This window comes from Ambystoma mexicanum, chromosome 5p (assembly GCF_040938575.1).
Source record: "Ambystoma mexicanum isolate Mex_15411 chromosome 5p, UKY_AmexF1_1, whole genome shotgun sequence".
Lineage (NCBI taxonomy): Eukaryota > Metazoa > Chordata > Amphibia > Caudata > Ambystomatidae > Ambystoma > Ambystoma mexicanum.
Genome location: NC_090930.1, coordinates 360,105,788 through 360,394,145, shown reverse-complemented (window position 1 = coordinate 360,394,145; position 288,358 = coordinate 360,105,788).

Sequence of the window (288,358 nt, the reverse complement as noted above, 5' to 3'; positions counted from 1 at the left end):
TTCAGGAGCCCACTGAACCACTTCTTGTTGATTTACCGGCTTATTTCCATTGATTTGTTGGCAGGTACGTAAAGTAACACGTTCAGCAGTCAAAGATGCTTAGTGGTGGAAAATTGTACCTGTTTGTTAACCTTCCTGCAAATTGTCAATGTGGAGCCCATTTAATCAAGCACGTGGATGTTTGATCTCAATAATGCTAAAATTATGGGGATGTAAATTGAATAAGAGCCCAGTTCGAGTCAGTATTCATTTGTGGCAGCTCAATTTGAATGTTATATGTGATCTTGCTGACCATAAAAACAGGGTGGTATGTAACAGAACGGACAAACCATCGAAAAACACTGAATTTGCAACCTTTTTCTCCACCCTTTTAGAGCCACCCCAAACCCATCCCAGCCCATTATATCCCCTTTCCCAATACCCTTTATATATTTATTTAATCTTTCAGTGTTTTCCGGTGTTAGTGTCCACTCTGTTATGTACCCCTCTGTTTTGTTCGCAATCAAATGACTGGATACCAATTTGAAGTATGTCTGCAGAGGGTTTTATGTTGAGTTGGTCTCCCCCGTTAAATAGATTCAATTAGTGTGTGTGGTTCAGGAATGGCCTGTAAGGAGTAGGGTGATGTTTCTGTATTGCCCATTTCCCCACCTCATGCATATTATTAACCATCATGTAATCTTTGGGTCCCTGATTTATTGTAGGACTTGGCCTTGCCTCGTTCTTGGCAGCTATCCATAGATATCCATAGATTTTACTAAGGTATTGTCACATGTAAAGCCACATTCTTGTGTTTTTGAGGAGCATGAGGCTATAGAGTCAGTGATTGTAGTGGGATTTAACCATTGATCCAGAGTTGAACCTGTCTTTTGGATCCATCAGGGAACACATTCATGATTAAATGTTATTATAGGTACATGGCTTTCCAGGCCTTGGAGCTTTTCTATGTTACTTACTGTGTTAGTTTCCTTCTGATTTTGATTCAAGTTGCATTTCTATTTCTTTTTGGCTTGGGGGACTTTCTTTGGATAGTAGATGGTCTATCTTGTGGGCATTGGACATCCATTTGAGAGCTTTCTGTTGTGTGTGTTGAGTGTTTATCAGAACTGTATCAGCCATTGTTGGCAGTATGAATTTCAGATCCATCTGTTCCTTTGCTATGGTGCCTGCAAGTGAGAACAGTGCATCACTCTTGGTGATGATTAAGTTTACAGTTGTGTGAGTTATAATTGCTGCTATAGAGGTGCTAGAGCTGAGTTGACCTGCATGAGTTGCATAATTTTCATCATCTGAGTCCAAATAATTGAATGAGTCAGTTGAAGAGACCAATGTCACCAGATCCAGAGTATTAAATAAGTTAGTTATCATTATGTTTCCATATCAGTGTTGTGGGGGATGCAATGTCCCCCTCCCAGAGAGGCTCTTTCTAAGCCAATTCACATTTTAACAATGTATTGTTGTTGTCAATTGTGTCAATTGTGGGCGAAAACGTTAATGCCCTATTTGATATGTCAGAGGATGTGACAGTTTGATCTTCATCTGAAGGGGTCCAAAATATCTTGTGATTGGTGGTTGATTATATCAGCTAGTTTGTCAAACCTTTCTTTTATATTGGAATTATGCTGCTTGCTCACTGTGTTTGTTGTTTTTGTCCTATGAGAACTTTTTCCCTGGTGAGCCGTTGTGCTGCGTGGTCCGTATTTCCTGCCAGTTCGTTTCAACTCTGGGCACAACGCACAGCTGCAGCAAGCCATGCAATAAAACCCTGCTCTTAACAAATGTAATGTATTATGTTAGCAGGGTGCCGATATGAAATGTTTAGTCGCTGCTCAAAGCGGCGACGCAAGCCTCCCCCCGACAGTCTCCACGATCGGTATTTCACAAAGTTAGAATGAGCAAAAAGAGGCCAATATCACAGTAACTTAGTGTCTGTTAAATTCCAGGAGAGCACTTGAAGTCAATCCTCGGCAGGCTGTGTCTCTCAATGTCTCTCCACGGTGAAAAAGGGGGTGGGGGGTGAGGGCCTGAGCAGAGGAGGAATTATAACCCAGTCCCAGCCAGTCCTAGGAAGCAAACTCAGCTGGCCAGGTAACCTCACCTGTCACACCCCCAAACACAGCAAACACTCCTCAAACTCCACTCTGAATGGAGATTAAGTAGCAGAGTGGGTTGTCCAGACACAAATCAAGTGATGTGGAGAAAATACTTCAGGATCAGACCCTTTCCAGGAAAAAAGCAACAAGACACCTCCAACACTGCAAACACTTCTTGAACTATGAAGGCTTTTACATAGGAACATGCAAATAAAATCCCCCTGTAAATGTGGACCTTTCCCATTAAAGATCAATCAATTTGCCATGCAACTGGTCTGGCTACATCTGAGCATATTCAGGCATAACACCAATGCTGAAAAGCGCATTTTTCACATGCATTTGGAATGCAACTTATTTGGCTACATCAGCACATGTATAAAATCAATGATGAAGAAATATTTAGTTGTATTTGGTTTTCCATACACCCTCACAAATCATGATTTCAGGGAACATATCTTTAAATAGTCCTTTTCGAGTTTTGAGATTTTTGGCACAAATCAAAAACTTACTTTGAATCAGTGAAACTTATTGTGGGAAAACAATACCACTGATGATTCCGGCGGATTGGTGAATGATTTATCAGTAGAAAGCAAACAACAGGACAAAACCAAACCAACGACATTAAGAGACTTCAACGCAAGAGAGAACCTCCCTCCATGCACCGTTCTCTTATACCCAAAACAGCACATGCATTTTAATGGAATGCGTGGTCTAGATAGGGCAAGGAATCATACTGAAACAATGTTTCAAGCAGGGAACAAAGCCCCACTATACAAGTCTTTGGTACCAGCTGCATTCTTACATGTTGTTCAGTGTTATCAGGGAGGGCAGCATAGCATGATACATTTAGTGAAGGTGAATATACTACTGAAGGATTCACACATACTCTGAGGCAGGCGAGAATGCTTACAGTAAAACAGCTTTTCCTGAGTAAGCAGGAGCCTTAAACATGCTTACATATGTCAAAAGGGAAACATGTCAGAAGCTAGATATGTGAAGGGAAGCATATCTGCACACAAACAGAAAGCCTTCATTGTGAAGACATGTACAGAAAAGACACCTAAGACTCAACTCGCACAAGCAAAAAACTGTTGTTTAAACATAGCAATTTGCAGTATCTGCTTAATATTATAATGTAGTGATGTGCAACCAGAGTACATAAACTGTTCAGTTCAAAAACATCCTCCCACATTCCCCTCCCATGAGACCTTCACTCCTGTCTTGTTACAAACATCTTTAGGGAACAAGCATAACATTTGGGCATGTTGTTGCAAATTATTTCTTCCATATAATGACAGTAAAGCACTTGGGCAGCATGATAGACTTCACAACAGGTATTGAATAACCGATAATAGAGACACTTACAAGCCAACGACAAACAGGAAAGACTTAGAGTTATGATTAGCACTATGACTAGAATCTTACCAATAGACACATCCAAGGGTCCAATATAATCCAAACTCAAAAGTCCAGGGAGCCACCAGCCTTGTGGTGTAAAGAAGGCACACAGTGTGAACAATGTTAGTGACTGTGTCTGTAATATTACTTGAATAACTGGGCATGAAAGTACAGCAATCACTCTGCACGATTGCGCAGACACATCCTTGTGAGGCCAGAATTATGTCTAAAGCTATACAATTGTGAAGCACCATAGTTCATATAGCTAAATAATAGAGACAAAGAGGATGCAGCGGCATTCACAATATCCCTCACCAACTGTGACAATTGGGTCAGACAATCGCTATATATCTTAATCCCAATGCTGGTAAAAAATATCCCACCCTGGCAATAAAGCTTTACCAGGTTGTGCTTCTCCAAAGGTAGGAGTATGACACACTGCGGGTAGAATATACCCTGTATAAAAACTCCATCCCCAGTTAATGGGTAGTTAGGGATAAGCTTTAGCCCCACAGATGAACTAGGTTCTGAAATACGCAGCCTACCCAGAATTTGAATATTAAAACTATGATCAAAGGCAAATGTAACATTACTGATTACTTTACTGGAACTGAGGGAAAGATAACAATTACATTTTCTGGTTCACATGAACAGAAAAACTGGGTTTGTGTAGTATATTAGACCAATTGCTGTGGAGGAAACAACTCCTGCTGCTGGCTTAGTTCTTACTAGGTCTCAGATGGGAGAATTTGGAGAACCGGTATAGGCCAAGTGAAAATGAATGTCCTTACAGTGTCAAGGTCTTGAAACTGGGTAACCAACTTGAGATCCAAACAGCGTCACCCCACTGAAAGGGGATGGGTGTGATAGGATTGCTGAAGGATAAGTAATGTGGCAAATGGGCACAGACCCAACAATCAATGAGATTGACAATGCAGGCATATTGCCAGGAGAGGTGCAATTAAGTGCTTTCACTATGAACCCAGGGATGTGCAGCGGGACTGTAATTCTGGTGACAGGTGGTGTGAAAAGGCCTCTGTCGCAGTGAAGAAATGATATATCAATATTCTGATTATAACAACAATAACTGAAATATACCCAGAGATTATATACACTAGGGACCTCATTATAAGGCTGGCGCTCTCGTAATGAAGGGGGCCGGTACGGGACCGGCCCCCTTCATTCCGGGAGCGCCGATTACGAGCTTCTCATCGTGGGGCCCGATCGCATGCCTGGTTAAACCAGGCGTGCTTTCAGATTCCCGCGAGGGGAAGAGGGAGGCAATAACGGGCCAGATGTAATCTGCCCGTTATTACCTCCCTCCCCATTCCCATTGAGCCCTATGGGGGCTCAAATGGGAATGGGGATGGGTTCCTGCAAGGAGGAATTACTGGGTAACCTGGTAAGTCCCCATTGCAGGAACCCAGTAATGGAGCCCGGAACGGAGGCAGCCATGGAGCTAATAGCTCCATGGCTACCTCCATTCTCGTAATGAGGCCCTAGGTCCAGACCTCAAATCTCCAAGTTCAGGAATCAAGTTGTGATACCAGCAAAAGAATTTGTGGCTGCAAGACAAAGGTCAATTAGTTAATCAAGGCAGGTAATGTGCAAAACACAAATGCAATAAGTTTTACAGAACACGAGTTTAAAGTCAATAGGCTCTGTGAAGTTGCAACAAAGTACATTTCAACGTTCAAATGTTCCACCAAGAATCAGGCACTGAACAAAGAGTTCCTCCGTCCACAATGTACGATCAAATGTTATATCTAAAAATCCAAACTACAAGTATCCCAGGTACCAGAGCCAGTGCCCTAACTTGCAGGTATTGGTGAATCAAAGGTAGTAGCTTCTACTCTCTGCCAATGCACCACCAACTCAGGAGGATTCAACATCTTTGTTGGGACAAAACCAGGTGCCAGTGACTTGGAAAACTGCTACTTTGTTCAGAGTTTTTGACTCTCAGGTGCTCTTCCACAGGTTGGCAATGTGTACCTTTTGGAGGTTGCATTGTGAGATCTCCCATTGGGTCTTCTTTGTTTTGGCAGGAAGGAGATTTTGGATAAGAGAGTGCTCCAAAAGATGTCAATCTCTGGAGATCTCACTGAACAAAGGATAGGGTCCAAGTATCTGAAAAATAAGAAGCAGAATCGAGGAACCGCTGGTGTCCCGCTGGACAGTTTGGCACCCCGCTATCGTCCCATGGGACCCCTCTGCATCTGGTCATCTTAAAGGTCAGCAAATATGCTTCAACCCATTGGAATAGTGGGACCAATTATTCTCGGCACCTTCATCAAACCCTGCAAGTAAGCCTCTCGGAAGTATCCCTGGGCCAACCAGTGGGCTGACCAGCTCACGCAGGACCTTTGCCATGAAACCACTGTGGTTTTGAGGAGGCCATTAGGTCAGCATTAACCTTGTTACTTCTCACAGCCAGTCTGGATCCGACATAAGGGCACACAGACCAGTGAAGCAACTAGGTCCATGAAACGCCCACACCAACCACGCGCCCCTGCACAGAGGTGCAGGACAGAGAGTTCAACGCACAAAAAACTAAGGTGAGCAATAACGCCAAGGGAGGGGATTTGGACCAGAGGGAGGTGGCAGTCACCCATCACAGAACCAGTATCTTAACCCTCCATTCTCCTGTTATAGGCGTTACCCAACATCTGGAACATAACAAAGTAGAAAGGGGTCTTGGATAGAGCTTAGACCTCCCTCCAGTATCGTCTGGCGCCCCCGTGGATACCAGGTGAGCGTAACAGAACTCGAAGCCTCAATTATGGAAACATCCGAGACTGGCCAACTAGCCCAGTTACTGGGAGAATTACGGGCCGAGGTGCACTCCGCCCGGCAAGAAACCAACGCCTTTAAGAGGGAGTTGATTGTCACCAAGGACCGCACCGATGAATTAGCCAGACAATTGCTACAAACACAGGCTGGGCAGGCTCCGTTGCCAGGAAGTATTCCGCCGGTTCCAGCCACTCTGTCAATCCAGTGCAGGTGGTCGTCCCTGGGGCAGTTGCTTTGGTCTCACCAAACGGTTTACGGGGGACCCAAGAAAATATGCAGTATTCATGAACCATTGCTGCCTCCATTTTCTTTGTAGACCCGGAGCCTTTCCTAACAATCAGTCGCGGGTTGCCTTCATTCTGTCATAGCTGAGTGGCAGTGCCGTGGATTGGTCCATACCGTTAGTAAACCAGGATGACCCACTCCTGCGGGATTTCAGGGGGTTTCAACAGGAGATGGAGAAGCTGTTCGCCCGACATACCCAGGACCAAGCTCTGGATAACGAACTTCTGTCCCTCTGCCAAGGGAGACAAGATTTGTTAACATATCGCCACTTTTAATAAACTTGTCGTTGAAACTCGGTGGCCTGAGGAGAAATGAACAATGTTAATCCATCGAAGATTACGGGGGAATTAAAAGACGTCCTAGCTCAGGTGGTAAACCCGCCAAAAGACTGTGCAGAGTTCATCAACCTAGTGGTGCAGCTAGACAACAGGCTGCAAGATCGAAGGACAGATCGGGCCAGAATGGAGAATCGGACTGTGTATGTACGCTCAAAGAAGAGCAGTCTGCGTTCATCAGAAAACACTTCGGAACCCATGCATATTGGTGGGGTACGGAGCCCATTAACAAAGGCCGAAAGAGACAAACAGAGACAACAGCAATTATGCCTTTACTGTGGGAAATCAGGTCACTTCCTCAGAGAATGTCCCGTAAAACCCCCTAGGAGAACAGTTGGAGCTACAGAGAAAGAAGGAGGAGAACAAGAGTTGGAAAACTTCCAGGCCCGGCAAGCGTAGAGGTCCGTTTGTCTAGCAAAGGCAAAAAACAGACCTCACACCTTGCCCTGCCAATGATTTTGATCAGTCACCAACAAGCGTCTCAGATGCATACTGTGGAGGCATACATAGACAGCGGAGCCGTTGGTAACTACATAGACCAAGGCCTGGCAACAAGGATAGGGCTTCCCCTCTGTCAGAAAACAACAACTGAGAAAGTCACCACTGTCGACGGCACGGAGATAGCTTCTGGTCCTGTAACGCAACGCACAGCAGAATTGACCCTTCTGTGCCAAGACTGACATCGGGAAGCCATTGCCTTCGACCATACCAAGGCCCCTCAGTTCCGGGTGATTCTAGGGATGCTGTGGTTGGTGGCTCACAATCCTAACATCGACTGGCGAGCCAAGAAGTTAGCCTTCTCCAATGAGTGTGCGCATGCATGCTACCAAGTGGAAATGCCATTGTCTGACCCAGAGACACCTGCCCAAGATAAAGAGGCGTTGGTACTAGGTGTAACAAGTACACTACCATGCAAATACCATAATTTCAAATACATTTTCCAAAAAGAACAGGCTAATACCTTACCCCCTCACCGGCCATATGACTGTCAGATCGACCTTGTACCTGGTGCACAAATCCTGTGTAGTCGAATTTATGCACTCACCGAACCTGAAAATCTCCACTTGAAATCATATATGGACCAATACCTGGCAAACAGTTTTATCCGCCCATCCAAATCCCCGGCAGCCTCACCACTATTCTTCGTACCCTAGAAGGAGTGGGACTTGAGAACGTGCATCGACTACCGTGGAATAAACCAGGTAACAGTTAAAAACAGTTAACCCCTACCCCTTATCCCAGAACTGCTGGACCAAGTCAAGGATGTCCAAATGTACACCAAATTGGACCTCAGGGGGGCATACCATCTCGTGCGTGTGAAGAAAGGAGACAAATGAAAGACCCCCTTTTGCACTAAGTATGGGCTTTATGAATATCAGGTGATGCCCTTTGGGCTTTGCAATGCTCCTGCCACATTCCAGTACTTCATGAACGATGTACTACAGGAATTGATCGACATATGTTCCCAAGTTTACATCGACGACATCTTGGTGTACTCCTCTTCTAAACAGGACCATGTAAGGCATGTTTGCTCTGTCGTTGCAAAACTCTGACAGCACCAGCTATACGCCAAACTTGAAAAATGCTCCTTCCATGTCACCAAAGTCGAGTTCCTTGGTTTTGTCCTCACTCCCAGAGGCATCCGGATGGATATGCACAAAGTAGATGCCATCCTTAGCTGGCCATCACCGTCTTCAGTCAAAGGTGTCATAAGTATGCTCTGCTTTGCAAACTTTTATCGCTGATTCATTCCGGGTTTTTCCCAGATTGTGCACCCGATCACTTCTTTATTACGAAAATACAACAAACTGTTCCAATGGACAGAAAAGGTGGAGAAGGCCTACCAGGAACTCAAAAAAAGATTTACCTCAGCCCCGGTGCTACAACACCCCGCCCAGATCTCCCATATGTAGTGGAAACAGCTGCCTCCAGCAAGGCAATGGGAGCTGTTCTTTCCCAAAGGGATCCTGAAACAGGTCAGTTACATCCCGTGGCCTTTTGGTTGCGAAAAATGTACTACACCTGAACTTAACAATGCAATAACAGACAAGGAACTCCTAGCGATCAAGGCAGCCTTTAAGGCTTGGCGGCATTAACTCCTACGCGCCAGACATACCATCACAGTAATCACCGACCATCGCAACCTACAATATCTCAAGACGGCAAAGGCTCAATCATCCTGTCAACTCCGATGGGCTTTATTCTTCGCATAATATGATTACATAATCACGTTCGAACCTGGAGTCCAGAATGGAAAAGCCAACGCCCTATCCTGCATGGGTATTGATGAGAACACATATTCAAACCCAGACCCGGTGGCCATTATTCCAGGTGACAAACTACTAGGACTTACAACAACGTTATCTCTGGACTTACTCCAAAAGGAAATTTGGCTCCTAACGAACACCGAGGCTCTACAAGACTGGACCACTCAAGGTGACCATTACACAAGAAGGAACCAACTCTCATATTTCAAAGGGTGTTTATATATACTGAATAAGGCCCTACAAGAACAAGTCATTTCTGGTTATCACGACCCCCTGATAGAAGGACATCCAGGAACTGTCAAGACCCTAGCCAAGGTGAAAAGAAATGATTGGTGGCTGACCTGGCAAAAGGACAATACACAGTTTATTCTGTCATGTGGCATTTGTGCACATAATAAATCCCAGAAACAAAGACCTGCGGGCCTTCTTCAACCCCTGGAAATTCCACCTGCACCTTGGCACACACTTTCCCTCGATTTCATCACAGATCTGTCTCCCTGTCAAGGGTTCAACACTATCCTAGTGGTTGTAGACCTATTCTCTAAAATGGCCCATTTCATTCCACTTAAGGGTCTACCAAACGCATCCAGTCTGGCAAAGGTGTTTTTAGAGCAAATCGTACGATTACATGGTTTTCCCTCCGTCCTGATTTCTGACCGAGGGAGTCAGTTTGTGTCTAACTTCTGGAGGAAGAGTTGTGCAATTGCCCAAATTGATATTTGTCTGTCTACTAGTCACCATCCCCAAACTGATGGCCAAATGGAGCGGGTGAATAAGACACTAGAGCAATACCTACGGTGCATGTTACTTCAAGTGAAAGAAAGCTGGACAGATGTACTGTGGATAGCCGAATATGCCTACAACAACTCGCTCCACACCAGTACCGGACATAGTCCATTCTATACCATATATGGAAGGCACCCACGTACTTCCGAATTAGAGACCCCATGGCCTTGGAAATGCCAGCGGTGAAGACTTTACATACGACCATCACTCAAACCTTCAAAAATGCAGCAGAACACTTGATCCAAGCCAAAGAAAGACAGAAAAGATTCTCTGATCAACACCGAAGAAAAGCCCCAGACTACCAAGTCGGAGATGATGTCTGGTTGGCATCTCGGCACGTGCCCATGAGAGGAACTTGAACATTTCATCCCAGATATCTAGGGCCTTGTACCATCAAGGCTACTATACATCCTGTGGCAGTAAAACTAGCTTTACCAGCAAATATGCAGACCTATCCCGTATTCCACGTGTCACTCTTAAAACCTGTTTAGTCTTGAACTCAGGTCAAAACACCTCCAAACCCGGTACTGGTTAACGGAGTACCCACATTTGAAGTCAAGGACATCCTAGATTCTAAACTCACCAGGTCCAAGTTATATTACTTAGTGGACTGGAAGGGATACGGCCCTCGGGACAGGACATGGGAGCCTAGCAAGCACGTCCATGTGCCACGCCTGGTAAGATGATTTCATTGGAACCATCTGATCAAACCAGAGCCAGACAGAGGAAATACCTTGAGAGGGGCCTTAGGAGGGAGTGCTGTCATGATCCATGCCCCTGACCCCCTCAGGTATAACAGCCCCCTAGCAGCAGTGGGGCTAAAGCCCTTCACACTAGCCCCAAGGGCCTTAAAACTCCATCAGAAACATACATGGAGTCAGTCCTGGCGCCTTTGGCACCAGGCTCATTATCATGAATAAAGCAATACCAGTTTTGTACCTTAATCCAACATGGAGGCCTATTACACAGCTCAGTTCTCTAGAACCAAGCCATGTGGTCTAGTGTTTTGGGTGTGACTGGGCCTGGAACTACTTGGCCTGGAACTACTTTGCCTGGGCTATTTAAACCACACCCAAACAGCTCAACACGCTTCGAGTTATTCTGCACTCCTGCAGCATTACGCTCGCTGTGTCCAGCTCCTGCTCATCTGCTTTTCCGGCAGCCCTAGATCCAGATTCCATTAATAACCTGATCAGCATTAGCAAGCAAGAACACTTACTTGTGAAGTAATCAGCCTTCAGTCCATCCTGCGCTTTGCTTACCTTGCCCATCTCCGGAGTTCGCCGCAACCTGCAAAGGTAAAGAAACAAGGACAGCATTAATAACAACTCTTAACTGGGCAAGCAGCGAGTCCTGGCAGCACCCTGCGCTTCTCTTACCTCGCCCATCTCCGGGTTTCACCACAACCTGCAAGGGAGAAGGAACAAGATCAGCATTAACAAACCACTTACCTGGGCAAGCAGAGCATTGATGGCTCATCACTCCGGAACATCACCGCAACCTGTACAAAGAAGAGAAGAGAACACAGGTTAGCAATTAACACCAATAAACAGTGCAGCGCTCCACGACTCAATAACTTACTGTGGTCTTCACCATCGGCGCAGCAACTCCAAGATCGCAACCATCCCTGTGAAAACAAAAGAGACATTGTTAGGGAACAGCATAGTGGAGCAAGACGGTCAGAAGACAGAGACAATGGAGGGAAAAAAAAGAGACAGAATAAAGATGGAAAAGACATTATAACTCACCTGGAAGACAGCAAGCAGAGTAAGAGTCACAGCCAGTCTGGACCGGACATAAGGGCACACAGACCAGTGAAGCAAGTAGGTCCATGGAACGCCCGCACCAACCACGCACCCCTGCAGAGAGACGCAGGATGGAGAGTTCAACGCAAAAAACCTAAAGTGTGCAATAACCCCAAGGGAGGGGTTTTGGACTAGAGAGGGGTCCGGGATAGCGCTTAGACCTCCATCCAGTATTGTGTGGTGCCCCGGTGGATACCAGGTGAGCATAACTATGGCTCACTATCCTCTGGGGTGGGTAGCAAAGAGGCAGGATTCAGGACTGAACATAGAGTACAAGTTACATTTGCGGCGGAAATAAGCAACCTTTCCTATCCGGTTGGACATAAATTTGACACATGCTGTGTCTTCCCTTTAAGCAATAATGACAATACATCATGGGGAACTGCAATCCTCACAGGATGCCCAGCACTAATGAGTCAGTCTTTTCTATGAACAAGGCAGCAGCAACGATGGATCGCAGGCAAGCTGGGAGTCCCGTGGCTACTGGATCTAAAGCTATGCAGTGATAGGATATGGGCCGATGCCTATCACTGTGTAACTGAGTCCGCACACCTTGTTCAAACCTGTTGCACTCATCCCAAAACAACAAAAAGGTCTTACTGTAATCTGGCAACCCTAATGCAGAAGCCATTGCGAGTTCTTGCTTAATGGTGATATTTTTTGCTTCCTGAGAGCATGGCAGGGGCTTGTGGTCAAATAGTGCATGCTGGTCGGAAAGCGCATAAGTATGGATGCATATCCCAGGACCCACTGCCTACATAAACTTACCATCTTGATGAGCCCCCTCATCTTTCCTTGTATGGGGCTTAAGGATTTTCTGCATCACCGCAAACCAATCCTGGAACACATGTATTTCCTGAGCAGAAATCTCATGGCCCAGCTATTGCACATGGGGCAGTCAAAGCTGTAATTTATGTTTAGATGCCTTGTAATCCTTCTCAGCAAGCACTTACAACAGAATAAGTGAGTCTTCCTCACAAACTTCCAAGGACGGGGAAGCTAGGATCAGATCATCTACATACTGCACCAGCATCGACCATCCTGAAAACTGAACCAAATCAAAATCTTTCAGACAACAGGGAATGGCTATTTACGCATCACATTGGAAACCTAGTAAACATGCTGAGTGGGTTTATAGGTAAATGCTAATAGGTTCTGGCTGTCAGGAGGTATGGGTATGGAGAAAAATGCTGAATACAAACTACAACAGTGAAGGCCTTGGTCGAGTAGGGAATACATGACAAAATGGTAGCCAGATTGGGTACAATGGGAAAAGCTGGTAACACACAGCCTTAACTGTGTGCAAATCCCAAATAAAATGATAAACCGCTTTACCTGGCTTACTAGTGTTCACCATCTGAGTGTTGCAGGGACTGCAGGTTGGTACAATAATACCTTTTTGGAGAAGGGATTCTTTTACAGTGTGAATTCCTTCTTCATCCTGTTGGGAAATAGGATACAGAGGTATGCATGAATTTAGAGTAATTGTGACTGGCACAGCATTAACCATATAAACAATGCCATTTGCATGGGTTGACCATATATTGACTGAGAGTTGGTCTAACAGTTCCTGTTGTGAACAGAGAGTGTTGGGCTGGTCTCCTCTGGGTTTGAATGGGTATATCACTCTAATACTGCAGCAGCCAGTGCAATCTGTGAGCAGGAGTTTTAAAGTATACACCATCAAGGGAGCAGTAAATAGAGCAATTTAATTTACACAATTAATCTAATACAAACAAATTAACAGGAGAACCGGGATTCATCAAGAATGCATGCTGGTTTGAAATTGGATCTATCATAACCATAAGCTGAGTAGACAAAGGATGAGGTATTGGAGCCTCTATGCATACAGCATTAACTTCTTCATCAGAATGCATCATTTATGAAAACTCAACATCATTTAGTGTGGAGCATACTGCTCCATTGTCAACAAGAAACACAAAATCAACATAAAGGGTAGTAGAATCAATCAATATAAGTGGTGAAACAAGTTCAGAGACCCCTCAGCAATCATAACCATTGATTTAAACTGTTGTGGGTGGAGGTAGAGACCCTGTAGTTCTGCTTGGCGCAGTTGTCTGTCCGCCTCGACCGTCATTCTGAGTCCGATGTGGATTCTTTGCTTTCCAATATCCAAGCACTTTACAATAGTTGCACTGGTTGCTGTATGTGTTCATAAAATACCTCTGAACAGTTTGCCCTCATTCATATGACTGGGTTGCTTCTCTCCCTCTTCCCCATCCTTCCCCTCACCCATTCGATATGGAGAAAATCCCTCCCCTTGCCTGGGGAGGTTGTAAACTCTGTATCTGCAATGTCATAAGTTTGGCTTCAGTAGTTTCTTTTTTTCTTTCAACTTTTCATGGAAGTTCTGTGCAACTAATACATTGTACCAAACCCTTTCCTTCCCATCCTATTAGTACTGACTTAATTCCTTCAGATAACTTAGGTTGCAAACACATAACTAACTGAGCGACTATGGCTTGAGGAGCTATACGGGCTGCCAGAATATTGTTCAAAACCTTGTTTCAAACACTCAAGATATTCCGCAGGATTTTGTCCCTCGCCTTGCTTGCATGCATTCATTTTGGACCAATCAGTCTTTCGAGGACAAAGATCAGTGATAGTTTGTACCAGTTTATCAGTAAACTCCTTCAGCTGGCCTATTGGTCTGCACTTTGAGCAAGGTACATCTATCTGTGGGCAGCACTGCTGCCAACAATTGATTCACATTTACACAAGAGGGATGAAAGCATTCTTTTTTTTTTTGTTTTTTTTGTTTTTTTTGTTTTGTGTTTAATCATTAAGATTTTTTTACAAAGTGATCATGTTGAGAAACAGATTCTCTTTCTCATGGATTCTTTAAGCAAAAGAGAAGTACTTTTTGTTGCTAGGTGTCTGACAAGGGGGGTTTTGTGGCAGTAGTACAGAGTTTACATATTTTACGATGTTAAAGGTTGCCAGGTGCCATCGTGTTCTGTCCCCCCCTATTAACTTAGCCCAACAATTTTCTTGGTCGCTTAAAGCAAACTTGCTTAGAATGTCCGGAAGATATGATGATCTTAAACCTCTGGTAATGGGACACTCAAGGATCAGGTGACGAATTGATTACGTTACTGATTGATCAGTACAAAAACAACATTATTTTTTCGATGATAAGCCTCTAGTGAATAGGATTTCGTTAGTTTGTAAGAGGTTCAATCTCGCTCTCATAATCAGGTCTCTCGTTGGTTTTGATGGAAATATCTTAATGTAAGGCTGCACTTCGTTTAACCTCCTTGTATTTGGTGGCAAGTGCTGGATTAGTTTGTTTTGCGATGCTATTTCTTTAGTTTTGATCCAGTCCAGTTCTTTCAATTTCTTTTGTATTTTTGTTGGATTTACGAACAGAGTTTCTTCGTCGCATTCCACTGATGCTAGATATTCACAATTCCGGGTACACCAGACCTTTAACATTTTGTTGGTTCCACTTTTAATTTCTCTTAGTATCAAGTTATGAATTGACTGATCTTCTGCCATTCTGCATTTGCAAAATAGTATCAAGGAATTGATTTTTACTGTGCCTTCCAGAGATAGTAAACTTAGTTCCTGTCTTATCACTGCCATAGAGGTGGAATCCGGCAGGGCTAGTATTGATCTCCCGAATTGTGCATCAAGTTTCAGCCAAAATGTAGTTGGAAGAGTTGGCATTGCATCTGCCCCATATGTTAGTGATGGAACAACCTTTTTTTTGTAAAATTCCAACACAGGCAGTAACGAAAAGCGGCCAAATTTCCTGTTAATGGCTTTGCCTTGCCCAATCAGTTTCTTTACCTTCAGTTTTAAGTGCATCTGCATTGCATTTTCTTTTTTCGAACTGTCCAAGATCACTCCCAGATATCTAAATTCCGGCACCTTTTCAATTGGTTCTTTCGTCAGGTGCAGTGATATCTTTTCCGATTTTTTGGAGCTAATTGAGATAATCATGAATTTTTTTTTTTTTTCGTTTATCTCCAAATTGTTTGTCCTCATGTATTCCTCCAGACTGTTCAGCTGCCGCTGTAATCCAATTGGAGTGTGATCCATTAAGATTAGATCATCAGCGTATAGCAGTCTATTTATGTGGGCGCTTCCTATTTTGGGCGGAAAGCATCGAGTTGACAAATTTACTTCTTGTAGATCACCCAAGAAGGCCAGGAAGAGCGCAGGCGCCAGGGCACACCCCTGCTTGACTCCTCTGTCCATTGGAATAGCTTTAGAAAGGAGGCCTTGTGGAGTTAACTTCACTTTCATGGTGGTATCTGTGTATAGCGCCTTACTTGGGTCCAAGATATCTTGTGGACATGCCCAGGCTTTCAGTTTTTTCCACAGAAGAATTTGGTCAACACGATCAAAAGCCTGTATAAGATCAATGAAAATGACAAACAGACTTGGGCCCCCTTGTAATACTTTGCTCTTTACGGCGCTCAGTAACAAAATGTTAGCCGAAGTCCCCAGGTTTTTTTTAAAGCCCGTTTGAAGGTAATCGCTGCACGGAGCTGATTTTGCCCATAAGTTAAATTCCTCCAAGAGCAGGGAACCAAAGACTTTTCCAATACAGTCCAATAGGGCTATTGGCCTGTAATTTGCCGGGTCGCTTTGTTCCCTTTTTTGTAGACAGGTACCACAATTGAGGATTTCCATGAGGGTGTGATAGAGTGTAATGTTGCACATCTCTTAAAAATATCACTCAAGAGACTTGCCCACTCCCCTGGAAAGGCTTTAAGATCTATGTTGGTTACGCCGTCTGGACCCGGAGCTCTCGAATTTTTCAATTTCATTATTTGTCTTGTTATTTCTTTTTTGTCATTTAGAGGTCTCCACGCTGTTGGAATGGTCTCTTTAGCTGGTCTTGGCCGTGTTTGCGTCTTCTCAAAAAGCGTTTGGAAGAAATTCACCCATGTCCCTTCTCCGATGTTTGAGATAAACGCTGGCACAGATGGAGAAGAGGCCGTTTTTAAGAGAGACCAAAACTCTCGGGTATTGTTAGCTGTTATTGCAGTTATGATGTTCTCGGCGTCTTGTTGGTATAGGGCCAAACGATGGTTATGAACCCAGTTTTTAAATTCTCGTTGACCTTCGTTCGCTGCCTTGATTGCGAGTCGTGTACCTAGTTTACTGGCTTGTCGTTTCAATTTTTGCATTTCTCTCTTTTTAGTCACCACTTTTAGGTCATACCTATGAACATGTGATCTTTTGGGATCCTTATTTCCAGTTTTATGGCTGTATACGAGTAGCAATGGAGAATAGTCGATCTGTTTTTCAGAGGTAAGCTCTGACTGGGTGTTATACTTTGACCTGAGGTCCTGCTGATAGCTTCAGTCTTGAGCGTTGATTGTTGATACATAATGGTAATTCCCCCGTAGATTTTACTGTCCTTTTTCTGGGCCACGTTGCACAGAGGAGATTGTGGTCACTTGCTGCTGTTTCGATTACTTCAAATGCCGTCACAACTGATAGCAAGGTTGTGGATATGAAAATGTAATCTATTGTGGCCCTTGTAGACTCCCTTTTCCAAGTTGGCAAGCGCGAGGGGTCTGGGAAAACACTGTCTATGTTGTGCATTTCTCTAGATTTCATCAATTTGAGCCAAGCCGTACCTCTTTTAGCTGTTCCGCTCATGGAATCATGGGATGCTAGCTTGTTTGAATCTTGTATGCACGTGGCGTTGAGATCACCACAAATCATAAGGTAGGGTGCCAAATGGACACCTATGGCTTCGTCAATTGCACTTTCCAGCATTTCCAGGTACTCTAAATCAGTTAGGGTCGCCGGGTTCCAATAGGTGTTTGCAATTATAATTACTGGTGGCTTGCCTTTGTCTCCTTTCTTGATACCCTCTAGCCATATGGCCTTGACCAATAGCAAAGAAGGGTTACTGATCAAGGTTTTTTCCAAAGTGCAGCCACTTCCCTGTCTGCAGGCTATCAGAAGCCCCGAAGATGGTCGTCCCATTGGTCCTTTTTTTGCTGGAGAGAACGCTATTTCGTAGCCATCCAATGTTGGTGCTTGTGTTAACCACGTTTCTTGGAGGCACAGTAGGTCGTAGTCTGCTGATTTTATAGGTCCTTGTGCTGTCAAATGAGTATGGCCTCTGGTGTTCCATGAGCCTATACGGAAAATTTGCCTGTGTGTTGCTACTTTGTCGTTGACGCCACTCTTTAGATTTTGATTGTTGCTATCTCTTAGATTCCCTTTGGAGGGCTTTAGGTAGCCAAGACCAAATGCTGTGCGATGATTTTGACTCTAGATTAGGTCCATTGTTGTCTTTGGCTGCTACTTTCTTTATAGTTCTCGTTATCGTAATGACTTTGCTTTTATCACTCTCTCTTCTGGTACTTCTGTTTTCTTGCGTCTCATGCTTGTTGTTGTCCACGCTCTTGTCATCTTCTTCTGAGAATTGTACAAAGTGACGATCCTGGATATGTCCACAAAGTACTGTATTGTTTCTGTCTTTTTGGGACGGGATCTCTTCCTCTTGGTTTCCAGATTTGGTGGGTGACCTTTTTCCATAACGAGTCCCTCACTGAGCTGACTTGGAGTTTCTTGTTCTTGATTTAAGCTCCTCGTCGCGCCTAATTTTTGGCATCAAAGCTATCGACCTTGACGAGTCGGCAATGTCATAGCCCATTCGTAACAGCGATTTGGTCTCTTCTTTTAACAGGTCGCGGAAGATTTTGGAAGGATTTTGGAAGAGAGGTATAGGTGTGATATGGCCTTTTGATGTATCTTGCTGGGGTCGACAATCAATAGGTCCTCCGTTTTAATAGATCTTAGTTTCGGGATAAAGGCAAAGAGCCTTAAAACTGACCCTCTATTCAGAATCACGTCATCTTCGTTCCCTGGGATCTGTTCCAATTTGATCACACATCTCTTTTTCTCGGGGTCAGTCTCCTTTATTTTGATGTTCTCCTTTTTTCTTAGAGGCTGATCATTTCCCCTTTTCTTCTCATGTCTCCTGTTTTCACCTGTTACTTTATGCGTGTGATAAATACTTGGCGAAGCTCTGTTAGACCTTTTCCGTTCTCGAGGGTTCTCCTTTTGATGTAATTCCCGGGACTTCCTCCTGATTTCCCTCAGGATAGGTTCTTATGGTCTCGCCTCTTGCATGCGATTGCAGTATTCTGATGTGCTTTGAGTCCATCCATCCTTCTTAGCTGTCTTCTTACATTGATCTTCCAATGTTAAGAAACCGTCAGCTTTAGTTTTTTCTCTAGGCTCCTTTTTCTGTAAGGCGGTCGCAAGTGTGGGGGATGAAATAGCCTCCCCTCTATTTTCATCCATTGTATGTTGGCTTAGGTTTATCATTTCCTTGTCTGCCAGGAAATCTTCTACCGACCTTGGGGAGCCTACAGGTCTAAGAATGACCTTGGGACTTTCAATCTGTGATTCAGTTTCATTCTTCTCATCCATGGTCGGTTTAGGATCACCTTTGTTCGAAGTATAAGCTGTAGATGTAGAGGATCTAGTAGCCTTCGTGATGGGCACTTTTTTAAACATTGGGGCCAATGGAGTTTCATTACCCGCCAGCACGATCGTATTTATACGTTCTTTCGTAATTGCTTTTGTTGTTTTCTCACCGGTAGTTTGATCACGTTGTCCCAATGTTACTTTTCTAGACTTTATTGCACTTAGGTTGTTGTTTGTCGACTCTTCTGTAATACATTCCTTCATATTGCTAATGCACGGGCCCCAGATACTTGAGTTTTTTGTCCACACGTTGTTAGTCTCCTCAGTCAGATCAATTTCTATTTCTGTTTGAGTGCTACTAGATGTTTTAATTTCCAGGTGTGTGGATTTGTCAGAGGAGCGTGATTCTAGCCTACCTGAGAGCAGCGCTGCCTCCAGTTGCTCTCGTGCCAGGATATGAGCCTCCAGGCAGATTAGTTTTTTGTTCATTGTAGTTGGAATGTTAGTGTGGTCATTTAAACTGTCACTGATTGTTTCATATAGCTTTAAGAAGGGATTTAAAGCTATTGTAATTGCTGACATTATCAAAAGCATGTCACCTTTCTTCGTTGGTGTGTCTGGAGGTGACAGGTTTTGTTGGCCATTGCTTCTTGTTTTTTCTTGGAGTTCCTGTATCCTGGGCTGTCTCATCGGTTGGTAGATGCCCTGGCTCCCCACTGCCCCAAAAGAATGTCTTCGAGGATCCTGTGGTCGTACATTTTCATTTATGGTTGAAGAACTTATTGAAGGTAAGTTTACATTTTCTTTATTACTTTTTTGAGGTCTTTGTTCAAGGTTCTCCAAGCTTGTAGGGTCTTTTAAGTTTACTGGGGTCGATGTCCCCTTGTTCGTCACTGACTTTTTCACAGGTGTTGTGTTTGTTCCTGTATTCATGTTTTTCTCACCAATTCGATCTTCTGTAAGGGGCTTGTCGTTTTGTGCCATGATCGCAAGATCTGTTTGACTTACTGGAGGTGAATTCAAGTTTTCAGGACCTGGGCTTTGGAAGGGTGCTGTGGTTGCTCCTGTCGATCTGTTTTCCTCGCAGCTGCGTTTTTCCATGCGGGACGCTATGGAAGATGAGTCTTTAGGGGCTACGAGTGTGGTAAGATCTTCCTCTGTTGTCTGTGGGCCTGCTTTTGTTTGGGCTGTCGCATCGCCCCTTGACGGTGTTGCATCGTCGATTTGGCCGGTTGGAGCAGAGCTCAATTTTGATCCCACTTTCTTGCTTGGTGTCAAAGACCTTTCCATTAATTCCTCTGGTCCCATGTTTTCTTCTCCTCTTATAATGTCTGGGGGGTCTCCCCGAGGAGTAAAGTTTGTTTGAGGCTCTGGCACATCCGTTCTACGATGTTTCGAATAAGGCCAACAATCCTTAACAGCCTGGAGGATTTCTGCGTCTGAAAGTTCCTCTATCAATTGCCTGTGTGTTTTGTGGGAAGGTTGGAAATAGTTTTTGAAATTATATCTTTTATTTCGATCCCCATTTTGCTCTTTGAGCATACTATTGTTTTGGGGCCCCCCGCGGGATGTCGCTCGATTTGGTACTTTTCCTTTTAAATTTCTTTTTGGTGCGGCTTTGTTTTTACTCAAAGAGTTCCTATTAATCTGTCTTTTCTTAGATTTTCCCCTATTACATGTGTCAACCTGTTGCCTTTTTCTTTTTAGGCATTTGTTTCTTTCGACCGCCAGGGAGTCCGGGGCTCCTAGCTCATGCTTGCTCTCCGTAGGGTTCACCTGGTCGGCACTGACCTCACGGGATATCTGGGGAAGGTGGATCATGGCTTCAATCAAGAATGTTTGTCCTGCAAACTCCTGGATTTGCTTTGAATTTGTAGGAGGGGCCCTCGGGACGAGCTCCTTTCCTTCTTCCCAGTTTATGTTTGGAGGCGGGGCTCTAAGGGGCAGCCCCCCCTCGTTAGCCTCCACGGCCCTCGATGGCGTAAGCTCGTTGATGGGTATTCTATCCCTTCCCTGCACCTCGGGCGGCTTCCGAGATGCATTTGCCTGGGGACGCGGAGTCGAGGCAGAGGAAGCCCCTCCCTGCCCCCTTGTCCTCTGCTGCTGCCGGCTCCACTCCGTACCCCTCCTCTTCTCTCCATACGCCAGTCCCAGTTACCGCCACAACCATCACCAAGTTAAGAGCCCCCGGACTGGTGGGCTCTGGGTCGCCAGCCACGCTGGGGGAGGGCAGCACAGGATTATGCTTATTGGGCAGGGGGGGGGATACACTGGGACATTTGTTTGTGTCGCGCTTTGCATAGGTGACAATGTTAGTTTTGAATGGTTTGTGCTTTCATTAGGGAGCGTGATAACAGTTTTAGGAGGCAGTTGTGATCGCTCACCTCTTTTGCCAGAGACTGGCTTGACAATCACAGCATCCGAGCCTAGGCGTAGTCGAGAACTGCGTAGTCTCCTGATGTCGTCTTCAGCTTCACACACAGAAGGTGTAGGGATCATTCCTTCATGCCTTCCTGCCTGCATGACTGCAGGACTGCACATACTCAGCACCTACTCTGCTCCGCTCCGCTGGAGAATGGAGTTTTTGACTGTTGAATTTGCCCTGCTTTGCTCCACCCACAGTAGACACTGCAAACAGACTGCTCCAGAGTAGACTGCAGGACTGCACCTACTCAGCACCTACTCCGCTCCGCTCCGCTGGAGAATTGAGTTTTTGACTGTTGAATTTGCTCTGCTTTGCTCCACCCACAGTAGACACTGCAAACAGACTGCTCCAGAGTAGACTGCAGGACTGCACCTACTCAGCACCTACTCCACCTTATGACCGAAGTTTCTTCTGAAAATGTACGGGATCTTCTCATATCTTTGGAAATCTCTGAACAATATTAAACAAATCAGTGCTCCACATATAGTATAGTATAGTATAATATAGTATAGTATAGTATAGTATAGTATAGTATAGTATCTAAAGTGTAGCCTCCTCCTAGGAGTTTATTAAGCAGAATGCACCAACACTGGTATTAGCAGTCAGATTCGGGAACCTAAGAACGTGCCTGAGGAAGGTGAAAAAGTTTAGAAATCTGAGCTCGAATTTCAGGGATGAATGAACTAATGTATTGGGCTGTACTGCTAAGAGGTTTGTGATTGGGTTGAGTTTGGGCTAGCCAGTTGTTGGTCTGGTGTAACAATTAAAATGGCAGGAGTGTACATGTCCAAATATGTTCCAGATTTTCCTTTAATGTGGTATAAATGTTTGTACCCTTGCTTTATGAGCCGGTACCTGCAGGTTAGAGTACTTAATTTTCAGGGATTTATCTTGCTCCAGGAGCTTTTCTTGAGTATCTTTCAATGCCCAGGTTTTGAACTCAGACTGTCTCTTTTTACCTTTGGTGTACCAAAATAGGTGACTGCATATTGGCGTTGGTGTACACATGCTCCTTTCTTCGCTAACGTCTTGTGTACATTTATATATCTGTGCCTTCCTGTGGCTAGTGTCTTGGTGACTCAATTTTTGTATATATGTGTCATGTATCCAGATACTTACATGCTTTGGGAGAATAGTAGGTGAACATGAAATGTTCTGTGCTTCCTTTAGGAGAAAACCATTCCTAATTCCATCTGCATCGGGATGCTATTGTGTCTCAAAGATGGGGGTCGGAGTACTGCTCATTAGCTGACCGTTTTGCCACATCTAATCGGAGGCTCAGGTATTGCTGCCTGGCCTCCGTTCTTCCCCCAGTATAGATATTTCAGTGGCACTTGCAAATGTCGGTCAGATGTCAGATGACTGCAGGTTTGAAGCCTATATCCCCAACTTTGCCTTCCACAATGCAGAGCAGTATTTTGGCTTATTTCAGAAAGTTGGGTAGGTGAAGATGAAGGACAAGATGCATAATTGGTAGAAACAATGCCTGTTAGAACTCCCATACTAGGATAGAGGAGAGTGTGAAATATAATGCAGGATAGCAACTAAGTGGGTTTCAAGTAACAAGGCACATGTTTCGATACGAAAATACAACCTTGTGGCTTTCTTACAAATATTTTCTTCACACTCATACAGCACACATTCTTCTTAATCCCTGATCGACTACACTACTCTGACTGGCTCAGCGGTCTCATGTTCTCTTAAGTCTGTAGGGAGCATGGATGCACTGCTCTTATACTGTAATGGCAGCTGTTTTTCCCTTTTCTTAAACCGATCAACAGTTCCATAGGCAGGTTACTTTCCCTCCCATATTCTTGGATACTCACAACAGATTTCAGACTTCAGAATTCAGATTTCAAATTTCAGATTTCAGATTTCAGATTTCAGATTTCAGATTTCAGAAACAAACATTTGCCACATCCCGTTTCAAACAAAACAATATAAAACATAAGAATACACTGACACAATTACCTGTGTTCACCAACCCACAAACTTGTGGAAAAAATGACCACTGATGATTCTGGTGGATCGGTGAACAACAAACCAACAACAGAACTAGACAACGAGGGAGCCCCCTCCCCTCCATGCAATGTTCCCTTCTACCCAAAGGAACACATGCATTTCAATGGAAGGAGTGGTCCAGAAAGGGCAAGGAATCATACTGAATCAATGTTGCTTGCAGGGAACAAAGCCCCACTATACACATCGTTGATACCAGCTGCATTCTTACATGTTATCAGGGAAGATATCATAGCATGATACATAGCATAGCATGATACATTTAGTGAAGGGGAATATAGTCCTCAAAGATTGACATACAGTTTGAGGCAGGCGAGAAGGCTTACCGCTGTCTAATAATACACTTTTCCCATGAAAGTGGGAGCCTAAACACTCTTAAATATGCCAAAAGGGAAACACATGCCAAGAGTGAGAAATGTGAATATGAGTATAGCTACATTCTAAGTGAAGAGCCGTCATCGCAAAGTCATGTGCTGTAAAACATATGCCTCACCTTGAGTAAGTAAGAAACGGCTGTTTAAATATGGCAGTTTGCAGTATGTTCTTAATATTGTAATGTGTAAGGGAGTATAGCATTTTCAATTCCCAAACCTTCCCTCACAATTTCACAATAACCCCAAAAATCATATTAGATATAGTCATGATAAACAGTGTTAAGAAAATGAGCTATGAATATATTTGTAAAGGAAATGAAGAGCCTTATGGAATTTATACTGCCGTTTGTATATAAAACATGCACATATGACCAACAACAATAAGAGGTAAATAACATGAACATAATACAATTAAGCAACATTTTCATATACAACAAGCCCTGCAACAAGCATAGACAATGGGCCCATTATGAACACAATTAATACGTTCAGAATAATACACTTAAAATAACCTCGGTGTAAAAATGTTACGCTCACCTGGTATCCACGGGGATGCCACCCAGCTGCGGGGACTCTGGTGCCCTTCTCAGCCACTCCCAGGTATAATCAGTGGGGAAGTTCTGCCTGGAAAACAGGTGGGCAATGTTCAAAACTGGGCAACTGGGGTAAGAGCCTCCAAACACCCCGTATGCCCGCAGCCCCTTCCCAGACCTGTCCGCACCTTGTTATGGGTTTTGGCGTGCTCTCCGTCCTGCCTTCTTGGCAGGGGCGCATTGTCCTTTGTGGGCGAGTGCGATCCAGTTACTTCACTGATACTGCCCTTTAGAGTCTTTCAGGTATGTCTTATTACTGTTATACTGTAAGCCTTTCTTGCATTCAATAATGTCTTTTCTCTCTCCTTAGGTGCGTGGAAGTTTGCTCTGGAACGTTGGCTAAATTTGGACTCACCGGCAGGTGATGGTGTTTCGAGAGCGCCTTGATGCGGTAAGTAGGTGCTATGCGCAGCGCTATGATGCCTTGCCTTTGCTAACCCATTGTCTTTTGTTCCCGTAGGTTGCGGTGCTCACCCGGAGCAAGAAGTCCCAAGGTGGTGCTGGTCGATGGGCGACTTGAGAGGTAAGCTGCCGGCACAATTGTAAATATCTAATGTCTTGTTTCTCTCCTTTTGCAGATCTGACGGTCCAGGAGGCTCGCTGTTCCTTGGATGCTGTTTGCAGGAGCAGAGGGCAGCTAGTGGTGGAATCACAGGTAAGCTGCTGCTAATAACGATGTCCCTTTTGTTTTTCAGGTGCTGTTCTTCCGAGGTTCGCAGATGCTGCTGAACACGATGAGTATCATGTTGCAGGATTGCAAAGTAACGCGAAGCGTGTTCTCCAAGTCGGGTGTCGTTTAAATAGCATCAAGAAAGTAGTCCAGGTAAAATAATCGCTAGGCTACCACACCCAAAACAATATACCGCATAGTTTGGTTCCAAGGAGCCAATCTATGTGGATGCCTCCATGTTGACTGGCATTGAAATAAAGTAGTTCCCAAGCACAAGTCTTCATTAAGTATGAGCCTGGCGCCACAGGCGCCAGGACTGGCCCCAAGTGGGTCTAGACAAAGGATGCCTAAGCTTGTTGGGGGCGTGAGCCGAGACCCCTCCTGGCCCATGGGCCTGCCGGGGGCGTTTCAGGAAGTGGGTTGTGACAAAAAAATGGTCAACACAATAGTGGTTCACAGCTGGCACTGCATACATGTCCAACACCAATACCAATAGCAGTACATTATCTGAATTACATATGTGTAATACAAATCTGAAAAAATATCCATACACAGCAGGCACTGTATACAACCCCCCCACCATAATGACAACCTAACCAACATCAAAACGCTCTTACTAATATGTATCAAACACAACATTCATAATAAAATGCAGCAAACTATTCATATACAATGCATACAAGCTCAGACTATGATTTTCTAACACCAATCTTCCCAGAATCTTCCCAGAATAAAATGTTGCAATAACTCATACATAATACATTTCAGCCCAACAGACATTTGCATATTTGGAGAACTTTCAAGTTAATAATGTAAACCATAAATGTGGATAATTCATCCATCATTCAATCAATCAATCCAGCAACCACATCCGGCACTATCTACAATCCTCCACTGTAAGCAGAAAAACACTGGCAATAATATGCTTCAAATTACAAATGTAAATGTATAAAAATAGTTGTACATACAAGCCTCTGCTTGCAAGCACACAACTTGAGCATATTATGACCAACAATAGCAACCTTACGTGCACAATATAATACTCCAAAAACAACAACAAAAATTCACAAATAAAAAAGAGGAAAATAACCAACCACAATGGATTCAGAATAAAGAATAATATACACAGAATAACACTAGTTCATGCCTTCAGCTTGAGAGCAGTCTGACAAACCTTGTACACATATTTTAGCTCTCAGTGTTTCTTTTTAGCAGGGAAAGAAAGCCATCCACTTAAAGTGAGTTCAAGAACTGAAGTGTGTGATATAATTGAGCTGTGCTACCTCTTTCACTCACAGGAATTCAGGTTTGTTAGGAACATAAACAATTGCATTGCCATAGGTAGAGGTATTGGAGGCATCCCGTGCCACATACAATTACACAGAGTCTATTAGGTTTTATAAAAAGAATAATTAGTAAACTCAGTGGTGTAGCCAACAAAGGCCATCTCCTAATGGAGATCAAAGTTCAATCTCTGTCTTCTTTTCAGAGGTTTTATTTCTGCATAGGCAATTAAGGTCATAATACTTAATTCTTACTTCTGCTCTGAGGTCAAATTTGACTACAGAACAAATTAAGAATTTAAACCGCATTCATGAATTACACAGCCACGATAGTGGCTGTGTAGTTATGGATAAGTTGCTAATCCCATAGGAAGAACACTTTTTGGACAGCTTATAACTTTTCAAAAAAAGTATATGCCCACTCTGAAATCTTTTGCAAATTTTAGTGAGGTGTGGTTCAGGGGGGGGGGGGGCAAAGCTATAGGGGGGGATCCAAAATTTATTTTTTTTCCATAGACATAATGGGAAAAACTTTGTGCATGCCTACAGCTCAAACCGTTGGACGGTCTCCACCAAATTTGCAGCAGGAGCGGCAGCTTAGCCCCGAAAGCGTGCTTTTTTCAATTTGGTGTAAATCCATCAAGTAGGTTTTTTTTTTAAATGGCCAAAACAAAATGCAAAAAAATTAGTGATATCTATGTCCGCGGACACACTTCCCTGTTTGCTTCATGTACAGGACACTGATTGGCTAGTCAGCTTACGTCATGTCCGCGGACATGCAACGTGTTAACCGATTGGCTGGGGTGAGGCGTTGATGAGTCCGCCATCTTCGATACGCCGACAGCGCGGCAGCGAACAGAGGCAAAATGCAATTTTGGGGAGTGTGTTGGTGTGCAGGAGTGCTTGGGGAGGGTTGAGGAGTAAGCGACGGGTCAAATACTGCATTTGTTTAGGTGGCATGTGCCCTTGATGTGTTTGACATGTCTGCGATCGTAGCGACTGTCCGCGGACATAATGAATGCACCACTAGCTATTTTACTTTAGTATGATATTGGTTTTGGGTTGCTAGTGCAGCATTGATTATTATTAATATGATCTATAAGCAGCCCACATACCACAGTCAAAATGTTTGGTATTATAGGTGTGTTATGCTGCTGCGGTTCCCACAACCACCGCAGCATAACACACCCATAGAATCAAACACCCATCAAATATGCACAACCCAAAAGTTTGTGTACTGTTTCATTTGTAGAGTTTGCATCTGAAGTTTTGGCTAGGTTATCCAGTTAAGACTGTAGAGTTTGTAACAAGGAGTGCAGTGTTTCTGAGTTTATTTATTGGATACTTATTGGTTGAGATTTTTGTGGTTGTATGCAGTTTTTTCATGACATGGGTAACTGGACCAGACATACTTTTTCGATCCCTGTGATAAAAGAAAAGATAATTTGTTAGAGCAGGTAGTTCATAATGAGTTATTGCTGTGCATAATAGACATTTCTGTATTTTTTCATCCTCATATTTAGTACTTTACAAGTACTGTAGTTCAAACCAGTGTACTGCGCAATTTGCTCAGTTTCTGGGTTTCTTTTCTAAATCATTGGGTCTCTGGGAAAAGAAAATCCATGCTGGATTAAAAAAAAAAAACCTTCTATGTTGTGGTACAATATATTTATTTCATGGTTTTACTGTTTTTCTCTTGTTTCTTGCTAATCTTCTATCTGTTGGCTTGCTGCAGATTTTTGGGCCACTTAGATACATTTTGCCGTATTCTAATTGTTTATTTTTACTTTTATGCTATTCATCAATCTGTTGGGTTGTTGCAGATTTTTTGGGGCAGTTAGGTACCTGTTGGCGTATGCTAACTGTATATTTCTTGTTTGATTTTAGTAGTATTTGTTGATCTGTTTGCTTGTTGCCGATTTTTGGGGCAGTTAGATACCTGTTGGCGTATTCTAACTGTATATTACTTGTTTGATTTTAGTGGTATTTATTTATGTGTTTGTTTGTTGCAGGATCTTGGGGCAGTTAGATACCTATTGGCGTATTCTAACTTTGTATTTCTTGTTACATTTTAGTCGTATTTATTTATCTTTTTGCTTGTTGCAGAATCTTGGGGCAGTTAGATACATGTTGGTGTACTCAAACTGTGCACAGTTTTGAAGCTGAAGTTTTGCTTATGTTCATGCACAGATTACGTATTACATTTTGGTTTTAAGAATATTAAGTAAGCATGTACAAGATTTGCTGGCAATCTCTGCTTTAGAGTAATGGTACTATCATTACATTCGAATCAACCACAATTCTTTTTTATATATGCAGTGTAGTGAACTGCATTGGTTGTGGCTCCTGCATGGTAGATTATACCTATTGTTGTGAAGGTTTTCTTACCAAGTGATACTTGACCATCTGCATTGTAACGTAAAAGCATAACTGTTACGTATTTACTATGTGTCTATATTTGTAAGGTGGAGCGATTATCTGAATTGCAGGTAGTCCATAATCTGCCATGGTTTGCATTTTGTACAAGTTGCTGAAATGGAATGGATTCACAGTTAGGTATGGATAAATACACAAAGTGTTAATTAGGGACTTCTTCCTGTGCCACATGGTTGCACAGAGTGCATGTATGTTTCCACATGTATGAAATCTGAAACATTTTATTTATAGGTATTTTTTTTGTTTTCCAGTACTTGTAGTAAGTACATTAGACATTCTTGTGGATCTTCTTGTGAGTTTATAGTGAATTTGACAATTCCAGCACAGCAGTCCAATTCTTGACTTATTCCATTAACACTGTAAGGGCCTCATTACGACCCATGCAGAATGGGTTAACGGGTTCTGCTAATGGATGCGGACCCATTAACACCATTCTGCATGATTACGAGATCCCCTCGCTGGACTCGGTAAGGAGGCCTGATAAAACCAGGCATCATTACCGGGTCCTGTGAGGGGACCAGCGAGCTAACAATGGGTGGTCGTAATCGGCCATTTGTTAGCTCCCTCTCCTATTCTCATTGAGCCTTGTGGGGGCTCAAATGGGAATGGGGAAGGTGCGGGTCTGGGTTCCCAGAAGGAGGAATTACTGGGCCCTCTGAACTTGGAATGGCCCGGGAATTCCCCATTCAGGGAACCCGGACCCTGTTTTGGTGGCAGCCATGCCGCCAATAGCGGCATGGCTACCGCCAAACACATAATGAAGCCCTAAGTGGTGTCAGGATTGTTGGCTGCATTTTTATGAAAGACTAACATTTGCAAACACAATTGGTCTGTACTGTGTAAGTAAATGTTCTCAATAATTTGTGGCAATTGGAATAGAATATTCATTGCTACATTTACATAGCAATTTACAGTTCTGTGTGGAAGTCATTTGTTTGGAGTAGGTGTTGCTTCTTTGAAGAAGTAGTTCAGTTACTTTGACCACTAGATTCTTGTTTGACTGTGGTACTTGATGAAGTATTAATTTCTTTTTTTTCTTTGCAGAAATTATAGTGATATCCTGTATTGTTTCATTTTGAAGTAGTTTTCTTTTACAACGTTTTGCTTGGTGTGGAACTGGATAGGTTTTCAGATGGGGGTGTGGAGTGAAAGCAGCCTATTGTATTCTAGAATGCAAGGAATATCAGCATTTACTTTACTTGCATCAAAGTTGATTAGAAATAGCATGTCAAGTGCACGTAAGCGTGATAGTGCTACATAGCACATTCCTTCTTTAAAGACTGTGCTATCAATATCTATTAATTCTTTATCTAGGGTAAGACCTTGTGATTTGTGAATGGTCACTGCATATGCTAGAGTTAGTGAAAATGGTTCTCTGCACATACATGTCTTTGAAAAAAAGGAAGCGGGCTGTTGAGCATCCTATCCTTTTAACTTCTGATAGTTTGTCAAAGAGAATATTGACAAATTGAATGTTGTTGTCACGTGGGTATGTCTGAAAGCCAACAACTGTACCAAGTGCTCCATTAACTAGTCCTTGCTCCACGTCAAAGTTACGTGTAAGCATTACATTACAGTTTAAAGATAATTTTAATATTTTCTCCAAACCAGCTGTGTTGGAGATTGAGTTTTCTAGGGTATTTAGTCTTGTTGTGGCTTGTTGACACATGGGTAGTGTCATATACCATGTACGTCCAGTTTATCTGTGGAGAAAATTTCAATTATTGGTTGAATTTCTTTTTACCACATTGTTTCATTGAATTTGGAACAACTTGCAAGAGTTGGCATCAAGGACATACAATTGACATTTTTGTGTGCTAATTGTTGCATGACACCAGTAGCACATGAGTTATGGCCATAAAGTGTATGGCTATGCCTGGTTTTTAATATTGACTGTGCTTCTAATACTTTTTAAAATGTTGGCGTATGTGAGGTCTGCAGACTGGCGCATGTTTTCAGTTAATTCTCTGTATTGGAAATGTTGCCAAAAGTTGACATTTCCTATGCTGCCAAGAGTTTTACGGCACAGTTTGTGCCCTATGGTTTTAAAAATAGGTTCATGCTCACCTCCTCTATTAGCAGCATTTTCATTTGTTTGAAAACTCTGCGTAGTTCCATTGAAGATTCTGTGGAAAGTTTGCAAAAGTTTAATTTGTTTTGGTGTTCTACTAGAAGGAGTAGTAATCGGTGTAAAGTGACACCGCCTATGTTGTAGGCAGCTAAACCTGTGAGGACAGTTACAACAGCTAACAGTTTGTTCTTTGTCAATTGTTAAGGAACTTGCTGATGATTTTGATTAAGAATGTTTTGCCTCAACCAGTTTCACCACTCACATAGAGCAATATAGGTTTGTAGTCTTGGCAGGTACAATGTTCAATTTGTTTTGTTATTTATTGGAAAATGCTACGCTGCTCATTGTTCAGTTGTGATTTCAGTACAGTAAAGTCTTCTGTAGCTTGTTCATACTGACACATGGGGGGTCATTACGACCCTGTAGGTAGCCATGCGGCTATTTGCGGCATGGCTACCCCCATTCCGGGTACCGGGTCCGGGTTCCTGGAATGGAGAAATACCGAGCCATTCCGACCTTAGAGGGCCCAGTATTTCCCCATTCCAGGAACCCAGACCCTGTACATCCCCATTCCCATTGAGCCCCCATAGGGACCCATAGCTAAGGACGCCTGGTTTTACCCGTGAACAAACCTCGTAATGTGACGGTAGGGGGTTAATGGGGCTGGCAGCTCTACCGGCCCCATTAACCCCCTACCAACAGGGTCGTAATGACCCCCATGGTGTTTTCTACTTCTTTTGTGGCTAATTCTGCCTCATTTGCTATTAGTGGCTGTCCAAGGGGTTCTTGACTTCCTGTTACAGAGGTTGACTACTGTCGGGAGTGTCCACTTGTAGTTGAGCCTGCAGTTCTTCTTTGTGTTGCTGGTCTTTGTGCAACATTGTTTGGTACTGTGTAAAATTTACATCTGTTATAGTGCTTTCATTTGCTTTGAAAGCATCTTCATAAGAGTCTTATGTATCCAGTAATTGTTCTTCTTTACTCCATGGTTTAAAAAGTTGTAGAATGGACATGTAATACAGTTCTTTATGTTGAGGAATTTTTAATGACAATTTGATATGAGATATGATTAATTAAGCTGCGTTTGGTAAGTTTCCAAAGTAGTACTCCTGTATGGGTAGTACGTGTCCAGTGCTTCATAGCAACCACATTATCTACGAGAGAGCATTTGTATGCCTTAAATGTACAATTTCTGTGATATTGTTTTGTCAGATGATATGTCATCCCAGAGGTCCTGAAGCTCTGTTTTCTCTGCTTTGGTTAAGTAGCCTGTGACATATTGTGCAACTGCAGTGGAATTGTCTGCAATGTACTGCACATCTATGTTTGCATTCCATAGGAGGGCAATCATTGCATTGTAATCATTGATGTATTTTGATTCTTCAGTTCTTTTTATGCAATATGTTTTCTTAGGTGATTTACCTTTGACACTATGTCTGACTGAAGACATGAAGTTATTTACTTGACCTGTTGCTGAAACTGGTCTAGGGAAACCAAAGCGGCATTTGGTGTAGTATTTCCCTTTTTTTTATATTTGCGACAGCAATATTTCCCACATTTGTGTCTTTGAAATTGTAAATTTTGTGCATGAAGGTCACTACGTGTTGTTTGTGAAGGGATTTCACAAGTGACATATTTTTGGATGAACTGCAAAACGGTGGTCAGTCAAAATATTGAAAACAAAATGTCGAAAGACAATAATGTCGAAAACAAAACGTCAACAAATATTTATTTATGTTTATTGTTTGGCTCTAGTATATAAAAAAAAAGGTAAAAAAACATATTAAAAAAAATTTGACTTTTTATTTTTCGACGTTTTTTTTCGAAATTATGACTTTCGACTTTTTTGTTTTCGATGTTATCACCATGAACCCTGAAAAACAGTGTCATCACTGTCCTGACCAAATTTAGGAGTATCTTTAATCCATAATAGCATGTGGATGTGTGGTGCTCCTCTGGCTTGGAATTCTTTTCTCAAAAAGAAGGGTTGAACTTCTCCAATTGGAGGAAAAGTCTTACTACAAATAATGTGTAGTATAGCAATGAAGCGATGATGGAAATATCTTGATACATTTTCAGGATCTAGAGAGCAGAGTTCTCCTAGTGTTTTTATATCTATGTTTGTTTTATTTTTGTTTGCTATGCGTAGGAAATCGTGTAAATCTTCCCACGCATATTCTGCACAACTTAATGTTACAAACCAAGTGGGTGGGCCAATGTTTCTTATTATACAGCGTACATCTCTGTGATGTCGGAACCAGTATTCTTTTGTACCACGCATGTTTGCTAAAAGATGTGTAATACTTGACTGTAAAGCCTCATCTTTTTCAAGCACTTTTTGTAATAATTGCGTAGCTGACATGTTTTGAAAATGGGTATCTGATTTTAATGTGTGTATAACTCTGTAGCATAGAGTTGCTAGTTCACTTTCAAAGAGAAGGTGAAATATGGTTTCCACGTTTTGTCTGAATCTGGGATCGTCAGAATACATTCATAGAGAGCGATATTCTAATGCTGTTATCTGTGTGGGTCTATCATCGTACCAGTAGAAAAGAGTAGCGGAAAGGCCCGTGCTTCTATACTTTTTTCCCATATGCTGATTGGATATCCTTTGGCTTGTTGCATTTAGTACGTTTCAAGTGCATCATCTATAGCGTCTTTAAAGTGTAAAGGATGAATTGTATAAATGTCTAAAATATTGGATTCTGTAGTAGGATTTAAAAGTTCAAATTGGCCGGTTTCTGGTGACTCTTGAATTATTTCAATGGTTTCTCTCAGGTTTTCTTCAATATTAATTTATTTGTATTATTCATTGTTGTTTTTTAGATATTGCAGGGCTTGTCTAACTTTATGTAAGTCCACTAGTTTTTGCCCAATATTTTTGTCTTTTGTAGGTACGCCATTTACTAAGACAATTAAAGATTGATCTATTTGTTGTTGCACTCCTAGAGTGTGTACATTTTCTGTGAGATCTAATGGTAAATAAACTACTTTGTCACAAATGCCTTTGACTAATTCAGAGGGAGGTAACTTTGTTGTTTTTGGTTGGAGGCGTATTATTGCTTAAAATGGGTGCACTATGTAATATAAATTTAGGGTGTAATTCATAGAATCCAGCGCACAACAGTCTGGGCGTGCAACAGTCTGCGCCAGCCGTGTGCGCTAAAATCAATTTCCGCGCACAGCATATTCATGGATTTTAACATCCAAAATCACCTGTGGCGCAGAGTGGCGCAGTGACCCTGCAGCAGCGCCAGTTACGGCCCCAACCACTCCCCGTGCGCCATGCACAGCGCACAAATCCCGTACATGGCGCACAGGCCATTGGACCAGCATACAGCCACCCAACCACGAAGACGCCTGTTAAACTCCCCACGCACTCCTTCGAATAAATGTACACCCCGGCGTGGGGAGTTTCACACGCGATTGGCCCTGTGCGAGCGGGGTATGTGTATCACTGGGGTTTGCGGGGAGTTTCAAACACGATTGGCCCTGTGCGAGTGGGGTACATGTATCACTGGGGTTTGTGGGGAGATTCACACGCGATTGGCCCTGTGCGAGCGGGGTACGTGTATTTTGGGGGTGCGCAGGAAGTTTAACACACGATTGGTCCTGTGCGAGCGTGGTACTTGTATTTCGGGGGTGCGCGGGAAGTCTCACACGCGATTGGCCCTGTGCGAGCAGGGTACGTGTATTACTGGGGTGCGTGCCAAGTTTCACACGCGATTGGCCCTGTGCAAGCGTGGTACGTGTATTACTGGGGTTCGCGGGAAGTTTCACACGCGATTGGCCCTGTGCGAGCGGGGTACATGTATTACTGGGGTTCGCGGGAAGTTTCACACGCGATGGGCCCTGTGCAAGCGGGGTACGTGTATTACTGGGGTCCGCGGGAAGTTTGACATGCGATTGGCCCTGTGCGAGCGGTGTAGGTGTATTCCTGGGGTCCGCAGGGAGTTTTACACGCGAATGGCCCTGTGCGAGTGGGGTACGTGTATTACTGGGGTTTGCGGGAAGTTTCACACGCGATTCGTTCTGTGCGAGCGGTGTACGTGTATTACTGGGGTACACAGGGAGTTTCACACGCGATTGGCCCTGTGCGAGCGGGGTACGTGTATTTCGGGGGAGCGCGTGAAGTTTCACACGTGATTTTTCTGTCAGATTGGGGTACGTGTATTCCGGGGGTGCGCGTGAAGTTGCACACATGATTTCGCTGTCAGAGCGGGGTACGTGTATTTCGGGGGTGCGCGTGAAGTTTCACACGCGATTTTGCTGTCAGAGCGGGGTACGTGTATCCAGTGGGGTACGCAGGGAGTTCCACACGTGAATTGACAGTGTGGGTCCTCCCAGGTGTCCCCTATACTCCCTTCACGGCCCCTACAGGTAGCCCACACCACAGGGGACAACCCTGCACCCCTAGTCATGTCCCTAGGCAGCCCATCCACCATGGGCATGCCCCCCAGCCAAGCCACATGTCACCTTGCAATATGATCACCAATTCATGTCCCCCAGAACCCCCACCCCCCAGCAGTGAGGGGCGCCTGCCAGCAGTCCCCCACTCATGTCCCACTCATGTCCTCCTGCACCCCGACCCCCCAGCAGTGAGGGGCACCTGCCAGCAGGCCCCCCACTCATGTCCCTCTCATGTCCCCCAGCAACCCCACCCCCCAGCAGTGAGGGGCACCTGCCATCAGGCCCCCACTCATGTCCCCCAGCACCACTCCACCCCCCAGCAGTGAGGGGCACCTGCCAGCAGGCCCCCACTCATGTCCCACTCATGTCCCCCTGCACCCCTCCCAGGAGTGAGGGGCACCTGCCAGCAGGCCCCCACTCATGTCCCCCAGCACCCCCACCCCCCTAGCTGTGAGGGGAACCTGTCAGCAGGCCCCCACTCATGTCCCCCAGCACCCCCACCCCCCAACAGTGAGGGGCACCTGCCAGTAGGCCCCACTCATGTCCCACTCATGTCCCCCAGCACCCCCAGCCCCCAGCAGTGAGGAGCAACTGCCAGCAGGCCCCCACTCATGTCCCCCAGCAGCCCCACCCCCCAGCAGTGAGGGGCACCTGCCGGCAGGCCCCCACTCATGTCCCACTCATGTCCCCCAGCACCCCCACCCCCCAGCAGTGAGGGGCACCTGCCAGCAGGCCCTCACTCATGTCCCCCAGCGCCCCCACCCCCAGCAGTGAGGGGCACCTGCCAGCAGGCCCCCACTCATGTCCCACTCAACTCCCCCTGCACTCCCACCCCCCAGCAGTGAGGGGCACCTGCCATCAGGCCCCCACTCATGTCCCACTCATGTCCCCCAGCACCCCCACCGCCCAGCAGTGAGGGGCACCTGCCAGCAGGCCCCCACTCATGTCCCCCTGCGCCCCCACTCCCCGGCAGAGAGGGGCACCTGCCAGCAGGCCCCCACTCAAGTTCCACTCATGTTCCCCTGCACCCCCACCCCCCAGCAGTAAGGGGCACCTGCCAGCAGGCCCCCACTCATGTCCCACTCATGTCCCCCAGCACACCCAACCCCCAGCAGTGAGGGGCACCTGCCAGCAGGCCCGCACTCATGTCCCCCAGCACCGCCACACCCCAGCAGTGAGGGGCACCTTCCAGCAGGCCCCCACTCAGGTCCCCCAGCCCCCTCACCCCCAGCTGTGAGGGGCACCTGTCAGCAGGCCCTCACTCATGACCCCCAGCACCCCTACCCCCCAGTAGTGAGGGGAACCTGCCAGCAGGCCCCCACTCATGTCCCCCTGCACCCCCATCCCCCAGCAGTGAGGGGCACCTGCCAGCAGGCCCCCAATCATGTCCCACTCCTGTCCCCCAGCACCCCCATCCCCCGGCAGTGAGGGGCACCTGCCAGCAGGCCCGCACTCATGTCCCCCAGCACCCCCACACCCCAGCAGTGAGGGGCACCTGCCAGCAGGCCCCGACTCATGTCCCCCAGCACCCCCACCCCCCAGCAGTAAGGGGCACCTGCCAGCAGGCCCCCACTCATGTCCCACTCATGTCCCCCAGCACACCCAACCCCCAGCAGTGAGGGGCACCTGCCAGCAGGCCCGCACTCATGTCCCCCAGCACCGCCACACCCCAGCAGTGAGGGGCACCTGCCAGCAGGCCCCCACTCAGGTCCCCCAGCCCCCTCACCCCCAGCTGTGAGGGGCACCTGTCAGCAGGCCCTCACTCATGACCCCCAGCACCCCTACCCCCCAGTAGTGAGGGGAACCTGCCAGCAGGCCCCCACTCATGTCCCCCTGCACCCCCATCCCCCAGCAGTGAGGGGCACCTGCCAGCAGGCCCCCACTCATGTCCCACTCCTGTCCCCCAGCACCCCCATCCCCCGGCAGTGAGGGGCACCTGCCAGCAGGCCCGCACTCATGTCCCCCAGCACCCCCACACCCCAGCAGTGAGGGGCACCTGCAAGCAGGCCCCGACTCATGTCCCCCAGCACCCCCACCCCCCAGCAGTGAGGGTCACCTGCCAGCAGGCCCCCACTCATGTCCCCTCTACATGACATAAAGATGCACAATCATGGCCCACTTCTTCACCAAAATACCACAGCACGCCACCCCATTCTTGAGACGCAATGATTTCCCAATCCACCCCACACTGTCATGCCTATCTCAAGACACAAACCAAAAGTCAACTATGTACATAAACACATGTCCGTCACACACACACACACTGGTTGACATTGATTGGGTGAACCCACATTTTCACATGCATGAACCCAATGAACGAATCCCACACATGGAAGTAAAATATCAAAATGTATTATGTACAAAAATAAAGCAATGAAATGAAAGCATAACAAAATAGCAAACATGAAATGAAAAGCATGTGCAAAAGATGAGTAAATGAAAAGTATAACCAATCCAAAGAAATCCGAAAGAAAAATAGTCCAAACTCTCCCTCCACCAACGCAAATCCAAAGGAAACGTAAAAAGAAAAATCCATTAATCCATGGTGTAATCAAAAGAAAAAGTTCAAATAAATCCATTGTCCAACTATGTACAATCCATTGTCAAGGGTCCATGAGCCCAACAAAAGAAATTAAACCTACCTAAGAAACTACCTAAGAAAAAATCTATGTACAAATGTGTGGGGCATAGTCCATTCACCCCATATCAAAGGAAAAGGAAAAAGAAACCTAACTCTAAAAACTATTTACAATGGCAGCGGGCTAGTCCAACGGCTCACTTCCCGATTTCCCGGGCCAGGGCACCATCGAACTCCTGCTCGATGTCCCGGAGGCGATCCTCTTCCATGGCCCCGAGGGTTCGCAGGGACGATGACATGTGGACCTCCAACTCCATGCAAATTGCCTCGAGGCACTCGGCCCGCCTCAGAGCCCCCCGCATGGAGTTCTCCGCCCTGACCATTGTGAGCCGTGCCTCTTCTGCCCGTTGCCGCTCCGAATCTATAACGTGGCCCAACCACTGCCACACGGAAGACACTTGCAATCCTGGGTCCTCCTGCCCTCTGGCCGATGCCTTCCCCTCCGATGTTGAAGGCCCTCGAGCCATCATTGCTCCCACCATGTTGCTGCTGGGCCTGTGCCTGCGCTCTGGCTCTTGCTGCCTGCACATCCTTCTCCGGCTAGGGTGCAGTTGTTGTGGTGGCCACGCCTGCTGGACGTCCGACTCCCGACTGTGGCAGGGATGTGTCCTCCACCAGCCTGGCCGCTGGGTCAGAGGCAGCTCCACAGGGTACCCAGGTGATATATGGGTGGTAAGATGGCATGGAGGACGACTGGCACGTAGGGGGTTCAGGTGAGGAGGGGGTCACAAGGAGGTCCAGCACACGGAGGAATCCAGCACTGGTGACCCATCCCAGTAGGTCAACGCGGACAAAGAGGCATCCAAGATGACGTGCAGTGTCTTCACGAAAGCACCGCAGGTCACCTCGCATGCCCCTTTGACGCAACGCTATCCCAGCCAGGACATGCTCAACCCGGTCCTGGATAGCCACGTCCACAGGGAGAGGAAGGCCAGTTGTTGTGCGCCCATCCCCTCCCTGAAAACAGGTCTGGACATAGTCAACCCTGCTGGTGCCAGATGATGCAGTCACAGGATCAGGGACAGGATTACACACAGGCACCTCCACAGCAGCCTGTGCTGCCTCCTTTCCCTGCCCCTGCACTGCACCACTGGCACCAGTGGAATCCCCACCACCAGACCCTATGTGTGTCCCTTCCATGGCTTCCTCCTCCTCCAAACCCCCCACCAACCTGGATGACTCCATGCCATATTCCTCCGTCAGACCCTGTGGGGTCTCAGCTGCCCATTCTGCTTCCGAGGAGTCCATCTCCAACCTCCGCCTCTTGGACCTACCCTCAGCAGCTGCGGCCTGGGATGCAGCACCAGACTCCTCACTCCCCGAAGAGATGACAATCTGGGAGGGGAGCCGGGCCTGGCGTCTCCGGCTGGTGGTGCGATGCCTGCCGCTTTGCTCCACAGCACCCTCTCCGCCCTCTTCATCAGTTGACGCTGTATACAGGGAGAGATAGAACACAGGCATCAGGGCACTGTACAATGGACTGATACACACATGACAGTTGTACATGAGTGGCAGTGTCAAACTTCAGACATGGCATCACACTCCCTAACACAGATGTCATTTCTACTCACACACATGAGCAATTCCACAGCAATATTGCACCAGGCAGCACCATCCATACACATACAACAGCATCAGCATCCGAAGGTGAGCCTGACGTCACATGAAACACGGGGAGTACACAACACATGCACACACACCAACACACTTACATGCATGTGTACATGTCCACCAACTGTCACAGTGATGAGATCGCCATCCATGTCACATCTGGCATTCAGCCTTCTACATGTCAGTGCCACATGCATCCATGTTGCATCACAGTTGCACACTTGTCAAATACACACACATGCACATGTACACAGTGCAGATACATGCAGCTGGAACCAACATCCATATGTGACACAACAACCATGCCAACGTACATACACAGTAATTCAAACATGTGTGCTCCCACATCTGCATTTGGCCTGCATGCTTACCCACACATACACCATCCATGTGTCTCACACATGAGAGGACTCGCATGTGTCAGCCTCACGCCCCTGTACATACACATCCATACATGGCCCTACAAAAACACATGTGCAACCTTCACACTACTGGCACACCACGACACGCACAGCATCCAATCAGTATGCATATACACTTACCGCTCGACTCCAGACGGGTCTGCCTCTCAAGGACCTGGACGTGGTGCGCTGGGCATATGCGTTCCAGGACCCTCATTTGGTGGTGGGACAGGTGGCCAAGGCACCCCTTGGCATCCGCTGCCTTCAAGAGGCGCCGGGCCTTGTTGAGGGTCCTGGACCTGAAGTCCTCCCAGCACTTCTTGACATGTTTGATGTCGCGGACTGCCACCTCCTCCTCATTGATGGCAGTCACGATGTCCATCCAGATCCTGGTCCGTCCTTCATAGTTGGCACGCAAACCTCCAAAGAGGGCATCATACTGCCCGAGGACTTTCTCCACCAGAACACCAACTTCCCTGGCACTGAAGCTGGTGGCCCTCTGCCTCTCTGGCTGGGGGCTGCCAGTGGTGCCAGATGGTGTTGTGCCCGACATGGCAACCCCAGAGGCAGGTGTGGGTGGGCAACTGGGTCCTGGTGCTGGGCTGTGGAGCGATGGTATCCCAGTCGGGAGTCTTCGGTTCCAGCAGGGGTGGTCACAGCAACTGCACCCCTGGCTGATGTGCAGGCAGCAAATAGCAAGGCACGTGGGCAGCAGGCAGGCAGGCAGCAGCAGATGGCAGGTGGGAGCGTGCTCAGGGCTTTTGGGGGCAGGTAAATGACCTTTTGGGCAGGAGCGTGGTCTTTCATGTGTTTTCGCGTGGCCAGCTTGATACGGAGTGATTTGGCACGTGAAAAATGTGCACATCACCGCAAATTCATTGGACCAAAGGCCCTTTAGCGCGTAAGCGCATCTCTGACGTGACGCGCAAGGGCGTTTCCCTCAACACGGGTGCATGTTCATCGTACACGTGCAAAAACTTCACGTCCGAGTGTCAGCTCATTTAATTGGAGGAAAGGGCCTTAGCGCGTACACGCGTAAGTGACGTTGTACGTGTGGGCCAGTTGAAAAGGTATGTGTAGGATGCCATTTTCTTGTACGTGATTTTCGTAGAGAGTGAGTAGGTGAATTTTGTACTTCGAGTCGGTTCACACACGATTACTTCACAATGGTTCAAGTTCGTACTCCCTGTTACCTCTGACAGCGTTAAATTCTTATTTTGGCCTGTTTCCTCAAACAGCGTTCACTTCTTCTTTTGTCCTGTTTCTGCAGACAGCGTAAAATTCTTCTTTTGGCGGGGGTGTTGCCAACGCGCACATGCGCATCTTTTTCACGTTCTTTTTCCAGGCATGTGGTGAGTCGCGCACGTATTTACCAACTGTGCTTGCCCCAAGTGTCGCGTACCCCTTCAGAGGTCAGTGTAGGCTGTGTGTATTACGCGTACACTTATTTTTGTGTTTCTGGGTGCCAAAGCGTAGTGCGGGTTCATTTTTCCACGCACATGGCACGTTCATTTTTGTTTTCGGGGTGCCTGTGCGTTGCGTGACCCGTCATCTTCCCCCAGGGGTCACAGACAGCATTTCTAGAGCACTAGGGTACGAATTCCATCTAGTACCCTAACCCGTTCACCCCCAATTGCCCAGGACAATTGTTTACTGCTACTCCCATACGCACAACAACATCAGTGCCATGGTTGGGAGGCGACCAAGCGGTAAGGGAGGCAGGAAGGCAAAGGTGGCTGACCTCCAAAAGGTGGGTGTGGTGGGCACGGTAGGGGTCGTGGTCAGGATTTGCAGGGTGCCCCTAGACCCCTGTGTGTGGAGGAACAATCAGGGACACCCATGCCCCCCCATGGTTGTGGGAAACGTAGCTGACACCATCCCAGCTCAGCCCTTGTTGGACCAGCCCATTTTGGCACCTGAACCGGCACAGGATGACTCCCAGGCAGACTTCCAGGTCAGCAAGTCTAAGCCACGTGTGACGGTGCAAGTTGCTGTCACCAGGCCACGTGGATCTGGGGCAGCAATGTTATCTGCTGCCCCAAGTAGGCAGGGTGGGGAGGCTGCAGGGGCAGCTGCCGCTCTATCCACCCCAGCTCTGAGTCTCCCAGCTGGGACAGTGTTGGTCCAGGTCCATCAAACAGACCTTGGCCCTGCTAACATCATCCTGCAGCCTATGCCTGCACCAAGACCTATGGTCATTGTGCATTTGCACACTCCTAGTACCCAGTCCACAGCGCTTCTGCCCCTACTGACCAGAGCGGTGTTAGCCACTCAGGATCTGCACCACCTTTGAAAAAGAAGAAGAAGGGTGCTCTGGCAGTACAGGCTGAGACCCCAGACATGGCTACACACTCCGGCACGTCAAAGAAGCCTAGCTTTAATGATGCTGAACTTGATGCACTTGTGGCCTATGTGTCAGCATATAGCCGCGAAATGGTGGTGACTGCAGGGTGCAAGAACACACCTGGTCAATGAAAGGCACACTGGCAGACCATCGCGGACATCATTAGTTCCCTTGGATTTGTGAGGCGCACAACTGATGATTGCTATAAGTGGTGGAATTACCTGAAACGCAGAGCAAAGAACAAGCTGGCCTCAAATCATGCCTCTACTCTGGTGACTGGCAGTGGGTCTCCACCAGAGGAAACCAACTCACTGAACATGAGTCTTTTGCTGGAACCTTTGTCACAGAGGAACAGATCCAAGACGTGGGAGACCTACCAGATTACGACACATTGTCCGGTGAGTGCCCATGCATGTGTGTGTAATCCATGTGTATTTTGTTTGGGTGACAGGTTCTGATTGAGTGCCTGATGAGGGTGTGTACTCCTGGCTGGTATGGGTCACCCATGTGCTTCCTCCAAAATATTCACCGGCCTTGAATTTGGGTATGACAGTATCCCTTCTGCCCACAGTAGCCAATTAGCACAGCATTACTGCAGTTGCCCTTGAACTGTCATCTTACAACAACATCGCTCTGATTTTTTCAGGGTTCATTAAGGCTGATTGTTTCAATTCTCCAATTTTTGCAACGCATTTATCAGCCCTAATGCCACATATGTGACATGCTTCTGTCATTGATTACACCTCTCATTGGGCCACATTTGTTCCCTTGTCATGTGAATGATGAGACCATTCAGACTGATTGAGTATTGGCCTGCTCACATTGATTTTTGGTGCCTGTTTGAATTTGGTACATGATAGTTGTTTCCTGTCATGTTGAAGTGACCAACCATTGATGTGTACATCTGCCTGCCATCACTGTATTATTGTACACTGGATTTGTTGCAGTGTGTGGCACATGAGTATTTTGTTACACTATTTTGCATTTTTCATCTCATCATGTCCATCTCACATGGATGGGTGACAGTACTCTTTCACTGACATATGGCTATACTTGTCAAATGTACCATGGCTATGCTACATGCCATCTGTGTGCTGGCATGTGTCATGTATGTATATTGGACCTGCCACTCACAGGCTAATGTGTGATGCCAGTGCCACCCAGCATGCAGCAAATGAGTTGCTTTTCCATCTTGGTGTCATCAGCATCTGCTTTTTGCCTCCCCTTCCAACTCATTGACAGTGCATGCATTCCAGGGTTATAGTCATGTGGGACATGTGTAAATCATGTACTGGATCTCTGGCTTGTCAGGCCTATGTGTGTGCTATGGTGCTAATGCCTGTTTCCAATTTTTGTCTTTCATGTTTTTACAGGTGATGACGCAATTGATGCTGTTGAGGTTGAGTAGATGGTGCAGACCCAGGAGGAATCTCAGGCACGACCGGGCACCAGTGGGAGACGTGGTGTGGTGGTGGGTGAAAACCCAATCTTACTGCAGACCATACTGTCCAGGGGTGTCTCTGGGTGCACCTCCCCAGACCTCTATTCAGGTGCTGAATCGGATGATGAGACTTATGTGCCGTCGCAGGTGAGTGTTTCTGGCAGGGATTCTGTTCTGTCCAACCCACCTGCACCAGCGGTAGAACCCTCTATGGGGATGTCAGTGTTGGTAAGTCCGCCTTTGGCGGTTACGGATGCAGGGTCACACTCCACAACATCTGATCCTGCTCCTGGGCCAGCAGATCAGACGGGGAATGCAGTCCTGCAGCCTCAGGCAGTGCCTGCACAGCAAGGTGCAGATCGCCTTTCCCCGAACAGGTGTGGTGCCCGCTGACACTGTGGCCGTACGCCACCAGGCACTACTGTATGGGAAAACTCCATTTACAGTATAGCAGCCCAACAGGGAGCATCGGTTGAAATGATGGCTCAGGCAATGGACAGGGTGGCCACTTCCATTCTCCCCCCTGAAAGGCAGATGGAGCAACAACAGCGGGCAACAGACTTCCATTTGCCGATCATACAGGGAAGACATGTAGACGTCCAACAGGGACCGACGGGCAGCACTGGAGACTCTGCGCAAAGCCATATCTATTGAGTCACAGGGCCACAGGGAAGCCCTGAGGGTAGAACTCAATAACCTCAGCGAGATTCTGGGTAAACTTGATGCTTCACGAAATTTAAGGTCAGAACAGCAGCTGGGGCAGCTCACATGTTCGCTCTCAGCTGAGCTGCAGGCAACCCGGGAGGAAATCCGGGCATCACTGGAGGCCATGCGTGCAGAAATGCAGGCAACCCATCAGGTGCTACATGCGATCTCCGTACTATCATCCTCCAGAATGAGACCTTCCACACCCGCATGCTTGCTGCCATGGAGGACCATACCAGGGCTTTGCGTGGGCTGCCTCCCATAGCACCACCACCTCCTGATGCAGCAGCAGAGGGTGATGAGAGGGACAGCAGCACTCCTCCCACACTAGCGTAGCCGTGCAGGCCATGAGCCCATGGAGGTATTTTTTTTTCGCAACATCCACGAAGGTGGCTGTTGGTGTGCACCCTGTCCTCGAACCTCCTGGGTGTCCCCCCTGGCCGCACATGGCCATTTTTTTTTTACAGTGTGTTGCCTTGTGTGGCTCCCGTGGGCATCCACTGTGTATTCCAGCTGGGCACATGAAGGCTTGTCCTGTGTTTGGGTTAGATGCGTGGGTTCCTGACACACACACCCCTCCTGCTTCCATTTCCATGGGCTTGCAAAGGGTGTGACCAAGTGACAGTGACTTACACATTGACATTGGGCTCCCATGAGCTGTGTGGGCAGTCTGTAGTCAAAACTGTGTGTACATCCCTAGTGGGGATTGTTGTTGTATTGAACAATGCATGGTGTATTGATATGTGCTTGTGCATCCATGTCTTCCCCCTTATTCACAGGTACCTTCTTCATGTCTTCACAAGGGCGTCTCCTTTGCGGATGTAGTTCATGTTGCATGCAGTACACTGACACATTTGCCTGACGTCAACACTCTGCAGTTGGAAGGGGTGGTTGTGCTGGCTTATTCAGGTTGTAAAACTTGCACTACTTTTATTTGGTACTGTCATATTTTGGCAATGTTTCATCCTGTGTTGCTGTATTGTGTTGCTGGTAAGTATTTGGTCATGTGTGCTGTTTGTTATTGATTACTGGGAGCATATTGTCTGTGGCCTGTTTCCATTTGGGACAGTGCACTTTGTGACACTTGTGTCATGTGTTGTGCATTCCTTTGTTTGCTTTCACATTGCATGACATGCCATGGTGTGTTGGGTAGCGGAGATGGGGAGGGGTTGGGTGACAATGCGCTGTTTTCATGTTGTATTTTGCAAGGGGGTAGTCATTCATGCAGCATAAATGTGTGTCTTTTTGTGACACAGCATTGGTTGTCTTTCGGTAGGTAGGGATGCACACAATGTAACACTTCCAGGTGACCAATCTCAGGCTGGTATGGTTGTGACAGTTGACTGTCCCTTGTGTCATCATCATTGATTGTCAGCTGGTATGTACCAGGGCTGTGTGCACTCCACAGGGATGTGATTTTAGTTGAAGTAATTAGCCACCAGCTGTGTACAGGCTGCCTCACCACGTGCCCTTTCCCCTCCCATGCGCAGCGGCCGTGCATGTGGTTGGGGATGTGGGGGCACCACCATGTCCACCTGCAGGCCCCGGCGGGTTGCAACATTGTGCAGGACACATGTTGCCACTATGATCCTGCACACTACTGGGGGCGCGTATAGCAGCTGCCCACCAGAGCGATCAAGGGAGCGAAAGCGTGACTTCAGCACTCCGAATGTGCGCTCCACTATGCCCCGGGTTGCAATATGGGCTGTGTTGTATCTTACCTCGGGTAGTGTGGTGGTGTTCCGAATTGGTGCTCAGAGGGTAGGCACTGTCCCCTGGGGAGGTGATGATGGGTATCTTTAGTAGGGTATCTGACATGCATGCATGTGCAGTGGCATTTATACTCACCAAGCAGCCATGTATCGCCATGCCGCCAAGCTTCTAGGTCCCGGTTTAGGGTTGACATTCTGTAAATGAAACTGTCATGGGTGGACCCTGGATAGTTGGCAAATACTGAGGTGATGATTCCCATGGTATCACATACTACCTGCTCCTTGATGGAATGCCAGTGCTTGCGGTTTCTATAGATGTGCTCAGTTACCATGGAGGACATAGAGCCACATGGGTGCAATCAATGGCGCCTAGCACTTTGGGGAAGTGTGCCACCCCATAAAAATCCTGGACGGCAGCCTGCCTTTCTGCAGAGCAGGTATATGTGCCTGCGGACTGAGGGCGTGCAGTCATGATGGCCAACACCTGGTGTAGGCTGCGTGACTGCGTGGCCTGTGACACCTCCCCTCCACTATGGCACTTGTCCGCTGAAATGAACCAGTGGCCAAGAAGTGCAGTACATTGAGCAACTTTTCCAAGGGGCTCAGTGCTTGGGAGCACAGGGTGGGTGATGTTAGGTCATCCTCCCACTCACTCACCAGGTCGAGTATTATGTGTGGTGGAAACCTGTACCTACGATACACCTGGTCATCAGGCCTCCCAAAAAGGCTGGTCCTGAGTGTAAAAATTCTGGCCCTGACTATCCTCCTTCTCCTGCGGTGTCCCACGACCACTGCTGCGAGGAACGGTATATTCATCGTAGCGTCTGAGCTTGTTTGTTTTTTGCGTCTACTTTTATGCTGCGCGGGTCCGCGTACGCCTGCTTCCTGCTAGCGTACGTGTTTCCGGATTAGCGCGTCTTTTTTGGCGCACACGTTTGCCCTGTTCGATTCCATGAATACGTGTTGTATGCGCGCGTGTGGTCGTTCCGTGCATTTGCCTCCTGTACTTCCCCCGTAACGCCCACGTTTCACACGTTGTTCCCCATTCCGCGTATTACGCCCCGTGTTCCGCCTACTTTTGTTGTGTGCGCCACGCTATCGCTTTCGCTGTGCGCGTAGTGCATGCCGTTTGATGACGTGTGTGCCCACCTGCACCACACAGAATTTTAGCGCACATCCCAGATTTTACACATGCATGGACTTCCATGAATCGATGTGCGCTGATTTTGCACGCTTGCACTGCGATTTCCGCACTTGCGCTGCGGTTTGCATGCTTTCGCACGCTTGCGTGGAGATTTTCGGCTCACATTTATTCCATGAATCGGCCGGTAAGTTGTTGCAGGGGTTTTGGAAGTGGGAATAATTCCAAGTTGATAGAACGTGAATGCTTTTGGTTGTTGTCAAGTTTTGCAGTGTAGTAATTGCAAAGTATAAAGGGGTCAGTAATGTCATATTTGTTTTCTGCTATAAGGTAGAGAGCTAATTGGAACCATTTTGAATCTTCATTGTCTTCTATTTTGTACGTTATTTCTATAGTTTTTGTGGTACCTTTATAAGAAGTCCTGTGGCAACACAAGCAGACATGGTTTGGTACTTCAGTGGAGGTACTTTTAAACTTTATTATTTCATTTTTGTATGTGTCTAATAGAAGGTTGCTATTTGTACAGTAGTTGCTAGTTTGATGTACATCAATTTCATTTTGTAAGTGGCTTTCAATTCCAACATTTTTTCTTTGGATATGGTCTATTTCTTCGAGTAGTTGTTTGGCTGTACCATGTAGAAGCTTGTTATTTCAGTTGGCTAGTGCTAAAGCAGGACTTTTAGCATAGTAGAGTTTTTGGACTCGATTTCTTATAGTTGAATGATGTATTGATATAATTTTGATAAGATAGTATGTGCTTTTGCAAATAGGTCATGAATTGCAGGCTAATGAATGTCCTTGTGGTTCTGTGTATTTGCGCACTGGACAGGCATCCACATTTTGTAGTAGTTTCATTTTTAATATGCCTTTGCTTTTTACATACTGATTGAGGAACTGGGGTAAAGATTTGAAAGATTTTATAGCAATGTTACACATTGAGGTGAGCGGCCATTTGTAGACTGGACGTTTTGGTTCAGTAGATTGGGGAGGTGATAGTGAGTTTTCTGGGGATATTTTTGTGAGCAGAGTTTCTTGTTCCATAATGGTGTTATTAAGTTTATCATACCCTCGTCCACTGCTATGTATTGCAATTGGGTTTCTTTGCTTTTGTTTATATGCTTCTTCATTAAAATATGGTTCTGTGGTCGTGGTGTGACTCTATTCACCCCCACAGATGTTTAAGAAGCTATTTTTGGTGGCAATCCGTTTATTGAGAAGTTTTTTTGTAGTTTAGTAGTTAGTTTTGTTAGTGGTTTCATTCTGTTTCAAACTAAAATAAATAACTTCCTTTTGAGAATGATTGCACTGTCTGCGAGAGCTTATAGGATTAATTTTCATATAGGTTTTAAAGGTTGTGCATGATTTCTCTCCTGTTTTTGATAGGTTCTGAAGGACTCTGTGGCGGAACACTTTTTGTAAAACTTTTTTCTGGTATGCTTACTTGCCACTATATCAAGATTTATAGGTCCAGTGTTAGCAGTAGTGGTAGTTGAAGTCTTGTTAATCACTTTCTGTTTGGTTTTACATTTTTATAGAGGAGGGAAAGTTTCTGTGCTGGAATCTTGTTTTGTTTTGCTTAATGACTGTATTAGCTGTTTTGTTTGAACTTTTTGTACAAAGTCTGCTACAGATGGATGCTTATTTTGGACACTTTTATTTTGATTTGCTCTACTTCTGCATTGCTTTCTACAGAGTTGCCTTTTGGGAGGCATTCTTTGGAGTCTGTTGGAGAAAAAAGAAAGTCTGGGTTGGGCTGTTGTGCAGTGTATGCATGCTTTGTGCATGAGTGTCTGAGTATGATGGTAAGTATGATTGTGGAGGTGTGTGATTGTGCAATGGGCATATACATCAAGTTGGGAAGGCTATTCTTGTATTTGTGTTTTACTATACTGGGCTTCAGATGACAATATAAAGTATGTAGCTGGCAAGGGGAAGCACTAATACTACATCTAATTGTAAAGGGTTAATATATTTGTTTCTTCTACAACACTAAAATGCTAGTGTGTTTGAGTAACAGAACATTATGTTAGTTTTGTACTTAACTTTTTGTATGAAAAGAGTAGGTTTCTTCTAAGTCCTTGTTCGTACTTCAGACGCTGCTGCTTTTCAGGAGACTGGTGTTCACTGAATTTGTAAAAGAAAGAAGTAAGTGCATGTGTGTGTTTATAGCACTTTTGTTAATGTAGACATTGTTTAGCACTTTTCTTTGCCTATGTGCATCCTGTATATTTTATTTAGAATCTGTTAGTTGAAAATGTTTTTCGAATGAGTATAATATTAAAGATATAGAGCACACTTGTTTTTTTAATGTTAAGTTAATGGGTGTTAAGAGATAGAAGAAATAATCATATGCATTTTGTGCTCTTTTTACAGGGTAAATGGCAGAGATTGTACATAAAAGCATTCAATGTATGCCTTTGTGAAGGTGTGGGTAATAAAGCAGAAGTATTTGATATAGAGGCACTGGTGTTGTTTGATCTGGGAGCCTTTCTAATGATATTGGCCCTCTTTCCGAGTTGGGAGGTAAGTACTGTCCCTTACCGGCATTGCGGAAATAGCATGTCCGAGCTGGCTGCAGGCCGCTAAAAGTGGACTATTACGACTTTGTGCCATGCTGGTAATGGACCTAGGGCCATACCGCAAAAAGGCCCCAAAAATCCCCTACCGGCATGATTCGCAATGTAGACAACACTACCGCCATAGTCCAATGCGGCATTAGCGGTGGCCACAAATAGTGGTCACCGTAATTTACGGTCACCGCTATTTACAGTCACCGTTAAATAGCGGAACCGGAAATAGCGTCATCGCACAGGAACAGGAAGGAGCAATGCGGCCATCTTTAAAAACAAAATCCATTGCTATCCTCACCACACAGGACCCCTGGCACACTGGTGATCGACCGGAATGTTTCTACAACCACCCAGGAATGCCCAAAGCACCATAGAAGGGATCTGCCCGCATATGAATGGAGCGCTTCAGCCCAGATGAGCTACAAATGCTTGTGGACACACTACACGAGCATGCTGGGACTGTGTTTAGCAACAACATGAGGAGGGAGGCGGTGTTGGGAAAAAAAGAAATCTGGGTACAAGTATGCCAGAAGGTGAACGCAGTGGGCAACACCCCCCGCACGGTAAAGGATTGCCGCAAAAGGTGGGATAACCTGTGTTGAGGGTGCGGAGCATCCTTTTTGCAAACTAAACCTAGGCCTTGGAGACCGGAGGAGACCACGTTCTTCAATAAAGCTCATGCCGTGGGAGGAGACATGTGCGGGCGTGATAGGGGCAGAAACCATTGAAGGGGTCGGAGGAATGGAGTGTGGCGCCACGTCATCCACTGATGGAGGTGAGTGTCCAAAGTAAATACTGCTAAGGCAAATGTGATGAAAGTCACTGCTAACGTCTGGCCAAAGAGTGACGCCATGGTCGGCCACACATACATCCCCGTAAATTATGCCGAAGCAAGTGAGACCCAAGCCAGTGACTGGTGCAAGGCTGTAACGTACATGACACATACCACACAAAGTTGCAAATGTCATGAGGCACACAGGGTCGTTGATGAAAACAGTGTGCATGTTAGACAGCACAGTACCTGGCCAACATGAGTGACACCGACATATGCCTGCATTTACCACCCATGTATGGAATGACATGCCGTTCCCTACACAAATGCTGATTACCCACAATTGTGTGGATGTGCAATCGTACCAATGTATGTATGCTGGCTATCCAAACATCACTCATGCCATCCCTCTCTTTCATCCCCACAGGCAGTGAGCATGACAGTGAGGACCTGGACAGCAACCGTCCCTCCAATTCCAGGGGCCAAGGCAGGGGCTGCCGTGTCCCAGTGAGGAAGACACCACTGGTACATACAGCACCAGCACCAGCAAGGCCCGCAGCGGGCGTACCAATCCCACCCCCACCCCTCCCTGCATTGCCTGCAGACACCTGCCCAACACCATGGTCGGAGGTGTCCAGTGTGGCTGGGGAGGTGGCAGCCACGGCCCCTCTCGCACTTGAGGACAGCCCCAACAATATCTGGGGCACCATTGAGGACGAATATGTGGAAGTTGTCCACCCCTGCAGATTTGTCAACCCACCCAGGTTTCCTTCAGTGACTCTGGTGATGACAACACAGCAGAGCAGTCTGTGCAAGAACAGACACAGGGACATGGCAGTCCCGTATACAGTCCCGTTGAGGATGTGCCGGCAGGACATGGCATCCCAATCCCTAGCAGTTCCACTAGTCCAGCATCCGGAGACCAGCGGGCTGACCAGCTCTCTGCACCGATATCTGAATTTGTGCAGGACAATCGCCAGGCCAGGGAGGAGTGGCGTGCGGATTTGAGGGCACTGGGTCAGTCGATCACCAACAACACAAACCGCCTCTGCGAGGTGCTCGGCCACATAGCCGATGCTTCGGAGCTGCTCTTCCTGGCCAACAGCCTCAGCATGAGGACACACCATCCACTAGCAACTCCACTCAGACCAGCCCTCTCCGTCGGTTGCTCCGTGTGCAGCGCCGACGTGACATGCCTCCCCTTGGCTCCGGGAGCGCAGAGTGACTACACTGGCAGCCTCATGTGGGCTACGTGGACTCTATGGCACTAGTGTGGGGTTGTTGTGGTGGGACGGGAAGGGGAGTGAGGGTGTGTGGGGGAGTTGTGGGGGAGGGTGGAGGTTATGTGGGGGAGTTGTGGGGGGAGCCAGAGGGGGGTGAGGGTGTGTGGGGAGTTGTGGGGGGAGGGAGAGGGGGGCGAGGGTGTTGGATGGTTTGTTTTTCACGTTCATATTTTCACTTTCAATACACCAGTTGTGTTACAAAAAAATAACCAGAGTGGACATTCATCATTGCGCATGTGTCATTTAATCTTGCACAGTGCATACTGTACATGTATCCCCACACCCAGTGCCCTATGTCCTAACATTATGTCACATTCTGCTGACTTGTGTGTCAGAAATATTGTGCGATCACTGACTGCCGCACAGTACGTCCCTCCTGTGCATCGGCACCGTGATGATGTCCTGCCAAATCTTCCTCCTCCCCTTCATCATCATCAGGCGGTAGCAGTTCCATGTCAGGGGCAGGGGCACGTTCCAATGGATGCACATATTGTGCAGCATTACACATGCCATGGTGATCTTGGCCACCTTCTCATGGCTGTAGAGGAGTGCCCCACCTGACCGGCTGATGCAGTGAAATCGTGCCTTCAACAGGCCAAAGGTCTGCTCATTCACCACACATGTACGGGTATGGGAATGATTGTAGTCCTCCTCGTGCATGTTCTGTGGGTTTCGGACAGGGGTCATGAGCCACGGCTTCAAGGGATAGCCACATCACCTGCATGAGAGGGGAATGAAGGCAAATGTTCGCACATTCATGTTGGACAACTGTACTAGTCTCACATGGCTGCAGGTAATTTGTGCCCACATTCACATGTCCCTGGATGCATTGACCCCATTTCTGGTCCTGCTATGTGTCCTGTGCAAGGGACTAATGGTTTGGGTTGCATCTTCAAGATGGGTCATGGTGTGCACTGACATCTTGTTGCACGTGCATCGTATATGCATACAGCAGTGTTGATGTAAAATCAGTCATGAGTTGTGTTCTGTGGGATTTGGTAGTAGGAAGCGTTGGCTGTAGTCAATACTATATTGGGCATTCTGCACTGATCAGTTCCATGGTGACACGCAGCACTCCTATGGGTGTGTCAAACCAGTGACACACTGTGGTATCCCTGGTTGACTCCGTTCAATGCACTCCCTGCACTCCCAGGGATGACTGTCCTGTGTGGAGATATGCTGGAGACAGCAACATAGTGCATATGCAGTGCATAGTGCAGGATGACCTTACGGTGAGTGAAGGCTGTTGATGAGTGTTGCATGTGTTGTGGGATGTGGGCTGGTTACCTGTTAGTCATGTAGTGATAGGTGTCAGCCTTACTACAACACTATGGGATTTGGTTGGCATGTACCATTTCAGTTGCTTTGGGGCACAGTATTCAGTGATGTGCACATCGTGCACTGATGTCAACATTCCCAGCCAGGTGGAGTATGCATCCCCCTTCCTTTCCCAGCCAGGTGGAGTATGCATCCCCCCTTCGCAGCGAGGAGGAGTATGCATCCCCCCTTCCCAGCTAGGTGGAGTATGCAGCCACCCACCTCACAACCCTGATGCACTGCCATGGCCCAGTCAAGCAACTCACCAAGCAGTCAGGCACGTCGTCCAGCATGTCGCTCCATGTAGCGTGGTAGCCTGAAGTTCCAGAGTACCAAAGAGTCATGAATTGATCCGTGATATCAGGCACAGCAATGTGTGATGATCTTGCTGGCATCGCATACTATCTGCACATTGATGGAGTGGTATTGCTTGCAGTTGTGATACACCTCCTCCATGGCATGCGGGACCACCAACTCCACGTGGGTGCAGTCGAGGGCACCTACACAATTTGGCATGCCTGCCAGTGCATGGAAGGCAACTTTGTTATTGAATATCTCCTGGGGAGTCCGTGGTAGGGATATGTAGTCCCTTGTGTGCTTGAGGAGGGCATCCACCACTTGGTTCAGTATCCGGTTCTGATTGAGTGCCAGGTGAGGGTGTGTGTGCCTGAGTGGTTTGGGTCACCCATGTGCTTCATCCAAAACATTCTGCGCCCCTGGATTTGGGTATTACAGTATCCCTTCTGCCCACAGTAGACATTTTGTGCAACATCACGCCAGTTGCCCTTGAAGTGGCAACTTGCAACAACATTGTTCCGTATTTCTCATTGTTCATTCAGGCTCATTGTTTCGATCCCCCCACTTTCACTACGCATTTCTCAGCCCTATTGTCAAACGATATGTGACATGCCTATGGTACATGCCATGGCATGTGTCATGTATGTGGATTGGACATGCCACTCACAGGCCAATGTGTGATGGCTCTGCTAGCCAGCATGCAGCTAATGTGTTGCTCTTCCATCTTGGTGTCATCAGTGTCTGACATTTTCCTCCCCTTCAAACTCAGTGACAGTGCATGCATGGGAGGGTTATAGTCATGTGGGACATGTGTCAATCAAGTACTGGTTCTGTAGCTTGTGAGGCCTAATTGTGTGCCATGGTGCTAATGCCTGTTTCCATTTTTTGTCTTTCATGTTTTTGTAGGGGATGACGCACTTGATGCTGTTGAGGGTGAGGAGATGGTGCAGACCCAGGAGGGATCTCAGGCACGAAAGGGCACCAGTGGGGGACGGGGTGTGGTGGTGGGTGAGAACCCACTCTTGCTGCAGGCCGTTCTCTCCAGAGGTGTCTCTGGGTGCACCTCCCCAGAACTCTATTCAGGTGTTGATTCGGATGATGAGACCTATGTGGCTTCGCAGGTAGGTGTTTCTGGAAGGGATTCTGTTCTGTCCGACCCACCTGCACCAGGGGTACAGCCCACTATGGAGATGTCAGTGTTGGTAGGTCCGCCTTTGGTGGTTACGGATGCAGGGCCACACTCTGCAACATCTGATCCTGTTCCTGGGCCAGCAGATCAGAGGGGGAATGCAGTCCTGCAGCCTCAGGCAGTGCCGACACAGCAAGGCACAGTTCGCCTTGCCCCAGACAGGTGTGGTGCCCGCCAACACGTTGCCGTAATCCACCAGGCAATACCGCATGGGAGAAATCCATATACGGTATGGCAAACCAACAGGCAGCAGCATCTGAGATGATGGCTCAAGCTATGAGAGGGTGGCCACTTCCATTGTCCCCACAGAAAGGCAGATGGAGCAACTACAGCAGGCAACAGACTCCATTTGCTGATCACTCAGGGAGGACATGTTGGCGTCCAACAGGGACAGACGGGCGGCCCTGGACACTCTGAGGGAAGCCATTTCTTTAGAGTTCCAGGGCCAGAGGGAAGCCCTGAGGGTAGAAGTCCATCACCTCAGGCAGACTCTTGTGGACCTTGAGGCTTCCACTGTCACGAGGACAGAACAGCTGCTGGAGCGGGTCACACGTACGCTCTCAGCAGAGATGCAGGCAACTCGGGAGGAGGTCCGGGCATCACGTCAGGTGGTGCATGGGGATCTCCGCACCATATTCCTCCAGAACGAGACCTTCCACACCCGCATGCTTGCTGCCATGGAGGACCAGACTAGGGCTTTGCGTGGGCTGCCTCCCATAGCACCACCACCTCCTATGGCGGCAGCAGCACAGAGTAATGAGAGCGACCAGAGCGATTCTGAATCTCTCACGATAGCGTAGCCGTGGAGGCCATTAGCCCATGGAGGTGTTTTTGTTTTCCGCAACATCCACACAGGTGGCTGTTGGTGTGCACCCTGTCCTTGGACCTCCTGGGTGGCCTCCCCCACCCCCTCTGGCCCACACATGGCCATTTTTGATTTTTGATTTTTGTTTTTTTGATTTTTGAGTTTTTGTTACAGTGTGTTGCCTTGTGTGGCTCTCGTGGGCCTCCACTGTATTCCAGCTGGGCACATGCAGGCGTGTCCTGAGTTTGGGTTAGATGCTTTGGTTCGTGAGACACAAACCCCTCCTGCTTCCCGTTTCCATGGGCTTGCAAAGGGTGTGCCCAAGTGACAGTGACCTACACAGTGACGTTGGACTCCCATGACATGTGTGGGCAGTCTGTAGTCAATACTGTGTATACATTCCTAGTGCATATTGTTGTAGTATTGTACACTGCATGGTGTATTGATGTGTGCTTGTACTTCCATGTCTCCCTCCTAATTTGCAGGTTCATTCCTCATGTCTTCACAAGGCTGTCTACTTTGGAGATGGAGTTCATGTTGTAAGCAGTGCACTTCCAGATTTGCGTGGCACCAACACTGTACAGTAGGAAGTGGTCGATGTGCTAGCATCACCAGGTTGTAAGACTACGTATCCTTTAAATTAGTACTGTCATGTGAATGCTATGTTTGGGGTTGGCTAGCTGCATTATATTGTGGTAAGTCTTTAGTCATGTCTGTTGTCAGTTCTACATTAATGGGAGCATATTGTGTGTGGCCATTTTCCATTCGGGACACTGTACTTTGTGACACTTGCGTCATGTTTTGGGGATTCCTTTGTTTGCTCTCACATAGCATGACATGCCATGGTGTGTTGGGTGGCGATGCTGGGGATGTGTTGGGTGACATGGCACTGTTGTCATGTTGTATCTTGCAAGGGGGTAATGATTTTAGCAGCATAGAAGTGTGTCTTTTGATGACACAGCATTGGTGGTGTTTGTGTAGGTAGGGATGCACACAATGGAACACTTCCAGGTGAACAATCTCAGGCTGGTTTGGTTGTGACAGTTGACTGTCACTTGACTCATCATCATTGATAGTCAGCTGGTATGTGCCAGGGCTGTGTGCAGTCCACAGGGGTGTGATTTTAGGTGAAGTAATTAGCCACCAGCTGCGTACGGGCTGCCTCACCCCGTGCCCTTTTCCCTCCCATGCGTAGCGGGCGTGCATGTGGTTGGGGATGTGGGGGCACCACCATGTCCACGGCAGGCCCCGGCGTGTTGCAACGTTGTGCAGGACACATGCTGCCACTATGATCCTGCACACTACTGGGGGAGTGTATAACAGCTGCCCGCCAGTACGGTCAAGGGAGCGAAAGCGTGACTTGAGCACTCTGAATGTGCGCTCCACTATGCCCCGGGTTGCAATATGGGCTGTGCTGTATCTTACCTCGGGTGGCGTGGTGGGGTTCCGAAATGGCGTCATCATGTGGGTGCTCAGAGGGTAGGCACTGTCCCCTGTGGAGGTGGTGATAGGTATCATTAGTTGGGTTGTGACATCAGTATCTGACATGCATGCATGTGCTGTGGCATTTATACTCACCGATCAGCCATGTATCGCCATGCCGCCCAGTTTCTAGGTCCCAGTTTAGGGTTGACATTCTGTAAATGAAACTGTCGTGGGTGGACCCTGGATAGTTGGCATATACTGAGGTGATGATTCCCTTGGCATCACATACTACCTGGACGTTGATGGAATGCCAGTGCTTGCGGTTTCTATAGATGTGCTCAGATGCCCTGGGGGGACGTAGAGCCACATGGGTGCAGTCAATGGCACGTAGCACTTTGGGGAAGTGTGCCACCCCGTAAAAATCCTGGACGACAGCCTGCCTTTCTGCAGGTGTTCTGGACAGGTATTTGTGCCTGCGTACTGATGGGCGTGCAGTCATGATGGCCAAGACCTGGTGTAGGCAGCGTGACTGCGTGGCCTGTGACACCCCCCCACTATGGCACTTGTCCGCTGAAATGATCCAGTGGCCAAGAAGTGCAGTACATTAAGGACCTTCTCCAGGGGGCTGAGTGCTTGGGAGCAGAGGGTGGGTGATATGAGGTCATCCTCCCACTCACTGACCAGGTCAAGTATTATGTGAGGTGGAAACCTGTACCTCCCACACACGTGGTCATCAGGCATCCCAAAAAGGCTGGTTCTGGGTGCTGGGTGTAAAAATTCTGGCCCTGACTATCCTCCTCCTCCTCCTGTGGTATCCCACGGCCACTGCTGCTAGGAACGGTATGTTCATCCTGGCGTCTGAGCTTGTTTGTTGTTTGCGTGCACTTTTATGCTGCGTGGGTCGATGTACGCCTGCTTCCTGCTGGCGTACGTGTTTCCGGATTAGCGCGTCTTTTTTGGCGTGTGCATGTGGGCGTTCCGCGCATTTGCCTCTTGCACTTCCACGGCCACCACAGTAATACACGTACCCCGCTCGCCCAGGCCCAATCGCGTGTAAAACTTCCCACGAGCCCCTGAAGAACACGTACCCCGCTCGCCCAGGCCCAATCGTGTGTAAAACTTCCCGCGAGTCCCTGAAGTACACGTACCCTGCTCGCCCAGGCACAATCGTGTGTAAAACTTCCCGCGAGCCCCTGAAGTACACATACCCCGCTCGCCCAGGCACAATCGCGTGTGAAACTTCCGGCGCAACCCCGAAAGTACACACTATTTTTGACACAGCGGGTGTCCGTGTTTGTCACGTACCCCTTTGCACGTCATTTGTCCTAGAGGGCCACAGTATGGGACATTCATCAGAGCTGTATATGCGGCTTTTTGTTAGTGCACATTTTTTTAATGCGCAGGGACGCTACTGCCTGCCTTCGTGTGGCGGACATGTGTTCATGTACATTGTTGACTTTTGCTTTGTGTCATGGGATCGCCATTTCACTGCTGGGGGCTGGGGGTGCAAGGGGACATGAGTGGGGGCCTGCTGGCAGGTGCCCTGCACTGCTGGGGGGTGGGGGTGCTAGGGGACATGAGTGGGACATGAGTGGGGGCCTGCTGGCAGGTGCACTGCACTGCTGGGGGTGGGGGTGCAAGGGGACATAAGTGGGGGCCTGCTGGCAGGTGCCCTGCACTGCTGGGGGGTGGGGGTGCAAGGGGACATGAGTGGGACATGAGTGGGGGCCTGCTGGCAGGTGCCCTGCACTGCTGGGGGGTGGGTGTACAAGGGGACATGAGTGGGGGCCTGCTGGCAGGTGCTCCTCAGTGCTGGGGGGTGGGTGTGCAAGGGGACATGAGTGGGGGCCTGCTGGCAGGTGCCCCTCAGTGCTGGGGGGTGAGTGTACAAGGGGACACGAGTGGGGGCCTGCTGGCAGGTGCCCTGCACTGCTGGGGGGTGGGGGTGCAAGGGGACATGAGTGGGACATGAGTGGGGGCCTGCTGGCAGGTGCCCTGTACTGCTGGGTTGTGGGGGTGCAAGGGGACATGAGTGGGGGCCTGCTGGCAGGTGCCCTGCACTACTGGGTGGTGGGGGTGCAAGGGGACATGAGTGGGACATGAGTGGGGGCCTGCTGGCAGGTGCCCTGCACTGCTGGGGGTGGGGGTGCAAGGGGACATGAGTGGGGGCCTGCTGGCAGGTGCCCCTCAGTGCTGGGGGGTAGGTGTGCAAGGGGACATGAGTGGGGGCCTGCTGGCAGGTGCCCTGCACTGCTGGGGGGTGGGGGTGCAGGGGGACATGAGTGTGACATGAGTGGGGGCCTGCTGGTAGGTGCCCTGCACTGCTGGGGGCTGGGGGTGCAAGGGGACATGAGTGGGACATGAGTGGGGGCCTGCTGGCAGGTGCCCCTCAGTGCTGAGGGGTGGGTGTGCAAGGGGACATGAGTGGGGGCATGCTGGCAGGTGCCCTGCACTGCTGAGGGGTAGGGGTGGAGGGGGTCATGCGTTGGTGATCAGTAGTGCAAGCTGACATGTGGCTTGCCTGGGGGGCATGCCCATGGTGGATGGGCTGCCTGCGGGACATGACCAGGGGTGCAGGGTAGTCCCCTGTGGTGTGGACTGCCTGCAGGGGCCGTGGAGGGTGTAGAGGGAACACCTGGGAGTACCCACACTGACAATTCACGTGTGGAACTCCTCGGGACCCCAGATATACACGTACCCCACTCGCACAGGGCCTGTCGCATGTGAAACTTCCCGCCCCCCCCGAAATACACGTACCCAGCTCACCCAAGGCCAATCGCATGTGAAACTTCCCACGCACCCCAGATTTACACGTACCCAGGCCAATCACGTGTGAAACTTCACGCGACCCCCAGGAATACACGCACCCCACTCGCACAGGGCCTATCGTGTGTGAGACCTCCCGCGAACCCGAGATTTACACGTACCCAGGCCAATTGCATGTGCAACTTCACGCGAACCCCAGGAATATATGCACCCCACTCGCACAGGGCCTATCGCGTGTAAAACTTACTGCGAACCCCAGATTTACACGCACCCCGCTCGCCCAAGGCCAATCGCATGTGGAACTTCCTGCGCACCCCTGGAATACACATATCCCGCTCCCCCAGGCACGATCACGTGTAAAACTTCCCGCGCACACCCGAAATACACGCACAAGCTAATTTTTCACACAGCGGGTGTCGCTGTTTGTCACGTACCCCTTTGCACATCATTTGTCCTAGGGGGCCACAGTATGGGACATTCATCAGAGCTGTATATTCATGCTTTTTGTTAGCGCACATTTTGGCGCACATTTTTTTCCAGCACAGGGACGCTACCGCCTGCCTTCGTGTGGCAGATGGGTTTGAGTATGTGCGTGTCTTTGCCCATGCTCTGGTTTGCCCTATTCGATTCCATGAATACGTGTTGTAGGCGAGCGTGTGGGCGTTCCGCGCACTTGCCTCCTGTACTTCCCCCGTGACGCCCACATTTTCACGAGTTACGCCCCGTGTTCCACCTACTTTTGTTATGTGCGCTGCGCTATGTGCGCTTTCGCTGTGGCCTTAGCGTACGCCGTTAGATGACCTGTGCGCCGGCGTGCGCGGCACACTTTTTCAGCGCGCATCTCGGATTTTACTTGCACACGGACTTCCATGAATAGATGTGCGCTGGTTTCCCTGCGATATTCGCACTTGCACTGCGATTTTCGCTCTTTCACTGCGAATCGCACGTTTCCGCACGCTTGCGCCAACATTTTCGGCGCACATTAATTCCATGAATCGGCCTGCAAGTATCAACTTTCCATTACACTGAACCAATGTGTGCCCATCAATGTGTAACATAGGCAAAACATCTTTCAGATCGTTATGCCAGTGCCTCAATCAGTATGTGAAAGGCAAAGACAAATTGAGAATAAAACGATTACAAAGTATGGACTCCTGTCCAGTGCGCAAATACACAGGACTACAAGGACATTCATTAACCTGCATTTCTGGACCTATTTGCAAAAACACCTTCCACCATATCAAAATTATATCAGTACACCATTCAACTTGAAGAAATCTGGTTCATAAACTGTACTATGCCAAAAGTTCTGCTTTAGCACTAGCCAATTTGAATAACAATCTTTTACATGGTACAGCCAAAGAAATAGTCGAAAAAATAATGCATATCCAGAGAAAATACTTTGGAAGTGACAGCCACTTAAAAAATGCAATAGCTTTACAACAGACTAGAAACACCTTTACAGATGGCAACCTTCTACTACACACATCCAAAAAAGAAATACTAAAGTTTAAAAGTACATCTGCTGAAGTACCAAACCGTGTGTGTGTGTGTGTATGTGTCGCCGCAGGACTTTTTATAAGACTAGCACAAAAACTGTAGACATAATGTACAAAAAGAAGACAATGAGGATTCCAAGTAGTTCCAATGAGCTCTTTATCTTATAGCAGAAAACAAATACAAAATGACTGACCCCTTAATACTTTGCTGTTACTGCACTGCAGAACTTGACAACAACCAAACACCTTCACATGCTATCACAAATAACTTGGAATTATTCCCACTACCAAAACCCCTGCAACAACTTAACATGTATGAGAGCATCATAATTCAAATAGTGCACCCATTTCAAGCATTAATATGCCTTCAACCTAAATTTGCAAAACTACCTCCCTCTGAATTACTGAAAGGCATTTGTGGCAAAGTAGTTTATTTCCATTAAATGTCAAAGAGAATGTACATACTCTAGGAGTACAACATCCAATAGATCAATCTTTAAATATATTAGTAAATGGCGTACCTACAAAAGACAAAATAATTTTGCAACAACTTGTGGACTTACATAAAGTTAGATAAGACCTGCAATATCTAAAAGACAACATTGAATACTACAAAGAAATAAATATTGAAGAAAACCTCAGGCAAACCACTGAAATAATTCAAGACTCATCAGAAACTGTTCAATTTCAACTACTAGTTCTGCTACAGTGTCCAATATTTTAGACCATTATACAATTCACCCATTACACTCTAAAGACACTATCGATGATAAACTGGAAATGTACCAAATGCGACAAGCTAAAAGATCTCCAATCAGCATATGGGAAAAAAGTATAGAAGCATGTGACTTTCCTCTACTTTTCCTACTGGAAAAGGAGGAAGGTACCATGATAGACCCACAAAATAATAGCATCAGAATACTGCTGTTTGCAAATGTATTCTGAAGTCCCAAGATTCAGACAAAATGTGGAATACATTTTCCACCTTCTCTTTGAAAGTGAACTCGCAACTCTATGCTACCGAGTTATACACACATTGAGATCAGGTTCCCAATTTCAAAATATGTCAAGTCAAGCATTTCAAATCTTTTAGCAAACATGTGTGGTACAAAAGCTTCCAACATCACAGAGATGTATGCTGAATGATAAGAAACCTTAGCCCATTCACCTGGTTTGTGACATTAAGTTGTGCAGAATATGCCGGCAAAGATGTATATGATTTCCTATGCATAGCAAACAAAAACAAAACAAATATAGATATAAAAACACCAGGAGAACTCTGCTCTAGATCCTGTAAATGTATCAAGATATTTCCATCATCACTTCATTGCTATGCTACACTTCATTTGTAATACAACTGTTCCTCCCCTCTGAGAAGAGCCACACTTCTTTTGGCGAAAAGAATACCAAGCCAGAGGAGCAACACACATCCAGATGTTTTTGTGGATTGAAGGTGATCCTAAATTTGGTTAGAACAGTGATGTCACTGTTTTGCTGTTTATCCAAAAATATGTCACTTGTGAAATCTCTTCACAAACGACACATAGTGACCTTCATGCACACATTTTACAATTTCAAAGACACAAATGTGGGAAGTATTGTTGTCCCAAATATAAAAACAAAGGGAAATACTACACCAAATGCTGCTTTGGTTTCCCTAGACCAATTTCAAAAACAGGTCAAGTAAACAACTCCATGGACCTCATTACGACCCAGGCGGTAACCATGGCGCTATTAACGCCATGGTTGCCGCCGGAACCTTACCGATTCCGCCATGGTGAATGGAGCAATTACCGCCCCATTCCAAGGTTGGCGGTGGCGGTAATTCATCATTCACTAAGGCCCTTCCACATTCCCATTTTTGCCCCCATAGGGCTCAATGGGGAAGGCGGTAATAACGGTACCGCAAATTGTGGTCCCGTTATTACCTCCAAAGTCCCTTTGCGGGTCCTGTCCTTAACGCCTGGTAAATCCAGGCATTAAGGGAGGACCCGCAAAGGGACCTCAGAATAGGGCGGTAAGGGATTAACAGCACCAGTGCCCTTACCAGTACTAGTAATCCCTTACCGCCTGGGTCGTAATGAGGCCCCATGTCTTCAGTTAGACATAGGCCCTCATTACAACACCGGCGCTAAACCATGGCGCTATTAGCATCATGGTTGGTGCCGGTGTTGTAACAGGTCCGCCATGGTTCAATGGGGAACTACCACCCCATTCCAAGGTTGGCGGGGCGGTAATTCCCCATTGAACAATGGCCCTTCCCCATTCCCATTTTCGCCCCATAGGGCTCTATGGGAATGGGGAAGGCGCTAAGTACCGTACCGCAAATTGCAGTACTGAACTTAGCAACAAGGTCCCTTTGCGGGTCCCTACTTTAACGGCTGGTCTAGACCAGCTGTTCAGGTCTGGTCCCGCAAAGAGACGTCGTAGTAAGGCGCTAAGTGTTTAACGGCGCTGCAGCCTTTTACGGCGCCGTTAAACACTTAGCGCCAGGGTCCTAATGAGGCCCATAGTGTCAAAGGTAAATCACCTAAGAACACATATGACATTAAACGAACAGAAGTATCAAAATACATCAATGATTACAATGCAATCATTGTCCTCCTATGGAATGCAAATATAGATTTGCAGTACATTGCAGACAATTCCACTGCAGTTGCACGATATGTCACAGCCTACTTAACCAAAGCAGAAAAAACAGAGCTCCAAGCCCTCTGGGATGACATATCATCTGACAAAACACTATCACATAAATTGTACAGCTTAGGCATAAAAATGCTCTCTCATAGAGAATGTGGCTGCTATGAAGCTGCAGACTGTTTAACCGGTTCTGCCTTGTATGGAAAATCTGAAAATATAGTATGGCAAAGCCTTGGTCCTGCTAAATCTAGAAAAAGAGTTCTGAAATCATATGTAGACATAGAAACACTGGCCAAAAATGATTCCAACAGCCAAGACAATTTGACAAACAATGTACTAGACACATACTACCCAAACAGGAGTACCACTTTGGAAACCATGTGTCTATACCACATAGCCCAAAACTTCACATATAAAAATAATTTTAAACCAGATGAGAAGAAAGGTAGATACAGAGTGGAAAATTGTGAAGGCAGCTTAGTGAAACTTACCAAACAAAGCTTAATTAATCATATCAAATTGTCATTAAAAACTCCTCATCATAAAGAACTGTATCAAACCATGGAGAAAAGAAAAAGGTTTACTAGCTTCCTATGACTCCTATGAAGACGCTTTCAAATCAAATGAAAGCACTATAACAGAAGTAAACTTTACACAGTACAAAACAATGTTGCACAATGAACATCAACAAAAACTCCAGTTGCAAATAGATGTGGACACTCCTGACAGTAGTCAACCTTCTGTAACAGGAAGCCAAGAACCAATTGGACAGCCACTAATAGCAAATGAGGCAGAATTAGCCATGACAGAAGTAGAAAACACCATGTGTCAGTATGAGCAATCTACAGAGGACTTTGCTCTACTAAAATCACAACTAAACAATGAGCAGTGTAGCATTTTCCAAGAAATAACAAAACAAATTGAACATGGTGTGCAACAGGAAAGTAAAAATGGTATCTGCCAAGACTACAAACCTATACTGCTATATGTGAGTGGTCAAGCTGGTTCAGGCAAAACGTTCTTAATCAAAATCATCACCAAATTCCTCCAACAACTGACAAACAACAAACTGTCAACTGTTGTAACTGCCCCCACAGGTTTAGCTGCCTACAACATAGGCAGTGTCACTTTACACCGATTACTTCTCCTTCCAGTAGAACACCAAAACAAATTAGACTATTACAAACTTTCTCCAGAAGCTGCAATGGAACTACACAGAATTTGTAAACAAATGAAAATGCTGCTAATAGATGAGGTAAGCATGGTTTCCAATCCAATGTTAGCCTTCATTCACCTCAGATTACAAGAGGTCCTGAAAACAGACTATAAAGAACTCTTTGGAGGAAAATACATTATAGGTTTTTGAGATCTTCTTCAATTAACAAACCTTAGGGCACAAACTATGCTGTAAAACTCTTGGCTGCATTGGAAATGTCAACCTTTGGCAACATTTCCAATACAGAGAATCAACTGAAAACATGCGTCAGTCTGCAGACCTCACATACGCCAACATTTTAAAAAGTATTAGAGTTGGTGTACTATGTCAAGAAGCACACTCTGGGCCTCATCACGAGTTGGGCGGTAACGCCGGTGCTAATAGCGCCGGCGTTATTAGCCCTACCGCCAAACCCACTGGCGCTATTAGAGCCGGATCACAGGTTTGGCGGAACGGGTATTGCCCATTCCCCATTGAGCCAATTTGGGAATTCCATATTCCCCATTGGGCTCAATGGGGAAATTTCACGCTTTTACCGCCGGTGAATTTCCCGCCAGTGGTAGACGCGCCATAAATCGGCAAATTCTCTGCAGATTTCCTCCAGCTCAGAGCAGGGGGAAAATCAACTGAAGCCGTGATTTGGTGTACCCTTAAATGCGACGGTAACTGCACTGCCGCTGCATTTGAGGGCTACCACCAAACTCGTGATGAGGCCCTCTATATTAAAAACCAGGTACATCCATGCACTCTATGGCCATAACTCATGTGCTACTGATGTCATGGAACAATTAGCACACATAAATGTAAACTGTATGTCCTTGATGCCAACTCTTGCAAGCTGTTCAAAATTTAATGAAACATTGTTAAAAAAGAAATGCAACCAATACTTCAAATATGCTCCACAGATAAACTGGACGTACATGGTATGACACTACCCATATGTCAACAAGCCAAAACAAGTCTACATACCTTAGAAAACTCTATCTCTAACACAGCTGGTTTGGAGAAATTATTAAAATTATCTTTAAACTATAGAGTAATACTTAAACGTAACCTTGATGTGGACCAAGGACTAGTTAATGGAGCACTTAGTACAGTTGTTGGCTTTCAAACATACCCACGTGACAACATTCAGTTTGTCAATATTCTCTTTGACAAACTATCAGAAGTTAAAAGGATAGGATGCTCAACAGCCCCCTTCCTTCTTTTCAAAGATGTGTACGTAGAGAACAATTTTCCCTAACTCTGCATACACAGTCACCATTCACAAATCACAAGATCTTACCCTAGATGAAGCATTGATAGATATTGGTAGCACAGTGTTTAAAGAAGCCATGAGCTATGCAGCACTCTCACGCTTACGTACACTTGACAGACTATTTCTAATCAACTTTGATGCAAGTAAATGCTGATATTCCTTGCATTCTAGAATACAATAGACTGCATTTACTCTACACCACACCTAAAAACCTATCCTGTTCTGCAAAAAGCAAAACTTTGTAAAAGAAAACTACTTCAGACTCAAATGATATAGGATTTCACAGCAATTCCTCCAAATAAATTAAAATAAGCTAATACTTCATCAAGGACCAGAACCAAAGAATCTTCTGCATAAACAAAGTCAACTACCTCTTCAAAGAAACAACTCACACTCCAAACAAATGACTTGGACACAGAACTGCCAGGTCCATTCAAATTTTCAAATACAACTGGTGTAAATTGCTACGCAAATGTAGCAATCTATATTCTATTCCAATTGTCACCAATTATTGACAATATTTACTTACACGGGACAGATCAATTGTGTTTGTAAATGTTAGTCCTTCATAGAAATGCAACCATCAATCCTGACAACACTTGGGGCCTCATTACACGGTAGGCAGAGGACCAAGGTGCATGCCGGTAAAATACCTGCACCGCCTTGGAGGAAAGGAGAATTACCACCCCATTCCAAGGTTGGCGGGGCGGTAATTCCCCCTTCCCCCATTGCCCTTCCCCATTCCCATGTTGCCCCATAGGGCTCTATGGGAATGGGGAAGGCGCTAATTACGGTGCCGCAAATTGCGGTACCGTAATTAGCACCCTGGTCCCTTTGCGGGTTGGTTTTTAACACCTGCTAAACGCAGGCGTTAAAGTTTTGTTTGACTTTTTGCAGTCCTTTTCGGCTTATACTTCCTCTTTTGGTGATTTCTAAGTGCAAATAATAAACTGTTGTTTGCCTGGATGCTGCACACTTAAGTGAGTATTGCGGCTGCTGCAATATTTATTCAAATTTTCTTTTTGGAAAACAATTATGTGGAATGCGCTTCAGGCAAAATAATAAATCCGTCACACCAGCAAGTTCACTTTTTAAGTAATATTTATTTTTTGCATTAGTAGCATGCAATATCCTTTTTTCCAAACATTAATTAACAAACTGATAGTTTTTTTGCCTCTCAACACGTGTTTCCCCACGTCTTATGCTCATGGTTCATCAGGAGAGATGCTAAATAAAGAAAGAATATGAAAGAAAGTAAGAAAAAGAATGAATGAGTTATGTTTAAAATTATTTTAATAATTAAGTAGTGGCGGTGTATTGGGTGAGCAACTCTGATCACATTAGCCTGTTAGTTGTACTCACCTAAGTTCCTTATTGAGTGAACATATCTCTGATTAATAATTCCTCTTTCGTTTTGTCTCTCTCATTTTTATGGGTTCTTTTATTAGTAAATTTCTGTAAACAATGAGAGAGGGTAACATCAGTTTAACCTGACTCTTTGTATCATTTTTCAAACTTTATTCAAAAGCCCTTTTTAGAGCAGTCACATTTATTGTAAAGGTAGAGCTACTGTGAAGCTCTCCCCCAAAGTTCCAGAAGACTAAAGTTTAAAATGCTGTTCACACCCAAATTTATCTGAAAGAAATTAGATTAAATTGAATTACCTTTTATTTTTACTTGGTTGATTGCCTTCAGTCCGCCATAGTCCACGCTACCTTTCTGTGCTATGTTCTATCCTTTATAAAGGCCCCGATTGCGTAACGTATGATGTCACCGCGTCATGTTACGCGATGACGTCACACGTCACGCCTTTGCGTTTGGTGGCCATTTTGATTCTCTATTTCTGCCATGAAACCATAGTGATTCCTTTTTATAACGTTTGCCTAGTTCGAATGTACCCTTCCTATGGATCCTTTCAGACGGGTATATTATTTTCAGATCAAAGTAAAAAACAAAGGAAAGCCAAGAATGAAAAGGATCAATAGAGAAAATTTGAGAAGAGACTTATTTCAAATTATAAACATAAGGTAAAAGAAATTTTTTAGGAAAAAATTAAAAATAAGCAATTTTACTGCAATTCAACACATATTTTCATAAAACGTGATAAAAAGAAGATATATCAAGATATGATAGTGCTTGAAACTTTTTGGATACAATTTAGACAGCCTTGCAATCTATTTTCATAGTTCAGCTTTCTATAGCCAATAGGCCATCTCATGTTCCGAATTCAGGCCAGAGTGACACATGTCCAGAATACAAATCCATTTGGCTTCTCTTCTTCTTAGCTGGAGCTCTCTATTTCCACCTCTTTCCATTGTGTCAACTCTTTCAATGCCTAAAAATGTAATTTCTTTTATGTCAGATATTTCATGATCTTGATTGTAGTGCACTGCCATATGGTATCTTATATCATTATTCTTAATGGCTGATTTTCATTGTTCTGATAGTGCTTCCCACATATCTTTTTTTGCAAATGCATGTAATCGCATAAATCACATATTTTGTGTTACAATTAATGTATTGTTTTATCTTTTGATATCTTCCATTTGGTAGTCTTATTTCTTTAGTTCCATTCTCCATTTGATTACAAATTGCACAAATCCCACAGCTGTAGGTTCCTGTCGGTGCCAGCACTTTAAGAAATTGACTGAGAGTCTCTGTTTTTTCTTCTTTGAGATGACTTGGGCTAATTTTTTGCTTCAATGTTGGAGCTCTTCGATAGATAATCTTTGGTTTGGCTTCTATATTGTGTTTAATAGTATCGTCGATTTGTAGGATATTCCAGTGTTTTTTTCAGAAGCTTCTTTAGAATGTATGCCTCACTATTGTAAGTGGTAATAAAGTCTACCTTTGATTCTTTGTTTTTCAATTTTGGTTTATCTTTCAGCAATTCAGTTCTTGGCATTTTTTCAGCTCGTTTTATAGCTCTTTCAACTTCTTCAGTTTTGTAGCCTCTTGTTATAAACTTTTCTTTGAGAGATAAGACATGTTCTTCATATTGTTCTTTAGAGCTGCAATTCCGTTTTATTCTTAGAATTTCACCATAAGGTATGTTTTTAATTATATGGTTCAAATGGTTACTTTCTGCATGTAACACTTTGTTTACCGCTGTCGGTTTTATATACAGGTCAGTCAAGATTTTGTCTCCATCTGTATAAATTTGTAAATCCAAAGGCGTTAAAGTACCAACCTGCAAAGGGACCTCGTAGTAAGGCGGTAAGGGTTTACCAGTACCGGTGCCCTTACCGGTACCGGTAAAACCTTACCGCCGTCCATGTAATGAGGCCCTTACAGTGTTTCTGGAATAAGGCAGGAATTGGACTACTGTGCTGGAATAGTCAAATTCACCATAAACACACCAGAAGATCCACAAGAATGTCTAATGTATTTATTACAAGTACTAGAAAACAAAAACATACCAATACATGAAATCTTCCAGATTTCATACATGTGGAAACATACATGCACTTTTTGCAGCCATGTTGCACAGGAAAAAGTCCCTAATGAACGCTTTGTGTATGTATCCATATCTAACTGTGAATCCATTCTATTTGAGCAACTTGTACAAAATGCAAACCATAGCAGATTATGTACTACCTGCAATTCAGATAATCGCGCCACCTTATAAATAAAGACACAGTAAATACGTAATAGTAATGCTTTTACGTTACAATGCAGATGGTACCAAAAACAAGTGCAAGGTGACTGGATTCACACATGTCACACTTGGTAAGAAAACCTTCACAACAATAGGTATAATCTACCACACATGAGCCACAACCAATGCAGGTCACTACACTGCATATATTAAAATGAATTGTCGATGGTTCGAATGTATTGATACTACCATTATTCTAAAACAGAGATTAACAGCAAATCTTGTAAACACTTACTTAATATTTTTAAAACCAAAATTTTATAACTAATCTGTGTATGAACATAAACAAAATTTCCACTTCAAAACTATGGGCCTCATTCTGAGATTGGAAGTAGTCATGGTGCTATTTGTGCCATGACTGCCTCCAATAACGGTACCGGCACCGGTCTCGTTCAATTTGTACTTACCAGTGTAGTCCGACCTTTGCGCTACTTTTAAATCCCCATTGAAAAAACCATTCCCCAATCCCATTTGAGCCCCCATAGGGCTCAATAGGAAGGGGGAAGTAGCTAATAATGGTACCACAATTTGCGGTGCCGTTGTTGGCTCTGATTTCCGTTAACGGGTCCCGTCCATAACGCCTGGTCAGACCAGGCGTTAAAGAAGGGACCCGCTAAGGGAACTCGTAGTTGGGCGGTAAGGGATTACCGGCACCGGTCTCCTTAACGGTGCCCGTTATCCCTTACCACCCCACTCGGAATGAGGCCCTATGAACAGTTGGAATACGCCAACAGGTATCTAACTGCCCCAAGATTATTCACCAAGCAAACAGATAAATGAATACCACTAAAATGAAACAATAAATAAATAGTTAGGATACGCCAACAGGTATCTAACTGCCTCAAAAATCTGCAACAAGCCAACAGATAGATGAATACCACTAAAATGGAAAAAGAAATAAACACATAGAATACACCAACTGCTATCTAATTGCAACAATACTACCACCACTTCCAAATCAAAAATATACACCTATTCAATTCCTCCTACTGAAATCAATGAAAGAAATTATTGTACCACAATGTACAGCATTTTTTTTTTTAATCCAGCATGGATTTTTTTCCCACCGACCCAATGATTTAATGAACAAACACAGGAACTGAGCAAATTGCACAGTACATTGGTTTGAACCATACTACTTCTAAAGTACTAACTATGAGGGTCGACAAAATACAGAAATGTCTACTATGCAATGTAATATGCATTATAAACTACCTACACTAACATGTGATTTTTTCTTTTATCACAGAATGCCTACAGTCTACAATGCCAACATTTGTGAAAACATATCCCCTAAGCAGCCCACAGACCACAGTCAAAATGTTTGTTAGCATTGGTGTGTTATGCCTCGGTGGTTGTGGCCAGGGTCGTAGGCCTTCGGCCATGCACCTAAGACTCTAGGCCCTGGCCACAACCACTGCAGCATAATACACCCTTAGAAACAAACACCTACCGAGTGACCACAACCCAAAAACTTAACAAATCCACCTCAAAACCTATCCACTTCAATTAACATTCTAAAATAATAATTACAACCAATGCACAGACTCTTCAATACATACCCTCTTCACCCGATGCTCTACTAACGACCCAAAACCAACATCATGGTAAAGTAAAATATCCAGTAATGTGCCCAGTGTTTAGTATGTCTGCGGACAACCGCTGTGACCGAGGACACCGCGGACACATTACAGCCTTCTTCCACCTAAACAAATACATCATTTGACCCATCTCTTACTCCCCCACTCTCTTCAAGCACTCCTACGTGCCAACACAATTCCCAAAATTAGATTTATGCTCACTTCCAAGCTGCGCTGTCCGTAGATGTCCGCGGATGTCCGAGGATCCAAGATGGTGGGTGCATCAAAAGAATGTCATGGAACAATTAGCACACATAAATGTAAACTGTATTTCCTTGATGCCAACTCTTGCAAACTGTTCAAAAGAATGTGATGCACCTTACGGTTCACCCCAACCAATCAGCGAACACGTCACATCTCTGCGGACATGACGCAGGCCGATTATCCAATCGCTGTCCTGTCCGCGGAGCGAACAAGGAAGTGTGTCTGCGTAGTGGACATAGAGATCACTAATTTTTTTAGACATACTTTTTGGCCGTTTTACTGGATGGATTTTCACCAAATTTACAAAAGCATGTTTTCAGGACCAAGCCACCACTCCTGCCGCAGATTTGGTGAAAATCCATCCAGCGGCTTTGGCTGTAGGCGTGAGCAAAATATTTTCTCCATTCAGTCTATGGGAAAATAAGACATTTTGGGACCCCCCTATAACTTTGGCCCCCTTAACCGAACCACACAAAAAGATTCACAGTGGGCCATATACTTTTTTTGCAAAGTCTGGTGAGGATTTGTCCAGGGGGAGCAAATTTATAAGCCGCCCAAAAAGTGCTCTTCCTATGGGTTTAGCAACTTAATTATAACTACATGGCCACTAACGCAGGCCATGTAATATGTGTGTCTTTCCGCCTTCCCAAGCAAGTTGTTTAATTTGCTTCACCTTGCGCACTATAAGAATAACATGGGTATAATCCAGAAGAACAAAAATCAGGGTTCTGAACAGATTGCTAGTGCTGTGCACAGAATTAATTGGACCCATACGATGGGCTCTCTGGATATTTATTTGCACAGTCACTGAAAGATCCAGGAGCTTTGGGAGCAAAGTGTTAAGGAACTGGATAGGCTTATTGTCCTCAGTCCCTTCTGGAAGACCCACACTATGAAAGTTGTTTGTTCTATTTCTATTCTCAAGGTTTTCAGATTGCTTTTGTAGAGATTTAACTGTAGTTTCCAAAGCTGCATTAATCACTTGTCGTTCCATTTCTGTCATCCATGACTCAAAGGAAGACCATTTATCATCAAGCTGTTGTAGTTTAGCATTAGTGGTGTCCATGAAGTGCTTCAGAGCCCTAATTTCCTGCTAGAATGTTCTGCATTGCTGTTTCTAAAGTATCCTACTTTGGTTTGGGTGAGTCACCTTTTGACACCATAATCAGCTGTCTTACGTAACTTAAAAAGCTTTAGCACTTTGAAAACCTTAAGGTCAAAAATAGGTATGCAGAGTATTTCGACTGAATACCAATGAAACTTTTCCAAGGGACTTAAGACATTGTTGTGTTTGTCCATATTTGTATTTAGTCCATTTGCATTTACTATAACAAGCCATATATGTGTTTTAGACTTAAATATTATGAATTAAGTCATAGGTACACGTAATGAATGCTCTCATGTAGTTACTTTACGTGAACCAGTATGAAGAAACAACTGTATTATAGTGACCAGCTCAATAAAAAACCTGCAGATGCAGTGCTTTAAGGTAGATGACAGTAGCAATTGCAATTTAATACATTATTGCTTCCATATTCATTTTAATCTGATGATTAAATTTGTATTTTCTGAAAATAGTCATTGATAAATGCAGGATATACAGGATATGCAGAAACTGCAGTTTAAATGTGTACTCACTTTCCTTTCAAATGGTTAAGGCTGTTTAACAGATAAAATCCTAGCACTAGAAAATAGTGCTACTGAAGAAACAAACAGTACCTTATCAGTTGCCTAGTTATATCGAGGCGCTTGTTTATATTTGTAGCCTGTGTTGTGAGGAAATGGTGTTTCCAGCGTGAAATCGTACCTCACGTCACGTTTCAGTCGAATGGCTGACAGGAGACATCGGACCCCATAATCATGGAACCTCACCATCTAAGGTCTTTCTTACGAGCGTTCCAGAAACACACCCATCAGGCATCGTGAACTTCTCCTGGGATGCCGCTATGGACCACCAAGGATTTAGTAAGTAGATTTGTATCTACTTATTATGAAATACATTACGAAAATGATAAGTAAAGTAGTACCGGAGTGGGAGCACCTAATTAGGCGGCCATCCTGCATGGAGCTTGACCACGCCCCCTCAAACTTCTCTTTCAACTAACACATTTAATCACAAAGGAAAACACAGTAGGAAGGGAAAACAAAAATCAGCACCAGCGCATACATTGTCCTCATTGATTGAATGGTGTCTTCATTTTCAGCAATTCAGTCTTATATTCAAATTGACGTTGAATTGCAAATAGCCACGTTCAACAAAATTACCAAAGAAGTGCACACGACGAATTTGGGTCCTTCCATCCAGGCAACTGGTAACCCAACAAGGAATGGGTAATAATGAAGGATGTTTAAGAAAGTAATGCATGTCCCATATTAATTTAATTACAAATTCATGAAAGAAATAACAGAAATTGTGGCCAGAAGGCCACCTTGATGGCACCAAACTCCAAAAATTAAATGTGGAGATCACATCATATCATATCATATCATATCACATCCTGCCCATGCGAGCACCTGTGGTGCATGTGATATAGACACAATGCCAAGGATTCTCACGTTCCTGCTGAGGACATTTTAGAGCGCTCGTCACAAGGTCGTATTCAAAGGGACCAGACACAAGTCATGGTTTCCATCTCACATGTATCTGCTATTTTATTACTGAACTGTATGCCACTATCAACCTGAGGGGAGAATGAAGAGCTTTCCCAGCATGAATTATTTTAAATGTATTCATACAGGGACGGCACACTACAGTCGTCACTTTACAATCTGACACCATTGCTATCATATGTTGATGTACAGTAAGGGACGATGATAGCAGGCCCAACCACAACAACCACCCCCTTGAGCTGCTCCGTAATGATCCACATTATCACATGCCATAGTGAGATTTAAAAGAGCTTCATAAGATAATAAAACTCGGTAGGAGACAGTACCCTGGACATCCCCCAGGCAATTAACATGGCAACGCCATATGGATGAATATGGATCTCAGGGACTGCAGTGCAGTCACATAGGCAAACAAAATGTCAGCTGAGTGGTGCACTGGCTATATGCTACATGTGTGCTGGGAATAGGAAAAGTTCTCAAATCAGAGCATTTGCTTGTTTCCTTGAAAGCTGTGTACTTACTCGTTCACACAGACTCACACCAACACCAGAATACCTGTGTAAACTGCTGCCAGATCAGCTTTACGTTCAGTCTGCGCACACCACCCGGGCCATATTACAAAGTGTGGCTCTGCAACACTAAACGGTCAAGGTTGGGTTGAGGGTCTTCCTCATGATATTGTTTTTCACTGAAGCAATGAGGGCTCAAGGAGAAGCCACACGCTTTGTCAAAAGCTTTACAGGCCGATTCATGGAATTAATGTGCGCCGAAAATCTCTGCACAAGCATGCGAAAGCGTGCGATTCGCAGTGCAAGTGCGAAAATCGCAGCGAAAGTCGTGCACATCGATTCATGGAAGTCAGTGCGCGTGTAAATCCATGGATGTGCGCTAAAATCCTGCGTGGCACACACGGGCGCACACAGCATCAAACAGCGTGCACTACGCGCACAGCGAAAGCGCCCATAGCGCGGCGACACAACAAAAGTAGGTGGAACACGGGGCGTAACACACGGAATAGGGAATAACGCTTGAAAATGTGGGCGTTACGGGGGAAGTACAGGAGGCAAATGCGCGGAACGTCCACAAGCATGCCTACAACACGTATTCATGGAATCGAATATGTGCTAATCCGGAAACACGTACGCCAGCAGGAAGCAGGCGTACGCGGACCCGTGCAGCATAAAAGTGCACTCAAACAACAAACAAGCTCAGACGCTACGATGAAAATACCATTCCTCGCAGCAGTGGTCGTTGGATACCGCAGGAGGTGGAGTAGGATAGTCAGGGCCAGAATTTTTACACCCAGGACCAGCCTTTTTGGGATTCCTGATGATCAGGTGTATGGGAGGTACAGGTTTCCACCTCACACAATACTCGACCTGGTGAGTGAGTGGGAGGATGACCTCACATCACCCACCCTGTGCTGCCAAGCACTGAGCCCCTTGGAAAAGGTGCTCAATGTACTGCACTTCTTGGCCACTGGTATATTTCAGCAGACAAGTGCCATAGTGGGGGGGGTGTCACAGGCCGAGCAGTCACACTGCCTACATCAGGTGTTGGCCATCATGACTGCACGCCCATCAGTCTGCAGGCACATATACCTGCCCAGAACACCTGCAGAAAGGCAGACTGCCGTCCAGGATTTTTACGGGGTGGCACACTTCCCCAAAGTGCTAGGTGCCATTGATTGCACCCATGTGGCTCTACGTCCTCCCAGGGCAACTGAGAAACCGCAAGCACTGGCATTCCATCAACGTGCAGGTAATATGTGATGCCAAGGGAATCATCACCTCAGTATATGCCAACTATCCAGGGTCCACCCATGACAGTTTCATTTACAGAATGTCAACCCTAAACCGGGACCTAGAAGCTGGGCGGCATGGAGATACACGGCTGCTTGGTAAGTATAAATGTCACAACCCCAATAATGATACCCATAATCACCTCCCCAGGGGACAGTGTCTACCCTGTGAGCACCCACATGATGATGCCAATTCGGAACCCCACCACACCACCCGAGGTAAGATACAACAAAGCCCATATTGCAAGTGGAGCGCACATTCGGAGTGCTCAAGTCACGCTTTCGCTCCCTTGACCGCTCTGGTGGTCAGCTGCTATACGTTCCCCCAGTAGTGTGCAGGACCATAGTGGCAGCATGTGCCCTGCACAATGTTGCAACACGCCGGGGCCTGCCAATGGACATGGTGGTGCCCCCACATCCCCAACCACATGCACGGCCCCTGCGCATGGGAGGGGAAAGGGCACATGGTGAGGTAGCCCGTACGCAGCTGGCTGGTGGCTAATTACTTCACCTAAAATCACACCCCTGTGGAGTGCACACAGCCCTGGCACATACCAGCTGACAATCAATGATGATGACTTAAGGGACAGTCGACTGTCACAACCATACTAGCCTGAGATTGGTCACCTGGAAGTGTCACATTGTGTGCATCCCTACCTACCGAAAGACAACCAATGCTGTGTCACAAAAAGAGACACATTTATGCAGCATGAATGACAACTCCCTTGCAAAATACAACATGAAAATAGCGCCATGTCTCCCAACCCCTCCCCATCTCCGCCACACAACACACCATGGCATGTCATGCAATGTGAAAGCAAACAAAGGAATGCACAACTCCTGACACAAGAGTCACAAAGTGCACTGTCCCAAATGGAAACAGGCCACAGACAATATGCTCCCAGTAATCAATAACAAACAGCACACATTACCAAATACTTACAAGCAACACAATACAGCAACACAACGTAAAACATTGCCAAAATATGACCGTACAAACTCAAAGTAGTGCAACTCTTACAACCTGAATAAGCCAGCACATCGACCCCTTCCAACTGCAGAGTCTTGCTGTCAGGCAAATGTGTCAGTGTACTGCATACAACATGAACTGCATCTGCAAATGAGACGGCCTTGTGAAGACATAAAGAAGGTACCTGCGAATAAGGAGGAAGTCATGGATGCACAAGCACATATCAATACACCATGCAGTGTTCAATACAACAAAAATACCCACTAGGGATGTCCACACAGTATTGACTACAGACTGCCCACACAGCTCATGGGAGCCCAATGTCACTGTATAAGTCACTGTCACTTGGTCACACCCTTTGCAAGCCCATGGAAACGGGAAGCAGGAGGGGTGTGTGTGTCAGGAACCCAAGCATCTAATCCAAACACAAGACAAGCCTGCATGTGCCCAGCCGAAATACACAGTGGATACCCACGGGAGCCACACAAGGCAACACACTGTAATAAAAAAAAAATTGCCATGTGTGGGCCAGGGGAGGAGGCCACCCAGGAGGTTCGAGGACAAGGTGCACACCAACACCCACCTGCGTGGATGTTGCGAGAAAAAAAAATACCTCCATGGGCTCATGGCTTGCACAGCTATGCCATTGCGGGAGAACTGCTGTCACTCTCATTACCCTCTGCTGCTGCATCAGGAGGTGGTGGTGCTATGGGAGGCAGCCCACGCAAAGCCCTGGTATGGTCCTCCATGGCAGCAAGCATGCGGGTGTGGAAGGTCTGATTCTGGAGGATGATAGTGCGGATATCCCCATGCAGCACCTCACGGGTTGCCTGCATTTATGCACGCATGGCCTTGCGTGATGCCGGGATCTCCTCATGGCTAGCCTACAGCTCAGCTGAGAGTGAACGTGTGAGAATCCCTGCCAGAAACACTCACCTGCGACAGCACATAAGTCTCATCATCCGATTCAGCACCTGAATAGAGGTCTGGGGATGTGCATCCAGAGACACCCCTGGACAGTATGGTCTGCAGTAAGAAAGGGTTTTTACCACACCACGTCCTCCACTGGTGCCCGGTTGTGGCTGAAATTCCTCCTGGGTCTGCACCATCTCCTCAACCTCAACAGCATCAAGTGCATCATCACCTGCAAAAACATGAAAGACAACAAATGGAAACAGGCATGAACACCATAGCACACACATAGGCCTGACAAGCCAGAGATCCAGTACATGATTTACACATGTCCCACATGACAATAACCCTGGCATGCATGCACTGTCAATGAGTTGGAAGGGGAGGCTAAAAGCAGACACTGAGGACACCAAGATGGAAAAGCAACACATTTGCTGCATGCTGGGTAGCACTGGCATCACACATTAGCCTGTGAGTGGCATGACCAATACACATACATGACACATGCCAGCACACAGATGGCATGTAGCATAGCCATGGTTGATTTGACAAGTACAGCCATATGTCAGTGAATGAGTACTGTCATCCATCCATGTGAGATGGTCATGATGAGATGAAAAATGCCAAATAGTGTGACAAAATATGCATGTGCCACACACTGCAACACATCCAGTGTACAATGATACAGTTATTGCAGGCAGATGTACACATCAATGGTTGGTCACTTCAACATGACATGAAACAACTATCATGTTCCACATTCCAACAGGCCCCAAAAATTAATGTGAGCAGGCCAATACTCAATCAGCCTGAAACGTCTAATCATTCACATAACAAGGAAACAAATGTGGGCCAATGTTGGGTGTAATCAATGACAGAAGCATGTCACATATGTGGCATTAGGGCTGAAATATGCATTGCAAAAATGGGAGAATTGAAACAATCAGCCTGAATGAACAGTGAAAAATTCAGAACAATGTTGTTGCAAGATGACAGTACAAGCGCAACTGCAGTAATGTGGTGCTAATTGCCCACTGTGGTCAGAATGGATACTGTCATTCACAAATCCAGGGCCGGTTAATGTTTTGGAGGAAGCACATGGGTGACCCATACCACTCAGGAGTACACACCCTCACCTGGCACTCATTCAGAACCACTATCCCAAGCAACATACCCATGGATTACACAAATATGCATGGGCACTCACCGGACAATGCGTCGTAATCTGGTAGGTCTCCCACGTCTTGGATCTGTTCCTCTGTGATGAAGGTTCCAGCAACAGACTCATGTTCAGTGAGTTGGTTGTCCTCTGGTGGAGACCCACAGCCAGTCACGAGTGTAGAGGCATGATTTGAGGCCAGCTTGTTCTTTGCTCTGCGTTTCAGGTCATTCCACCGCTTGTAGCAATCATCAGCTGTGCGCCTCACAAATCCAAGGGCACTAATGATGTCTAGGGGTGTCACAGTATTAGTTTTATGACGGTACGATAACCTTCTTGCCAAATGACTGTATATCATGGTTATCGCGTTATAGCAGGTGGAGTTAACCAATCTTAACAAATATTCTCTAAAAATGTCATGAATTGTCAGATGTATCATCACAAACAAATCCAGGCACCCAGGGCCAGAATTGGGCTTTTCAACATACTTTCCACTGAAATGCCATCCCTTGCTTCCACCAAACACAAACACACGTGTGGAGAGGAGGAGGAGGGGGGCGGGGGAGCCCTGTTGCGACTGGCAAAGCAAACTGAATAGCTTTTCTTAAGTGGTCATTTAAGCTTTTAGCTCCCCCACTGTCTAATGGTGAAGATGAACATGTTGCCATCTTTATAACCTGCATGCCACAGATCAATGGAGGCTGATGGTATTATACGCTTGTGCGCATACACACGCACGCTCTCTTTACGTTACAGCCTTTAGTTTACTTGAGGGCCAAAAGGTGTTCAGTAATCATGGACATCTTACCCTTTGGTATGGCAGCAGGGAATACCCACAGATGAGTGAATTTCATAGTGTGACTGATTATATGTAAATTCAATGATAGAACCACGGAAATCCCCCATTGTCATATGTTTAGCAAACATTTTCCATTATAAATATATAAACCCCAAAGCCGCCAACCCAAAGAAACCCTTTTCCTTCTTGGCACCATATTTATTCTTCCTATTGCTAACATACTGATTTTGTGTCAGGGACGTGTGGTTTATGGTATGGCATTAAAAACTTCTCCAAATGATACTGCTTGGCAGATGGCACATCCAACAGTGCAGGAAAAAGACTGCGCAGCACTTGCTTACTGCAGCCTTTCCAAATCAGATTGAAAAGCACACTTAACGGTATAAACGGTATACCGGTATAAACAATGTGACAGTTATTATTGTTCAATTAAGTGGTTCACGGTATCTTTAACGGTATACTATTATACTGTTACATCCCTAATGATGTCCGCAATGGTCTGCCAGTGTGCCCTACGTTGACCGGGTGTGGTCTTGCACTCTGCAGTCACCACCATTTCCCGGCTATGTGTCAACACATAGGCCACTAGTGCCTCAAGTTCGGCGTCATTAAAGCTAGGCTTCCTTGACGTGCCGGAGTGTGTAGCCATGTCTGGGGTCTCAGCCTGTAGTGCCAGAGCACCCTTCTTCTTCTTTTTCTAAGGTGGTACAGATCCTGAGTGGCTTACGCCGCTCTGGTCAGTAGGGGCAGAAGCGCAGGTGGACTGGGTACTAGAAGTGTGCAAAGGCACAATGACCATAGGTCTTAGAGCAGGCATTGGCTGCAGGGTGATGTTGGCAGGGCCAACGTCGGTTTGATGGACCTGGACCAACACTGTCCCGGCTGGGAGACTCAGAGCTGGTGTGGATAGAGCTGCAGCTGCACTCTGCCTACTTGGGGCAGCAGATGACATTGGTGCCCCAGATCCATGTGGCCTGGTGACTTGCTGACCTTGAAGTCAGCCTGCGAGTCATCCTGTGCCAGTTCAGGTGCCAAAATGGGCCGGTCCAACAAGGGCTGAGCTGGGTTGGTGTCAGTTACGTTTCCCACAACCATTGGGGGGGGGCATGGGTGTTCCTGATTGGTCCTCCACACACAGGGTTCTAGGGGCACCCTGCGAATCCTGGCCACGTCCCCTACCACGCCCACCACGCCCACCTTTTGGAGGTCAGCCACCTTTGCCTCCCTTACTGCTTGGTCGCCTCCCAACCATGGCACAGATGTTGTTGTGCGTATGGGAGTAGCAGTAAACAATTGTCCTGGGCAATTGGGGTGAAAGGGGTAGGGTACTAGATGGAATTCGTACCCTAGTGCTCTAGCAAGGCTGTATGTGGCCCCTGGGGGAAGATGATGGGTCACGCAATACACAGGCACCCCAAAAACAAAAGCACACATGCACGCAACCCCTGGTTGACCACGTGCGTGGAAAAATAAACCTGCACTACACTGTGGCACCCAGAAACACAAAAATAGGCGTACGCGTGTTACACGCAGCCTACAATGACCTCTGAAGGGGTACGCGACAAACAGGGGCAACCACAGTTGGAAAATACGTTCGCGACTCACCGTCTGCCTTGAAAAAGAACGTGAACAAGATGCGCGTGTGCATGTAGGCAACACCCCCGCCAAAAGAAGAAAAGAATGCAGTATGAGGAAATAGGGAGTACGAACTGGAAACTTTGTGAAGTAATCGCGTGTGAACCGACAAGAAGTACAAGATACACCCGCTCGCTCTCCACAAAAAGCATGTACAAGGAAATAGTGTGATACTCGTACCTTTTAAGCCAGCCCACACGTGAAACGTCACTTACGCGCTTACGCGCTAAGGCCCTTTCCTCCATTAGCACGGTGACGTGCAGTTTTCTCATGTGCTGATTCACAATGCACCCATGTTGTGGGCAACACCTGCGCGCATAACGTCACTGATGTGCTTACGCGCTAAGGGCCTTTCCTCGGATTTCACGTTGACGTGCAATTTTTTCACGTGCCAAATCACTCCGTATCAAGCTGGCCACGCGAAAACACATGAAATACCACGCTCCTGCCCAAAAGGCAATTTTCCTGCCCCCAAAAGCCCTGAGCACGCTCCCACATGCCATCTGCTGCTGCCTGCCTGCCTGCTGCCCACTTACCCTGCTACTTGCTGCCTGCACGTCAGCCAGGGGTGCAGTTGGTGTGACCACCCCTGCTGGAACTGAAGACTCCCAACTGGGATACCATCGCTTCACAGCCCAGCCCCAGGACCCAGTTGCCCACCCACACCTGCCTCTGGGGTTGCCATGTTGGGCACAACACCATCTGGCACCACTGGCAACCCCCAGCCAGAGAGGCAGAGGGCCACCAGCTTCAGTGCCAGGGAAGTTGGTGTCCTGGTGGAGCAAGTCCTGGGGCAGTATGATGCCCTCTTTGGAAGTTTGCGTGCCGACAATGAAGGATGGACCAGGATCTGGATGGACATCGTGACTGCCATCAGTGAGGAGGGGGTGGCAGTCCGTGACATCAAACATGTCCGGAAGCGCTGGGAGGACTTCAGGTCCAGGACCCTTGACAAGGCCCAGCGCCTCTTGAAGGCAGCGGATGCCAAGGGGCGTGGGGGGCCAGCTGTCAGACCACAAAATGAGGGTCCTGGAACGCACACGCCCAGCGCTCCATGTCCAGGTCCTTGAGAGGCAGACCCGTCTGGAATCGAGCAGTAAGTGTACATGCATACTAATTGGATGCTGTGCATGTTGTGGTGTGCCAGTAGTGTGCAGGTTACACATGTGTTTTTGTAGGGCCATGTATTGATGTGTATGTACAGGGGCATGAGGCTGACACATGTGAGTCCTCTCATGTGTGAGACACATGGATGGTGTATGTGTTGGTAAGCATGCAGGCCAAATGCAGGTGTGGGAGCACACAAGTTTGCATTACTGTGTATATATGTTGGCATGGTTGTGGTGTCACACATGGATGGTGGTTCCAGCTGCATGTATCTGCACTGTGTGCATGTGTGTGTATTTGACAAGAGTCCAACTGTGATGCAACATGGATGCATGTGGCACTGACATGTAGAAGGCTGAATGCCAGATGTGGCATGGATGGCGATCTCATCACTGTGACAGTTGGTGGACATTTACACATGCATTTAAGTGTGTTGGTGTGTGTGCATGTGTTGTGCACTCCCCGTGTTTCATGTGACGTCAGGCTCAACTTTGGATGCTGATGCTGTTGTATGTGTATGGATGGTGCTGCCTGGTGCAATATTGTTTTGGAATTGCTCATGTGTGTAAGTAGAAATTACATGTGTGTTAAGGAGTGTGATGCCATGTCTGAAGTTTGGCACTGCCACTCATGTACAACTGTCTTGTGTGTATCAGTCCATTGTACAGTGCCCTGATGCCTGTGTTCTATCTCACCCTGTCTGCAGCGTCAACTGATTAAGAGGGCGGAGAGGGTGCTGTGGAGTAAAGCGGCAGGGATCGCACCACCAGCCAGAGACGCAAAGCCCGGCTCCGCTCCCAGATTGTCAGCTCATCGTGGAGTGAGGAGTCTGTTGCCGCGTCCCAGGCCGCAGCTGCCGAGGGTGGGTCCAAGAGGCGGAGGTCGGAGATGGACTCCTCGGCAGCAGAAGGGGCAGCTGAGACCCCACAGGGTCCGACAGAGGAAGATGGCATGGAGTCATCCAGGTTGGTGGGGGGTTTGGTGGAGGAGGAGGTCGTGGAACTGACACACATGGGTTCTGGAGGTGGGGATTCCACTGGTGCTAGTGGTGCAGTGCAGGGGCAGGGACAGGAGGCAGCACAGGCTGCCGCAGAGGTTCCTGTGTGTAATCCTGTACCTGATCCTGTGACTGCATCATCCGGCACCATCAGGGATGCCTACGTCTAGACCTGTTTTCAGGGAGGGAATGAGTGCACAACAATTGGCTTTCCTCTCCCTGCGGACGTGGCTATCTGGGACCGGGTTGAGCCTGTCCTGGCTGGGATAGCGTTGCGTCAACGGGGCATGTGAGGTGACCTGCGGTGTTTTCGTGAAGACACTGCACGTCATCTCGGATGCCTCTTTGACCACGTTGACCTACTGGGACGGGTCACCAGTGCTGGATTCCTCTGTGTGCTGGACCTTATATCGAGCCCCTCCACACCTGAACCCCCTACACACCAGTCGTCCTCCATGCCATCTTCCCACCCATGTATCACCTGGGTACCCTCTAGAGCTACCTCTGACCCAGCGGCCAGGCTGGTGGAGGTCACATCCCTGCCACAGTTGGGAGCTGGACGTCCAGCAGGGGTGGCCACCATGACAACTGCACGCCAGCCGGAGGAGGACGTGCAGGCAGCAAGAACCAGGGGCAGGCACAGGCACAGCAGCAGCAACATGGTGGGAGCAATGATGGCTCGGGGCCTTCAACATCGGAGGGGCAGGCATCGGCCAGAGGGCAGGAGGACCCAGGATTACAAGTGTCTTCCGTATGGCAGCGGTTGGGCCACGCCATAGATGCGGAGCGGCAGCGGGCGGAAGAGGCACGGCTCACAATGGTCAGGTCCGAGAACTCCATGCGGAGGGCACTGAGGCGGGCCGAGTGCCTTGAGGCAATTCGCAGGGAGTTGGAGCCCAACATGTCATCGTCCCTGCAAACCCTCGGGGCCATGAAAGAGGACGGCCTCCAGGACATTGAGCGGGAGTTTGATGAGGCCCTGTCCCGGGACATCAAAAAGTGAGCCATCGGACTAGCCCGCTGCCATTGTAAATAGTTAGTTAGTTAGTGTTAGGTTTCATTTTTGTTTTCATTTTTTTTTGGGGCACTTGGACAATACCCCACATTTTTGTATATAGTTCTTCATTAGTTAGTGTATTTTTGTAGGTTTCATTTGGACAGTTGGGCTCATGGACCCAGGATTTCATCCTTGTAAATAGTTGGAGTGTGGATTTGTCTGCATTTTCTTTTTTGATTTTTCAATGGAGCAATGGATTTAACTTTTTCATTTATGTTTGGATTTGCTTTGTTGGAGGGAGACTTTGGAGTCATTTTTAATTTCATATATTTTGAATTCTGATTTCCTTTTTTATAAATACGTGACATTCTGCATTGTTTTCCTTATGTCCATTGTTTGGTGTTTAAATTTGTTTCACCACATTTTTTGTTCAATACATTGTTCCCCTACTTCAATGTGTGGTATTCTCTCATTGGTTTCATGCATGTCACGATGTGGATTTTCACATTCACTGGCACCCATTGTGTGTGTGTGTGTGACGGACATGTGTTGATGTACATAAATGCCATTTGGGTTGTTTCATGTAATGGCCATTTCAATGTGGGGTGTATGTTATGCTTGGTTGGTTATTTGGGCAGGGGTGGCGTGCGGTGGGATTTGGGTGGCCATGAGGGCCATGATTGTGGGTCATGTTGACGTGTTGGGGGGGACATGAGTGGGGGCCTGCTGGCAGGTGCCCTTCACTGCTGGGTTGGTGAGTGGGTGGGGGGATATGAGTGGGGGCCTGCTGGCAGGTGCCCTTCACTGCTGGGTGGGTGGGTGGGGGGACATGAGTGGGGGCCTGCTGACAGGTGCCCTTCACTGCTGGGTGGGTGAGAGGGTGGGGGGACATGAGTGGGGGCCTGCTGGCAGGTGCCCTTCACTGCTGGGTGGGTGGGTGGGTGGGGGGTCATGAGTGGGGGCCTGCTGGCAGGTGCCCTTCACTGCTGGGTTGGTGGGTGGGTGGGGGGACATGAGTGGGGGCCTGCTGGCAGGTGCCCTTCACTGCTGGCTGGGGAGTGGGTGGGGGGACATGAGTCAGTGCTCACGCGAACCCAGGAAATACACGTGCCCCACTCCCCCAAGGCCTATCACGTGTGAAACTTCCCATGAATGAGCAGGGTACGTGTATTCCGAGGGGTGTGTGGGGAGTTTTACATGCGATTGGCCTAGCACAAGCGGGGTACGTGTATTCAGAGGGGTGCGCTGTCATGATCTCTGCTTCCAAAAGGTCAGGGTTTTCCCAACTCCCTTGGAAGCAGATCCATAACCCAGGTTCCGAGGGCCAACCAGTCCCAATTGGGACCTTTTGGACCCAGTCCTGGCGCCAGTGGCACCAGGCTCATAAATGTGCCCAGTCCCAGCGCTCGAAGCGCCGGGCTCATAATGCTTGGGTGGACTTACCTGCAGCAGACCATGCTGCTTACTTGCCTGCCAGCTGAGCCTCTGATCCTCTTCTGTTTGGAACTACTTTTCCTGTTGGGTGGGGCAGGAGCCACTCCCTAGATTCAGAACACTGGAACTCTTCTGGAAAGCAGGAACTCTTTTCTTACCTAGGCGTGGCTGTGGAAGGAGACACCTAAGCACTACAGGAGGCTATTTAAACCACACCCGGTGGATGAATCTTGCTTTGCGTTATTCTGCATCCTCTGCAGCAGAACGCTCATCGTGTCTTCTGCATCGGATCCTGGGCCTAAGGAAAAAGGCTTACCATCCTGAATCCAGTCTTCAGCAACACCTATAAAGACAAGAAAGAACAGGTTAGCATTCCGGCATCTGAAAGAAAAAGGCTTACCATCCTGAATCCAGTCTTCAGCAACACCTATAAAGACAAGAAAGAACAGGTTAGCATTCCGGCATCTGAAAGACAAAGGCTTACCTACTCTTCGTGCGCTCCGGAGGTCTTCACACTGCATTCCGGCATCTGAAAGACAAAAGCTTACCGACTCTTTGCACGCTCCGGAGGCCTTCGGCGCTGCATCCTGCATTTGAAAGACAAAACAAGGTGCGTTTAAAGACATTGGGGAACTTTAATACTCACGTGCCATTACTCCTTTCCACATCAACCCCAGTGGGTATTCCGGCACCCTGCAGCCGCTCCGAACTCGTACCTGCAAAATAAAAGACAGTTAGAGCGCATCGTGAAGCAGGCAACAAGCACTTACTTAAGTGCTTCCAGGCGCTTCTATTCATCATACGGACTCCATCTTCAACTCACTTCAGCCCGTCATCCGCCATCGCCGGAACCTGCAAAACAAGAGACATCATTGCTAAAGACTTTAAAGACAATAGAATTACTCGAAACTTACCGTTCGTGCAGTAAACGACGGACAGCAGTCCTCTGAAGTCAAGAGGCCTGCGCTACCGATCCAGTGAAGAAACTGGTTACAGCACCCTGCCCCGAGGCAGATGGAGAGCTCGGCATTCACTTACCTAAGACATCTTACTCTTGAAGTCAGGCATACAGTGCACAGAGGTCCAGCCCAAAGAGCCAACCGGGTGCTACACATCACCTTTGAAGATAAGGTAGTCGCCCAGTCAAGACCGGCGCCTCTGCGAGAATCAGGTGAGCGTTACAGAACGCAAAGCCTACCGCAAAACTCTCGCCCAGGCGCTATGGAAACCTCGGATACTGACCACCTAGCCCGGTTACTTGGGGAACTAAGGGCAGAAGTGCATGCAGCTCGTCAGGAAATGAATGCTCTAAGAAGGGAACTAATTATTTCTAAGGAGAGAACAGACGGTCTTGCTAGACAATTGCTACAGTCACAAGCCGGACAAACCCCGTTACCCGCATCAGGGGCAAATCTTCCTTCAACATCCTCTATGAATCCAGTGCAGATCAACCTACCTGGGAATGTACCTCTGGCTCCGCCCGAACGATTTTCTGGTGACCCAAAGAGGTTTGCAGTATTTATCAATCAGTGCCGGTTGCACTTCTTATGCCGGCCAGCAGCCTTTCCAACTGATCAAGCTAAAGTAGCTTTTGTACTTTCGTACCTTAGTGGCAATGCGGCAGACTGGTCGATCCCTCTAGTTAATCAAGATGATCCGGTTCTCCATGATTTTCAAGCCTTTCAGCTTAGTATGGAAAAACTGTTCGCAAGACATTCACAGGGGCAGGCCTTGGACAATGAGCTTCTTTCGTTGCGACAGGGTAATCAAGACCTTTTGGCTTATATTGCATCTTTCAATAGACTAATAGTGGAAACTCAATGGCCTGAGGACAAAAGGATTACGCTGTTTTACAGAGGTCTACGTGGAGAGCTCAAAGACGTTTTAGCCCAAGTAGTGAATCCCCCACAAGACTGTTCGGATTATATAGACTTGGTCGTTGAAATAGATCATAGACTGCAGAACAGGAAGGCCGACCGTTCCAAGTTTGATGCTCGAGTATTTTCCAAACCGCCAACTCCTTCCAAAGGAGTAGACTCCGGGGAACCCATGCAAATTGGGGGTCTGAAAGGTCCTCTAACACAAAAGGAGCGGGAAAGGAGAAAACAGTTGCAATTATGCCTATATTGCGGAAACTCAGGGCACTTTCTTCGAGACTGTCCGGTGAAACCTGCCAAGAAGGCAGTAGGAGCTGCAGTTACCAAAGTTACAAACTCTGAGCAGGGAAACGACCTCGCCCGACAAGAATAGAGGTCCTCTTGCCGAGCGTGAAAACCAGTTCCGTGACCTCGCATTTCGTGATACCTATGGTCCTCATTAGCCCTGATAATCCGGATCGATTACATGCAATTGAAGCTTACGTCGACAGCGGTGCCATCGGCAATTATGTGGATCATGAAATGGTTTTGAGGATGAATCTAACTCTTTGTCCCAAGGCTGTAAAGGACGTCATTACTACAGTGGATGGTACAGAGATAGCCTCCGGGCCAGTAACGCATACCACTCAAGAGGTGACGCTAGTAAGTCAAGATGGACACCATGAGAAGATCGTGTTCGATGTGATCAAGGCCCCTCAGTTTCAGATTATTCTAGGAATACCTTGGTTAGAGAAACACAATCCTCTGATCGATTGGCGAGCAAGAACGGTCCAGTTTCCAGAATGTGTCTCTACTTGTCACCTTCCACCTGGTGTTGCACTGGCAGCAATTTCTTCAGAGACTCCCCAGTTACCTCCCGAATACCTTGAATACCAAGATGTTTTCCGGAAGGATCAGGCTAACACTCTACCTCCTCATAGGTCTTATGACTGCCAGATAGACCTGATACCTGGATCTACTCCTCCTTGTAGTAGAATTTATGCTCTCACCGAGCCTGAGAACCTTCACCTTCGACAATACCTGGATCAATACCTGGCGAATGGGTTTATTCGTCCTTCCAAGTCCCCTGCTTCTTCAGCTTTGTTCTTCGTTCCAAAAAAGGAAGGAGACCTTAGAACTTGTATCGATTATCGCTCCCTGAACCAGATCACCGTTAAGAATAGATATCCGTTACCTTTGATCCCTGAACTCCTGGACCAAGTCAGAAAAGCATGCATATATACAAAGCTGGATCTTAGAGGAGCTTACCACTTGGTACGAGTAAAAGAGGGCGATGAATGGAAGACTGCCTTCCGCACCAAGTATGGGCTATTTGAATATCAGGTCATGCCCTTCGGACTTTGCAATGCCCCGGCCGCCTTTCAATATTTTATGAACGATGTCCTCAGAGAGCTCATAGATGTGTGTGTTGTTGTTTACATTGACGACATCCTCGTTTACTCTTCATCGGAATCTGAACATCGGAAACACGTGAAAATGGTCCTCGAAAGATTGCGTCAACACAAACTTTTCACTAAGTTGGAAAAATGTGTTTTCAACGTGACTGAAGTTGAATTCTTGGGATTCATATTATCACCTGGCGGAGTACGTATGGATTCAAAGAAGGTCGATGCAGTTCTCAAATGGCCATCACCATCCTCCGTAAAAGGTGTGCAAAGCATGTTAGGCTTCGCTAACTTTTACCGCAGGTTTATCCCCGAATTCTCTCGAATAGTCCAGCCCATCACTGCCTTGTTAAAGAAAAACAAACGTTTTGAATGGTCTACCGAGGCGGAACAAGCTTTCCAGGATTTGAAGACTAAATTTATCTCTGCACCAATCTTAAAACACCCTCGCCCCGAACTCCCCTACATCGTGGAAACTGATGCTTCAAGCCTTGCCATGGGGGCAGTTCTATCACAAAAGGACCCGGTAACCAATCAGTTGCATCCCGTGGCATTTTGGTCCCGCAAATTCTCGCCTCCTGAAATCAATTACACGATTACTGACAAGGAACTTCTGGCTATCAAGTCTGCCTTTAAGGCTTGGCGGCATTATCTGCTGGGGGCCCGACACACCGTTACTGTGATTACGGATCACCGAAACCTGCAATATTTGAAAACCGCAAAAGCCCAATCCTCTAGACAACTCCGTTGGGCATTATTCTTTGCCGAGTTTGACTTCATAATTACCTATCGACCTGGTACAAAGAATGGTAAAGCTGATGCCCTTTCTCGGATGGGAGTGGAAGAACACTTGATCAACCCTAAACCTGTACCAATCATTCCCGAACAAAGAATTCTGGGTGTAATCGCCACAGAATCCATAGAGGAAGTTAAGGATAAAGCCAGGCAACTTGTAACTCCAGCAGACATACAGAATTGGCATCTGCAGGGAAAGGACTTTGCAGTAAAGGACAACTTATTGTATTTCCAAGAACGATTATACCTACCCAGCATAGATTTACAGAAAAAAGTAATCTCCTGTTATCACGATTCTTTAATGGAAGGTCATCCCGGTATGGCCAAGACCTCAGAAAAGATCAAGCGCTACTTCTGGTGGCCGTCTTGGAAAAAAGATATCAGAGACTTTATAATGTCTTGTGGAGTATGCGCCCAAAACAAGAGTCAAAAGGAAAGACCAGCAGGCCTCTTACGCCCTATTGACATCCCACCTCGCCCTTGGCATACGCTTTCTATGGACTTCATCACCGATCTACCTCCATGCTCCGGATACAATACGATTCTAGTAATCGTGGACTTATTCTCCAAGATGGCACATTTCATTCCGCTCAAAGGCTTGCCAACAGCAGCAACTCTGGCCCGGGAATTCCTCGAAAACATCGTCCGACTACACGGTTTTCCTTCGGTTCTAATTTCGGATCGAGGTAGTCAATTTATTTCTCATTTTTGGCGAAGTTGCTGTCGGTCGGCTCAAATTGATGTGAGACTATCGACCAGTCACCACCCTCAGACCGACGGACAAACCGAGAGGACCAATCAAACTCTGGAACAGTATTTACGCTGCATGCTGCAACAAACTGAAAAAACTTGGAAAGACATCCTTTGGATAGCCGAATATGCCTACAATAACTCTGTCCATTCGGGAACTGGGAAAACACAGTTTTTTCTTTTGTACGGCAGTCACCCTCGAACCTCGGAGTTGGATCCCCTCCAAGATCTTGAAACACCAGCAGTAGACTACCTGCATTCTACAATCACCCAAGCCTTTAAGGAAGCTGTTTCTCACCTTCAAAGGGCTAAAGAACAATACAAGAAAGGAGCAGATCAACATCGGAAGGAAGCCCCTCAATATCAAGTAGGGGACCAAGTCTGGTTATCCACCAAATATCTACCTCTAAAAGGGCCACGCACATTCAACCCAAGATACCTTGGTCCCTATTCCATCACTACCATAGTAAACCCAGTAGCGGTCAAGTTGGACTTGCCCCCTCACATGAAGATACATCCGGTCTTCCACGTCTCTCTATTAAAACCCGTGCAACCTCAAACCCGACTAACTAAATCTCCAAAACCCATCCTAGTTGATGGAGAACTCGAGTTTGAAGTCAAAAGCATTCTGGACTCCAAGATCTCCAAATCTAAACTATCTTACCTAATTGACTGGAAAGGCTACGGCCCCCAAGAGAGATCCTGGGAACCTGCTGAATATGTCCACGCTCCTCGCCTCATCAAAAGATGTCACCGAACATTTCCTGACAAGCCAAAACCCCCGGAGAAGCCCGGTTTGGGAGGGGCCTTGAGGGGGGGTACTGTCATGATCTCTGCTTCCAAAAGGTCAGGGTTTTCCCAACTCCCTTGGAAGCAGATCCATAACCCAGGTTCCGAGGGCCAACCAGTCCCAATTGGGACCTTTTGGACCCAGTCCTGGCGCCAGTGGCACCAGGCTCATAAATGTGCCCAGTCCCAGCGCTCGAAGCGCCGGGCTCATAATGCTTGGGTGGACTTACCTGCAGCAGACCATGCTGCTTACTTGCCTGCCAGCTGAGCCTCTGATCCTCTTCTGTTTGGAACTACTTTTCCTGTTGGGTGGGGCAGGAGCCACTCCCTAGATTCAGAACACTGGAACTCTTCTGGAAAGCAGGAACTCTTTTCTTACCTAGGCGTGGCTGTGGAAGGAGACACCTAAGCACTACAGGAGGCTATTTAAACCACACCCGGTGGATGAATCTTGCTTTGCGTTATTCTGCATCCTCTGCAGCAGAACGCTCATCGTGTCTTCTGCATCGGATCCTGGGCCTAAGGAAAAAGGCTTACCATCCTGAATCCAGTCTTCAGCAACACCTATAAAGACAAGAAAGAACAGGTTAGCATTCCGGCATCTGAAAGAAAAAGGCTTACCATCCTGAATCCAGTCTTCAGCAACACCTATAAAGACAAGAAAGAACAGGTTAGCATTCCGGCATCTGAAAGACAAAGGCTTACCTACTCTTCGTGCGCTCCGGAGGTCTTCACACTGCATTCCGGCATCTGAAAGACAAAAGCTTACCGACTCTTTGCACGCTCCGGAGGCCTTCGGCGCTGCATCCTGCATTTGAAAGACAAAACAAGGTGCGTTTAAAGACATTGGGGAACTTTAATACTCACGTGCCATTACTCCTTTCCACATCAACCCCAGTGGGTATTCCGGCACCCTGCAGCCGCTCCGAACTCGTACCTGCAAAATAAAAGACAGTTAGAGCGCATCGTGAAGCAGGCAACAAGCGCTTACTTACGTGCTTCCAGGCGCTTCTATTCATCATACGGACTTCATCTTCAACTCACTTCAGCCCGTCATCCGCCATCGCCGGAACCTGCAAAACAAGAGACATCATTGCTAAAGACTTTAAAGACAATAGAATTACTCGAAACTTACCGTTCGTGCAGTAAACGACGGACAGCAGTCCTCTGAAGTCAAGAGGCCTGCGCTACCGATCCAGTGAAGAAACTGGTTACAGCACCCTGCCCCGAGGCAGATGGAGAGCTCGGCATTCACTTACCTAAGACATCTTACTCTTGAAGTCAGGCATACAGTGCACAGAGGTCCAGCCCAAAGAGCCAACCGGGTGCTACACATCACCTTTGAAGATAAGGTAGTCGCCCAGTCAAGACCGGCGCCTCTGCGAGAATCAGGTGAGCGTTACATGCGCGGGCAGTTTTACACGCGATTGGCCTAACACGAGTGGGGTATGTGTATTCCGAGGGGTGCAAGGGGAGTTTTAGACGCGTTTTCGTGGTTGGGGGGCTGTATGCTGGTCCACTGGCCTGTGCACCATGTACTGGATTTGTGCGCTGTTCATGGCGCACGGGGCGGGGTTGGGGCGTAACTGGCGCTGCTGCAGGGTCGCTGCGCCACTCTGCGCCACAGCTGCTTAGGGATGTTAAAATCCATGAATATGCTGTGCGCCGAAATGGGTTTTGGCACACGTGGCTGGCGCAGACTGCCGCACGCGCACACTGTGCGCCAGCCGCGTGCGCCACTTGTGCGCTGAATTCTATGATAGTTTCCTGCATCTAGTGTGTGTGATTTGTTTTATGCCTGTTTCAATGTATGTGTTTGTCCTTCTCCGGAACAGTTTACATTGCCAAATATTGAAGAACAGCTATTATTATTTAAGATGTCATAACATTTTCACATGCCCTTTCTGAAATTAACGCATCTTTTTTGGCACAGGTGATGATAGGTGCTAGTGAATATAATTGCTTGCAGTATGAACACTTAGGAGAAACTGGCCCTTGCACCACCAGCAGCAGTGTGCACGTCCCTCACACACACAGCACAGCCACAGCATATGCTCAATTCATGCATGTATCCCTCACACAAAACAGATGCAGCAAATACAGCAACAGTTCAAGCTATGTCATCGAGAACAGTTACATCAAAGGACACTGATATGCACGTGCCTCACATAGAACATGCTTAGTTCAAGATATGCAGAAAAGAAGTCGTGTACTGTCTTGCACTAATAGCCAATCGAATTTCAAGGAGGGGCAGCAACAATAGCGGTCGTACTAAAACAAGTGTAAATTGCATGCTGAGGGCCACCACTATTATCATTTACACTCTGCTGGTTCCCCCTGTGCATTTTTACACGTTTACAAAATAGAATGTTTAATTAGAGAGTATATACACGGGCGAAATTATCTTTAATCTTTCTTTGCACGCTCTACTTTTTCACAAATGCAAATGTCCACCTGCAACATATGCATTGTAGACATACATTCAGCAATCGATTCCTGTGGAATCTGACTACTTTTAGCAGCTGGAGGGTGATTGTGCCTACATGAAAATGTCAAGCAGATAAAAAACGAAGATGTACTTTGAATGCAGAGGGGTTTATGATCTACAATTCTGTAATTTGATGATGGGGAGCTGTTACTTGTTGGCATACATGTAGGTGCCTACCCGCCGCCAAATATTGGTCATTTGCACAGTGGAGTGCAAAAGCACAGGGCATAAACCCCCCTACACACAGGTACGTCGCGTTTTACCAAGCACTATTAAACTCCGACGTGTAAAGTGAGTAAAGGCTTGGCAAGGCAAGCAGCACTCTCAATTACAATTAAACCCTTCCTGACAAGCTCACATGTTGGGCAGGGTTTAATTGCATTTTACACGCCGCCTGACCAGGAAGCACGGCAGGCAGAATGCACAATAGATCTCTATGGGGCTTGAGTATAAAGCAGACGAACCCCAAAGGGATCTCCAGCATTTGCACTGGCATGAACATCTGTTCTGACGCAAATGCTGGGGCATATGTATGGCAGAGAGCAGGGGAGACAGCGGAAATTGAGGTGCTTTCTGCCCCTCCTCGCGTCATGCAAATGACTGAATGTTTGGCCTGATGTAAATGAAAGGCGTTAAAGTCTTACTCAAGCCTTTACAAAGAAGGAGTTCAGGGCAGAAATCTTATTTTCTCTTCATGACCCTTCCACATCTTGGATTAAAATAAAAATGGGCAGGGGCAGTTAACTTTTTAGGACTGGTCTCTAGGGCAATAAGCCCAACATGCAAGTGTGGGACCGTTTTTTCGGTCAAAATAAGTTTTTTTTGTTGCCGAAATTGGCCAGTTTGCTTAGTTCCTTACCAGTACAGGTAGTAATTTTGACCACTGGTAGTGAACAAATATATTTTTAAATGCACATTCTGCAACATATTTCACTCTAAAAAGTGTGCCTCGTGGAATATTCAAACAGCCTCTCGTGTGCAGATGAGGGGTGCTTTTGTATTGGTGCTTGAGCCAGTTGTGTGCCCAAGGCCGACCCTGGTGGTAAACAAAGACGTAAACGAATTACACCTTAATTTTTAATGAATTTTTGTTACTCTTCCTATTATAAAATGACCCCCAAAGTATTTTAATAGTAGTTAATTGTGTGAATAGCTAGCGGTTCAGCAGTGTTGTTCCAAAGAAATTAAAAGCAATTTAAGAGGAAAAGACAAGAAAGGGCACGATTAATGTGCGTGTTACTGTGTGAATGATTGTGAAAGGGACTTCTATATTCTAGGCAGCCTATTGCTTGCCAGACCTGTTTGCAATATTAATAGACACTCTGACTCCTTAATAAGGTTACAGAGAGCTGCCCTCTCTAATGGGAACATCTTCTCCTTTAGGCACACACAATGGACTGATGCGTTTGGTATGTTTGCAGGAACATCACGAAGAAGAATGCAGTCGTTGCTGCTAAACGTATCTTTCTTTAAAACAAGTGCTGTGAATCAATGCCTCCACCCGCCCCCAACTTGCTCTTTTTGCTCATAATGGTAAAAATGCCAAAGTTATACAATATGCTGAATAAATGGGCTATTTCTGCCGCAGTTGGGCTCTGAATATCAGCAGTATGTATGTGAATGTTCTCCTTGTAGAGTAAGAACTGAGCAGGGGATACGACTCCCCTTCTGTAAACACATCAGTTTTTATTAACTACATTCTCTGTGGAGGATTTATATTGTACATGGAAAATACTAAATTACAAATAATAAAAGTCTATTCCGTGTATTTTCTGCATGGAATACTCTGCCCGAGGGAGCAATAACACATAAACCAGCAAAAATGGCACAGAACGTGATTAGCAGCAGCTGATCCAAAGTTTGCAATACAATAAACTAAATCGCCATGAAAGTTTTCATTTGGAGGTGCGCCGAGTTCCACTTCTTTTAGGGCGTATGCATTTTGTTGAATATAAAGTGCAGTTCTCTGTAGGGAAATACAGAAAATACAAAGTTTAAGAAATGTGCGTGCGTTTGTTTCAGTTTTTGCCACAGTCTACTTCTCCGTCAGGAGAGTGTTGTTTCTAAAACCCAGGGGTCGGCGTCTAAAAAAAAGGTGCGGAGACTCATTAACAGTCAACAGAAATTAGCATATCTATGTGGAATATGCAAATGTCATTCAATTGGCTTTGCATAACCATACACATTTTACAGGACGAATGGCATTTGCCGTTCATAAAATCTACACACACATTTCTTTTTTTCTTCTGAGAGTGTTTTGAAAACGTTAAAAGCTGTGTATGTCTTATACTCCAAGAACCAATGCCAATATGTTCCATGGAACATGTAGTCCCAAAATGTGACATTTGACCTTTAGTTGTGTGTCGGATTTCGTCAGTTTATGTGGTGCAGTGGTGAAGTGCCTGGCCTGAGAAGATCGTGTCAATGTTTCTCATTTTACACACGCCTCTAAAATACCTGGGGGGACTCTGTCCACCCTCTGAAAAATGTGGGGAGACTCCCCCCACCTGTGTGTACCCTCAACTTTAGCCCTGCTAAAACGAAGGGCATTTTAACTGAACACAACATTTTATCTGTGTTGCTCCAGCTCAGAAACAAGAAACCAGCAACACAAGGTCATTCAAGGGCAAATGGGCAAAAGGGTCTACCTGCAATTTAACTCACTAACCTAATCAGTCAAAAAGGCAAACCAGAGAAGATATGAACATGCTAAACACCGTATGAGTAGAAGGAGCCACTTCACAGAATGGATGGAACAGGGAAGAAAAAGCAGTCTTGGAAATTATGTCACACAATCAACGCACTGATGTGAGAATTGAGCAAAACAATGTTGAATGGTGTTTTATAAACATGTATAAGCTGATAGCAAAACTACTGCAAAAAGTGCCCTCCATAAATGCCTGTGTCAACCTCTTTGGCCAGATCCAAAATAAGCGGAATATTGGGAGCTTAAACAAGGCAAACTGTCCAGAAATATTGGGTTCATGCAAAGTGGTCCTGAAAGGTCAGACTCGTATTTTGTATGCCATGCACCATTTGAAGTTGTGATTGGTCACGTCGGCAGAAGGTTTCTAAAGCATTTGGGGAAGATATAAAAAATTACATTTGGATATAGTTGAGGGAGATTTAGAAAATTTAATCGCATGAAATATCCATAAACCAAAAATAAAAACAACACATCAATACATCATACAAGTCAATAAGCGTCCATAGAATCAGAGTACATATACATTTAAAACAATAAGAGACAATTTAGATTAAAAAAGCAGATTAAAACTTCCCCTCAAGCAACGTTTTCCTTCGATACCACACCTTTCTCGCAAATTCCAGGCAACCCCAAGTAACTGGAGTTGTTTCAGCACGCAGTAAAACATTCAGAGCAGGCATGCTTGTGTAAAAAGTTACCACCTTAAGCAACAGGGCAATAGTTTTCTTTCTAATGTCACAATAGAGAGGGCAGAATAAAATGAAGCGCAATAAATCTTCTCCAGTGCTGCACCCCAGACAAACTGTGCACTGCTCAGCTGTCAACCAGTTCTTAATAATAGTTCTGAGCCATAATAAGTTAAATATTGCCCTGGTCATTGCCCAACGATCTTGTATTGTGTTACTATGTAGTAGGTAAGGTTGAACGCCATACGGGGCTGAAATCAACAAGTGCATCCTATTGGATGTGAGCATAAGCCAATTTGTTTTCCTGTTCTACAGACCTATGGAGAGAAACATCTACTTATATGTGTTAGCCATAGCCAGAGTTAAAAGAGCAGAGGGGCAATGCAAACTTGGGGGATTCATTTGCAGTAGGCACTGATAGATGAAATTCAACCAAGGAATCCTACTCCAGGAGTAACTCTGCAGCAAAGTTTTCATGATCATGTGCGTCAGCTTAGCTCTTGGGTTTGACCAAAGCGCCAACCAGTGCGAAAGTGGGGCCATGTCCCAGTCACCACCTATAAGTGTGTTACCCAGCTCAATATGTGCAGCATAGTTAAGTGCAGAACTGAGGAGACCCAAAAGTGTTTAGAGAAAAATTGTCTCTGTAACTTCTATGGCCAAAGTTTTTTCATTACTCCACAAAGGTACGCCATAGTTTGTTGCAGCCTTAGTCTGTGCTCCATAAACTTCCAATATAAGGTTAATTGGGTGACCTCAACACATATTCATAAAGCAAGACAAGCCCCCCAATACCTGCTTCATTCTAGAGCACTGTTTCTCTATATGTATAGTCCCCTGCCAGTTTTCACTCACTAAAGGTGGTGCCCAGGTAATCAAATCTTTCTACTTGGGTTATAATTTGACCATTGCTCACCATTTTATGCATTTTTATTCTTCTTCCTCCCCTTCTAGAGCATATCATTACTTCTGACTTTTTAGTATTCACAGATCATTTTAAGTCAAGGATAAAAGGCATCAATTAAGTGCTGTAGAGCGATTGGGGTGTGGCCAATCAAAACCGTATCATCTCCGTATGCCAGGACAGGGAGGGGAAGTGCACCTATCTTAAGAAAATCAGCCATCGCTTTAACCAGTGCCTTATGCAGGCCATTACTATAAAGGGTGTACAATACAGGGGCTACAACACAACCTTGGCATACTCCTGAGACCACCTCAAAGTTTCCTGTGCATTGGCCCTTTTCCTCAAATCTCACACAGGCTCTAGTATCCTCATGGATGATCTGCAATACCTTTATCAGTTCAACAGGGCACCCCATGGACCAGAGCACCTGCCATAACATAGCTCTATCAACTCTATCAAAGGCTGTGCTAAGGTCCATGAATGCCAAGTAGATTGATTCCTTCCATACAAAGATGGAGGAGGTTCTAGCCAGGTACAAGTTAAGAGCTTGATCTCGTGTCCCCAAACCCAGCCAGAAGCCATATTAGATATCTGAGAGAATGTCATTATCAGAGATCCATTGTTCCAGTTCTCCAGGACCGCACAAGCAAAAATCTTAAAAGAGGTGTCCAGCAAAGAGATAGGCCTATAGGATAGGGGGCTTGCTGGCTCTCCTTTTTAAAACATGGGATAGATAATAGCATTTTTCCATGAATTTGGCTATTACCCCAATTCCAAGAAGGCATTAAAACAACTAATCAACAAAGGGACCCACCAATCCTGTTCCTCCTTAAATAAGTCAGCAGATATTGCATATGGCCTGGTCCCCCGATTATGCAACTGCCGACTGACAGCGTTCTGCACTTCCTTCAGCGTCAAACGAAGTGTAGAGCGCCTCTCCCATCCCCATATCTAACTGCCTAACCTTTGAATAAAAACTCAAAGTTGTCTGACCAGGCCCTAGCACTCACATGATTTTTTTTGAGTCTTGCCCCTCTGAAAAGCCAGACCACCTGCAACAAATTCATAAAATTCTTTGGAATTCCTATTCGTAACGGACAATAAGAGTTCTTCCCAGGCGAAGTCACTAGATAGTTCTTTCTTACATCTATAGAGCTTTTATACTGCTCCCTGGAAGTTATGACTTCTACCCTAGTGCTGGCCTTGTCATTCAAGGTCCCTTTCAGATTGTTATGTGCTATCTTGCACGTATCATCAAACCAACTCTGCGTATTATTATTTTTAGTTTTGAAATCATGTTGGAATAAGTCCATCAGGGATTTCCATTTTTTTGTGTTGCCAGTAAAGTAGCCCCTGGATCTGCATCAGGGGAAAGGATACAATGTAGTCCAAATTCAATTGGATCGCCTTGTGCTTGGTAGACCCTTGGTCTCACCTAGCCCATTTTATCCTGTGTTTGCATAAAGGATTAATATCACAGAGATCTAAATGCAAGTGCTTAACAATCAAAGTCCGGGGGTGAACCAGACTGAAGACCATCCTCAAAAGGAAATGGTCACTACTGATCTCGTCCATGACTGCAAAGTTCACAATTAACGGCCAGTGTTGGACTTGTATAAAAAAGTAGTCATAGATGTGCCTTGGGTGCATACAAATGTAGTCTTCCCCGGCACATCAGAACCTACCCGTCCATTCAGTGAAAAAACTCCCCAATCAAAAAGCCAAGCGTTCAACTGCAAGCCCTTAGAACACATTCTGTAATCAGACAATTGGGGACTAGAGATCCCATATCCAAAATCCTCACCCGGATCCACCAGATCAATGGGCATTCTGTTCCCAGTTTAATGTTAAAGTCCCCTTCAAAGACCACAACTGTATGATCACTCAGTGAAGAGAGATAATTAGATTCAACAAGTTCTTTCAAAGCTCCTACACAGTCCTTATCCGAAGCACTCAGCCTGTTATAAAAATGTATCAAGAGCAGTTCCTGGCCCTGCTCAGGGAAAACTGCCACACATTGTAGGGTCTGGTTGTTCAGTTCTCTCTCCACAATACAGTGTTTCAGGGGGGACCTAAGCAGGATTGCCATTCTCCCATAACAGCAACCTCTTTTACCCTTCCTTGCTGGTGTACAAATTGAAACATAGCCATCGATACAAACATGGTTCATTGCCCACGTTTTCTGCAAGAGGATGATGTCATTAGACATCAGATATGACACAACTTTCTTTCTCAAAAGCTTTTACACCACACCCGCAATGTTCCAACAGAGGAATGTCATGGCTGCCTTTGGGAGGAGGGACATGCACTCCATGATAAAGTGAGGCGTTACCCTTTGTTCCTTTAAAGGCCCTTGTAAATCCGAGGGCCCTCCCCTGGGGCAAACAGGTCAATCCATTTCCTCAATGCCTGCCAGAGAATCGAAGTGAGTGGCAGTAACAATGGCCTCCTCCTTCCCCATTCTCCTCCCTGGCCTCTACCTAGAATTCCACTCACCGCCCCCTCAACTTAGGATTGTCCCACTCCTGCCGTTTGCTCAGTGGGGCAATATGGGATGTGTAAAAGGCAGCCATGAGGAGGGAGGAACTTGTATAAAAGGTGTTTACCATGGTCCGCCAAGCTAGATTAAGTGCGGAAACAAGGTAATCCAGTATAGTTGGGGAAATGATTGAAACTACCACACAACTCCCCTCCATTCATTTGGGAATATTTCCAACTCAAGTCATCCTTCTTGCCATCAAAATGCCCATAGGATTAACCTTTTCACCAACAAAAATAGGCCCTTGCCTCGGGTACCCATACAAGAATGTGCTCCCATCAACACTTGCTCACTGGAGTTAAAACATTGAGATAGACTGGGGGGGGGCTACTTTTTGGAGAAGGCACTGGGAGTAGTACACCCTCTCGATTTGAAGATAGTCATTTCAATTGCCCTTTCCGTATTCAAGATGCGCTACTCTATTTTTCCAACCATTTGTCATTAGTTTCAAATACTCAGTCAGAGTTGACTGGTTAGAGGATGAACCTGGCCCTGGAACTACCTGGCTGTATTTACCTTTTTAAATTGTAATTGCGGTCTGCAATGGGTCCAACGCTCCAGCGACCTGACTGGGTTTGCTTTTTTTGTTCTATTCACCACCAGAGGTAAGTCTCTGGATTTATGCTTAAACATGGTGATAGAGACACTTAGCTAGTTACACGAAAGCATATGAATCAGTATGGAGCTGGACAAGTACTGGAAAATTGTGAGAATACAATCATCATGAAAACCATAAAAAGAAAAAAGAATCCTAATAAGACAGCAACAGCCTACAATAAAACAGTAAGACCATAAATATCACAATAAAATTAGGTAAAAAGAGCTAGTTAAAAATGATGAATTGATAAATTGATGATGAATTAATAGAAAAAGTAAAACATTTGAAACATAAGTGACAGTCAATGGGCAGAGAAGAAATCCCTGGGGACTAGGTGCTAGTTCCATGTTCCAAAAATGTCCGTGTTCCAAAAATTACCAACGATTTAAGGGCTCGGGCAATCCAGATTCCCGGATGAAAATTGTTTTATGCGTCCAACATCTTATAAGTCTTATAAGCCTATATAGCCTTACAGTCTTAATATTCAGTCATGTATAATCTGCGAGGGGGAGAACACTTGCAGCCTCTATGGGGCGTGCAGAGAGCAGGCAAAAATTACAGGACAGGGTAAAAAAAAAGATGTTATGCATCCAACCGTCTTATAAGCCTTATAAGCGTGTAGCCTTGTAGTCTTAATAATCTTCCATTTATAAGCAGTGATCCCCAGTGTGCCTGGATGCAAACTCCATTGACCCCACTGCCCAGTCGCTGCCACCGAAGGGGAGAGAACACTCGCAGCAGCTACAGGGTGTGCGGAGGGCAGACAAAATGACAGAACATGGAGATATCGAGGTATCATAGATCAGAAAAATGGAGCAACAGGGCAATCACCAATGTCCAAAGGCCAAAAGAGGAGAATGGAAGAAAAAGCATATACAAATCGGAAAGTCAAGGGCAGGGTATGCCCGTCAGCTTAAGGAGCCGCCATAGTCCGTCCCTCCCCCCTACCCCTTCTAAATTATAGCCCGTGTAACACATGTGTAGCACTTGTGTTGGAGATCAGAAGAACGACAGTGGCAGGAAAACAGTAGCAATGGTCACAAAGACAGCAACAGCGATGAGCTCAGACAAGTGGCCACTTACTCAGATGCCGGATTCCACGTGGTGTTCTATGCTCAGCTGGGAGTCAAAGAGGTCAAAGTGGAAAGGAGGCAGTCACACGTATAACCTCCTAATACATCTCCATACACCTCATGCACCTCATGCATGGACTGCGCAGACTGTGAGGGACTCTGCCTGGACTCTGCCACGTTCCACTCCACTTTAACAAAATAGCCCTGCCTCCTCTGTAAACATAGAAGACAAACCACAGGCTGCAGACTGTGAGGGACCCTACCTGGACTACTTTAATTATTTATTTTTGTTTTTGTTTTATTGTTACAGTTGGTAAATCAACTTTTCAGTATAAAATACAGAATACAAATACTAAATTAAAACATTACAGATCAATTCAATTCCGCCTTGACAAAATGACAACATAGATTAAAACTTAAAAAAGAAAGAAGAAAACCATAACCATAATCCAAGCCTTGGCCAGCGATTAAAAATCGACCCTTAACTCATGAACAATCAAGAACAATCCTTAATGACCCTAACTAACAAAAATCCAACTCTCTATTTACAATACAACCTCCAGAAACATAACGGAAAGAGAGAGAAGTGAGAAGGAAAACTAAATTAGAAATTCCTTCCCCCCCTACCTTGCCCTTATAATACAATTTATTCTCATTGTTTCATCAGCCGACTCCCTTTACCGAAAGCAAAGTTAAATACATTTAACATGATCAACGCATTGGTTTAACACATTATTGCTTATCGACCATGCTCAAAACACATAAAACATTGAATCAGTTGTAGTCATTAGTTAAGTTCAAGGCCAATAGATAGTTGACTATAGCAATTCTGACTTTGGTCAGTCTGGTATTATATAAATACCACCACAGTGATTCCTTCGACAATAGTGTGTATTCTTCGAAATGAGGTCTAAAGCACACAGTTCTTTTCTCGATTAGAGAGGGGCAGATGACTATTAGGTGATATAATGTTTCCCTCACTCCGGTAATTTTACAAAATCTACAATAACTCATCTTTTCAGGGATTAGTTTCCATTTTGCTAATATATCCCTCGTGTGCCAGATGTTAAACCTAAATCTCAAGAACATGTCTCTATGTCTTGCAAACGGGAATTTCATTACATATGATTAAGCTGTTCTTAACTTTTTTATCTCCACCTTATACACATTTCAATGTTTACTATTTATGCATTGATTATAGGTGTTACACCAATCCCATAATAGAATTTTTGTCTTTCCCGTCACTGGATTAGTGATCAACATATTATCAGACACATCAGTTTTTATTAAAAATTCTCGAACCATTCGCCTCCACAATGCCATCGCATGGTGCTCAGTTGTTAGAATATATGTTGACAATATGTACATGATTGAGTTTTCTGCTATTGAGATAAGAAAACAAAAGATACAAATGAATAGGTCCAAGGATGCTAGGCTCAGAACAACACCTCCACATGTATTATCAAACTCTGCATTGCTAAGGAAGGAATCACTCTTCAATAGTATGTTGTAGAGATAAATCTAATTTTTTTATATTAGAGTTGTGTGCAAAACCACATAAATCCAACATTTAGAGAAATTAAGACATCAAAATGGTTTTCTAAAACAGAACAATCAGACAAAAAAACAGAAAGATATTTACAACACACAGTGCCAAAAAAACATTTTTTGGGACAATCTCCAAATTGTGTGTGCAACAAACCCGACTCCTATTATGATTTGCCAAGAAATTCACATATTACAGTGTACATATTCAAGTCAACATTTGTGGAAAACACATAGAACAATGGTGGGTACACAAAATTATTTTTCTTGCGCAAACAGCATTAATGTGCTGTAGTTTTAGGGGGAGTAGTGCGTCTACACCAGGTGTTTCAGCCGTTTCTAGGTGGGCTAGGTGTGCCTCATCTTTAACACGGCCTTCATCAGGACGGAGTTCTGTGTAGAATGACGTCTGTGCTGCAGGGGAAGGAGACTACAGTCAGGGGGGTGTCTGAGCCAAAATTATTTAGTTTGAGTGAATCACGTGTGGTTGATGTAAAATCAAAAAGCACATAGCTTACCTATGGGATAATAGATTTCACAGGCGCTAAATTTGAGATCTGCTAGCCGCATGGGCTGGTCCCTGTATGATCCTATTGCAAATAACAGAGAACGAGAGAAGCAAAGGGAGGTTGAAGCTAAACATGTCCCCGTTTAAAAAGGCATGAAAAAAAGTTCAGGGAAAAAAGTCTCCCTTTTTCCTTCCTTAGCAATGCAGAGTTTGATAATACATGTGGAGGTGTTGTTCTGAGCCTAGCATCCTTGGACCTATTCATTTGTATTTTTTGTTTTCCTAGTTAACCCTCCTGGGTAGAATAGGTTCCACACCAGGAGCCCTATTTTTTGATGCTATTGAGATAAGACATTTGCGTTTCCACATATACATTGTGTAGAGAGATGTCAACCCGAGCTTTTATCGAATTAGATATATTGACACCGATTTGGGAAGCTTCAATAAAGCTTTCCAATAAGTACCCTCTAACACAGACCAAAACCTATCATCTCTCCAGGATCTTGTTTCAGCACCATAGATTACTGTAGGTACTGCTTTCTGGCAGTAAAAAATGATAATAGGTTTCCATGAAAACATTCCATATTTATGATTCAACAAAGTAGCCTGGGCATTGGCTGTTTTCATTTTTTGTCTGATTTCCTTGTAATAAGGTGTGTCCGCCTCGGTAGTATTTACATTGAGGCCTAGGTATTTATATTCCTTGACATCTTCTAACCGCTGATCGTGCAAAAACCAGGAGAGATGAGCGGTCTTTCTCTTGTGCTTATTTTCAATCATCATAGTCTTTGACTTTGCCAAGTTTATACTTAATTCATTTTGTTTGATAAACGTTCCTACTACTTCCAACAGCCTCTGTAACCCCGTGGCTGTTTTTGATAGCAGAACCAAATCATCTGCATAAAACAACCAGGGGATCACACATGCAGCCAGCCGTGGAGAGTCCGCCACCACAGTCTTAAAATCCTCAGCTATGTTTGCAATATAGAAATTGAACATGGATGAAGCCATTCGGCACCCCTGCTACAACCCTCTAAAGGTAAGAATGCTGCGAGTTAGGGTGCCATCAAGTGAGGTTCTCACTTGAATCGTGGTATTCGTGTGAAACTCCTGAATCCAATGTTTCACATGTTCTGGACACCTTTCCCTCACTTTAGAACGAATCTTATCAAACACCTCAATGACAACAACATGTAAGGTTTGAAAGACTTTAATTTGTGTTATGTTACTTATCTGCATGTACATATGTACCATCAAAGACTTATCACTATTGTAAATGTTTAATTATGTAACATTGTAATTTGCTGTAACACTGTAATTTCTATGCAACATTGTAAGCTTCGTATATTCTGTTCACTGTGCCCGTTTACCCTTGGGTCTGGCACGCAATTCAAATAAATAAACAAACAAACAAACAAACCTCCTGAGTTCTAACTTCCTAAATAACCGGGGCCTAGACACAGAGTCAAAGGCGGTTTCACAATCGATGAACGCCATGTATACGTTTTGATTCATCTGGATTTCGTGTTTTTTGATGGCATGAAGGACCTGTAGATTAACTGCTGTTCCTAGCCCAGGGCGAAAGCCTGTCTGAAATGGATCATTAATTCCAGATTTGATGGTCCACTGGTTAAATTCTTCCAACACAAAACGGGCAAACACTTTCCCAGGTGCATCCAATAATGCCACCGGCCTATAATTTCTGGGGTTTGTTCTATCCCCTTTTTTATATATAGTGATTAGTATCGATTTCTGCCATGAGGCTGGTAGTTTGTTTGTATATATTACTTGATCGCGCCTTGAAACACTTGTGTATAGGCGCGTTACAAATGCCATATCATATCATATCATTATCATATCATATCAAATATTACATGCAGAATGGAAGCCCATGCTTCCGGATGGTCTTTTAGCATGGAATTTGAAAGCCCATCAGGGCCAATTGCTCTTGAAGAGATCAATTTCTTTATATAGTATAATATATCTTCCTCCATGATTTTTAGTTGTACTAATCCCTTAGGAACCTGGCCTGGTAAATGTTTTGCCCAAACACTACTCGCATGTAGAGATGAATAATACTCTTTCCAAACTTTCTCTGGCACAGCATTGACTTGGCTAATCGATTGAACAGGAACATATACACTTTTTATCAAACCCCAAATCAAAGCAGAGCTTTTAGTTGTCAGTATATATAGCATGATTTTTGCATCTTGACAAATCATATGGGCTCGATGTTGTTTTAGCCAATTTTTGTATGAGTTCTTCAATTTAATAGTTGCTGCTTTACGTATACAGGGTCCCATGTCGTAATTCTACGTATCTCCTTCCCGAGTTGCGTTTTTCTTAAGGACACCTTATTATCATTCTACGAGTTTTATGATCATTCTGCCCCCCATTAACACTTTTGTTTTTGAATAAATGCAATGCCGGAAGATAGTTCTTTAATTTAGTTAGATAACAGAACATAAAACTAGGAATTTGTGGAGCGAGAGGTAGAACATTAAAGTAAGCTCTAGCTGAGGGAGGGGTTGACACATTAAATAGAAGCAATTGTGGCATAGCTTGAACATTAAAACAACTTTATTGTGACTACTCAAGGAGAGATAATCAGCAATCACCTTGCATGACAATAACATGCATTTGCACCAGGGAAAGGTCCATCAGCCAAATAGGTGGCTGAATCAGCAGGCAAGAATAGATATTCTCCTCCCACTGCTTCCAGCCACCCAAGGCCCATCCCCGGGTGGTGCCATTTTATTTTTGTATGTAATGTGGGAGCCGATCCATGTTGCCTCCCCACTCCCTCCATCCCCCAAAACAATTCAATACCCTTCCCCACCCGTCTTTCCCTCCCCACTTACCTGCTGTACTGGAGCCTTGTGCTCCAGTCCCGGTGCTCCTCCCATTCCCTGGCCACCATAGACATGGAAAATGGACTTAGTCCCTTTTTCATGTTAATGTTAATGTTAATGGACATTTGTACCGCACACTATAACCACCGGAGTGGCCCCTGGTGCTCTGAAAGAGGAGGGGAGGTTGAGTTAGTGGGAGGGAGCAGAAAAAGTGCAAGAGAGCAGTGATGTACTGTTGGCGGCCTCAGCCCGGTGGGTCTGTTGACTGGGCCTGGGGTGTCTGCGGCCAGTAGTCGTCGTGTACTGTTGTGCAAGTCTATGTGTGATTTTTTGTTTTGTTGTTGCAATGTAGTGAAGTTTGTGCGGTTTGTTGTGCTATAGGTTTTGGTTGTGTTTCGTTTGGAGTTTGAGAGGTGTATGCAGAAGGGGAAATTGTTAGTGGGGTTGGTTAGTTTGCATCTCTGTCCTGAACTGAGTTGCTCGGCTTGCGTAGTCTCCCATGATGCGCCTCTGTCCTGATCTGGGTACGTCTGGCATACAAGGTTCCTTACTCCTCTGGCCCCCACCTCTATCATGCTCTCTCATAGCCCCCCTATCCTCCATTCATACTCCTGTGGCCAGTACACCTGCCAATGGCAATATCTCAGGTAGTGTGGTGATTGCCAATATCTTGACAAATCCACAACCCTGTGGTACCTGGCGGTAACTAAGGGGCGGGCGAAAGTGTTAGTGGGGTTGACTGGGGTATTTGACTCAGTCTCTGTGCGTGTCGCATGTGTTCCAGTCCATCCGGTGTCACCCGTCCAGATGCCGTGGGAGCTTCCCTGTTGGTTCGGGGTTGTCCGTGTCCTTTCCATTTTAGTCATCCTTTTTCCTGTTTCGGTTTTCAGTTTTTTAGTCCATGGTGTTGAACAGCCAGGTTTTTAGTGATTTCCTGAATTTTAGGTGATCTTCTGTGTTTCTTATTTCTTTGGGATGTTGTTCCAGGTTTTCACGGCTAAGTGGTAGAAGGAGGTGTCTCCAAGTTTTTTCTTAAGGTATGGTTTGAGTTCCAGGCAGATTGTGTTGCTTGATCAGAGGGTTCTCGTTGGTTTGTAGACTGTTATTTTCTTTTGTAGGAATTCTTCTCCTTGTGCGCTGATTGCCCTGTGCGTAATGCACATTGTTTTGAAGGTGATGCAATGTTTTACTGGGAGCCAGTGTAGTGTTTTTAGGGCTAGAGTGATGTGGTCTCTTGTGGATAGTTTGAGGACTAGTCTTGCTGCTGCATTTTGGATCTGTTGCAGTTTCTTCAGGAGGTATTCTGGTATTCCGAGGTAGAGAATGTTTGCATAGTCGATTTTTGACATGATTAGGGTGATGATAGGGAGTGTTTTGTGTGTGAAGAAGAGGAAAGGTCGAATTCTTCTTGCTGTGTGGAGGAGGAAAAAGCATGTATTCACTGTTTCATTTATTTGTGGTTCTAGGGTTGAGGTGTTGTCTATTAGGACTCCCAGATTTTTTACTACCTTCGATGGTGTTGGTGCGTTTCCCATTTCCCTAGGCCACGGGATTGTGGTTTTGTTCTCTTGGTCTTTGGATACGATCATGATTTCTGTCTTTTAGACAGTCAATTAGGGTTGAATGGTCGGATTCAATGTCTTTGATTCTGTAGATGATTTGAGTGTCATCTGCGTAGTTGTAACATGTGATGTTGTATTTTTTGAAGATTCTGATGACCGAAGTCTGATAGATGTTGAAATATAGTGGAGATAGTGAGGATCCTTGTGGCACTCCACAGTCGTTAACTCGTGGAGTGGATTTGAAAGGTTTGATCCATACGGTTTCTGTTCTGTCTGCTAGGAATGATTTGGTCCAGCGTAGTGCTGTGTCTGTTATGCCTATGTCTTCTAGTCTTTTGGTCAGGGTGTCATGGCTAACTGTGTAAAAGGATGCGGAGAGGTCGAGCAGAATAAGGGCTGAGGTAGTGTTTGAGTCTGCGTTAGTTTTGAGGTCGTCCCAGATGGATAGTAGTGCTGTTTCCGTTCCTCTTGCTGGTCTGAAACCGACTTGAGCTTGGTCCAGCAGGTGGTGTTTTTCTACGTGTTCTTGGGTTAGTCTATATACATAGGTTTCTAGAAGTTTCGCTGGGTAGGGGATGTTAGATATCGCCCTGTAGTTGGAAAGGTCATCTACGTCACCATTTGTGTTTTTCAAGAGTGGCTTGATGTAAGCTGATTTAAAGATCCTCGGTACAGTCCCTGTTGCAAGTGATAGATTTAGGAGGTTTCTGTAGTGTTCTGCTGGCGATCCTTGCGCGAGGATTGATTTGTAGATGTCTGGGGGACAGGGGTCCATGGGTGATCCCGCTTTCTTGCTTCGTTTTACCAGCATTGCGAATGCCTCTGCTGTTATTTCAGGAAGGGTTTGTGCTGTGCGCTGGCCATCCTGTTTACATTTTTCTTCTTCCCTCTGGAGATTGGCTGCACAAGCAGCCCTTTACAAATTAGCAGACAATTGTAGCATCACCATGACAACCTTGAGTCATGCTTCTACTATGTATACCATAGAGGTTAAGCACAGGCTGAGTCCCCGCTGCAAAACTAGCTGAGACATACAGTCAGCACAAATGAATATTAGCCTTTATACTTTATATCCATTACATACATTACAAATGAACCACCATTATTCTTCTCCTTCAGATATTGTATTAATTACTGATATTCAGATGGTTCCGCTCAGTATGGGAACATACAAGCAGCAGTGGGCCAAATTTGGGGGCCCCCACTTGCCATTAAGAAGAACATACAGGCACAAGATAAGGGCAGTATGTGGACACTCCAAGATGGAGGCCAGAGTGACCAGCAAAACCCATGTTGCACACACGCATGTGCGTTAGGAATAGTATCCCGGGAGGGATCATTACTGGCTGCCAAAGCGCGATGCACTTCATTCTAACCCTTATCCGGCGAGTCAACCAGATGGAACTAAGGTAAGAATTGATGACTCTTTTGGCAGAGCAGACGGGAGACACTCTCCCCGTACCTGCTCTCGCAGGAATAACAGCCTGCACAGTAGCACTGTGTTTTTACACACAAAAGAATGTTAATTTAATAAAAATACCACCCCCACCGATGATTGAGTCTAATACAATATTGTATTTCAATTAGGCATCCTGGACTACTTAACAGTTATCATTTGAAGAGTCAGAGACACCCCCGGCATGGTCTGGTATTGAACAATGGGCTAAAGATGTGTACACAAATGATTGAACTTATCACACAAAGATGTTGTTGAAGTGGAAAGTAACAACTACATTTTGATATTTCTTTCCACCTCTCTTCCCCCCACCCCATTCTTTCCCCATCACAGATGCAGTTACCAGTTCCAAACCAGCCGTTACGTTTGGTGCCTATCATGGTACCGCGGCCCTGAAGAAAGTGGTTATACTTTGTCACACCACTAAAACCGGTCGGCCCAGTTTGTGGTTCCTGTGGTTCTCCCAGCATTAAGGACACCACTTTATAGGAACACTAGTGTGCAGCCAAAGGTGCACATAGCTCTCCAATTGTTTTGCCTTGTTTTTAGTCACCATTTTAAACTAAATTTGAAGTCGCTAAACAGGATAATTAAAAGTCATGAAATCTACCCTGTATGACCTCCATCACTCTGGGGCACAGTGCAGAGCACCTTTGAAGTGGTATAACCTTGCCATCTAGCAGTTTTTCTTTTTGCTCAAAATAAGTTAGGGCAAGCCTCTACATATGTCCCCTATCCCTCGATAGGCAGCTCATTAACGCAACATAGGGTCTAGTGACCAGAGGACGTCATAGTTAGTACGGTTGGAGGGCAACGTAGGCTGTACTTATTGACAAGACTGAATGATAATAAATAAAATTCAGACCTGTCTGATTTTTTGTGTGAATAAGAAAAGAGTTGATCTGAGAGGATCAAGGGATGGGAGAAGGTACCTGAATGACTTCAACTGAGACTTCCGACAAACTGCAACAGTTAATGATCTGACTATGGGAGAGAAGTGAATAGCATGGAAGATCCCAGCAAGGAGTAGTCAAATGATGCTAGAAAATCATGCAATTTGGAGCACCAGATTTAAGGTTGTGATGCTATACATGCACCTATCTTCCATCTAGCATGATGAACCATGTGGTCAGAGCTGGAGGGAGAACACAGCACACAGATAAGGAGAAAGGAGGAAGAAGAGAACACACCTTTGTCAGATGTCTTGCAGTTAAAACAGAACATGAACTTCCAGAGGAGCATGGAGGATGATGTGAAGTAATGAGCAAAGCCATGCTAACCAAGGGCCTGCCCAAATCAACCTGGAAAGCCAAGCACTAATGTGCAAACAACCACTACCTGGCCTCTTTAAACCTCTTTCTCAGCCTTCCGCAGAAGTACATTGTACTTCCTGTTTAGTTTTGTCCCAATACTCTCCCATCTTGGAGTGGCATGATGCCTTCCTTGTTTTGACTTCCTTAACTCTCCTGACATTAATGTGATGCAATTAGTGGTTGTGGTGCTACCGATCTGTTCTCAAGTCCTGCTCGTAATTCCTGCTCCTGCAGTTTTAAAACAACATCAGTGGGCGGCAGAGCTCCCTTTGAAGAGAGCAGAGATATGCCAACAGGAGAATTATCTAGGATCTCTTTGCTATTTAAGATCTGCAAACATGAGCATTATTTGGGATCTCACCACTGCATTTGAGCCAAAAACATGAATCTTTTGTGGGTTCTCCTCACTACCTATTGTTTAAGTTCTCTCTGCAACCTGAGAACGTCCAAAATCAATATTGTGCAGGTTATCCCCTTACAGCAGAGCTGGCAATTTAGAACTTGTTGGGTTCCCCAGTCTACATTTGTTTTGTTTCTCATGCCTGCCCGAGAGCCAACAAGATGAGAATATATCAGTTTGCTTGCTATCTGAGTGCCACCTGCATGTGTAGTTTTTGGGATCTGAACCCTATCTGAGAGCACCGACATGATAACTTTCTGAGTTACGCCTGATAGACGACTGAGGCACAGACATATAATTGTGCTCAGTGTCTTCAGACAACAGGAGGTATAAAGAGGAGTATTTACAGGGAGAGGTCAGCAAGAATGTTGATAATAGGAGTCAGACAAGGAGAGAAATGTAGGCAATTATTTACAGGAAAAAGGTAGTAGCACCTTGAAAGTGCAGGAAACACGGTCAACTTGAATGGAAATGGCTAGGTTGAAAACAGTACACTTTCCGTAAATTTACTGGTTATGTAGTTTAAACAATATGACCCGTGGCTAGAGGCAGAATAGGACATTTGGAGTGTAGTACTAGTAGTGGTCACAGCACATATTGTGACTATGGCCACAAGATTACACCTACTTTGGATTTAATGGCCCCAACAATCTGACCATTGGCCATGGTGAGAACAATATGTTTACCTTGGGTTTACTAGTTATGTACCTTGAAAAATGTTGCCCCCTGGCTAGAGGCAGAATAGGACTTTTGGAGTGTGGCAGTAGTAGTAGTCACTGTACATACAGCTGTGGACATGGCCAGAGGCCAGGTTGTTTGTAGCATGGCAGACAACAGTATGCCTACTTTGGGTTTAGTGCCTCCAAAAATATGGCCACAGCCCATGGCTAGAACAGTGCGCTTATTTTGCAACTAGTAGTTATGCAGTTTGGACAATGTCACATCTGTACACATTCTGTGATATGCGCATTTAAGGATAAATAGCTGGTAAGATAGCACAATTGATTAAGTGTTCACTGCTGCACTCTATGTGTGTTCTGCCTGTCATAGGTTTGAATCCTAGCAAGGGCTGCTCAACCATATATGCCACTGAGCATATAGCTCAGACATGTATGTTTAACAACAGATAAGGGCAACAGCATATAGGAGTACAATGTCTTGTGTCAGACTCTTGGTCTGCTTGATGATGAACCATATATGTAATTCCCTTTCAGTTTTTGTATACACATTTGATTTAGAATGTGAATGATCATTCCACCTCTACAAACCTGAACTTAATATTTTCTTGATGGTATTGTTTTTCATCAAAGTTCCCTACCAAGTCGATTTTGCTGCATGCTGCTTTGCCTCTTTTTTTCATTATCTACATGTTACATTAGTTTAATTGTAATTGTGCCCCCAGACCATGCATTGCCACTTTCTTCTATGCAAGGTTTCTGCATCCTGTGGCACAGGACTGGGTGCAGGACGGCCGGAGCACACCAACATAAAGCAGGAGCAGCTTGCATTGCCTTGTGCGGAACCTTGAGATTACCATAACTGCAAGCAAGCCAAGGTAATTGCAAATGCTTACATTCACAGTAATTTGGTAAAATGGGCCTGTACACACTGATATTAATTCTACATATAGCATTCCATTCTTGTACTGAAAGGTATATCATATTACAGTAATATTGTAACCATTTTATTTATTTATTTTGTCATTTATATAGCACACCTAGCCCAGAGGAATCAAGGCGCTTTAACTTAACTTAACTTAACTTAAATAAACTTAACTTAACTTTAACTTTGGCGATCTAGAAAAAATGTACAGTCATATGCAGTCCAACACAGTGGTAGAAATGTGCATGTTATCATAGTTTTCATACATTATTTACAAGTCATCTGAGATATTGTGACTCATTGCCACGTTTACAAGTGCTGATGAATTGAGCGTTATACAGATGTTCGTGATAAAACAAGCAAAGATAGATATACAGTAAGGCGGTGAAATTGCTTGCATTTTAGGTGATTGTCTGGTGAGTGAGTTCCCTAGTTTTAGCAGACAATTTGCCTCTGTCAGAGACCCTGTGTGAAAAGGTGCGTTTTTAGCTGTTTGCGTAAAATCCGGGAGGATTTTCCCGCTCTAAGCAGCTATTGTGGGGAAGTAGCCATATTTTTCTTAGTGTACTGAGGAACAATGCTATGCAATGCCACTTCCTGGTTTGTCAAGGGTTGAAAGGCTCTGTGCCAGCACTTCCGGTGATGTTGCTTGGGGAGGGTTCAAATAACATCACTTCCTGTGATGTCATCAGAGGTCAAGGGTCGTGTGATGTCACTTCCACTACCCCTGGCATTTTAGTGAAATGAAGCCCCTGGTTAAATGCCCCCAACAATCTGGCCAATGGCTATGGTGAGAACAGTATTTGTACTTTTGGTTTAATAGATATCTAGTTTGAACAATGCTAACTCTGTCTAGAGGCAGAATAGGACCTTTGCAGTGTGTGTACAGTAGTAGTACAGTTTGTTTTCTTTGGTCTTAATGCCTCCACATATATGGCCACTGACCATGAACAGAACAGTATGCTTACTTTTCATCTAGTAGATATGTAGTTTGGGCAATGTGACCCCTGCCATGGCTGCAGCTACAAATAGAGTTTTAGAGTGTGGATGTAGTAGTAGTCGCAGCATATGTGGCAAATAGTTGATTGTTTGATGTTGGTAAGTAGTGAACATCTGCGTTTCTTTGTCTGTAGAAGATACATACTTTAGGTTGTATGCATATATTTACTTTTTTTACCCTCATAAGTAGCATTGTTTGTACTATTGTTTCTACAACATTTGTTTGTTGTTATATTAACACATACTAATCATTAGGTAATGGGAAAATCCAAGGTGTATTCAAAACCCTCATATTGTATATTAACTATTAATACAATGTACATTTTGTTCAATTCTTTTCAGTTTGTAACAAGTATTTGTGGGTAGGAATCTAATAATTGGTTCAGAATGATTGTCCATTGGTTGCAGGGTTTTGACAAGGTACATTCAATATTCTTAGTTACATTGATTCAAATGCTTGTTAAAGGGCAATCCTCTTTGTCTGATGAGCCACAACACGTTAATCTAATGTTTTGAGGGAATACGAGGTAATAATTTTCTTTTATGTGTTTTATAGTTATCCCTTTTTTTAAATAGCAAAGTGTAGGGAGGCCGTCTGCCTTTACTAAACATAGTTAATGGCATGTCAAGCAGTAATAAAACCAAACCTAATCTTTGGTAACTATGAATCAAATGACGTCCAGTCATTAGCAGAAGTAGTTGTTGAATTCTCCATGCTTTCATGAGTAGTTTTCTCTGGTCATCTGATTTGTTCTGGAAATTTAAAGGAAAGATTGTTGTCAACTTTGAATATTGCGCACTAATATACATACTAGAATATGGCATTCACAATGCAAGCAATGGTACTTTTAAAACCACTAATGCATTATTTGGATGAGCGCTGCAGTGAAGCATGTTTTTCAGCACAGAAAATCAATTATTCTTCCAGTTAGATTATACAATGGTGTTATTCAATATTACTTTTGAAAATTAAAACATACCTGCAGTGTGTATTCTTAGATGTAGTATTTGGATCCTGTAGGTCCTGGAAATAGCAATCTTCAAAACTTTGTAGAGTGCGTTGTGATGCTGCAGGCTCTGACTCAGAGTTGAAAGATACATCTGAACTGATGAACTAAAACGGAAGGGTTAGATGTAGGGTTTTTGTATATGATTGGTGGATGTGTGTGTGACTGTTCGAATGTATCCAACGTGGGAGTGTCACAGAGATAAGTGTAAAAAGGAAAGTACGGCTTCCCTGTGCCCTGATGTCTCTAGACATGCGGACTGTTTGCAGATAGACTGCACGTGCCATCCAGGTACTTTTAGCATGCTCTGCAGGGAAGGAAGACTGTGGAGACTGCTTACATCGTGGATGCCTACGAACGTTGGGACGCTCAACCAATCAGTTATTTTCTTTGTGGAGGAGGAATAGGACAGGGCAGCAAGTGGTTCATTGCTTGTTTGAATTGCTTGCATGGTAGGTCCAAAAACCGGGAAAAAATCAATCCAAGGCATTAGTAAAAGAGTGCAAGTTTTCCAAGAAAAACAGTTTTTTTTACATGCAAATATGACTGGGAGGGTCAGTTAGCTCCATAGAACTGAAAACTGCAAAATGAACATGTCTTACAAGAATCAAGTAAAGATTAGTCCAATATTTCCTATTGGCTAACCCCTAAATAAGAATATAAACACAACCTATACAACCACAGCCAATTGGTTAGTAAACTATCCGTGACCATATGAGTACAGCCCCCTGTGAATGACCTAATCCTGCAGTCAGTGAAAAATACTATGTTTTGATTGGCTAAAGAACATCCATATAACTGTTTTAATAATGGATTTTTCTTATTGGCCAGAACCACTAAAGGTAACTCTTGTCGTCCCTATGCAGGCCTACTCCTCCTTTGAATGCCTGGTCTGCAGGCTCTCTATCTCTCCTGGCCTTTGTCTTACTGTGGCCACCATCTACAGGACACCTGGTTAGGTTGCCCTCTTCCTCTCTGAATGGGCCGACCTCTCCTCTTTTCTTCTTGCCTCTACTTCTCTCCTCTTCGTAGATCTCAACATCCACCTGTATTCATTTAATCCCTCCTCTGGGTTTTTTCACAACATCTTTGACACTCTCTCTTATTCCATTCTGCTCTCTGGCCCGACACACTGTGCCGACATACTTTAGATGTTCTCATCAATTCTCATGACTTCATCCATTCCCCTCTCTAACCCTCTCACCACTCCTCTCTCTTGGGTGGTCAACGTTCTACTCTCCTCTCATCTGAAACTCTCTATCTGAAGTGTGTGTCAGTGGATGCCTTTGCCTCTACTGTCTCTGCTCCACCTACTCATGTAGCCTCACACCCTGACAGAGCCCTTTCGAATCTGCATCTTTCCATTTCCAAAACCATGAACATCCTTGCCCCTGTCATGAGAATCTGACTAAAGCCTACGTTCATGTGCAACTCTCTGTATGATTCCGACCTTGCCATCCTGAAACAAAAGTGCAGGGTGACTGAGGGGATGTGGAGGGCTTCGGGCACATCCTCTCACAAACTGGCCTGCCGCCTCCATCTCTGCAGCCACCAACAACACTGACAAATTCTTTAAAATATGCAAGGAACTGGGCAATCATGTTGCAGCCTCTGCCTTTCCTGTTTCCTCCCAGGCCCTATGTACAGCTCTGGCCTCTCACTTCTCTGCTAAAACCTCCTCTTCCTCTGCCTCTTGCTCTCTTGGCTCACTTTGGTCATCTCTCCCTCTCCTCCTGCTTTCTCCTCTTTCTCTCTGACAACACCTGACAAGGTTTCTAGACAATCCGATCTATGAAAGTGTTGTATAAACAGGTGCTCCCCTGCTCCTCCAGAACCAGCAAGAACCATATTGACACCCTCGATCCATCCTTGGCTGATTTCTGTAACCTTTCTTTCGCCACTGGACCTTTTCCCTCTACCCTTAAGCACTCCCTTGTGATCCCCCTCCTAAAGAAGCCACCTGTCAATCGTACCTGCCGGCAAACTATCGCCCATTCTTCATAAGCCCTTTCCTGGGAAAACTCTTGGAAAATCTGGCCATCTCCCAGCTTACTCTCCACACTGAATCGGTTTCCATGACCATCAGTCTGGCCTCAGAGGAGACAGAGGCATAGAATCCGCTCTCCTGAGCACCCATGAAGATCTGCTCTCTAACCTTGATTCCAGAATTCCTTCTGTCCTCATCCTCCTTGATCTTTCCTCTGCTTTCGACATGTTCAACTACACCATCCTGATCAATTGACTCTGTGAGAACCTGGGCATCAATGATCATGGCCTGGAGTGGCTGACCTCCTTCCTCTTGGACCGCCCATCCCAGGTCCAACTTGGTCCCTTTATCTGCCACCTCTCTCTCTACCTATGGTGTTCCCCAGGGCTCTATCCTCTTAGCCTGGTTTTTCAACCTCTACTTGGCCCCTTTGGCCCACCTGAGGTCTACCTTCTCCTCTAACTTACAGTGTGTTTGACACTCAGCTTTCCTTCATGCTCCCCTCTTCTCTCTCTCATTCCAAAAATCTCATTCCAAAAATCTCTGCATTAATGCCAGTAATGCAGAGATCCTTCTTTTTGGGACCTCTGCCCCTGCTTTCCCTCTCTCACTCTGGCCACCCACCTTGGGGTCTCCTCCTTTACCTTCCTGCAAGGCAAAAGAAGTTGGTGTGCTCTTTGATTCCACTCCATCTTTCTCTCCTCACATCTCGGACGTCGCCAATAAGTCCCATTACCAGATGCACATTCTCAAAGGGACTTCCCTTTCTCACTTACCCCCATAAGCTCACTGTCCCAAGGGCCCTGGTTCTCTCTAGGCTGCACTACTGCAACAGCCTTTTTCTCAATCTACCCTCCTCGACTCTCCGCCCTCTGCAACTGATCCAGAACAGTACTGCAATAAATATCCTTGGTCTCAAGCCCATGGACGTATCTCTCCAGCCCTGAAATCTCTTCACTGGCTCTGGTGGCTTCAAGTATCAAGTTCAGGACCCATTGCATTGTCCACAAGGAATTCTGGGTATGGGACCTGCACTTGATTTTAATGCTCCCTTCAAAAATAACTTCTTTCTTGAGCCCTTTGCCCAGCTACATCCGAATCTCTAAGGGTTAGATGGTTCTCCAGGCAGAGAGTGTAGGGTATATCTCTCTACTCTGCATCCCTGTGGAATGGCATCCCTGCCTCTAAATCTTGAGCTGGACCACCTGAAGTTCTGGAAGAAGCTCACAACCTTCTGCTTCTCCTCTGCTTTCTCTCTCTGGCTCACCTGCTGACGAACCTGACCTACCTGTCTACTGTATCAACGTGTTGCTTGGATACCCTCAGAGTCTCACTGGTTGCCAGCATTTTTCTTGATCAGTCACCCTTGCAATGGCTCCGGGCATACCATGCACTGAGGGGCTGTAACTGTAACCCTACAGTCCCTTGTTATCCTTGCACTACCCAGAGCCGCACTGCCCTGGCTGCACTTACTCAGAGCATTGCTGCCCTGTTTCCACTCCCCACTCCTTTGCACTGCCCTCCTCCCTTTGCCCTTGCACTTATCATTCTCACACTTGCAAGCTCTGAATCACACAAGGCCTAGTAAGACCGTTTGTCTTGCCCTCCGTTTCTCTTCCCTCTATTGTCTTGTCGCGCCTAGAAGCACTTGTGTTAGGTGTGTTACAAATTACTTATATCATATGATATCACATGATGTGCATGCCACCAAAACAAACTAATCTTGTTGTTGGTGTGAACAGTCTGACCAGCATATCGGACAAAACCGCATCCTTCCCCATGAGCTCTTGGCAAAGTCAGACAATTTCCATTTTGAAACACATTGTTTTCCCTAGTGAACATCCTCCTAGCTATCTCCTGCAAATCAGATGACTTAATGAAAAACCCCAGATGATGCTCCACTGTTTGAAAATTAATTTCTCTGATGTATTTGTGCTACCAGGCCTTTCTTCTGCAGACCCAGTGTCCTGAATTCCTAGGTGGCAGAGTGAAAACAACTTGATTCAATATTTGGAAATATCTCGACACAAGACCTTTTCCCACCAGAACAAACTATCACAATTATTATTCTAATCTAAGGTCAGGAACAAAACTGTTATAATGCATTCTACTCAGAACCTCTATGAACTGCTGGATTTTGCAACATAAAATAATGTATGTTCAACACCTGCCTCTTCCCCCAGGGATCTTGATCATGTGAATACTTGCTTTGGTGAAGCCTAGTTCCCTGAATGAAAGAAAATGACCAACTCTTAACTGGGCCTAGTTCAAAAGTGTAGGGCTCTAGCTAAGGTGGCAGGTGGCCCTTATAATAATAATGATCAACATTTAACCCACACTACCTGGCACTTTGGCTACACACTCGACAACTAACAAAGCTTTCTCAAATACAAAGGGACACAATCAAATTCTCTTAAATAGAGCAAAGACAACCTCAAATTCAATGATGCTGAATAGGAAACCTTTGGAATGACATAGGCCTAAATACTAAATGTAATGGACAGTATTGTTTACGTCCCTCATTCCTCTGTGTAAAGTTATGTAGTGTGCTTCAAAAACAAAGTGCAATTGACACATGGACAGATGCAAATGACAAGAGTACTGACACTAAAAATGACCAATTCTCCCAGCTAATAGAATTTATGCAGCCTGTACTTCCTCTCACCTTATGGACATTTACCTGCATGCCAGAAAGTGTTCCTGGAGGACCAATTGGATGCTCTTCCCTTACTATACAATGTTCTACCTCACCATTCCATGTGTCTTTCTGTGTGTGCACATGTTTCAAAAGGGAAATCGATTCATCCTCTTAAGTGTGAGTGTCATCATAAGCATCCCCTTCTTCGCAGTATGTTTACAGCATCCTAAAATGACCTCACAGGAACAAAAGTAGCAGGACAAGGATGCGTAAAAACACTTTTATGGCAATTCCCATTCATGAGGGTACCCATGAAAACATTTCAGTGAACCAGTCTTGCTCTATGACCCCACCCTCTTTCTCCATTCTAGTGTGAAATGTATGGAAGTCATAGATTGCTTGGGTAATGCAACCATTTTCAGCATTGTTGGATTGTATGAACGTGCAGCAAGAACTTCCTATCTTTTTGAACAGACACCACCCTCTATGGCTGTCAATATGTCCAGGAAGTACCTGTTTTGTAAGGTGGTTAACCTTATGGCCAGAAGCTCTTTCCTAATTGTGTTCAAACCATGTTAGGTGTCATTCGCCAGCTGTATCAGATCTCAGTGCTGATCTGCAGCCATTTTGCATTTGCTGCTGATGGTATACCTGGAACAAAGAAAGAAGAGACACATGTTGCAATCCTACTGAATAATCTAAATTGTTCAGTTATGAAGTTTAGTTTGTTTCTGCTATACTGTGAAAAATGATTATTTCTTCATTGATGTTGCAAGCCCAGGAAACTCTGAGCCCATTAATGTATGAGGTGTACTTCTTTCGCCCGGGGTTTAGTTCTTAGTGTATTGAGGTTGGTCTGGGGCAAAACATGTGTGGGGGGATTGTAGAGTCACCGAGTTGCACACTCCCTTCCAACATGGTGGCAGTTGGATGTAAGCAAGACCCCTGCATGCCCAATACAAGTCCATGAGCACTGTTGTCCTAACCTCAAGACCTGCAAGATGGATCGTTAGGTTACATCCAATGTTTGCGCCAACATACATTCTTCCGTGTCAGTCTCTGTATTTTAGCAGGCTTTTCATTTTGGTCAATCTATGTCAATTTCTCCACATTTTGCCCTGAAACACCAAAGCAAGTCCTGTTCATCCACATCAAAGTAGCCTTTGATAGTCAAACCATCCTGTTTCCTTTGGACCCCATTGCTCCTGCAACACACTCGTCCTTATAATAAACTGTGCTTCCATTTGTGATAAAGATCTTGTTTTAGGCTGAAGTTGTTCCTGTCTGTTAGGACTGATTTTCTATACTCTGGCATGGTGGACAGATGTATAGAAGGCCAACCTATATTGTGACAGGGACAACTGTGGGAAGCTGTAGCCAAACCAGTTTAGGTAGCAGTGGCAGGTGGTCTAGGCTAAGTTCTTCACTGGGGTGAGCTTGTAAAGGGTCCACAATGAGGTCACACAATGGGATTCACAAATTGCACTTAGACAGGATGTATAAAAATACAGTTATTTAATTATGGCCAAAACACACTATAGAAAATTAATACAAGGAGGTAGACTTGTTACACAATACTATCAAACACATATATACATTCACCGAGTTATAATGCACAATACAAATCAAATACTCCTGCAAAGGAATAGACAGGTATGTATTATGCATCAAAAAGATCCACAGAGATGATCCCTAACTAAAATTGTCCAGCCCTAAGTGGCCTGGGGCCTTGTGTGCTTTTGTTCAGGTTACAGTTCCAAAGAATTTAGGATGCAGGAAAAAATGCAGGTAGGGTCTCTGGGGTCCAGTGAAGGGTTCTTAGAGTTAGGGTTCAATGTAGACCAATGCCCAAAATGACCCCCAACAGTCAGAAGTCTTCCAAAGGCAAGCATTGGCAAACACCAATAGTGTAAGAAATAGGATTACTATAAGCCCATTGACTTGCAAAAACAAACAATACAGCACCCCTCTCGTGACTAGACTCGTATCAGGTAAGCATGTTTTGGATGGTGCACAGCGTGCACAGCGATGCAACAGGGCTCCGTGCTGCGGTCAGAATTTCCTGTCTTTCTCACATCCTCTTGGTGCTCGGATGCACAGGGCAGACGTTAGAAATGGGTGGTTCCTGGACTCCAAGGATACTTGGCTCCTTCAGGTTTTTCCAGGATCTCTGAAGAATGCATGCAGCGGTCCTCTTCTTATCTTAAAACCCAGGTAGGAGTCCAAACTCCCAGTAGCCAATAGGAGGACTAGCCCACATACACACCCCACAATGGTCCAATCAGGACCACTGGTGGGAACACTCATGATTACCACTCGAACACACATAAACCAGTATGTGGATTAGGGTCAGACTGACCCTGCCCACATCCTGCCTGCAAACACACAAAGCCCTCCAGTAGCACACAAAGCTGCTACATTCCCAGGCACTGGAAGTCCTTCTAAGGATATTCCTGGACTCTGATGCCAGGAAGAAGGCTAAACAGTAAATTGACAAAAAGAACAGCCGCAAATCTCGTGGCATGACCATGTTTGACCAGTAACCACAGACAGTAGTCAAATGCGGTAAAGCTAAAACAAAATTCCCTAAAAAGTGGGAAAAAGTCACTGCTGCCCCCAGCTCATCTTTTAAGCACATCTAGAGTAACCAAAAATCCTCTGAGTGTTAGTCTAGGGCAAAACAAAAATGCAACCCCGTGTACTGCAGACTAAGCTGCGTCGTGCAATGATAAAAAGTTACCACAAGTGATCCAAAAGTAACCACAAGTAGTAACATAATAACATAATAACATGACTAAGGGAAACACTGTTCCCAGTACTGATAGCCTGAAGGACATATCCGTTTCCAAAAAAACTGGTCAGATTAAAAAATAAAAGCAAAAGGTGTAGGAGTTTTATACAGATGGAAGGAAAGGTGCAGTAAAGAGAATCTTTACTAACACTGTCCTTCATATTCAGGGCACCTGATCTGTGTTGGTAACATGATATTTTAATATAACGATCCTCCAGTATGTGTTGCCTGTTTATATCATTATATGTGTATATAGTGTCTACTTCTACCAGTTGTGCTTGGAAGTTGTGCTTGAACCTTGTGTCCCTGAAATAGCTCCCTCACCCTACATAAGGTGTATTAAACAGAGCACTTTTTCTGGTGGAACCTGCTGTGAAATGAATAGTCTGGGCATGCCTAATGCATGGGCGATTAGGGAGCATACATAGCAAGAATCACGTGATCTTTCTCTTCCCACCACCCTCATATGGTTACACCACATGTTGTCTGTCTCCGGGTGATGCACATATTTATCACTGTCTGAATAAACCCCAACATCTGAGATGTCTCGCTTTATTCAGATCACACGTACACTACTATTAATGTGTGTGTGTATGTATGGTTAGTAACCCACCCCTAGTAAACAACGTCCTTTCTACCATATGTCATTTCTACCATAAAGAGAACTAGAGTGAGAGAGAAAAGAACAGTAAAATCACACACAGCATTACACTTATTATTGTCGCAGGAACCTGTGAAGAAATGTTATTGTCCATCCGCCAGAAGGGGTGTATTGATTTCAGAAAGTTTGAATACCTTTTATAGTAACTCATCTTTTTCAGGTCTTTTTGCTCCTCCTCCTGCTGCTGGGTGTGAGGTGTCTCTTTGCTGACCTTCTGGGTGTTGCCCAAGTGAATCTACATCTTCCTGCCTGCAACATTCCCTGCTGTGAGTGTGGCATAGAGGACAGCAAAGGGGAAGTACCAGGAAAAAGTGTTGGAGGCAGCCTCTGTTCCAGAGTTGTTCTCTCTCGCTGGAGTTTTTGAGGTGCGGCTTGACACGTTGATCACGCTGCGGGTCCTTTCCTCGAGCGGATTTTGTGTATGGTGCCAGTGTGGGCTCCTGGAGGAGGTGGTGGCAGTGCTGGGCATTGAGAGCTGGGAGGCTTTGCACGGCGGCTGCGCCCCGCTGTTTTGCACATCCTGGCCTGGCCCTGAGCCTGCTGAGAGCCTGCTGTGTTGCGGTCTTGCCGGGGAGCTGTGGTCAGCTCTCTTGCTGTCTGGGCTGGGCGAGTGGGACTGTATTGTGAGCTCTCTGTCCCCATTCCAGTCGCGGCTGTTTAGGCGGCCCTCCTGCGGGATTGCTGTCTCTTTGGGTGGCTTTCCTGCGGGCTTGCTGTCTGTTTGCGCGCTGGAGGAGTCCTTAATTGCCATCTGCGTGCATTGGTGGGTCTCGGGCAGCAGGTAACAGCTGAGCTTGCCGTGGCTGAGTGGCGATTGGTCTGCAGCTGGGAGACGGGGTGGTGTGCCCCGGGTTCCCGGCTGCCTTCGTTGCTTGCCACGGCTCACTCTGTTAGATTGGATTGGCTGCCTGGCATCTGATGAGGGTACTCTGCTCCAGTGTTCTGCCCCCCTGCTGCTGCAAATTGCCAGCTTTTGGGGAGCTGTTTTTACCTGTTAGTACGGGAGCTTGTTCCACCCAGTACAATACCTCTGGGGGAGGACATAGGCAGTCAGGTAAACAAAATTAGAGAGCAAACTAATTTAAAGCCCTGTGTGTCTGACACATGCCGCCTTCAAAGAAAGGCCAACAATCCACTTATAACCTACGAAAGCATACTAACAAGGCTGCGGCCAGTTCAAACTGCGACACAATGACCAAATCTAAAACAAAGAAACAGCAGCCCCCTACTGCTGGAGCAATAACCAACTATTTTCTAATCACTGTGCAAGTCCTTCAATTACAGATGAAATGGAACCACTAGTCGCCAGCATTACTATTCCTCAGGACGTTTCTAATTATGGCGACATAGACAATAACTCACTTCTTGAGCTATGTCTTTCAATGCAAAGTTCAATGAACCTGGCATCTATTAATTCACCTGCAATACTTTCCCAAGGTATGAACTCTGGACATCTGCACTCCCTTAGGGAGGATTCGAGCAGGTTATTGGCATCTCCTAATGTGGCCATACATCAGGAACCCTCTGTAGTTAGCAGCTGCAACAAACCCAACAATACGTCACTGCCCAATCGTACTGTTTTGACTGAGCTGCAATCATCTATGGCCTCCTTACAATTTGCCTTAAAAATATTGTTAAAAATGTGAGGCTGCATTCTTGAGAATACTCTAAGATTTGGGGCTGTGGACCAAATAAATGATAAGGATGCAGTAAACCCGACTCTTGTAGATGCTGGCCCCGTAAAGCCTGTGCTAGCACCCAAGTCTAATCCCGCACTGGATGATCATTTTGAGGTATTTTTTCTTGCAAGCAACGCAGACTTGCAAGAAGGGCGGCAACGCGCAAGAAGCCTAGCGTAGTCGCCTCTCCTTTACCGCCAACTGCAGCTATGGGGACTCTTTCTAACAAGGCCAAAATGAAAGCTTCGAAGGCCAAAAAAAGTAAAACCAATGGCCTAGGAATATGAACTAGCTGGCTTATTCCGGATAATGAGAATGGGTTTCCAAGAGACGGAGAGGTGTCCCTAGATCTGTATCCTCTCAACTAAAGAACTACTTGGACAAGATTTCATCGACTCCCAACAAAAAACCAGCTACTATTCTTCCGGCCACAGATTCATTAACTATCATGGCTGCAACTAAGACCAACACAGCTGATTATTCGGGAACCGAATTTGTATCATTAAAAATCTATATCAGCAAAGTGAATGCAATTGGCTTACCAGATTTGAACTCATGATGAGACTTCATTCTATCCCCCAGTTACGCATCCTTAGATTTGAGGACTTTGAATATGTGGAGCCTCTACACGTGAAAAATTCCAATGTGTGCGCTATTCACTGCAAGTTCTCATCCACTGCCCAAATGATGCGATGCTACAAGGAGAGCTTACGCATAGCAGACGTTGAGATTGATGCTGATCCAGATATGGAAGATCCAAGCTGGCCTAAGAAAGTCAGCAATGGGCCCACCGAAACTACTGCCATTTCCCCCTTACCTATGGGCAAACAAGTTCAGCCTGCTGATATCCAGAGGGTGGTGTCCTGGCTTGCAGTATCACTTCCTCTCGCTATATAATTAAACAGTGAGATTACACCATTGTATCATTGAATTGACGTGGCTTCACACAATTGCTATCCTTAGATGGGTCTCTCCCTTTTCTAACTGGGCATTCTTGTATATGCCTGCAAGAAACCTGGCTAATCTCCCCTGTTATTCTCAATGGGTATCTGATATACCAATCTCCAGCCAAAAACTGATCAAGGGATAGACCCTATGGGGGGTTAATAGTGGGAGTCAGACAGTCTATCACCTCTAGTCAAATGAAAACCAAACAAGAGGATAACATCATTGCCATCAAACTTGTTGGATCTTTTGAAAACGCTCCTGAAAGAATACTCATCATTTCTATCTATAATCCTCGCGGCGCTTCCGCTAGCGAGGCTATCCAGGAGGCTCTTCACGATCTTCTCATCTATTGGTCTATGACAGCAGGGAACAAATCTGTTATTATTACCAGCGATTTCAACTGCCATTTGAAATATGTGTCGGGATCTTTCTTTAACGCTCGATTAAAACCGATAAGCGAGATTCCTAACTTCGCCCCTGATTCTGAAGGACTAGGCTGGACAAAGTTTTTTCACAGCTGGTATATGGAAAAATCAATAGTAGATCATATAGCGACAATCCTGGGAAGCACACCTGGTGTAACGGTCGAGCACATAGCAAAATTGATTATGTGCTAGTCAGCCCAGACATAGCATCATGAGTTAAAGATCTGAATATATGTCCAAACACGTGGAGCGATCATAGCTCACTTGTACTAACATTAAATGCTGACGATAATGCCGTTTTCTTCAGACCTATGGGTGATATGAAAGTTAACCAGGCAGGGACTCGAATTTCCTGGCATGAAAAGAACATTAATAACACGGCCTGTGCCGCACAATCAGAGCTATCATATGTCACTCACTATTTTACCTCATTGTCTCTCAACGAGATTGAACAGAGTATTGCCTATTTTGCTTCTTATCATGCTACCACCTCTAGCAATATGATAGCCGTGGTCGACAAACAGAGTAAGCCATTTGATATATTTATAAGAAATGCAAAACGAGAATTAAGAGCTGCAATTTGCAATGCAAAATCTACCTGCTCATCTCTAGCTTTATATTATTCAACATGTATATCAATAAATACAATGCCTGGGACAAATCTAAAAGAAGAGCTGAGAAAATAGGTCAATGCCAGAAAACGGTCAAAGTGAAGTGCTCAAAGAACACTCAAAACATTTGGAGCTTGCTGGGAGAAGCTAGAGGCACTGGGTCAATTCCTATTATTAACCCAATCAGTGCTCAACAGTGGACAAACGTTCTCCTAACCTGCAATATCCTAATTGTGCCCCATATTGTGATTTCCCTTTGTTTTTCATGTTTCCCACTCCTCCTCTTTACCTGCAGTTTCTCCTTCACTGTATACCATGTCATAGTTTACGCTATTGCGGCTTTCGTTGCAATGCTGCTGAAAACCGGAGCTCCCCCTAAATTGGGCGATTCCTCATTGAGTCTATCCTGATATCTTTGACAACCTTACTATCAATCTTGAAAAGGATTTGCCCTGCCCTCCACTCGTCTGTGCCTATTGCTGCACATTGCCCCTCCTCTTGTCTCTGTGCTGCACTCGCCAGCTCTTCCTCTGCATTCTTTAGCACTGCTTCTAACTCTCTGCACCTTATTTCTATTTCCGTAATCAATCGGTCTCGTGTTTTACCTTCCTATTCTTCTGGTGTTCAACTTTGGACTCAGTGGGGGGCGAATACCGGGGATTAGTGTGCACTGTGCTGGACTGTAAAGGAAAGGACCCATAATAATGTGCGATGGTGGCCTGTAAAGGTGTCTGATTGGTTCCCTCTGTGCTGTCGTCAGGTGCGTTCCCTACGTATTGGAACATTTTCCACAATTCAAGTCTGCTCTGTCTGTTTTTCAACTTCTCCTCAGGCCAAGATGTAAACATTGTGCCTTTGGTTCCCTAAACCCACTCACAGTGATACTTCATGATGTGGTCCTTATACTGCAGGAGCATCTTGCACATATGCTCAAATGGAGTACCCATACTCCTTCTCAAATCCAAACTTGTTTAAAAAATATCACGGTCATCGATCCTCCAGCACCTTACCTCAACTGCTACAACCAATTAACAAAACCAGCTCACCCTCAAACAACAAAAGCTCAAACCCACACCATCTTAACATACTTCTACTAATACAACCTCTACAAAAAGAACCTGTCCACACAGTGGGCTACCAATGCCCTGCATAACTAATAACAATATCAATAACAAAGATACATCTATTTAAACAATGGTGTGAACCCTTCCTCTGTCTCCTTTGCCCTAGAAGAAAGTGCTCAACCCTCCTCACGTCCCTTCCGCTCTAAGACAGAGGAATCCCATGTACTTTCCACTGAGGACCATCACTTCAAATACAGACCTGTCTTTCCCCTTTTACAGAAGAGCTACCCCACATCAATTCTTCACTTCTTCTGTTTATGACGTCATCTTTGCCCATGGTGGGGAGCTTCACCTCACTACTAATCAAAATACTATTTCACAACATTGCCTTACCCACTCTTTGAGGGGCTTCCTCTTCTCGCTTTATTCACTGATACACCACACAATAACAAAAACTGTATTTCCCACCCACTGTTTTTCCCACAAGAGTGCACTCATGTTCTACGTTTTCTCTGCAGTCCTCTGATGCTGTGTTCCCCTCAATTGCCTGAGGAGCTGGGTGCATTGCCCTGCTCCAGGGATCAGGCAGTCCTTCAGAGAAGCACGGCGCCTGAAAACCTCCTCATGGTGTCCACAAGGACTTGTCACTGCAGGTAGGAACTGCAGCACAGTGTGTGTGGCAGATGATCCCCAGCCTCTCGGGGTTCCTGGAAATCGCAATGGGGTCACCAGAAATGTACGGCAGGCCCAAAATCTAATAGGAAAAAGCACTGCAAGGGATCATTAATAGAGTGCACGTTTTGCAAGAAAAACAGGTTTTGTTGCATGCAAATACGTTCAGGAGGGTCAGTCAGCTCCATACAACTGAAAAACTGAAAAAACCCTTGTGACAGGCCTGTACTAGATTATCGGGTTTATAGACGAAGGCCACAAAATTAACATGTCTATCAAGTACAGATTAATCCCACATTCCCTATTGGCTAACCCACATACAATAACCCAAACACAACCTATCCAATCCCAACCCATTGGTTAGTAAGCTATGTGTGACCATGTGAGTACAGCCCCCTGTGAATTACCAAATCATGCAGTCAACACAAAATAATCTGTTTTGATTGGCTAAACATCCTTCATGTAACTGTTGCAATAATGGCTTTTTGTTATTGGCCAAAACAACTTAATGTAACTCATGATGTGAATGCCCCCAAAACAACCTAATCATGTTGAAGGTGTGAACAGTGTGACCATATTAGACACAAGAACATACTTTCGCATACGTTCAAACTCTTGGTAGAGTCAGACGATTCCCAGACCTTTGTGGCAGCTTACTACACTCCTGTTTTGGAACATGTTGCTTTCCCTAATGCACATCCTCCTATCTTCTTGAACCAGATGACTTCATGAAAAACCACAGCTGAGGCTCCACTCTTTGGATATGACTTTCACTGATGTATTATTTGTTCTAGCCAGCCTTTCTACTATGGATACAGTTGTCCTGTATCCTCTAGGGGGAAGTGTGACCACAACATGATTCAGTGTTTTTGCAATATCGCGACACAAGGCCTTGTTCCCCCAGATCTGCCCTTCACAATTATTGTTCTAATCTAATGTAAGGAACAAAACTGCATACTACTACTCAGACACCCTGAAATGCTGGGTTTTACAACATCAATTAAAATCTGTGCTGTACTTCCCCCTTCCTCCAGGAACCTTGATCATATGAACACAGGTTGGGGTTAAGCAGTAATAAAATCTAATAATATAAGCAGGACAAAAGCTCAGAAATGTGCCCTAGTTCCCAGAATGACGGAAAGCTACCCACTCTCAACTGGACCAAGTTCAAAATGGCAGGGCTTTAGCTAAGGTTGCAGGTGGCTCTTATGATAATATTGATTAATATCTACCCTACTTAACGCTTGCAGTACCTGGCACTTTGGCCACACACTTGACAACTAACAAAGCTTTCCCAAGTAAAAGGGAAACCATACAATTCTCTTAAATACAGCAAAGATATTATCTAAGTAAATGATGCTATCTCTGAAAATCTGGAGTGACATAGGCCTAAATGCTAAATGTAATAGAGAGTAACATTTGTGGATCCTCATTCCTCTGTGTAACACTTGCTAGTGTGTGTCAAAACCTTAGTGCAATTCACACGTGAACAGAACTGCTAAGCAAATCACAACAGTACTGTCACTAAAAATGACCAACTCTCCATGCTAATAAAATTTACACAGCATTTACTTTGTTTCATGTTTTGGATTTTGCACCTGCATGCCAACATGCTGAAAGCATGAAGCTCGACATGAAGACTCTTTGGAGCTAAGGAGATTTGTCAGTTAATTGGCTGCAGATATATGCAGACCAGCTTGATATCTCACATAATCTTGGCTTTGAAAAATTGGAAGTGATATTATATGGAGTGTGTGGTATGACATGGAATCAACTATTACGAAGGTGTGAAGATATGTTGCATTTGAAACATGCAGACATGATTAGCGTACATTGTGGAGGTAATAGTTTAGGGTATGTAATTGGTGTATCTATGCAGTTTGCCATGAAAGATACTATAAGTCTGTTGAAGTCTTTTCCAAAAAACATGTTTATTGATTCATAAATTACACAGACATAAGAGTGGAAAAGATCCAACAGGTTTTGTTCACAAATAGAAAATCAAGGTGAAATGTGAACTGTATGTGCATTTCTATGAGATTTTGGATTGTCATCTTCTGAAAATGATAATATATGACATGATAAAGTAAACACTTTTAGAAAAGATGGAATACATCTAACAAATCTTGGAAATTAGCATTTTCTATCCAATATTCAGATTGGAATGATCCTTTTTTGTGAACAAAATCAAATTTGAAGAAGTGGATGTTAAGGTCAGATTCTTAGGTTAACAAAAAGTCTCTTTTAAAAGACAACATAGAAGACAAGAAAAATAGGTGTCAAATTGATGCAGCTTCCAGTCCATGTTTTTTGATCTTATAGTTTATGGACATGTCATTGATGGTGGAAATACTCAGAAAGGGCGCTCCAGTTCTTCAGTTGTGTATTGTAGATGGAAGGTGTAGAAGCCTTGAGTAAGGCTTTAACGACCTTCCATTCAGGCTGCAATACATTTTTGATTCTTTGTATGGCAGTGAATGGGGTGGAACAGAACTTCATTTCTGCCAACTTTGTTCCTTTTTGCTATACACATACCCCAGTATTTGCGCCAGCCTGAACTTTCATGACGGTGGAAATGCTGGAGATTCATATGTACTCTGCCTGCTTTAGGCAGTTGGACTCCATAGTGATCTACTGTACACATGTGTTTTTCAATTCTACTATTCAGTAGACTTTGAAAGGAAATCTACTCAAACTTTGCAAAAAAAAGTATATGGCCCCCTCAGAAATATTTGTGATATCTGGGTCTGCTGATTGGTTGTTCAAAAACATGAGATGTGTCCGATTTTTCAAATGGTCACCATGTTGGATCTGCAACCAACAGCCGTTGACTTCTGAAAGCGCAGTGTGACAAAAGTCTGGAAAACACATTTGGGGTTATTTGATGGCCGAATTCGGGCCTGGAAAGGGTGGGGGAGCGGAATACAGTTGATATGGAGCTGTCTTTATAAGTGAAAATAAGGTGTGCAGGTGCTGCCGAGTACGCAGTAAATTTTAGTGTCCACATACCTCATTTGGATTGAAGGGGGGTCTGGGTGAGTTGTTATTGTGTATTGTACATACTTGTTAATTGTTTAATTATACTTTGGTGGTTGTGGCCAGTGCCCAGGTTCTTGGGGCTGTATCCCTAGGCCTTGCCCCCAAGAATCAGGTCATTGGCAGCACACACAATTGTGTAGTAATTATAGGTACTGTAGTGGGAGGATTTGTAATATGGTGGAATTATACAATTGAAATGTACATGGTATTTATGCTTGTTGTACAATAGAGGAGAATGCTTATGGAAAATGTATTTATTTATACGTATAGATAACAAATAAGAAAATCATTTTTATGATTACTTAGTTGCATGTGGTAATAAAGATGGAATCTCTGGTCCTTTTTCTGTGAAAAAAACGGTATAATTTGTTAAGCAAGATAGTTTAAAACCTTTAATTGCATACAATTTTACAAATATTTATTCTCATAAAAGTGCATTCTATTTACTATGTTTGGTGCAACATTAGCATGGGCTACAATGTTTTTGTATAGACATGAAATAATCATTTGGTCATTGGGAAAAGAATTCATAGTGGATTTAAGAAAAAACAACTGTAATTATGTGAGTAGGTGTGTTTGAAGTGTGTTGCAATTAAGGGAATGTTTAAAGCAGTTATATACCCTTTGGCATATTCTAACTATTTTGGACTTTACAAGAGGTTTTGCAGTAAGAATAACTGTGATGGCATATTTGAAGTGTATAACAATTATGTTTTTTTTAAAAAGTATTTAGATATCTGTTGGCGTATTTTAACTGTCTTGGATTTTAAAAGGACTATTACTGTATTTTAGATGTAGTTAGATACCAGTTGGCACATTCTAACTGTGTATTGTACAATAATTGAGTGAGTAAAGATGGGGTGAAGGACTATTATGTAGGCATTTGTTAGATTTGATGGAAAAATTGACATATTGTAACTATATTGGATTTTACAAGAAGTATTGCAGTAACAAGAACTGTGGTGAAATATTTGAAGTGTATTGCAATGAAGGGTCTTTTTGAAGTAGTTAGACATCTGTTGGCGTATTCTAACTGTTTTGTGTTTTAAAAGTACCATTGTAGTATTATGGATGCAGTTAGATACAAGTTGGCATATTCTGTTTATTGTGTTATATTTTAGTGACTACATTTGGTTTGAAGGAATATTAAGTAGGCATTTGTTAGATATGCTGGTATCCTATGTTTTGGAGTAACGGAGGTGTTGTTACATTCAAACCAAGCACTTCTGTTTTTTGACATATGCCATATAGAGGCCTGCAGTGATTGTGGCACCAGTTTGGGAGATTATGCCCACTGTTGTGAAGGTTTTTATTGCGAAGAGATACTTGGCAGTATGTGAAGCTAGTAAGCTGTACAGTTGTTTTAGGTACTGTCTGCATTGTACCTTAGAAGCATTAGTATAACATATTGGCCATGTGTGAGTTTCCTTGTATGCTAAAATGATTGTCTGAATTACACAAAGGGAATAATATGCTATGATTTGGCTTCTGCAGAAGCTGGTGAAATGGAATGTATTAAGAATTTGATATGGATACCTACACAAATAATACATTAGAGATGTGTTCTTGTGAAACATGGTTGCAGAGAGTGTATGTATGGTTCCATGTGTATGAAATCTGGAAGATTTTATTATTGGGATGTTTTTGGTCTCTAGTACTTGCAGTAAGTACATTATGAATTATTGTGGATCTCGGTATGTGTTTATGGCGATTTTTGCCATTCCTGTACAATAGTCCAATTCTTGCCTTATGCCTGAGACACTGTAAGTACTGGCATTTCCATGAAGGAAGAGCATTTGCAAACACAACTGGTCCTTGCCGTATAAGTACATGTAGTGATCAATTGATGGCAAATAGAAGAGAAGATCGATTGCTATATTTGCATAGCAATTTGCTCCAATTGTATCGCTGAATTTAAAGGACGAGATAGTAGTGCCTATGTATCCATTGAAGGGCCAGCAGTTGTTTTTTTAGAAAAGACATGTGTCTCTTTGTCTTCTAATGGGAATGCAGTTGTTTTTGGACTAGACAGTTTCTTGATTGTATTATTTGATGGAGCAGCAGTTATTTGTTTCTTTAGCATTATTGCTGGGAGATCTGTTCTAGGTTCTGTTTGTATTCATTTTCTTTTTAAAGGTTTTCTATTTTGAGGTATAGGGTACTTATCTAGATGGGGGTGTACAGTGTATGTAGTCTGTTGTATTCTAGGATGCAAGGAATGTCAGCGTTGACTTTGTTTACATCAAAGTTAACTAGGAATAAACAATTGACATACGCAAACATGAGAGTGCTATGTAACTCATACCTCTTTTAAAGACTGTGCTGTCAATGTCAATCAATGTGTGATCTAGGGTTAGACCTTGTGATTTGTGAATAGTGACAGCATAAGCAAGACATAGAGAGAAGTGTTCTCTGCTTACGTACATGTCTTTGAAAAAAGGAAATGTGCTATTGTGCAGCCTATTTTTTTAACTTAGAAAGTTGGTCAAAGTGGATGTTGAAAAACTGAATGTTGTTGTCATGTGGATATGTTTGGAAGCCAACAAATGCACCAATTGCTCCATTGACTATCCTTGTTCTACATCAAGTTTACGTTTTAGAATGACTCTGTAGTTTAGACATAGATGTATTACTTTTTTTAATCCAGCTGTGTTGGAGATATAGTTTTCTAAGTTATTTAGTTGTATTGTTACTTGTTGACACATAGGGAGGGTCATGCTGTGCACTTCTATTTGGTCTGTGGAACTGATATGCAGTGTGGCTTGAATTTCTTATTTCAACATTGAATTGTTTAATTGACTACAGCTTTGCAAGGGTGGGCATTAAGGACATGCATTTTATATTTTGTTGAGTTGATTGTCCCATGACATCAGGAGCAGATGTGTTTTAGCCATAAGCTGATGGATTAGTCTAGTGTTTAAGATGGATTTTGCATCTTTAGTAAGAAGACCAGTTCGAATGCTTTTTAAAATGTTAGTATAGGTGAGATCTGAATACTGATGCATGTTTTGAGTTAATTCTATGTAGCAAAAATGTTGCCAGAGATTTACATTTCCAATGCTGCCGAGTGTGTTACAACATTGTTTCTGTGCTAATGTTTTGAAACTAGGTTGACCTTTTACTGGTGTTAACTGTAGTAGGTCACCTAAAACAATAACGTGTTTTCCTCCAAAGAGTTCTTCGTAGTCAGATTTTATGACTCCTGCATTCTGAGATGAATTAAAGCCAACATGAGGTTGGAAAACATGCTTACTGTAGCCATCAGGAGCACTTTTCTTTGTTTCACAATTCTGTGTACGTAAGTGGCTGCTTCTGCTGATAATTTGTAGTATCCTAATTTGTGTTGGTGTTCAACTGGGAGGAGCAGTAGTTAATGTGAAGTTACACTGCTATATTGTAGGCAGCTAAACCTGTGTGTCTGTTACAATAGATCAAAGAAATGTGCTAATCTTTGTAATTAAGCATGTTTTACCTTTTACCAGTACCAGCTTTACTACATACAGGAGCAGAGGTTAATCATTTTACAGCTACACGCGTTAGTATCATGTTTAAAGCCATGTACCGTTTATTCAGTGACTTCTAGATACATGTTACAATTCTTTGTTTTTTAGTTGCGTAATTGTTCATTTGTCTTAGTTGCATATTTAAAACACGCTTAAATACCCAGAGGTTTCTAAGCGCGGGCCCGGGGATCAAAACCTGTGTTGCTTCGTATCAGCTTGCTTCCAAGGCGAGCATGTTGCCGCTGAGCTATCCTCCCAGGATGATAAGTCTTCTTCAAATTGTTTAGATAGATACATGGTGTTGTCTACCTCAGCCATGGCTATTTCTGCTTCATTTAGAATGAGTGGTTACCCAAGTGGTTCTTGGATTCCTTTAAGGGAAGGTTGACTGCCCTCAGGGGTGTCTTTATCTAGTAGAGATTCAAATTATTCCTGCTGTTGGCGTTCATTGTCCAACATTTGTTTGTATGTTTGAAAATCACATTTGCTATACTGCTTTCATTTGTTTCAAATGAGTCATCATCACGCAATCATTCTTCTTCTTTTCTCCAAGGTTTAAACAGTTGCAGTAGGGCCATGTTATAAAGTTCTATATGTTGCAAAGATTTAAATGATAACTTTATATGATTAATTCAACTGGGTTTGGTACGTTTTACTAAGCTTCATTTCCAAATTGAGACTGAAAATTTGCCAGTTGTCTTATGTGGTGTAACATTGCTTTTTTAGGAAAGGTTTTGAGCTATGTCGTGCAGGCACATGTTTTCCAAAGCAGTACTTCTACTTGGGTGGTATGTGTCAAGTAAATTGTTTTCTAAAATATCTTAGCTGTTGGGATCATTTGTGGCTATTGTTTCTATCGCTTGTTAGGATTTTAGTACTCTTTTTCAGGGTGAATCTGGACCAAGGTTTAACCAGAGAATGTGTTCATATTTGCATATAAGGTTGTCCCTGTTAAACAGTGTGCAGCTTTGTAGCATCTGTATACTCTATGGGAGAGCATTTTTATACCACAGTTGTAACTTTTTTGTGACAGTATTTTGTCAGATTATATGTCTTTTTGCTCTGTTTTCTCAGCTTTGGTGAGATAGGCTTTGACATATTTTGCAACTGCAGTGCAATTGTATGCAATGCATTGTATGCCTATATGCGTATTCCACAAGAGGGCAATAATTGGATTATAATCATTGATGTGCTTGGATGCTTTGTCCCTTTTCATGTTGTATGTGTTTTTAGGGGATTTGCATTTTACACTGTGTATAACAGAAGACATCAAGCTATTTATTTGTCCTTTTGCGGAAACTGGTGTAAGGAAGACAAAGCAGCATTTGGTATAGTATTTACCTATGTTTTTATATCTACGTTGGCAGTATTTGCCAAACTTATGTTTTTGGAAGCTTAAGATTTGTGTACATCGGTCACTATGTGTGGTTTCTGGAGGGATGTCACAGGTAATTTTTCAATAAACTGGAAAACTTTGGCATCACTGTCATGGCCACATTTGGGAGTCCCTTTTATACATTAAGGGGCCAATTCATAGAATTCGGCGCACAAGTGGCACACGCGGCTGGAGCACAGTGTGCGCGTGCGGTAGTCTGCGCCAGCCGCGTGCGCCGAAACACATTCAGGCGCACAGCGTATTCATGGATTCCAACATCCACAACCAGCCGTGGCGCAGAGTGGCACAGCGACCCTGCAGCAGCGTCAGTTACGCCCCCAAGAACGCCCCTTGCGCAGGGAAAAGCCATCAAAATCCCCAATCCAGCGCAAAGGGCAGCAGCAAACGCAAAGCGGGGAGCGTGTATTTCAGGGGTGTGCGAGAAATTCTACACGCGATTGGCCTGGGTACGTGTATTACAGGGGTGCGCGAGAAAATCTACACGCGATTGGGCTGGGTACGTGGATTTCAGGGGTGCGTGAGATATTCTACAAGCGATTGGCCTGGGTACGTGGATTTCAGGGGTGCGCAAGAAATTCTACACGCGATTGGGCTGGGTACGTGGATTTCAGGGGTGCGCAAGAAATTCTACACGCGATTGGGCTGGGTACGTGGATTTCAGGGGTGCGCGAGAAATTCTACACGCGATTGGCCTGGGTACGTGGATTTCAGGGGTGCGCGAGAAAATCTACACGCGATTGGCCTGGGTACCTGTATTACAGGGGTGCGCGAGAAATTCTACACGCGATTGGGCTGGGTACGTGGATTTCAGGGGTGCGCGAGAAATTCTACACGCGATTGGGCTGGGTACGTGGATTTCAGGGGTGCGCGAGAAATTCTACACGCGATTGGCCTGGGTACGTGGATTTCAGGGGTGCGCGAGAAATACTACACGCGATTGGCCTGTGTACGTGGATTTCAGGGGTGCGCGAGAAATTCTACACGCGATTGGGCTGGGTACGTGGATTTCAGGGGTGCGCGAGAAATTCTACACGCGATTGGCCTGGGTACGTGGATTTCAGGGGTGCGCGAGAAAATCTACACGCGATTGGGCTGGGTACGTGGATTTCAGGGGTGCGCGAGAAATTCTACACGCGATTGGGCTGGGTACGTGGATTTCAGGGGTGCGCGAGAAATTCTACACGCGATTGGCCTGGGTACGTGGATTTCAGGGGTGCGCGAGAAAATCTACACGCGATTGGGCTGGGTACGTGGATTTCAGGGGTGCGCGGGAAATTCTACACGCGATTGGCCTGGGTACGTGTATTACAGGGGTGCGCGAGAAATTATACACGCGATTGGGCCTGTGCGAGTGGGGCAGTGTATTACGGAGGTGTGCGGGAAGTTGAAGAGGTGAATTGCCAGTGTGGGTCCTCCCAGGTCTCCCCTCTACCCCCTCCACGACCTCTGCAGGCAGCCCACACCACAGGGGACTACCCTGCACCCCTGGTCATGTCCCGCAGGCAGCCCATCCACCATGGGCATGCCCCCCAGCCAAGCCACATGTCCCCTTGCACCCCCACCCCCCAGCAGGCCCCCACCCATGTCTCCCAGCACCCCCACCCCTCCAGTCACCAGGGGCAGCCTCCACAAGGCCCCCACCCATGTCTCCCACCACCCCCACCCCTCCAGTCACCAGGGGCAGCCTCCACCAGGCCCCCACCCATGTCTCCCAGCACCCCCACCCCCCAGTCACCAGGGGCAGCCTCCACCAGGCCCCCACCCATGTCTCCCACCACCCCCACCCCTCCAGTCACCAGGGGCAGCCTCCACCAGGCCCCCACCCATGTCTCACACCACCCCCACCCCTCCAGTCACCAGGGGCAGCCTCCACAAGGCCCTCACCCATGTCTCCCACCACCCCCACCCCTCTAGTCACCAGGGGCAGCCTCCACCAGGCCCCCAACCATGTCCCACTCATGTCCCCTTGCACCCCCACCCCCCAGCAGGCCCCCACTCATGTCCCCTTGCACCCCCACCCCCCAGCACTGTGGGGCACCTGCCACCAGGCCCCCAACCATGTCCCCTTGCACCCCCACCCCCCAGCAGGCCCCCACTCATGTCCCCTTGCACCCCCACCCCCCAGCACTGTGGGGCACCTGCCACCAGGCCCCCAACCATGTCCCACTCATGTCCCCTTGCACCCCCACCCCCCAGCACTGTGGGGCACCTGCCACCAGGCCCCCAACCATGTCCCCTTGCACCCCCACCCCCCAGCAGGCCCCCACTCATGTCCCCTTGCACCCCCACCCCCCAGCACTGTGGGGCACCTGCCACCAGGCCCCCAACCATGTCCCCTTGCACCCCCACCCCCCAGCAGGCCCCCACTCATGTCCCCTTGCACCCCCACCCCCCAGCAGGCCCCCACTCATTTCCCCCTGCACCCCCACCCCCCAGCACTGTGGGGCACCTGCCAGCAGGCCCCCAACCATGTCTCCCACCACCCCCACCCCTCCAGTCACCAGGGGCAGCCTCCACCAGGCCCCCACTCATGTCCCCTTGCACCCCCACCCCCCAGCAGGCCCCCACTCATGTCCCCCTGCACCCCACCCCCCAGCACTGTGGGGCACCTGCCAGCAGGCCCCCAACCATGTCCCCTTGCACCCCCACCCCCCAGCAGGCCCCCACTCATGTCCCCCTGCACCCCCACCCCCCAGCACTGTGGGGCACCTGCCAGCAGGCCCCCAACCATGTCCCCTTGCACCCCCACCCCCCAGCAGGCCCCCACTCATGTCCCCCTGCACCCCCACCCCCCAGCACTGTGGGGCACCTGCCAGCAGGCCCCCAACCATGTCCCACTCATGTCCCCTTGCACCCCCACCCCCCAGCAGTGCAGGGGCAGCCTCCACCAGGCCCCCACCCATGTCCAACTCATGTTCCCCACCCAACATGTCATCACAATCCAGAACCCTGGTCTCTATGGTCAGCCCCCAAATGCAAAACACCCACCCGAGTATTGCATCCACCCACTCATAATTTGCAATCACATCACAGAACACCAATTGGAAGTTCCGAAACAAACACATGTCCCTCACATACACCCAATGGGTGTCAGTGAATCTCAAAACACATAACATGAAATGCATGAAAACAATGAGATACCACACATTGAAGTTCAACAAAAAAATAATGTATTAAAGGAAACATGAATAGAATCAAAAATGAAGAAACAGAAATGTGAATGTAAAAAAATGAAAAGAAGCATGTCCGTTCAAAATAAAAAAAATAAAAATATATTGAAATCCAAAGTAATGTTGTACAAAGTCAATGTCCACAAAACAAAATCCAATGGGAAATAAAAATAAAAGCCATTGATCCATGGAGAATGTTAAAAAAGAAAGTATGTACAAGTCTACAACTATGTACAATGCAAGAATCCAGGGTCCATTATCCCAACAAAATAAAGGAAACCTATCTAACTACACTAACTAATAAAAAAAATATATACAAAAATGTGGCCAATGTCCAAAAGGTCCAAATGAAACAAAAACAAAAATGAAACCTAACACTACCTACATAACTATGTACAAGGGCGGCGGGCTAGTTCCACGGCTCATTTCTGGATGTGCCGGGCCAGGGCATCATCGAACTCCTCCTCAATGTCCCGGAGGCGGTCCTCCTCCATGGCCCCGAGGGTCCGCAGGGCCGTCGACGTGTCCAACTCCAAACCCCTGCGGATTGCCTCGAGGCACTCGGCCCGCCTCAGGGCCCTCTGCATGGAGTTCTCCGCCCTGACCATTGAGAGCCGTGCCTCTTCCGCCCGCTGCCGCTCCGCATCTATGGCGTGGCCCAACCGCTGCCACACGGAAGACACTTTTTGTCCTGGGTCCTCCTGCCCTCCGGCCGATGCCTGCCCCTCCGATGTCGAAGGCCCCGAGCCTTCATGGCTCCCACCATGGTGGTGCTGCTGCTGTGCCTCTGCCCCTGCACTGCCTCCTGCTGCCTGCACATCCTCCGCCGGCTGGGGTGCAATCGTTGACGTGGCCACCCCTGCTGGACGTCCGACTCCCGACTGTGGCAGGGATGCCTCCTCCACCAGCCTGGCCGCACCGTCAGAGGCAGCTCCACAGGGCACCCAGGTGACTGATGGGTGGGAAGATGGCACAGAGGACGACTGGCGCGTAGGGGGTCCAGCTGAGGAGGGGGTCGTGGCAAGCCCCATCAGACGGGGGAATACGGCCTGGGTGAACTGTCCCAGCAGGCTGACGTGGTCAACGAGCCATTCGAGATGACGTGCAGTCTCTCCATGAAAAGACTGCAGGTCACCTCGCATGGCCCGTTGACGCAACGCCACACCAGCCAGGACAGGCTCAACCCGGGCCTGGATAGCCACGTCCGCAGGCAGAGGAAGGCCAGTTGACGTCAGCTCATCCCCTGCCTGAAAACTGGTCTGGACATAGGCATCCCTGCTGGTGCAAGATGATGCAGGGACAGGATCAGGGACAGGATTGCACACAGGCACCTCCGCGGCGGCCTGTGCTGCCTCCTGTCCCTGGTCCTGCACTGCACCACTAGCACCAGTGGGATCCCCACCCCCAGACCCTGTCTCTGGTGCTTGCACGGCCTCCTCCTCCACCAAACCCCCCACCAACCTGGATGACTCTGTGCCATCTTCCCCCGTTGGGCCCTGTGGGGTCCCAGCTGCCCCTTCTGCTGCCGATGAGTCCAACTGCAACCTCCGCCTCTTGGACCTCCCCCCGGCAGCTGCGGCCTGGGACGCGGCACCGGACTCCTCACTCCCCGACGAGATGACAACATGGGAGGGGAGCCGGGCCTTGCGTCTCCGGCTGGCGGTGGGATCCCCGCTGCTGTGCTCCACAGCACCTTCTCCGCCCTCTTCATCAGTTGACGCTGCAGACAGGGAGAAAAAAAAAACACACGCATCAGGGCAATGTACAATGGACACATACACACATGACAGTTGTACATGAGTGGCATTGGCAAACCTCAGACATGTCATCACGATCCCCAACACACATGTCATTACAACTCGCACACACGAGCCATACCACAGCCATATCGCAACTGCCAACACCATCCATACACATACAACAGCATGAGCAGCCAAAGGTGAGCCAGACATCACATGCAACACAGGAAGTGCACCACACATGTACACACACCACCACACTTGCATGCATGTGTACACCTCTGCCAAGTGTCGCAGTGTTCAGACGGGCATCCATGTCACATCTTCCCATCAGGCTTCCACATACCGCTGTCACATGCATCCATGTTGCATCACTGTTGCACCCTTGTCAAATACACACACATGCACATGTACACAGCGCTGATACATGCAGCTGAAAACAACATACATGCGTGACATCACGGACATGTCTACTCACATACACATTCATACAAACTTGTGTGCCCACACAACTGCATTTGGCATGCAAGCCCACACACACAGGCACCATCCATGTCTCACACATTACAGCCCTCGCATGTGTCAGCCCCACGGACCTGTACACCCGCACCCATACTCGACCCCATACAAACAGATGTGCAACCTGCACACTACTGAACAATCACCACACGCACTGCTCACAATCAGGATGCATGTACACTCACCGCTCGACTCCAGACGGGTCTGCCTCTCAAGGACCTGGACGTGGAGCGCTGGGGATATGTGTTCCAGGACCCCCATCTGTTCTTCCGACAAGTGGCCCCGGCGCCCCTTGGCATCCGCTGCCTTCAAGAGGCGCCGGGCCTTGTTCAGGGTCCTGGACCTGAAGTCCTCCCAGCGCTTCTTGACATGTTGGAAGTCGCGGACTGCCACCCCCTCCGCGTTGATGGCAGTCACAATGTCAGTCCAGATCCGAGTCCGTCCTTCCTTGTCGGCGCGGGAACTTCCGAAGAGGGCATCATACTGCCCCAGGACTTGCTCCACCAGGACACCAACTTCGGTGGCACTGAAGCTGGTGCCCCTCTGCCTCTCTGGCCGGGGGTTGTCAGTGGTCACAGATGGAGTTTGCCCCGACATGACAACCCCAGAGGCAGGAGTGGGTGGGCAACTGGGTCCTGGGGCTGGGCTGTGGAGCGATGGAATCCCAGTCGGGAGTCTTTGGTTCCAGCAGGGGTGGTCACACCAACAGCACCCCTGGCTGATGTGCAGGCAGCAAATGGCAGGGCACGTGGGCAGCAGGCAGTCAGGCAGCAGCAGATGGCAGGTGGGAGCGTGCTCGGGGCTCTGGGGGGCAGTAGTTCGGCCTTCTGGGCAGGAGCGTGGTCTTCCGTGTGCTTACGCGTGGCAAGCTTGATACGGAGTGATTTGGCACGTGAAAATTCTGCACGTCAGCGTGTAATTCGAGGAAAGGCCCTTAGCGCGTAAGCGCGTCTGCACGCATACGCATTTTCATTGGACCAAAGGCCCTCAGCGCGTGAGCGCGTCTGTGACGTGACGTGCGAGGGAGTATCCCTCATTGCACGTGATGACAGAACACACGTGGATTTCAGCCAATCGCGTGTGAAAGTTCACGGCACCCCGGAACACACGTACCCAGGCCAATGGCGTCACGTACCCAGGCCAGTGGAACTACCCGCGCACCCCGAAACACACGTACCCAGGCCAATGGCGTGTGGAACTACCCGCGCACCCCGAAACACACGTACCCAGGCCAATGGCGTGTGGAACTACCCGCGCACCCCGAAACACACGTACCCAGGCCAATGGCGTGTGGAACTACCCGCGCACCCCGAAACACACGTACCCAGGCCAATGGCGTGTGGAACTACCCGCGCACCCCGAAACACACGTACCCAGGCCAATGGCGTGTGGAACTACCCGCGCACCCCGAAACACACGTACCCAGGCCAATGGCGTGTGGAACTACCCGCGCACCCCGAAACACACGTACCCAGGCCAATGGCGTGTGGAACTACCCGCGCACCCTGAAACACACGTACCCAGGCCAATGGCGTGTGGAACTACCCGCGCACCCCGAAACACACGTACCCAGGCCAATCGCGTGTACGCTCGCTCCCCTCCGATCACACGCGATGACACCCGAATACGGGAAACCAACGAGTCCGCCCACACGGAGGCGTCCCGCGCCCGCGCACAGCATAAAAGTGCGCGCAAACAACAAACGCGTATATACAGCGACGATGAATGCCCCATTTGTTGCTGCACTGATTGTGGGACACCGCAGGAGGAGGAGAATAGCCAGGGCACGCATTTTTGCACCACGGACAAGCCTTTTTGGGATGCCTGACGACCAGGTCTACGGCAGGTATAGGTTTCCACCCCATATCATCCTAGACCTGGTCAGGGAGTGGGAAGATGACCTCACATCCCCCACCCTTTGCTCCCAAGCATTGAGCCCCTTGGAGAAGCTGCTCAATGTCTTGCATTTTTTGGCCACTGGGTCGTTTCAGCGGACCACTGCCATAGTGGGGGGGGTCTCACAGGCCACGCAGTCACGCTGCCTACACCAGGTACTGGCAATCATGACAGCGCGCCCCTCAGTCCGCAGGCACATATACATGCCCAGAACACCCGCAGAAAGGCAGGCCGTTGTCCTGGATTTTTTCAGGGTGGCACACTTCCCCAAAGTGCTCGGTGCCATAGATTGCACCCATGTGGCCCTACGTCCACCTAGGGCCACTGAGCACATCTACCGAAACCGCAAGCACTGGCATTCCATCAATGTACAGGTGGTATGCGATGCAAAGGGAATCATCACCTCTGTCTATGCAAACTACCCTGGCTCCACCCATGACAGTTTCATATACAGAATGTCCGCCCTGAGCCGGGCCCTGGAAGCTGGGCAGCATGGCGACACATGGCTCCTAGGTCAGTACAAATGCCCTTGCACATGCATGCAAGTCACACACAGACAAATATCCCAACCCTAATAATCTCAATTATTATCACCTCCCCAGGGGACAGTGCCTACCCTCTGAGCAACCACATGATGACGCCAATCCGGAACCCCACCACACCACCCCAGGTAAGATACAACGCCGCCCATATTGCAACCAGGGGCATAGTGGAGCGCACATTCGGAGTGCTCAAGTCACGTTTCCGCTCCCTTGACCGCTCTGGTGGGCAACTACTCTATGCACCACCAGTAGTGTGCAGGATCATTGTGGCAGCATGTGTCCTGCACAATGTTGCAACACGGCAGGGCGTCCCGGTGGACATGGTGGTGCCCCCACATCCCCAACCACAGGCACAGGCGCTGCCCATGGGAGGGGACAGGGCACGTGGCGAGGAAGCCCGGACCCAGCTTGTGGCCACATTTTTCACCTAAACTCCCACCCCTGCGGAGTGCACACAGGCCTGGCACATACCAGGTGACAATCGATGATGACAAAGTGACAGTCAACTGTCACAACCCTACCACCCTGAGATAGTTGCCATGGAAGTGCCACATCGTCTGCATCCCTAGCTACTTAAACACAAGCTATCCTGTGTGACCAAAAGGCACACATATGACATGACATGGGCCATACACAAGTATTCCAAGGCCCAATGAGGCAGGGGGGGGAACAAGGGAACACAGAGAACGGTACTACTAGGCCAGGTGTCATTGAGATTGTGCAAGTGCAGGGGTAGGGGGAAGGGAAAAGTGCAAGGGGAAGGGTGGGGGGGAGTCCAGTACAGGGGAAGTAGGCCAAAAGAATAATACATAGGTCGCCTGGTGGCAACTGCAAAGATAAGTGCAGACAAGTGCTGGGAAGGGAGGGCTGTAGGGATAGAGAGACAGTACTGCAGTGCAGGGGTTGCCAGGGTGGCAGTGCAAGTGGACAGTGGCTGGGCCAGGGACCGAGGTTGGTGAGAGTGTCCCAGTAGCAGCTCCTGTGCAGTTCCAGTGAAGAATTCTGCAAGGGAGAGGCAGAGAGTAAGCAGAAGCAAAGAGGAAGGTCTTGAGGTGCTTCCAGAACTGGAGATGGTTCCCCTCAAGTTCAAGTCAGCCAGGAAGTCTGTTCCAGGGGGAGGGCCCTGCTGCGGAGAGAAACATACCCCCAGCTAGTTGCTCTGAGAAGCGGATGACCTGGACATGCAAGGTGTGCATCACACACACCTGCAAAACAGGCCATGGCCATCACTGTCATGTCACTCAAACCCTCCCAAACATCAACATGACATGCCAAGCAATACCCATACACTGACGCAGTAACAATAAGGTACACATTGCCATGTCCTAAATGTACAGTGGCATCGGACAATGATGCCTGACCCGGAATCAGATGAAATGACAGACCAACAAAATGTCCCACCCAAAATAAGTCGTTTCCAAATGCATTGCAACAGTCGTAGACGTAACATCACAATGAATGCCTGTCTATATGCACATTATGCATTGCAAAATCAACACTGCAGCTCATGTGTGCAGTGTCCCACTCCTGCATCACACTGCTCAGCGCACAGCACAGTGAACAGCCATTGCGTGTGATGCACACCCTGAGCATCACATCTAAGTGACAGACTACATCAAACATCAAATTTTTGGCATGTACTGGAACCATAATCGGTCACAGAACATGTGCTGCCGGGACACAGTGGGCACCAGAAGGCAAACAGTGTACACGTGGATATGCAAGGGTGGGAGTACATGGAGTACATCCGTGTGCAAGTGTGTGGTTCTGCAGGGACATGCACTCCACATATGCATGTGCACTCAAGTGACCATCAGTGTTCCCTACACATCACATGTGAACATCCACCATGTGTACACCCCAGCATGTCAAACCACAACTATCCCCTCGCACCTGAAAGGAAAACACAACACATGAACAGGCATTGATCAGCAGAACACAACATGTACATAGGACAACAACATTACAATGTCAGAGTTCCCATCACACTGCAGGGCAATGCAACTATCAACAACAACCCCCCCCTCCCGCGCAAATGACCATGACCCGCTGAACAACTGCACCTGGGTCATGGAGCCTCCAACCCTCATTTCCACCTGGCCACAGGATCACCTTTACCCTTCGTGTCCATCTCCCACCTTGTGTGTAAAAAGATGCCTGAACCCTCAGAATCCAAACTCATTTACAAAATCACAAAATCCAAGGCATGAAAACGAACCCAAACACCCTCCAGTAGATGACTTGACGTAGCAGTACCTCACAAACGCCAAGTACTACCACAATGATGCAACAACCAAGGTAGCACAGCAGAACAATGTCACGACAGGATGTGAGACATGTGTGGTACATGACATAGGATGATGCACAATGAATGGATGTGTACTGTCACAGGTCCCCTGTACAGGCGCGGGAGTCTCATGAAACAACCACCCACACCATGTCCCAGGTGCATGCAAGGTCAAACTCACACAGGCCCCTGAGATCATGGTGGGGAATGAGGTTCAGGGATATGCAGTCGGGACAGGTGTAGACACACTGGATGACTGGAATGAGTGGCAGGTGAGGGGAGGAGGAATGACACATGAAACTAGGGAATGCACAAAAATGTACAACCTGCATGAACACATACACAATCCAAACAAACTTGGACATCATTGTCATGACATTCTGTAGTCCAGGCACAGGAGTGGTACGAACCAACCACCCCCTCTAGGGTTTTGGCGCCTGCATGTTCGGGGCTTACACAGGCATCCGCAACCCCAGTGGGGAAAGAGGGTCAGGGAACGTTGCTTGGATAGGCACGGGAAGCAGGAACACCGGGTAGAGGGTACAGGTTTCATAATTGCATAGGATCACGGGTGATTAGGGAAAAAAACATACCAAATAGGACCACACATACATCCATGCATCAGTACACTCCCCAGCAAGCCTATGCAGGGCAGTTTGTAAGGAAAACAACAAGACACTTAGCTCTGGTTTTGAGTGCTGGCCTCCTGCCTGCGCACTCTCAGGGCCGGTTACAGGAGCACTCCAATGCTGCAAAGAGAGACACAGTCACCAACCTGTATGTGCCAATTACACAAAAACACAACACAAAACATGCCCCATAGCAACAAACTACTCTACAAACAGACAATCAGTGCTCGATGCTTCGTACCCATATATAACATCACCCCTGTGACGGGTCATACACAGTCAATGCAGTGAGTCAGGCGCTGGTGGGTGCGTGGCAAATGGAACACCAATGTGTCACAATTCACACAACATGCAATGTTCCCTGGGTAAGCAGACAGACCCATATGGCAAGCCATGACTACAGAGCAAGTTGCGTACCACCATGACCAAAACAAAGTTGGCAGTGCATTTATCATGAAGTACGTGGAATAGACATGCACTGCACCCAAGTATGTCCCTTGCTGTATGTCCCTGTGAGCTGCCCCTTTCCATGTCTCTGAAGGCTACATGGTTGATACAAGTGCCTCAATGAACCTTGGTGTACCGCAGGGTATGTGCCACTGCCCCTGCATGTGTCCCAGACAACCCTACTATCAACAGCCATCAGTCCACAAACACATCTGAGCTGCATTGTGTGCTTCAACACCAATATTCGTCTAAGCTCACCCTCAGTGCTGTGACTAAGCCTGCATGTGCAACTCGCCTGGTGCAAGCTTTGCTGTGTCGTGGCCCCCCTGTGATGCTCACCTTGCCTGGAGTTCCTTGGAACATGTCAGCAGTTCTAGGATGTGGGTCTGCAATCACTGTGGCTCTGCTCGTGCACACATGTGCATGTGGGCACCAACAAACGGGTCAGGCATTCCGTCGTCCAATGGGCCATGTCTGCTGCCAAAGGTGCTCTGGTGCCTCATCCCCCTGCAGAAAGTGCATGGAACAAATGATTAATGCATCGAAGTGATCTGTGTGTGTCTCATCAGGCATCTCATTACTTGACCATGTCAGAGAGTCACATCACAAATCACACCATCAGTCCGTCTTTGACTTCCAAAGTGTGGAACACTATCTACAGCATGAATTGCAACAGGCACGTGTACAGGAAAGAAATGAGACATAATACACAATGCATAGCAATCAATGTCCACATTAATCATGACACACCCCATCTAGCAAAAGCTGAACAGTGGACAATTACACCTAAATCATCCCCACTAGGGGTGTCAACACAAGTCACAAAGCACCAGACATGCCACAGATATGACAGTCCAAAGCCCTTGTGTAAAATTCTGTAACACCGAACCATCCTTGCGAGCCCATGGATAAGGGAGGCAGGAGTGGCATATGTGAGTCAAGGAACCCAAGCAGCAAACACATACACAAGACAACCATGAAGGGCCCAGCTGGAACAGACAGTGGATGCCTTCAAAAACCACAAGGCACCGCACTGTCACATGAAAGCACAATAGACTACAAATTTTAAACTAACTCAACTATTAACTAATTACACTAACTATGGAAAACCTACATTACCTATTTAAACTAACTATCAAACAGAAACTTAACTAACTAAACTAAACGAAAAATCAAAAATGGCCACATACGACCCGGGGGGGGGGGGAGGCACCCAGGAGGGGGGAGGTACAGGGTGCTGCTCAACATCCACATGCGATGATGCCGAGCCAAAAAAAAATACCTCCATGGGCTCAACGCCTGCACAGCACGACCTATGTGGGAGATAGATGGTCGTCCGAGTCTGGCTCATCCTGGAAAGGAGGACGTGGCACAGTAGCCTGGCCACGCCTAGCCGCAGCTTGCCCCTCGTCGGCAGCAAGTCTGCCAGACAGGTGAGCCTGGTTCTGTGTGGCGATGTTACATAGGTCTGCATGCAGAACCTCACGTGATACACGTGCTTCCTCTTGCAAGGTAGCACGTGTAACACGGAGTTCCTCCTGCAAGGCCTGGCTGGACAACCGCCGCACCTCCCGGCAAGCCTGTAGCTCAGCTGAGATGGTGCGCTCAAGCTGTGCAAACCTCTCCTCTGCCTGCTGCCTCTGGGACATCATAAGGACACCCAGAGTGGATCTGAGGGAGGCATACTCCTCCCTCAGGGCATCCATGTGCGTCTCTGCGTGAGCAGCAATTGCTTGACGCAGAGACGACATTTCAGCCTGGCGTGCCCTGTCTGAGGCCGCCATGCCCAGCCTGAGCGAGCGGGCCGTGGACCGTGCCGCCTGCTGCTGGAGAAGCACCTGCCTAGCAGGGGGGAGCACAGATCGGGCCACACGCTCCATGCTGTCAGCGATGTTCTCCATTGCTGCCCCCTGCCGTTCGGAATTGGCAGTCATGTCTTGCTCCCACTCAGTATACAGCGGTTGCGCGCGGCGACCGCGTTGCCGGGCTTGACCCCTGCGGGACCCAAGGACCGGAGGTCCTCGCTGTGTTGGCACCGCCTGCGGCTGCACGACTACATGCCCCCGTCGACGTGATGTCCCAGGCACATCAGTGACTGGTGTGGAGGGTGACCCTGCGTCCCGATCCACCACGGGCGGAGGAACCAAGACTGTCTGATCCCTCAGTGCAGGTGTCGCAGACAGAGGAGTGTCCACATCAGAATCACTCACCCCTGACACATGGACTTGATGGTCATCCAACTCAACATGGACGTCAGAGTCGTCATCAAGGCTGGACTCATAGGCAGCCAGAGACAGGATGGACTGCAGCACTTGGGGGTTTTCGTGGCCTACCACCCCACGACCCCCACTAGTGCCGGGTTGATGTGGTCTTACCAACCCTGTGTCTGGCGTGACAACACCATCCTCTGCATCCATTGCGTCATCACCTGAAAAATAGAGAGGAAAAGGTAACTACACATGTCAGAAGCACACAACACACACACACACCGACAGCAAAGGCATCCGGCAGACATGTGACACACAACATATGACCTGGCATGCATGCTGGGTCTACTTAGAATAGCCACTGTGATCAGACCTGTTGAAAGGTGGCAGTTTGCATGGAAGTGGGTCTATGCAGTGCTGAAAATGTGTACACCACTCACTACCTACATGTACAAGCACTCCATGGTGTGTGCCAGGAAATGTGAAGGCAGTGCAATGTCAAATTCAGACATCACGTGCATTGTGTATTCAATGTGTACCATGTCTAGCAGCCAAGCACCCCTCCACCCCAGTGCCAAAGCAGGGATGCCTAGCATGGTATCAAAAGGCTGCCCATACACCTGTGTATTGACAAGCAGTGTTGACTGGCATCAACAGCTTAATGTGAATCAAATTACAACACTGCTAATGATGCTGGGACAGTGGGCAGGACACATGATGGAAGATCCGGAGGCCAGCCACGTGTGAAGAAGACACGACAAGAGTTGGACAGAGTCATTGGCCATTGAACAGGCTGAGGCCTGTGAGCCACACAGATTGTCATTGCCTAAACATGTGTGCAACGCAGGACTGAGCCACAGTTGACATGGGGAGGCCGATAATATGGCAGGCAATGTATGTAACCAAGGACTCATATTACAGTGCTCATCCAGTCAAGGACACATAGGGGCATGCGTGCAATGCACATGGAGCATGAATGGGCACTCATGTCCCTGCGGGACATCTGACCCATGCACAGTACAAGTGGGATACCCTGCATCGAGTACTAAGGCTGTACCACACGGCATATGTCTGGCAGTTTCTAAGCTGGAAGTTAGCATCTACACAGGACACATGAACAAGAAACTACACATTGGCAAGAATGTAGCAGACCAGTGCAAAGGTGGAACTGGGGTGCAGAGTGGCGGAGGAGGGGCAAGGGAGCATGCCCACATGGAGTCCCGCATGCAGGCAGAGGAGACATGCATGACGGTAGCATTGCATTACTTACACCTCAGAACCATGTACACGTCACATGTAGCAGCAATCATGCACAACACATCCCACAAGTGAAACACACACGTCCTCAACAACTACGCTTTAACACTCACTGGACTGGGCATCAAAGTCCAGCATCTCTCCCACACCTTCGACCAATTCTGGTGGTATGAACTCCGCAACGAGAGCCTCATGCGGAGTGAGTTCTTCCTCCTCTGGTGCAGGCCCACCGCCAGTCACCAGAGTCAAGTTGTAATTTGAGGCACGCTTAGCCTTAGTGCTGCGCTTGATGTCATTCCAGCGCTTTTTGCACTCCTGCGCTGTGCGCACCTCATGGCCGAATGAACTGACATGTTCCGCAACATGCTTCCAGTGGGTGTCACGTTGGGCAGCCGTAGTCTGACTATTGGCACCCACTAGCCTGTCACGGCTGTGTCCCCGCACGTAGTCCACGAGGAAGTCCAGTTCCTGCTTACAGAAAGGCTTCTTCCTCGACATGCAGGAGGTCGTGGCTGTGTGTGGGGTCCCAGCCTGTGCTGCAGGTGCAACCTTCCTCCTCTTGGACTGTGGCGCAGACCCTGGCTGGCTAATGCCGCCCTGACCAGTATGGCCAGTGGGTTCGGTGGATTGAGCCGAGGGAGTGGCAGGTGGAGGGATGACCAAAGGCCTGACTTGTGTCAGTGGCAGCTGGGTGCCCACTAATGGACCCTGCGCAGCAACATCAGCTGTGGCAGGGTCATTGACCGCAACGGTCCTGGTTGGCAGACTCACAACCGGGGTGCTGTTGGGTGCATCTGCCCCTGCACTTGCCAACACCCGGCTGTTCGGGGCAGCAGATGACATGACTGCCCCAGGGACACGTGTCTTGGTCTGAGCAGCCCGGCGTGCCCCTATGGTTTCCCCCCTGGCCTGTTGGAGATCTACCAAGGGCTCTTCAAGTGCCAACGCAGCCTGCGCTGGCAGACCCTGAGCCTGGGTGGCGGTGTCCACAGCTGCACCTGCAGCTACCGCTACCCTTGGGCCCGTGGCAGTCGATGGAACGGACTGCTGGGTCATACGGGTGCCAGTGCCAGATGCAGGAGCTGCATCCCCCGGAACCACAGGGGGTGGTGGCATGGCTGCACCGACACATGGCACAACATTGTGCTCAAGTGGCGCACCCCTGCCTCTTCCCCCTCTGTGGCTGCCCTGGACACCCTGGAGTCCCCCTACTCCCTGGTCACCACGGCCACGTCCCCGACCACGCCCGCCACGAGGAGTACGCCCAGCTGAGGCGCCCCTCACCTTTGGTGGCTTCCCAACCATGGCACAGATGTAATAGTGCTGGCACAGATGGAGTGGTGCCAATGGGAGGTGTACACCACAATTGTCCTGGGCAATTGGGGTGAAGGGGGTGGGAAGCAAGATGTTAACAGCCCCCCTGCACCTGCAAGGCTGTATGTGACCCCGGTGATGTGGTGACGGGTCACGCAACGCTCAGGCACCCCAAAACTGCAGTAAAACCGTGCACGCAACCCTGCAGCCTACGTGCGTGGATTTGACCTCCCGCAGTACGCGGTGGCACCCAGTAACACGAATAACGCGTACGCGTGGGACACGCAGGCTACGATGACATCGAAAATGGGTGCAATACACAGGGGCACCCGCAGTGGGAAAAGGAGCGTTTGCGACTCACCGTCTGACTAGCGCGATGCAGAAAAACACGCGTAGCCAATACCCCCGCCAAAAGAAGAGATACGTCCTTGAGAGCTGTGAAGTGGATGGCGCGCGAAACAACTGGAAGCAGCAACACACGTCAGTCTCCACGGAAGGCACGTACAGCGAACTGCTGGGCCCGCTCACCTTTAACCCGTGCTGAGGGAAACGCACGCGCGCGTCACGTCACATGCGGAAGTGCAGTTTTTCATGCGCGATTACGCGCATTACACGCGGACGTGCAGTTTTTCACGCGCGATTACGTGCATTACACGCGGACGTGCAGTTTTTCACGCGCGATTACGCGCATTACACGCGGACGTGCAGTTTTCCACACGCGATTAGCCTGGGTACGTGTGTTCCGGGGTGGCGTGAACTTTCACACGCGATTGATTGTAATCCACGTGTGTTCTGTCATCACGTGCAATGAGGGATACACCCTCGCACGGCGCTGAGGGCCTTTGGTCCAATGAAAATGCGTATGCGTGCAGACGCGCTTACGCGCTACGGGCCTTTCCTCGAATTACACGCTGACGTGCAGATTTTTCACGTGCCAAATCACTCCGTATCAAGCTGGCCACGAATACACACGGAAGACCACGCTCCTGCCCAGTAGGCCGAATCACTGCCCCCCAGTGCCCCGAGCAGCCTCCCACGTGCCATCTGCTGCTGCCTGGCTGCCTGCCTGCCTGCTGCCACCGTGCCCTGCCATTTGGTGCCTGCACATCAGCCATCTGCAGGGGTCCAGTTGCTGTGTCGACCCCTGCTGGAACAGTAGACTCCCGACTGGGATACCATCGCTCCACAGCCCAGCCCCAGGACCCAGTTGCCCACCCACGCCTGCCTCGGGGGTCGCCATGTCGGGGCAAGCACCATCTGAGACCAGTGGCGACCCCCAGCCAGAGAGGCAGAGGGCCACCAGCTTCAGTGAGAAGGAAGTTGGTGTCCTGGTGGAGCATGTCCTGGGGCATTATGATGCCCTCTTCGGAAGACCACGCGCCAACAAGGAAGGACGGGAGAGGATCTGGGACGATGTAGTGGTTGCCATCAACGCGGAGGGGGTGGCAACCCGCGACATCAAGCACATCAAGAAGCGCTGGGAGGACTTGAGGTCCAGGACCCTCAATAAGGCCCGGCGCCTCGCGGAGGGGGGCCGGGCACGCCTGAGTGACATCCAGATGAGGGTCCTGGAACGCGTAGACCCAGCGCTCCACGCCCAGATCCTTCGGAGGCAGACCCATCTGGAGTTGGCCGGTAAGTGGCCAAGCATTACTGTGTGAGACAGGGCATGTTGCAGTGTGCTGGTTGTCTGATACCTGCCTGTATGTGTGACATAGGCCATGTACGTATGTGTGTGTGCAGGGACATCATGGTCAGGCATGTGAGTACAGTGATGTGTGAACCACATGGTTGGTGCATGTGTTCTATTGCAACATGGGGGGCTCTGTGCGGAATGGACACATGGAAGCATGGCAGTCTCTGTTCCTGGACATGGGTGGGGGTGAGGGATGGGTGCTGGTCCCATGTACACGTATGGTGCCCATGTGTGTGTGTCTGAACTGTGTGTCTGTGACTTGTAACTGCCATGGATGCATGACACATGTCTGTGACAATGTTCAGATTCACTGATGCAACCTAGTCATCCTTGTATCCACTGCGTCTGTGGTGTACGAGGCCAGATGGATGGAACCACGGTGAGGTGTGTGCATGTGATGGCAAGACCCATGATGCATGTGAGTCTAAAACCAACATTGTATGAATCATGAGTCCCTTGGTCATGTATGCCAATGTCCATGGCATGCGCCATGCCTGTTACTGTATGTGTTTTGCCTGCACTGACCCATGTGTTGTGGCGGGACATGATGGAAGTGATGTATGACAGTGCCACTCATCTGCTGTTGCTTCCTGTCTAGGGGACCATTGTACAGTACCCTGATGCTTGTGTTCTATGTCTCCCTCTACACAGTGGCAAGTGAAGAAGAGGGCGGAGAAGGCGCTGTGGAGCAGAGCGGCGGGGATGCCACCACGGCTGCAGTGGAAGGGGTGGGTGAGCCCCCACAGGGGCTTGCACCGGCGGAAGACGGCGTGGAGACATCCAGGTTGGTGGTTTCCACAGAGGGGGAGGAGGCCGCTACTGAGCCACACATGGGGCCTGGTGGGGGCATCCCCGCTGGTGCAAGTGGTGCAGTCCAGGGCCAGGGGCAGGAGGCAGCACAGGTCGCCGTGGAGGTGCCTGTGCATGTCACTGTCCCTGACACTATGACTGCACCACCATGCACCAGCAGGGATGCCCCATCCCAGGCCCGTCCGCAGGTAGGGGAGATGTCCATGTCATCTGACACTCCTCTACCTGCGGACGAGGGGACCCCTGGCCGTGTGGAGAGGGTCCTGATTGGTGTCGCGTTGCGCACGGCTGGCATTCGTGATGAGGTGCATGCGTCCCGGGAGGAGCATGCACATCATCACGAAGAGCACCGTGCGTACGTGAACCATTTGGGAGCCGAAATGGTCGGGGGTTTCCTACATGTGTGTGGCCTTCTGGCGACCCTCTCCTCCTCTGTGGAGGCTATGCGCCAGTCGTGCTCCATGCCGTCTTCCGGCCCAGATGCCACCAGGGCCCCCTGTGGACCTGCCCCGACCAACGCAGCCAGCTCGGTGGGGACCCCATCCCTGCCACAGTCGGGAGTCGGAGGTCCAGCAGGGGTGGACACACCAGCAACTGTCCCCCTGCAGATGGAGGATGTGCCGGCATCATCTGGCAGGGCACGTGCACGACGGCATCGGTGGATTCCATCAGCCTGGATGCCGTCGTGCTGGCAGAGGCAGTGGCGTCGGAGGCAGCAGCAGGCTCGACGTGGGAGGCATCATGGCTCGGGGCCATCAAGATCAGAGGGGCAGGCATCGGCCGGAGGGCAGGGGAACCCTGGGATGGCAGTGTCTTCCGTGTGGGAACAGTTGGTCCAGCGGATAGGTGCGGAGCGGCAGCGGGCGGAAGAGGAGCGGCTCACCATGGTCAGGGCGGAGTTCTAAATGCGTCGGGCGTTGAGGCGGGCTGAGTGCCTCGAGGAAGCTCGCAGGGAGTTTGAGGTGGACACGGGGTTGTCCCTGCGAGACCTCGGGGCCAGGACAGAGTCCCGCCTCCGGGACATCGACATGGAGTTCGAGGATGCCCTGGCCGGCAACATCACAGAGTGAGCCGCAGGACTTGCCTGCTGCCATTGTATATAGTTCTTTAGTTAGTTGGTGTTAGGTTTCCTTTATTTTTTAAGTTTTTTTTGGACCGCTCGGACAATGGCCACTTTTCTGTATATATTTTTATTATTAGTTAGTAGTAGTAGGTTTAATTTATGGTGTTGGGCTCATGGACCCTGGGATATTCTTGTACATAGTTTGATGTTTGGAAAACATTTGTTGGATTTATATTTGTGTTCACCATGAGGCAATGGTTTTTCCTTATTTTTCCCCCCATTATTTTGCTTTGGACTACATTATTTTTTGGATTCCTTTGTTTTTTGATTTTTTCTATTTGTTCCCGGACATGGACCATTTGTTTTGTCATCCCTATTGTTGTGTGTTTTATTTCTTTACTTCATTTTCATCTTTAATACATATATTTATTACTTACATTTGTGGTATTTTCTCATTGGTTTCATGCATGTCATGATATGGGTTTTGACATTCACTTGCACCCATTGTGTATGTGTGTGTGAGGGACATGTGTTCATTTACATACTTGCCATTGGGGTTGTATCATGTAATTGCATCTACTATGTGGGTGGATGCAATCCTTGCCTGGGTGTTTGTGCTGGGTATGCTGCCCATTACTGCCATGATTGTGTTTCGTCAGGACCTGGGGGCAGGGGGACATGAGTGGGGGCCTGCTGGGGGGTGGGGGTGCAAGGGGACATGGTTGGGGGCCTGCTGGCAGGTGCCCCACAGTGCTGGGGGGTGGGGGTGCAAGGGGACATGAGTGGGACATGGTTGGGGGCCTGGTGGCAGGTGCCCCACAGTGCTGGGGGGTGGGGGTGCAGGGGGACATGAGTGGGGGCCTGCTGGGGGGTGGGGGTGCAAGGGGACATGGTTGGGGGCCTGCTGGCAGGTGCCCCACAGTGCTGGGGGGTGGGGGTGCAGGGGGACATGAGTGGGGGCCTGCTGGGGGGTGGGGGTGCAAGGGGACATGAGTGGGACATGGTTGGGGGCCTGCTGGCAGGTGCCCCACAGTGCTGGGGGGTGGGGGTGCAAGGGGACATGAGTGGGACATGGTTGGGGGCCTGCTGGCAGGTGCCCCACAGTGCTGGGGGGTGGGGGTGCAAGGGGACATGAGTGGGACATGGTTGGGGGCCTGCTGGCAGGTGCCCCACAGTGCTGGGGGGTGGGGGTGCAAGGGGACATGAGTGGGACATGGGTGGGGGCCTTGTGGAGGCTGCCCCTGGTGACTGGGTGGTGGGGGTGGTGGGAGACATGGGTGGGGGCCTTGTGGAGGCTGCCCCTGGTGACTGGAGGGGTGGGGGTGGTGGGAGACATGGGTGGGGGCCTGGTGGAGGCTGCCCCTGGTGACTGGAGGGGTGGGGGTGGTGGGAGACATGGGTGGGGGCCTGGTGGAGGCTGCCCCTGGTGACTGGAGGGGTGGGGGTGGTGGGAGACATGGGTGGGGGCCTGGTGGAGGCTGCCCCTGGTGACTGGAGGGGTGGGGGTGGTGGGAGACATGGTTGGGGGCCTGCTGGCAGGTGCCCCACAGTGCTGGGGGGTGGGGGTGCAAGGGGACATGAGTGGGGGCCTGCTGGGGGGTGGGGGTGCAAGGGGACATGGTTGGGGGCCTGCTGGCAGGTGCCCCACAGTGCTGGGGGTGGGGGTGGTGGGAGACATGGTTGGGGGCCTGGTGGAGGCTGCCCCTGGTGACTGGAGGGGTGGGGGTGGTGGGAGACATGGGTGGGGGCCTGGTGGAGGCTGCCCCTGGTGACTGGAGGGGTGGGGGTGGTGGGAGACATGGGTGGGGGCCTGGTGGAGGCTGCCCCTGGTGACTGGAGGGGTGGGGGTGGTGGGAGACATGGGTGGGGGCCTGGTGGAGGCTGCCCCACAGTGCTGGGGGGTGGGGGTGCAGGGGGACATGAGTGGGGGCCTGCTGGGGGGTGGGGGTGCAAGGGGACATGGTTGGGGGCCTGCTGGCAGGTGCCCCACAGTGCTGGGGGGTGGGGGTGCAAGGGGACATGAGTGGGACATGGTTGGGGGCCTGGTGGCAGGTGCCCCACAGTGCTGGGGGGTGGGGGTGCAGGGGGACATGAGTGGGGGCCTGCTGGGGGGTGGGGGTGCAAGGGGACATGGTTGGGGGCCTGCTGGCAGGTGCCCCACAGTGCTGGGGGGTGGGGGTGCAGGGGGACATGAGTGGGGGCCTGCTGGGGGGTGGGGTGCAAGGGGACATGAGTGGGACATGGTTGGGGGCCTGCTGGCAGGTGCCCCACAGTGCTGGGGGGTGGGGGTGCAAGGGGACATGAGTGGGACATGGTTGGGGGCCTGCTGGCAGGTGCCCCACAGTGCTGGGGGGTGGGGGTGCAAGGGGACATGAGTGGGACATGGTTGGGGGCCTGCTGGCAGGTGCCCCACAGTGCTGGGGGGTGGGGGTGCAAGGGGACATGAGTGGGACATGGGTGGGGGCCTTGTGGAGGCTGCCCCTGGTGACTGGGTGGTGGGGGTGGTGGGGGACATGGGTGGGGGCCTTGTGGAGGCTGCCCCTGGTGACTGGAGGGGTGGGGGTGGTGGGAGACATGGGTGGGGGCCTGGTGGAGGCTGCCCCTGGTGACTGGAGGGGTGGGGGTGGTGGGAGACATGGGTGGGGGCCTGGTGGAGGCTGCCCCTGGTGACTGGAGGGGTGGGGGTGGTGGGAGACATGGGTGGGGGCCTGGTGGAGGCTGCCCCTGGTGACTGGAGGGGTGGGGGTGGTGGGAGACATGGTTGGGGGCCTGCTGGCAGGTGCCCCACAGTGCTGGGGGGTGGGGGTGCAAGGGGACATGAGTGGGGGCCTGCTGGGGGGTGGGGGTGCAAGGGGACATGGTTGGGGGCCTGCTGGCAGGTGCCCCACAGTGCTGGGGGGTGGGGGTGGTGGGAGACATGGTTGGGGGCCTGGTGGAGGCTGCCCCTGGTGACTGGAGGGGTGGGGGTGGTGGGAGACATGGGTGGGGGCCTGGTGGAGGCTGCCCCTGGTGACTGGAGGGGTGGGGGTGGTGGGAGACATGGGTGGGGGCCTGGTGGAGGCTGCCCCTGGTGACTGGAGGGGTGGGGGTGGTGGGAGACATGGGTGGGGGCCTGGTGGAGGCTGCCCCACAGTGCTGGGGGGTGGGGGTGCAGGGGGACATGAGTGGGAGCCTGCTGGGGGGTGGGGGTGCAAGGGGACATGGTTGGGGGCCTGCTGGCAGGTGCCCCACAGTGCTGGGGGGTGGGGGCACAGGGGGACATGAGTGGGGGCCTGGTGGAGGCTGCCCCTGGTGACTGGAGGGGTGGGGGTGGTGGGAGACATGGTTGGGGGCCTGCTGGCAGGTGCCCCACAGTGCTGGGGGGTGGGGCTGCAAGGGGACATGTGGCTTGGCTGGGGGGCATGCCCATGGTGGATGGGCTGCCTGCGGGACATGACCAGGGGTGCAGGGTAGTCCCCTGTGGTGTGGCTTGCCTGCAGAGGTCGTGGAGGGGGTAGAGGGGAGACCTGGGAGGACCCACACTGGCAATTCACCTCTTCAACTTCCCGCACACCCACGTAATACACTGCCCCACTCGCACAGGCCCAATCGCGTGTAGGATTTCTCGCGCACCCCTGTAATACACGTACCCAGGCCAATCGCGTGTAGATTTTCTCGCGCACCCCTGAAATCCACGTACCCAGGCCAATCGCGTGTAGCATTTCTCGCGCACCCCTGAAATCCACGTACCCAGGCCAATCGTGTGTAGATTTTCTCGCGCACCCCTGTAATACACGTACCCAGGCCAATCGCGTGTAGATTTTCTCGCGCACCCCTGAAATACACGTACCCAGGCCAATCGCGTGTAGATTTTCTCGCGCACCCCTGTAATACACGTACCCAGGCCAATCGTGTGTAGATTTTCTCACGCACCCCTGAAATCCACGTACCCAGGCCAATCGCGTGTAGATTTTCTCGCGCACCCCTGTAATACACGTACCCAGGCCAATCGCGTGTAGAATTTCTCGCGCACCCCTGAAATCCGCGTACCCGCTCAATCGCGTATTTAACTTCCCGCGCGCCACTTTTTTGATGCGCTGGGACTCTACTGCCTGCCTTCGTGTGGCGGCCGTGTTTCAGCTTGTGCGTGTCTTTGGCTGTGCGTGGCTTTGCCCTATTCGATTCCATGAATACGTGTGGGTCGAGTGCGTGTGGGCGTTCCGTCTGCTTCCCTGCAGTACATCCCCAGTTACGCCCTTATTTTCGCGTGTTGTTCCCCATTCCGCGCGTTACGCCCCATGTCCCGCCCACTTTCTGGTGTGTGCGCTGCGGTTGTAAGCTTTCACTGTGCGCGTCGCGCACGCCTTTCACGATGTTGCAGTGACGTGTGCGCCATTCACGGGTTTGGCGCACATCCCGAGGAAGACACGCGCAGGGACTTCCATGAATCGCACGCGTGCGCGTGCGCCTCTTTTTTTCCGCTTGCGCCTGCTTGCGCCTGCTTGCGCCTGCTTGCGCGTAGATTTTCGGCGCACGTTTGTTCCATGAATCGGCCCCTAAAAATCTAAATGTTTAAAAGAAATGAGTGACCTACTTTTGAGTGTCACATAGGCTGCAATTGTTTAAATGTCATAGTTTTAAACTTAGAATCAGCATTCTAGCTGCATATGTAAAAAATTGTTAGTTATTTGAATGCAGAAAACTGGGGAACAGAAACGACATGTGGCTAAAAACTGGCTTAAAGAGATTCCAATTTTGCCTGGCAACTACCCCCATCAGGAGTGAAACTTGATTCACAAGTAACTTCCCAGGCCTGGCTGTTTCCTGCTGGCCACACTAAGGATATGCCATCTCTCTGATAATTGAATTAAGGGGAGCCCCCACAGAATACAGGAGCTCTGAACAATGCAACCCCCTTCACCCAGGCAGATGGTTTATTGCAGATGTCGTAAAACAGCTTCCTCTTGGCAGAAGCTGGGAGGGGCAGGGTCTCTGAGCTTGGCAAAAACTGGAAAGACTGGTTTCTGTACCATGTGACCTGAAAAGACACACCCCTATAGCCAGAATATGGTTTTAGAAAAAGATGGATCATTCATAGAGCGGACTTGTGAAAATTATTTAAATGATACCATAATTCTTGTGATTTTTCTGCCCACATTTTAAGACGTGTTAGGACCCGGTGGTATGTTCAGGGGGGTTTTAGCGGAAAAGAGGATATTACTCAAAATGTGTGCATGTGAAAAATCTGACACTTCATCAAGTAATGTCCATACCCCTTGCGCACATGTGTATAAATTTGGGTTAATGTCCGATATTAAGAAACCAGTTAAAAAGTGAAATATGTTGCCATTTCTGAATGCAAGCTCCCAGGAAGAGCAGAGTTGGAACAGGACATACCTCCTGTGATATGTGATGGGTGCATGTAATTTTAAACAAATGTGTACCTGTGAAATATGTCTTTTGGGTCAAAATATAGATTGTGTGTAATTTGACAGGGGTGGGTTCTCTGTACCATAAACAGACCTTATCATGATGACACTTCATTTCATTCCCCCAATCAAGTGGAATAGGATGAAGTGGCCAATGACAAGTGGAGAGGGGTAGAGCCTAGTGATGCTGCACACACACCCATTTTCAAATTACATAAAAGCAGACAGACAGGACAGATAGGGACCTTCAAATCCATTTGCTGCGGGACGCTCTGCCGGGAAAATCCATACTTTACCTCCATCAACCTTCAGAGAGCCAACATAGAGACTTCAAATCCATCAATCTCCAGAATCCAGAGAGAGAGAGAGCTGACCCAGATCACTGTGAAGTGCAGAGACCAGACCAGAGTCCAGTCTAAAACCTGACCAGATCCGTGGCGAGGCCCATTCTAATTCAAGAATATAGTGTGAGTACCTAGCAGAACTGTGCAGAACCAATCTCTTAGTTAAAATAATATAATTCAATCTATTTTAATCTAAGTAGAACTGTCTCCTAACTGTCACCTGTCATTTGTAAAGCTGTCACCTGTCATTTTCTAGTTGCAAGCTGCACTTGTCACTTTGAATTTTAACATTCCAAATCCGAAAAACTACCTTTAATTAATCGCTCATATCTCTGTGACCGTTTGTCCTAGAGACGTGCAGTAACTTTCATCTGGAAGCTGAGATCCTAGGCTGTCCTAGGACCCCAAAAAGATAGTGCTAGTTCCTCTGTAATCGCGAAAAACGCACTCGCGAATTTTGCCGCGATTTGCAAAATTTCTCAACGTGTGAAAACAGCAGTTTTCTTGCTTTCAGTTGACAAAAATTTGTTTAACCTGCTAGTTACTCCTAGATCCTTGCTAAAGTGAGCCTGGACTAATATTAACTTGATACCACTCACCCTGAACCTCTAGAGGGAATTAAAAGCATTTTAGCATATTTTTCACTTCATTGCCAGCACATATAAAAGCATTTTGGGCCTGTGTTTCCAACTTCTGTAGTGTAAGCTTGCTGGGGTGAACTGAATTACAGTTGATTGCATTTCTGAGAACTGTGTGCTTTCCTTCCATTTCCTTGCATTGCATAAAGGGGGGGTGGATTGCCAGAGAAAAGTGATTACATTGTTTTGTTGAAATCATATTGAGTATTTTCGGTATTGCATTTTCATTCAACATTACATCCATCTGAACTTATATAAAGCATTTTCTACCACCTTATTCTTCTGTTCCTATTCACAAGTGTGCTTTTGCCAGACTATCCATTATTGATTACTGCTCAGATTCAGTGTGATATTCAATTATTAATTTATTATAAAGCGTGATATGTATATATATATATATATATATATATATATATATATATATATATATATATTGTTTAAATTATCAAATAAACCTTTTACCTTGCAAAACAGAACTACTTCTTGGCTCAGGGGGGTCAGGGGGATTCTAAGAGAGGGGTGTTATATAGGGGTAGTCATCCAGAACGCATGAAGTGGACATAAAGATATATCAATAAGGGTTTCCATTCAGTATCCCAGACTAGGCATTGACTTAGCTGTAGTGTTGAATTGAATCCTCTTACACCATGGACTTGCATACTGTCCGCGGACTATGCAGATTACAAAAGGTCCTGTGATTTTAATTCTTAGTTCTATTTTCTAACTGTCTAGAATGGTTTATATAATGAATGGTAATAATGGAGAAATAAATACAGTGTACTTTCTATTTGGTAAGAGGTTGTTTTAAAATGAGCTCCTGGTGAGTCTCTATGAAGAGTTGTACTGAAGTGATAATATGAGGGGTACAGTTATGTTTGTGCTTGGTGCATTCCATTATATTGTGTGCTAAATAACAAAATAATTCTTACTTTTTGAAATGATGAATTGTGCAAAAGGGTTTATTTGGGTCTGGTAAATATAAGTAATGTTGTTGTATGTATATGTTAATGTTGGCTTAATTGTACACAAGTTTTCTCTTGTCCCCTGTGCATCTGGGTTTTGTTGATGCTGCCTGATGAACGTAGACATTCGCACAGTCCATGGACTCTGGAGCAGCTACGTTGCGGGTGATTGTGAGTTTTAAGTACAATCATAAAAAATCGGTATAACAAACTTGTAGCAAATTAAGTGGGGTCTGAAAAAAAACTATGAAATTCAGTCAACAAATGTTAAAGTGCCGGTATGGTTAAGTTGTGCTAACAAGATCCTATGCAATTCAGTGAACAAATATACGATAGCCCCATTGTTAAGTTGAGTTGGACACCCATATGAAACTCTTAAAATTCTATTGTTAATAACTTTTGATTTGAGTATTTGTTTTGCCCAAAATTGTGAAAGTGAGTAGGGACTCGCAAGCCACCCCCCTCCTCCCCCCAGGCTGTAAAAAGATTTGTTAAAAAATAAAAACGTTTTTAAGAAGAAAAAATAAATCCAAAGCTGCAGCCTACTTCCTATTCATATTCCCATAGACAAACAAGGTCAATTTTTGCAAAAGCACACAGCTCAAACCTCTGGACAGATTTGGACCTGGTCTAAAACAACTTGAGCATGGAGCGTTTAAAAGAGGCTTTTTTGTGGTGTAGGGTTATTCTGTGCAGTCATTATTTAAATATTTGTTGTAGAAGGGTGTACCCCCTCCTCAAAAATAGATAGCTGTATCTCAGGTAAATTACAAAAACCAGGGTTTTTAGTAATGAAATGGCCGCCGTCTTTTTTTTCTCACTGCGAGAGATATTGAGAAATGAATTGCAGTTAGAAAGCTATTTTGCACATCAAAATAATTGCAAATTACATTAATCTACAGGTGGGGAGGCGGCTGGAGGACTCTGAGTGATATTGTGAGTTTAATGGAGGTTTCAGTAGCTTTCAGTAGTCTCAGCTTTAGTAGTGAATCAATGACATTTGAAATGAAACTGCGTCATGGAAACAGCGTGTGTCAAGGGGCAATGGGATAAGGTAGGAGAGATGAGAGAACATTGTAAGTAGTGTGGGGAGCTGACAGTGAAACGGGCTACAATTAGTTTGGTCTTGGGGGGTCAGGGAAGTTTTTGTTTCTGCACAATCATTTTTCCCCGACTACAGATGGCCAGTAATATGTGTAGTTCTGTACATGCGGCTATAGATTTTGAGGTGTTTGTGTTTTATTTCTTTAAAAAAATATTTCTATAGGTATAGTGACTTTGGGGGTGAAAAATCACTGGCCATGGCCAAGGTCAGTGACATGGTAGGTATTTGGAAGTCTTATGTAATTTGGGAGTGTGTTGCCAGACTTACTTAAATGTGAGATTGTGGAGAAAGAAAGAAAACTGTACAAAGACACAATACACAATGGAGTCTGCTAATTAAAATGGAAAAAACCTGGAAGAAAAATATAACAAAGTAAAATTACAGATAGATGAGAATGTTATAATTGTCTTATTGTAGAAAAAATGATTTAAATTGAGTTTAAACATCCCCACTGCCTTTAATTTGCCATACCATCCTCATACACAACGGTAGTCTGTGGACACTGTCTGTGCAATCCAGGTATTTTAAGGATACTAGGCATGGAAAGGGGACTGCTGGTTTTGTGGGTGAGGTGAACAGGAACAGTAGGCAGCAAGAGTTGTCTTTGTTGTGTGCCTTGACGATGGCTATGGATTTGAAGAAGCATAGTGTCTGGTTGCTGGGCGATTCTTTGGTCCATTGGCTTAAGGTATACTGTGAGCAGTGTGGATTACCTGGTAATCAAGAAGTTTTGTTGTTTGAAATTTGAGGAATAAAGTGGGCAGATTGATCCAATTTTTTGAGACTATGGTTATCTTGAAGCATCTGGACATTTGTGTTAATGAAAATGCAGATTCAAACTGTCAGCAGTGAGTGACACTGTCTGCGGACACACTGTAAAGTTGCACAGTCACTGTTACATGATGATGTCTTGGGATGTATTTGGCGGCGGGTGTTCGGGGAACCAGTCGAGTGGCACATGCCGGGTGCTTGCACATGAATGTCTGCAAACAGGTGCACTATCCGTGGACTAATTAAAAGTGTGTTATGTGAGACCAGACATATGCGGACACAGCATAATGTCTGCGGACACCCTATTTTGTAAACGGACCCCCGAATAGTCATGTAGTCCGCGTTTTTTTAATTGGGGTTTAAAAAAAAATATAGCACAGAATAATATAGAATATGTTCATAGCATAACAAATACATGTATTTATCAAAGTGATGGGATATCAGAATGAGAATCATAAAAGTGAGAATTCGGAATTCATATAAATTGATCATCGGGTGAGGGAGGAATGTTTATATAATGAATGCTAATATTATTGTTTAAGTTGCTTTAGTTATAGAAAGAGTACTTTTGATCAGCTTATAACTTTGGAACTGTTCGACAAATGGTCACCAAACTTTGTAGAGAGAGTTGTATGCTGATGGGATGTTTTAAAATGTGAGGTGTGTTATTTTTGAAATGGTGGCCATATTGGATGGGCATGTCATGGACAGCAAGGTTAGGAAAAGAAGTCTGGAAAATATATATAAGCTCAAAATGAAGTGTGAGCAAAATGGCACTCCAGCAATTTAAAAGGGAAGGAAAGACAAGGTTATACAAAATTAAGCAGCACCAATAAGTAAGTAGGTAGGGCAATCTAGAAAAGGCTTGCTACATCAAGGATTCAAATCAATAGGCCTGGGTCAGTGTTACTGGTACAGAGTCTTTACAGAGAATCACACAGTTCAAAGTAGTTTGCGGTTATGTCTTTGCCAAAAGTTTGACACAAAGTTGGTCAGAAGAAAAGTTACTTCAAAGAGAAGAGAAGTACAAGCCGTCAGATTGGCAAAAGATTTCAAACACTTTCACTGCGGAATGACGGAACAAACAACCGCCTTAGAACAGTACCTTAAATGAAGAAGAAGGCTGTAGCTGAGGCATAAGTTCCTGGCAGGTCCTGCAGGCTCACGGTTCCTGAAGTGACTGTCGGACTGACACGAAGTAGGAAGACTGGAGGGTCCAGCACTGCCCAGGGAAGAAACCAGTAGCAGAGAAAATCAACAAATAAAAGGTGCGCTCCTTAAAACCCAAACAGGGTCCAGTCTTCCTGGCTATCCGGTTCACTGCAGCTGTGCACAGCAAATTCGACCAGGGGAGGGAGGCCTTGCTTGGTGTTTGGCGAACTGGTTGGTCCCACCAGCTCAAGGGTAGAAGATTCCTTGCAGTACTACTCTGTCATCGAAGTTTGGAAATTCGGACCCGCAGCAAGGCTTCACCGGGAGGTTCATTCGTGGTAGTGGTCCTCTTCTTTCAGCTTCTCTTCGGTTCTCTCGATCCAGTGGCGATTCTGCCTTCCTAGTCCCAGAGACCTGATTTTTATGCAAGAGTGGGAGAAAATGGCTCACACTCTTACCAGGTGAAATTAATTCTAGAAATCCAGCAAAGTTGTTGAGGGACTCAGTAGGCAAGGGAAATTAGCCATTCTGGATAATTCTCCCTAACAGTATGGCCACAGGATACCTAGTAGCATGGTCTACTACGACCAGGATAAACCTGTTTCCTGGAGATGTTGGAGGGTATAAGGGACCAACAATGTTGATTCCTACACTTTCAAAAAGGACTCTCACCACTGTGAGAGGCACCAAGGGTGCCACATTCTTGGTTCCTCTCTTGCCAGAGGTTTGGCAAGTGTGACAGCTCCTACAGACCTTATCTACATCAGAGCCCAATTTAGGCCAGTAGAAATATGAAGAAAGCCTTTCCTTGGTCATCTTAAAACTTAAGTGACCAGCCAAAGGTATCTTGTGGGCTAACTGTAGGAACTGAAGTCTGCTTTTAAGAGGCACTACAAGTCTTCTGTAGTCCCCTGGGATAGACGCAGTTGATTCACTGTAGAAGAGGCCATCTTCCCAGTACAACCTATGCTTCCCTGCTTCTTGCCCATCCAGCTGGGATGCTGCCTGTTGGTGAAAACCTTCAAGTGTAGAACACTCTCTTTGACCTTTGCTGAAGTCTGCTCTACATGGTCAACCTTCTTCCAGTAAAGACTGCAACTCAGGTTGGACTGCAGGATCCAGATCTCCAACAGGAGCAAGGTCCTCTTCCAGCTCTGATTCCTCAGCAGCTGATTCAACCATACAAGGTTGTTCCACACACTAAGCTTCAGCTGGTGGAGGAGTCACAGGTATGACTTTGGACAGACCTCTCGGGGATGCCCTTGTTGGTAGCACAGGAGTGCTGGCTGGTTTCTTTCTGGAGGTTTTAGGTTTCCCCTTTTCCTATTTCTTCTTTTAAATTGCAGTCAGTAAGTCCTGTGGACTGGGAGTTATAGTTTCCTCTATAATCTCTTCTTGAGAGCCCCTTTAGGTACTCTCTCTGGCCTTCCTAGTGTGCTTCTTTTTCCCTTTTCATGGGAGGCCTGGGGGTGCTTGATACAACTCCAAGAATTTTGTATTCACTCCCCAACAGGACTCTCCCAGGTACTTCACTCTGCACACTTACAGGTATCTTGACAGTCATGTCATTGTGCTGGATGAGAGATGGTAACTGTGGAAGCATTTGGACAGGGCCTCCAGCAAGCTTAGCTAGGAATTTCGGTGCCTTAGCAACATCCTCAACCTTGAAAAATGATTAATCAACTACAGTTATGCTGGCCCCAGTGTCTCTGATGGCAGGGGTCTCCTGACCATTCACAAGAACACTGTCTTTGTAATACTCTTTAGTATTGTGTGGAGTGAAATTGTAGGCATCTAAGTTCTGTTGTTCCCACAGACCAAGGGATACTAAAGAAACACTGGCTGAGACTTTCATGGGTTCCTCAGCCAGTAAGTGAAAACTTCCACTTGCCATTGGTACTTCATCCTCTGGGGAGAAGGCTAAGGAGACAATGTGGATCCCTGAAGGTTTACCCATGCATCCGGGATCCCCTTTCAAATGGTCAGTTCACCCACAAGCATAACATTTTCCAAATGTCTTCATGAATGGAGGTTTGTTCTGACTGCCTTCTGGTTTGGCACCCGGAGGTTCACTAGCATGATTCAGTTTCCCTGGTGGCTTACCCTTGCTATGTTTGGGGCCCTCTTTTGGAGTGGAGGAATTGGAATTCTCTTTGGTATCTTTCTTGTGCTGCTTTCCCTCATCCTTCTTCTCAGATACCCCAGAATCATTGTGAGTAGCCCTGTTGGCAACCCACAAATCAGCAGCCCTTGCTAACCTCTTTGGATCAATTTCCCTAGAGTCAGCCAAGTTTTGTCTCAGCTCAGGAGAACAGTCATCATACATAGATTCCAACATAAATATATTTATCATCCCTTCATAGGTGTTAACTATGTAACCCTTAACCAATGCATCTACATTTTTCAAACATTCAGTCACCCAGGTAGCCCAAGGGGTACCATTATGCTTTTTGAGGGTTCTAAACATCTTAAGATACTGAGAAGGGGTCTTCCCAAATCTAGCTATCAATGCTAGTGTCACAGTTTCATACTCCTTTCTATCTATATCCCCCAACTCCATTAACACATCAGTTGCAACACAGGGTAGCCTAGAAAAAAGCCAAGGAACCAAGTGATTCCCTGTAATGTCTTGAATCCCATGGTGATATTCAAAAGCAGCCAACCAATCCAAAATATCAAACTTAACCTCATACATACTTACTGCTTTTTTGGGCAAGCAAGGCCTTAGGACTGAAAGACCTAGAGGACTCTGAGAGAGAACCAGTTTCAAGAGAGACATTTTTCATTTCAAGGGCATGATTCAACTCCATTTCTCTGAGTCTAAGTTCTTGATTTTTGTTTTCAGTTTGAGCTTGGATTCTTTTAAACTCTAACTCAAGTCTCATTTGTTCTAAAGAGGCACATTCAGGACTTAGTGTTGGACCTGATGGGGTCCCTGTGGTCAAAGGTTGAGGCCTATGAGCAGGTAGAGGTAAGACAGGGCCTACATTCTGAGACTCTTCTGCCTCATCTAACTCATCAACAATATTAGAGCCTGGCTCTGACATATTATCATCACCATCAACATTTTCCACATTTGCTGCAGGTGTGGGGGTGTCAGATCCACTCCTCAGACTTTGGTATTTTAACATATTTTCTATCAATTCAACCTTTTTGCCTTTTAAAGTGAGTTTCCTAGCGTTAAACATATCTCTCACTTGATCAACTGTTAAAGTGACTAGGGTCTCATGTCTGTAGCTTTCCCTATCAGTCATGAGAAAACAATTGCTTCTCTAGTGTTGCTTAGCCTTGTGAGGGTTATTTGATCAAAGGTAAGAGTAGCACTCTAAATGTAACACATATACTTTATCCTCACCACTGTACACCAGTGTTAGGCAGAATCACATGCAGTACCATTTGGGAACACTACACGCAATTGTGACTACAAGTATCAGTACAATTTCACCTTTGGTACAAGCCTGTACTGCACATTTATATGGTAGCAGTGGCTCAGCAGCCAGACTTATCTCAAGAGATGAGTGAGCAGTAGAATAAGTTACACAAAGGACCAACAAATACAGTGTTTCAAATATACACTTACTCAAGGTTTCTTGGTAAAAGAATATACATTTATTTACACAGTCAGTTTGAAAAGATTACACTAGCAAGAGCAGCTCAATATCACACCCTAATATACTACAAACACACAACCAATAAGTTACTGAACAAGTTCAGCTCCCCTAAAGTGGGAGCAAATGGCACTTCAGATACATAATAAAGGGGTAAAAAGACACGGTTATAAGAATAGATAGCTCATATATGTTCATAGGCAGGGCAAAGGGTTTCAGTAAACTACAACCAGCAATTCATTTCATAGGCCTGGGCCAAAGTCAATTGTTCAGAGTCTTTGTATAGGATAGCACAGTTCTGGTAGTGAATGGTAAAGTCTTTGCCACAGAGTTTAGAAGAATTTGACTAGGCGAAAAGTTTGACGAATGTTTAGGGAAGGGCAAGCTTTCGAAGTTGGGAAAGTTCCACAAACTTTTGCGATGGCCAAAAAGATTTCCGGACCTTGTTTGCACAGTACCTTTGTATTGAAGAAGAGCTGTAGCTGAGGCAGTTGTTCCTGGCAGTTCAAGCAGATTACGCTGTTCCTGAGCTTTAGTCATGGGGACAAGAAGGAGGATGTCGGGAGGTTCCTGCTCTGCCCAGGGATGAGGCCACAAGCTTAAGGTGTGAGTGCCTTAATGTCCACAAAATGGTATCCTTCCCACTGGCTATCGGTTTTCCACAGCACACTGCAGAAAAGTTGACCAGGAGGGGACGGTATCCAGGCGGCTTACGAGTTGGTTGTTCCCACCAAACTCAAGGGAAGAAGTTAACCTTGAAGGGCTTCTCTATCGATAGAGTTTTGGGAAATTCGGACCTGCAACAGGGCTTCACCAATTGTCCAGGAGTTACAGCAGTCCTCTTCCTTCAGCTCGTCTTCGGTTCTTTCGTTCCAGTGCTCGACTCTGCTTTCCAAGTCCCAGAGATCTGCTTTTAAACAGTTTTCCCCCATTCATTCTAGCCTGGCTGTCACTCAAACAGCAGGGTGGCTGTCCTTGCTGGACAGCCAGTCAGCCAATCATGCCAGAGTACATTCAGGTCTCCTAGGAGACTAAGCACAGGGAGCTTCGGGCACCTCCCTCACATCCTGTCCACCCCAGACACCCTGGCGCCAGAGAAGGGCTTCAGCACTGAAGCCCGCCAAGGCCAATGAACAAAGGGACCAAAGCTGTTTTGGTGCGCAGAGAAAAACACAAGAAGGACCTTTCCTAAAAGAAATGGTGAAAAAAGTCAACCAGAGTCTTTTTTTACAGATAGGTTTGGGCACCATATTGAAAAACATGGCTGACCCGATTTTTAGCTACCATTGTTTGCGGTCGGGAGAAATCATGGTGGGTTGATCTAAACCACTGCCACCAGCCATTTAAAGTAGGAAATGGTAACATTTGACTGTTACATGAGTGTTTTGACACAGGGGAAGCTAGGCAACCCCTCCAGCACTCTATAGGAAGATAGTGTGTGCTGGGTGTATACATTTAAAGAGGCTAGTAAAGCCAATTTAACTTTACATGCTCTGGGAGACAGTAGTCAGTCCCAGAGAAGATATTTAAACCTTGGAAAGTCTGAAAGTCATCCCTGTGCCACTGCACTGAAGGTGCTGTGTGACACACAGAAAATGATGATGCCTATGGAGTTGTCTTAAAACTCCATAACCCAAGAACACAAAAGTAAAACACACATCAAAATAAAAATGTCCCAGGTAAAAAAATCAAATCTTAGAAATCCAGCAAAGTTGCTGGGGGTCTCAAAAGGTAAGGGACATTAGCACATTCCTGAGAATTCTCCCTAACCCTAACAACTACCAGTGGTGATTCCCATACTTCTTTACTCCTGAACTCTGCATCCATTATTTCTTTTTTCCGATAACCACACGCAAACAAGCCCTCTTGTGCGTTTTTGTTCAATTTCACCTCCATCTTTTTCACTTATAACCAGCTGAGCATTGGTATTGTTCATTTTGTTGACACGTGCACCCTTCCCATTACCACACATCCTTTAACTGCAGTTCTGGCATGCACTATCTGATCAATTCAATTTCAGAACCCTTGTACATAATTGTCTTGATATTTACCTTTTGCAAGTTTATGCCTGAATGTCTCCCTCTATATGTTTTACAAGCATCAGGGTATAGTTTGATTCCAAACATATTATTGTCAGTGGTACTCCATTCACCCATATGTGGATGTTGGCCCTTCTATATCCTCCTCCTCATTATTATCCACCATGTGTATACACTCCTCAGTGTCCTCATACTCATACTCTCCTTGGTCCACTATATAGTTTATAGCATTTGTAGTTTTTAAAAAAATCTCACAAAATGACCTTTTCTATTGCACTGTAAGATCAAATGGTGGATTGCTTCACACTTGCCTTATTCTACAGCTCACTATCTTATTGGAAAGCAGGGTTCCCTTGCCCTAGCTGTCCACCGCCACGGTTCAGAGACTTTTGATTGTATGAGAGATTTCACGTGACCCTTATAATATCACTCTGACGACTCACGCCATCATTTCCTAGGGACATCTGCTTCCTGTAGTTTTTTAAACAGGTCCCAGTCAGAGTCTTTCAACTGTGCACCCGTGAGGCGTCAGACCCCTCTACACTGGGACCTCAATTGGGGTTTCTTTAAAGTACAATCAAATACACAATTCTTTGTCTTTTGGATTCCTTGCACTCAAAATGTTGCCACTTGAAACCTTGGGCTCAACACAGTTTGGTTTACTATCAGCTTCCTCCGACACACTGGCTGTGCTGACCCCTTTGGCTTCTTTGTCCTCTGGAGTCAAGGATACTACCACGGTAACCAGTTGCAGCTCCACCAGTGTTATGAATGCGGGAGGTCCCCATGTACCATTGAAATTTGCTGCTCTGCTTGCCAGCTGGAATTACCGGTCTTATGCTTTCCCTTTCAGAAGCTTTGAAAAGGCAAAGGCAATTCCTGCTTTGGTGTTCATTAGCTGTCTCCTCATGCATTTGTTTCACAAAAGGTAGCAGGCGCTCCTCCCCAGAGAGAACATGGCACGATAACCTGTTCTGAGATGAGAGTTTGCAGCACACGCTTTTTGCTCACTGTACCTTTTACAGATGGGAAATATCCATTTGCATATCAGTCTTTGTCCCGCCCACATGGGCAGTCCAGCACCGAAATGTTATGGCAATTCCTCTCTGAACAAGAGTGCCGACAGCAACCCCATACACGTGTTTCAGCCTTGTTTGGCTTCATCAGTGAGGTGAAGCTGTGCCTCTCTGAGCACAGTGAGCAGGGAGACCACGTCTGCTTGCCCCCAGGTAACTTAGGGTGACCAACCCCAAGTTCCTTAAACATATTTCACAAAAGGTAGAAAGCGCTCCTCTCCAGAGAGAACATGGCATGATAACCTGTTCTGAGGCAAGAGTTTGCAGCACACGCTTTTTGCTCACTGTACCGTTCACAGATGGGAAATATCCATTTGCATATCAGTCTTTGTCCCGCCCACATGGGCAGTCCAGCACCGAAATGCTATGGCAATTCCTCTCAGAACAAGAGTGCCGACAGCAACCCCATACACATGTTTCAGCCTCGTTGGGCCTCATCAGTGAGGTGAAGCTGTGCCTCTCTGAGCACAGTGAGGAGGGAGACCACGTCTGGTTGCCCCCAGGTAACTTAGGGTGACCAGCCCCAAGTTCCTTAAACATATTTCACAAAAGGTAGCAGGCGCTCCTCTCCAGAGAGAACATGGCATGAACACCTGTTCTGAGGTGAGAGTTTGCAGCACACGCTTTTTGCTCACTGTACCTTTCACAGATGGGAAATATCCATTTGCATAGCAGTCTTTGTCCCGCCCACATGGGCAGTCCAGCATCGAAATGCTACGGCAATTCCTCTCTGAACAAGAGTGCCGACAGCAATCCCATACACGTGTTTCAGCCTTGTTGGGCCTCATCAGTGAGGTGAAGCTGTACCTCTCTGAGCATAGTGAGCAGGGAGACCACGTCTGGTTGCCCTCAGGTAACTTAGGGTGACCAACCCCAAGTTCCTTACACATATTTCACAAAAGGTAGCAGGCACTCCTCTCCAGAAAGAATATGGCATGATAACCTGTTCTGAGATGAGAGTTTTCAGCACACGCTTTTTGCTCACTGTACCTTTCACAGATGGGAAATATCCATTTGCATATCAGTCTTTGGGCCTCATTACACGTTATGTGGTAAACCATGGTGCTATTAGCACCATGGTTGCCGCCGGTATCATACCGGTACCACCATGGAGAAAAGGGGAATTACCACCCCATTCCAAGGTTGGCGAGGCGGTAATTCACCCTTTCTCCACGGCCCTTCCTCATTCCCATTTTTGCCCCATAGGGCTCAATGGCGATGGGGCGGTACCGTAATTAGCACCAAGGTCCCTTTGCAGGTCCCAACTTTAACGGCTGGTCTACACCAGCCGTTAAGGTCGGGTCCCGCAAAGGGACTTCGTAGTAAGGCGGTAAGGGTTTACCGGTACCGGTAAACCCTTACCGCCTACCGTGTAAGGAGGCCCTTTGTCCCTCCCACATTGGCAGTCCAGCACCGAAATGCTATGGCAATTCCTCTCTGAACAAGAGTACCAAAAGCAACCCCATACACGTGTTTCAGCCTTGTTGGGCCTCATCAGTGAGGTGAAGCTTTGTCTCTCTGAGCACAGTGAGCAGGGAGTCCACGTCTGGTTGCCCCCAGGTAACTCAGTGTGACCAACCCCAGGTTCCTTTCAAATATTTCAAAAAAGGTAGCAGGCGCTCATCTCCAGAAAGAACATGGCATGATAACCTGTTCTGAGATGCCTGCTACCTTTTTTGACTCCTCATGCATTTGGCCTTGCTCGAAGCTGACTTTCGTGCTCTGCCTTTTATCCCTGTCGAGAAGGTAAAGGGCCGACAGGTGTACATGGTTATTGTCAATTACCAGACTCTGCCTGACCCTTGTGTTGGGACATGTTAGGTAAACAGCTTTGGTTTTAGTCCGCTGTCTGTTATGGTGAGAGAAAGTGTTTGTATCAAAAGAGGGGGGTGGTAGACTTTCAAGATATCCTACAGGGTAGGATTTGTAAAACAAGCAAGGATGACCGGAATTATTATCTTGAAAGGAACAAGGAGGATAATGGGAATGGTAGTGCTTGGTTAAAGCAGGCTGGGAATTTGGGAATTAATCAGAGAGACAGTGGGAATAATGACTGGGAGTGCTCACGTAGACAACTGGACAACAGGGATTCTTGAGATGTAGTTTCCCACGACCGCAGGGTTGGTATACCTAATAGGTTTACCTGATGTGAAGGGGTGGCTGGATTTAGGGTAGGGAAATTCATTGGGTGGAAGGGAGGTTGATCTAGATTGGCCTAGAAAACCTCAAGGTCTTGGTCCTCCTCGTCTTCTTATCCTATGTCATACTGCATCTCACTTGGGGTATTTTCCCGAGCACGACCCCGGGTTCCCCACCCAGGTGATCCTCCCCCACCTGTCCACCCCCAGGAACTGGTTTCAGAAGCAATGGCCGTGTCCTGGACAACTGGATAAGGTATTTCTGAGTCTTACTCAGAAGAGTACCCTCAGGTTTCTCACACACCCCAAAATCAAGGACCATTTTCAAAATCACTTGGTCTGTTCCAACAATAATATTGTATTCAATTTATTGCATCAGTCATACAAAGCTCATGTTTCATGACAACATGTTGTATGTACCCGTTAATAAGCCAAGCAACCAGGTTGAACCTGGCAGAGCTGTCATAATGTTGTATAAGGAGACATTCTGTGCATTTTTACTTGGAGCAATCTATTGTTATGCCACTTTTGATATCTCAAATATTCTATGTTTTCTATCCAATACAGCACCTTCAAATTGATTGTCCACATATGCACCTTGCTGTAACTAGTCACCTGCGATCAACAGTGTCAGCTCTGCAGGTACACATACCAGGTTCAAAGGTCACACATGAACCAATGACGCTATTGGCACAACAAGTCCCTACATGCATAGGTAGAATATTAACTGTTCGCACCTCTTAGTTACATTCTGATAATTAATTGCCTTAGACAGCCTGGTGCATTTAACTATAAACCATGAAAGAGGTTTGGCGTGGTGACTGCAACGGACAAACAATTATAAAGCCACAACACTTTGACATCAAACCAGTTTCAACACTGTGAGCAAGGCTTAACCACAACAGGATGATAAATGGAGCAGTAACCAGGATGCTTCATCCTTCGATACTTTAGCAAGAAGCTTAACTGCTTCCCCATGGCATATAAATTTGCCCTGGAGGACTCCTTGAACCTTGTTTCAGAGGTAGAACTGAGACAACAGAGACATTTCTCAAACCACTGTGTTGATTATTGGAATGGCGTTGAAGAGAGCATGCATCTGAGACCCACCCAATCTTCTTGGATTCCAAACTCGAAACCACATCCTGGCAACCAGCTTCTTCAAGTTCCCACCCGACAATGCTGCATTACCCCATCTCTATATTGAGTCCACCAAGACTGCTCATTGCTGAAGGAACGTCTCCACGATCAGTGAGGTCACAGAAACGTCCAGCACCACCAACCAGACTTGTTCTCGTTATAACTTTATTCAAATTGAACATTACAATTCATAAATATACATAATGGGCCTCATCACGACTTCGGCGGTAACCCTTAAATCCGGCGGACGAGCTTATACCGCCGGATTTAAGGGTCCGCCAAATCAGGACTTCGGCGGATTTCGCCCCAGCTCTTGGCTGGGGGTAAATCCGCCGAAAATTCGCCCTATTATCGCCGGCGCCAAATCCGCCGGCGGTAAGAGCGCAAATTTTCCCCATTGAGCCCAATGGGGAATGGGGCATTCCCGAATGGGCTCAATGGGGAATGAGGAATTACATTACCGCCAAACTCGTGATACGGCGCTATTAGCGCCATGGAGGTCGGCGGTAGGGCTAATACCTCCAGCGTTAATACCGCCGGTGTTACCGCCAAAGGGCCTGATCACGACTTTGGCGGTAACCCTTAAATCCGGCGTTAGCGCTATTACCGCCAGATTTAAGGGTCCGCCAAATCAGGATTTCGGCGGATTTCGCCCCAGCTCTGAGCTGGGGGGAAATCCACCAAAAATTCACGCTATTACCGCCGGCGGGAAATCCATCGGCGATAAGAGCGCGATTTTTCCCCATTGAGCCCAATGGGGAATGGGGCATTCCCGAATGGGCTCAATGGGGAATGGGGAATTACATTACCGCCGAACTCGTGATCTGGTTTTATTAGCGCCGGGGAGTTCGGCGGTAGGGCTAATACCACCGGCGGTAATACCACCGGCGTTACCGCCAATGTCGTGATCAGGCCCAAAGTCGTGATCAGGCCCAATGTATTATAAACATATTAATAAAACAATGTATAAAAAGGAAGGACACTTAAAACAACAATCCCATATACCTTATGGTCATTAAGTACGATAAAGGAATAAGGTATAGTACACAGATAATAGCATATATTGGGCAAAGTAAGACAAAATAAAGGCCTGTTTTAGCTTTATCAGGACAGAAGGTGCAGAGACCATGTAATGCTTGGGATTTATTATTCCATGATGTAAAGCAAAAATGTAAAGGCAATAGATTAAATCAAGACCTAATAACAGTCCAACATTTATGGTAATGCATTGAGGTGTTTAGGTATGGCTGTAATTCTCAAGATGACATAGAGTCGTACTCCAAAATATGTTCCTCTGACATTGCACCTTCAGTGGATTTGCCCCTTCTAGCTAGACCTAGCCTCATATGTTTTGTTTAATTTGTACTTTTGTGAAAGCAAAGATGGAGCTCTGCAAGTCATGCATGTGCATAGCTGTTAAACATTATAAAACATGATTGCACAAAAGAATGTTTTTACCATCCTGTCAGAACATAATATGCTATAATATAATGTTAGATATACAGCCTTGTCAATAGCCATAGCCTCAGAGGTGTTCTCTTCCAAGTATGATATGTAGGACAATTACGATGTCCAATTATCATTTATAACCAGGGGTGCATCCAGGAAGACCTAACATTTTACAGCAAAATTGTTTGTCTACGGTTTGGATCTTCCGTGATTTGTCAGAGCCCCACCTCGCAATGTCAAATGTGCCAATTGCTATGACACAAGCAAAGCAAATACCCATACTAATCACCACTGATTGCTGTCTGTAAACAGAGCCACATGTATTGATGACCACAAAACATGCTGTCTTCTTTCTGGCTGTATTGGAGAGATGCTCAAAACTCCTCAAGTTTTCACAACTGTAACCCCTAAATAAAAGGAGTCTTTTCTGGAATCCTTTTATAGTGCCGGCGGAATAGATGCAATCCTATTTTGATGTTTTCTATTTGGTAAAAAACAAACTCACACTGATTTGGCTTTGTGAACTTTTTTATCTGTTTTTTCCATGAAATTCACATACCTATTGATATGGTTTTGTAATAAGCAAGTTTTCCTTGTGATACGGGCGACATCATTAGTATACCCAGAACCTGAATACTTCTAGAGCCTTAATGTAGAGTATTCACTTGCCCATCAAACAATGCGTGTCTTTGTTATTGGTGTATAGGGCGAACAGCAGGGGAACCAACAGGCTCCCCTGCCTTAATCCTTTTTCAACCTAAAACCTAAAGGTGTACATACTCTGGATCACCCTACTGTAACAGCTGCTCTGTTATCTCTGTAAAATGTGATCAGAATCTGACCATATTTACTGGTATGCAATATTCATCAAAGCGGCCTCCACAGCTTCCACAGCTTAAATCTAACGACACTATCAAAGGCTGTGGCAAGGTTCATGAAAGCGACATATATAGTCTTGGCCATGATGTGAACAGAATTGGTAAGAATCAGGTATAAATGTAACACCTGATTCATGGTGCCTAGATCTTCATGAATGGCCAATTGTGAATCCGTTATGATGCTGTGTGTCTCCACTCACTCATTCAAATAGTACAATCTTGTAGTAATACTTAAAATAGATATTGGTCGATTTGAGGATGGGAAAGTGGAATTACCTTTGTTATATTTCGTCCATAATAATGTGTCCTTCCATGTATTTGAGAAAAAAATTACATTCTGACAGTCTATTAAAAATAATAAATAAAATAACAGACCAAAAACAAGGGTTAAATTTGAAAAGGTTGGATAGTACTTTATGAGAACACAGTTCTTTTCCAGATCTCTCAGCCTGAACAGACTTCAACACATACACTCCGTAGAAGCTCAACACATGCTGCATGGGCTCCAGTACTGACATGAGATTGGGATTGATATTCTCTCGGTCAAAGTCTAGCAAATCTCTGGCATCTGGGGTATTTAAGTGTCTATCAGAGTAAAGATCAGAATAATTGGATATCCAGACGGCTCTAGATAGCACATGTATTACTTGCTGCCCTCCCATGAATGAAAGGTGACACAAATTCACTAGCTCCTAGAATCTACTAGAGTCTTGACATGTGAGGCTTCTAGGAGCATGTTCATTATGCACCAACTAATTTTTCCCATTATTAATGCGTTTTTTATATATTGATCTTCTTTTCCCAATGTATTTAGGGTCAACTGATTTGGTTTTTTAGGATAATCAGTATGTTTTCCTTGCTAAATTAAAATGAGAGTAAAAATAGCAATTTTTCGTACCACTCTGTTAGTCTTACTTACACCCTCAAATTGACCCATCAGGGAATGGAAGAAGTCATCCAATTGCCCTTAACCCAGTGATTGTTAAAAATGTATCACTTAAAAAGTTCAATATAAATGTTTTTGGTCAGTTTCTACCCATTTTAGAATACAAGAGGATTTTCAGGGTGCTGTTGTGTAGTATGGCATCAGACCCAATAAACCCTTTTGGGGTCTGTTGCAAAATGTATGCACTATTTATGCCACACATGTTTAGTTTCATTGTGAGAGGAAGGTGATCACTCTCTGATCCTATGCTTTAACCTACAATTAAATATACTGGGTCAACAGAATACTTTGATACCGATATATTCAATCAGACTCTTGCCGAAGTGTCTGTTTATGAGGTCAGTCTGAAGGTAAGCAGCCATTCACTGCTCTTAGACCATGCTCAATCAACCATGTCCCTAGTTGGATTCCTGCTCTGTCAGTCATTTTGTGAGCTAGCACCAGATTATCTGTACCAAGTCTTGTGCCAAGCCCTCTCCAATTGGAATGTTAACGTCAACCCCAATTGTCCCAATAATTATATTAGACATAGATTTCATCAGGTTTCCATCTATTCATGTGGTCATAAAAATAATTGTTAAGGAGGCTCTTTCAACATTCTTATTTGCATTATAAAATCCACAAAGAAAACTGAGCGATTATGTTCGGCAATACACAATTTCACACCCTGAAAACCCCACCCTCATTACATACCAGTTGTGGGGTTCCTGACATAGAATTTGACAAAGGTATTGCAAAGCCGTCTATTCTTGAGCCCTCCGATGTTGGTTGCGAAAAAGAGGAATATTCCTTAAAAGTGATATCATCCGGTTGCCAGGCATCCTGGAGCAGGAGGACATCACACCAAATTCCAAGAAAAAACCTTAATATAGTCTTCATCTAGCTCTGCGTTCTACAGGTATTGACCACAATTGGGCTTCGCAACTGCATCCAGTAATGAGAAAGAGCAAGATTCTAATAATTCATGGAACTTCAAGACATTAAGTAGTCTTATTTAGGGGCTGTCTGATCCGAGCTAGCTACTTGGTTTGTACTACATGGAAGCAAATTGGCCCATAACCAGCGATTAGCCATTTGGCCGAATTAAGTCAGTCAACATCCTGTAAAGACTCCATTACATGGAATCAGTTATTTGTTAAGGGCCATCTGAAAGGTGTAGGATATTTGTCAACATTATTTTTCCACTGTGGTATAAAGGGCTTTAAAAATTGCAGTTATGGAGCGAGATGTCGTATCATATTGGCCCATATTAGGGCCCTGGATCTTTCCAGTTCCAGAGATAGCCGATGAGTAAAAGCAACCCAAGGGTAACAGCCTGATGTTGGTAGGTCTACACGGATGTGATGCTATAGACAGCAAATAGGGTACTATTTTAGGGGAGGCAAAGGACAGAATGATACAATCACCCTCAAATGATTTCCTAGTGGGGTCGAGCCATGCTGTACATCTTGCTATTAAGAGCGTTTGTGAATTGAAATCTGCCATCAGTTATGTAGTGTTCAGCCAATGTGAAGCTTGACTATAAAGTGCTTTTTTAAATAAAATAAAAAAACATTTCTTTCATTTCAAGTCATAAAGCGGTATATAATAACAGCTTTTTGACAAGAAGATAAAAAGGAAACAGATTCCAAGCTAAAAACACATTATCCTCCCACCAAAAGATCGTGAAGTATATTATGCAAGCTTTGTGATTTCCCCCCATGAATGTGTCCCAAAGCTCCTCGAGGGGCGAGTTGCGTATTCAACCTAGCTGCAATAAGGGCCACATTCCTGAAGGGTTGCAATGACATGCAATGACACAAAAAATGCTGAGTAGACTCGAGAACACCATCACCACAAATATGACACGTGCGGGTAGGCCTTGCAATGTCAAACCAGGCACCTGTGATATCAAAGGTCTTAACAGCATTGAGTTTGATTTTTAGGTAATGCCAGACCAATGAGTTACCCACAAAGCCGTCGATATATCTGGGGAGCCCTTCACGTACAAGAATATGACCAATGAACAAGGCACTTTTTGACATTGCATCCGATTGTATAATGTATTGCTTGTGAAAATAGCTGTGGAAATTCCTTTTCATAGACACTTTAAATCGCGAGTGAGGCCATTGCAGAGCATCATCTATGGCCAGAGATGGCCATCCTTCACCAGCCGAAAGGACACGATGAATGGCACTGCCCTGCATATGATGAACTTTGGCCAAACCAGCATTTATAATAAGAGAGTTCAAAGTACCAGCCTCAGAGTTAGTAAGTTGCTATAGAATATGCAAAAATGAAAGTTTAAGCTTTGCCGTGGATGAGACAATGCTAAGTTCAAGCAGGATGGACTTGACAGGGGTGTGTGTAGGGAGCTGAAACAACCTTTTAAAGGGGAAGGCCTCCCATTTGAAGATGTCCAACAAATTACCGGGGTGCCAACACACTGCCCCATACATTATAATGGGACTAATCTTAGCTTGAAATAATTTAACAAGGATCCTAAGGGAGTAACCTCCTCCAATTCGAGATATTTTACCCAGGGCCCAATGGCCTGGGTGCACCTCAATTTAATCTGATCACAATGGGATCCACCACGTAAGGCCCTGTCAAGTAAGATACTCAAGTATGTATACTCCCTGACCACCTCCAGGGTTTCACCTCCCAAATGCCATGGAATGATAACTTTTTCGAGCCTGGGGGGTGAAACACCAAAACATTGGTTTTCTGAATATTAATCGCAAGGTCCAAGGAGTCAGAGTATTTCTTCAATAACTCCCGGGCATTCGGCAAACCAACCAGAGTCATGTCCAGCAGGATGATAATATCCGCGTATCCCATCCATCGGAGTGGGGATACCCCAAATTGGGTGGAATCACACAAGGTTAGACAATGCCTCACCCATATCTGCCAGATATAAGGTAAACAGGAGGGGGAGATAATCTACACCATTGTTTCATACCATTGGTCGTTGGAATCCATGCTACTGTGCTGCCATATTGGTCCTATAAAGTGTTTTTGGATCGCTGCGCTATACATTTCTCTGGGAATGGGGTACATTTGCCAACATCCATACAAATGGAGAGGCAGCAGAGAGTAAATCAGGAAACCTTTGCTATCCCTTAAAGTTGGTGTACCTGTTAACCAGGAAGACACTGCTAGCCATTCTCAGGGATTTTGATCCACAAGTCAACTCTGCTGACCAACAGCATCAATTTTTTGGGCCTTGCTGACACTGCACCATGATTGGAACCCAACTCGGTGATGAGAGAATCCAGACTCCATGTGACATTGAAAAGCCTGGCTTAATGCTGGTGCTCCACAAACTCAATAAGGTATAATGCCCTGTCCCCTTGGACCAAAGTGATTTCTGAGCACCTCTTCTCTGACTCTGTATTTTCTTTATAGGGTTGGGTTTTTCTTTGTGTTTTTAATTGTATTTTTTCATTTCATTTAATTGAAAGTCTATATTTTATAGAACCTTGATTGGACATTCTTTTATTTTTGACTCTTTACACAATTGCTTGTTGTGTTGTTACTATTATTATTATCATTATTATTAGTATTCCTATTATTATCATTGTATTTTTTTAGCGCTGACCTTGCTTCAAGGAGCAACGGAGCCCTTTACACAGGTATACGACAATACAGATACATAACGGAGCGCTTTACAGAGGTATATAACAGTAAGGATGCATAACCAAGCTATTTTCAGTGTAAATAACAGAACAGATAGACAGCAAGGGGTAGGATACAGAGGGGCACAGAGGAGGGTTAAGGCTGTACCAGGTGGTGGGGATGAAAGGGGCAGGCGGCGTCTAGGGAGTCATGTGGCTAAGGAGCGATATGATGGCCTAGTTGTTGACGAGGAGAAACTCGTTGAAGAAGTGAGTCGTGAGATCTTTTCTGAACTGTAAGAGCATGGGGGTGAGTTTGATGCTGACAGGGAGGAGGTTTCATAGTCTTGGGGCGTAGGATCAGAGTCCTGCCGAGGGTATAGTCTGCACTCTTCCTATCTTACTATATAAGGTGAATGAGCAGTACCTTCTGGGCTGTGCCTATTTCACCGGTCTGATTGGGATCACTGCTGGCCTAGAAGTAGTGTGGGCAGGGGTAGGTGGTTGAGACACTATTCATCCCTGTGCTCCTGCAGAATGCATCCACCCATAGTGGGAAGCATTGACTATGATTCAAACATATGTATTTCCCTTCTGCACACCAAACCACCTTCCGCTACATTTTCTATTATTACCGCTTCATCACTGCTCTCTCATTTCTCATTCCCTCCTTTTTTGGCATGCAATGGTGTGTCAATCTGTCAATTATTATGGATGAGCCATGCCAATCCGTAAAATAATTGAGTATTACCGATCTGCAGCAAGCAGCTGGACGGCACCTCCCAGGTGAGTTTTAACTGTCAAAGACAAACATAACTTCCGTTTGGCATTTTACAGCCCTCTATAGGAGAAACTTGATTCTGTCTCACCCACTAGTCCCCGGAGATCTGTCATCCAGGTGGCCTGGACATGGCCATTACTATTGGATCCATTTACTGGGGGAGGACCAGTGTGGGAGGATGACCTGGATGGTGGGTCTTTGGAAGTGTAAGTGGGACACTGATGGGTGAGACGCGCTACCCCCTTCCTTATAATACTGTTTCTACATCCTATCCTTTTGGATACTTAGAAGCTCTAGCCCCCTTTCAGACATGAAAACTGTCTTACACTGTGAAAGACAATGGACTAACACCAGTAGTGCCATTTACCTGGCTTGTCCCAAAACAAGGGTCAGGCAGATTCCGGCAATTGACAATAACTACACACACCTGACGGCCCATTCCCTTCCCCACAGCGATAAAAGGAGGAGCATGAGAGCACAGTTTAAGCAAGGACAAACACACCAGGAGACAGCTATTCCAGGATGGCAGTTCAAACAGAGAAGAAGGGCAGTGAGACCGCAAAGAACAACAAGGAGGGAAGTGCCATTGCCCTTTTTGACCCAAGCCTGTGAAGCCTCCATGAAGGGAATCATAAGCCTGGGAACTACAGCTGACATGTGGTGTAACAGATGTCAACGGTGCACAGGACCCTGCCGCACTGATAACCGAGGCAAGGAGGCCAGCTTGTTAACGTGGTACTGTCCTTGACTCCAGAGACAAGAAACGACAAGGAGATCAGCAAAGCCAGTGAGTCGGAGGGAGAACCAATAGTAAACCAAACTGTGTTGAGCAAAGGTTGCAAACAGCAACTTTTTATGGACAATGAACCAGCTGAATACTGGACCGGTGTCACGTGGGCATCCATTCAAAAGACTCTGGCTGGTCCCCTTTCCTTGTGAATAATATAGTAACAAGAGGCTGTAGGAAAGGCTGGCATACTGAGTTAAGGTGGTTCTACAAGGGTCAAGCCAAAATACCTAGTACAATCAAAAGTCCTTATCCCATCAGCAAAGTTATGGCAGTGTGAAGCAGGCGTGTGCGCCCGGCTGAGGGAAAATGCAATAGGAACAATAAATGTGGCAAGCCTGACTGGGGGCTTGAGCGAAAGCCTGACTGGGTGCTTGAGAGAAAGCCTGACTGGGGGGATAGAAAAAGCTAAGGGAAGTGAATCATGCAAGATATTGCAATTGAGTGAACTATGTTAAACTGGAAAATATGAACCCGGCAGAGGGATGCCGGTGAATAAGAGCCAAACGTAACACCTCGTAAACATTGTGCCTCAGAAGGCCTTGATCATTTGGAAATTTGGAAATTAACTGTAAGCTTGTGTTGGAGAAGCCCAGGAGTGTGCTGTGCTCAAGAGTCCCGCCTTGTCCCGTGCTAAAAATCATGGGATAAGGAGACCCAGTTATACGATCCTAATTTATCATTTTGTGAACCCTTCTTTCTTTTCTGATGAACACTATCCCACACTATTTTGTAAATTAGCGTTACGGATTGGCAATCTTTATTTTAATATAGGCCCTTTTTATTTGAAAAGACACCACTAGGACTGCCTTATTATTATTTGATGGTTGTAGCTTGCTGCCATATTAGATTTAGGTTTAGATTAGGCATTTTTCTAACCCATTTAATATAGTTTAATAAACACCATTGAACTGTGATCACTTCTATCTGTATTTACTGTTGCCACCATGAGTTCCTATAACTAGCAAACATGTTTAATGGGACATGCAAGCCTGGCGATGTTTTCCTTCCCCAACCTTGCAGGACCCTTTGGGGATGCATGACAGGGTATTGCAGGCTTGAATGTGTGTAGGGGGCACGGTCTCCCCTTCCTTTACATTCAAGGGTCCAAACTCAGCATGAAGGATGAGCTCTGATGCCACCTTGCATGCACTCACTAACCCCTCTCTGCTTTCTGGTTCCTTTTGTGTGCTGCGTTCCAGCTGGATAGTCGTAATGGCAGGCGGAGTTAAGACTGGGGATTCAGGTAAGAAAACATATGAGTATGTATGTTGAAATGTATGTATCTAATGTGTATCAAAGGTAAATCAAACACAACAAATATTATTTCGTAGCTTGGCATGCCTATATTTAAACAGCCAGTCTGTATACATGTTCTGATGTCATGGCATTTCTTACTGGTTAGAGAAACATGATAATGTTTAAGTCATGGCTAGACTGGCCTATGTAGGTGCAGCCAGTATGGATAAATCTTCTTACTAACGCTTTGCATTATTAACTGCTCATCACAGGTAAAGAAAACATGATAAATGTTATTGTATAAGATACTTGCCAACAATGGTAGGGACAGTCTGGATATATTTCCTGGTTTGTATGTGTGCGTGCGTGTCTGTGTGTGGTGTGTGTGTGTCATTTGTGCAGCTGCAAGCGGGACATTTTTTCTTACAGAGGCATTAGATTTTTAACTGCTATGACGTATAACACAAGCAGTGTTAGTGTTACTGCAGAAGATGAGGAAGGCATAGTTTATGCCAACTATGCTGACAACACACAATGCTATATTACTCTCACTGGGAATCATATCACTGACTCCAACACTGTCAACTCCATCTATAGCTTGGTTCAAACGTGTATGCTTTTAAACGGCCTTGTGCTAATCGATGCCAAGACAGAGCTTATGGTCGCAGGCACAGCACCACAATTACGCAAGCTAAGCCCAGCATATCAGCACTTTCTCATTTCAGGGTGTACCGTTGCAACCCAACCTGAAGTTAAGACCCTAGGAGTCACTCTTGATCAAGAACTCAATATGAAAACCCATATCAATAGCCTTGTTTCGGGCACAGCTTAGACTCTTTCTTGAACCCCAACAAGCTTGATTATTGTTCCAGTTTGTTTCTGGGCATTGCCAAGTGTGAACTCACCCATTTACAAGTTATTCAGAACAATACTGAATGAGTTGTCAAGGGGCTTCATAGAAAGGACCATGTGTCTGGAGCCACAAATGCCCCACTTTGGCTCGCATTTATTTGCAAGATCACTTTCTGACTGCTTTGTATTACACATAGGTGATTGTACGGACAAGGCCCTGGTTACCTGTCCAGCAGCATCTCATGGGTGCCAGACTGGAGGGTACTAAGATCTAATAATGATTGCCTTCTGGAGGTACCAAGGGCTAGACTTTCCATTGTGTTCCAGTGATCTTTTCCTTCTGCAGCCCCCACAAACTGGAATGTGTTGCTTCCTGATTTGAGAGCATGCAACTCAATGACTGTCTTCAAACGTGGGCTGAAAACTGTTCTGCTTTGTTAAGTGACTTGTGCTCCCCCTGCTCGACTTCCCTTCTCTTTATGATACCATCTAATTGTTCTCTGTTTTCTCATCTTGTCTAAGCACCTCCATGCCTTTGGGTTATTGTTTGACACTAGACAAAATAAATAAATAAATAAATGCATACATACATGTCTAGAATTACATATATGGGTGTAAACAATCTGAATAAATGAGCTTACTGGGGCATGGAATTTTTATTAGCCATTAAGGGTAATGCAAAACTGATAAGTGTCAATATGTGGCTACACTGGCCTACATTCTGGTGCAGCTCATCTAGCTATATTGTCTTACTTTAGTATGGCATTTGATAGTGGGTTCCAAGGGTAAAGCAAACGAGACAACTGTTATTTTCTGGCTGTACTGTCTACAATGGTACAGACAATAAGGATATGTGCTCTTACTGTGGTATTATACATTACTACTAGGCAGTAAGGTAAATCAAACATGATATGCACTGTTAGACTAGCCTACATTGGTACGCTACCAAGTCATATACATTTCCTTACACTACCATCACATGTTTTATATGGTATAAAGGGTATAGCAAACAAGATAAGTGTTATTGCATGACTAGATAGGCCTAGATTGTTGGAGCATTTGTGACCATGTTTATTTACTTTGGAACAGACTTTCTTAGTGTGCATAAATGGACAAATAAACATTATGAATGTTCTTGTGTGTGTGTGTGTGTGTGTGTGTGTGCATATGTGTTTATGTGTGTGTGTGTGTGAGTTTGTGTCACTGTGTAAGTGTTTCCTGGGGTTCAGCTATGCAGAAGCAATCAGGACATATTTCCTTACAGTGGCATGGCATTACTGTTGGCTTCAATGTTAAAGCAAACATGGCAACTGTTAAATCAAACAAGGTAAGTGTTATTTAATAGGTAGACATGTTTACATGTGAACAGCCACTCAGTATATGTTATTATCATGGACATTCCATTTTTATTTACTCAAAATCAAGGGTAAAGCAAATATAATAACTATAAATATGAAAACTATTATTAGGTGCTAGGCGGGAGTACACTGGTGTGGCCAGTCTGGCTATTTCCTTATAATCGCAAATTTTTTTACTGGGAATCTAGTATGAAGCGGATATATGTTAGTATGTAATTATACCAATCAACATTAGTGTACAGTCTGTGTGTATGTTAGTACAATGACATATATTTTTCTCACTCTGAATCAAGATTATAGCAAACATTTTACGTGTTATTATGTAGCTAGGTGCAACCAGCTGGATATATTTTCTTACTGACGCATGACATTCAGTGCTGAGTATCAGTGGTGAAGCAAATATGACAAGTGTTATTACTAGCCTGGCCTAGCATGATACAGTAAGTCTGTATACATTGTATTAATGTGGCACACCATTTTTAATTAACTTAAAGGGAACATTGTACATGATGTGTGCTCTTATGTGTGTGTGTGTGTTTGTGTTTTGAAGGGGGTGGGTGAGAGCCTGTTGTTGTGCATCAGACATGCTAAGTCATCTTACTATGGCATGCCTTTTTTAACTACTGTCAAGTATAACACTGGCATAACTGTCTTTGACCAGAATGTTTTGGTATAAATAGTCTTGATGCATTTCCTTACTGTGGCATAACATTTTACTGGGGATCAAAGGTAAAGCAAAAATTCTAAGTGTTATTACGTGGCTAGACTGGGCAGAATGTGTGCTGTCAGTCTAGCTATATCTTAAAGTAGCATGGTTTTTGTAGTATGTTTTTTATTACTGGACATCAAATGTAAAGCAACAAGATACATGTTATTTTGTGGCTAGATCTGCCTACAATGATATAGCCAGTCATGGTAAATGTTCTTACTGTTGCATTGCACTTTCTTTTTACTGTGCAGAAAGGTAAAAGCAAACATGATATGTGTTATTATGTTCTAGACTTGCCTACAGTTGTGCTCCCATTATGGGAATATTTTCTTACAGTAGCATGGCATTTTATTTACTGGGTATCAACCGTAAAGCAAACAAGATAAGTGATATTGCATGACTAGACTGGCCTACATTGGTGTAGTAGGTATATTTTCTTTTTTATCGTGGAAGAGACATTTTACAGGGCATACTTTGAAAAGCAAACATTATGAGTGTTTGTGTGTGTGTGTGTGTGTTTGTGTGTGTGTGTGCATATGTATGTGTGTGTCTGTATGTGTTTGGTGGGAAATCGGTAGTGTAGCAGAAGCAAGAACATATTTTCTTACTGTCGTATGGCATTATTCAGGGGGAATCAAGAGTAAAGCAAACATGGTATGCATTATTATGTGGCTAGACGTTTCTACATTGCTGCAGCTGATTGGGATATATTACTGTGACATTGCATTTCTTAGTGGCCCTCCACGGTAAAACAACATGGAGAGTGTACGTATGTGGCAAGGCTGGCATATTTGGTGCAGTCAGTGTGGAAATATGTTCTTACTGTGGCAGTACATTGTTTAGTAGGAATCAATGGTAAAGCAAACATCACACGTGTTATTACGTATAAGATTGGCCTGTATAGTTGCATCCCATCGGAATACATTTATTTACTTTAAAATTGTATGTTATACTTTGTATCAATGGTAAAGCAAAAAAGATAAGTATTGTTACATGGCTAGCTTGGCCAACAGCGATGCACCATTTCTGGGTTTACAGTAGCCTAGCATATGTCACGTGTTTTAGCTGACCTACATTGATGCAGCAGGTATGGATTTATTGTTTTACTAAGGCATGGACCTTTCTGACTGGTAATAAATCGAAGAGTAAACATTATGAGTGTCATTGTGTGTCTGTGAACATTTATGTGCATGTCTTTATGTTTGTGAGAAAGTGTCTGTGTGTATGTCTTGTGGGTGTAAAATTGTGCAGCAGCAGTCAGGATATATGTGACATGTCATTTTTTAGTGGGCATCATAGTTGAAGAAAACATGTTAAGTTTTATTATGTGACTAGATTGACATTTATGAATGGTGAAGCATCTATGATACATATTATTACCGTTAGTTAACTTTCTTCGGCCGTAGGGCCATCAACGTACAGACAAATACATCATAGGCACAACATATAGGTCATCAGCAATAAAAATAATAAACATCAGCTAACTCTCAAAACAAAGAAAGTTACCACCGGCAAGGGTGTTGCTTTCTCTATGAAGTTAAGGTACAGCATAAATAGCATCATCAAATACTCCCCCATCCAGTAGTGGCCTCCTCAGATATTTTCCCCACTGGAACTGTATTGGTTCCGGAGAGAAATTGGTGCAGGGGCCTTGTTCCCATAGGATCCATAATACCAGTATGATTTGTGTTCTTATAAAAAGGGCAAGTACTGATTACAATTGAGCTGCTTATTGGTGGAGAGCATCTATTTCCATTACCTAATAGGCCGGTGGCCAGTCTTGGATTTCTTAGTTCATACAGATGGAGTTGCAGCCACTTCCCTCCTTGTGACACACACTTTTGCAGCTAATAATGTCCTCTCTGATAAGGGAACAGCATCCATAGACTGTTCTAAGCCAGTGGATACATTTATTTTCGAGAGAATCTCTTGGTTCCACCTGATCAATATGGCATTTGGGGACTCTATGAAAAAATACCACTGCCCTCTGTCGGCCTCTCTCATTGTTCCATACCCATACCTGTTCCTGGGTCATTTTACAGCTTTAGGGCACTGTGTGGGACTAGATCTGTGGCCACTTTGTAATCAGCTCCTTCATCTCTCCACCTTAGCTTACTTCCCTATCGGTTATCCTAGGCCCTACGACTGTCATCCCCAGAGACAGCCCACCAGGGAATTTGTGCTTGTTTATGCTGTAAGTTGATGGCTGAGGGTGGGATGCCACGTTCAGATTGTTTCCAATGCCCCTTGTCCCCTGACAAGCTGGGTAGCAAATCAAAACAGAGAGGGGGGCCAATCACTGCAGGCTGGATCGGTGGTAGAACTTCTCCCCAGCTGTTTCAGTCCGCCTTGGGATGACCTCAATGCCTAGGTGCTGCTCCCGCAGAATTCCACCACCCATGCAACTCGATTTATCAATGATGCATGATAGGAGGCCCTTCATAACCGCCAATTCAGTTAAAACAAAAGAGCATTGGCAATCCTGTACTAGTTCCTCAGGTGTTGAGACAGAGGCAGGATTATGGACAGAAATTGATGGTAGACCTAATGTGGTCCCCAAATTGGGAAGGTAAACACAGAAGGAGACCCATTCCCAACTATCAGTCCTTTGCATCGGGTGAGTAGTACACAACATCTTTATTTGATATTAGGGGTGGGAGACTCCTTCACTGTGTTCCTCTTTCAAGGAGGCTAGGTGTGTTATGTGGGGAAATTGCTTCCACACTCCCCTTTGGGTTTGTTATTGGGTGCCGGAATGGCAGATTAATTTGTTCAGGACACCGGTTGTGGCCCTTTTGAGACACAGACGTGTAAAACAGAGGGGTCAGGGGGGTGGGGGGTTCATTACAACAACATATGTAATCATTTTTGATTCAAAAACCCCTGAATGGCCCTGTGAATAGTCATTATCAGAGCCTGGCACCCCAATGCTTGTTAAGTCCAATAGAAACACATCACTTTTCCCAGGGCTGGCAACGGGATGGGCTGCACAGCCCTTCCCGGCACTCGTACTAGCTATGGGCATTTCATAATCTTTCTTTTCCTGACTCTTGATGAGGTCATCCTTGGGTGTATTACTCTCCTTCACGATCACAGCACTTCCCAGAAAATTATTTATTTAATTAATTAGTTTATAGGTGTTGTCCATAATCACGCTACAGGTCCCCACTTTAGGGTAAACTTGGTCATCAGCTGGGCTGGGCAGGTTCTGCTGACTTCATCTTTGTTTGTTTGTTTGTTTATTTGTTTGTTTGTTTGCTTTATTATTTATAATGCGCACATAACCACAAGGATAACAAGGCGCGAACATAGTAAGAGGGTTGTATAGCTTAGTTACATACAGCAAATTAAATAACGTCCCGTGGAGTTACAATAGGGATACAGTGGTAACATGGGTAAACAGATATCAAAGACATTTTATCTAGTGCAGTTTATATAGTAGCAGGAGGTAGCGGGGGTACACTGAACAATAATACAATTGGTGATGGCACTGATAATGGCATGAGGAGCCACCAGGGAGTATTATTTGTCATGGTCCTTCATCCATTGTATAATGTATGTCCTGAACTGAAAGTAAGGGATGTCTTTCCTTAGAGGTGGCGGTAGTGAGTTCCAGTGAGTAGCTGCTTTAACAGGGAAGCTGTTCCCTCCAGTCAGGGACCGTTTGAATCTTGGGACTAGTAGTAGATTGGCGTTGGCACTTCTGGAGGGGCGGCATGAAACCTGTCTAGAGAATCTTGTTATCAGATATTTCGGGGCCATGTCATGAAGGCATTTGTGTGTCAGTGAGACAGACTTAAGGAAAATGTTGTCTTTCGTGAAAGCCAGTTAACAGATCTTCTGGTATCTGAGATGTGGGCTTTCTTGGGGATACTTAGAGCTGCTCTTAGAGCATTATTTTGAAGGATTTGGATCTTGTTTATGATAGGTTTGTTACTGCCTACGTAAAGGGCATTACAGTAATCCAGCTTAGATAGGATCAATGCTCTGGCCAAGGTAGTGCAGTTATTAGGTGTTAGGAGTGGTTTGGCAGCTCGGATGAGTTTACAAGTATAAGCAGTGGCGGAGGCCATTGCGTTTACCTGTTTTTTAAATGATAGTGAGGAGTCTAGGTAAAAACCCAAAGTTTTTACCTCCTTGGCCACAGTGATGGTGTTGTTATCAATTACGAATGATGAGTACATTTGGCCGAGTTTGTTGATATTGGCTGAGGTACCAAGAATGAGGAGTTCTGTTTTGTCATCATTCAGGCATAGTCCGTGTGAGGCCATCCATGCCTGAATGATGAGGTACACTCTGTTTACAAAGGCCAAATCCTTGTCATAATCCCCCCGACAACGGGATGAGGATCTGAGTATCATCTGCATAGTTTGTGTAGGTGATACCCAGACCGTCGAGATCATCGAAAAGGGGCTTTGTAAAGATGTTGTACAATGTAGGTGAGACGCAGGAGCCCTGAGGCACGCCACAGGCGATGGGCGTGGGGTCAGCAGCCGCTAATGGTGAGAAGACGCGCATTGTTCTATCACTGAGGAAGGACTGAATCCAGCCTATAGCCTCATGGGAGAAGTGTGCGGCCGACTCGAGATGTTTGCACAGAATCTCGTGGTCGACTAAATCGAAAGCTGCCGAGAGGTCAAGGAGCAGTTGCAGTGCGGTTTTGCCCTGGTCTCTCAACTCGTCAATTTGTATCTTAAGGTCAACCAAAGCGGTTTCGGTTCCGTGTTGGGGTCTGTAACCAGATTGTCGGATTCCTAGAAGGTGGTTATATTCTAGGTGTTGTTGGATTTGTAAATATGCCAATTTTTCGATGATTTTAAGCAAGAATGGTACTGTGGTGATAGGACGATAGTTCGTGGGTATGGCGGGGTCTAAGTTTTGTTTTTTGAGGAGTGGGAGGACCCCTGATTGTTTCAGGTTATTGGGTATTATGCCTGAGTTGAAGGATGCATTTATTAGTTTAGTGATGAAAGGTGATAATTCACGAGCTGTATCTTTTATAAGTTGTGCTGGGCATAAGTCCCCGTGGCAGTTCGATGGTTTAAGAGTGAGGATGACATTCTCAACCTCTTTGATGGATACTTTGCGGAAGTTGAAGTGGGGGGTGGTATCAAGTGAGGGGGTCAGGATGGAAGGTGTCACTGTCACATCGTTAATATTGGATTTCGTAATGGCGAGAAGGGTAGCCTTTTTATGGTGGATCTTCGTTTGCAAGGTGGTGATTTTATTAGACAGGGCATTTTGAATGTTTGTACACCAGTTTTTATCCTTAGTGCAGGAGTCTGGGGTTTGGATAGGAGATTCTAACTCCTTCAGAATTGTAAAGAGCTCTTTAGTATTGGACTTAGCTTGGGTGATTCGGAGGTTGTAGGAAGTTTGTTTGGCGGAAATTATTTCTTTTTTGTAGAGGGCTGATTGCTTACTTAGGTTGCGCTTATTGGTCTCTGAAGGATCAAGTCTCCTTATTTTCTCACAACAACGTTTCTCACGTCTGAGTTTTTTTAGTTGTGGGGAGAACCAGGAGTTCACATGTTTACGTTGTTTGCTTTTTCTAATCTTTAAGGGAGCTATGGCATCAAGGGATGATAGCATCACTTTATTGTACACATCTACCATGGTAAATGGGTCAGTGTTGTCTGGTATAGAATTGAGGGTGGGTATGATCAGCGGGATGAGGTTTTCTGGCGTGATGTTTCTTTTATTTCTAGTGGGGACTGCTGGGGCTACATTATCAATGAGTAGCGCAGGTGGGGCCTCTAAGGCGAATGTGATCAGATAGTGGTCTGACCAAAGCTGAGGTAGTGTGGATAGTACCGAGATGGGGCAATTGTGCACAGCAATCCAATCAAGGGTTCTGCCTTTAGTATGAGTAGGGCATGTAATCTTTTGGGTGAAACCTAGTTCCTCTAGGGAGTTATTGATTAGTGTGGCATTTGAGTCTCGGGGCTCATGGAGTCCTAGGTGGAAATCTCCTAGTACGAGTTTCTGGGAGGTACTTTCAGATTATTAGATAGGATATTATTCAGATCTTCTTCGAAGAGTCCTATAGGGCCTGGTGGGTGGTAGATAAGGTGGATAGTTACAAAATGTGAGTTAGTTATGGATAGCTTGGCTGTGAGGACTTCACAAGAGTTTGTACTAAGAGGTGGATCGAGTTTCAGTGTGAGATTCGTTTTATGTATGATGGCAAGACCTCCACCTAGCGATGTGGTACGGTCTAGTCTGAGGAGGGTGTAGTCATCTGGGATGGCTAACATAATTGCTGGGACGGCTGCGGGGTGGAGCCAGCATTCTGTGATGGCTAGAAAATCCAAGTTTCCATTATGTAGTATGTCTGCAATCTCTGTTGCGTGGGCGACCATAGAGCGTGCATTTATGTACGCCCCTTTTATCGTTGGTTGAGCTGGTGGGGGCAGTGCCTTGGGAATGGCCTTGGGGGGTGTAACAGTCTCTCTGAAGAGTCTGCTGTTGAGTTGCAGGTGATGTCGATTGGATTTACTAGGGCCAGTAGTGGTGTTAGATACTGTTTTAGGTAAGTAGTCATGCAATCTTGGGAATCTTGCACGTAGTTTAAGATTCCTTTGTATTAGAGTGCATGGTCTGGTGAGCTGCTTGGCCAAGTAATGTACAGGAGCCAATGGTAGGGTATGTTGAGGCATGGTGAGGTCTTGTAGCGTGATTATGTAAAGGAGGGCTCTTAGGAGTGTTGTGTAGAGTGGTGGTAGGTACATGTTGTACGATTACGAGTATGTGCAATGGACCTGGAAGCACAGTTTCAGTATTCAGGACTGGGGTGGCGAGCACAAAGTAAGCTAGGTGAGAGGAGCAAAGCTTCAGTCTAGCGAGTGGCTTAGTGAGGTGCAGTAGGGCTGGAAGCTAGGCGATTACAAGGCAGAGGTGATAAGGGCAGTAATCAGTGGCAACAAGCTGTAGAGCACATACGTAATAGCTTCAGTCTAGTAAGACACAGTAATTAGAGTTGATTGCCGAGCTATGGAGACTGGTGACTGAGTGTTCATATACGTTACGTTTAACAAGGTCATAAACTGTGGCAGCATTATCTATCAGATGCATACATTATTAGTTCACATGCTTCGTACACTTTGCCTACTGTCCACATACTGTTGTTGGTGGCCACCATAAGGCACAACATAGTAGTCAATGTGCTCAATAGGCGACCATAAGGCACAACACAATAGTCAGTGTGGTTGGTAGGCGACCATAAGGCACAACACAATAGTCAATGTGGTCAATAGGCGACCATAAGGCACAACACAATAGTCAGTGTGGTTGGTAGGCGACCATAAGGCACAACACAATAGTCTGTGTGGTTGGTAGGCGACCATAAGGCACAACACAATAGTCAATGTGGTCAATAGGCGACCATAAGGCACAACACAATAGTCTGTGTGGTTGGTAGGCGACCATAAGGCACAGTATAATCATTAGTGTGCCTCTACATAAAGAGAACATGCAAAAGTTGAAGTACAAAGGCACAACGTGCAAAGTTTGCAATGGCACGAAAGCTACAGAGAATAAGTTATGCCCTAGTACCACGGGCAATGTTCAAAGAGGCAGAGTGTGCAGCCCTGACAATGGTTTAGGAAGCGTAGGTGCAGAGGATAGCATTAGCAGTGTCGCGCGATGATACGGATTTAGTTGATAAGTCTCGGCAGTGCAGCAAACTAGATGGCCAGATAAGTGTGCACGCAGAAGCCCCGGTCTTACCGTGTTAATAGGAGGTCAATGGTGCCGCGCTACCGATACTGCCACCTTGAAGCAGATGGATAATTGAAAGGGCCATATAGCGCCTCACGTGCGCCAAACAGGCGCTCAACAGGCCTTTGTATGGCCTTCGTAGGAGCCGCCGGCACATCCGCCTGCCGGCGGATGTAAGATGCTGGATATGCGAGGCTTAGCCTCGTTGTGGCGCCGCGATGCGCCCGGCATGCGGGGGACAGGCAGGAAGTAGGACAAGGCCAGGCAGGCCTTCGTTGCAGCTTACCAGCTGTTTCAGGGTTCCAGCGATGGGGAAGGGCTCCTGCCCTCTTCCCTTGGATGGGACGACGAAGTGGGGGCCAAACAGGCGCTCAACAGGCCTTTGTATGGCCTTCGTAGGAGCCGCCGGCACATCCGCCTGCCGGCGGATGTAAGATGCTGGATATGCGAGGCTTAGCCTCGTTGTGGCGCTGCGATGCGCCCGGCATGCGGGGGACAGGCAGGAAGTAGGACAAGGCCAGGCAGGCCTTCGTTGCAGCTTACCAGCTGTTTCAGGGTCCCAGCGATGGGGAATGGCTCCTGCCCTCTTCCCTTGGATGGGACGATGAAGTGGTCTTCTTAGAGTCAGAAGCTTCCTCTTTGCAGTACAAGACATCAGGGAGCTACATTGTGGTGAAGGGGAGGGAGCAAGAGCCTCCATAACAGGAATTGTCGTTAGAGGCGGTGCTGGGTGGGTGGCTAAGGGGGCTATAGCCCCATATTTTTTGGTTGTAGCCCCGGATAGATTCTCAGGAGCTACAACCAAAAGGCTAGCTAGCCCCCAGTCCCGACAATTCTGACATTAGTGTAGCCCCGGGTCTTTTCCAGACCTAGCAACACCCCTGGTTGCCGTCAACATTTAATTGCAAGAAAAGAGAGAAAAAAAGAAATGGTGTCCAGCACAGCAAATGGAGGCAACTGACAGATCAAAGCGACCCCTTTATCATGCTCCTCACCTTGTCACTGTGAATCAGCAATCAGCAGGCACTTGGCAGACAATCTGCCCTTTGTCGAAGTGAGCAATCCGCTTTGGCATCTTAACACCCCTGCAGGAGATCAACACCCCATGCCCTTTTCGGGGGGATTCACCCTGCGGACCTTTTATCCTCCCAGGGAGCATAGCAAAAGTTTGAGCAGGACAAAAGTGACAGGCAGGTAAATGGAAAGGCAGCCCATGCAGGAGCTCAACACCTTGTGCCCTTCCTGCGGGCTTCACGCTGTGGGTTGTGCTGGGACCTTTTATCCAACCAGGGAGCATAGCAAAAGTTTGAGCAGGACAGCAGTAGCAGGCACATAATTGGAAAGGTAGCCACTGTGGGAGCCCAACACCCCACAGCGTTCCTGTGGGATTATTATTATGCAGTTAGACAAGCCTAATTTGGTGAAGCCTACCTGGCTATATTTTCTTACTGTAGTATGGCATTTGTTACAGGATCTCAAGGGTAATGAAAAACAAGATAAGTGTGATTTCAGGGATTGATAGGCCTACATTTGAACAGTCATCCAGGATTAATTATATTACGGTGGCATTCACATTTATTTTTACTGTACATCACAGGTAATACAAATATGATATGTGATACTACAATGCAGACAGGACAGCATAGCATTGATGCTGTCAGTCTAGCATTGGTGCTTACTATAGCAAGGCATTTTATAGTGGGCATCTAGGGTAAAATAAACAGGATGAGTGACATTATATGACTAGAACTTCATAGATTGGTGCTGTAATAGGTCTGGATATATGTGTGAACTGTTGCATGCCATTTATTTACGGATGTCAAATATAAAGCAAACAAGATATGTGTTATCTTTGGGTATTTTTTGTTTTGTGGTACTGCAATTTTCACTTGGCTTCACGGTTAGAACAAACATTATCAGCATGTTCACTTGACTAGAATGGCCTACATTGGTTCAGCCAGTCTGGGTATATTTCCCGACTAAATCATGGTGTTTTATACTAGGAGTAATGGTAAGGCAAACATGATAAGTGTGATTACATGTATAGACTGGCTGGCAATGGCACATCCCATCTGGATATAGTTTTTTTATTTGGCATGTCATGTTTTACTTGGCATGAAGAGTAAAGTGCACATTAGTGTTCTTATGACTCTTTTGGGAAGAGGGCAATTTGTGCAGCAGCAGCCAGGATATATGTTCTTACTGTGTCATCACATTTGTAACAGGTATCACATATAACACTAGCAGGATTAGTATCATTAAATACCCGACTGATATATATATATATATCAGTGCAAATAGTCTGGATAAATGTGCTTATTGTTGAATTGCACATTTTTACTTGGCATCACAGGTAAAGCAAAACGGTAAGTGTTATTATGTGGCTGGACTGGACTAACTTGGTGCAGCCAATCAGAATACATTGTATTTATGAAGTATTGTATGTTTTGGTTTACTGGACATCAGGGATGAAGCAAACAAGATTAGCATTATTATTTGGCCAAAGTGGTCTTCATTGATGCAGCCAGACAGGATATATTTTCTTACAGTGACATGGCATGTTTTACTGGTCATAAAGGATAACGAGTGACGGAGAGTGACAGTCCTGCACCTGCTAGAGAAGACTGCACTCCGTTACACCTTTCTTCCTGCTGACTCTTGAGTCTTTCTACCATCATAGTACTGGTGGGTGGACCCACAGTACATAGACTGCTTGAAGCCACGGAGCGGCGGCGGAGTGATGGAGAGTGACAGTCCTGCAGTCGTGGCAGGAAGGGCAGACAGGGTGGCTATGCACTCCTCCTCCACTCCCCCTCTTGCAGACGAGGAAGAAGGCCGATGTCTTTACAGCACCCGACTACGGCTACCAATGGAGAAAACACAGCCTGAAAATACATTTTATCAGATGAACGGCTCAGTACTTTGTTCAACATCAACAGGTAAAACTACGAATATAAACACTAATACAAAACTTAAGACGGACAAAAGCCCTCCAGCGCCAAATGTCATTACTGACCTGGGGGCCCCTGTCCTTGAAGTGGGGAGAGCTCACGACGACCTTTTGGCTGCTGTGCTGATGGAGGAGGAGTCCGGGTGTTGCTTGGGCAGCGACGGTCCCACTGCGCCTGGTTCTGGCTTGCCGCCTTTCCGTCCTCCCCCATCTGTCCCCGGAGGGGGGGCGCCGTGGGGAGAGGCGGCTGAGGCCACGCTGGACCGGGAGCGGCTGGAGGCTCTGGACCGAGGTGTCGAGCTTGCGGGGAGCTCGAATGGAGCTGCGCAGGTCCATGAGGGAAGGGGGTGGAGGGGCTCCTCTGCCGTTGAGATCACCGCTGGCGAGAGCTCGGTCCCTGCGAGCACACCCGAAGGAAGGTCTGGCCCTGCCCCCCGGGAAACTCTGTGAGAATTCGGGCTCTGGTGCACTCAGAGACCCAATCGGCTATTACGGCAGATCCTGTGGCAGCCAGCCCTGTGGACAACAAAAACGTGACCGTAAACAGCAGAAAACGTCAACGAACTAAAGACTCTCAAAGGGTGGGGGGTAATTTTTTTTAAAAGTGCCTGAATCCATCAAAGGGCCTCATACGAAAGATACATTATTGTCTCAGAAAAAGAGCACAAATATCTGTGAAAGTTCTACTAATTTGAGAGACTTTTTTTAGCCTCAGACCCCTCAATAAAACTGCCAGAAGAGTAGAGCTCAATGATTTGGAAATTCTTGAGGCTCTTAATGAGTGTATGCCGGTCTCAAAACAAAGATGGGTAGAAAGCCACTTTTCACAGAGTTCAGTGCAATCATCTGATGACAGTGGAAAAACAACTGAGACTGTCAACACATCGATGGCCCCAAATGTCAACCGCTCCAGCAGCCCCAAATCGGCTATTAACTCAAAAGTGCCTAATCAAATCACACCACCAGAATCAGTGACAATCTCGTTGCACGTGAGGCCAAATACAGTCCTAAAGGATTCAACAACGATTACCATCTCAAAAGATCAGGCCATACTAATGGACTCGCCGTCTAGGATCAGGAAGAACTCGTCCCCGGTGCAAGAGAAGCTGGCCACACTTGGCAGCCCCTTAGAGCTGGATGTAGTTCGGAGAGACCAAAATGAACACCCAGTACTACCTGGACACCTGGGGGCACTGGGAGAAGGTAACAGTGAGTCAACACAAAAAATCAGACTTCAGAGAAAGGGGAGCTCGACATGGGAAAAAACAACTTTCAGAAACCTTGCATAGATCAAGACCTCTGGGATCCATTAAATGTGGCTGGAAGACATAGAAACTCATTGGATCTTCAAAGATCACGTAGTTCTTTTCGATCTACGCCTGCCCCCCTTTGGACGGACTCACCCCTTAAAGGCAGACCCTCTACCTGTACATAGTCTAACATGGGAGCTACTTTGTCAAAGAAACCTGACATGCTAACAATAATGTCCACGGTAACAATAGCACTAGCCCCCTTCATGAAATTGTATGAAAGGGTCAGTGACACTTTGAAAGACCACACATTGATACAGGCCACGTTGTTGGCCAAGATGACCTTCTTAGAAGCTTACATCATGGCCCAGGAGAACAAAGAAGATAGATCATCCCAAGAGGGACTATCTGGACTCCCGGGGGGCATATAAGAACCAATATTTAAATCAGTGACCATCAAAGAAATAGGTTCACAAAAAATTACTACAATTGACCTAACCATGAGTTCCAGAGAAAAACTTCCAACAATAAACGAAAAAAAATATTATGAAGAGAAATCTGAAACGAGAAAAACCCTGCAAACACTGGAACCAGTGTTTATATTAAACAAGCCCAGCAAAGAGCTGCCTAAAGAAAGAATAAAAACTGAGGCACATAGAAGCGTGTCGTCAGAAGTACCAACTCAAATTGCAACAGTGGCTTCAGCCATAGTTGTTGAAAAATCGCCGAAAACAATAGATGAATTTCTAGAGTGTGACGCCCTGATGAACATGAGTTTATACCCTGATGACAAAACGCCCCAAGAAGAGAGGGATGAAAATGCGAGGGAGGAGTTGCAGTGTAATCTAAGAAGGGCGTATTCTTCAACTAAGAAAAAGAGGCGAATCGACGAAAGAGAAAATGATGCTCAAGACATAAGGAAAAGAGACAGAGTAATGAGTGAGAACGGTAACAGCAGGCAGAAAAACCGTGCTGACCGTCCCCACAAAGCAAAGGTCGGGAGGGTACAGGAACCCTGTAGAAAAGACGGGGGCCGCCCGACGCAACATCATAAGAGCTATGCAGAACCTTCTACACCGTACGTGGAAAATAAAACAAGAAGTAAACCTCACAGAGTACCATCAGATCACTGGAATGAACCCTCTGGGTCTTCAAGAACTCACCTCATCACAAGAACAGAGAAGTACAACAAAGTTCCCAAGAAAAAGGACTCTACCAGATGGATCCTAAAACTGGAACAGATTGAGGGAAATTAAGATGAAGTCATTCTTAACCGAAGTTCAGTGCTAGCTTTATTTAGCTTTATTCCGTCATTACAAGGCATAAGATCGGATGATTTACTTATTGTGGACCCGAGCCACAAACTGGGGAAAGCTTCTGCACATCTGCACATTGCTTCTTCAGCTGTTAAACTAAAAGAAGATACTAACAGATTGTTGAAAATGGCTACAACCTAACAGAGTCGACTAGAAAGGTTACCTCGAAGTCAAGGGCAAACTCAATCACTTGTGAGGCTGGTACACATCAATAGCAAGAAACAGAAGATAAAAAGTACTATCAGGAAAGAAGGGGGGAGCCTAAAAATGACTTCCGAAGAGAAAATAATGTCAGGACTGCTCATGTTAATCCAAATGAACGTCGAAAAATGGATCATTTAAACTCCGGATCAAAAGGGCGAAGTATCCAGATGTCACTGGTTGAAAATAGAAACAGGGGCAACATGGTTATGAACTCAAAAGGAACTCCATCTCCAGTCCAGCGTGAAACCACAAGAACAAATACTACAACAAGACCAGAGAACCTAGAGAAGGGTGAGCCCTTTGCTAAAAAATCTTCGGTACAGAGTCTGTGGGCCTGGTTACCAAACGTTTTATCAACACAACAGAAAAGATAGCAACCCTTGACCTCTGAGCATGGCAGCCAACATCATAGAACTTCAAAGAAACCAAAAAGGGAAATAAAGCTATGCTCATGGAATACCAGGGGTCACGGTCATCTGACAGTTCCTAGTGAGATGAAGTTGGTGGAATATGACGTTCTCTGCAAGAGACTTGGCTGATTGTACCTCCATCTCTCGACGGCTACGAAGTCTTTCTTGCTCCTACAAAAAAGGGCTTGCTGGGTTGGCCCACTTCAGGAATCCTGACAGCGATACGTCATGGTTGTGGTATATCCTCGGCTGAAGTACTAATAAGTAACCAATTTCTGCTGATGATCAAAGCAGAGTGGACAAACCCAGAAGCCAACATAATGAAGGAGGTAAAGTCAATAATAGTGATAATGACATTTACTGGAATCCAACTTCAGTTGACTTCAGTCATTTTCTTATGATGATGGAACAAGCAATTGATGAGGCAGCGGCAGTACATCAGGCTCCACATTTAGGGGCCAATTCATGGAACAAATTTGCACCAAAAATCTTGGCGCAAGTGGGCGCAAGCGTGAAAAAGCAAGCGCACGCGCACACGTGTGATTCATGGAAGGGCCTGCACGTGTTTACTGCAGGAGGTGCACCGAATCCGAGCGCGGCGCACACGGGCGCACATGTCACAGCAACATCCCGACACTGTGCGCGACATGCACAGCGAAAGCGCACAACGTTGGTGCACACACCAAAAAGGGGGCGGGACACGGGGCGTAACAAGCAGAATGGGGAACAACGCATGAAAAAGAAGGCGTAACTGGGGATGTACTGCAGGCAAATACACAGAACACACGCACGCGAACAACACGTATTCATGGAATCGGACACGGGAAACCTGCGCACGCTAAAAGATGCGCACAGGCGTCAGCACGTCCACCACGAAGGCAGGAGGATGCATCCCTGCACGCAGTATAAAAGTGTGCACAAACAACAAACACGTATATACAGCTATGATGAATGCCCATTTGTCCCAGCACTGATCCCGGGACACCGCAGGAGGAGGAGAATAGCCAGGCCCTGCATTTTTTTGCCCCGGACCAGCCTTTTTGGATGCCTGACGACCAGGTCTATGGCAGGTATAGGTTTCCATCTCATATCATCCTAGACCTGGATAGGGAGTGGGAAGATGACCTTATATCCCCCACCCTATGCTCCCAAGCATTGAGCCCCTTGGAGAAGGTGCTCAATGTCCTGCATTTTTTGGCCACTGGGTCATTTTAGCGGACAACTGCCATAGTGGGAGTGGTCTCACAGGCCACGCAGTCACGCTGCCTACACCAGGTGTTGGCAACCATGACTGCGCACTCCTCAGACCGCAGGCACATATACATGCCCAGAACACCCGCAGAAAGGCAGGCCGAGGTCCAGGACTTTTACAGGGCTTGGTGCCATAGATTGCACCCATGTGGCCCGACATCCACCTAGGGCCACTGAGCACATCTATCCAACCGCAAGCACTGGCATTCTATCAACGTGCAGGTTGTATGCGATGCCAAGGGAATCATCACCTCTGTCTATGCAAACTACCATGGCTCTACCCATGACAGTTTCATATACAGAATGTCCGCCCAGAGCCGGGCCCCGGAAGCTGGGAAGCATGGCGACACATGGCTGCTAGGTGAGTACAAATGCCTGTGCACATGCATGCATGTCACACGCAGACAAATACACAAACTAAACTAATCACAACCATTATCACCTCCCCAGGGGACATTGCCTACCCTCTGAGCAACCACATGATGATGCCAATCCGGAACCCCACCACACCACCCCAGGTAAGATATAATGCTGCCCATATTGCAACCTGGGGCATAGTGGAGCGCACATTCGGAGTGCTCAAGTAACCCTTCCGCTCCCTTGACCGCTCTGGCGGCCATCTACTATATGCAGCCCCAGTAGTGTGCAGGATCATTGTGGCAGCATGTGTCCTGCACAATGTTGCAACACGTCGGGACGTATCGGTGGACATGGTGGTGCCCCCACATCCCCAACCACATACACAGGTGCTGCACATGGGAGAGGAAAGGGCACATGGCGAGGCAGCCAGGACCCAGCTTGTGACCACATTTTTCACCTAAACTCCCACCCCTGCAGAGTGCACACAGGCCTGGCACATACCAGGTGACGACAATCAATGATGACAAAGAGACAGTCAACTGTCACAACCTTACCACCCTGAGAATGTTGCCACGGAAGTGCTACATTTTGTGCATCTCTAGCTACTTAAACATAACCAATCCTGTGTGACCAAAAGGAACACATGCAAGGTGTGTATCACACCACCCCCTGCAAAACAGGCCATGACAATCACTGGTATATCACCCAAACCCTCCCAACCCACAATACCCTTGTCTGCCACACCATGACATGGCATGCAACAGCAAAAGCCCAACACATGACCAATAAGATACCAAGTGACATGTGATAAATTGAAAGTGGCCCGAGACAATGACGCCTAACATGGAATCAGATGAAATGACTGACCAACAACCTCCACACATACCAAGTCATACAGATATGCTTTCCACCAGTGGTAGCATGAACAAAAGACTGAATGCCTGTTCACATTCACATTGGGCAAGCCAAGACCGCTATTCCCTAACCCGTGTGCTGTGTGTGTCTCCTGCAACACACTGCTCAGCACACAGCACAGTGAGCTGCCATTGTGTTGGGGATACACCTTGAGCATCACATCAAAAAGACAAACAATGTAAACAACCTATTGACGCATGTACACCATCCCCATATGGCAATTGATCATGCGCTGCAGGGACACAGTGTGCCGGAGAAGGCAATCTGTGTGCACCTTTGGGCATGGAAGCGTGGTTGTACATGTGGTGGAGCATTGTGTAACTGTGTGTGTCCGTAGGGACATGCACTCAATATATGCATGTGAAATCATGTGACCCTCAGTGTCTTGTACACATCACATGCAAACATTGCCCATGTGTACACCCCAGCATGTCAAACCACAACAATCCCCTGACACCTGAAAAGTAAATAAAACACAGGACAGCCATTAACCAGCAGAACACATCATGTACATAGTACCCCACAATGACAATGTCAGAGAGTGCCCAAACACTGTAGCCCAAGCTTACTGTCCAACAACAAAAGGGCCTCCCTCATTTACACATCACCATGACATTCTGAACAACTGTATATGGGGTATGTAGCCTTCTTCCTTCTAGTCTACCTGGCTACAGGATCCCCTTCCCCCTTGGTCTTCATGTTCGCCCTTGCGTGTAAATGGGGTCCAGCCCCCTCAGAGGCCACCTTGACTGGTAAAAATACCAAATCGCAGAGAACTCCAAGGAGCCAAACCAGGGAAAAAGCCTCTAGGCACAGAAAAACCCTGGAAGAGTCTTCAGTAGATGACTTAAAGTTGCAAAATAATGTCCAAGCACATGTACGAGCAGAATGCTAGAACAACCAAGGTAGCACATTTCAACAATGGTTCAACAGGATGGGTACCATTTTCAGGACACAATATACAATGAGGATGCAACAACTGATGGGTAGTGTCACAGCTCCAGTCTCCAGGTGCAGTAGTGGCATGAACCAACTACCCCCTCCGTGGTCTGGGTGCCTGCAAGGTAAAACTTACACAGGCCTCCGAGACCCCGGCGGACAGGCATTGGTATTCAGGATTACTGGAAAGAGGGGCAGGAGAGGGGAGTTGGATTGGAAAGGGAAAGCAGGCAAAATAAACTATTGACAATAACACATACTCAATCAGAGAAACATTGTTCTTCATGCACATTGTACTAAATGAGTCAAACGCAAGCCAAAAAGAGACTTATCTCTGGGGTGAGTGCTGGCCTCCTGCCTGCGCACTCTCAGGTCCGGTAACAGGAGCAGTTCAATGCTGCAAAGAGAGCATGCGTTACTAATCTGTGTGTGTCTACAACACACACACAACACCATTCATGCCCCAAACTAAGTGACTTCTCCACAAACAAACACTCTTGTCTGCTGCTTTGTACGTATACGTTAGCTTGCCCCATGATGGTTCATACACTGTCAATGCAGTAAGGTAGGCGCATGTGGGTGCGCAGTAAATGGAAGACCAATGTGTCAAGAACCACACATGATAGAATGGTCCCTGGGTGAATTGCTAGACGGATATAGAGAGGTGCAACTTCAGTACAAGTCGTGTTCTGGCAGCCGCGGATTTCAATAGGTAGTGCACGTGGCAATTTGCAAATGATATGCACTGCACTCGAGCCTGTGCCTCGCTGGACGTCCCTGTGCACTGTATTAGTTTCTGGCTAGCAACGCTAATGTTCTAATAACTTAGCATCTGTGGAGCAGGGGGGGCTCGAGGATATGTGCGACGGCCCCTGCGTGTGCCCCAAACAACTTGTAAAGCTTCTTGGAAGTTATTCCTCAACGCATATTAGCTGTACTGTGCGCTTCTACAACAATGCCTGGCCAAGGTCCCCAACACTGGCGCTACTTAGCATACATGTGCAAGTTTCCTGGGTGAAGTTTGGCTGCGGTGTGGCCCCTTGTGCTGCTCACCTTGCTTGGAGATCCTGGAAACACGTCTGCTTCTGTCAGACGTCTGAGCACAAGCCCTGTGCTTCTGCTTGCGCACACATGTACACGTTTGTACCACCGAACGTGACTAGGTTTTAGTAGTACTTGTCCCTGTGTCAGCTGGGAAAGGTAGTCTGGAGGCTCATTTTCCCACAGAAAGGTCATAAAAGATATTAATAAGGCTGGAAAGTTCCGTGTGTGTGTGACTTCATGCTGGTTGTCACGGGGCCATGTTTGAGACCTACATTCAAACTCCTCCCACCATCACTGTGGGCCTCATTACGACCCAGGCGGTAAGTTACCGCCTGGTCGTACCCTTACCACCATGGTGTAAACTAGGTTTACACCATGGTGGATGGCGGATTTACCACCCCATTCCAAGGTGAGTGGGGCTGTAAATCCCCATTTCCCATTTTTCCCTTCCCCATTCCCATTTTTGCCCCATAGGGCATAATGGGATTGGGGAAGGCGCTAATTACGCCACCGTAAATTACGGTGGCGTAATTAGCACCATGGTCCCTTAGCGCCATGGATTTTAACGCCTGCAAAAAGCAGGCGTTAATATCACCATGGCGCTAAGGGACCTTGTAATCAGGCGTTAAGGGTCGGCGCCGTTTACGGTGCCGTTAACCCCTTAGCGCCTGATTGGTAATGAGGCCCTGTGACTTTGACAGCCAAAGGTTGCAGGCTACTGTCTACAGCATGAAGTGCATCTAGCACATATACAGGCAAGAAAAGAACATACATCACAATCCACATCGAATAATGGAGACATCATTCATGTACTCAGCCAAATTGATTGCAGACATGCCGTGGAGAAAACCCACTTAATCCCCACTAGGGGTGTTAACAAAAGTAGTACAACAGCAGACAGGCCACAGATATGATGAAAGTCCAATGCCCTTGTGTAAATGGTTGTTATACCGAACCATCCTTGCAAGCCCATGGATAAGGGAAGCAGGAATGGCCTATGTGAGTCAAGACCCCAAGCTGCAAACACATACACGAGACAAGCATGAAGGGCCCAGCTGGAACAGACAGTGGATGCTTTCAAAAGCCACAAAGCACCACACCATCACATGAATGCACAATAGACAAGACATTTTAAACTATATTAACTAATTAAACTAACTATAAAAAACCTATATTATCTATTTAAACTAATTATAAAAAAACATATCAACTAATTAAACTACCTATAAAAATCAAAAATGGCCACATACGACCCGGGGCAAGGCACCCAGGAGGGGGGAGGTACAGGGTGCACCTCAACACCCACATGCGATGATGTTGAGACAAAAAAAACCCTCCATGGGCTCAACGCCTGCACAGCCCGACCTGTGAGGGAGGTAACTCGTCGTCCTCATCACCCTTTGGCTGAAAAGGTTGACGCGGCACAGTACCCTGAACACGCCTATGTGCAGCTTGCCCCTCATAGGCAGCAAGTCTGAAGGACGGGTGAGCCTGGTTCTGTGCAGCGATGACGCGTAGGTCAGCATGTAGAACCTCTGATGATACGCGTGCTTCCTCTTGCAAGGTAACACGTGTAACACAGAGTTCTTCCTCCATGGCCTGGCTGGACAACTAGTACACCTCCCAGCAAGCACGTAGCTCAGCCGAGATGGTATTCTCTAGCTGCTCCAACCTCTCCTCTGACCGCGTTCTCTGGGACGTCAAGAGTACAGCCAGAGTAGATTTGAGGGATTCATAGTCAACCCTCATGGCCTCCATGTGTGCCTCTGCGTGAGCAGCAATTGCTTGATGCAAAGACACCATTTCAGCCCGGCGTGCCCTGTCTGAGGCCGCCATGCCCAGCCTGAGCGAGCGGGCTGTAGACTGTGCTGCCCGCTGCTGGAGTTCCACCTGCCTAGCAGGGGGGAGCATGGATTGGGCCACACGTTCCATGCTCTCAGCGATGTTATCAATTTCTGCCCCCTGGTGTTCTGAATTGGCAGCCATGGCTTGATCCCACTCAGTATACCCAAATGGTGCATGGCAACCGCGTTGCTGGGCTTGACACCTGCTGTGCCCAAGGAGCTGACGTCCTTTTTGGGTTGGCACCACCCTCGGCTGCAGAACTACATTCCTCCGTTGACGTGATGCTCCAGGTACATCAGCAACTGGTGTGGAGGGTGCCCTGCGTCCCGATCCACCACAGGCGGAGGTCCCACCACCGTCTGGCCCTCAATGCAGGTGTCGATGCAGGTGTCAATGCAGAGGAGCATCCACATCAGAATCACTCACCCCTGATGAATGGACCTGATGCACATCCAACTCGACATTGTCATCAGAGTGATCATCCAGGCTAGACTCATTTCCAGCCTTAGACAAGATGGTCTGTAACACAAGTGGGTTCTCGTCTACCACCCCACGACCCTCACTTGTGCTGGGTTGCTGGTGTGATAGCAACCCTGTGCCTGGCATGACAACACCATCCTCTGGCTCCATTGCATCATCATCTGAAAAGTGGAGAAAAATTAACATTAGTACACATGTCAGAACCACATAACACACACATACACATAGACATCACATAGACAGCCAACACATGAAGTAGACATGTCACACACAAATGAGAACCTGGCATGCATCCAGTGGCCTTGATATGCAAACACATCCCAAAAGCAGAAATGGATGTGTCTAAATAGCAAAGACTACGTAAGTATAAAATGTAGTATATGAACTCCATCAGGCACATATCACAGGCAGAAAGACAGATGGCAACAAAGAGATGGAACATACCATGAGCATGTCTGAACTGCAAGCGTGTGAGTAATTACACGTGTAATGTGAAAATTACGAAGTTGTTCGATTTTGAAATGGCTGTAGGGCCATGCATTTTGTGATCGCCCTCTGCGATCCTCATTACGTGATTTACTTTTCATCCCCTGTTAGACTCCAATAAGTGGAGTAGGCCTACTTTCATACCCAGAACTCTAACGTCGGGTATGGGGCAACACCGCTCTAAAAGAAGCGGCGGTCTTACCTGGGTCTTGTTCCTGTAATGTGTAGCTGTTCCCAGGATTAGTCATACCCACCAGCTTATAGCAATTTGCGATCCCGCAATATGCTGCGAAAATGGCCGTTTTGCGCAAAATGCCGCAAAAACGGGCGTTTTGTGAAAAAACAGCATTTAAAAAAAGAAACAATTTTTTTTTTTACATTTTTTTTTCAAGTAATCTGCAAAAATTACTGTTTTAAAAAAAATAATACTCAGGGTGACAGGTTCTCAACTTTTTTTTTTACACAAGACATGAAATGCGCTAACACATCTCATCACTTGAGCCCCAAAAAGTGCAGCCCAATCCACAAGGGACACATGAATGGGCACATTTTATAAGCGCACCCATCCAAATGGCTTTTTTCACCTCCTTGATCAAATAAAGTTGCATTTCTGTCAATTTAAAAGCGCATCCCTCATTTCCAAGCAAGATGCACTTTTAAATGCGCAGAAATTGTAGGCAACCATATGCGCACGGGAAGTGGGGCTGCCACTGCATGACAGGGTCTTTCCTGACCCTGTCATGCATTTCCTTTAAGGTATGAACCGCTGCTGTGTCATTTGCATTTCTGTTCCTCAAACAGGATAAAAATGCATTTATTGGGTTGCATTTTACAGCGGCAGGCACCTGGAGGGCCTGTCCCTGTGAAAGGCGCTGGGAGCTTGCAGAACACTGTCGGGAGAGCGATTCTATTCAAAGTACTGCCCATTTTGATGACAAAAATCTATCGAATGTTACAATTTGCCTATTTCGTCCAGTACTATTCGATACATTTTTAAAAATACTGAACATGTGTTTTTGAGGGTGTCACACGCTCCCCATGTTCAGTATTTTTGGTCTAGGGTGGTTGCAGAAGTGTTTTCCCCTTTTTCCTCAAAATTGGAGGCGGGGACAGAAAAAAAAAGAAAATAACGAAAAAGGGACCCTGTGGAGTCGGATCCTGTGGAGTCGGGACGGATCTGGCACCACAGGGTTGCAGGGGAAGCGGCAGTGACCAAGCAGTTAAGTAGGGGAGGGGTTGGGGTGGTGGTGAAAGGTACATTTTGGGTTGTTTGGCTCAAGTGCAAATCAATTCGCAGCGAAATTAACTATGGTCAATTCCGCCGCAAATAATTACACTTCGGTCAAACAACCATGAACACCATTCAAGGCAGCTGGCCAGCGCACAATTTGCGCTACAGCTCAAGCCTGTGAAAATGCGCCGGCCACCTTTGAGAATAAGGTGACCTGCTCATTTCCAAAAATACTTGTCTAAAAATAGCATATCCTCCATTCTTTTTTTAAATGCCCCATTATTTGAGGAACTGGGTCAAAATCTACATTTAATAAAAATAAAAAAAATGGTTACACAATGAGATGGAGGGAGAGTGATGGGTGAGATGTGAAGTGATAGGCAAGAAAGCAGAGGGAGAGCAGTGGGTCAGAGGAGGAAGCGCAGCACAAGAGAGCAGAGGAAGCAGTGATGCGGGGGACCAGAAATTTGAGAGAGAGCAGAGATACAGAAAGTAGAAGGAGCGTGTGGTCAGTGAGCCAGAAAGCAGAGAGGAAGCGGTTGTCCAGAAAGAGGCAGTGAGCTGCAGATTGGGAAAAAGGATAAGGAAAGAGTGCAATAGCATGGGAGAAAGGATGCAAGATGCAGAAGCAGCACAAAAGAATGAAGAACTGTATATTGCAGGAGGAATTGTAGAGTGTAAAGGTGTGAGTTGGGAGTATGATTTGGAGTTTGGCAGGGGCTGGGCCGTGCAAATTGTGACTTGACAGTGTGACATAGCACGTGAGCATTTGTATGACAGAGTGAGAGGTTAAGGAATGTAAGTTGTGATGGAGAGTTGGTGAGATGTGTGTTGGTGAGAGAGGTGTGTGGGTGTTTAGGGGATTGGAGAACATAGAAGGGGAATATTTTCAGCATTACAATTGATAATGATCAATTTAGTTAATACTATTAAATAGGCATGAACATTAAACCAGAAATGTAGCCAAATCAAACACTGTTCTGCCAAGCCAGAGACATCTGGGACTCTTCCTATTAAATTAATACAAAAGATACATAATGATGATACCCTGGCTCTCTTGTAGCCTTGCACTCTGCCTATTTCCTGTAATGTGGCATCTTACACCCTCCAGTTAATACAAAATGTCCCGCAAAAATGCTGCAATAAATAAAGGTTTGTGCCGCAAAATTTGGCATTTCATGCCGCAAAATTTGGCATTTCATGCCGCAAAATCCTGGAAGGTCTGATTAGTGGTGCTTGCCCGCGCATGCATCTTCCTATAAATAGACACGTCGCGCATGGCTAGGCAACCAACATGCGAATTGCACATGCGTGTGTGTCTAGTGTTCCCATGCTGTGGGAAATTCTATGTTTGGGAGTATACTAGAGGATGCATTGGGAATCCGCTGTTCTTATGACAGTGCCGTGTTGCGGCGAGCTCAACCTGGTGGTTGGAGTCTATTTTATAGTGTTTTAATGTTGAAAGAGTGCCTGTCAGATATCAGTACCCTAGAGGCTGGTTGATTATACCGGAGAACACGGTTCCTGAGTATTGTGCTTTACATGTTCACAAACATACTTCCTGTTGATATATCATGGGTCATTGATATTGTATATCACATTTATATCAACATCATTTCAGGTACCAAGTTGGTTTTTCATTATTATTGCAGCCCGGTATATTACATCGCGAGATTAAACATCTGGGGTGTGGGAAATGCAAGACTAGTGGGGCCAAAGTTTCTTGTGATCTTGCAGTTTATAGATAATTTCAAACGTATGCATGACATATATCAGATTTGTAAGACATGGATGTTGCATTATGAGACTGGAAGTGTTGTCACACAGTGCTAAACAGAGATACACAACCTAATGTACAAGTGTAGTTGTGCTTGTTGTGGCATGTATCTATGACCAAGTGTCCTTTGGCAGAAGTGTCCTTTAGAAAAATAGGTTCCATTCTATTGAAATATTAAGTCCGTTTTTCACAGTATCTAAACGTGTATCCATTTCTGCTCGAGTTTTCTGAGTTCCAGATCTCTATCTCCTCCTCTTGCTTTGGCGTTGACTGTTTGAACAGACCATCCAGCTTATAGCGATTTTGCGATCCCGCAATAAGCCGCGAAAACGGCGTTTTGCGCAAAATGCCGCAAAAACGGGCATTTTGTGCAAAAACAGCATTTAAAAAAAGAAACATATTTTTTTTTTACATTTTTTTTTCAAGTAATCTGCAAAAATTACTGTTTTAAAAAAAATAATACTCAGGGTGCCAGGTTCTCAACTTTTTTTTTTACACAAGACATGAAATGCGCTAACACATCTCATCACTTGCCCCCAAAAAAGTGCAGCCCAATCCACAAGGGACACATGAATGGGCACATTTTATAAGCGCGCCCATCCAAATAGCCTTTTTCACCTCCTTGATCAAATAAAGTGGCGTTTCTGTCAATTTAAAAGCGCATCCCTCATTTCCAAGCAAGATGCACTTTTAAATGCGCAGAAATTGTAGGCAACCCTCTGCGCACGGGAAGTGGGGCTGCCACTGCATGACAGGGTCTTTCCTGACCCTGTCATGCATTTCCTTTAAGGTATGAACCGCTGCTGTGTCGTTTGCATTTCTGTTCCTCAAACAGGATAAAAATGCATTTATTGGGTCGCATTTTACAGCGGCAGGCACCTGGAGGGCCTGTCCCTGTGAAAGGCGCTGGGAGCTTGCAGAACACTGTCGGGAGAGCGATTCTATTCAAAATACTGCCCATTTTGATGACAAAAATCTATCGAATGTTACAATTTGCCTATTTCGTCCAGTACTATTCGATACATTTTTATAAATACTGAACATGTGTTGCGGGGTGTCACCCGCTCCCCATGTTCAGTATTTTTGGTCTAGGGTGGTTGCAGAAGTGTTTTCCCCTTTTTCCTCAAAATTGGAGGCGGGGACAGAAAAAAAAGAAAATAACGAAAAAGGGACCCTGTGGAGTCGGATCCTGTGGAGTCGGGACGGATCTGGCACCACAGGGTTGCAGGGGAAGCGGCAGTGACCAAGCAGTTAAGTAGGGGAGGGGGTGGGGTGGTGGTGAAAGGTACATTTTGGGTTGTTTGGCTCAAGTGCAAATCAATTCGCAGCAAAATTAACTATGGTCAATTCCGCCGCAAATAATTACACTTCGGTCAAACAACCATGAACACCATTCAAGCCAGCTGGCCAGCGCACAATTTGCGCTACAGCTCAAGCCTGTGGAAATGCGACGGTCACCTTTGAGAATAAGGTGACCTGCTCATTTCCAAAAATGGGTTGTCTAAAAATAGCATATCCTCCGTTCTTTTTTTAAATGCCCCATTATTTGAGGAACTGGGTCAAAATCTACATTTAATAAAAATAAAAAAAATGGTTACACTATGAGAGAGAGGGAGAGTGATGGGTGAGATGTGAAGTGATAGGCAAGAAAGCAGAGGGAGAGCAGTGGGTCAGAGGAGGAAGCGCTGCACAAGAGAGCAGAGGAAGCAGTGATGCGGGGGACCAGAAATTTGAGAGAGAGAAGCGGTACAGAAAGTAGAGGGAGCGTGTGGTCAGTGAGCCAGAAAGCAGAGAGGAAGCGGTTGGCCAGAAAGAGGCAGTGAGCTGCAGATTGGGAAAAAGGATGAGGAAAGAGTGCGATAGCATGGGAGAAAGGATGCAAGATGCAGAAGCAGCACAAAAGAATGAAGGACTGTATATTGCAGGAGGAATTGTAGAGTGTAAAGGTGTGAGTTGAGAGTATGATTTGGAGTGTGGCAGGGGCTGGGCCGTGCAAATTGTGACTTGACAGTGTGACATAGCACGTGAGCATTTGTATGACAGAGTGAGAGGTTAAGGAATGTAAGTTGTGATGGAGAGTTGGTGAGATGTGTGTTGGTGAGAGAGGTGTGTGGGTGTTTGGGGGATTGGAGAACATAGAAGGGGAATATTTTCCGCATTCCAATTGATAATGATCAATTTAGTTAATACTATTAAATAGGCATGAACATTAAACCAGAAATGTAGCCAAATCAAACACTGTTCTGCCAAGCCAGAGACATCTGGGACTCTTCCTATTAAATTAATACAAAAGGTACCTAATGATGATACCCTGGCTCTCTTGTAGCCTTGCACTCTGCCTATTTCCTGTAATGTGGCAATCTTACACCCTCCAGTTGATACAAAATGTCCCGCAAAAATGCCGCAATAAATAAAGGTGTGTGCCGTAAAATTTGCCATTTCATGCCGCAAAATTTGCCATTTCATGGCGCAAAATCCTGGAAGGTCTGTTTGAAGGATGCACCATCTTAGTTCTGTATGTTTGGGCTTGAGAAAGTAGGCCACCATTGGTTTGTCTTCAACATTGCTTTTTAGGCAAGATCTGTGTTCACAGATTCTTTGCCGCACTTCTCGTTTGCTTTTCCCAATATACTTCAGGTTGCATGGGCATTTCATCATATAGATGCTCCATTTAGTCCGACAATTTGAAAAGGTTTTATACTTCCATGTCATGTCCTTGAGAGAGATCTCTTTTTGGTCTTGCGTGAGATGGCAGACTGAGCACTTGCCGCATATGAAGTGTCCGACAACTGGGGGGAGATGCCATAGCGTAGTTTGGTCTGTGTCCTCAGTTTTTGCTGGTGTGCACTAAACCGTCTTTTACATTCTTGCTTCTTTTGAATGCAAACCTTGGTGTTTCTGGGGTGAAGGTGTCTGTTTGTAATAAATTCCAGTTCTGTAGAATCATCTTTCTGATGGCATTACTGACTGGGGTGAATGTTGTCACGGATGTCATTTTGTCTTTGTGTTCCTCTCTTGGACGTTTTGTCAAGCAGTCTGTCCTGTTGGTGTTCCTGGCTGTCTTGAAGGCCTTTCTGATAATGGCTGATGGGTAACCTCTGGCTTTGAGGCGATCCTCTAGTTCTTTGCCGTGGTGGTCATATTCTGATAGTGTGGTGCAGTTCCTTCTGATTCTAAGGAACTGCCCATATGGCAGGTATTCTTTGAGGGCTTGTGGGTGAAAGCTGCTAAATTTTGAGAGTGTGTTCTTGTCCGTCGGTTAGCGGTATAGAGTAGTGGTAATAGTGCCGTCTTCCGCCCGGATGATGTTGAGGTCCAAAAAAGCTATACTGGTTCTCTCATAATGCATGGTAAATTTAATGCAGGTATCGACACTGTTGAGCCAAGCGTGGAAGTCCTGTAGTTGTGTCGATGTGCCTCTCCAGATAATAAAAATGTTGTCTATATATCTGACCCACCCAATCAGGTGGTCTTTGTAATTGTTGTTTTCGTTGTAGACAAACATCTTTTCCAAGTTGTCCATATATAAATTAGCAATGTCCGGTGCAAAAGTCGACACCATACTAGTTCCTCTTATCTGTTGGTAGAATTGATCCTGGTGTATGAAATAATTTTCAGTGAGTGCCAGTCGAATGCACTCTTGAATGAAAGAGTTGGGTGTTGACAAATCTGTTCTTGCATCTAGATATGTTTTCAGTGTGTTGATGCACTCAATTTGCGGAATGCTCTTATAAAGAGCCTCAACATCAAAGGTAACAAGGATGTCCTGTTGAGATGTCTGTATATTGTTGAGATGGTGTATCATGGCTGTGGTGTCCTGGATAAATGATTTCATCTTTTTGACAAAAGGACGGAGGTAAACATCTGTGTAGATGGACAGAGGCTCCAGAAGTGATCCTATTGCCGATACAATAGGTCTTCCTGGGGGGTTGTTGACGTTTTTGTGCATTTTGGGAATGCAATAAAATGCCAGTATCACTGGGTATTCTTTGACTAGAAAGGCTTTCTCATCTTCGTCAATCCGGTCTTGTGTGGTGGCAAACAGCATGAGACTTTTGATTTCGTTGAGGATGCAAGTCGTGGGGTTCGTATCCAGTTTCTTATAGAAACGTATATCGCTGAGTTGTTTGATGGTTTCTGCTTCGTATAGGTCTTAGCCCCATAGGACAATGCCTCCCACTTTGTCAGCTGGTTTGACTACAAAGACGTCGTTTTTTTCCAGATTCTTCAGAACTTTTCTCTCAGGCACTGTCAGGTTGTCTCTTGTAATTGTTCTGATCAGAGATGTCACAGCACAACGTGTAGGCACATTTTTTCCCTACACATGCTGGCAATCCTTGAGCAGGGCAGCCCAGACCAGCCAGATATCACTTTGAAAGCCCGCATTAATGAATGTAGCTTTAACAGAATTGAACAAGATATCTGCTGATAGCACTTTAGATAACTGCAACAAACTAACAGCCTCCATTAATCTTGCAGTTTACACACGTGGACATTGACCAGATCACCGTGATTAGGATCAAGACCCTTTAGGTGTACAACAGGCTCCTTCATAGAAGAACAGTGCATTTCTTAAACACACCTGTGACACCATTACGAACTGGCTCAGGTAGGACGATGTTGCAGCACAACGTGTAGGCACATTTCTTCCCTACAAAGAGACACCAATATCTGATTTTAGTTTTTCTATTCAATTTTATAGATGTGACACCAAAGAGGTCCACAAGAGATACCACAAGCTCTCTTGCTTAGTCCTGAAGACGGCACTTGCACAGCCAACCATCCAGCTTGTGCCAGAAACACCAGAAGTGTCGACTAGATAGATGTGTTATGTAGATTAACCACATCATAAATCACAATTGGTACTAACCCTCACAAGATATCAGTACTACAATTTGTTAGTCATATGAAGATACAATATGATGGCTTTTGTATGTAATTCTCCATGAACAAGGAGTTGGAAATTGGTGACATATATATAGTAGCCCACAGAGGCTTGTTTTAAAAAATCATTAACTGCAAAATAATTGTCACATATAAAAATGAATATTGGTGCACTCTGTTTTATGTAAAGACCAATGCCATAGTCTTTAGTGCAATATCACACTACCGGCAAGTGTTATACAGGTGGGGTAGCCTAAGTCCCTGTGTCAAAACATACTGTTATATACCCTCATGACATAGGCCCCGCTGATCAAAAAAGAGGGCCACACACACCCCTTGGTATTACAAGCATGTGACACCGACATGTAGGAGGCTGATTGGCAGGTGTGACATGGATGCTGATGATTTCACTGCGACAGGTGGTGTAGATGTACAGATGCATGTATGTCTGGTGGCGTGTGTGCATGTGTTCGGCACTCCCCGTGTTGCATGTGACATCATGCTAACCTGCGTATGCTCATGCTGTTGTATGTGTATGGATGGTGCTGCCTGCTGCAACACTGCTGTTAATTTGCGCATGTGTGTGGGTTCAAATGATATGTGTGTTGGGGAGTGTGATGCCATGTGTGAAGTTTGAGACTGCCTCTCATGTGCAACTGTCATGTGTGTATCATACCATTGTACAGTGCCCTAATGCCTGTGTTCTGTCTCTCCCTGTCTGCAGCATCAACTGATGAAGAGGGCGGAGGCGGTGCTGTGGAGCACAGTGGCAGGGATCCCACTGCGGGCCGGAGACACAAGGCCCAGCTCCCCTCCCATGTTGTCATCTTTTTGGGGAGTGAGGAGTCTGGTGCCATGTCCGTGGCCGCAGCTGCCGAGGATAGGTCCAATAAGCAGAGGTCGGAAGTGGACTCCTCGGCAGCATAAGGGGCAGCTGAGACCCCACAGGGGCCTATGGAGGAAGATGGCACGGAGTCATCCAGGGTGGTGGAGGGTATGGTTGAGGAGGAGGCCATGGAAGGGCCACACACGGGATCTGGAGGGGGGATTCCACTGGTGCTAGTGGTGCAGTCCAGGGGCAGGGACAGGAGGCAGCACAGGCGGCCGTGGAGATGCCTGTGTGTAATCCTATCCTCGATCCTGTGACTGCATCATCCCGCACCAGCAGGGATGCCTTCGTCCAGACCCGTTTTCAGCGAGGGGATCCGCTAACAACAACTGGCCTTCCTCTCCCTGCAGACATGGCAATTCCAGGACCGTGTTCTGCCTGTCCTGGCTGGGGTGGCGTTGCGTCAGCTTCGCATCCAGGATGACGTGCAGGGTTCTCGTGTGGATGCTGCATGTTATTTCAGATGCCTCCTTGACCGTGTCGACCTACTAGGACAGGTCACTGGTGCTGGGTTCCTCAGTGTGCTGGAACTTCTACCAACCCCCTCCTCAACTGAACCCCCTATGCGCCAGTCGTCCTTGTTGCCATCTTCCTGCCCAAGTATCACCTGGGCACCCTGTCGAGCTACCTCTGACCCGGCAGCCAGGCTGGTGGAGGACACATCCTTGCCACAGTCGGGAGTCAGAGGTCCAGCAGGGGTGGCCACCCCAACAACTGGACCCCAGCAGGAGGAGGACGTGCAGTTATCAACAGACAGGGCACATGCACGGCAGCAGTAGGCTCAAGGTGGGAGCGATGATGGCTCGGGGCCATCAACATCAGAGGGATAGGCATCGGCCGGAGGGCAGGAGGACCCTGGATTGGGAGTGTCTTCCCTGTGGCAGCGGTTGGGCCAGAAAATAGATACAGAGCAGTGGCTTGGGGAAGAGGCAAGGCTCACTATGGTCAGGGCGGAGAACTCCATGTGCAGGGCGTTGAGGCGGGCTGAGTGCCTCGAGGAAATTCTCAGGGAGTTGGAGGTGGACATGGCATTATCCCTGCGAGACCTCAGGCCAGGGAAAAGGCCCGCCTCCAGGATGTTGAAGAGGAGTTTGTTGATGCCCTCTCCCGGGACATCAACAAGTGAGCCGTTGGACTTGCCCTCCGCCTTTGTAAATAGTTCTGTAGGTGTAAGTTTCCTTTCTATTTTTTTTCCTTTGGGGTGCATGGCCTATGCCCCGCCGTTTTGTATATAGTTATTTATTAGGTAGGCTTTTTGGTAGGTTTCCTTTGGATTGTTGTGCTCATGGACCCTGGATTTTGACATTGTATATCGTTCTGGACTGGATTTGACTTCTTTGAATTTTTTTTACCATGGAGTAATTGTTTTCTTGATTTTTTTAAATTTTGGATTTGGTTTAATGGATCAATGCTTTGGAGCCCTTTTAATTTGGATTTAATTGGATTCAGCAGTCACATTTTTTCATTCATTTTGGACATCCAGGATTTTGTTTATTATTTCTTTTCTTGTGTGATTTTCTTTCATTCCTTCAATTTTGTATATGTTTGTTTGTTTGTTTGTTTATTTATTTAAAATGCGCCCCAGACCCAAAGGTTACCGGGCGCAGCAAAAAGTATATGCAAAGCTTAAAATGTTACATGAATAAAATTTACAATGAATAAAATTTACAGTATTGAATAAAATGTAAAATATTACATAAATGTATAATTACAAACTTACAGTATATAATACATTTTTGTTTCATACTTCATTTGTGTGGTATTCTCTTATTGGTTTTGTGCATGTCACAATGTGGGTTTTCTCATTCACATACCCCCACTGTGTGTTTCTGAAAGACATGTATTGATGTGCATACTTGTCAGTTGGGATCTAACATGACATGGTGTTTTCAGTATGGAGAGGATGGAATGCTTGGTTGGGTTTTTGGACTGGGATGGCATGGGGTGGGATTTGGGTGGCCATAAGGGCCATGAGTTGGGGCCTGCTGGCAGGTGCCCGTCACTGGGGGTGGGTGTATGGGTGGGGGACAAGAGTCGGAGCCTGCTGGCAGGTGCCCGTCACTGGGTGTGGGTGGATGGGTTGAGGACATGAGTCAGGGCCTGCTGGCAGGAGCTCGTCAAGGGTGGGTGGGAGACATGAGTCAGGGCATGCTGGCATGTACCCCAACACTGGGGGCGGGGTGGGGGGACATGAGTCGGGGCCTGCTGGCAGGTGCCGGTCACTGGGTGTGGGGTGGGGGCACATGAGTCGGGGCCTGCTGGCAGGAGCTCGTCAAGGGTGGGTGGGAGACATGAGTCAGGGCATGCTGGCATGTACCCCAACACTGGGTGTGGGGTGGGGGGACATGAGTCAGGCCTGCTGGCAGGTGCCAGTCACTGGGGGTGGGTGGATAGGTGGGGGACACGAGTTGGGGCCTGCTGGCAGGTGCCCGTCAATGGTGGGTGGGTGGATGAGTGGGGGACATGAGTCAGGGCCTGCTGGCAGTTGCTGTCAACGGAGGTGGGTGGAAGGGTAGGGGACATGAGTTGGGGCCTTCTGGCAGGTGCCCGTCAATGGTGGTTGGGTGGGTGGGTGAGGGACATGAGTCGGGGCTCAAAAGTGTGCTCACAAGTGCATGGTGCCATGTGGGCTGCCTGCAGGGCATGGTGAGGGTTGCAGGGTAGTCCCCTGTGGTGTGGGCTGCCTGTAGGGCATGGGGTGGGGGGAAACCACACACCCAGGAGGGTCCACGATGCTAAATTGCATGTGAAACTACCTGCATACCCCCCAAATACACGTACCCCGCTTTCACCTGGAGTATCACGTGTGAAACTTCCCGCGCACCCCCGAAATACACGTACCATGATGGATGGGTGGGGGACATGAGTCGGGGCCTGCTGGCAGGTGCCCATCACTGGATGTGGGGTGGGGGGATATGAGTCGGGGCCTGCTGCAGGTGCCCGTCACTGGGGGTGGGTGGATGGGTGGAGGACATGAGCTCGGGGCCTGCTGGCAGGTGCCCATCAAGGGTGGGAGGGGTACATGAGTCAGGGCCTGCTGGCAGGTGCCGGTCACTGGCGGTGGGGTGGGGGGACATGCGTCGGGGCCTGCTGGCAGGTGCCCGTCACTGGGTGTGGGGTGGGGGCACATGAGTCAGGGTCTGCTGGCAGGTGCCGGTCACTGGGGGTGGGTGGATGAGTGGGGACATGAGTCGGGGCCTGCTGGCAGGTGCCCGTCACTGGGGGATGGGTGGATGGATGGGTGGGGACATGAGTCGGGGCCTGCTGACAGGTGCCTGTCAATGGGTGTGGGGTGGGGGGATATGAGTCGGGCCTGCTGGCAGGTGCCAGTCACTGGGGGTGGGTGGATGGGTGGGGGACATGAGTCGGGGCCTGCTGGCAGGCACCCGTCACTGGGGATGGGTGGATGGGTGGGGGACATGAGTCGGGCCTGCTGGCAGGTGCTGGTCATGGGGGTGGGTGGATGGGTGGGGGACATGATTCGGGGTCTGCTGGCAGGTGCCTGTCAATGGTGGGTGGGTGGGTGAGTGGGGGACATAAGTCAGGGCCTGCTGGCAGGTGCCGTCAATGGGGGTGGGTGGAAGTGTAGGGGACATGAGTTGGGGCCTTCTGGCAGGTGCCCGTCAATGGTGGTTGGGTGGGTGGGTGAGGCACATGAGTCGGGGCTCAAAAGTGTGCTCACAAGTGCATGGTGCCATGTGGGCTGCCTGCAGGGCATGGTGAGGGTTGTAGGGTAGTCCCCTGTGGTGTGGGGTGCCTGTAGGGCATGGGTGGGGGGAAACCACACACCCAGGAGGGTCCACGATGCCAAATTGCATGTGAAACTCCCTGCGTACCCCCCAAATACACGTACCCCGCTCTCGCCTGGAGTATCGTGTATGAAACTTCCCGCGCACCCCCCGAAATACACGTATCATGCTCACCCAAGGCCTATTGCGTGTGAAATTCCCTGCGTATTCCCCAAATAAATGTACCCCTCTCGCACAGGGCCTATTGAGTGTGAAACTCCCCGCGTACCCCCCAAATACACGTACCCCGCTCGCACAGGGCCTATTGAATGTGAACCTCCCTGAGAACACCCCAAATACATGTACCCCGCTCGCATAGGGCCTATCACGTGTGAAACTCCCCGCGTATCCCTCAAATACACGTTCCCCGTTCGCACAGGGCCTATCGCACGTGAAACTCCCTGCGTACACCCCAAATACATGTACCCCACTCGCACAGGGCCGATCATGTGTGAAACTCCCCGCGTACCCCCCAAATACACGTACCCCGCTCTCGCCTCGAGTATCGCGTGTGAAACTCCCCGCGTACCCACCAAATACACGTATACCGCTCTCTCCTGGAGTTTCAGGTGTGAAACTCCCCGCGTCCCCCCCAAATACACGTACCCCGCTCTCGCCTGGAGTATCGCATGTGAAAATCCCCACGTACCCCCCAAATACACATACCCCGCTCTCGCCTGCAGTATCGCGTGTGAAACTTCCCGCGCACCCCCGAAATACACGTACCAAGCTCACAATAGGTCTATCACGTGTGAAACTTCCCGTGTACCCACCAAATGCACATACCCTGCTCACACAGGGCCTATCGCATGTGAAACTCCCCGCGTACTCCACAAATACACGGACCCCGCTCTCACCCGGAGTATCACATGTGAAACTTCCTGAGCACCCCTGAAATATGCGCAGGAAGCCCATCCACTCTCCCCATGCCCCGCAGGCAGCCAATTAACCCTGGCCATGCCCCACAGGCAGCCCACACCACAGGGGGGACTTTTTCCACACAATTTACCTGGCGCGAGCGGGGTATGTGTATTCCGAGGGGTGCGCAGGGAGTTTTACACACGCTAGGTCTGGCGCGAGTGGGGTACGTATATTCCGAGGGTACGCGGGGTGTTTTACACGCGATGGGGCTGGCGCGGTTGTCTCTGTAATTGTTCTGATCAGAGATGTCACAGCACAACGTGTAGGCACATTTTTTCCCTGCACACGCTGGCAATCCTTGAGCAGGGCTGCCCAGAGCAGCCAGATATCACTTTGAAAGCCTGCATTAATGAATGTAGCTTTAACAGAATTGAACAAGATATCTGCTGATGCACTTTAGATAACTGCAACAGACTAACAGCCTCCATTAATCTTGCAGTTTACCCACGTGGACATTGACCAGACCACCTTGGTTAGGATCAAGACCCTTAAGGTGCACAACAGGCCCCTTCATAGAAGAACAGTGCATTTCTTCAACACACCTGTGACACCATTACTAACTGGCTCAGGTAGGACGATGTTGCAGCACAACGTGTAGGCACATTTCTTCCCTACAAAGAGACACCAATATCTGATTTTAGTTTTTCTATTCAATTTTATAGATGTGACACCAAAGAGGTCCACAAGAGATACCACAAGCTCTCTTGCTTAGTCCTGAAGATGGCACTTGCACAGCCAACCATCCAGCTTGTGCCAGAAACACCAGAAGTGTCGACTAGATGGATGTGTTATGTAGATTAACCACATCATAAGTCACAATTGGTACTAACCCTCACAAGATACCAGTACTACAATTTGTTAGTCATATGAAGAACAATATGATGGTTTTTGTATGTAATTCTCCATGAACAAGGAGTTGGAAATCGGTGACATATATATAGTAGCCCACAGAGGCTTGTTTTAAAAAATCATTAACTGCAAAATAATTGTCACATATAAAAATGAATATTGGTGCACTCTGTTTTATGTAAAGACCAATGCCATAGTCTTTAGTGCAATATCACACTACCGGCAAGTGTTATACAGGTGGGGTAGCCTATGTCCCTGTGTCAAAAAATACTGTTATATACCCTCATGACATAGGCCCCGCTGATCAAAAAAGAGGGCCACACACACCCCTTGGTATTACAAGTATGTGACACCGACATGTAGGAGGCTGATTGGCAGATGTGACATGGATGCTGATGATTTCACTGCGACAGGTGGTGGAGATGTACAGATGCATGTATGTCTGGTGGCGTGTGTGCATGTGTTCGGCACTCCCCGTGTTGCATGTGACATCATGCTAACCTGCGGATGCTCATGCTGTTGTATGTGTAGGGATGGTGCTGCCTGCTGCAACATTGCTGTTAAATTGTGCATGTGTGTGGGTTCAAATGATATGTGTGTTGGGGAGTGTGATACCATGTGTGAAGTTTGAGACTGCCTCTCATGTGCAACTGTCATGTGTGTATCATACCATTGTACAGTGCCCTGATGCCTGTGTTCTGTCTCTCACTGAAGCATCAACTGATGAAGAGGGCGGAGGCGGTGCTGTGGAGCACAGCGGCAGGGATCCCAATGCGGGCCGGAGACACAAGACCCAGCTCCCCTCCCATGTTGTCATCTCGTTGGGGAGTGAGGAGTCTGGTGCCACGTCCGTGGCCGCAGCTGCCGAGGATAGGTCCAATAAGCAGAGGTCGGAAGTGGACTCCTCGGCAGCATAAGGGACAGCTGAGACCCCACAGGGGCCTATGGAGGAAAATGGCACGGAGACCTCCAGGGTGGTGGAGGGTTTGGTTGAGGAGGAGGCCATGGAAGGGCCACACACGGGGTCTGGAGGGGGGGATTCCACTGGTGCTAGTGGTGCAGTCCAGGGGCAGGGACAGGAGGCAGCACAGGCGGCCGTGGAGATGCCTGTGTGTAATCCTGTCCCCGATCCTGTGACTGCATCATCCCGCACCAGCAGGGATGCCTTCGTCCAGACCCGTTTTCAGTGAGGGGATCCACTAACAACAACTGGCCTTCCCCTCCCTGCAGACGTGGCAATCCAGGACCGTGTTCTGCCTGTCCTGGCTGGGGTGGCATTGCGTCAGCTTCGCATCCAGGATGACGTGCAGGGTTCTCGTGTGGATGCTGCATGTTATTTCAGATGCCTCCTTGACCGTGTCGACCTACTAGGACAGGTCACCGGTGCTGGGTTCCTCCGTGTGCTGGACCTTCTACCAACCCCCTCCTCAACTTAACCCCCTATGCGCCAGTCGTCCTCTGTGCCATCTTCCTGTCCAAGTATCACCTGGGCACCCTGTCGAGCTACCTCTGACCCGGCAGCCAGGCTGGTGGAGGACACATCCCTGCCACAGTCGGGAGTCAGAGGTCCAGCAGGGGTGGCCACCCCAACAACTGTACCCCAGCAGGAGGAGGATGTGCAGTTATCAACAGGCTGGGCACATGCACGGCAGCAGTAGGCTCAAGGTGGGAGCGATGATGGCTCGGGGCCATCAACATCAGAGGGATAGGCATCGGCCGGAGGGCAGGAGGACCCTGGATTGGGAGTGTCTTCCCTGTGGCAGCGGTTGGGCCAGGAAATAGATGCGGAGCAGCGGCAGGCGGAAGAGGCACGGCTCACTATGGTCAGGGCAGAGAACTCCATGTGCAGGGCGTTGAGGCGGGCTGAGTGCCTCGAGGAAACTCTCAGGGAGTTGGAGGTGGACATGGCATTATCCCTGTGAGACCTCGGGCCAGGGAACAGGCCCGCCTCCAGGATGTTGAAGAGGAGTTTGATGATGCCCTCTCCCGGGACATCAACAAGTGAGCCGTTGGACTTGCCCTCCGCCTTTGTAAATAGTTCTGTAGGTGTAAGTTTCCTTTCTATTTTTTTTTCCTTTGGGGCGCATGGCCTATGCCCCGCCTTTTTGTATATAGTTATTTATTAGGTAGGCTTTTTGGTAGGTTTCCTTTGGATTGTTGGGCTCATGGACCCTGGATTTTGACATTGTATATCGTTCTGGACTGGATTTGACTTCTTTGAATTTTTTTTTTACCATGGAGTAATGGTTTTCTTGATTCTATTAAATTTTGGATTTGGTTTAATGAATCAACACTTTGGAGCCCTTTTTATTTGGATTTAATTGGATTCAGCAGTCACATATTTTCATTCATTTTGGACATCCAGGATTGTGTTTCTTATTTCTTTTCTTGTGTGATTTTCTTTCATTCCTTCAATTTTGTATATGTTTGTTTGTTTATTTATTTATAAAGCGCTCCAGACCCAAAGGTTACCTGACGCAGCAAAAAGTATATGCGAAGCTTACAATGTTACATGAATAAAATTTACAATTAATAAAATTTACAGTATTGAATAAAATGTACAATATTACATAAATGTATAGTTACAAACTTACAGTATATAATACATTTTTTTTTCGTATTTCATTTGTGTGGTATTCTCTTATTGGTTTTGTGCATGTCACGATGTGGGTTTTCTCATTCACGTACCCCCATTGTGTGTTTCTGACGATGTGCATACTTGTCAGTTGGGATCTATCATGACATGGGGTTTTCAGTATGGAGAGGATGGAATGCTTGGTTGGGTTTTTGGACTGGGATGGCGTGGGGGCCTGCTGGCAGGTGCCCATCAATGGGAGTGGGTGGATGGGTGGGGGACATGAGTCGGGGCCTGCTGGCAGGTGCCCGTCAGTGGGGGTGGGTGGATGGGTGGTGGACAAGAGTCGGAGCCTGCTGGCAGGTGCCCGTCACTGGGGGTGGGTGGATGGGTGGAGGACATGAGTCGGGGCCTGCTGGAAGGTGCCCGTCAAGGGTGGGTGGGGGACATGAGTCAGGGCCTGCTGGCATGTGCCCCAACACTGGGGATGGGGTGAGGGACATGAGTTGGGGCCTGCTGGCAGGTGCCGGTCACTGGGTGTGGGGTGGGGGCACATGAGTCGGGGCCTGCTGGCAGGTGCCGGTCACTGGGGGTGGGTGATGAGTGGGGGACATGAGTCTGGGCCTGCTGGCAGGTGCCCGTCACTGGGGGGTGGGTGGATGGATGGGTGGGGGACATGAGTCGGGGCCTGCTGGCAGGTGCCGGTCACTGGGTGTGGGGTGGGGGCACATGAGTCGGGGCCTGCTGGCAGGTGCCCGTCACTGGGGGGTGGGTGGATGGATGGGTTGGGGACATGAGTCGGGGCCTGCTGGCAGGTGCCCGTCACTGGGGGGTGGATGGATGGATGGGTGGGGGACATGAGTCGGGGCCTGCTGGCAGGTGCCCGTCACTGGGTGTGGGGTGGGGGAACATGAGTCAGGCCTGCTGGCAGGTGGCAGTCACTGGGGGTGGGTGGATGGGTGGGGGACATGAGTCGGGGCCTGCTGGCAGGTGCTCGTCAATGGTGGGTGGGTGGAAGGGTAGGTTACATGAGTTGGGGCCTTCTGGCAGGTGCCTGTCAATCGTAGTTGGGTGGGTGGGTGAGGGACATGAGTCGGGGCTCAAAAGTGTTCTCACAAGTGCATGGTGCCATGTGGGCTGCCTGCAGGGCATGGTGAGGGTTGTAGGGTAGTCCCCTGTGGTGTGGGCTGCCTGTAGGGCATGGGGTGGGGGGAAACCACACACCCAGGAGGGTCCACGATGCCAAATTGCCTGTGAAAATACCTACCTGCGTACCCCCCAAATACACGTACCCCGCTCTCGCCTGGATTATCACGTGTGAAACTTCCCGCGCACCCCCGAAATACACGTACCATGATGGATGGGTGGGGGACATGAGTCGGGGCCTGCTGCAGGTGCCCGTCACTGGATGTGGGGTGGGGGGATATGAGTCGGGCCTGCTGGCAGGCGCCCGTCACTGGGGGTGGGCGGATGGGTGGAAGACATGAGTTGGGGCCTGCTGGCAGGTGCCCGTCAAGGGTGGGTGGGGGACATGAGTCAGGGCCTGCTGGCATGTACCGCAACACTGGGGGTGGGGTGGGGGGACATGAGTCGGGACCTGCTGGCAGGTGCCCGTCACTGGGTGTGGGGTGGGGGCACATGATTCTCGGCCTTCTGGCAGGTGCCGGTCACTGGGGGTGGGTGGATGAGTGGGGGACATGAGTCGGGGCCTGCTGGCAGGTGCCCGTCACTGTGGGGTGGGTGGATGGATGGGTGGGGGACATGAGTCGGGCCTGCTGACAGGTGCCCGTCACTGGGTGTGGGGTGGGGGATATGAGTCGGGGCCTGCTGGCAGGTGCCAGTCACTGGGGGTGGGTGGATGGGTGGGGGACATGAGTCAGGGCCTGCTGGCAGGCACCCGTCACTGGGGATGGGTGGATGGGTGGGGGACATGAGTCGGGCCTGCTGACAGGTGCCGGTCATGGGGGTGGGTGGATGGGTGGGGGACATGAGTCGGGGCCTGCTGGCTGGTGCCCGTCAATGGTGGGTGGGTGGATGAGTGGGGGACATGAGTCAGGGCCTGCTGGCAGGTGCCGTCAATGGGGGTGGGTGGAAGGGTAGGGGACATGAGTTGGGGCCTTCTGGCAGGTGCCCGTCAATGGTGGTTGGGTGGGTGGGTGAGGGACATGAGTCGGGGCTCAAAAGTGTGCTCACAAGTGCATGGTGCCATTTGGGCTGCCTGCAGGGCATGGCGAGGGTTGTAGGGTAGTCCCCTGTGGTGTGGGCTGCCTGTAGGGCATGGGGTGGGGGGAAACCACACACCCAGGAGGGTCCACAATGGCAAATTGCTTGTGAAACTCCCAGCGTACCCCCCAAATACACATACCCCGCTCTCGCCTGGAGTATCGCGTGTGAAACTTCCCGCGAACCCCCGAAATACACGTTCCCAGCTCGCAATAGGTCTTTCGCGTGTGAAACTCCCTGTGTACCCACCAAATGCACATACCCCGCTCGCACAGGGCCTATCGCGTGTGAAACTCCCCGCGTACTCCACAAATACACGGACCCTGCTCTCACCTGGAGTATCACATGTGAAACTTCCTGAGCACCCCTGAAATATGCGCAGGCAGCCCATCCACTCTCCCCATGCCCCGCAGGCAGCCCATACACCCTGGCCATGCCCCACATGTAGCCCACACCACAGGGGGGACTTTTTCCACACAATTTACCTGGCGCGAGCGGGGTATGTGTATTCCGAGGGGTGCGCGGGGAGTTTTACACACGATAGGCCTGGCGCGAGCAGGGTACGTATATTCCGAGGGGTACGTGGGGAGTTTTACACGTGATGGGGCTGTCGCGAGCGGGGTATGTGTATTCAGGGGTGTGCATGGGGACTTTTACACATGTTTTCATGGTTGGGGGGCTGTATGCTGCTCCACTGGCCTTTGCGTCATGTACTGGATTTGTGCGAGGTTTTTGGTGCACGGGGCGGGGTTGGGAACGTAACTGGTGCTGCTGCAGGGTCGCTGCGCAACTCTGTGCCATAGATTCTTATGGATGTAATAATCCATGAATACTCTGTGTGCCTAAATGGGTTTTGGTGCACGCAGCTGGCGCAGACTGCCACACGCGCACTCTGTGAATTACCCCTTAATGATTTGCGGCGACATCAATGCAACTTGTCACCGGGAAAAAGCCACAGATCACGCATGTTCCAACACTTCGGTGTCAGATCAAAGAGGAAAAGCTTGGGTAAAACTGATGATATCACACGAGCTGCGCAACATAGGAGAGGTGTTACCTAACAAAAATACTTTACCAACATGGGAACGGGGAGCATCTAAAGCAACGATTGACTACATCTTCGTTTCAAGCCAACTAGCACAAGCAATTACTTCTTTTGAGGTGGTCCATACTGCTTCAAGTGACCATAATTTATTGCGTATCACCTGGCCAATAAAACAAAACACGCCCATGAAGTCTATCGCACACTTGGAGACAAACACTCAAGGCTCAAGGCTACAATTGTTGGTTGTAGCAATAAATGACTTAAAGCTTAAATACCTAGCTCAAGACCATCTTGCAGCCGCAAGTCAGATTGACTAATTACCACTGCTTGAGATCCACAAAATGAAACGGGGTAAACGAAACAGCGTTGGACATAGTAAGCACGTGTTCGATAACATTTTGGTTGACAAGAGAAAAGAGCTAAGAAAAGTGAAGAGGACAGCTAAAATCCCTTGGCCCCATAAAGACAAATCAGTCAGTGATAGAGGCCACTCGGAGATATAAATTATGGCTTACAAACCATTGGTCAACGCTATACCAGCAAGACGCAGAGGCCATGCAAATAGCCATACGGGGAAACAAAAGCCGTGAATTTTGGTCTCTTCTAAATTCAACTGGCCCAAAAGAAGAAATATCTATACTTAACAACATAGGTGAAGCATCATGCGTGAATTTTTTCAGAACCTTGTTCTTACCGCCTAAAACCAATTTGACTGCTAACCAGAGCATGGATTCGGCAGATTGGGCCCTCCTGGATGATTGTGAAGAAATAACTCAGCAGATCAAGTCTCTCAAGAACTCTAGAGCACCTGGGCCAGATGGTATTATGAACATGGACCTAAAGGCAAATCCAGAAGAATGGGCGCCTCTCTTGAGTGAAATATTTCGAAGATGTGCAGAATTAAAATCAGTCCCGCCATCGTGGAAGTCAGCGACGGTGGTGCCAATTTACAAAAAAGGGAAAAAGAGCGATCCAGCAAACTACCTCCCAATCGCTCTGCTGGACTGTATTAGAAAGGTGTTTGGGTCTCTGCTTCTTAATGAATTCAAAGCATGGAAAAAGAAGGCGCCATGCGAGGACTTTCTGCAAACAGGGTTCAAGAAATATTTTTGAACATCAGCCAACATCTTGACAATAAATATCTTTAAACACAAAGTCTTAGAGGGGGGTCCCCGGATATTTATTGTTTTCATGGACCTCACCCAAGCATTTGACCATGTGGATTTGGGAGAAACTATCGTCTCGGAATTGCCCGCCCTCACTTTTGGCGCCTATCAAAGCTTTGTACTCAGACACAAATATGAGAGTGCGACTAGACCAACAAGGGCTTCTCTCTGACCAAATACAGATGCAAAGAGGGGTTAAACAGGGATGCCCATTGGCCCCAGCCCTGTTTCTTGCATTCCTAGGAGATATCAAAAATTCTGAAGAGGAATTTCGAAGCTTCCCTCCTAAAATGGGTAAAGCCCAAATAAATAGACTTTTGTATGCAGACGATTTGATACTCCTAGACTATACGCCGATAGGGCTGCAACATCAACTCAGCAACCTACAGGCATACATGGAAAAAAACAACTTTGAGATTAATGAAAACAAAACCAAATTCATGACCGTGTCCATAGGTATAAAAAAAAAGGAAAAAATAAATCTAGCCCTGGACGGAAGACGGATTGATAATGTTGTGGAGTTCAGATACCTTGGAGTAATTTTAGACAACTCCAAGAACAAAACAGGTATGCAAAAATTTCTGAAACAAAAAACTAACGGCTCAAGGTTGCGAAATTGACAAGAAATTCGGCCAATTTTATAAGATGAAGGTCGTTCCGACATTAATTTATGGCGCAGACGCAATGCCTAGCATTCCAACATCCCTATGGTCTATTCTGGAGGCAAGTTTTTGGAGAAAAGTCCTAGGACTTCCAAATTGTGTCTCAATAGCTTGCATTAGAAAAGAATTAAGCCTACTTTCTCTTGCGGCCTCAGTTAGATGCAACTCTTTGATGCTTAATCGCAAATGTCTGCTGGCAGAAAAACCTTCACTTACAACCTCATTTTAGAAGAGGGACTTAAGTTGTAAGATGTTAAACAGGTGGTCACAACGGAACCTAGAAACTTTACATGAGGTTGCTTCAGACGAAGAGTTACTTAAAACCAACCCAGTGAAGGTCTTGAATAAAATAACATAGTTAGATTGGATCAGGACTTGTGAAAAAGCTGCTTCCAACAAATTGATGAGTCACCTTCCGCAGAATCCTAGAAAACTGAATGAGTTACAACCATTCATGAAACAGTTCCCTTCAAAACAGGCAAGGAATCTGTTATTGAGAGCGAGATTGAACCTGTTATGTACCAATGAAATTTTGTCCATATGTAGGTTGGCCACAATCAACGGCTTCAGATTCTGTGGTTTACCTGAAGTGGTGGAGTCCATCCGACATCTACTCCTCTCTTGTCCAGGTACTTTGAGGATCAGAGCACTCTATTTTAGGCACTTAGTTTCCGGACTTTGCGTTACGTGGCGAAGACCTCCCCTGGTCAAGAATGATGATGGGTGATAAGACCCTGTGGCTGTTGGCAACATATAACATTTTACAACATATTCAAAAATCTTTTACCACATCAAAAGTACTGGGACTGATGTGTGATGATGGTTTGCCTTAGAAAGAGTGCTTTGCGCTTAAAGCTCCACTGCTTAGACTGTTCTTCATTTAGACTCTCATGACTAAAGACTTAAGAATCAAAAGTTTTATGTATTTCTCTTCTGCTACTTTTTGTAAAAATCTAAATGATTAAAATACAAACAAAATAGAAAAATAAAAATAAAGGATTAAATAAGTATGATAAATGTGATTACATGGCTAGACTGACCTACATTGGTTCAGCCAGTCAGGATATATTATCATACTGTAGCTTGACAATTGTTAGTGGGCATTAAGTGTAAAGCAAACATGATATGTGTTATTAAATAGCTAGACTGGCATACATTGGTACAGTCAGTCTAGACATATGTTCTTACTCTTGCATACCTGATATAGCATTTTCTATTGGGCAACACGGATCAAGCCAACATGATATGTTTTATTAGGTGGGTAGATTGGCATACAGCAAGGATATATTTTCCTTCTTTGGAATGGCATTTTATACTGGCTATCAATGGTAGAACTATCATGGTAAGTCTTACTCCATTGCTTACATGGCCATCACTGGTACAGCTAGTCTGGTTATATTGTGTTACTGTGCTATTGCATTTTTTACTAGGTATCTAGGCTAAAGCAAATATGATTAGTATGACTACACGGCAAGACTGGCCTACAATGGTATATCCAGGATGGACATATTTACTTACTGTGCCATGGCATTTTAATACTTATGAAGGGAAAGCAAACAAGAGAAGTGATATTAAATGAGTATGTTATGTTTATTTTTTATACATTGAGTATTTATAATTCATCTATACAGCAAATGGTTTGTCAAGGCAACTTCATTGGAACAGCAAGTATGGGTGCATTGTTTTACTTGAGCATGGATGTTTTATTGGGCATTAATGAAAAAGCGAACATTGTTCATGTGTGTGTGGGGGTGAGGGACATATTGTCTTACTATGGAATGGCATTTGGATGGGACAGCAAAGGTAAAGAGAACAGAACTGTTATTACAATGCTAGTCTGGTTGGCCTTGATTCGTCCAATCTACACGAATTATTTTAATGTGACATGACATTTTTACTGGGCATAAAGGTTAAAGAAAACAGAATATGTGTCATTAAATGACTATAATGGTCTAGAGTGGTGTTTTCAGTCTGGATGTGTTATCTTACTTTAGCTTGACATTTTTAACCGGCCAGCAATTGTAAAGCAAACATGCTATGAGTTATTATATGGCTAGAGTGGCCAACATTGGTGCAGCTAGCTTGGGCATTTTATATTGTTATCAAGTGTTATTACACGTCTTGCATCACCTACATTGGTGCATCCACTCTGGTTACATTGCTTGTTGTGGTCCAGCATTTTTTACTAGCATCAAGTCTAAAACAAATATGATTAGTGTGTAACCAGTCTATATTAGTACATCCAGTCTGGATATATTTTCTTACTGTAACAAGACTTTTTAAAAGGGTTTCAAGAATAAAGCGAAGAAAACAATTGCTGTTAAGTGACTAGAGTGCCCTACAATGACACAGCCAGTCTGAACATATTTTGTAATGAGGAATCACATTATTTATTGGGCATGTATAGTGAAGTAAACATGGTGAGTGTTTTTCTTTTATTATATGTGGTTCACTGCAGCAGCAAGGGCATGTTTTCTTACTCTGGCTTGGCATGTTTTACTGTGCATGATACGAATTAAGAAACAGCTCGACTGGCCTCCATTAGTGTTTCACGTCTGGATATATTTGCTTGCATTGATTTCTTTTTACTAGAAATTAAGAATAAAGTAAACATGACAAACATTATTTCATGACTAGACTAGTCACATTGATGTAGACAGTCTGAATGATTTGTCTTACTGTAGCACAGCATTTCTTACTGTGAATAATGTGTACAACAAACAGCTTAGTTGTTATTAAAGCCAAAACATAGGAGACATGTCTAGAATTGCTTGTTGACTTGTGCAGAAGGACTGCCCCTTTTTGGGTTGGACCAATTCTGATTTCCATATGGTATTCCTCCTGTAAGGGCTTGTCAGGCAGTAAGCAATGGTCTGGAGGGTTGCTGATAGTGATGCACCAGGTTAAGATTCATTCTTATCCTTCCAGCCATCACCTTTATAGCTTTCCTGTAGTCACCATAAGTGGGATGTGTGTGCCCAGATGTCGGTCGCATACCTGCTGGGCCTAGGGACCCAAGCTACACCTCATGGATCATGCCTAATTAGGCTAAAATATTGCTGGTGTGGGCTGAGGATGTCCAACAGTGCCTTCATCAGGTCTTGGAAATGTAACGGCAAAACACCAGACTTATTACTGTTGCGTGAGTGGGTTTAACCAGGTTCTGATACAGCAAGTTGTGCACATCTATTCAGCAATCGGCCATCTAATGTGTTCAAAATGGCAGCTCAGAGCAGCTTGACGGTGGTGTTTAAGTGATGCAATTCTAAGGGTTCACCAGGGCAGTTCAAAGACCGGGCCAGTTTGAGAGCTAGTGGTTAGGATCGACAAGTGACAATCCAGCAGTTTGAATAGAGGTCTGGTAATGGTTGGAAGCTCTAATCCTGAATTTCTCATGTGCGGTTTGATGAGGTTGTGATATGGTGTCGAGCCAGTTAAAGTTATTGGTAGCCAATGATTTGAGTTGATGTCTGAAACAATATTTCCAGTGGTTTGAGTTGACGTCTAGCGATGAGCTGGTGAATCAATCGAAACAGGTGATGGGCTTGACTTGGTATGATGAGGCATCAAGCTGATTCGAAAGGTGCATGCAGGAGTGGTTTGAATGGCGAGAGAGTGCCAAAAGCAGCACCGGTGGTGCGCCTCAGGTTTTGACAATTGTTGGATGAGGGTCAGGTTTCAAGCACTTGATGGTGGAAAATAGCCATCTTGTCTGTTCTGGCTCTCAGGGATCTTTGGGTTCCAATCCAGGACAACATTTGGTCCTTGAAACAGCTGCAGGGGTACTTCACCTCCAATGAGGTCCTCTGTACCAGTGCAGCTGGTAGAGAAGCAGGTCTTGCTTAAGAAGCTGGTCATCCCACAATGTGCCCTGTGAGTGGTTAGGGGGCAATGCTTGCCTTTGTCTTGGAACACTCACTCTTCATCTCACTGCGTGAGTGCTCTGGAAAGGTCAACTATCCTAAAAGAGGTCCAAAATGAATTCTGCGTGCAGTCCACAAATGGATCAAAGAAGGGGTGGGGAATCCCCTTTTTTATAGACAAAGGTTCATAGGGGATTGTACAACAGCAAGCATGTTTTATGGGCTCCATTTTCTGTCCTTTTGACAAGTGGTCTTTGCCTTCTTGTATCCATGGAGTGGAGGTGACAGGAGTGAAGGATAGGTACAAAAAGAAACAGGATAGTGGAATACTTCACAAACGGTGCTGAGCCCCCTCTGACTTCACTAACCACCGCCACACTCTCAGACCTATAGTTTCAAAGGCCATCTGGTATGGAACTCTCTGATGTGAGGCTAGTCCTTTTGAAATTTTGGGTGTGCTGTTTGATTCTTCTTCCCAGGACGGCTCCATCTGAGCAGCTGTCCTGTGAGAGAGAAGTGTTACCTGACTTTATAAAGGATCATAAAACGAGTTAGTCTTTCAGTCTCTTGTCCTGCTGAATGGTAGAGACAACCTGTCTGACTAGAATACAGAGACACTTTCCACAGCCAACCTGGGCTCACAGTTTTGGAATGTGTATGATTCCAAGATATGTGGCTCCAATAATTTGCTTCAGTACCAGCCACCATATTCCATCTCAGGTATGGCGTATGTTCTAATATTAAACTGCAATGAAGATGACAATGCACCATAATGATGTAGGTGTCTAGCATAGGTGCAGATTTAAATGACACATCTGTTCTGAAGTTAATTTGCTGTCACCCCAGCTGTCTTGAGGGCACCTGTGACCTTTGAACCTGTTCTGGGCCACTGAAGAGCAGGGCCTGCAGATCAGAAGACTGATTCAGCAGGGAACAGGTGTAAGTATGCTTTTAGCCATAGAGCTTAATGAAAGGGGTGTCTGGTTAGTAGACCTCCATTTCTGAAATAGAATTACCTACATAATTGTAATTATTAAATACAAATTAAAAAAGACAGGGCTTATATACCCTTGCTAGATGACATTTGCTCACCGCCATATGATGGCACCACCTGCTCATGTGAGAATATGCATGTAGATACCATGACTGAACTGGGCGTGTGCTTGCATTATTATGGCATGTGTGGCTGAACGTGATTTATTACTTACAAAACCTATTGACTTTGTAAAGGATTGTTCCGTTTGCAGAAAGCACAATTTTGTGAAATAGTCATACTCCCATTGGTACTCTATCAACGCTAATATAAATGCATTGCCTCCGAATCAGTGTCTCCCGTTTATTCCCAGTGTCTATGGTATGCCAATGTTTCAACACGAGGAGCTCGGCCCCTCCAAAATGGCTGCCGGTGCTGCCATGGCAACCAACAATAACAGAGATGGCCGCCGCATCATCACCGCCGCAGCCCGAGCATCCAATAGGCCCGTGGAGCCTGCCAGCCCCTCCCCTACCGCTTTAAATGTAGGTGGAGGCGACCGACAGGCGAAGCCACAGGGCGAAGGCCCAGGGAAAAGGCCACATCCAGATCTCTCGTCTGCTCTCTGCTGCTCGAAGGTGCAGGTGCCGACTAAAGGTAAGAACCCCCCCCTTAATTGGTCCCCCGCACCGCTAACAAGCAGGCTATTAGGCCTACGATCCCGTACAGCAGTCCCGCACGCCCGCATGATGATGATATGATATGATATGGCATTTGTAACGCGCCTATACACACGTGTTTCAAGGCGCGACGAGGCAGGGAGGGGGAACAAGGGGAAGACAGACAACGATCCTACTAGGCCAAGTGTCATTCAGATCACGCAAGTGCAGGGGTAGGGGGAAGGGAAAAAGTGCAAGGGGAAGGGGAGGGGGGAAGTGCAGTAAAGGGTAAGAAGAATAAAAATAAATAATAGGGCCAGCTGGTGGCAAGTGCAAGGTAAGTGCAGACAAGTGCTGGGAAGGGGGGGTATAAGGATACAGAGACAGTCCCGCAGTGCAGGGTTTGCCAGCGATGCAGTGCAAGTGGAGAGTGGCTGGGCCAATGAATGAGGTCGGTGAGAGTGGCCCAGTTGCAGATTCAGTGCAGTTTAAGTGAAGAATTTAGCAGGGGAGAGGGAGAGAGAAAGCAGAAGCAAAGAGGAAGGTTTTGAGGTGCTTCCGGAACCGGAGATGGTTCTCCTCAAGTTTCAGAGGGGCAGGAAGGTTGTTCCAGAGGGAGGCCCCTGCCGCGGAGAGAGATCTACCCCCAGCTCGTTGCTTGGTGAAGCGGCTGACCCTGAGGTAGTTGGAGATGGATGAGCGAAGAGCTCGAGAAGGAAGATATTTAGGAAGAGACAGTTGAAGGTATTTAGGCCCCAGATCCCAGAAGGCCTTGTGGACAATGCAGAGGGTTTTGAACTTAATATGGCATGGCCCCCCTTTCCCACCTCTGCAGAAACGAACGCCTCTGCACGAGGATATCACTCCCCTCAGGCGCCCTGCATGTCCCAACCATCCACTGGTGGTCACCCTCCCGGTACTGCCATCCTGGATCCTCCTCCGTGCACGCAACGCCAAGTAGGCATCAACCATGCTCCCCTGCAGAACGCCGGTCATCAGCTGCTACCCCCTCTAAGGAACCCACCACCCACATCGTGCCCAAAACTGTACCTGCTACCTGCTACCGGTAAAACCACTGCCACTCTATCCGCTAGTGCCTCTTGCAACACAAACGCAAGGCACGACATGGCCCTATGTACTGCCTCCACTGAATGCAACACAAGGCATGATGCATACACCAACCCACCTGTGATGTATGCTACATCCTCGGCCACTGATGCTATTGTTGTACCATTTGCTATGTGTGACCCACTTGATTTAGGTGCACCCAGCACTGCCTTTGCTGCTGCCGCTTATGCTATTGCTGTACCATTTGCTATGTGTGACCCACTTGATTTAGGTGCGCCCAACACTGCCTTTGCTGCTGCTGCTGATGCTATTGTTGAACCACTAGATATATGCGCTCCCACCACTGCCAGAAAATTGACCCCAAGCATACCATCTACACTCAAATGCGCCCTTATCAAAGTGCGCTCCCTCCCGGCACACGCCTTAGATATCCACGACCTCCTTTGCAACTCCAACTTTGATCTACTATTTATTTGCGAAACATGGCTCCATGAAGCCGCAGGCCCAGCTGTAGCCATTGCCCTGCCCGATGGATACACAATTTTCAGACAAGACCGCAATACACAAAAGGGGGGGTTGCATTGATAGCTAAACAGTCCATCCCCATCAGAAGGATCCAAGGGGACCCCTTGCACAGATGTGACTACATGCTTGTCAAAATCAACCCCTCTCCAAGCTGCACCATCACCGCCCACCTCACCTACCGCCCACCAGGACCTGCAGGAGAATTCCAGGAAGCGCTCCTACACACCATCAGCAACAACCTCAAGAAAACCACCATGTCCATCCTCCTGGGTGACATGAACCTCGGCCTCAATGACCCTTAAGACAGGAATGCCGCTTCTTTCAACAACGCCCTCGCAACACTTGGTTTCAAACAAGAAGTGTTAAAACCAACACACATCAAAGGCCGCATCCTGGATTGGATCGCCCAACACAACTGTCAGGTAACGACACCCATCATCTCTCCTATTCCATGGTCAGAACACTCTATTATCCACTTCAATATCAACTACTCCAAAGCTCCACCCACTGCTCATGAAGTTCTGCTGCCCGCCCTCACCAGGAGCGACAAGGAAATAACCAAGGAAAGACTACTGCCCCGCCTCTTGGTTCCGGAAATCAAACACCCTTTCACCAACAATCCGGACACCCCCGCAGCAACCTACAACGCCATTATTACCAAGGCCATAGACACCATCGCTCCCTTGGCACACAGGAAAGCTAAACCCACCAAAAAAAACAGCTCTTGGTTCACTCAGGATCTCCTGAAACTACGCTCACAAAAACGATTTGCCCTCACAGCATGGCAAACTAACCCCAATGACATCACTAAACAAGCCTTTAAAGACATCGCCAAACAATACAAATCTGCCATCATTGCGGCCAAAGCCAACTCCTTCAATACCAGGATCGCAAATGCCAAATCAGGATCCAGAGAAATCTTTGCAATATTCAGAGATTTGGATTCCCCGACTCCCCCCTCAAACCCCTTGAATAAAAACAAAGAATGGTGTAACGACATCCAAGAAGCCATGCTCAACAAACTGAATACTCTGCAAGAAAAATCATCAGTCACCAAAAAGCCCTATCGCAAAAACTATCCAACCTACACCAGAACACCGCCACTTCCGATATCCCAGCCTTCTCGTTCCAGGAGATTACAGAAGAAGAAGTCCTAACCATACTCAACTCCATCAAAAACTTCAATTGCAAAGGCGACCCATGTCCAGCCCAGCTCATCAAGGACAGCGCCCCTGCACTGGTACTGTTCTTCACAGCCTTCATCAACAAATCATTCAAATCCAACCAAGTGCCATCCTGCCTCAAAGAAGCATGGGTCCGCCCATTACTAAAAAAACCTACACTAGACCCCAAGGTACCAGGGAACTATAGGCCCATCACTACAGTTCCCTTCCTTCTCATGATCCTGGATAAAGCTGCATACCTCCAAGTTCAGAGCTACCTAGAAGCTCATCACCTATTTGGTCTCCGGCAATCTGGCTTCCGCCCAAACCATGGCACAGAAACAGCACTACTGGACCTTAAGAACCAAATCGATGACCTAAGAGACGTAGGCAAACCAACTCTCCTACTTCTACTCGACCTTTTTGGCGGCATTTTACTTGGTCAATCATGACACCCTCTGCCACCACATCTCTACAGTGGGCAATTTCTCATCAGAAGCCACCGCCTGGATAGCATCCTTCCTTAAGGGCAGAGAAATGAAAGTCTTCCCGGACACAGCCTGCACCCATCCACATCTAATTAAATGTGGTGTCCCGCAGGGGTCCTGAATATCCCCCACACTGTACAACCTTTTCACAAGGTCACTATTCAAATACCTCGATGCAATGGGAATCACTTACACCAACTATGCGGACGATACACAAGTCCTCATCCCTCTCACCGGAGACTACGAAGCCGACCAAAAAACCCTCATCTCCATTTACACTACCATCCAAACCTGGATGGCGGAAAACTGGCTCTGCCTCAACAGCGAAAAAACAGAGTTACTCATCATCGGATCACCAGCCACAATCGATAAAATGGGGCCACAATATGGCTCCTTAATCATCGACAATTGCCACATCTCGGTCTCCAAAGCAGTCAAAACCCTTGGAGTTTACCTGGACTCAAACCTCACCATGGACAGACAGGTCAACGCAATCTGTTCAGCAGCAGCCTACCACTCAAAACTCATCACTGCTGCAAGGCCCTTCCTCTCACAGGAAAATTCCCTCACCATCGCAAGAGCCATCATCGGTTCCCGCCTAGACTACTGCAATGCACTCCTACTAGGCACTTCAGCCAAAAACATTAAACTTCAAACGGTGCAGAACAATGCCCTCAGAGCAGCCACAGGAATCTCGAAAAGAGACCACATCTCAGCCACCAGAAAATCTGTCCACTGGCTTCCGGTCAAGGAACGGATCCTTTTCAAATCACTGGCACTCACCCACAAATGTCGACATGACACAGCACCGTGCTACCTTGCTCAGAGATTCTCTGGTCCCCCCTCTAACAGACCAAATAGGTTGAGCCACACTAACTGCCTAGTAATTCCAAAAAGCATCAGAACCAGAGCAGGGGCGCTAGCTTCCCAGTCCTCGCCGCCACCAACTGGAACCTATTACCCGCCAAGATCAGAGGCATTGAATCCCACCTGGGCTTCAGGAAAGCAATAAAAACGATGCTGTTTGTATAAACCCCACCTGGGCCCTGTCAACTGTATAACCTCTGTAAAGGCAAACGTCCTTTTTCCAGGCTAGGGGTAGACACAATCTCGCTGTAACACCCTCGATCTACCTCTCCCTGCACTGCAACTAAGTCCTTTTCATGCAACAGCGCCCCGATGCCTCTGGGCTGTGTGGCGCTTTACAAATGTAAAAAAGAAATTAAATAAATAAATAAATAGGCAACGTTCAGATGAAATTTGCTGTGTGTTGTGTTTTCTTTTTTTTTTTTGTAAGATGTCTAGTGATTGGATTTCTATGTACTTTGATAAATGCCTCTAGGGTATCAGAGTGCTTTCACTACGCTCGAGGATGAGTGCGATTTCACTCATGTATGATCACTTTAGTCTGTGTGGAAGTCGCATCTCGTGGGATAGGTGACAGCAATAATACTAAGGGGTGAAACCTCAGAGGAGATAGCATAGATGTGCACTGTGTAAATCGAGCACATTTACTTGTCTACAAACTACGCATTGGAAATTCCCATGAGCGCTTTCGCAGCAAGGTTTCCGTTTGCTAATCGGCCCCTTTTGTTTCTCTTTTATTATTTAAAGCAAAGCATTTCATAGATGCTGATGCTGCCTGCACGCTATATGTTAATCTCGTAACAACAGTAAGGTTTTGGGAATCTCCCTTTTTTGTTTGGTGTTTTCATACCTCCGGTTCATGTATTGTGTGTGTACTATAGACAGAGCACACAGCCACATAACCTGAAAACCAACAAATACAAATAAAAAAACAGAACATGTTTTAATCCACATTACATTCCAAACCATAAGAAAATGACATATTAAAGAATGACGGGCATTATTAGGTTGTGGACATTGTTATTAGAAGATGTATTAACCCAGCAAAGTTACTTAATATTCCTTACGCCTTGCCATGTCTAAATTCTTGAGGTGTAACAAAGTTGATTTAATGAAAAGCTCTAATCCAGTGTTATGGCCAATGCAGAGATGCGCCATTGCAGATATGTGAAATATCAGAGCATGTGTTCAAACCGGTCAATAAAAGCTCATAGATGCTGTTGTCCCTCCTTGCTGCAAAGCTGCCTCCTTAAAAAAGAAATTCAAATTATGATGTTTCTCTGAACAGTAGCTTCTCTCCTAATACTTTCATTACTTTCATTTCTGGGCCTGGCTTTCACGGCCACCTGGTTTCAAGCAGCATTTCCATCTTCATAACGTGAAATGGCAGAAGGCCAGGCTGCTGCATAAAGCCGTAGTTTTATGATGCATGACAAGCTTCAGGACATTCTTAGTGTCATGATTTGTGCTTCTGCAATGACATAGCTTTTTGGAAGTCACATTTTCCGTTCATTTTACTATATCAGCATTTGTGAGCTTCGGTGTCATTCACAAACTCTTCCAATTATGCATTATTCTTATTTTTCGCTTTTTTTTCAAAAGTACGACAGTGCACAAACAAAAAAACGCTTGAAGTAATTATAAGTGACAAAGACCCTCTACGTGTCCTCAGTGAGACAAATTGTCCATCAACAGTCCTCTGTTCAAGCCCTTAGCCAAGACACCGGCAAGTAAGAAGTCTAAACATGGCTCCACTATTGCTGACCATCCCATGTAATGGTACTACCAGTGTCATGTTCTGTACGGCAGATCCTTATCCTGGGAGGTACTTCAACATGGCCGCCGTATCTGGCGCACACAACAGTCTAGATGTTATTTCCCAGAACACATTGCAGCTCACTGACGTCACAGCGCGGTCCCAGCCCAGTCTCTCTTTAGTTCGGAATACTGATCCTCGCCCTCCACGAGGTGTTCCGTACGCTTTATATTTATCCTTCTTCCATCGGCAGTCTAGGGAGTTCCGCAATCGGTTGTTCCCTTTTCATGTTTTCATTCTAGCGTGGTTACCTACCTCAACATCCCAGGCCTACTGTCAACCCCCCGTGAGCAGTATCCGGGAGGCTTCCTTTGTTTACAAACTGGTAGGCTTTATATTTCGTGGTTTTGCTACTGTTGTTTAGTGATCATTAGCTATTTCTCTCTCTACCCTTTCTTTTCTATTCTACTGTTTTCCTTAGCCCATCGATTCAGTACTTCTGGGAACTCCAGGTTACCTCTCCCTTCCTTCACATCGATTTCTCAGGACGCCTCTCTTCCTACTAACTGGGGGTAAGATATAGAACAGAAGATACAAAGGGGGTCTGGCAAACTGATAAACAAGGAAATTATATTCTAATCTAACCTTATCTTCTTCACCAGAACTTAGTCTCAATTGCTAAGAAGCTCCCAAACTCAGAAGGCGGAATTGCATCCCGCGCTGGAACATCTCGGGGAGACAACGCTCTCTAGCAGCTCTCTGCAGGGTTTTTTCCCCCGTGAGGGTTTCCCTGGGAACCTCCCGGGGATCAAGCCTTTGAGCAGGACTCCGGAGGGGTTTTCAGGGGAATTCCTAATTTCTACAGGGAGAGTCAGAGAGATCCATTCCAGGCACTCACCAGGCCACAGGACATTTCTCTTCGTTCATCCAGCCCAGGTAGGTGATTTTCTGTTTTCCTTCTCTATTCACCTGGAGCAATTGATATTTATATCTAACATTGTATATTCGCTGACAACCAGGCGTTCATATTCCTATCCCAGCAGTAACAACAGACCCATAGTGCACATAGCTGCAAAACCACCCCAGAACACCCTCACATTGCTACCCGCCTCCACCTCACAGCACTATGCCCACTACACATTAAATCAGTCTATCGTTCACCGTAGAAACCCTCTGTTAGGGAGAATTCTCAAAATATGCTAATTCCTCATACCTTAGAGACCCCCAGCACTTTTGCTGAACTTTGGGACTCTGTACCTGTTAATTCTGTTTGGTTTCTGTGTTTATTTCTTGTGGTTATGGAGCTTTGAGACAACTCCATAGGGATCATCTTTTTAATTTATGTAACACATCACCTTCAATGCAGTGACAATGGGATGTCTTTTAGACTGCCCAAAGGTGTAAATACCTTCTCTGGGATAAACTACTGTTTCCCAGAGAATGTAAAGTGAAATGTATTTATTATTTTATTTTTATTTTTTATTGCCTGGATTTAACTATTTCTAGCTTTTACAAGTTCTGCGCCTTGTCAAAAATGTGAATATGAATATGAAGTCTTCTTTTCTCCTTTTTTTCCATTTTTCTTTCTTCTCTATCTTTGTGTTTTTCCTTTTTGGAATAAGTGTCCTTCAATTTCTGATCCATTCCTGTTTTTAATTATTTCAAATCTAAGTCAAGGCTGTTTAAGAAATTCCCCACTGCGATCACTGGTTTAGTATGTTCGCCGTTCATTAAATATGCCCACCAGAAGTCTTCTTCCAGACTACAGAAATAAGTGTAGAGATGGCCAAGGTGTATGCTTCTGGTGGACGTTTGGCCTTTGCAGTTAAGGAGCAAGTGTTTTAGGGGGTAATTCATAGAATCCGGCGCACAAGTGGCGCACGCGGCTGGCGCACAGTGTGCGCGTGAGGTAGTCTGCGCCAGACGCGTGCGCCAAAACACATTCAGGCGCACAGCGTATTCATGGATTCCAACAACCACAACCAGCCGTGGCGCAGAGTGGCGCAGCGACCCTGCAGCAGCGCCAGTAACGCCCCCAAGAACGCCCCTCGCGCAGGGAAAAGGCATCAAAATCCCAAATCCAGCGCAAAGGGCAGCAGCAAACGCAGAGCGGGGAGCGTGTATTCATGGGGTGTGCGGGTGTCATCACATGCGATTGGCCTGGGTACGTGAATTTCAGGGGTGCGCGAGAAATTCTACACGCGATTGGGCTGGGTACGTGGATTCCAGGGGTGCGCGAGAAATTCTACACGCGATGGGCCTGGGTACGTGGATTTCAGGGGTTCGCGAGAAATTCTACACGCGATTGGCCTGGGTACGTGGATTCCAGGGGTGCGCGAGAAATTCTACACGCGATGGGCCTGGGTACGTGGATTTCAGGGGTTCGCGAGAAATTCTACACGCGATTGGCCTGGGTACGTGTATTACAGGGGTGCGTGAGAAAATCTACACGCGATTGGCCTGGGTACGTGTATTTCAGGGGTTCGCGAGAAATTCTACACACGATTGGCCTGGGTACGTGTATTTCAGGGGTGCGCGAGAAAATCTACACGCGATTGGCCTGGGTACGTGTATTTCAGGGGTGCGCGAGAAATTCTACACGCGACTGGCCTGGGTACGTGTATTTCAGGGGTTCGCGAGAAATTCTACACGTGACTGGCCTGGGTACGTGTATTTCAGGGTTGCGCGAGAAAATCTACACGCGATTGGCCTGGGTACGTGAATTACAGGGGTGCGCGAGAAATCCTACACGCGATTGGGCTGGGCACGTGGATTTCAGGGGTGCGCGAGAAATACTACACGCGATTGGGCTGGGTACGTGGATTTCAGGGGTGCGCGAGAAATTCTACACGCGATGGGCCTGGGTACGTGGATTTCAGGGGTGTGCGAGAAATGCCACACGCGAATGGGCCTGTGCGAGTGGGGCAGTGTATTACGTGGGTGTGCGGTAAGTTGAAGAGGTGAATTGCCAGTGTGGGTCCCCCCAGGTCTCCCCCCTACCCCCTCCACGACTCCTGCAGGCAGCCCACACCACAGGGGACTACCCTGCACCCCTGGTCATGTCCCACAGGCAGCCCATCCACCATGGGCATGCCCCCCAGCCAAGCCACATGTACCCTTGCACCCCCACCCCCCAGCACTGTGGGGCACCTGCCAGCAGGCCCCCACCCATGCCCAACCCATGTCTCCCACCACCCCCACCCCCCAGCACTGTGGGGCACCTGCCAGCAGGCCCCCACCTATGTCCAACCCATGTCTCCCATCACCCCCACCCCCCACCCCCCAGGGGCAGCCACCACCAGGCCCCCACCCATGTCTCCCATCACCCCCACCCCCCAGCCACCAGGGCCAGCCCCCACCAGGGCCCCACCCATGTCTCCCACCACCCCCACCCCCCAGCACTGTGGGGCACCTGCCAGCAGGCCCCCACCCATGTCCAACCCATGTCTCCCACCACCCCCACCCCCCAGCACTGTGGGGCACCTGCCAGCAGGCCCCCACCCATGTCCAACCCATGTCTCCCACCACCCCCACCCCCCAGCACTGTGGGGCACCTGCCAGCAGGCCCCCACCCATGTCCAACCCATGTCTCCCATCACCCCCACCCCCCACCCCCCAGGGGCAGCCTCCACCAGGCCCCCACCCATGTCTCCCATCACCCCCACCCCCCAGCCACCAGGGCCAGCCCCCACCAGGGCCCCACCCATGTCTCCCACCACCCCCACCCCCAGCACTGTGGGGCACCTGCCAGCAGGCCCCCACCCATGTCCAACCCATGTCTCCCACCACCCCCACCCCCCAGCACTGTGGGGCACCTGCCAGCAGGCCCCACCCATGTCCAACCCATGTCTCCCACCACCCCCACCCCCCAGCACTGTGGGGCACCTACCAGCAGGCCCCCACCCATGTCCAACTCATGTCTCCCAGCACCCCCACCCCCCAGCACTGTGGGGCACCTGCCAGCAGGCCCCCACCCATGTCCAACCCATGTCTCCCACCACCCCCACCCCCCAGCACTGTGGGGCACCTGCCAGCAGGCCCCCACCCATGTCCAACCCATGTCTCCCACCACCCCCACCCCCCAGCACTGTGGGGCACCTGCCAGCAGGCCCCCAACCATGTCCAACCCATGTCTCCCACCACCCCCACCCCCCAGCACTGTGGGGCACCTGCCAGCAGGACCCCACCCATGTCCAACTCATGTCTCCCACCACCCCCACCCCCCAGCACTGTGGGGCACCTGCCAGCAGGCCCCACCCATGTCTCCCACCACCCCCACCCCCCAGCACTGTGGGGCACCTGCCAGCAGGCCCCCACCCATGTCCAACTTATGTCTCCCACCACCCCCACCCCCCAGCACTGTGGGGCACCTGCCAGCAGGCCCCCACCCATGTCTCCCACCACCCCAACCCCCCAGCACTGTGGGGCACCTGCCAGCAGGCCCCCACCCATGTCCAACTCATGTCTCCCAGCACCCCCACCCCCCAGCACTGTGGGGCACCTGCCAGCAGGCCCCCACCCATGTCCAACTCATGTCTCCCACAACCCCCACCCCCCAGCACTGTGGGGCACCTGCCAGCAGGCCCCCACCCATGTCCAACCCATGTCTCCCAGCACCCCCACCCCCCAGCACTGTGGGGCACCTGCCAGCATGCCCCCACCCATGTCCAACCCATGTCTCCCACCACCCCCACCCCCCAGCACTGTGGGGCACCTGCCAGCAGGCCCCCATCCATGTCCAACTCATGTCTCCCAGCACCCCCACCCCCCCCCCCCAGGGGCAGCCTCCACCAGGCCCCCACCCATGTCTCCCACCACCCCCACCCCCCAGCACTGTGGGGCACCTGCCAGCAGGCCCCCACCCATGTCCAACTCATGTCTCCCACCACCCCCACCCCCAGCACTGTGGGGCACCTGCCAGCAGGCCCCCACCCATGTCCAACCCATGTCTCCCAGCACCCCCACCCCCCAGCACTGTGGGGCACCTGCCAGCAGGCCCCCACCCATGTCCAACTCATGTCTCCCACCACCCCCACCCCCCAGCACTGTGGGGCACCTGCCAGCAGGCCCCCACCCATGTCTCCCACCACCCCCACCCCCAGCACTGTGGGGCACCTGCCAGCAGGCCCCCACCCATGTCCAACTCATGTCTCCCACCACCCCCACCCCCCAGCACTGTGGGGCACCTGCCAGCAGGCCCCCACCCATGTCTCCCTCCACCCCCACCCCCCAGCACTGTGGGGCACCTGCCAGCAGGCCCCCACCCATGTCCAACTCATGTCTCCCACCACCCCCACCCCCCAGCACTGTGGGGCACCTGCCAGCAGGCCCCCACCCATGTCTCCCACCACCCCCACCCCCCAGCACTGTGGGGCACCTGCCAGCAGGCCCCCACCCATGTCCAACTCATGTCTCCCAGCACCCCCACCCCCCAGCACTGTGGGGCACCTGCCAGCAGGCCCCCACCCATGTCCAACTCATGTCTCCCACCACCCCCACCCCCCAGCACTGTGGGGCACCTGCCAGCAGGCCCCCACCCATGTCCAACCCATGTCTCCCAGCACCCCCACCCCCCAGCACTGTGGGGCACCTGCCAGCATGCCCCCACCCATGTCCAACCCATGTCTCCCACCACCCCCACCCCCCAGCACTGTGGGGCACCTGCCAGCAGGCCCCCACCCATGTCCAACTCATGTCTCCCAGCACCCCCACCCCCCAGCCCCCAGGGGCAGCCTCCACCAGGCCCCCACCCATGTCTCCCACCACCCCCACCCCCCAGCACTGTGGGGCACCTGCCAGCAGGCCCCCACCCATGTCCAACTCATGTCTCCCACCACCCCCACCCCCCAGCACTGTGGGGCACCTGCCAGCAGGCCCCCACCCATGTCCAACCCATGTCTCCCAGCACCCCCACCCCCCAGCACTGTGGGGCACCTGCCAGCAGGCCCCCACCCATGTCCAACCCATGTCTCCCAGCACCCCCACCCCCCAGCACTGTGGGGCACCTGCCAGCAGGCCCCCACCCATGTCCAACCCATGTCTCCCATCACCCCCACCCCCCACCCCCCAGGGGCAGCCTCCACCAGGCCCCCACCCATGTCTCCCATCACCCCCACCCCCCACCCCCCAGGGGCAGCCTCCACCAGGCCCCCACTCATGTCCCCCTGCCCCCAGGTCCTGACGAAACTCAATCATGGCAGTAATGGGCAGCACACCCAGCACAAACAGCCAGCCAAGGATTGCATCCACCCACATAGTAGATGCAATTACATGATACAACCCCAATGGCAAGTATGTAAATGAACACATGTCTGTCACACACACATACACAATGGGTGCAAGTGAATGTCAAAACCCATATCATGAAATGCATGAAACCAAAGAGAAAATACCACAAATGAAAGTAATATAAATATGTATTAAAGATGAAAAAGAACTAAAGAAATGAAACACACAACAATGGGGATGACAAAACAAATGGTCCATGTCCGAGAACTAATAGAAAAATTAAAAAAGATAGGAATTCAAAAACTAATGTAGTCCAAAGGAAAAAAATGGGTGAAGAAAATAAGGAAAAACCATTGACTCATGGAGAACACACATATAAATCCAAAAGAAGTTGTCCAAAAAAAAAACGATGCAAAAAGAATATCCCAGGGTCCATGAGCCCAACACCATAAATGAAACCTACTACTACCTAACACAAAAAATATATACAGAAAAGTGGCCATTGTCCGAGCGGTCCAAAGAAATATTAAAAAATAAAGGAAACCTATCACTAACTAACTAAAGAACTATATACAATGGCAGCGGGCAAGTCCTGCGGCTCACTCCGTGATGTTGCCGGCCAGGGCATCATCGAAGTCCATGTCGATGTTCCGGAGGCGGGACTCTGTCCTGGCCCCGAGGTCTCGCAGGGACAACCCCGTGTTCAACTCAAACTCCCTGCGAGCTTCCTCGAGGCACTCAGCCCGCCTCAACGCCCGACGCATGGAGAACTCCGCCCTGACCATGGAGAGCCGCTCCTCTTCCGCCCGCTGCCGCTCCGCACCTATCCGCTGGACCAACTGCTCCCACACGGAAGACACTGCCATCCCAGGGTTCTCCTGCCCTCCAGCCGATGCCTGCCCCTCTGATCTTGATGGCCCCGAGCCATGATGCCTCCCACATCGAGCCTGCTGCTGCCTCTGATGCCACTGCCTCTGCCAGCACGACGGCATCCAGGCTGATGGTATCCACCGATGCCGTCGTGCACGTGCCCTGCCAGATGATGCCGGCACATCCTCCATCTGCAAGGGGACAGTTGCTGGTGTGTCCACCCCTGCTGGACCTTCGACTCCCGACTGTGGCAGGGATGGGGTCCCCACCGAGCTGGCTGCGTTGGTCGGGGCAGGTCCACAGGGGGCCCTGGTGGCATCTGGGCCGGAAGGCGGCATGGAGCACGACTGGCGCATAGCCTCCACAGAGGAGGAGAGGGTCGCCAGAAGGCCACACACATGTAGGAAACCCCCGACCATGGCGGCTCCCAAATGGTTCACGTACGCACGGTGCTCTTCGTGATAATGTGCATGCTCCTCCCGGGAAGCATGCACCTCATCACGAATGCCAGCCGTGCGCAACGCGACACCAATCAGGACCCTCTCCACACGGCCAGCGGTCCCCACGTCCGCAGGTAGAGGAGTGTCAGATGACATGGACAACTCCCCTACCTGCGGACGGGCCTGGGATGGGGCATCCCTGCTGGTGCATGGTGGTGCAGTCACAGTGTCAGGGACAGTGACATGCACAGGCCCCTCCACGGCGACCTGTGCTGCCTCCTGCCCCTGGCCCTGGACTGCACCACTTGCACCAGCGGGGATGCCCCCACCAGGCCCCATGTGTGGCTCAGTAGCGGCCTCCTCCCTCTCTGTGGAAACCACCAACCTGGATGTCTCCACGCCGTCTTCCGCCGTTGCAAGCCCCTGTGGGGGCTCACCCACCCCTTCCGCTGCAGCCATGGCGGCATCCCCGCCGCTCTGCTCCACAGCGCCTTCTCCGCCCTCTTCTTCACTTGCCACTGTGTAGAGGGAGACATAGAACACAAGCATCAGGGTACTGTACAATGGTCCCCTAGACAGGAAGCAATAGCAGATGAGTGGCACTGTCATGCATCACTTCCATCATGTCCCTCCACAACACATGGGTCAGTGCAGGCAAAACACATGCAGTAACAGGCATGGCGCATGCCATGGACATTGGCATACATGACCAAGGGACTCATGATTCATACAATGTTGGTTTTGAACTCACATGCATCATGGCCCTTGCCATCACATGCACACACCTCACCGTAGTTCCATCCATCCGGCCTCGCACACCACAGACGCAGTGGATACAAGGATGACTAGGCTGCATCAGTGAATCTGAACATTGTCACAGACATGTGAAAAGCATCCATGGCATTTACAAGTCACAGACACGCAGGTCAGACACACACACATGGACACCATACGTGTACATGGGACCAGCACCCATCCCTCACCCCCACCCATGTCCAGGAACAGAGACTGCCATGCTTCCATGTGTCCATTCTGCGCAGAGCCCCCCATGTTGCAATTGTACACATGCACCAACCATGTGGTTCACACATCACTGTACTCACATGCCTGACATGATGTCCCTGCACACACACATATGTACATGGCCTATGTCACACATACATGCATGTATCAGACAACCAGCACACTGCAACATGCCCTGTCTCACACAGCAATGCCTGGCCACTTACCGCTCAACTCCAGACGGGTCTGCCTCTGAAGGATCTGGGCGTGGAGCGCTGGGTCTACGCGTTCCAGGACCCTCATCTGGATGACAGTCAGGCGTGCCCGGCCCCCCTCCGCGAGGCGCCGGGCCTTATTGAGGGTCCTGGACCTCAAGTCCTCCCAGCGCTTCCTGGTGTGCTTGATGTCGCGGGTTGCTACCCCCTCCGCGTTGATGGCAACCACTACATCGTCCCAGATCCTCTCCCGTCCTTCCTTGTCGGCGCGTGGTCTTCCATAATGCCCCAGGACATGCTCCACCAGGACACCAACTTCCTCCTCACTGAAGCTGGTGGCCCTCTGCCTCTGTGGCTGGGGGTCGCCACTGGTCTTAGATGGTGGTTGCCCCGACATGGCGACCCCCGAGGCAGGCGTGGGTGGGCTACTGGGTCCTGGGGCTGGGCTCTGGAGCGATGGTATCCCAGTCGGGAGTCTACTGTTCCAGCAGGGGTGGACACAGCAACTGGACCCCTGCAGATGGCTGATGTGCAGGCACCAAATGGCAGGGCAATGTGGCAGCAGGCAGGCAGGCAGGCAGGCAGGCAGGCAGCAGCAGCAGATGGCTCGTGGGAGGCTGCTCGGGGCTATGGGGGGCAGTAATTCGGCCTTCTGGGCAGGAGCGTGGTCTTCCGTGTGCTTACGCGTGGCCAGCTTGATACGGAGTGAATTTCCATGTGAAAAATCTGCACGTCAGCGTGTAATTCGAGGAAAGGGCCTTAGCGCGTAAGCACGTCAGCACGCGTACGCGATTTCATTGGACCAAAGGCCCTTAGCGCGTAAGCGTGTCTGTGACGTGACGCGCGCAGGCGTTTCCCTGTGGGTGCACATCGTGATCCAGCACGTGTGAATATCGCACGTAGCCGTGTGAATGCATGTCATGTAAGTGACGTGACGCGCGCGGGCGTTTCCCTGTGGGTGCGCATCGTGATCCAGCACGTGTGAATATCGCACGTAGCCGTGTGAATGCATGTCATGTAAGTGACGTGACGCACGCGGGCGTCTCCCTGTGGGTGCGCATCGTGATCCAGCACGTGTGAATATCGCACGTAGCCGTGTGAATGCATGTCATGTAAGTGACGTGACGCGCACGGGCGTTTCCCCCTGCACGGGTTAAAGGTGAGCGTGTCCGCCATTTCGGTGTACGTGCCTTTCGTGGAGACCGACGTGTGTGCTGCTGCTCCGTGTTGTTTCACCACCATCTCAACTTCACATCTAGGACGTATCCCTAGGACGTATCTCTTCTTTTGGTGGGGGTATTGGCTACGCGTGTTTTTCTGCATCGCGCTAGTCAGACGGTGAGTTGCGCACGCTATTTTTCCACTGTGGGTGCCCCTGTGTATCACACCCGTTTTCGAGGTCATAGTAGCCTGCGTGTCCCACGCGTATGCGTTTTTCGTGTTCCTGGGTGCCACCGCGTACTGCGGGAGGTTAATTCCACGCACGTAGGCTGCAGGGGTTGCGTGCACGGTTTGACTGCAGTTTTGGGGTGCCTGAGCGTTGCGTGACCCGTCACTACATCACCGGGGTCACACACAGCCTTGCAGGTGCAGGGGTGCTGTTAACAACTTGCATCCCACCCCCTTCACCCCAATTGCCCAGGACAATTGTGGTCTACACCTCCAATTGGCACTACTCCATCTGTGCCGGCACAACTCCATCTGTGCCATGGCTGGGAGGCCAAGAAAGGTGAGGGGCGACTCAGCTGGGCGTACTCCTCGTGGCGGACGTGGCCAGGGACGTGGCCGGGGTGACGAGGGAGTAGGGGGACTCCAGGGTGTCCAGGGCGAATGCAGAGGGGCCACCGTTTGTCTGCAATCCAGGAATGGTGTGCTGACAGTGACCTCTGCCTCAATGATGTGCCACGTGTTGGTGCAGCCATGCCACCACCCCCTGCGCCTGCAGGTGATGCAGTTCTTGCACCTGGCACTGGCGCCCATGTGACCCGGCAGTCCATTCCATCGACTGCCAGGGCCCAAAGGGTAGTGGTGGCTGCAGGTGCAGCTGTGAACACCACCACCCAGGCTCAGGGTCTGCCAGCGCAGTCTGCGTTGGCACTCGAAGGATCCCTTGACGATTTCCAGCAGGTAAGGAGTAAGACCGGAGGTGCACGCAGGGCTGGCCTGACCAAGACATGTGTCCCTGGGGCAGCAATGTCATCTGCTGCCCCATCCAGCCGGGTGTTGACAACTGCAGGGGCAGGTGCAGCCAACAGCACCCCGGTTGTGACTCTACCACTCGGGACAGTTGCGGTCAATGACCCTGGCACGGCAGATGTAGCTGCGCAGGGCCCATTCCAGGGCACCCCGCAGCCACAGACGCATGTCAGCCCTTCGGTCGTCCTACAACCTGCCACTCCCTTGGTCCAATCCACCGGTCCCACTGGCCATGGTGATCAGGGCAGCTATCGCCAGCCAGGGTCTGCGCCATCATCCAAGAGGAGGAAGGTTGCATCTGCAGCACAGGCTGAGACCCCAGACACAGCCACGGCCTCCTTCACGTCAAGGAAGAAGCCTTTCTCAAAGGAGGAACTGGACTTCATTGTGGGCTACGTGAAGGGACATCCGGACATGATAGTGGGGCCCGATTCACAAAGTACACCTGCCCAGCGGAATACCCACTGGAACCATGTTGCGGATGATTTGAGTGCAATCGGCCATGAGGTGCGCACAGGTGCCGAGTGCAAGAAGCGTTGGGATGACCTCAAACGCAGCGCTAAGGCCAAGCGTCCCTCTAATTACAGCATGACCCAGGTGACTGGCGGTGGGCCAGCACCTGAGGAGGTGGTCCTCACTCCGCAGGAGACACTCGTTGCGGAGTTCATTCCAGCTGGATTGGTCGAAGGTGTGGGAGAGATGCAGGACTTTGATGCACAGTCCAGTGAGTGTTGTTGCGTGTATGTGCAGCCCGTGTATGGTTTGCCTGTGTAATGTGTTGTGCTTGACTGGCACTACATGGTATGTGTACATGGTTCTCATGTGTTTGTCCTGCAACGCATCAAAGATGCATGCTTGATGTGCAGGTTGGTTTACATGTAGAGCAGAAGGGGACTGTCCTCATCACCACACTTGCCCCAGAGCCACTTGCTAGTCACCCAGACGGCCCTCCAGTCCATGTTCCTGCTTGCTGGCCCTCCTGCATGTAGCCCAGGGTGTTTTCCACTCAGCACTGGAACTATGTCATTGCATGACTCACGTGCAAGTGTCCTCTGCCCTTCATGCAGGGTGTCACACTTGGACTGGGCAGTTGGCAGATGCTCCACAGGGACATGGGTGCCCATTCATGCTCCATGTGCTCTACATGCATGCCACTTTCCGTGCTATGCAGATGTTACTCCTGCTCATATTCCCTCTAACCTCGGACTCCTCCTCTCCTTCCCTCATCTCTGACTGTTTGTCTGCAATCCAGGAATGGTGTGCTGACAGTGACCTCTGCCTCAATGCCAGTGAGACGGAGATTCTACTCATCGGCACACCCCCTCCCTCCTCCACTGCATCTCTCTGGTCGGCCAATCTTGGCCCTCTTCCTGCCCCTGCCTGCAAGGCAACAAACCTTGTGGTCAGCTTCGACTCTACGCCCTCCTTGTCTCCTCACATATCTGACTACTATGAGTACTCACACTACAAGCTGCACCTCCTCAGAGGTGTTCTTCCTTTCAACTCCTTCACACAGAAGCTCACTGTCTCCCAAGCCCTGGTTATTGCAAAGATGGAGTACTGTAACTGCCTGTTTCTCATACTGCCTGCCTCTACACTCCGCCCTCTGCAACTTGTCCAGGACAGGTCTGCAAGACTTGTCCTTGGCCTCAAGTCCAGGCACCGGCATCTCTCCAACACTGAATGCTCAACACTGGCTCCCAGTGGCTGAGAGGATTGAGTTCTGAACCCTCTGCATTGTTCACAAGGCCTTCTGGGGCCTGGGGCCTGAATACCTTCAACTGTCTCTTCCGATATATCTTCCTTCTCATGCTGTTTGCTCATCTGCCTCCAACTACCTCAGGCTCATCCACTTCTTCTGGCACCGAGTTGGGGGAGGTTCGCTCTCCGCGGCAGGGGCATCCCCCTGGAGTCGTCTCCATGCCTCCCTGAAACTTGAGTAGATCCATCTCGCGTTCCAGATGCACCTCAAAACCTTCCTCTTTGCTTCTGCTTTCCCTCCCCCTCTCCTCTTCTGATTGTTGCCTGGCACTGCACTGAATCTACAAGTGTGCCAATTCGACTATTTAGGACCTTGGCCCGGGCAACCTCAACTTGCATAGACTCCCAGTCGACCCCTGCACTACGGGACTGTCTCTGTATCCCTACAGCCCCCTTGCCAGCACTTGTCTGCACTGACCTTGCACTTGCCAGCATCTGGCACATTCATCATATTTCCCTCTACCCTGGACTGCACTTCTAGCCCTCACTTTCCCCTTGCACATATCCCTTCACCCTACCCATGCACTTGCGCAATGTGAATGTCAACAGGCCTGGTAGGATCGTTGGCCGTCTTCCCTTTGCTCACCCCTACCTGCCTCATCGCCCCTTGGAACACTTCTGAATGGGCGTGTTAGTTATGCATTATCAGATCATATCTATGTGACCTTGCCTGGATGATGATTGTGGTACGTGTCTTGTATGTGCTACATTTAATGGAATTTGTTTGGCCATCCCATGCACACTCTGGCCCTGTCCTGCATCCCACACATCTTTAGGGTGTCACAGTCTCTGTGGGGCACAGTCCTCCCCCACTTTCAGGGCCACTGAATCTGTCCATCTGCTGCAGTGGCTTTTGCACACTCGGGTGCACTACTGAGGGTTCCTCATGGGTCCTGCTTACTGTCCCATCATCATCTGCTGTGTTGACAGTTGACTCAGATGATGCCATAGATGCCAGTCAACACTGTCTGCAAAGGCATATGTCTCAGTTCTGACTTTTGCTACCACGCAAGCCATCCCAGCAAATTGAATGGGGGGTGGTGGCCCTTTGCTTCTAGCCATGCAACCCATTGCATGCACATGTCACGTGATGCCTTAACGTGCCCTTCCACTGACTTCCATATATATGATACACATCATGGAGTACTTGTTCATGTAGATAGTGAATGACATATGCATGTTCGCCACTGCAGGAACACACTTCTGAGCCATGTTACAGTGTTCTACATGCCTACACACTGATGCAATGTCACATTGACCATGCATGCATGCCCGGTAATCTTTTGTGTGTGACATGTCTGCATCATGTGTTGGCTGTCTGTGTGATGTGTGTAATGTACTCCTGACATGTGTCCTGATGTATTCATTTCTCTCCACCTTTCAGATGATGACGCAATGGAGCCAGAGGATGGTGTTGTCATGCCTGACACAGGGTTGGTATCACATGCACGACCCGGCACAAGTGGGGGACGTGGGGTGGTAGTCCACGAGAACCCACATGTGCTTCAGTCCATCTTGGGTATGTCTGGCTATGATTCCAGCTCAGATGACCACTCTGACAGCCATGTTGAGTTGGATGTGCATCAGGTCCATACATCTGCGGTGAGTGATTCTGATGTGGACACTCCTCTGTCCGCGACACCTGCATTGAGGGGCCAGTCAGGGGTGGGACCTCCGCCTGTGGTGGGTCGGGACGCAGGGTCACCCTCCACAACAGTCTCTGATGTGCCTGGGGCATCACGTAGACGGGGGCATGTAGTCGTGCAGCCCCGGGCGGTGCCAACCCCACAAGGACGCCCGGTCCTTGGGTCCCGTAGGTGTCAGGCCCGGCAACGCGGTGGCCGCGTGCCACCGAGGTTAACTGAGTGGGAGCAAGACATGTCTGCCAATTCCGAACGTCAGGGGGCAGCACTTGATACCATCGCTGCGAGCATGGAACGTGTGGCCCATTCCGTGCTCCCCCCTGCTAGGCAGGTGCTACTCCAGCAGCAGGCGGCACGGTCCACGGCCCGCTCGCTCAGGCTGGGCATGGCGGCCTCTGACAGGGCACGCCAGGCTGGAATGTTGTCTCTGCGTCAAGCTATTGATGCTCACGCAGAGGCACACATGAAGGCCCTGAAGGAGGAGTATGCCTCCCTCAGATCCACTCTGGGTGTCCTCTTGATGTCCCAGAGGGTGCGGGCAGAGGAGAGGTTTGAGCAGCTTGAGCGTACCATCTCGGCTGAGCTACATGCTTGCCGGGAGGTGCATCAGTTGTCCAGCCAGACCACGCAGGAAGAACTCTGTGCTACACGTGTTGCCTTGCAAGAGGAAGCACGTGTATCACGGGAGGTACTGCATGCAGACCTGCGTGTAATTGCTGCACAGAACCAGGCTCACCCGTCCGGCAGACTTGCTGCCGACGAGGGGCAAGCTGCGCCTAGGCGTGGTCAGGCTCCTGGCCCACGTCCTCCTTTAGAGGAAGAGGCAGACTCGGACGATGACTTATCTTCCACACAGGTCGTGGTGTGCCGGCGTTGAGCCCATGGAGGTATCTTTTTTTTTCCTCAACATCATTGCATGTGGGTGTTGAGATGCACCCTGTACCTCCCCACTCCTGGGTGCCTTCCCACCCCCCCGGGTCGTATGTGGCCATTTTTGATTTTTCCTTTTAGGTTAGTTAGTTTAATTTGTTAAAATAGTTTAGTATTGTTTTTAGTTTAATTAGTTAATTTAGTTTAATATTGTTTTTAGTTTAATCATTTTATCTAGTTTAATTCTGTTTTTTGTTTAATTAGTTAATATAGTTTAATATTGTTTGTCTATTGTGCATTCATGTGACGGTGTGGTGCTTTGTGGTTTTTGAAAGCATCCACTGTCTGTTCCAGCAGGGCCCTTCGAGCTTGTCTTGTGTATGTGTTTGCAGCTTGGGTCCTGACTCACATAGGCCACTCCTGCTTCCCTTTTCCATGGGCTCGCTAGGATGGTTCGGTGTAACAACATTTTACACAAGGGCATTGGACTTGCCTCATAACTGTGGCCTGTCTACTGCTGTGATACTTGTGTTCACACCCCTAGTGGGGATTGTTTGCATTTCATCCACCCGATGTCTGTAGTTATTTTGGGTGATTGTGTGATTGATTTATGCATTAATTGTTGTGGATTGTCATGTATGTCTTGTTCTTGCATGTAAGTGTGCTTGATGCACTTCATGCTGTGCACAGTAGCCTGCACCCTTGGCCTGTGGATGATGGTGGGAGGTGTTTGGATGTAGCTCTGTGACCTGGCCCAGTGACAGACAGCATGTAGACACACACAGGGGACTTTCATGTCTTGATTTTTTCTTCCATGCACTTCCTGCAGGTGATTGAGGCTCCAGACTGCCTTTGCCAGCAGACACGGGGACGACTGATACAGAGGACTGGTTGAATTCGGTGGTGCAGATGTGTGGATGTGTGCGCAAGCAGGGGCACAGGGCTTGTGCGGAAACGTCCAACAGTAGCAGACGTGTTTCCAGGTTCCCCAGCCAAGGTGAGCAGCACAAGGGCCCACTCCGCAGCCAACCTTCCACCAGGACACTTGCACATGCATGCTGAGTGGCACCAGTGCTGTGGTGCTTTGCCAGGCATTGTTGGATATGCACACAGTACAGCTGGCATACGTTGAGGGCCAAATGGCAAGTGGCTTTACATGTTGTCAGTGGCACATGCTGGGGCCATGAGACATTTCCAGGAGTGATCCCCGGTCCATTGAGGCATACTTATTGGTGTAGTGGCATTCCTAGCCATGTCCTGATACGACGCACAGGGACACCCAGTGAGGCACAGATTCGTGGCCAGGGCATGTTGTTAGCATGTGCTAGTTGGCAGGTGCACTGGCCATTGTGACCTGCGGCTGCCAGTGCACAACTTTTACTGCAGTTGCACCTTGATATGTACGTCGAGCAGCTCAGCCAGGGACCATTGTATCATGTGAGAATCTTGTCCCATTGGTCTTCCGTTTCCGGCACGGCCACATGCGCCTGCCTTACTGCATTGACAGTGTGTGCACCATCGGTGGGACAGGCTAACGTATGGGTGCACAGCAGCAGACAGGGATGGTTGCTTGTGGAGGAGTCACTTGCTTTGGCCCATGTATGGGGGGGTGTTGTGATGACACATTCAGATTAGTAACTCACGCTCTCTTTTCAGCATTGGAGTGCTCCTGTTACCGGACCAGAGAGTGCGCAGGCAGGAGGCCAGCACTCACCCCAGGGATAATTGTCTCTTTGGCTTGCATGTGACATTTCTGGTGAAGTGTGCATGATGTACATGTTTAGTATAATTGGGTATGTGTTTTTGTGGATACTTGTAATTTGCATACTTTCTTTTGCTAATCCACATCCGCTCTCCTGCCCCTCTTTCTGGTTCTCCTGGTTGACAATGCCTGTCCATGCTACGTATCCCAGTGCCTGCTTCCAAGCAAGGTTCTCTGTGGCCTGTGTAGGTTTGACCTTGCAGGCACACAGACCACGGAGGGGGTGCTTGTTTTGTGCCACTCCTGCGCGTGGACAGCAGAGCTGTGACACTGGCCATCAGTTGTTGCATCATCATTGTATGTTGAGGATGGTATATGGTGCCCTTCCTGTTTGAACATTGCTGAACAGTGCTACCTTGGTAGTTCGATCATTGTGCTTGTGCATGTGCTTGTACATTTCCTGCTACTTCGAGTCGTCTATTGGAGAGTCATCATGTTTTTTTTTACGCCTACAAGATATTTGCATTTTTGGGGGGTTTGCCTCCTTGTAGTTCTCTGCAATTTTGTATTTGTAACAGTAAATGTGGCCTCTGAGGGGGCTGGGCCCTATTTACACGCAAGCTGTGACATGGTGAGCAAGGGGTAGGGGCATCCTGTTGGAAAGTGGCCTTGCGGGGAGAAGGCTGCATGCCCCAGAGGTGAGTGTTCTGATGGTCAAGGTGATGTGGGTTGGGAGGGTTTGTGGGACATTCCAGGGATTGTCATGGCCTGTTGGGGGGGGAGGGGTGATACGCACCTTGCATTGGTTCCTTTATTGGTCACACAGGATTGGTTCTGTTTGAGTAGCTAGGGATGCACACAATGTGGCACTTCCGTGGCAACATTCTCAGGGTGTTTAGGTTGTGACAGTTGACTGTCTCTTTGTCATCATCGATTGTCACCTGGTATGTGCCAGCCCTGTGTGCACTCCGCAGGGGTGGGAGTTTAGGTGAAGTATGTGGCCACAAGCTGGGTCCGGGCTGCCTCGCCACGCGCCCTGTCCCCACCCACGGGCAGCGCCTGTGCATGTGGTTGGGGATGTGGGGGCACCACCATGTCCACTGGTACACCCTGCCGTGTTGCAACATTGTGCAGGACACATGCTGCCACAATGATCCTGCACACTACTGGGGGTGCATATAGTAGCTGGCCACCAGAGCGGTCAAGGGAGCGGAAGCGTGACTTTAGCACTCCGAATGTGAGCTCCACTATGCCCCTGGTTGCAATGTGGGCTTCGTTGTACCTTACCTGGGGTGGGGTGGTGGGCTTCCGGATTGGCGTCATCATGTGGTTGCTCAGAGGGTAGGCACTGTCCCCTGGGGAGGTGATGATAGTTGTGATTATTAGGGTTTTGGTATTTGGCAGTGTGTGACATGCATGCATGTGCACAGGCTTTTGTACTCACCTAGGAGCCATGTGTCGCCATGCTGACCAGCTTCCAGGGCCCGGCTCAGGGCGGACATTCGGTATATGAAGCTGTCATGACTGGAGCCAGGGTAGTTTGCATAGACGGAGGTGATGATTCCTTTAGCATCGCATACAACCTGCACGTTGATGGAATGCCAGTGCTTGCGGTTCCGATAGATGTGCTCCGTTGCCCTAGGTGGACGTAGGGCCACATGGGTGCAATCTATGGCACCAAGCACTTTAGGGAAGTGTGCCACCCTGTAAAAGTCCTGGAGCACGGCCTGCCTTTCTGCAGGTGTTCTGGGCATGTATATGTGCCTGCGGATGGAGGGGCGCGCAGTGATGATGTTCAAGACCTGGTGTAGGCAGCGTGACTGCGTGGCGTGTGAGACCCCCCCACTATGGCAGTTGTCCGCTGAAATGACCCAGTGGCCAAGAAATGCAGGACATTGAGCACCTTCTCCAAGGGGCTCAATGCTTGGGAACAGAGTGTGGGTGATGTGAGGTCATCTTCCCACTCCCTGACGAGGTCTAGGATGACATGAGGTGGTCCGTGGTGTAAAAATGCGTGCCCTGGCTATTCTCCTCCTCCTGCGGTGTCCCACAATCAGTGCAGCAACAAATGGGGCATTCATCGTCACTGTATATACGCGTTTGTTGTTTGTGCGCACTTTTATGCTGTGCGCGGGCGCGGGACGCCTCCGTGTGGGCGGACTCGTTGGTTTCCCGTATTCGGGTGTCATCGCGTGTGATCGGAGGGGAGCGAGCGTACACGTGATTGGCCTGGGTACGTGTGTTTCCGGGTGCGCGGGTAGTTCCACACGCGATTGGTTGGAATCCACGTGTGTTCTGTCGTCACGTGCAATGAGGGATACACCCTCGCACGTCACGTCACAGACGCGCTCACGCGCTGAGGGCCTTTGGTCCAATGAAAATGCATATGCGTGCAGACGCGCTTACGCGCTAAGGGCCTTTCCTCGAATTACACGCTGACGTGCAGCATTTTCACGTGCCAAATCACTCCATATCAGGCTGGCCACGCGTAAGCACACAGGAGACCACGCTCCTGCCCAGAAGGCCGAACTACTGCCCCCCAGAGCCCCGAGCACGCTCCCACCTGCCATCTGCTGCTGCCTGACTGCCTGCTGGCAGGTGCCCCACAGTGCTGGGGGGTGGGGGTGGTGGGAGACATGAGTGGGGGCCTGGTGGAGGGTGGCCCTGGTGGCTGGGGGGTGGGAGACATGAGTGGGGGCCTGGTGGAGGGTGACCCTGCACTGCTGGGGGATGGGGGTGGTGGGACACATGAGTGGGGGCCTGCTGGAGGCTGCCCCTGGTGGCTGGGGGGTGGGGGTGGTGGGAGACATGAGTGGGGGCCTGCTGGAGGCTGCCCCTGGTGGCTGGGGGGTGGGGGTGCAAGGGGACATGAGTGGGGGCCTGCTGGGGGGTGGGGGTGCAGGGGGACATGAGTGGGGGCCTGCTGGAGGCTGCCCCTGGTGGCTGGGGGGTGGGGGTGGTGGGAGACATGAGTGGGGGCCTGCTGGAGGGTGGACATGGTGGCAGGGGGGTGGGGGTGGTGGGAGACATGGGTGGGGGCCTGGTGGAGGCTGCCCCTGGTGACTGGAGGGGTGGGGGTGGTGGGAGACATGAGTGGGGGCCTGCTGGAGGCTGCCCCTGGTGGCTGGGGGGTGGGGGTGCAAGGGGACATGAGTGGGGGCCTGCTGGGGGGTGGGGGTGCAGGGGGACATGAGTGGGGGCCTGCTGGAGGCTGCCCCTGGTGGCTGGGGGGTGGGGGTGGTGGGAGACATGAGTGGGGGCCTGCTGGAGGGTGGACATGGTGGCAGGGGGGTGGGGGTGGTGGGAGACATGAGTGGGGGCCTGCTGGAGGCTGCCCCTGGTGGCTGGGGGGTGGGAGACATGAGTGGGGGCCTGGTGGAGGGTGACCCTGCACTGCTGGGGGACGGGGGTGGTGGGACACATGAGTGGGGGCCTGCTGGAGGCTGCCCCTGGCGGCTGGGGGGTGGGGGTGGTGGGAGACATGAGTGGGGGCCTGCTGGAGGCTGCCCCTGGTGACTGGAGGGGTGGGGGTGGTGGCAGACATGAGTTGGACATGGGTGGGGGCCTGCTGGCAGGTGCCCCACAGTGCTGGGGGGTGGGGGTGCAAGGGGACATGAGTGGGGGCCTGCTGGGGGGTGGGGGTGCAAGGGGACATGAGTGGGACATGGTTGGGGGCCTGCTGGCAGGTGCCCCACGGTGCTGGGGGGTGGGGGTGCAAGGGGACATGTGGCTTGGCTGGGGGGCATGCCCATGGTGGAAGGGCTGCCTGCGGGACATGACCAGGGGTGCAGGGTAGTCCCCTGTGGTGTGGGCTGCCTGCAGAGGTCGTGGTGGGGGTAGAGGGGAGACCTGGGAGGACCCACACTGGCAATTCACCTCTTCGACTTCCCGCACACCCACGTGATACACTGCCCCACTCGCACAGGCCCAATCGCGTGTAGAATTTCTTGCGCACCCCTGAAATACACGTACCCCGGCCAATCGCGTGTAGAATTTCTCGCGCACCCCTGAAATCCATGTACCCAGGCCAATCGCGTGTAGGATTTCTCGCGCACCCCTGAAATCCACGTACCCAGGCCAATCGCGTGTGGAATTTCTCGCGCACCCCTGAAATCCACGTACCCAGGCCAATCGCGTGTAGAATTTCTCGCGCACCCCTGAAATCCACGTACCCAGGCCAATCGCGTGTGGAATTTCTTGCGCACCCCTGGAATCCACGTACCCAGGCCAATCGCGTGTAGAATTTCTCGCGCACCCCTGAAATACACGTACCCAGGCCAATCGCGTGTAGAATTTCTCGCGCACCCCTGAAATACACGTACCCAGGCCAATCGCGTGTGGGATTTCTCGCGCACCCCTGTAATCCACGTACCCAGGCCAATCGCGTGTAGAATTTCTCGCGCACCCCTGGAATCCACGTACCCCGGCCAATCGCGTGTAGAATTTCTCGCGCACCCCTGAAATACACATACCCAGGCCAATCGCGTGTGGGATTTCTCGCGCACCCCTGAAATCCACGTACCCAGGCCAATCGCGTGTAGGATTTCTCGCGCACCCCTGGAATCCACGTACCCAGGCCAATCGCGTGTAAAATTTCTCGCGCACCCCTGGAATCCACGTACCCAGGCCAATCGCGTGTAGAATTTCACGCGCACCCCTGGAATCCACGTACCCAGGCCAATCGCGTGTGTAACTTCCCGCACACCCCCGAAATCCACGTACCCCGCTCAATCGCGTATTTAACTTCACGCGCGCCACTTTTTTGATGCGCTGGGACTCTACCGCCTGCCTTCGTGTGGCGGCCGTGTTTCAGCTTGTGCGTGGCTTTGGCTGTGCGTGGCTTTGCCCTATTCGATTCCATGAATACGTGTGGTTCGAGTGCGTGTGGGCGTTCCGTCTGCTTCCCTGCAGTACATCCCCAGTTACGCCCTTATTTTCGAGAGTTGTTCCCCATTCCGCGCGTTATGCCCCATGTCCCGCCCACTTTCTGGTGTGTGCGCTGGGGTTGTGCGCTTTCACTGTGCGCGTCGCGCACGCCTTTCGCGATGTTGCAGTGACTTGTGCGCCATGCACGGGTTTGGTGCACATCCCGCGGTGAACACGCGCAGGGTCTTCCATGAATCGCACGCGTGCGCGTGCGCCTGTTTTTTTCCGCCTGGGCATGCTTGCGCATGCTTGCGCATGCTTGCGCCAGGATTTTCGGCGCACGTTGGTTCCATGAATCGGCCCCTTAGTGTTTCCACTGTATGTGGCTCCTTGCAATAACGACAGTTGTTAGACTTTGTTTTATCCCAAATTGCTTGAATTTCCTTTGTTTTTAGGATATTCAGCCTAGTTCTCATGAAGATAGATAGAACAAAGTTTTTTGTTGGGGAATTTCACCAAATAGTTTACCGGCCTGTTCAATTTGACAGCTACTGGAGGCAAGTGAGATGTCAGTATGTTCTTCCCCACCTTGTCCAATGTTTTGCACCAGTCAAATTCCTTCAGTTTTTTTGCAGTTTTCATTGGATTTTCCTCAAGCTCTTTCTCAGAGCTATTAATTTCCACCAAGAGCGACAAGTTTTTATGGACCCATGAAGCCAGTATCTTGTTGTTTCCTTTGTTTATTTCAGTCTGGATCATCTGGTAAATTTTCTGAGTTGGAGCACAAACTTTCCTAAACAGCATTAGACCATTCAGGTCAACAGTAGCTTTTAATGAGGTTAGGCTTAGTTCCCGCCTGATTATTGCCATCAAAGTTGAAGTCAAAGTTGAAGATGGCAAGTGTAATGTTTTCCTCCAAAAAAGACCTTCTATTTTGGACCAAAATTCAGATGGTATGGCTGGCACTGCTTCTGCACCATAGACTAGAGCCGGGACTACTTTCATTTTATAGAAGTTGATTGAAGCTTTAAGGGAGAATCGTCTGAATCTCCTATCCATCATCTGTGTTTGAATGCTTAAGATTTTGTTTTTTTTGACAGATGGTTTCTTGCATAGATTTTTCTTGTGGGCTAGCGCTGAATGTGACGCCTAGATATCTAAAGGCTTGTACTTTTTCCAGTTTATCTTTGACTAGATGCCATGTTGGTGATCTTTTCCTTTTTGAGTTTGGAGATTTTTCTAGAATCATCACTTTGGTTTTTGTTCGGTTTATCTCAAGATCGTTCAATGTGAGGTAAACCAAAAGATTGTCAAGTTTCCTTTGCAGCTCAACTTCCGTCTTGTAAATCAGGATAATATCGTCGGCATAAAGAAGTCTGGCGATCTTTCCCTCACCAAAGGATGGAGGGAAAGTTCTAATACCACGTTCAGACTTTTGCAGGTCGCCAATATAGGCCTTGTAAAGGGCCGGGGTGAGGGGACAGCCTTGTTTGACCCCTCTATAAGTTGGAATGCTTCAGGAAAGGAGTCCTGTCTTATTGAGTCTTACTTGCACATGGTTGTCGGTAGGAAGGGCTTTAATGGGGGCCAAGATCGATGAAGGGCAGCCCCATGTAGAAAGTTTATTCCAAAGTTTGTCTCTGTTCACCTTGTCAAAAGCCTGTGAAAGAACTATGAAGGCTAACATGAGACGGGGCAAGCCTTCTAAGACTTTTGACTTTAAGATACTAAGGGCCTCATTACGACCCTGGCGGTAAGGGGTTAACGCCAGCGTTAGCTGCGCCGACCCCTTACCGCCAACTACGAGGTCCCTTAGCGCCATGGCGCTTTTAACACCTGCTTTTAGCAGGTGTTAAAATCCATGGCGCTAAGGGACCATGGAGTTAATTACGCCACCGTAATTTACGGTGGCGTAATTAACGCCTTCCCCACTCCCATTATGCCCTATGGGGCAAAAATGGGAATGGGGAAGGGTAAATGGGGATTGGGGACTTACCGCCCCGCCGACCTCGGAATGGGGCGGTAAGTCCGCCAACCACCATGGCGTAAACGTAGTTTACGCCATGGTGGTAAAGTCACGGCCCAGGCGGTAACTTACCGCCTGGGTCGTAATGAGGCCCTAAGTATCAAAATGTTGGCAGAAGTTCATACATTTTTGGTTAACCCAGTTTGGAAGTCGTCATTTCCTTTAGATGATAAGGCCCAAGAGCTAAATTTTTCGAGCAAGAATGCTCCAAAAAGCTTACCGATGCAATCCAGTAAGGTGATGAGACAAACTTTCCGGATTACCCTTGTCCCCCTTTTTGTATATAGGAACAATATTGGCTGTTTTCCATGACTTAGGTATCGTGTTGTTCTCTTCACATGTTCTGAAAATGTCTATGATCAAGGTAACCCAGGCTTCGGGATTAGCTTTTAAATCCATATTTGACAAGCCGTCCAGGCCAGGCGCTCTAGATGTTTTTAGCTTGTTAATTTTCATTCGTAATGGATGACTTGTCTAGCTCTATGTCCCATTTTTCTTCAGTAATGACAGGTTCCCAATTATTGGGTTGGGACTTGTCAAAGCAGTTCAAGAAGTATAGAGCCCAATCATGTTCGCTCACACTGTTGGACAGAGTGTCTTCCATCGATCTTTTGTCAGCTGAGATTAGAGACCAGAAGGCTTTCACCTGCTTTCCACTTAGAGTTTTCAGCATGTTTTCCGAATCTTTCAGATATAAGTTGATCCTATATGATTTTAGCCAGTGTTTGTAGTTCCGCGTTGCGACTTTGGCGATTTTTGCTGTATAAGCAGAGGGATGTTTCTTAGCATTACACATGAGACACCTCACTTCCAGGCGTTTCTGTCTAAGATTATTCAAGTGACAGTGAGCCTCAGTTTGGTCTGATCTTGAAACCTTTCGTTGGTATGGGATGAGCAAAGGATGGTAATCTGTTGATGGGGATAAGCTAGTTGAGGCGGCTCGTTTTTTGTTTATCAAGTAAGTCTTTGTTATTTCCTCAATTGCCTCATCAGTTAGCCTCAGCCTAGTGCCAGATAGGTTAGTCACCACTCTTGCCTCCATTTTTTGGACCTTTAACGGAGATGCCAAGAGTTCCGTTTTCCAAATGGTTTTCAGGAGGTTGTGGTCGCTATGTCGAGTGTGGATTACTTCGAAAGAAGATATGCTCGCTAATAAATTTCTGGAAGTATAGATGTGATCAAGAAAGGCCTCTTTTCCTGCTAGTTCCCAAGTTAGAATTCTTAAATCTTTCTTAGATGTCAACCAGTGAAGATTATGGAGATCCCAGAAGTCCATGGCTGCACTCCATTGCTTCCCTTTTGTTGTTGATTCAGGGTCAAAGTAGGATTAATTTCTTTTGCGCTTGCCATGGAGATCTGGGTTTTGAACATCGGCCTGGCCTAGTGATTCAATTGTTGCATTCAAATCCCCATAAACAATGTTGTTATCTATTTCACGATCTTCATTGGAGTCTTCAAGCAGGGCGTCGATTTTAGTGATGAAGTGCTCAACTGCGAAATCTTTAGGGTTACAGTAGAGATGGATCACCAAGTATGTTTTCCGGTTGACCTTGCGATTTCTCAAGGTTTGTGGATGCCAGGATACTAGGGTGGCAAGGATGTGAGGATCACTTATTAGTGTCTTTTCAAGATGAAGGGAAGAATCTGACTTAACAGCAATCATAGGGCCTGCTCTAGGTCTTCCAGATGGTCCTTTTAAAATGGCCGAAAGTTCATAGCCATCAAGTGATGGTTTTGTATGCAACCACGTCTCTTGTAGACATAAAAGATCAAAAGAACCTAAGTTTATGTCAGATCGGGACATCAGGTGGGAGAAGCCCTTCGTGTTCCATGTGCCCAGTGTTGTCAAATTGGTTTCCCTCGTCAAGGTCCCTGGTGTACAAACAATGGACGAGGTGCTTTGTTGCTAAGATTTTAGGCGATCAAGGCTTCCGGGAGCCAAGAACATCTTTTTTTTTTCCTCACTGATCATCCTCTGTTTTGTTTTGTAGATTTTTTATTAGGACCTGTATTCTTCGAGATCGATGGTAATAAACCATTTTTTTTTGGGGACCTGCTGGAATTCTCTCCTTCTCGAACAAGCTCTTCCGAGATTTTCATCCGCTTTAATGTCCATGATTGGACGAAAGTTGATTTTGTCGGCTGCTCTGTCACTATACTCTCGATTGCCAGCCACTACTGGTGTTCTGTTATGGATTTTTCTTGGCGCCTTCTGGTTCCGATGTCCGGAGTGTTGTCTCGAATGAGACATATATCTGTTTCCTTGTGAGCCAGATTTTGAACATTGTTGTCCGTTCCTTTCTTTTTTCAGACTTCTCTCGGTTTCATAGGTCCTTTTTCTGGATCCCGGCGTCATATAGTCTGGACTTCTCATACTTGATGGTCTTTGGTGAGGTGTGACAGTCTGGTTGTCTAATTCTTGAGCCTCTCCTATCTTTCGGCTTGGGGAGAATCTGGAATCCTTTTGTCTAGATAGTCTGGGTTCAGTTAAGTCGTAACCCAGTTTGTGGAGGTCTTTAAAAGCTTCCCCTAGTAGTGTCTTTGTTGTGGAGGATAGTATGTGCAGGTAGATTCTGTCTGTGTCTTTATCGTTCATAAACTCCACTATGTCAATAATCAATCTTCTTAGGGAATGCACATGGTGCAATAGGTTGAGTGTAGTCTTCCTATTCAAGATGACCTGGACTTCATCTTTCAGAATGAACTCTACTGCAAAAGAGCGGGTTTTTGTTGAATGTTCTGATCTCGACATCCGGTGTCTCTTCTCTTCACGGTAATAGTCTTTCTCTTTAGGTCTTCTATTACTTCTAGATCTTTGAAGACGACTAAAGACTCTTCCTTGATTAAGAAATCCAGCTTTTGAAGTCCATCTTGAAGGCTGATGAGGGACTCTCCGTTCTATTGGTGTTCTATTGGTGTGGCATCACCCCGCGACTTAGTGGGCTTTCGATCTCTGGTACGTGATCTCTTTTTGTAGTCGGTATCTTCGTCTTATAGATTCCAGAAGTTGAGGACTTTAAGGGAATCTTGTCGGTCTGTTTATTTATTATCTTATCATCTCTTGTCTCACTTTTAACTGAAATCCTAATCGGTTTGTTTTCCAGAGCTAGGTATTTCGATTTCGGTTCAAGTAGAGAAGAATCTGCTCGTGATGCATCTGCTTTCCTTTTGCCTTTAGTACAAATCACCACATTATGATCGGAAAGTTCAGTGGAGTGAGTGCTAGAGTTCAGGACATCAGCTATCAGTTCACTTTCCGTGGGTGATGGAGGGCTTTGACAGCTGTTCATAGGTGTAGGTAGTTGACCAGTCGATGACTGTTGAAGTCGGAGCTGGCCTTTCGACAGGGCTCCAGTCCCAAAATTAATAGCTGGTTGATTACTGGACTTCAGGGAGACCTGATCAGTTAGTTTAGTTTTTTGTTTGTTGCAGCTGAAAGCAAATTAATGCTAAGGTGAACCTCTTGAATCGGACAACTGTTTTTCACCTTGGGTGTGAAGAAAAGTTTTTGAGTCAGTGTTTTCAGGTTTGGAGTCTGTTTGCCAGTCTTTTTCTTGTCTTTATGTTCGTTCCTAGTTTCAGGTTTCAAATAATTACTTTCTGTGCTTGGTCTTTCATAATTAGTGGCGCAGCAGTTATTTTGGAGCATGCCAAAGTCAGCAGGACTGGGAGCAAGGTTTTGTCCTGGTCTTGTGACGGGGCCAAAGCAGAAAAGACATAGGGTTCCTGGATTAGAGGTTCTGTTTTGGTCTCAATCGATTCCATTTTGATGTCCCAATTTGTTTGTGTTTGGACTGGGTGGGGACAGATGATCTCTCCACTTCTTTAGCTGTTATATCACCTTCCAAGAAATTAAGTCTGGTTTGAGTATATGCGAACATTGTTAGTTGGTCCTTCATGGTGTCATTCATGGCTTCATAGAGCTTGGTAAAGGGAGCCAATGCTATTGTTAGCGTGGACATTATAGAAAAGAGGTCATTTTTTCTATTTGGTGTTCCGGGTTCTACTGCTCCCTGATGGTCACTTTGACTATGCTTGCCTCTTGGAGCCCCAGGGAGAGACAGCACAGGATGGTTTTTGTGAACTGGAGTATTGTCGTCCCGGGAGGATAGCTCAGCGGGACCGTGCACGCCTTAGAAGCAAGATGGCACGAAGCAACACAGGTTCGAACCCCGGGTCCGCGTTTAGAAACCCCTGGGTGTTTAAGCGCGTTATAAATACGCAACTAAGACAAAAAAAAGGAAAAACAATGATGCAACTAAAAAACAAACAATTCCTGTAACAGCGCCTCGATGCCCATGGGCTGTGTGAGCACTTTAAAAATGTAAATAAATAAATTGTATGTAGATCGTTGAGAGTCCCCTGCTCTAACTTGAGGCCGTGCAGCCAAGGGTGTATTATTCAAGCAGTCCCTGTCATGATCCTTGTCACAGATTTTAGGCTTCTCTCTGCCGATTATTCTTGCCTCAATGTGTGGTGTCTCCCCCTTTAGTATTTCATTTTTGTTGTATGAGTTACTGTTCGAGGACCTCTCCTTTGCCCTTTCTTCCCCTGATAGATCCGAATAGGGAGTGGATTTTTGTGCTGGCGCAAGAAGAACTGGGGAATTAGTTGTGATAAGGCTTTTTTGAGTCAGGGTGCCCACGTGCCATCTCTTCTTTAAAAAGTTGCTGTTAGCGTTGGTGCCACCAATATTTTGAGCGGTAATGGTTAGAGACTGGCTCATTGCTCCAGCTTCATGCACATCCTCGACCCGTGATCCTTCGAGGAGCTCAATGTCAGATATTTCCGTTTTTTCATTATAAGGCCTATTTTTTAAAGGGAAGAATCTCATGATCTCTCCCAAAAAAGGTAGGGGGCGCAATAGTGTGTCCCTCAGCCCCTCCGCATCCTCCGCCGAAGATGGCCCCAGCTCCACCCCCTCTACCTCACCGGTTCCCACGACCGCCATCTTCATGCCTGCCATTGGGCCGGGAGCACCAGCCTAGTCCCACTGCCCAAAGACAGAGGAGTCAGTGGCATCACCAAGCGTCAGGTATGATGGAGATGCCGAGAGGGGCTCTGTGTAAATGTGTGATTTGTTCCGGATGGCGAGTGAGGTTGTGCGGGGGTCCAAGTCTATGTGTAGTTTGTTGTAAAGTTTTGTCCCGGGGACGGGCATCTCATGTGAAGGTTGGGGGATGTTTGTCAAAATGCCCAAAATACGTGGACATGGTTTTGATTCTTTCCGCTAGATAATTCTGCTGGGCATGATTTTAGCAGACTTCATGTTTTCTTTATTTTCAGTGTTGTCAACACGGCTTGGTTTTACTGGTGCTTCTTCCCTCATGGCTGTGCTCTTTTGGGCGGCACAAGCGTCGGGCACAGAGTTTGTCACAGAAACCAGCCGCTCTTTGTTGGTGCAAGGTTTTGTCTCTGTAGTTCAGTGATCTGTAGAATTTAGGCCTTTCAATGGGCTGTGGCGTTCCAAACCGCTGTCTTCACTTTTGGTACGTGAGCTCCATAGCCAAGTCCCTTGTTCAATGTGAGAGTTAGGCTGCATGATAGCCTGAAGGCAGGCCGGGGTCTCAGACACCAGGGCACGAGGGTGCAGGCAGCCGCGGACTGCCACTGACTGCGGCAACTCATCGAAAACTCAGCGGCCTCCTGAGGTTCTTGAGTGTTCAGAGAGAACAGTAGCCCCACCTCCAAGCAGCAATGTAGGAGAAAGACTGAGCCACGGGTGACTGCCACTGACTGCGGCAACTCAGCGACAACTCCGCAGCCGCTCCACGGCCTCCTGAGGTTCTTGAATGCTCTGAGAGAACAGTAGCTCCACCTCCAAGCAGCAAGGTAGGAGAAAGACTCAGCCAAGGGTGACTGCCACTGACTGCGACAACTCAGCGACAACTCTGCGGCTGCTCCGCGGCCTCCTGAGGTTCTTGAGTGTTCTGAGAGAACAGTAGCCCCACCTCCAAGCAGCAAGGTAGGAGAAAGACTCAGCCGAGGGTGACTGCCACTGACTGCGGCAATTCAGCGACAACTCCGCGCCCGCTGCGCGGCCTCCTGAGGTTCTTGTGTGTTCTGAGAGAAGAGTAGCCCCACCTCCAAGCAGCAAGGTAAGAGAAAGACTCAGCCAAGGGCGACTGCCACTGACTGCGACAACTCAGCGACAGATCCGCTTTACTAGTCGTTCCAAATTCCTAGACCCAGCACACTACATCTTACAATGGAGTGCTGGAGGGGTTAGATAGTATCCCATGTGGCTAAATGCTCATGTAGCACTCAAATGCTACCCTTTCCTATTGAAAAGGCTGGTGGCAGTGGTTTTACAATGAAATACCATGATTTTTCCCAAAGGCACACACCGATAGCTAAAAATCACGGGAGCCATGTTTTCCAAGATGGCGCCTTCAACACCTTTGTTTAAACAGGTCCCGGTCTTCTTTTTTTTGCTGTTTTTATTTGGAAAGGTCCTTCTAGTGTTTGTCTCTGTGCACCAAACCAGGTTTAGTCCCTTTGTTCGTATGCCTTTGGCGGGCTTCAGGACTGAAGACCACCTCTGGCGTCTGAGTGTCTGAGGTGGGGATGAAGGGAGGGAGGTGCCCAAAACTCCCTGTGCTTAGTCTCCTAGGAGACCCAAATGCACTCTAGCGTGATTGGCTGGCTGACTGTCTGGCAAGGACAGCCACACTGCTGGGTGAGTGACCGCTAGGCTGGAATGAAAGGGAGAGAACTTGTACTGCTCACATTCACTCTTGAAATAAGCCTAGCTGCTCAGCTTGCTACCGAAAACTGTGTGGTAATGACAGCCCATGAACTAGACATTGCTGACCTCATCACAGCTAACAACATAGACCTGCTAGCCATCATTTCGGAAGCATGGCTTCACACAGCCTCAGAGCCAGCATTTCCTCAAAAATACTCTGCAAAGATAGATCAGATGGGAGAGGAGGTGGGGTAGCCATCATAGCCAAGGACTCCCTAACCATCAGAGACGCTAACACCCACACCATACATTCTGAAGAACTACTATCAGTCAAACTCACCCTCTCACATACAGCCACAGCAACCAACCCGGTCCCCTAATCTCATTCGAAGATGAGATCTCTTCTATCGTTTCGACCAACTACAAACCTGCTTCAAACACCATAATCTTTGGAGATTTAAACCTAGCCCTCAATGACACAACTGACTCCAACGCCCTCTCCCTGGCTAATACCCTGGACACCGCTGGATTTATACAATGCATCACAAATCCTACCCACAATAAAGGCCGAACTCTAGATTGGCTTGATGACCTAAATTGCAGCCTCACAATTCTCTCTAACATATCATGCCCTTGGTCAGATCACAATTTTATTACTTTCCAAAAACCTAGATCCCAGACACAACCTCCTAGGCCCCGGCTGCTGTCCGCCATTCAGACAGGAAGCTCCCAAAACATTACTTCATGGTAGACAGTTACAACCAAACCTTGACCACTGCCATTGACACAGTCACCCCACTGACCAATTGGAAAGCCACACCTATTGCCCATGTCAATTCATGGTAAACCCCAGACTTGAAAATATATTCTTCGTACCGCGAAACCCAAAACGGAATCCTCATGGAGAAATAACCCTAACCAAATAAATAAAACCCAATTCACACCCACTTCTAAAGCGTACAAACATGCTATCCTTCAAGCTAAAAATACCACTTACAATACTAGAATTGTAAAAGGTAATTCCAGCACCAGAGAGTTAGTATGTGAACTGGAATCTCCAGGCCTGCGCAGTACCAACTACATCAAAGACGCCACCTGGTGCACAAACATTCAACCTGCCTTATTGAATAAGACATCCATGCTTCAAGCCAAAATCCAGTAAAAGAAAAACATATTGCCGGCTCCCAACAACCCCCTGACCCAAATCCCCTAACCAACAAACACAACGTCCCCCTATTTGAGTTCAAACCAATCTCAGACAATGATGTCATAACAATAATAAAGGGTCACAAACCATCTAGATGCCAAGGGGACATCTGCCCTGCTCCAGTCATCAAAGACTGAGCAGAAACTCTAGCATCCCTCATCAATGTCTTCTTTTCGTCAGGCAGCATTTCAGCTAACCTAAAAGATGCCTGGGTTCTACCGCTCCTAAAAAAGCCCACACTGGACCCTGATAACTCCACCAATTACCAACCCATCACTACAGTACCATTCCTTCTGAAAATACTGGATAGAGCAGCCTATCTGCAGATCCAACAACACTTGGAATAAAACAATCTCCTCGGACAGCACCAATCTGGCTTCAGACCAGGCCATTGTACAGAAACTGCCCTACTTGATCAGCTTTATGAATCGAAAGACGCTAGTAAACTGGGCCTCCTTCTTTTGCTTCATCTCTCACCCACCTTTGATTTGTTGGATCACCAAATTCTATGCCAGCACCACCACTCCTCTGCCTACTTCTCCCACAAAGCCACTACTTGGATCTCCTCTGTCTTATCAGACAGAACAATGAGAGTCTTCTCCACTGCTGTCTCAGCCATTCATCCTGGCCATCTCCCAGTTCTATTCCCCTGGCCCTTCTCTGACCAACTCTCCTCCCCCATTCTCTGACTTTCCCCTGTTCTCCCCAGATGAGGTTTCTAGACAAGTCGGACCTGTGAAAGTCTCATCAAAACAGGATCACCCCTGTTCCTCCAAGACCATCAAGGAACACATTGACACCCTGGCCCCTGCTCTGGCTGACTTCTGTAACAACTCCCTCGCTACTGGAGTCTTCCCTTCCCCCCTGAAGCACTCCCTTGTGCACCCTCTTCTTAAGAAACCCTCTGCCGACCCGTCTTGCCCGGCTAACTATCGCCCAATCTCCATCACTCCTTTCCTGGAAAAACTCCTGGTAAAGCTGGCCATCTCCCAGCTTAATCTTCACACTGAATCTGTTGGTTGTCTCCATGACCATCAGTCTGGGTTCGGAGCTGCCAGAAGCAATGAAACCGCTCTCCTGAACATCTGTGAAGACCTGCTCTCCAACCTTCATTCCAATACCCCTGTGTCCTCATCTTACTTGATCTCTCATCTGCCTTTCACATGGTCAACCATACCATCCTGCTCAACCGTCTCTGTGACAACCTGGGTATCACCGATCAGGCCCTGGCTTGGCTGACCTCTTTCCTCTCCGATCGACCATCCAAAGTCCAATTTGAATCCTTCCTCTCCTCTATATCTCCACTGGTGGCGTTCCCCAGGGGTCTAACCTATCTCCCTGGCTGTTCAACCAATACCGTGCCCACTGCATTGCCACTCTCTGCCCCAACTTTCAGTGCTATGCAGATGACACTCAACTCAATTTCCGGCTCCCTTCTGCTACCTCTTCTCCTTCTCTCATCTCTGACTCTCTGTCTGCTATCCAGGAGTGGTGTGCCGCCAATTATTTCTTCCTTAATGCCAGTAAGCAGAGATTTTCCTCATCGGCACACATGCTCCCTTCTTTCCTGTCACTCTCTGGCCAGCCTCTCTTGGCCCTCTTTCTGCTCCCACCTGTGAGGCTAAAAACTTTGGGGTCATCTTCAACTCTGCACTCTCCTTCTCTCCTTCTCTCCTTCTCTCCTCATATATCTGACGTCTCTAAGAAGTCACACTACCAGCTGCACCTACTCAGAGGTATTCTTCCTTTCCTCTCCAGAAGCTCACTGGCTCCAGAGCTCTGGTTCTCTTGGCTGCACTACTGCAACAGCCTCTTTCTAAATCAGCGTGCCTCTACTCTCCGCCCTCTTCAACTCATCCAAAACAGGACTGCAAGACTTGCCCTTGGCCCCAAGCCCAGGCATCGTATCTCTCCAGGACTGAAATTTCTGCACTGGCTTGCAACGGCAGCGAGGATTAAGTACAAAACCCTCTGCATTCTCCACAAGGCCTTCTGGTACCTGGGGCCTCAATACCTTCAACTCTCTCTTCCTAAATATCTGCCTTCTCAAGCTATTTGCTCATCTGCCTCCAACTCCCTCAGGGTCAGTCGCTTCTCCAAGCAACGAGTTGGTGGTTGATCTCTTTCCTCTGCTGGGGCCTCCCTCTGGAACAGCCTCCCTGCCTCTCTGAAACTTGAAGAGATCAATCTCTCGTTCTGGAAGCACCTCAAGAACTTCCTCTTTGCTTCTGCTTTCTCTCCTCCTCTCCCCTGCTGATCTCCTGGCTGAAACTGAACCTGCACTGGTTACATGGCTACCCTCTGATCTCGGGCCCAGGTCCCTTCACCCCCAGTTGCAAACCTGCACTGCCCCACTGGTAACCCTTGCACTCAGGGACTGTTTTTCTGTATCCCCACAGCCCCCTACTAGCACTTGACACCTGAAGTCTGCACTTACCTTTGCATTTTCCACCAGCTGTCCGTCCTTTTATTTATTGTCTTATTACTTTACGGTAATCTTATGTACTGCACTGTCCTCTCGCCCCCAACCCCGCACTTTCCTCCCCCACCCCTGCACTTGCGCGATCTGAATGTCACTGGGCCTAGTAAGAACGTTGTCTCAGTTTTCCCGCTGTACTCCCTCCTTTGCCTCATCACGCCTTGAAACACTTGTTTATAGGCGCGTTATAAATGCCATATCATATTATATCATAACCCCTGTCACTTGCACTGTCCCCCAAGGCTCCTGCATGTCACCCACACTGTATAATATTTTCACAAAGCCACTATTTGACCTACTCACCCTAGTCAACGACCAAGGACATTTCCTACACTAACTACCCTGATGACAGGCAGCTACTCTTACCTATCACCGGCCACTACACCACCGACGCTGACTCACTCAAACAAGTAAACCAAACTATCCAAGCATGGATGGCAACACACAATCTTTTGCCTCAATGATGACAAAACGGAGCTGCTCCTAGTGGGCTCACTACCCTTCCTAAACAGACTTGACAGCATACAAATCCTTTAATATTGACAGCATCTCTATCCAAGTAGAGAGCATTAGTAAAACCATTGGGGTATACCTAGACTCTACCCTGTCACTATCTAGGCAAGTCAATGCCATCGTCTCATCAGCAGCCTATATTACAAAACTCATCTGTGCCTGTTGTCCGTTCCTCTCCTCAGATATTTGCTTACAATTGCAAGGGCATTGATAGGATCTAGGCTGGATTATTGCAATTCCCTCTTCTCAGGCAACTCAGTAGGCAACATCAACAAACTCCAAATCATGCAGAATAACGCCCTCCGGGCTGCGTTGAGCATTGCCAAAAACAAACACATCTCGTCAGCCAGAAGAAACACACACTGGCTTCCCATCAAAGACTGTATCAGATTCCAAACTTTGGCCATAACTCACACATGTATCTCAAACTCTGCCAGTAGATAGCTCACATCCAAATTCACCAAATCTACAAACTCCAGACTCGCCCACTTGACCTACATGAATCATCTCAACAGCCCAAGATCGTGCCTCCAAAGAGTTGGGGGAGCCAGCTACCTGGTCATTGCTGCCAAGCATTGGAACTATCTCCCATCATCCTTGAGACTCGAACACTCTTATTTGGCATTCCGTATACAGGTCAACACCTTGCTCTTCTCTCAAGATCTCAGACACGATTGACACCTCCCTCCTCCGCAAAGCGCTCCTTCGCCAATAGTATACAATTCTGTATCCTGCACCAGTTATGTTCTGTTAAGGTACTGCTCAATGCATAACTAAGTTTGGATAACTAAATATAACTAAGCTCTGATTGTATCAAGCGTCTTTATGCCCCTGCGCCTAGCGCGCTATATAAAAGCAAAAATAAATAAATATATAAATCCTTGCCGTTTCATGACCATGTACTTTATTTATGTCGTTAAACGCTCCCCCTGTTTTCTTACAGATGTGTCAGAGAAATTAAAATGACTGTACTTTTCTACATTCCCATGAACTACATTATGGCTAGAAGGTAAGCAATGGCAGGGAATATCTTTTTTTATTTATTTTTTTATTGATTTGGTTAAACATATCAACATTTCAATCGTATTCATAGTTCTTACATGAATAGGGGAATAATAAAAAGTTGCATTGTGCGTATGAAAAAAATACAATTGTTACATATTCTTACGATAATTTACAATTTTGAGTTGCATTTGCCTTTAAAATACACTTTTAGATTGCAAATTGATTTGTAAAAGTCATGGAAGTTTCTACGAGTACAAAATGGGCAATCAGCATTCAATTCCTAATTTTGGATCATTCCAGAATTAGAGATAATAAGAATTTTACAGTGGCAATTCGAATCATTAATATGTTTGTCTGGAAACATGTTTGACACATGGTTTCTGACAACAGTGCTTTAACATTTTTGAAATAAGGATTCAAATATCGAACTCGCTGTTCTAATAATGCAGGGCATTCAGTACGTAAGTGCTGTACATTTTTGCCTTGTTGTTAATTGCAGCGAAATCTACAGATGTTGCTACTTTTAGAAATTGTGCGTCGTTTGGCCTGTATTTCTCTGGTTTTAAAGAGATTTAGACCAAAGCGTTGAAGAGCATTCTTATGCACTGGGCAAGGGAATTCTAGTAGATATGATTCAGTGGAACCTAGTTTTTTTTGATCGAATGGATTGTCTTTAAATGAATGATACTTTTTGCATGTTTCGATTGTTTCAATCCAGTCGTGAAGCCATAGCTTGGTTTTGCTCGGATTGTATTCGATATCAGCAGATCCTCTGAGATATTGGCTGCAGTCAGCAATGTGGTAACGTGATTTCTCCATTGGAGTGCAAAAACATGTTCTGAGCATTTCATATAGTTTTCCAAAGTACTCTAAAGCTTATTTTACTTCTCAGCCAATAGGCATTTTCTATATAGACAAGAAACCTTCTAGATGTACATAATAAATAGTGCAAGTTCGTGCCTGATTATGCATATGGGCTGAGATTTTGGGAGAGCTAGAACATGTTTCCAAAATACACCTTCTAATTTTGTCCTTTGCAATTTTGAACTGTACGTTTTAGATTCTGCGCCATGTCGAATAGTTGGCGCCACTTTTTGTAGATAGAATGTTATTATGGGTGAGCATTAGTGTTTTCCGTATCTTCCATGAATTATTCGAGCCTGCAAGGTGGCAGTTGTTATTTTTCTTTTTAGCTCTAACAAGTGCGGTTGGTCTGAGGTGTGATTGTTAATATTTACTCCCATATATTTATACTCATTAAGAATTTCCACTCTTTCGTCATTTAAAAGCCATTTTAGGGAGTTTGCCCTTCTTATCCCTCTCGACTTACAGTATCAAATTTTTGATTTGCGTACATTGATCTCAAGATGGTTTTGTTTTGCAATGCAGAAAGCAATTTTTGCAAACCTTTTGGTGTCTTGAAAAGTAACACAAGTTCATCTGCATAGAAAACCCATGCTACAGGAGTCGTACCCTGCCGTGGAGGATCAGAAGTATGGAATTAAACTTCCGTCTCATATCTTCTATGTAAAAATTGAAAAGGGTGTAGGCTAATACACAGCCTTGCTTCAGTCCTCGATGTGTGGCAATCAGAGCTGATAGTTTTCCCTCCACTGTTAATCTGATTTGAATTTAAGTTTTGGAATGTAGTTGTAAGATTGATAGCAGTGAATGTGGGCATCCTGCTTCAGCAAGTTTAGTCATCAGCCTATGCCTGTATATGGAGTCAAAGGCAGTTTTAAAATCTATTTAGGCCATATAAATTGGCTGCTTAGTCTTTATGCTTTGCATTTCGATGGCTGTTATTACTGATCACACGGATTCCTCTTTATTAATCGCGCACGTGTGGCCCTCGTTATGGCTCACGCATGTGTACAGGGAGTGCCTCACTTCGTAACATTCCTCCTTTTTAATAAAGAACAAACAGAGTAATCAAATAAACAATAGTCAACTGCCCAAACGGGGCACATACATTAGTGCAAAACAGGTAACAAGCTTACTGGCCCAACATGGGCCATTACGTCCTCCATGGGCATCAGGGATCAGGGTCCATTATGAAATCACGGAACCTGGCCGGGCACCTTCGACCTTCCTGACTTGGATACCTTCTGCTCTCCTTCCTGGACTGATGGGGAGACTCTGTTGGTGCCAGACTTGTTCGATCCTCGCTGTTTCCAGGCATCGGACCGGCAGGCTGAGTCGTGGGTTCACCTATGACAGGGTCATCCTCAGTTTAAATAGCAGGAGTTTCGCGTGACAGTCCCTCTATGGTCTGATGCGGTCACCATTGACCCATTGACGTGGGTTGGCACCTTCGACCTTCCCGACTTGGATACCTTCTGCTCTCATTCCTGGACTGATGGAGAGACTCTGTTGGTGCCAGACTTGTTTGTGGGTTCACCTGTGACAGGGTCATCCTCGGTTTAAATAGCAGGAGTTTTGCGTGACAGTCCCTCTGTGTTCTGATGCGGTCACCATTGACCCATTGACTTGAGTCACTCCCATGGGACTGGGCTCATACGTGAGAGAGTGTTTTCCTTCCAGGTGCCTGTTGCGCACCAGGACGGTGTCCCCCACTGCGATGTTGGGCTGCTGGAGGTGCCTCCTGATATTTTCACACTCATTGCGCATCTGCCGCTCCTCTGATACCCTCTGATCGTCAATGGTCCCCGGGTCGGGCCCTTCCATCTCCGAGATCAGTCCTCGGGGGCACCGATTGAATAGTGCTTCTGCTGGGGCCACCCCTATGGACTGATGGGGTGTGGCACGGTACTCGCGAAGGAACTGATATAGATTCTTTCATATTTCGCCCCCTTGGCCTTGAGTGATTCTGAATATTTTGTTTAGGGTGCGCATAAACCGCTCCGCTTCTCCATTGGCCCTGGGCCATAGTGGTGTCACCTTCCAGTAAGTTATTCCGCACTCCTCCATGTACTGTGTAAATTGATGGCCTTGGAATGGGGGTCCATTGTCTGAACATAGCTCAAGGGGGAAACCATGTGTGGTGAATATCTGCTCCAGCGCTTGAATGGTGTGGTCACTGGCGGTAGATTCGGCCAACTCAATCTCTGGCTCTAGAGAGCATTGCTCGCTTACTGCTAGAAAGTGTGTCCCTCTCCCTCGTGGAGCCGAAATCGGCATGTACCATGCCCCATGGCCTGTCACTTCTCCCCATGGATTCGACACAGGGTTCCTTCGCTGCTGGGCTGGTGGCTTGGCATTATATGCAGTGTTGTACATAGTCGTCTACACAACGTTCCAGGTCTGGGAACCAGACTTTGGTCCTTAGACACGCCTTTGTTTTGGCCATGCCCTGGTAGACACTGCGGCTAAATCGAGCACCCTCTCAACCAACAGTCGCGTTATCACAATCTGTCATCCACTTAGCAGCAACCCTTCATCTGACAGGGACAGCTCATGACGGGCACGCCACAGCGCTTGAAGATCCTGTTGTGCGCCTTTCGCCCTTTGTGACATGTTTGCCAGCGCCAACTTTCAGTCCCCATCGGCCATAGCAGGAAGGATTTTCTCAAAGCACTCATCATTCCTGGAAGCGTCTGGTAGCTTACTCATGGTTGATGCTATTGGCATGGCAGCCTCTACCACATGCCTGACCACTTCGGCATAGTCTTCTCCGGTGGTCTATCTTGCGAGCGGTCGGCCCCAGTGTGTAGGGACAGGTAGTTTGCCGGGTTGTTTGTACCAGGTTGGTATTGGATCTTCACACCATACACCATCAGGGATAACATCCACCTTTCGATCCGTGGGGGAGACTTAGAGGATGCCCCTGTCATGATGGAAATCAGGGGTTTGTGGTCTGTGATGACTGACACCGGCTTTCCTAAGATGTATTTCCGGAAATGTTTGCAATCCCATAGGATCACCAGAGCCTACCTCTGGAACTGTGAATACCTTCTCTCTGCGACGGTCAGGGCCGCCATTTTATATTTGTATTTGTATTTATTTTTGTTACGCGCTGAAAGCCCTCAGACATCAGGGACGCGGACATAAAGACAGAGAACTACGAGTAAGACAGGACATGGAACAAGAAGTCCAGTTAAGGAGTTGGGTAGCTTTATTTAAAGAGCAATGTTTTCAATTTCTTTTTAAAAATCTGAACGTTGGTTTCTAGTCTGAGCGTGGTAGGCAGGCTATTCCATTCTAGGGATGCTTGGACAGGGAAAGAGCGTCCCATTCCATTTGCTTTTTTTGTTTGGATGATCTTAACTAGACCTTGGTTGTTTGATCTCAGTGATCGTCCTGGTTCATACAAGGATATTTGCTCCTTTAGGTAGTTAGTGGCGGAGCCATAGAGGCAGTGGTGGACAATTGTAGCCGCTTTAAATGTAATGCAGTCTTCTACCACCAGCCAGTGCAAGGCTTTGTGGTCTTCTGTGATGTGATTTTGTCGGGATTTCTTTTTTATAGCTCTCACTGCGTCATTCTGAATGACCTGGCACTGATCAATTCAGCCCTTGCTTGTTCCCAACAGCAGAGCATTGCCAGAGTCCAGTCTTGAGAGGATGACGGCTCTAGCGATCGTAGTAGTCTATGGTAGTATCTACAGTTTTTCTTTTAGTTATGTTGTGTGGACATTAGCTCCGAGGGAGGATTCCAAGTAGATTCCCTTCACTTTGCCCACAGTGGGGATGCTAGAATTCTTAATGTGAAATTGGGTGTAGTCCGAGCTCAATTTTGCTCAAGCTTGGGAGGAGCCAAAGATCATGAGCTCCGTCTTACTGCTGTTCAGGCAGAGCCAGTTAGATTTCATCCAAGCCTCGATTATACTATAGATGGTGGCTATTTTGGTGCTGTCTATGCTGTAGCTTCCACTCAGCTCTATAATAAGCCGTGTGTCATCAGCAAAGTTGGTGAATAGTACACCTAGGTTGTTGAGAAGGGTGCAGAGGCAGCGAAGATAGAGATTAAAATGGAGCATAGAAAGACTAGCTCCCTGGGGTATACCATAGCTTATACTTATGGGGTTGGAGAATTTCTCTCCCCAGTGTATTTTAGAACTACGATTTGAGAGGAAAGAGGAGATCGAATCTATGGCCTCTTGCAAGCAATTTCCTGATGTGTCCAGTGCTTCCTGGATTTTGGGGTGGTCTAGCAGGTCAAACACTGCTGATAGGTCTAAAAGCATCAGCATGCCTGTCTTTCCCTTTTCCAAGATATTCAGCATTCTGGTTTGTAGATCCAGAAGTGCGGTCTCTGTACTATGTGAGCTTCTAAATCCCGATTGCTGTGCGTGAAGAAGATTGTGTTCGTCCACCTATGCTTGCAGTTGTTTGGTTGCAGCTTTGTCTAGGATTTTTAGAAATAAATTGCAGTTAGTATATGCTCTGCCGATGTCTAGAATCTGCGCTAGGGTCAGTCCTGCCTCACGGAGTATCTGGTGCCTGAGTTTCCCAGAGCAGCATCCCTGTATGATTTGGTTACATACCATCCCCTCCTCATTTTCCCACTGACACGTGCTGGCCAGATGTCTAAGCCTCCCGCAAAAGTGGTCAAGTGTTTCATACCCCGACTGCCCCTCACTGCACATTACAAACCTGTCAAAATCTTGATTGGCTAGGGGCAGAAAGTGCTCCTTGAGGGCGTCTTTGACCTCCAGGTATGTGGTAGCCAGAGAGTTCAGTGATTCAAATATGCGATGCACCTCAGACCCGGCAGCATACAACATAGTCACAACCTTGGCATCATCTTCCGTCTCTCCAGGATATTCCTTGCATTTTAGAATACAATAGACTACATTCACTGTACACCCCCCATCTAAACACCTATCCTGTTCCACAAAAAGCAAAACGTTGTCAGGGAAAAATACTTCAAACAGCAATGCATCAGGATCTCACTGCAAATCCTCCAAAGAGAGTAAATGAAGCTAATACTTCATCAATTACTGCAACCAAAGAAGAATCTACTACTCAAAGTAACTCAGGTACTTCTTCAAAGAAGCAACACACACTCCGATGAAATGACTTGGACACAGAACTGTCTGGTCCATTCAAATTTTCAAATATAACTGGTGTAAATTGCTACGCAAATGTAGCAATAAATAGTCTATTCCAATTGCCACCAATTGTTGACAACATTTACCCACACAATACAGACCAATTGTGTTTGCAAATGTTAGTCCTTCATAGAAATGCAACCAACAATCCTGACAACACTTACAGTGTTCATGGAATAAGTCAAGAATTGGACTGCTGTGCTGGAATGGTGAAATTCACTATAAACTCACAGGAAGATCCACACGAATTTCTAATGTACTTATTACAAGTACTGGAAAACAAAAACATATCTATAACAAAATCTTCCAGATTTCATACATGTGGAAACATACATGCACTCTCTGCAACAATGTGGCACAGGAACAAATCCCTAATGAACGCTTCGTGTATGTATCCATACCTAACTGTGAATCCGTTCCATTTCGGCAACTTGTACAAAATGCAAACCATGGCAGATTATGTACTACCTGCAATTCAGAGAATCGCTCCACCTTACAAATAAAAATACATAATACTACTGCTTATACGTTACAATGCAGATGGTACCAAAAAACAACTGCAAGCTGACTAGATTCACAGATGGTCAGGTATCACTTGGTAAGAAAACCTTCACAACAGTAGGTATAATCTACCACACAGGAGCCACAACCAAACAGATAAATCAATACCACTAAATTATATGGAGAAATAAACAGTTAGAATAGGTCAGCAGGTATCTGACTGCCCCAAGATGTTGCAACAACCAAACAGATAAATCAATACCACTAAAACATTGGAAGAAATAAACAGTTAGAATATGCCAACAGGTATCTAACAATCTGCAACAAGCCAACAGATAGAACATTAGCCAGAAACAACAAATAAACACTGAAAACAAAGAAAAAAATGTATTGTACCATAACAAAAAACTGTTTTTTTTTAATCCAGCATGGATTTTTTTCCCAGAGACCCAATGATTTAAGAAACAAACACAAAAATTGAGCAAATACCACAGTTCACTGGTTTGTAAACTACTAAATAAGAGGGACGAAATAATGCAGAAATGTCTATTATGCAATGCAATAACTCATTATGAACTACCTACACTAACATGATCTTTTCTTTTATCACAGAAATTGAAAATGAATACCTGCTCCAGCGACCCAAGTCATGAAGAAAATATATCCAATCACAAAAAAATCAAACAGTAAGTATATAATAATTCAATACACAAATACTGCTCCATAACATAACCATTGAAGCAGAAATCTAACCATACACCACAATCCAAAATGTTTACGTCCATGGATATGTTATAGTGCAGTGCGTGTTACCAAACTCTACAATCATAATTGCATGCCACAACTTCACATGCAAACTATACAAATCAAACAGTACACAAACTTTAGATGTGTGGATATTTGATGAATGTTTGATTCTATGGGTGTGTTATACTACGGTGGTTGTGGCCAGGGCCTAGAGTCTTGGGTGCATGGCCTCACCGCAGCATAACACACCCATAGAATCAAACATTTTAACAATGCTATATTGGCTACTTCTACAGGATATTAAATACACTCAACACTTACTAACAACCCAAAACCAATATCATACTAAAGTAAAATACCCAGAAGTGCATTTTTTATGTCCCTAGACAGCCACGGTGACCACGGACATGACAAACACATCAGGGGCACCTCCCACCTAAACAAATACAGCATTTGACCCATCTCTTACTCCCCCACCCTCCCCAAGCACTCTTACAAACCAACACACTCCCCAAAGTTGTATTTTTCCCCTGTTCGTTGCCGCGCGGATCCAAGATGGCGGGCACATCAAAACAATACGACGCACCTCACGCATCAACCCAGTCAATCAGCGAACACGTTGC